The sequence below is a fragment of the Haliotis rufescens genome, unplaced genomic scaffold (assembly GCF_023055435.1).
Source record: "Haliotis rufescens isolate VD_foot unplaced genomic scaffold, xgHalRufe1.0.p SCAF_23, whole genome shotgun sequence".
In the NCBI taxonomy this organism is placed as follows: Eukaryota; Metazoa; Mollusca; class Gastropoda; order Lepetellida; family Haliotidae; genus Haliotis; species Haliotis rufescens.
In genome coordinates this window covers 9,882,895-10,126,670 of record NW_025963924.1, presented here as the reverse complement: position 1 = coordinate 10,126,670, position 243,776 = coordinate 9,882,895, and the positions used below count along the sequence as shown (strand labels likewise).

General features: G+C 41.1%; 9 protein-coding genes across 15 annotated transcripts; 4 read left to right on the top strand and 5 right to left on the bottom strand.

Moving 5' to 3' along the window:
- Window positions 1-2,733: 2,733 nt before the first annotated feature.
- LOC124133049 lies at window positions 2,734-26,192 on the bottom strand. Of its 2 annotated transcripts, XM_046497257.2 has the most exons (15): window positions 25,975-26,192; window positions 25,372-25,498; window positions 23,744-24,364; window positions 22,391-22,521; window positions 20,849-21,623; window positions 19,557-19,712; window positions 17,011-17,140; window positions 15,838-16,062; window positions 14,737-14,920; window positions 13,327-13,464; window positions 12,021-12,232; window positions 10,764-10,901; window positions 9,173-9,271; window positions 7,334-7,453; window positions 2,734-5,720 (listed from the first exon to the last, which is right to left on the bottom strand). In XM_046497257.2, the coding sequence occupies exons 3-15, from the start codon at window positions 24,346-24,348 to the stop codon at window positions 5,526-5,528; spliced, it is 3,108 nt and encodes a 1,035-aa protein (XP_046353213.2). In that variant the 5' UTR covers window positions 24,349-24,364; window positions 25,372-25,498; window positions 25,975-26,192; the 3' UTR covers window positions 2,734-5,525. The 2 variants fall into 2 exon arrangements, with proteins under 2 accessions (XP_046353213.2, XP_048257728.1); XM_048401771.1 differs by lacking the exon at window positions 25,975-26,192 and having other exon boundaries at window positions 25,372-25,631.
- Window positions 26,193-56,539: 30,347 nt separating this feature from the next.
- Window positions 56,540-111,148, bottom strand: LOC124133048 (universal stress protein in QAH/OAS sulfhydrylase 3'region-like). Of its 2 annotated transcripts, none has more exons than XM_046497256.2 (4): window positions 110,764-111,148; window positions 63,484-63,564; window positions 61,738-61,817; window positions 56,540-57,517 (listed from the first exon to the last, which is right to left on the bottom strand). In XM_046497256.2, the coding sequence occupies exons 1-4, from the start codon at window positions 110,834-110,836 to the stop codon at window positions 57,308-57,310; spliced, it is 444 nt and encodes a 147-aa protein (XP_046353212.1). In that variant the 5' UTR covers window positions 110,837-111,148; the 3' UTR covers window positions 56,540-57,307. The 2 variants fall into 2 exon arrangements, with proteins under 2 accessions (XP_046353212.1, XP_046353211.1); XM_046497255.2 differs by having other exon boundaries at window positions 61,738-61,829; window positions 110,764-111,132.
- A 3,678-nt stretch (window positions 111,149-114,826) lies between these two features.
- Window positions 114,827-115,901, bottom strand: LOC124133136. The gene is made up of 2 exons (XM_046497394.2): window positions 115,463-115,901; window positions 114,827-115,348 (listed from the first exon to the last, which is right to left on the bottom strand). Exons 1-2 carry the CDS (start codon window positions 115,798-115,800, stop codon window positions 115,159-115,161), a joined length of 528 nt encoding a protein of 175 aa, XP_046353350.2. The 5' UTR covers window positions 115,801-115,901; the 3' UTR covers window positions 114,827-115,158.
- A 5,206-nt stretch (window positions 115,902-121,107) lies between these two features.
- On the bottom strand, window positions 121,108-141,535 carry LOC124133047 (optineurin-like). The gene is made up of 12 exons (XM_046497254.2): window positions 141,417-141,535; window positions 140,087-140,376; window positions 138,391-138,590; window positions 134,608-134,742; window positions 132,830-133,300; window positions 131,217-131,369; window positions 129,701-129,831; window positions 128,841-128,993; window positions 127,759-127,852; window positions 126,140-126,331; window positions 124,259-124,591; window positions 121,108-122,907 (listed from the first exon to the last, which is right to left on the bottom strand). Exons 2-12 carry the CDS (start codon window positions 140,337-140,339, stop codon window positions 122,752-122,754), a joined length of 2,271 nt encoding a protein of 756 aa, XP_046353210.2. The 5' UTR covers window positions 140,340-140,376; window positions 141,417-141,535; the 3' UTR covers window positions 121,108-122,751.
- A 310-nt stretch (window positions 141,536-141,845) lies between these two features.
- On the top strand, window positions 141,846-150,708 carry LOC124133046 (ankyrin repeat and protein kinase domain-containing protein 1-like). 5 transcript variants are annotated; one of them, XM_046497252.2, is made up of 6 exons: window positions 141,846-141,966; window positions 142,848-142,954; window positions 143,602-143,705; window positions 145,606-145,714; window positions 146,877-146,999; window positions 150,084-150,708. In XM_046497252.2, exons 2-6 carry the CDS (start codon window positions 142,882-142,884, stop codon window positions 150,557-150,559), a joined length of 885 nt encoding a protein of 294 aa, XP_046353208.1. In that variant the 5' UTR covers window positions 141,846-141,966; window positions 142,848-142,881; the 3' UTR covers window positions 150,560-150,708. The 5 variants fall into 5 exon arrangements, with proteins under 5 accessions (XP_046353208.1, XP_046353204.1, XP_046353207.1 ...); XM_046497248.2 differs by having other exon boundaries at window positions 141,854-142,182; XM_046497251.2 differs by having other exon boundaries at window positions 141,854-142,199.
- A 10,663-nt stretch (window positions 150,709-161,371) lies between these two features.
- On the top strand, window positions 161,372-162,436 carry LOC124133134. Its single transcript, XM_046497392.2, has 2 exons — window positions 161,372-161,761; window positions 161,876-162,436. Exons 1-2 carry the CDS (start codon window positions 161,424-161,426, stop codon window positions 162,063-162,065), a joined length of 528 nt encoding a protein of 175 aa, XP_046353348.1. The 5' UTR covers window positions 161,372-161,423; the 3' UTR covers window positions 162,066-162,436.
- A 1,214-nt stretch (window positions 162,437-163,650) lies between these two features.
- LOC124133133 lies at window positions 163,651-165,273 on the top strand. Its single transcript, XM_046497391.2, has 2 exons — window positions 163,651-164,650; window positions 164,764-165,273. The coding sequence occupies exons 1-2, from the start codon at window positions 164,313-164,315 to the stop codon at window positions 164,951-164,953; spliced, it is 528 nt and encodes a 175-aa protein (XP_046353347.2). The 5' UTR covers window positions 163,651-164,312; the 3' UTR covers window positions 164,954-165,273.
- A 3,154-nt stretch (window positions 165,274-168,427) lies between these two features.
- LOC124133045 (vacuolar fusion protein MON1 homolog A-like) lies at window positions 168,428-183,880 on the top strand. The gene is made up of 7 exons (XM_046497247.2): window positions 168,428-168,700; window positions 169,838-170,007; window positions 171,654-172,092; window positions 176,892-177,067; window positions 177,936-178,056; window positions 179,484-179,765; window positions 181,304-183,880. The coding sequence occupies exons 1-7, from the start codon at window positions 168,431-168,433 to the stop codon at window positions 181,442-181,444; spliced, it is 1,599 nt and encodes a 532-aa protein (XP_046353203.1). The 5' UTR covers window positions 168,428-168,430; the 3' UTR covers window positions 181,445-183,880.
- An 11,369-nt stretch (window positions 183,881-195,249) lies between these two features.
- Window positions 195,250-242,149, bottom strand: LOC124133043 (sodium- and chloride-dependent GABA transporter 1-like). Its single transcript, XM_046497246.2, has 13 exons — window positions 241,194-242,149; window positions 211,131-211,262; window positions 208,039-208,366; window positions 207,198-207,330; window positions 206,021-206,155; window positions 205,081-205,184; window positions 204,462-204,586; window positions 203,737-203,849; window positions 202,489-202,620; window positions 200,214-200,316; window positions 199,823-199,923; window positions 199,138-199,305; window positions 195,250-198,611 (listed from the first exon to the last, which is right to left on the bottom strand). Exons 1-13 carry the CDS (start codon window positions 241,447-241,449, stop codon window positions 198,504-198,506), a joined length of 1,938 nt encoding a protein of 645 aa, XP_046353202.1. The 5' UTR covers window positions 241,450-242,149; the 3' UTR covers window positions 195,250-198,503.
- Window positions 242,150-243,776: the final 1,627 nt, after the last annotated feature.

Sequence of the window (243,776 nt, the reverse complement as noted above, 5' to 3'; positions counted from 1 at the left end):
GTTATTGATAACAAAATTATTTTAAGTGAAATTAAAATATCACCTTAACACGTTTGTATATAAGTTTTATCGCAAAACTGTAAGAAGTGAAGTATTTTATAAGGTTCAGTTGTATGTATTTAGAGAACGTACTGAAATCGGCAAACTGCATTAAAGATCACGGAAGATCATAGTACCCATGCAGAGTATCCGGCCGATATACAGAAAACATATATACTTATACATATGAACATACGTTCACAAATATGTGTCAAGTTGTGGTTAACTGTGTTTTTCCCCTCAAAAGTAGACAGTGAAAAATGTACATGGAAAGATTAAATCGAATGTGTGCATTATCTGACGACCATATTCACTTTCAGCAGTAGGCCTACTAACCCGCGGCAAGACCTCTTGCTAGACCAACATCTAGTCTCTGAAATGAACATATCGCAGAAGAAAACAGTTGTAAAATTATCTTAATAAAAATTTAATAAAAGGGAGCACAGAGACTCTCTTCATTTTCAGATACTGAGTAATCTAGACTTGCTAAACATCATAGACTTGCAAGGGGTGTATTGGATATATTTGTTTCAGGGTCGGTAAGACAGACTAACCTCCTGCCAACTGCGTTAGTTTGAGATGACCATGCCTTCCATGTCCTTTATGTGCCGTGACACTGCTTCACGTGATAACGGGAGTTTATAAGGCCACACAAACAAACATCTCTTGTTTCCCATCACTGCCCAATCCTGAAAGTCGTACCAGGCCTAAAGTTTAAATTTGTTAAAATAATCGCATGCTAAATCGGTACCGATTATAACCATTTTTCATTCCAAAGTTGCATTTCTATTTAAGTAACCCTTGCTGACGACCAGCAATGTCTTCCGTGATTTTGTAAATCAGGAAAGCCTTTTAGATTTTTAAGCTTCGTAGGAGGGTCATTTGGTTTTAATTGTGCAATAATATTAGTGAGGTTGGGAAATCGAAATAATAAAACCCCCAACTAAAATCAACCTACCTATCCATTAAAAAAATGTGATGAGAAACAGGTAATATTTTTGTGAGGGCTAAAATTCTTTCAACTTTCCTGACCTTTGGAATGGTGTAACAACATCGGGACTAAAGGATTACAGTTAATATAACCTGAAATAAATTTAGGGACTGCCGGTAGGCAACATATTACATATATATCCCAACTGTGGACACGGGTGGCCCATTCGTCTAAGGCGACGCAATTCAAAAGATGTTAAGGAACACCCGATTCCTTTATAACTACTATAGTTATATGGCAAATTAACTATAGTAATATGAAAGAATCGGGTGTTCTTTAACCTTGTTTGATAGAATATACAAGTATTCTAATGCGTTACAGCCTTTAAGTAGTGTGAATTAGGCTTTTGTGAAGCACACAAGAACATATATAGTTTACTTTCCGTTATTAATAATAGAAAGTTGCCAAGATAATCTACATTTGTATGTTCTATTGATGCCATGAAAGCTTTTGACAAAATAAATCTTAACAAATGGCTAAAACTTGGTATAGACAAACATCCTCCATGCTTCTCAGACCATGAATGCTAGTACTTGGTCACATGTCCCAGTGACTGATCGCCACAGACTGATTTCCTGCACAACATCACTGTTTGTTTGTTTTTTTGTTTGTATTTTAACGCCACACTCAGCAATATTCCAGCTGTATGACGGTGGTCTGTAAATAATCGAGTCTGGACCAGACAATCCAGTGATTGACATCATGAGCATCGATCCACGCAATTGGGATACAATGACATGCACCAACCAAATCAGCGAGTCTGACCACCCGATCCCTTTAGTCGCCACTAACGACATGCATAGTCGTCATTTACGGCAAGCATGGGTTGCGTATCTTCATGGTCGCCTGAATGAGCAATGGAGTTGAATATCGCTGTGTTGATCAGCACAATATGCAGGCCATGGCGCAGACTTTTCATCACCATGTAGTCGGCATTTATTCTATCAGTGTTCTGAGTTGTTGCAGTTTGCTTTGCAGAGTTGCATCCCTTAGCCTTGCCAGTATCTGGTGATATTGATTCTAATTCTTGGTTTGCCTGTAATTATCCCACTGACATGATTGTCTTGTAGTTTGTTGTCTGACATTCAAGACTGAAACCACTGAGAGCTGTCTTGAAGTTGTTTGTTATCTGACACTCATGGGTGGCCAAGTCATCACTGCAATTGTCTGTGCAGAGTTGCATCCCTTTGGCATGTCAGAATCCTGTTAACATGGGTTTGATTCCCAGATAGGGTTTAACGTCGTCACCATCAAGATTATTTCACTCATCATCATTGTTATTATCACAGTGTTGCAGTCATCTACCAGGCAAGTAGTTCAGATCAGGCCACAACAAATAATAAGATTTTCATCCAATTTTATTCAAAATTGTGAGTCAGGAGGCATACTGTTTTCTTTGTTTTATTTTGGTTAAACAACGTATCACGGCATCTGTGGACGGATGTGATTCACATAAAGCGTGATTGTTTGGTAAGACCTGGTATATAGTGTATATATGGGAGAGTGAGTGAGTGAGTTGGATTTAACGCCACTTTTAACAGTATTCCAGTTATATTGTGGCATGTCAGCTTAATGTGGGAAGAAAGCCCGAAGTAATACCGGTCTCAGACATTTACCACTTCGGTAGAGGCCATGAGCATGGGTATGGTGCTGACAAACCTAGAAACATAATTGGGGCGAACCGGGATTCGAACCCACAATCATAGGTTTCTGGCATGCCCTTAGTCAACTGGGCCACCTGTGCCCCCGTGTATATATGGTGTATATATGGTGTATGTATGGTATACCATATATATGGTGTATATATATGGTGCCTATCATCAAGTAAAGAAAGAAAGGAAGACACATCGTGACATCCTTCATGCGCAGGTACTTCACACTGTTACACTCCTTGAAGAGTTCATCCAAATCATATTAAAGACACTGGGTGCACACAAAATCCAAATTTAAGAGCACTATAAAAACTTTAAAACAGTATTTGGAGATTGACACAAAGTCATTTTATAAGGCCTATATTATTTTTACTTGATTAGACTGCATACAAAAAAACCACCTAAAATTAGAAAAATGATAAAATTACTTTTGAAGGCATTGACACCTGGATAAGGGTAGTTCCTTGATACAGCTGCGTTCTCATAGCAGGTTAAACTGTTACATGTAACAAACGTAACAGGGAAATATACAACACTCTCAATAAAAATACAGTATCACTTAGAATATCAGATCTGGAGGATTCAGTAATAAATAACAATGCGTCATATCTCACACACCAACAAACACATAAATAACATTGTGTCAAAGCTCACACACCAACAAACTTATAAATAACAATGTTTCATATCTCACACCAACAAACATATACATAACAATGTATAGCCCTTGATCCTCCTGTATCCTACAGACAACACTGATATTGAATGTCTCAATGTGTCGAACTGCAGGACAGTATGAAACAGTGTTCAACATGACAGATCACTTGCATATTTCCCATGTTGACCCCTCAGTGCATCATCAATTGCTGAGACTCGACACAATCTCTCCAGGGAAAATGTTTGAAACATCACAAAATATGAAACATAAATAAATGCACTGTAAACAATCAAAGATGATGTTCCAACAATATATTGACTATCAACTTATATCTCTAAATTTTCGAACAAAAAAAAAACCCAATGGGTAATACATGTATAGGATATAAACCGCCTCCGCGGGCTATCCGTGAAAATAATGCAGTCCGGCAAAGGAAAAGCCCACGGGCCGTAGGCCCAAGGGATTTTCCTGCGCTGGAGTGCATTATTTTCCCGGATAGCCTTAGGAGAAGGTTTATATCTGACTTATAAACCGACAGATATGAAGATGCTTTCTTGTTTACATGACATAACTTTAATTCTGAAATTTCAATTGTAGTAGCACTCGAAAGTTCTCAGTCAAAAGCGCACAGCTCGAGAATCCCGTGGGCAGAGGGATTTTCAGAGAAAAGAACAACCTGTTGTAACAATGGTAAAGCATCACTGGAGGTTTATAAACAGGAATAACAGATTATCTGTCCCTTGTAAACTAATGCTGAAGGTTGCAAGCCTTGGTGCCATTAAATCTACTCGGGTTAGATATTCTGTAATTCTTCGTAGCTCATATTCTCCGACTGCTCTATTGTTTGGTTGGAAGCTAAAACTTTGAGATTTCCTCCGTGGTACAGAACTGGTACAACTGCAGTGTGTTGTAATGATTCTCTCTCTTTAAGATGTCAGGCTGATTGTCTTGAACAATTAGATCTTCACATAACACATATCATGCATTTACACATCGTATCACACATGCCCTGTATCATACTCACATGTCATGTATATACACTTTGTATACACATACACACACACAGACTGTACCATACTCACATGTCATGTATATACACTTTGTATACACATACACACACACTGTACCATACTCACATATACATATTGTATACACATATACACATCGTATCACAGATGCCCTGTATCATACTCACATGTCATGTATATACACATTGTATACACATACACACACTGTACCATACTCACATGTCATGTATATACACTTTGTATACACATACACACACACAGACTGTACCATACTCACATGTCATGTATATACACTTTGTATACACATACACACACACTGTACCATACTCACATATACATATTGTATACACATATACACATCGTATCACAGATGCCCTGTATCATACTCACATGTCATGTATATACACATTGTATACACATACACACACTGTACCATACTCACATGTCATGTATATACACTTTGTATACACATACACACACACTGTACCATACTCACATATACATATTGTATACACATCGTATCACAGATTCCCTGTATCATACTCAAATGTCATGTATATACACATCTTATACACATACACACACACACACTGTACCATATTCACGTACACACACACACACACACACACACTGTACCATACTCACATATACATATCGTGTACACATATACACATTGTATAGAACACAGTGTTTCATACTCAAATGTCATGTATATACATATCGTATCGTATACACATATACACACACACTGTACCATACTCACATATGCATATACACATCGTATACAAAATGTATCAAACACACACTGCGTCATACATATGCATATTGTATACACATATATTATACATGTTGTACCACATATACATACTCCAAAATGATATCACTCGTTGTCAAGATTCAGACCCAGCAATAGGAGAAGGTCAGAGCTAAGATTTAAGTCAGGTACATTATCACAGTAAAGTACCCACTTTTCTGTCTAAAGTGGGCGAGTATTGTTTTACGTCAATAGTCCAGCAATATCACAGTGAGGGCACCATAAATGGGCATCACAAGACAAGTGAACGCTTTAACCCCTCGGGTACCCCAACAATTAACCCTTATCATCTGTCTCTTCACATATCTTCAGTACAGAAAGTAATCATGGTGACATGCAAATATTAAGAAGTCAGTTTTGTGTCCCCGTTTCTTGATCCCTGTCTTGCTGATTGTCGTGAGTGCGAGTCCACCATTGCCTGGACAAATGGCGCCAGCATTGCCAGTCGGTCAACAGCTGACCAGGCCAGGTAGTACAGGGATTTCAGTCGAGTCAGCAGTTCGCCCCTCATATGTTTCAGTGCTGGTGAGTTCAACGTCTGAAATAATGAATAATAAGACAATCTAAATAAGTTCATTTGTTAGGCTCTGTTTTCCATCCACTATGTGTTTGTTTAAAGAGCACTTATTACCTGGAGGATATAACCCAAGCTGCCTGTGGGGAAGGTTAACACTGCCATGTCATCCTACCGGGTACCCATTCACTGCTGGGTGAACAGAGACACATTTTGAACAAAGTCACCCAAGGAGACATCACATGTGTTGCATGTGTTTCAGTGTGGGGCAGGACCGAAGCCCTAAAAAACTCAGGAGCCAAGCAGCCGAACATGGTCACCCATCCAAGGACTCTCCGCGACCAACTTGGCTTAACTTCACCTGACTTTTGACCTGAGTGCTGTGCACAGGAGCGAGTGAGTGAGTGAGTGAGTGAGTGAGTGAATCAGATCTAACGGCTCATGACAGTATTGCTGTTGTGTCACAACGCGATGCTGGTCTTAGACATTTACCACTTTAAGGGAAAACCCACCAACACAGATATGCTGACAAACCATAGCTCATAATGAGGGTGAACTGAGATCCAGACCCACAATCCTTCCTGAACACATACAAATTTGTAGGATGTATGCAGTATTCTATGCATGACATTCGCCATAATAAGTGCCCCAGGCAATTAGAAAATTGACCATTGATTACTGACACACTGGACTAGAAGTTGATTAAAGGGTGTTTATATCAGTAGGGTTCTTAATGCGCTACAGGTGTCATCTACACAATGTTTTTAAGTTCATAACAATGAGAAATGAAGTTAACTTTTCATCTGATTCATCTGATATACAAATGTGCTGTTTATCATCATTTTACACTCTGACAGAAAAGGCAGAAACACGAAGGGATAGAAATTGGAGAAACTTGTCGGGATAGAAACTGGAGAAACTTGTCGGGATAGAAACTGGAGAAACTTGTCAGGATAGAAACTGGAGAAATTTGCTGCAATAAAAATTGGAGAAACTTGTCAGGATAGAAACTGGAGAAACTTGTCAGGATAGAAACTGGAGAAACTTGTCGGGATAGAAACTGGAGAAACTTGTCGGGATAGAAACTGGAGAAACTTGTCAGGATAGAAACTGGAGAAATTTGCTGCAATAAAAATTGGAGAAACTTGTCAGGATAGAAACTGGAGAAACTTGTCAGGATAGAAACTGGAGAAACTTGTCGGGATAGAAACTGGAGAAACTTGTCAGGTTAGAAACTGGAGAAACTTGTCGGGATAGAAACTGGAGAAACTTGTCGGGATAGAAACTGGAGAAACTTGTCGGGATAGAAACTGGAGAAACTTGTCTGTATAGAAACTGGAGAAACTTGTCGGGATAGAAACTGGAGAAACTTGTCGGGATAGAAACTTGAGAAACTTGTCGAGATAGAAACTGGAGAAACTTGTCGAGATAGAAACTTGAGAAACTTGAAGGGATAGAAACTGGAGAAACTTGAAGGGATAGCAATTGGAGACATATATTTTCACTGAGACAGTGGCAACTAGTTAAAAACAATTGTATACAATATCATTTATAAAAAACAGAACAACTAAGGTTGTCTGAGTTTCCATTTCCCCTTCAGAGACATGAGAGGTAATGTCCACACGAGTTGTACTGACCGCCTCAAGTCGAGATGTGGTGAAGGCAAGCTGAGATGTGCAGGTGATCAGGTTCTGGGGCTGACAGGATCGGGGGGTGTTGGACAGCAGCACACTGCAGTTCTCCAGCACCTGATGGAGCTGAAACACAACATGGCAGCATTGTAACACCACCTCCACCTCACACAGAACATCAGCTCGCACTGCCAGTGTATGTGGCATCACTATAACCAGTGCTTAAAATACCCGCCTGCCTGACAACCCAAGACGGTCTAAGCTGCCGAAGGATGGTCAGTTTTGACAAGTTGCACGCAATGGTCGGGAGTTAAAGTTACTATTTTTGACAATCCACAAGTTTATCGTTATTTTCTGAAAACTAACATTAAACAATACTGATAGGCAACAGAACTCCCTGCTTCAGGCAAACATTGTTATTCGTTAGAATTTCATTATACAACTGACAAACAATCATCTCCACACACATACACAATCATTCCAAAAACACTATGACGACACACAACACAATCAAGGTAACATTCTATACTTGCAACTGTCAACTTTACCGATACAATTCACACGCTATCATAACAACACCAGAACTTCCGGAATGAGAGTTATCTCCCTTACATCAATACTATTCCAAGACAGTCTATTTTTCTGATGGACGGTCAGTTTTGAAAAGTTGCACGCTTGATGATCGAGAGTAAAAGTTAAAAAGTTGACAATTCACCATTTTTTGCCATTTTCTGAAAACTAACATTATACAGTACAGTGTTCCCTCGTTATTGCACTCTTCAATATTGCCCTAACTCAGTTATAGCACGTGGTAAAGCATTTACTAACATTTTTAATAAACTCAAGTTATCAGAAAATATTATCAGCTGATCACCGCGATCACGTAACTGTGATCATGTACTACCCTTTTGTTTCTTTTGTTTGTTAGCCTAGAAAATTCTGGACTGGCAATATTTTATCTGGTCTGGTAGCTTTGCAATGTTGCCAGTTCGGGATGCCTGACTAAAATTTGAGGGGAATTTTATACACTGCTATATCATCACCTCCATCTTAAACAGAACAACAGCACTCACTTCAAGTGAGTGAGTTAGTTGGGTATAACCCCGCTTTTTACAGTATTCCAGTTACGGCGTGTCACGGCGTGTCAGCTTGATGCGGGAGGAAAGCCCGAAGTGATGCAGGTCTCAGACGTTTACCACTTTGGTGAAACCCACGAGCACGGGTATGGTGCTGACAAACCTAGAAACATAATCGGGGCGAACCGGGATTCGAACCCACAATCATAGGTTTCTGGCGTGCCCAAGGGACGCAACTCAGCACAGCGAATCGCGGCGCCTTAGACATCTGGGCCACAGTGCCCCCCACTCACTTCAAGTGTTTCATGGGTCACCATTATCTGATGTGATTGTAGGAGTGAATGAGGGAGTGATTTGGACTTCACGCCACTTGGGACAATACATCAGTTACATCATGGTGCGTCGGCTTGATGGAGGAGAAGCGCCCAAAGTGATGTAGGTTTACACGTTTACCCATGAGCATGATTATGCAGCAGACTAACCAAGAATCACAAAGATGAATAATGGACACAATCGCCGAATCCTGGCATGTCTGAGGGGGGCAACTCTGTGTAGTGAACTGCAGGACCAAACATGACTAGGCCATCCAAGTCCCTGTGATTACAAAGCTGACAAACCAAGGCTGGATCCAGCATTACTACAAGGAGGGGTCTAAAATATCAAAATAATTTTACTACCTACATCATACTACATTTGGTTTTCAAAAGGGAGTGGTGGTCCAGACTCCCCGCCTTAGCATACACTGGTCACAGGATATTGGTATACTCACATCTCGCACAAACACCAGCATGTCTGTGAAGAATGCTTGAGTTGCATCAAGTTGGGATGTATTCATGGCATTGGGGGACCTCCTCCACATGTTCTTCCTCTGAAACATCAGACTTCATCATTACATGTTCTGTTTACTTCTATACAGTGAGTGAGTGAGTGAGTGAGTGAGTTTTAGCAATATTCCAGGAATATCATGGCTGGGGACACCAGTAATAGGCTTCACACAGTGTACCCATGTCGGGAATCGAACCAGGGACTTCGGCATTACGAGCAAACGCTTTCACCACTAGGCTACCCGACCGCCCCCTTATTCTATGCAGAATATTCTGAACATTTTATCTGGAACATTGTCAGACATGTATGAAATAAAACTTTCTGTTATGTCAGAATTCTGAATAAACATTATTACGTGTTGGGGTAAACTTAACAATTAATTTGTGTATTCAAAAACACTGATTGTATGGCTGTATTGATAAAATACTGTATTGTTATCATAATAATAACCTCGGTGGCAGCTATATTTTTTTCACTTGTGAAACCTCCTACTGATCAAGTGCCTCTTGCAAATAAAAGTCTTAGTGATAAAACCTCTATATCTCATGTTACTGTCATAGTCACACAAATATAATTATGAATGATTTCATCAATAATGAAAAAAAATGTTTTATTTCTCAAGAATCACATTTTGTTTTATAACATTCCATTATTTAGTAGAAACCATACTCTCAAGTGAGTGAGTGAGTATGGTTTTACGCCGCTTTCAGCAATATTCCGGCAATATCATGGTGGGCCATACTCTTAAGAAAAAGAAGGTATCATGAAATACATATGTTAATACCAAGTATTAGAACAAAGATGAGTGATAACGACAAACATCCCATGCAAGAACGTTTATGTCTGTAAAACAGAACACCAGAACACATCCGATACTTTGCACATGCTGCACGCTGCAGCGCCATGCATGTGCGTAGGCTGACACTCCTGACACTTTCAAGGAGGGTTGATTAATCTCTCTAGGCCGTTTTCTTCTGTCAGTCTTATTGATTGACTTACTGATTGTGAGTTACTTGATGTCATTCATTGTTTGTGTATGAACTAGTGAGGCAGTGTCTGCAACGTGCGGAGTGTCTGTGGGCAGTTGACAGATGAGTGAGTGAGTATGGTTTTACGCCGCTTTTAGCAATATTCCAGCAAAAACATGGGGGACACCAGAAATGGGCTTCACACATTATACCCATGTCGGGAATCGAACCCGGGTCTTTGGCGTGACGAGCGAACGCTTTAACCACAAGGCTACCCGACCGCCCCCAATTGGCAGATGTCAGCTTGCAGTGGCCAACATGTTCAATGTTTTGTTGTCTGTGATCAGCAGACTATGGAACAGGTGACAACAAACCCAAAATATCGAGTCTAACCTCAACATTACCATTAATTGTTATAAGTACAAAACAAGTGTTGAAAGGATAGAAGCCTGAATGTATTGCTATTTACTTAAACTTTGCATATACTGTGAGCCAAACAGAGCCCCTATCTCACCCTGACTTTTCGGACATCAGGAAGAACAAGTTGCTTCAGATGTTATATATTACCTGGGTGCTGACCAGCAGGTTGACCCTCGACCTCATAAATGTAGTGGTCATTTTCTTCCAGGCATGTCGGTGACTTTCAGAGTTCTGGTACTGGGATGCATGGAACGTCATCACTGCCGCCGAGTCCAATTCCACCGTCTACACAAACAACTTCAGCCATTAAAACACACACTGCTGTGGGATAAGCCACTGTAACGCACACTGCTGTGGGATAAGCCACTGTAACGCACACTGCTGTGGGATAACCCACTGTAACACACACTGCTGTGGGATAATCCACTGTAACACACACTGCATTGGGATAACCCACTGTAACATACACTGCTGTGGGATAAGCCACTGTAACACACTGCTGTGGGATAACCCACTGTTACACACACTGCTGTGGGATAACCCACTGTAACACACACTGCTGTGGGATAACCCGCTGTAACACACACTGCCGTGGTGAATCCTTCTGCAAGGACATAACCTGCTGTACTGCCAGCATGTATTTATGACTGACCGACATTCAAAATGGACATATCAGCGCACTGATACAATGTTTCTTGACACAAAATGATAATATCCATATCGATATGTTAGATGATTGCTATCTGAAATAGTATATTTTGCTAGAAACAAACAAGTCCTTTTAAATTGAAAAGGAGCCCCAGCGAGATGGGTGTTTCAGAACCTGAACCTGTGGAAAATCTAGACTTGCTTCATTTAGGGTTGTACTGTTACAGTAAGGGCTGGGAAAACAATATGGTTCAGGGACTGAGACAGACAACAGACACAACAGGAACTTGGGATACTACCATACAATATTCACAAACAATCAACATCTAGCTTAAATACTTTTTATGGTATCTCTTATAAATATATCAAAATTTCAAGATATTCCTCCGATACTGATGTTGACACAGAGAATGTATAAGCAGTCCTCAATACATCTGCCAGCGGCGGATCCGGAGAAGTACTGGCCACCCCCACCCCCATTTTACATCTGATGACACTTTGTATGTGCATTTCTTACCATCAGAACATGCTGATTTGGTTTGATTTGTGTTAGGTAGGCTTTTGGGTGACCACCCTCCCCCCGCCCCCACCCCAAACCCCACTTAATTTACAAATGGTCCATCTCCGTCTTTTTTTACAATCCCGGGTCCACCCCTTCACACATGTACATACAAGTTTATCTAAAATTTCTCTTCTTTAGGGCCCTGTGTGGCCAAATGGCTGCAAGAGAGTTGATTCTGTGTCAGTGCCACTCACGCTCACGTCCTTCTTCCCCACGGGACAGACCAGACCTGTGGAGACATGGCTGTCCCAATCTCCCAGACACTCCCAGCAGAAGTGGTGTGAGCATCGACAGGTCATGTGACTGCAGCCACCATTTTTCTCCATTGGATATTTACAACGCGGACACTTTTTCAGCTTAACGAAAAATGTCATATTCGATGCAACTGGTCGACCCATTTCACTACCTGAAATAAAATACAAAAGTGGTTGAACATAGGACCCAAATAAAGTAGACCGTATTTGACGTATTAAGTGCCTGGGGCGCTCCCGAAATAGGGGGCTCTTATTAGAATATAATTTTGGTGAGAGAAAAAAAAGAATTGAAAGATCGTAAATTTCTTGGTTGATGCTGACAGCCTGAAATGATACTAAAGAAAGGTATGAGCATATACACGACAGATATATTTTCCAGAATTTAATGATCCATAATTAAGGGTGCATATAACACACGGGTGCGTATTATACACGAATAAATAAGTCTTGTGTACATTGATCAAACGAAAGGGGTGCTAATTGGGATTGTTCACAAGCCAATATGTTAGCAAATATCGCCGTGGGCGCTTATTAGAGTGGGGCGCTTATTATATCGAATACAGTATTCCCTATATTACGTGTAGATGTTGTCTCATCAGGTCGATCAAGTACACTACTGGAAATAGATCTTTTTAGTGAAGAATTCTTTAAGTCTACTCAAGTAAAGATGTAAATGAAACACCCAGTTGGCACATGAGAAAAGATAGGTTAGTTAGAAAATATTCCTTAATAAAACTAATTACATTAAAGTTCTTCTGCTAAAGACACAAAAACAAGCAGTTCTGGAGAAAATGTTGAAAATGTGATAAACTTACATATGGACCAAAACATCAACTTGTGTATTGACTTATTGGCTAGATGATTTAATAAACATAGGCCTCATTCGTGGATTGTGACAGCCAAGTTATGCCATTGCTAAACTACTTGTTACAAAAATATATTGATTTTCATTTAACTTCATTTTGTTTGCTTTTTTAGGCATGTAATGTTTATCATAGATAAAAATAATAAGATTCACTTTCAGAAATAAAGTATTACTTCTTGATAAATTCAGGTTTGGTCTGGATCAAGATGAGACACATAAACTGTTACAATGAGTTCTTGTTTTTTTCCTGTAATGAAGTCATACCAGATAGTCAGCCCATGTGCTAAAACTCTCAACAAGAACAGCCATCATAATATGATAATCTGCATACATTGAAGACTAACAGACATCTTACAAGTATTTGAATAATTCCAACCATACCATTCTCCAGCAACATCTTGTAGTACATGTCACCATGGCTACAGAGAGCTGGCCAATGAGATGACTTCTGACAAAGGAGACACCAAAGCTCCCCACAATGACACTGAACAGGAACTCCATACCGGCACAGCCGTTGAGCTGAAACACAGTCATGTCTTCATCACAAACCTGTTACATATTTGACTGGGCTCCTGTCCATCTAACAAGTGCAAAGGTTCCTGCATGGACTAACAGTAGAACCAGTTTGGTATATTATATACAGACAAGACACAAATACAAGATGTTACTAATTGCAGGAAGGTCTGAAGAAATGGAAACATTATTTTATCTGATTTGAAGATTTCAATTCTTTAAGATATTTTTGGACTATTTGTCCATGTAGAAATGGCAGCCCCTCAAGAGGAAATGATGTGACAAGTTTACATCCTTTCTACAATTTCATACATTTAGCTGTTTCTATGCCATCTGTCAAGTAAAAGGTGTGTGGGACGGTGGGGTAGCTAAATGGTTAAAGCGTTCCCTCGTCACGCCGAAGACCCTGGTTTGATTCCCCACATGGGTACAATGTGTGAATCCCATTTCTGGTGTTCCCCGCCGTGATATTGATGGAATATTGCTAAAAAGAGGCATAAGACCTAACTCACTCTCACTAAGAACAGTTGTCCCAGTTTGTGATGGTGATAGTTCATATCGATGGTTGATTGATAAGTCCTAAGCCTTACATAGAAGGACTTGTGTAATGGAGAAATATTTTGTTGTTGACATTAAATGATGTTATAGAGGTATATCCACAAAAACTTGAGTCAATTGAGCAAATTGTTTCACTGTGACAAATCAGTAAAATAAGCAGGGGTCTGTGACCTTTGGAAAATGGACAGTTTTTTTAACCAGTTGTGGCGTCCTTCTCTTCATCGCTGTCTTCAGTAAAACATTTCATATTTGTCATGAGAACTAGGGCCGGGACGAGTCCACATTTACTACCCGGGTACCCTTCCCCCTATTACCCAGTGTAGGTCTCCAGAGATAGGTACAAAATGTCCGATTGGGAATTTGTTTACCATAGCGCTGGCAAAACGTATTTAGACACATGTATCAAACAATATGGTCATGCATACGTTGAAGTTGGCTTAAGTTATATCTTTATTCAACCGCAGCCAGAAAGAATGGGTGCATAGTCAGAAAGAAATGCGAACATTAGTGACTTGTAGTGTAACCATAGAGTTCTAGATATTTTTTATCATTTAACAATATATCACGTGACTAACCATGGGTCCAGGTAGTCCTGTGGGTACCCGGGTCCTACTCAGTACCCACCCGACCCGGGAACCCGAGTTACCCGTCCCAGCCCTAATGTGAACCCTTCATGATATTAAACTGTAAACTGAATTACACGGGACCTGGTATTCTTACACTTTTTATCCTGTGGCTTGACGATCTTGGCGAGATACTGACACCCCGCCTTAGGACACCAGTGCCAGTCCCCTGCTTTTGTCACATGACTCTCAGCACACTGGTGCTGCCATCTTGTGAGAAATTTAGGAGGAACAAGGGAGGTAACTGTAGCAGGATCTACCTCAGTCTGGCAACCATATTCCTGTAACAACATGACATTTTCTAATCATTTCATGCATGGAGAACAATATACATGTTCAAAAAACACAAACAATAATTACTTTCATTATCTACAAATACGCTCCCTAATAGCCATATTTGGGATTTTGAAATATGAATTTTGGTTCAGATTCATGAGTTATTAAAGAATTGAGGATTTACCATGGCATAATGTTTTTTCCCTCAATGTTTTGTTTCTCCTGTTTTGGCTGCAAAAAAACCTCTGGGTCATAAAACCAGAGTGACAGCAAAAGCATCTCTCTATGGATACGAGGACACAAAATCAGCTTGAACATACAATGAGTGAGTGAGGGAGTACGGTTTTACGCCGCTTTTAGCAATATTCCAGCAATATCACGGCGGGGGACACAAGAAATTGGCTTCACACATTTTCGGCGTGACGAGCAAATGCTTTAACCACTAGGCTACCCGACCGCGACCTGACCGCGACCCGACCCGACCCCGATCATACAATGAAACTACACGAAATACAGGTACATCACCTACAGTCAGTCCAAAAAGAATGACAACAATCTGCTACATATCACATATATAACACATTGACACCACACATAATCTTTCAGCAGCCAGTGCTAAGTTTGTTTGGTTGTTGTTTAACGCCGCACTCAGAAGTATTCCAGCTATATGACAGCAGTCTGTAAATAATCAAATCGGGACCAGACAACCCAGTGACTGACATCATGAGCATCGATCCACGCAATTGGCATAAGATGACATTCATCAACCAAGTCAGCGAGCCTGACCACCCGATCCCATGAGTCGCCTCTTACGACAATCATAGTTGCCTTTTACGGCAAGAATGGGTTGCTGAAGATCTTTTCTAACCCGGATCTTCATGGGTCACAAGTGCAAAGACTACCGACATTAACTACAACTTACCATACAATATAGAGTTGTCTTCCCTTCCTTGATGTTCTGACATAGGTAGAGTTGCCAACACTGTCGACAAAAGCTGTGTCGGCATGGCAACAATGACACGTTATGTGAAACCCAAGACCATTTCTCCCCTTCCCAAGATGCAAAACAGATTGCACACTCCTCTACCAGGTCAAAGTCAAGGTCAATCAGATTTAGAAGGTCAATTCGGGCAACACTTGGGAGTATCTGAAACAAGATAGAATACAATATAACTTAAAAACACAAGGAATAAATGTCAGTAATCAGAGGAACTGTTAATCTGAGACTTTGTGATCGACACCTCTTTGGGGACTTATTTCTCCATATCCAAAACAAGGATTTTTACAGGAAAAAAATTGCACTTTCATATCAAATCTGATTTCAACGGGTATTATTATATGAACTATTATTAGCTGAGATTTTGGGACCAAATGACATGTTACAAGACTTGGGCTTCAGACCAGTGCGAGAGTCACAGATTCGTGTCCTTTTGACCTGTAAATAGTCAAGTCTGGACTTGACAAAAACATTGATATTTTGTGCAATATGTCCCACACACTCAGAATACTAGCGATTCACCAAGTCACCGAGTCAGACCAACAATCATTCGGTTGCCTTCCCACAAGTATAGGCTGCTGGGGATATACTCTAACCCCGGACTCCCCATTTTATTGCGCGATTTTGATTGGACTAGACTCGTTAGTTCAGCCAAAATGTAACTCCATAATACCAGCCTTCGGCAAGGGTGAAAATTGGACTTTGGAAATTGGAGATGGTGTTGTTGTAGTTGACAAGGGTTGGAGTAAGCGTGTTTATAACAGATTAGACTTGCTGGCTTATGTCTGGTTTACTCGGTGTTGTGTCAACAACTTGCCGAGTGTGGCACATCAGTGAACTGAGACTAATTAGACTTTTGACACTAAGGGAATCACAGGATGTGAGGGAGTATTTGTTAAATCATGTACTGGCTGGCTTGACAACTTGTTGAAGTGAATTCAAGGAATATGCTTCCTAACTTCTTTTGTTGGTTGTTGGTCTTCAAAAATAACTGTGTCATGCAACTATTGCAAGTGTCAGTCACTTGCACTTGCAGTTTTCGCAGTACTTTCCTGCTCGCCAAACTTTCTACATTTACAGTATTTTAATTTGGAATACCTGTTCATCGTGTTTGTCCTCGAGGTAAACCTCCTCAGCTGTCTTCACTTCAGTCAACGTGGAGAAAAGGTGCTTGTGGATTGTTCTGTTGCCACAAAGAACTGCCTGAGACTTGGTGGATTTCACTGACCTGAAATATTTTTATTATTTCAGACATTGGGAAGGGTCACAGGTTTTTGTTAGTTCTGTGTGATGTCCCACAACACGTTCTTGGTCATTTCTGCTTTGCCCTTCCCATGATGCAAAGTAGTCTCCTCTCCAAAAACATCTCACAAATATCATCAATATTTGAATTGTTAATGACAAGCTATAAACTCTTTCCATATTCACAAGAAATCTCTGCCAAAAACAAGAGTAGATTGAACGATTCAAACAATATCATGAGCATGTGTTTATGACCATTCTGGAAAAGTTATTTTGTGTTTATGAATCACTATCATATAGTAATGATACCAGGTGTTCGTGAAAAGTGGCATATCCTGCCCCACCGAATGACCCTATCACAAACAAATGCAAAGGAAAGTCAATTGTAAACTTGAAAAAAACACAGGACATATGATACAAGTCAAAATAGGGTATTGCATCGGACATTGTTTTTGTCACTGATGCATCAAATTTGTAAAAAAAACTCCACATGTCTACCATAAAACATTTTGAAAGCTTTACTGAGGCCTTGGATGTTGTAACCTTCAATCTAACAACTTCTGAACAAGAATTGTAGGATGCTCTTTGAAATCTTGGTAGTAAGAGTATGCTCGATTGTACCTCAAAAGTTGTGAAATGTAAATACCAAAAACTGGAGCAGCAGACTATTGACTATTGGACAATCCAAATATTGTACTGAGAACAGTCCCTAAACCTGTCAGTGACTGTGTGGTGTTGAAGGTACCCACATAAACGCAACATGTCAACCAAACGTCCGACAGTAAAGCCCCTATCTCACATTAACGAATCTGAACACGAATGAACACGATTTAACGTTTTTCCTTAAATCGTGTTAGAACGTATGAAGGTCGCGCACTCATTTGTGTTCATTCGTGTTAAGTCGTGGTTGGTCGTGTACGGTCATATGGACGTCGCAGCTCGGCTTAAATCGTGTTATAAGTTTTTGCAATATTATAACACGATTTAAGCCGAGCTGAAAAATCGTGTTCAGTAGTATGAAGGTCGTATGACAGTCGTGTTCAATCGTATGAAGATCACGTTCAGTCGTATGAAGATAGTGTTCAGTCGTGTTGGGGAGCGTGGGAAGAAACTCATACGACCTTCATACGTTTTAACACGATTCAACATGCCTTTCATACGCCTTTCATACGACGCCCATACGCCTGAACACGAAATCCATACGTTGGTTATACGACCGGAAGGGCCCATCATGTTGTGTGAGGTGTCCTTTTTTTCCATACGAGGAGCAACGCGTTCTACTAGTTCCATGAACATGTCCGGAGTGACACGCAAGAAGCTGGTAAATGTATTCACAATCTTCACGATACAGTTCTTGCATTAGGTGTTCATACTGCTCATACAGAGGTCTCCTCAACAACCATGGTTGAACCAGAATCTCTTCCTGTTCCTCACTCTGCGACGCCTGTGCTGCCTCCTACCCCTCACCATCAAAGCCATAGCTACCAGAAGTACTTCCTCCTCCTGCAAAGGGGGCTTGTTCGTTGTTGAACATGGTGAAGACTGACACAGAAATGCTGTTGCAATGCAGCTTATATACTACATGACCCACGTGACCAAAATAAACAGAAATATGTCATATGAAGGTCTTGCTCAGTCATATGGAGATCGTGTTTATTTTTGTAGTCGTACGGACATCGTAATGATTCGGGTTTAATCGTATGGTTGTCGTGTTGATTCGTGTTAAGTCGTATGGGCGTCGTATGACTGTCGTGTTTGGTCGTATGACAGTCGTATTGGGGTCGTGTTAAATGAGGTTAAATCGTGTTGTATCGTAGGAATATTGTATGAGGGGCGTATGAGTGTCGTGTTCAGTCGTATGAAGGTCGTATGAGGGTCGTATGAGTGTCGTTTTTGGTCGTATGAGGGTCGTGTTTGGTTAAGAAATTTGCATTAACAACTAGGTCGAGCACGAATCAACATGATTTTTCAACTTTTCTTAAATCGTGTTCGCAATTTCATAAATCGTGTATGTGAGATACGAGCTTAACAGACAGGGTAATTGTCCATGCAGACAGCAGGAACCCGCCACAGGTCTGTCTCAGCAAACACAGTGCATCTGCAGACACTCTCTCGCAGACAGCAGGAACCCGCCACAGGCCTGTCTCTGCAAACACAGTGCATCTGCAGACACTTTCTCGCAGACAGCAGGAACCCGCCACAGGCCTGTCTCTGCAAACACAGTGCATCTGCAGACACTCTCTCGCAGACAGCGGGAACCCGCCACAGGTCTGTCTCAGCAAACACAGTGCATCTGCAGACACTCTCTTGTGCTGACTTTGGGGTGTGCGTTTCTTTTGGAACTGAGTATATATAATTTCATTACTTTAGTTCCTTTTCTCCTGTTCATGAAATTTACTTACAAGGCTTGTCCTAACATTTCTTCAATGACTTCATTGGCAAGGGCAAGTAACTCCGCCAGAGTGTGTCCTGACCGGGAGCCTCCCTTCAGAATGTTCCGTAGACTTGAGTTCACAGCATGGACATCAGGTTCAGGAACCCTCCCTTGCAATGTAACCCTGCATGACAAGGAATAATCGAGAAACAGGTTCAGGAGCCCTCCTTGACACAAAGTAAACTGATATATAAACTGTTAACTGATATATAAACTGTGAACTGATACAAGGTAAACTAAGACATTAGTGGCAGCAAGTTGTAAAATCTGCTTCCTGAAGAGTAGTCACTTGACTAAACTGATTGCGCTAACTCCGTGACAACACTTGGAACCTTTACAATCTTGGATGGTGACCCAACTTATGTCATTTAAATCTGAGATATTGGAATCGCCTTCTTTTGACAAAATTCATGTCACTCAGTTTAAGTTTAGTTTGTGAAGTTAACAAATGATAGTATTCATTTGAACTGCAATAATCCCAAACCATATCATTGAATTCTTCGATGTTTTTGTAGTTCGAAGGCATGGCCTCTCGCATTACTGACCCCCTCCCTCACTATATTAGGCTCAAATAAATATAACAACTGGTTCTCAGGCAATGACTTTTGAACATATAGTGCGGGCAGGCGGTGATTTTTTGTTGTTGCTTACTAAAGCTAGTATGTAACCAAATAAAGAGCTGTGCACAATCAACCTGGAAAAGGACCTCCCTACATAATGAAGCATACAAACTCTTATTGGCGCCATGATCATAACACAAGAGGTGCAGTAAAGCAGTGCGCATGTAAAGGGAAGTAACTGCGTGCTATATTGGATTGCATTGTTTTCATGTATTAGGATTTTTGTTTTTAAATTTTGAAAATGGAAATAAAAACGAAACTTGCGGCAAACTTTATGATGATGTAGCAAGTGCGTGAGAACCAAGACTGTTATTATTTCTAGCCTTAATGATAAATTTTGCCAAACCTCCCTCTTTCACTGTGTCATTTTTTCATGTCCCCCCCTCTCCCATAATTAATGACCAGTCCTTTAATGTGATAGTCCTAAGCGTGATGTGTGTAAAACTGGAGAGCCTGCTGGATGGTATCTCTTCTCAACTTTTGATATAAAGGAAATATGCTTTATAATGATACTTTCCTATTTTCTAACAGTTCTAATCATATAAAAGATAATATTTTAAAAACATGTCTTTCATGGTGTTAATGTTAACCATATATCACTTTAAGGTACAGACAGGTTTTAAGTAAGTGTCATATTTACCTAAGAGCAACATTGGTTTGAGATTCAGGGTCGGGCCAAAAGCCCAATCCAGGGGACATTTGACACACCATGCACCAGTGACCTTGACTTCTCCCAAGGTTAATGACAAATGCATAAGGATGGATGAGACTGACTTCAACCCCGGGTCCATATACTTCTGCCAGCTTTCTCGGCACAATGTCTACTATGGGCACCTTGCACACACAAAAGTCATCATTGAACACCTGCAGGTGGTTCTTCAGGAGCTCCAGCATCTCCCCTGCCAGACCTGAGAGATTCTCACAGTCTGTGTTTTCATCAACCATCTCAAAATCATCATCATCATCAGCAGCTGGATATGGATCTGTCTCTAACACAACTGCACAACCTTTCCCGTACTTCTTTGTCCATGAGGAAGATGCTCTACTTATCTGCTTGACTTCGACCTTGACCTTCTTCCTTTTGTCATCAGTCACAAACACGTATGTCTCCTGGTCTGTCACACTCTCCTTCTTACATGCTTTCCTTGACCATTTCGTCTTCCAGGAGCAATGTTTCATTAGTATTTGCAAATCCAATTCTATTGCCCTCTCTCGTTCCTGCACTTCCTCCCCTCCCTCCAACTGCCACATCCATTCTTCACCAAGGCCTCCAGGGTGTTCCTGTTCTTGCTCTACCTGTTCCTGCAAGCCTTGTGTCGAGAACCCGAACCAGGACTCAGCCCTGTCTCTTTTGCTGCGAAGTCCCTTACTTTTCTTCAGTGCCTTATTTGGTCTCATTCCATAAGTTGATGCTTCTGAAAATACATTTTACAAGACACCAATGTAAAAAGGTAACCTATTTCAAATAAATATTCAAATATAAATATGCTTGTCGTAAGAGGCGACTAGTAGACTCGGGTGGCCAGGCTCGCTGACTTGGTTGATGCATATCATCGTATCCCACTTACGTAGATCAATGCTCATCATATCAATCACTGGATTGTCTGTTCCAGACAAGATTATTTACAGACTGCCGTCATATAGCTTGAATTTTGCTGAGTGTGGCATAAAAAATAAAAAATAAAAATAAAGCTAAGGAATGATGGAGATTGGCTGCAGCAGCGAGCCAATGCTATGTCAGAGGATGACGTAGTGACTACATAATGAATGAACCAGATACGATGCAGATGGAGCTAATGGATGATGGTGACATGCCGTTCTCACTTGTCTTTGTTTCGGGACGACCCGTTTGGGTGAGGTTTGGCCATTGTAATTTGTACCATGTGTGGAGCATACACTGTCACTATGTAATTAGTGGTATCATTAACTGTTGAACTGTTATACATCATAAAATTCAAACAAGCAGGCCAAAAAACTCATATTTGATGGACAAGAATTGTTTTCGCTAGAGCAGCCAATTACCCTAGGACAGCCCCTCAGAATACAGAGTGTCTTGATCCAAATTGACAGGGGCAGAATGTTGGATAGAGTCTTGATCCATGAAAACCATTTTACCCAGGTAACAACTATGATTACATAGAATCATATCTCATGCCTAATAAAATAATTAGTTAAAACTTACTATCCCAAATTCTGCTGTAAGAATCTAATTTGTAGAATGCCTTTCTAGATGTGTATTCTGCTGGTGACCACAACTCGTAGCGAATCTCCGGGCATCCATGGAGCTCTGCAAGGTTGCCATGGTTCCTGGGACTGAAAGTGAAAAGTGGATATTAACATCCAGTTTGTACCAAATATATTCCCATACATGGTGTTAAACAGTATTTCACCTACATCAAGGCTTTTCGGCATAGTGAGGAGGAATGCCTTCACTTCATTATTGGAATGCTGCTTACCACTTGGTGAAACCCATAAAACCCATGAGTATGGTGCCGAGAAACATGGAATGGTTGTCCGCCAGCACATTATGACACAACTCTTCCTTCACTTGTACAAGGGTGGGCTAGGAGTGGAGAAATGTTTATTCTGTCAAATTCAGTATTGATATGGAAACTCTATTGATTTGGACAAAACATGATGCAGTGTTTTACCTTGACCTACAAAACTAGGCGCACAGAGGACCCCTAAGTACTAATTTCAACAGTCCTTACAGGAAATATGAGGGTCCTGTGAAGTAAAGAAATGGTGTAGGGTACTGTACTGTTAGATTAAATAATTATTTTAACTACAGGAACTCTATGTTTCTTGTGAAGAATTTGGTACAATGTATATTTTTGTGCGTCCTCAGTACGCAATATATTTTATATTCTGCATCCATTCTATACACTTATGCGTTCTGGACGCACATTTCCGCGCCGGGTAAAACCCTGATGATGTCATCATAAGCTGAAGTTATCGAAGACCAGCTTCCTTACTCGGGCAATTTCAGGTTAGGATTTAACAGCATCAAAATGAATTTTGAGAGGATTTTAGAGCAAATCAAGGTCATTTTGAACAAGAATTGCTGAACAATGGCCACACATAGGCGGCCATATTGAAAATTGGATTAGAACATCTAAAACAAATTTGGTCAACATTTGTGGGAACAAGCATGTAAAGTTTCAGTCTCATTGGGTTGCGTGGTTTCTGATTCATAATGGATGACGGACAAACAGGTTAAGACAAAAGTTCACTTGACATTCAGTCAGATGGTTAATGAAACACAGTAACCAAATGTATTACAGGAGTGTGACTAATGTCATAGTTTTCTTCTGTAAGATACACATTATCTTTGTGTATTCTTTTTTCTCTCCATTTTTTTATTTTGGGGAGGGGGAGTGTTCAATCCCTTTTCCTTTCAAAGGCAAATCTGTGAAACAATTATAAAAATTGGTCTGGCTTTAATAGTAAATTGAGAATACTTTAGGTGTCAAATAAGGAATATTGTTTCCAGTAATTCATGGCATGTCCGTGATAGGCGGCCATGTTGTCTTACATAAATGGTTGCTGATGCTGCTCCCTCTCCGCGAGCAACTTCTCCTTCCTCTGTATTCCACGCTTATGTTGGTTGTGATACTTTCTTCTCCTTGTCACCTTCCCTTCTTCTTCCTCACTCTTCCCCAGTTTTCGTAGATCCGTAATATAGGAGGCATCCTTTCGGGCAGTCACATGTGGCTGGACGTTGTGACTGTCCCAGTACTCACAACACATAGCGATCGAACGAGACAAGAAAATGGGGTTCCCATAGTGAACGTATTCAACCAGTGTAATCTTGAAGTCTTCCTCACAAGTTTCTTCAGCCATATCGCGAATGGTGTTGGTGACAGTCTCTCGTAGCAGCCAACGCTTCCTTTTATTCAATGAATAGACAAGAGGATAATGGAAGTTCTGCTGAATTGCCAGGCCCCCGTCTTGAACATACTCATCAGATGTCAATAATATGTTTGCATTCTGTTCTTCAAAATCAGCTGGCTGGATGATTCCATTCATGTAAAATTTGCTGAGGAGGTGATCCCGGGATCCTGCATAGCGCTGGCGGTGGTACCTGACTCTCAGCGTGTTCCCAGAGTTGACACTGCAGTTGGACCTCTTCAGCACCATGGTGGAATTGCAGTCACTGACAAAACAAACCACAACAAAAAAGTATTTAGCTGTTAAACTTATTTCTTTTTAGTTTTTGAAGGCCTTGATGTGTGTGGATCCACTTGGGACAGAGTGGGGTTGGAGTAGGGGTTGGGGTTGGGGTGTGTTAGGTGTCAGATTTGGCATTGAGAGTGAGATTGGGGTTTGGGTTGGGTTTGGGTTTGGGGTTTGTTAGATTTGGCATTGAGAGTGAGATTGGGGTTGGTGTTGGGGTTGGGGTTTGTTAGATTTGGCATTGAGAGTGAGATTGGGGTTGGTGTTGGGGTTGGGGTTTGTTAGATTTGGCATTGAGAGTGAGATTGGGGTTGGTGTTGGGGTTGGGGTTTGTTAGATTTGGCATTGAGAGTGAGATTGGGGTTGGTGTTGGGGTTGGGGTTTGTTAGATTTGGCATTGAGAGTGAGATTGGGGTTGGTGTTGGTGTTGGGGTTTGATAGATTTGGCATTGAGAGTGAGATTGGGGTTGGGGTGTGTTGGGTGTCAGATTTGACATTGAGAGTGAGATTGGGGTTGGGGTGTGTTAGGTGTCAGATTTGACATTGAGAGTGAGATTGGGGTTGGGGTGTGTTAGGTGTCAGGCATGCAGGGGATGTGGGTGTGCATGTGTGTTTTGACATTAAACACGGGGTGCATGAAAAAATGACAGCAAAAGAGAGGGGTCGGCAAACTTCATTATAACAATATGGGTGGTGGCGTGAAAAAATGACAGTTCCTTAATTTCAAGTAATGCTTTTAGATAATAGTCATATATTACAGTGAGGTGGGGGAGTCATGAAACAAATGTTACATGAAATGGGGCGTCGTCAAAATTTCTAAAAAGTCCAACATCAATCTTCCCCCTTCCCCATGATAAATGTCCAGTACCTAATCAAATGAAATACACTATAGTTGAATGTTTACATAAAAATTAATAGAAGCAAACAATAATTAAGTTCCGAGGGCGTGGATTACAAGGTTTATTTAAATTTTTTAAGTGTATTTACCTTTGATAGAACCTCGATTGGCAGACCACTGGACCAAACACTTCTTTGCCAACTCTGATTGACTTGGTATGAATAGTGTATTATGACAGAGCTGGCAACAGAATTAACCAGACTTCATTCTGTTTGCCTGTGAAGGGAACATATACATACAACAGCTGAGAAACATACAGCCATACACTCTGAAAAGTCATCTGAAACCTTACTGATTTATTGATATTCACAAAAATCAGCCAGGAATATGTTTATGTTAACATATTCATCAAATTTATAGCATTAGATAGTTTTTCAGTTTAAATCCAATTTTTGTTACAAGAATTAACACTGTAGATTTATCAGACAAGATTCAGTATTGCAGAAATATGAGGTTAACCTCAGATAAGCATGGCAAATTAAAATATTTGCCAACATTTTCAATCACTCTACATGTATAATATCATTGTATAACACTGTTGACAAATTATTGGTACTGTTTCGAACTACGTGTTCCTTTGAATTAGAATACACAAAATGCATTTTAACATCATTAACAGTCGAGATTGTTATGCCTCAGTTACCTCCCTTGAAAACAGACAGCTTTTCGTCCACTGTTCTAATTATACTCACTTGTCAATAACAACTTGGCAACGCTGACAGTAACACAACAACGCCTGTAGCAATGATTTTGCTGGATTTCAGAGCAAACTGCAAACTGTACCTTTCGTGTTTTACCTAATATGTATACTGACAGAATTCAAGCTGATTTTTAAGAGTCACATCCTGGTCTAAATATAACGGGACAGTTTACATGCGATGGTGAAATGTTTACGTCTCATTGAGAGGCGGAGTTGGTAGAATCTATTCCTGCGCGTGGGGGTATGGATTGGGAGAGTTTATTCAAAAGTACAGATCAATGGTGTTCAACGTCGTGTCATTATTACAATCATTGGAGGGTATCTGGGTTAAGAAATAGATTCATATAGATAGTATGGTATACGCCGCAGTTTTATTGTCTCAGAACTGCCTGATACAGGTGTCACATGATAGTGAAGATTTTTCGGGCATACAATATACTTTGTTTCGTTTATTTGTATAGCCCGCATGGTGGCGGTGTTTCAGTTTCGAACAATGACTGACAATGTAAACACATCCGAGTGTCGGGAGAGGTTTTTTGAAAACCATACGGGAACCAGATCAATATTGACCGTCAAACTTGTATAAGCTCCGCCCACTAGAGTGCGGTAGTTACTACCGCAGATGGGGCTTTAACGCTGTTTTCCGTTTTGAATGGAGATTGTTTTATTTTGATGATATATGCCATTTATATGAGCAAAATCATTTATGTTGAATTTCAGTGTGTTTTGCCCACTTTAAACAGTAGCTTGAGTTTTAAATTACACAGAACTGATAGATATATACAATAAAGTATACAATAAAGATATTAATCACTGGATTGTCTGGTCCAGACTCGATTATTTACAGACCGCCGTCATATAGCTGGAATATTGCTGAGTGCGGCGTTAAACAACAAACCATCCAACCATCAAAAATGTCATGGAGGAAAACAGTAAAGCAAAATGCACGTTCAAGTTATGGCATTCGTAACTCATGTTAGTGGCTATAAAAAGGCAAGCATGAGCAACATTTTTCGAAAATGCCGAGACTCAGCGCTGCCGATCGGTACATCGCCATAGGACGTATCCAAAGAGGGGAATCGCAGTCTTCTGCTACACGCCACTTCATTGTCCACCACAGCACCATTTGCCGCCTTTGTACAACGACAACATTTGACTATCGAGCTCCAAAATTTCATATTTGTATCTATGATATTAAACTAAATATATCGACTTTATTAGGTACAATAAAATCTACCTGTGCGTTTCTATTTTTTTAAGAGTGTATATGTGCCCCGTGAAGATCCGATGATGGATTGTCTGGTCCAGACTCGATTATTTACAAACTGCCGTCATATAGATAGGGGTTGTCTCCAAAAACGTGTCTCCTAAAAATCAAAAGTCAATTCATATCAATACGTAAATTTTAGATTTACCATCGAGCTGTGGTTTGATGATTACAAAAAATATAAGAATTTAAACTCGGTAAAATTCAAATCTTCTGATTAATGAAAAATAAACACATTGGGGGAAAGTTCTATTTCAATCTTTCAGTGTTTTTATTTTTGTATGTTGTAAGACTAGTCCACTTCGGGATAAAGGGAACAGGCAGTGAGTTATATACCCAGTCGACCGTAACCTACGTTGTTGTTGACTGTATTGATTTTGGAACAAGCAATGGGAAACAAATTACATATTTTATATTTTAAGCGATTGAACGAATTATACATTGAATGAGGATTGCATGACATTTACACGAATTTAAGAGTAATATGGAAACATTTAAGCTATATTTCAAATGCTAATACTGTCATCTTAGCATCGATATTTTTCCAGAGGTAATGAACCACTGTATAGAGGCCCACAGTAGTGAACTACTCAAGTTTAGTAGACTTTCTCTAGATCCTGATACTGAGTTTCATCTCTATTCCATATGCAAAACGCAGCACCAGACAAATTATTTGTAGTCGGAGAAAAATCGGTTTCGCAAAATTAATAAGTAGGAAGCATTTGCGATGTTTCCAAGAGGATCAGTCCAGATGTCAAAATCAAAGTATACACAACTCTGTTGCATCAAATTGAAATAAGATTTTATAAATGGCCATGTCTATTTCCTTGTCTTCTATAGTCTGACGTCCAACGAAATATATAACTTTGAAATTATAAATAAACGTTTCATAAAAGTATTATTGTTGCAAAAGACTAAGAAAATAACCCCTTGTCCAATATAAACAGGATGAACCAAACTTCGGTTTCCAATCTCATGTCTAAGAAAATGTTGCCAGTGAAGCCATCCATTTCCTTCTCCACGAGAAAAGATGTGAACAAATTATCATACATCTGAGTAAGGGACAGAAGATAAATGTTATGTACCCTCCCAAACAATTGGGGAATTGGCGTAGCATGGTCTGAGTCAATCTCCAAAGGACAATCTGAGGGAGTCTTGTATGTCCAAGTTCGGCTGATGTAGTCGGTGGCCTTTGACGTAGACGATCACGTCTTCGGATCATGTCCCAGCCGTGCTGTTTGAGGGAAAGGTCAGGACTCATGGCTGGCCATTGCATTGTGGTGATGTTTTGCTGGAGGTAGTGAGTTACGACACGTGCACGATGGGCAAGAGCGTTAGTGTCTTGGAAAACAACGTTGACCAGAATGTGCAAACGGCACCATGATTGGCTCAAGAATGTTATCTCGACAGTACTGTCCAGTAACCATTCCATGGACAATATGCAGTGGGGTTGTGGCAATCATCGTGATCCCGCCCCATATCTTCACAGACCCACCCTCAAATTTGTCACGTTGCCTTACGTTGACGTTCGCATGACGTTCCTTACGACGCCTTTAGACATGTCCACGCCTATCCAGAAAGTCGAAAGTGAATCTGGACCCCTAAAAATATCATACGAGACCATCGGCAAAATTATCCAGTATCTACGCCCTTAACACCATTGGTATCTCGCAAGAATGTCTTCATTTGTTGACTGATGTACAATACCTGGTCACTGAAAATGAGATTACCTGCATGTGGACGATTTTTAACTGGAAACCTGTTTCCTGGCGTGTAACGCGCGATGTGTGTTTAAGGCTGGCGGGACTTCCGCACTTATTACTATAGTAAGAGAAATAGTCTGACATTGGTTGGTTGGTTGGTTTGTTGTTTTACGCTGCACTCAGCAATATTCCAACTATATGAGGGCGGTCTGTAAATAATCAAATCTGGACCAGACAAGCCAGTGAGTAATATCATGGGCATCAATCCACGCAATTGGGATCGATGACATGTTTTAACCAAGTTAGCGTGGTTGTCTGTATATAGATTTGTTCCATGATCTACCGTCTGGTCAAGGCATATTAAACTGATGAGGACCATGTTCGAAACAACAGAGCCGATTAAACGCCTCATTTCTATTTTCAGCTTTCTTACTTTTCCAATCAGCGATTGGTTATGGGTTGGCCGTATTCTAATAATATACACCTATATCATGTTGTTCATTCCGTTCAACACAAAAAGCTGTTGATCTCCAGGCTCGATATGGAAATAACGTGCTCCTTCTGTGCCCGCTGAATATTTAGATTATATACTTGAATGCCAATGTGTATCTTGTCAGTGTGGGTGGAGAGCTGAACACTGCGATGATGTACTTGTGCATCTGTGTGAAGGTGGACGTTCATGTAGTAGTAATGATTATTTATACAAGTATTAGGCCACTCAGTAATATTCCAGCTATATGACGGCGGTCTGTAAATAATCGATTCTGGACCAGACAATCCAGTGATTAATTTCATGAGCATCGATCCACGCAATTGGGATCGATGACGTGCATCAAACAAGTCAGGGAGCCTGACACCCCGATCCCGTCAGTCGCCTCTTACGACACGCATTGTCGCCTGTTGATACATGTTAGATCCAAGGAAGGAAAACAGACTCATGTGTTTACCATTATTCCATATTTATTTAGATATATTCAAGAAATGGAATGGCATGTGCCAAACGAAAGTATTTAAAGCAGGGCCAAAAGTGAGCACAAAAACTGTTCTCCCATATCTGAGAGCTGAATAAACTTAAAAATGTCAGCCAAAGGGTGAGCCAAAACAAATTAAAAGAAGACCCAAAGAGTGTGTCCAAACATAAGCCGAAAAAGTGTAGCCAAAACAGTCCAAAAGGGAGAAATGCTAATTACAGGGGCACCAAACCACAACCTCTCACACAAACACACATCCTCTTATACAAACACTCAACCACACATGTGAAACACATCCTCTCACACATACACATTTACGCTCTATCACACATGAAAAAACACATCCTCTCACACACACTTTCACTCTCTGTCACGCATGCAAAAACACATCCTCTACCACATACACACTTACAGTCTCCGTCACACATACACACTTGCACTCTGTCACACATACACACTTACACTCTCTGTCACACATGCAAAAACACATCCTCCCAAACATACACCCTTACACTCTCTGTCACACATGCAAGAACACATCCTCTCACACTTACACACTTACACTCTCTGTCTCACATACAAAAACACATCCTCTCAAACATACACCCTTACACTCTCTGTCACACATACAAAAACACATCCTCTCAAACATACACCCTTACACTCTCTGTCTCACATACAAAGACACATCCTCTCAAACATACACCCTTACACTCTCTGTCACACATACAAAAACACATCCTCTCAAACATACACCCTTACACTCTCTGTCACACATGCAAGAACACATCCTCTCACACTTACAAATTTACACTCTCTGTCTCACATACAAAAACACATCCTCTCAAACATACACCCTTACACTCTCTGTCACACATACAAAAGCACATCCTCTCAAACATACACCCTTACACTCTCTGTCACACATGCAAAAACACATCCTCTCAAACATACACCCTTACACTCTCTGTCACACATACAAAAACACATCCTCTCAAACATACACACTTACACTCTGTCACACATGTAAAAACACATCCTCTCACACATACACACTGACACTCTCTAGCATACATACACACACTGTCACACATACACACTTGCATTCTCTGTCACACATGCAAAAACACATCCTCTCACACATACACACATACACTCTCTGTCACAAATACACACACACTCTGTCACACATGCAAAAACACATACTCTCACACATACACTCTCGGTCACACAACCTCACTTACACTGTCAAACACACACACTCTGTCAAACATACAAAAACACGTCCTCTCACACATACACACTTACACTCTGCAACACATGCAAAATCACATGCTCTCACACATACACACTTAGTCTTGCACTCATACACACACTGGATGAGAAATCTACGAGAAGATTCTCCTCCAGAAGGCAGCCACTCTCCTCAGCGCCTTCCTCAGAGGATGAACCTCTCGGTCCTCCACGAAGCTGTCGTCATCCTCGTCCTCGTAGACCCAGTAGTCACTGTCGTCATCACTAGGGGCAGGATAGTGGTCGACGTAGGTGATCGTGACTGGGGCGGGGAGCGTCTCACCGTGGTCAGAGCGGGCCCAGAAGGGGGTGAAAACACTCAGAGGGTTGGGAGAGAGGATTGGGGACGCAGCCTTGGGACGCTACACCAGTTAGGAGGGTGGGAGGGAGAAAGAAGGGTCAGTGGGCGAGGTATATAGGCGGTTTTCAAATAACAAAGTGCAAGAGAAAGTCAGTGTGATGCACAGGTTACACATGCTATAAAGTGGTATAACAAGACAAAAATTCTGATCGACTGTTTGAAGCATATACAATTGGAGAAGGGGTATCATGCAGCTATGTTTCAGGAAACAATAACACATAGAGAAAATGGGCAATGTCAATAGTGCGCGTGAGGGAATATCGACAAATGAACAAAGGTGAGCTATACCCCTGCTGAATCTGAAAAGAGATGTAGATAAACTACATACACAGTCGGATTCCTCATCCAGCGACGGCCATAAACTCGCAGCAGGAGTGACATGATACCGGATCATGTCTTCCCGTGCTGAAAATTAAAAAAATAAACACATTTAAAAGTACATTAAAATACATGTTCAATGAATGCCTATATCAAGTTAAGGAGTTCGGGTTAACGAGGTTTCACTGTACTACGTTGAGGCAAAGACATCGCCCAGCCTCTAGTCAACAAATATAGATCTGGGTATTTTACTCGCCAGCACGTCTCTACAGAAACTTGTACAGCTCTTATTTCCTCCTAGGCACCTGAATGGATGGGCGGACGGACAGGCAGACAGACAGAGGCGGGATTAAGAGTACAGAGTACAACAGTTTATGAGCAGGAGTGAGTAGGGGTGAAATGGGCAATGGGTGTTCATGTGTTTTAGTCATGGCATTTCAAGCCCGTTCGTTTGAATGAGTAGTTTACTTATAAATAGATATAAAAGTTATACAATGTCACACATTTGATCTTTAATGTTTGAACAACATCGTCCGTCATATTTATATACGGGTCGCACTCATTTCAGAGCAGACAAGAGATTTAAAAGACACACATTCCTGAATCAAAACAATTGCAAATGGCCGCCAATGTCATCACCACCGATACTGCTGTCAAACTAGGGCCAATTACAGTGCTAATCTACGTACTAAACACTTTAAAATACAATAAATGCATTCTTAAATACCTTGAATATGCAACCTTGTAAACATCTTGTCAGTAGAAGATCTTGAAACGATGCTGTAGTCAACGAAATGCAGAGCGATAGGGAGCAAGAGCGATAGTGAATCTGTTAGAAACAGAGGGGACGTTGGCCGAGACAACGGTAACTACGTTACAGAGACGAAGTCAGAACGAGGCGCCATCGTCCATTTCCGGCAAGGCTAAACATCTAGGGCTGCATGTCATATGGGGGCCAAAGACTTAAAAAGGGGAAACAGATAATGTTGTGGTGGCCGTTGCTTTGGTTACCGTCGTTGATAAAAAGAAGGGCAGGTTCGGTTTCTTTTGTCCCCGAGAATTTTCTGGTTTAATTATGAAGGTGTTAGCTGGTAACGACCGTTCGTCTTACGTGGGGAACTGTCTGCTGGTGTGTAAGACGCGATGTGTGTTTAAAGTTGGCGGGACGTCCACACTTTTTAGCTGCGGAAGGACAGGCTGCGCAAGTCGTCTGGGAAATTCCTAACTAGCATCTCCACTGATACACTCGGAGAAATAGTCTGACGTGAGTGGTCTCCCTTTGTTCATTGGTAGAAAAGAAGCCCATTCCCGTCACATACACGGAAGATTAAAGCCGTCTTGGCTGCTTGTTCAATCAGTGTGTTTGCTTGTTTACTGTGTACATGATATGAGTTAGAAATTAACACCGGTCCCAAAACATAGCGCCAGCTATATCCCTGCTCACCCACGTGTCAAGGCAGCAAGGACCCCAGCAGTTTAAGTGTAGGGTAATGTACTTGATAACCTGCTCGTATTGATGTGTTGTGACATTCAGCGTTGGTTGTCTGTATATGTATTTTGGGGACAGATTTGTTCCCTGATCTACCGTCTGGCCAAGGCATATTAAACTGACGAAGGCCATGTTAGAAACAACATAGACGATTAAACGCAATCATTTCAATGTTCAGCTTACTTACTTTTCCAATCAGCGATTGGTTATGGGTTGGCTGTATTTAATTTTATCATCATTCTAAATATTTAATAACTTTTATCGGGATTGTGCGTATATAAACTGCTATATATACTTATCAACCAGATACCCGTAAAGGAATAGGAATATCTAGATATATCTGAAGAATCGATAATAGGAGAAACAGTGGCAAAGGCGAAGGGAGATAACTCTCGATCTTCCATCCATAAATGTACCCAACAGTAAGTAAAGTGATCGTAAAATACCCAGTGTATCACAGCTATCCGTGGGTATGGAGTTCGGACTTTCCATCGGAGATTCCTCTAGTAAATTGAGCTAGAAGACAGCAACACAACGGTTCAGGGCAAATGTTCCCTTAATATCTAAAAATTGATAATAAATACTCTCGACATTAGAACTTCAAAATATATTAACACCAGACTCAGGTCACCTGCCTTTACTGCTGTGTTGCGGTCACCTAGTCGTTGTTAGATCCAAGGAAGGAAAACAGACTCATGTGTTTACCATTATTCCATATTTATTTAGATATATTCAACAAATGGAATGGCATGTGCCAAACGAAAGTATTTAAAGCAGGGCCAAAAGTGAGCACAAAAACTGTTCTCCCATATCTGAGAGCTGAATAAACTTAAAAATGTCAGCCAAAGGGTAAGCCAAAACAAATTAAAAGAAGACCCAAAGAGTGTGTCCAAACATAAGCCGAAAAAGTGTAGCCAAAACAGTCCAAAAGGGAGAAATGCTAATTACAGGGGCACCAAACCACAACCTCTCACACAAACACACATCCTCTTATACAAACACTCAACCACACATGTGAAACACATCCTCTCACACATACACATTTACGATCTATCACACATGAAAAAACACATCCTCTCACACACACTTTCACTCTCTGTCACGCATGCAAAAACACATCCTCTACCACATACACACTTACAGTCTCCGTCACACATACACACTTGCACTCTGTCACACATACACACTTACACTCTCTGTCACACATGCAAAAACACATCCTCCCAAACATACACCCTTACACTCTCTGAACACATCCTCTCACACTTACACATTTACACTCTCTGTCTCACATACAAAAACACATCCTCTCAAACATACACCCTTACACTCTCTGTCACACATGCAAAAACACATCCTCTCAAACATACACACTTACACTCTGTCACACATGTAAAAGCACATCCCCTCACACATACACACTGACACTCTCTAGCATACATACACACACTGTCACACATACACACTTGCATTCTCTGTCACACATGCAAAAACACATCCTCTCACACATACACACATACGCTCTCTGTCACAAATACACACACACTCTGTCACACATGCAAAAACACATACTCTCACACATACACTCTCGGTCACACAACCTCACTTACACTGTCAAACATACACACTCTGTCAAACATACAAAAACACGTCCTCTCACACATACACACTTACACTCTGCAACACATGCAAAATCACATGCTCTCACACATACACACTTAGTCTTGCACTCATACACACACACTGGATGAGAAATCTACGAGAAGATTCTCCTCCAGAAGGCAGCCACTCTCCTCAGCGCCTTCCTCAGAGGATGAACCTCTCGGTCCTCCACGAAGCTGTCGTCATCCTCGTCCTCGTAGACCCAGTAGTCACTGTCGTCATCACTAGGGGCAGGATAGTGGTCGACGTAGGTGATCGTGACTGGGGCGGGGAGCGTCTCACCGTGGTCAGGGCGGGCCCAGAAGGGGGTGAAAACACTCAGAGGGTTGGGAGAGAGGATTGGGGACGCAGCCTTGGGACGCTACACCAGTTAGGAGGGTGGGAGGGAGAAAGAAGGGTCAGTGGGCGAGGTATATAGGCGGTTTTCAAATAACAAAGTGCAAGAGAAAGTCAGTGTGATGCACAGGTTACACATGCTATAAAGTGGTATAACAAGACAAAAATTCTGATCGACTGTTTGAAGCATATACAATTGGAGAAGGGGTATCATGCAGCTATGTTTCAGGAAACAATAACACATAGAGAAAATGGGCAATGTCAATAGTGCGCGTGAGGGAATATCGACAAATGAACAAAGGTGAGCTATACCCCTGCTGAATCTGAAAAGAGATGTAGATAAACTACATACACAGTCGGATTCCTCATCCAGCGACGGCCATAAACTCGCAGCAGGAGTGACATGATACCGGATCATGTCTTCCCGTGCTGAAAATTAAAAAAATAAACACATTTAAAAGTACATTAAAATACATGTTCAATGAATGCCTATATCAAGTTAAGGAGTTCGGGTTAACGAGGTTTCACTGTACTACGTTGAGGCAAAGACATCGCCCAGCCTCTAGTCAACAAATATAGATCTGGGTATTTTACTCGCCAGCACGTCTCTACAGAAACTTGTACAGCTCTTATTTCCTCCTAGGCACCTGAATGGATGGGCGGACGGACAGGCAGACAGACAGAGGCGGGATTAGGAGTACAGAGTACAACAGTTTATGAGCAGGAGTGAGTAGGGGTGAAATGGGCAATGGGTGTTCATGTGTTTTAGTCATGGCATTTCAAGCCCGTTCGTTTGAATGAGTAGTTTACTTATAAATAGATATAAAAGTTATACAATGTCACACATTTGATCTTTAATGTTTGAACAACATCGTCCGTCATATTTATATACGGGTCGCACTCATTTCAGAGCAGACAAGAGATTTAAAAGACACACATTCCTGAATCAAAACAATTGCAAATGGCCGCCAATGTCATCACCACCGATACTGCTGTCAAACTAGGGCCAATTACAGTGCTAATCTACGTACTAAACACTTTAAAATACAATAAATGCATTCTTAAATACCTTGAATATGCAACCTTGTAAACATCTTGTCAGTAGAAGATCTTGAAACGATGCTGTAGTCAACGAAATGCAGAGCGATAGGGAGCAAGAGCGATAGTGAATCTGTTAGAAACAGAGGGGACGTTGGCCGAGACAACGTTAACTACGTTACAGAGACGAAGTCAGAACGAGGCGCCATCGTCCATTTCCGGCAAGGCTAAACATCTAGGGCTGCATGTCATATGGGGGCCAAAGACTTAAAAAGGGGAAACAGATAATGTTGTGGTGGCCGTTGCCGTGGTTACCGTCGTTGATAAAAAGAAGGTCAGGTTCGGTTTCTTTTGTCCCCGAGAATTTTCTGGTTTAATTATGAAGGTGTTAGCTGGTAACGACCGTTCGTCTTAAGTGGGGAACTGTCTGCTGGTGTGTAAGACGCGATGTGTGTTTAAAGTTGGCGGGACGTCCACACTTTTTAGCTGCGGAAGGACAGGCTGCGCAAGTCGTCTGGGAAATCCCTAACTAGCATCTCCACTGATACACTCGGAGAAATAGTCTGACGTGAGTGGTCTCCCTTTGTTCATTGGTAGAAAAGAAGCCCATTCCCGTCACATACACGGAAGATTAAAGCCGTCTTGGCTGCTTGTTCAATCAGTGTGTTTGCTTGTTTACTGTGTACATGATATGAATTAGAAATTAACGCCGGTCCCAAAACATAGCGCCAGCTATATCCCTGCTCACCCACGTGTCAAGGCAGCTAGGACCCCAGCAGTTTAAGTGTAGGGTAATGTACTTGATAACCTGCTCGTATTGATGTGTTGTGACATTCACCGTTGTTTGTCTGTATATGTATTTTGGGGACAGATTTGTTCCCTGGTCTACCGTCTGGCCAAGGCATATTAAACTGACGAAGGCCATGTTAGAAACAACATAGACGATTAAACGCAATCATTTCAATGTTCAGCTTACTTACTTTTCCAATCAGTGATTGGTTATGGGTTGGCTGTATTTAATTTTATCATCATTCTAAATATTTAATAACTTTTATCGGGATTGTGCGTATATAAACTGCTATATATACTTATCAACCAGATACCCGTAAAGGAATAGGAATATCTAGATATATCTGAAGAATCGATAATAGGAGAAACAGTGGCAAAGGCGAAGGGAGATAACTCTCGATCTTCCATCCATAAATGTACCCAACAGTAAGTAAAGTGATCGTAAAATACCCAGTGTATCACAGCTATCCGTGGGTATGGAGTTCGGACTTTCCATCGGAGATTCCTCTAGTAAATTGAGCTAGAAGACAGCAACACAACGGTTCAGGGCAAATGTTCCCTTAATATCTAAAAATTGATAATAAATACTCTCGACATTAGAACTTCAAAATATATTAACACCAGACTCAGGTCACCTGCCTTTACTGCTGTGTTGCGGTCACCTAGTCGTTGTTAGATCCAAGGAAGGAAAACAGACTCATGTGTTTACCATTATTCCATATTTATTTAGATATATTCAAGAAATGGAATGGCATGTGCCAAACGAAAGTATTTAAAGCAGGGCCAAAAGTGAGCACAAAAACTGTTCTCCCATATCTGAGAGCTGAATAAACTTAAAAATGTCAGCCAAAGGGTGAGCCAAAACAAATTAAAAGAAGACCCAAAGAGTGTGTCCAAACATAAGCCGAAAAAGTGTAGCCAAAACAGTCCAAAAGGGAGAAATGCTAATTACAGGGGCACCAAACCACAACCTCTCACACAAACACACATCCTCTTATACAAACACTCAACCACACATGTGAAACACATCCTCTCACACATACACATTTACGCTCTATCACACATGAAAAAACACATCCTCTCACACACACTTTCACTCTCTGTCACGCATGCAAAAACACATCCTCTACCACATACACACTTACAGTCTCCGTCACACATACACACTTGCACTCTGTCACACATACACACTTACACTCTCTGTCACACATGCAAAAACACATCCTCCCAAACATACACCCTTACACTCTCTGTCACACATGCAAGAACACATCCTCTCACACTTACACATTTACACTCTCTGTCTCACATACAAAAACACATCCTCTCAAACATACACCCTTACACTCTCTGTCACACATACAAAAACACATCCTCTCAAACATACACCCTTACACTCTCTGTCACACATGCAAAAACACATCCTCTCAAACATACACACTTACACTCTGTCACACATGTAAAAACACATCCTCTCAAACATACACACTGACACTCTCTAGCATACATACACACACTGTCACACATACACACTTGCATTCTCTGTCAAACATGCAAAAACAAATCCTCTCACACATACACACATACGCTCTCTGTCACAAATACACACACACTCTGTCACACATGCAAAAACACATACTCTCACACATACACTCTCGGTCACACAACCTCACTTACACTGTCAAACATACACACTCTGTCAAACATACAAAAACACGTCCTCTCATACCATACACACTTACACTCTGCAACACATGCAAAATCACATGCTCTCACACATACACACTTAGTCTTGCACTCATACACACACACTGGATGAGAAATCTACGAGAAGATTCTCCTCCAGAAGGCAGCCACTCTCCTCAGCGCCTTCCTCAGAGGATGAACCTCTCGGTCCTCCACGAAGCTGTCGTCATCCTCGTCCTCGTAGACCCAGTAGTCACTGTCGTCATCACAAGGGGCAGGATAGTGGTCGACGTAGGTGATCGTGACTGGGGCGGGGAGCGTCTCACCGTGGTCAGAGCGGGCCCAGAAGGGGGTGAAAACACTCAGAGGGTTGGGAGAGAGGATTGGGGACGCAGCCTGGGGACGCTACACCAGTTAGGAGGGTGGGAGGGAGAAAGAAGGGTCAGTGGGCGAGGTATATAGGCGGTTTTCAAATAACAAAGTGCAAGAGAAAGTCAGTGTGATGCACAGGTTAAACATGCTATAAAGTGGTATAACAAGACAAAAATTCTGATCGACTGTTTGAAGCATATACAATTGGAGAAGGGGTATCATGCAGCTATGTTTCAGGAAACAATAACACATAGAGAAAATGGGCAATGTCAATAGTGCGCGTGAGGGAATATCGACAAATGAACAAAGGTGAGCTATACCCCTGCTGAATCTGAAAAGAGATGTAGATAAACTACATACACAGTCGGATTCCTCATCCAGCGACGGCCATAAACTCGCAGCAGGAGTGACATGATACCGGATCATGTCTTCCCGTGCTGAAAATTAAAAAAATAAACACATTTAAAAGTACATTAAAATACATGTTCAATGAATGCCTATATCAAGTTAAGGAGTTCGGGTTAACGAGGTTTCACTGTACTACGTTGAGGCAAAGACATCGCCCAGCCTCTAGTCAACAAATATAGATCTGGGTATTTTACTCGCCAGCACGTCTCTACAGAAACTTGTACAGCTCTTATTTCCTCCTAGGCACCTGAATGGATGGGCGGACGGACAGGCAGACAGACAGAGGCGGGATTAAGAGTACAGAGTACAACAGTTTATGAGCAGGAGTGAGTAGGGGTGAAATGGGCAATGGGTGTTCATGTGTTTTAGTCATGGCATTTCAAGCCCGTTCGTTTGAATGAGTAGTTTACTTATAAATAGATATAAAAGTTATACAATGTCACACATTTGATCTTTAATGTTTGAACAACATCGTCCGTCATATTTATATACGGGTCGCACTCATTTCAGAGCAGACAAGAGATTTAAAAGACACACATTCCTGAATCAAAACAATTGCAAAGGGCCGCCAATGTCATCACCACCGATACTGCTGTCAAACTAGGGCCAATTACAGTGCTAATCTACGTACTAAACACTTTAAAATACAATAAATGCATTCTTAAATACCTTGAATATGCAACCTTGTAAACATCTTGTCAGTAGAAGATCTTGAAACGATGCTGTAGTCAACGAAATGCAGAGCGATAGGGAGCAAGAGCGATAGTGAATCTGTTAGAAACAGAGGGGACGTTGGCCGAGACAACGGTAACTACGTTACAGAGACGAAGTCAGAACGAGGCGCCATCGTCCATTTCCGGCAAGGCTAAACATCTAGGGCTGCATGTCATATGGGGGCCAAAGACTTAAAAAGGGGAAACAGATAATGTTGTGGTGGCCGTTGCCGTGGTTACCGTCGTTGATAAAAAGAAGGGCAGGTTCGGTTTCTTTTGTCCCCGAGAATTTTCTGGTTTAATTATGAAGGTGTTAGCTGGTAACGACCGTTCGTCTTAAGTGGGGAACTGTCTGCTGGTGTGTAAGACGCGATGTGTGTTTAAAGTTGGCGGGACGTCCACACTTTTTAGCTGCGGAAGGACAGGCTGCGCAAGTCGTCTGGGAAATTCCTAACTAGCATCTCCACTGATACACTCGGAGAAATAGTCTGACGTGAGTGGTCTCCCTTTGTTCATTGGTAGAAAAGAAGCCCATTCCCGTCACATACACGGAAGATTAAAGCCGTCTTGGCTGCTTGTTCAATCAGTGTGTTTGCTTGTTTACTGTGTACATGATATGAGTTAGATATTAACGCCGGTCCCAAAACATAGCGCCAGCTATATCCCTGCTCACCCACGTGTCAAGGCAGCTAGGACCCCAGCAGTTTAAGTGTAGGGTAATGTACTTGATAACCTGCTCGTATTGATGTGTTTAGACATTCACCGTTGTTTGTCTGTATATGTATTTTGGGGACAGATTTGTTCCCTGGTCTACCGTCTGGCCAAGGCATATTAAACTGACGAAGGCCATGTTAGAAACAACATAGACGATTAAACGCAATCATTTCAATGTTCAGCTTACTTACTTTTCCAATCAGCGATTGGTTATGGGTTGGCTGTATTTAATTTTATCATCATTCTAAATATTTAATAACTTTTATCGGGATTGTGCGTATATAAACTGCTATATATACTTATCAACCAGATACCCGTAAAGGAATAGGAATATCTAGATATATCTGAAGAATCGATAATAGGAGAAACAGTGGCAAAGGCGAAGGGAGATAACTCGATCTTCCATCCATAAATGTACCCAACAGTAAGTAAAGTGATCGTAAAATACCCAGTGTATCAAGCTATCCGTGGGTATGGAGTTCGGACTTTCCATCGGAGATTCCTCTAGTAAATTGAGCTAGAAGACAGCAACACAACGGTTCAGGGCAAATGTTCCCTTAATATCTAAAAATTGATAATAAATACTCTCGACATTAGAACTTCAAAATATATTAACACCAGACTCAGGTCACCTGCCTTTACTGCTGTGTTGCGGTCACCTAGTCGTTGTTAGATCCAAGGAAGGAAAACAGACTCATGTGTTTACCATTATTCCATATTTATTTAGATATATTCAAGAAATGGAATGGCATGTGCCAAACGAAAGTATTTAAAGCAGGGCCAAAAGTGAGCACAAAAACTGTTCTCCCATATCTGAGAGCTGAATAAACTTAAAAATGTCAGCCAAAGGGTGAGCCAAAACAAATTAAAAGAAGACCCAAAGAGTTTGTCCAAACATAAGCCGAAAAAGTGTAGCCAAAACAGTCCAAAAGGGAGAAATGCTAATTACAGGGGCACCAAACCACAACCTCTCACACACACTTTCACTCTCTGTCACGCATGTAAAAACACATCCTCTACCACATACACACTTACAGTCTCCGTCACACATACACACTTGCACTCTGTCACACATACACACTTACACTCTCTGTCACACATGCAAAAACACATCCTCCCAAACATACACCCTTACACTCTCTGTCACACATGCAAGAACACATCCTCTCACACTTACACATTTACACTCTCTGTCTCACATACAAAAACACATCCTCTCAAACATACACCCTTACACTCTCTGTCACACATACAAAAACACATCCTCTCAAACATACACCCTTACACTCTCTGTCACACATACAAAAACACATCCTCTCAAACATACACCCTTACACTCTCTGTCACACATACAAAAACACATCCTCTCAAACATACACCCTTACACTCTCTGTCACACATGTAAAAACACATCCTCTCAAACATACACACTTACACACTGTCACACATGCAAAAACACATCCTCTCAAACATACACACTTACACTCTGTCACACATGTAAAAACACATCCTCTCACACATACACACTGACACTCTCTAGCATACATACACACACTGTCACACATACACACTTGCATTCTCTGTCACACATGCAAAAACACATCCTCTCACACATACACACTTACGCTCTCTGTCACAAAGACACACACACTCTGTCACACATGCAAAAACACATACTCTCACACATACACTCTCGGTCACACAACCTCACTTACACTGTCAAACATACACACTCTGTCAAACATACAAAAACACGTCCTCTCACACATACACACTTACACTCTGCAACACATGCAAAATCACATGCTCTCACACATACACACTTAGTCTTGCACTCATACACACACACTGGATGAGAAATCTACGAGAAGATTCTCCTCCAGAAGGCAGCCACTCTCCTCAGCGCCTTCCTCAGAGGATGAACCTCTCGGTCCTCCACGAAGCTGTCGTCATCCTCGTCCTCGTAGACCCAGTAGTCACTGTCGTCATCACTAGGGGCAGGATAGTGGTCGACGTAGGTGATCGTGACTGGGGCGGGGAGCGTCTCACCGTTGTCTGAGCGGGCCCAGAAGGGGGTGAAAACACTCAGAGGGTTGGGAGAGAGGATTGGGGACGCAGCCTGGGGACGCTACACCAGTTAGGAGGGTGGGAGGGAGAAAGAAGGGTCAGTGGGCGAGGTATATAGGCGGTTTTCAAATAACAAAGTGCAAGAGAAAGTCAGTGTGATGCACAGGTTACACATGCTATAAAGTGGTATAACAAGACAAAAATTCTGATCGACTGTTTGAAGCATATACAATTGGAGAAGGGGTATCATGCAGCTATGTTTCAGGAAACAATAACACATAGAGAAAATGGGCAATGTCAATAGTGCGCGTGAGGGAATATCGACAAATGAACAAAGGTGAGCTATACCCCTGCTGAATCTGAAAAGAGATGTAGATAAACTACATACACAGTCGGATTCCTCATCCAGCGACGGCCATAAACTCGCAGCAGGAGTGACATGATACCGGATCATGTCTTCCCGTGCTGAAAATTTAAAAAATAAACACATTTAAAAGTACATTAAAATACATGTTCAATGAATGCCTATATCAAGTTAAGGAGTTCGGGTTAACGAGGTTTCACTGTACTACGTTGAGGCAAAGACATCGCCCAGCCTCTAGTCAACAAATATAGATCTGGGTATTTTACTCGCCAGCACGTCTCTACAGAAACTTGTACAGCTCTTATTTCCTCCTAGGCACCTGAATGGATGGGCGGACGGACAGGCAGACAGACAGAGGCGGGATTAGGAGTACAGAGTACAACAGTTTATGAGCAGGAGTGAGTAGGGGTGAAATGGGCAATGGGTGTTCATGTGTTTTAGTCATGGCATTTCAAGCCCGTTCGTTTGAATGAGTAGTTTACTTATAAATAGATATAAAAGTTATACAATGTCACACATTTGATCTTTAATGTTTGAACAACATCGTCCGTCATATTTATATACGGGTCGCACTCATTTCAGAGCAGACAAGAGATTTAAAAGACACACATTCCTGAATCAAAACAATTGCAAATGGCGGCCAATGTCATCGCCGCCGACACTGCTGTCAAACAACGACCAATTTCAGTACTAATCTATGTTCTAAACACTTTAAAATACAATAAATGCATTCTTAAATACCTTGAATATGCAGCCTTGTAAACATCTTGTCAGTAGAAGATCTTGAAACGATGCTGTAGTCAACGAAATGCAGAGCGATAGGGAGCAAGAGCGATAGTGAATCTGTTAGAAACAGAGGGGACGTTGGCCGAGACAACGGTAACTACGTTACAGAGACGAAGTCAGAACGAGGCGTCATCGTCCATTTCCGGCAAAGCTAAACCTCTAGGGCTGCATGTCATGGGGGCCAAACACTTAAAAAAGGGGAGCAGATAATGTGGTGGCCGTTGCCGTGGTTGCCGTCGTTGATAAAAAGAAAGGCAGGTTCGGATTGTTTAGTCCCTGAGAATTTTCTTATGGCTTAATTATGAAAGATGTTAGCTGGTAAAGACCGTTCCTCTTAACTAGGGGCCGTTTGCTTGTGTGTAACGCGCGATGTGTGTTTAAGGTTGGCGGGACGTCCGCACTTATTGCCACGGAAGGACAGGCTGCGCAAGTCGTTTCGGAAATCCCTCACTAGCATCTCCACTGATACACTCGGAGAAATAGTCTGACATGAGTGGTCTCCCTTTGTTCATTGGTAGAAAAGAAGCCCATTCCCGTCACATACACGGAAGATAAAAGCCGTCTTGGCTGCTTGTTCAATCAGTGTGTTAGCTTGTTAAATGTGTACATGATATGAGTAAGAAATTAACGCCAGTCCCAAAACATAGCGCCAGCTATATCCCTGCTCATCCACGTGTCAAGGCAGCTTTCGACCCCAGCAGTTTAAGTGTAGGGTAATGTACTTGATAACCTGCTCGTATTGATGTGTTGTGACATTCAGCGTTGGTTGTCTGTATATGTATTTTTGGGACAGATTTGTTCCCTGATCTACCGTCTTGCCAAGGCATATTGACGAAGGCCATGGTCGAAACAACATAGACGATTAAACGCTTCATTTCTTTGTTCAGCTTTCTTACTTTTCCAATCAGCGATTGGTTATGGGTTGGCTGTATGCCTATAATATACACCTATATCAGGTTGTTCATTCCGCTCAACACAAATAGCTACAGACTGTTGATCTCCCGGGGCGACATGGACGGAATACCGTGCTCCTTCTGTACCTGCTAAATATTTAGATTATATGCTTGAATGCCAATGTGTATCTTGTCAGTGTGGGTGGAGAAATGAACACTAAGATGAATGTTCTTGTGCATCTGTATGCAGATGGACGTTCATGTAGCAGTAATGATTATTTATACAAGTTTCGTATTTCACATAGATGACATTAGGGGAGGGGGTGGAGCTGAGTGGTTAAGGTCCAGGTTCCATTCCAGGTATAAACGCTTATCGTAAAGTCCATTCTTGGTGTCCTTTGCCGTCATATGGGGCCGCTGCGATTTTCGAGTTTAAACATTTAAAGGGCGACTATCCTCGGGCAAATTGGCAGTTTTAGTTAGTTTGGCTCAAGTCGTTCCAACACAACTTTCTTTGACTGTTGACTCAATTTTCATGATTTATATCAATCTAAGAGTTCACGAGTACTCTGATTGGCCCAGGTGTCCATAACGCATTAATTACAACGTGTAGACCTGGACTTAAACTGGGCACCAGACAGAGAAGCGCAGTCGCCCATTAAGTGTTAGTTTGCTAAGACACTTACGTTTCTAATTTCATCATCCTTCTTAAATGATTAATAACTTTTATCGGGATAATGCGTATTTAAACGTATATATTTACTTATCAACCAGCTACCCGTAAACGAATAGTAATACCTAGATATATCGAAAGAATCGATGATAGGAGAAACAGTGGCAAAGGGGAAGGGAGATAACTCTCGATCTTTCATCCATTCATGTACCCAACAGTAAGTAAAGTGATCGTAAAATACCCCGTGTTACAACATCGGCTTCCAAGCTATATAACAGCTATCCATGGGTATGGAGGTCGGAATTTCCATCGGAGATTCCTCTAGTAAATTGAGCTAGAAGACAGCAACACAACGGTTCTGGGCAAATATTCCCTTAATATCTTAAATTGATAGTAAATATTCTCAGTATTACAATTTTAAATTATATTAACACCAGACTCGGGCCACCTGCATTTACTGCTGTGTTGCTGTCACCTAGTCGTTGTTAGATCCAAGGAAGGAAAACAGACTCATGTGTATACCATTATTCCATATTTATTTAGATATATTCAAGAAATGGAATGGCATGTGCCAAACGAAAGTATTTAAAGCAGGGCCAAAAGTGAGCACAAAAACTGTTCTCCCATATCAGAGAACTGAATAAACTTAGAAATGTCAGCCAAAGGGTAAACCAAAACGAATAAAAAGAAGATCGAAAGAGTGTGTCCAAACAAAACCCGAAAGGGTGTAGCCAAAACAGTCCAAAAGGGAGAAATGCTTATTACACGGGCACCAAGCCACATCCTCTCACACAAACACACATCCAAAAAATATCCTCTCACACATACACACTTACACTCTCTGTCACACATACACACGCTCTCTGACACACAAGCAAAAACACATCCTCTCACACACACATTTACACGCTCTACCACACACTTACACACTGTCACACATGCAAAACACATCCTCTCAAACATACACCCTTAAACACTTTCACACATACACCCTTACACACTGTCACACATACACACTTGCACTCTCCGTCACACATACACACACTGTCACACATGCAAAAAAGCATCCTCTCAAACATACACACTTACACACTGTCACACATACACAGTTACACTCTCTGTCACACATACACAGTTACACTCTCCGTCACACATACACACTAGCACTCTCCGTCACACATACACACACTCTGCCACACATGAAAAAACACATCCTCTCAAACACACATTTACACGCACTGCCACACAAACACACACTTACACTGTCACACATGCAAAACACATCCTCTCAAACAAACACCCTTACACACTGTCACACATACACACTTGCACTCTCCGTCACACATACACACACTATGTCACACATGCAAAAAAACATCCTCTCAAACATACACCCTTACACACTGTCACACATACACACTTGCACTCTCCGTCACACATACACACGTACACTCTGTCACACATACACACACTCTGTCACACATGCAAAAACACATCCTATCAAACATACACCCTTACACTCTCTGTCACACATACAAAAACATATCCTACCACACATACACACTAACAGTCTCTGTCACACATGCAAAACCACATCCTCTCACACTTACACACTTAGTCTTGCACTCATACACACACACTGGATGAGAAATCTACGAGAAGATTCTCCTCCAGAAGGCAGCCACTCTCCTCAGCGCCTTCCTCAGAGGATGAACCTCTCGGTCCTCCACGAAGCTGTCGTCATCCTCGTCCTCGTAGACCCAGTAGTCACTGTCGTCATCACTAGGGGCAGGATAGTGGTCGACGTAGGTGATCGTGACTGGGGCGGGGAGCGTCTCACCGTGGTCAGAGCGGGCCCAGAAGGGGGTGAAAACACTCAGAGGGTTGGGAGAGAGGATTGGGGACGCAGCCTTGGGACGCTACACCAGTTAGGAGGGTGGGAGGGAGAAAGAAGGGTCAGTGGGCGAGGTATATAGGCGGTTTTCAAATAACAAAGTGCAAGAGAAAGTCAGTGTGATGCACAGGTTACACATGCTATAAAGTGGTATAACAAGACAAAAATTCTGATCGACTGTTTGAAGCATATACAATTGGAGAAGGGGTATCATGCAGCTATGTTTCAGGAAACAATAACACATAGAGAAAATGGGCAATGTCAATAGTGCGCGTGAGGGAATATCGACAAATGAACAAAGGTGAGCTATACCCCTGCTGAATCTGAAAAGAGATGTAGATAAACTACATACACAGTCGGATTCCTCATCCAGCGACGGCCATAAACTCGCAGCAGGAGTGACATGATACCGGATCATGTCTTCCCGTGCTGAAAATTTAAAAAATAAACACATTTAAAAGTACATTAAAATACATGTTCAATGAATGCCTATATCAAGTAAAGGAGTTCGGGTTAACGAGGTTTCACTGTACTACGTTGAGGCAAAGACATCGCCCAGCCTCTAGTCAACAAATATAGATCTGGGTATTTTACTCGCCAGCACGTCTCTACAGAAACTTGTACAGCTCTTATTTCCTCCTAGGCACCTGAATGGATGGGCGGACGGACAGGCAGACAGACAGAGGCGGGATTAGGAGTACAGAGTACAACAGTTTATGAGCAGGAGTGAGTAGGGGTGAAATGGGCAATGGGTGTTCATGTGTTTTAGTCATGGCATTTCAAGCCCGTTCGTTTGAATGAGTAGTTTACTTATAAATAGATATAAAAGTTATACAATGTCACACATTTGATCTTTAATGTTTGAACAACATCGTCCGTCATATTTATATACGGGTCGCACTCATTTCAGAGCAGACAAGAGATTTAAAAGACACACATTCCTGAATCAAAACAATTGCAAATGGCCGCCAATGTCATCACCACCGATACTGCTGTCAAACTAGGGCCAGTTACAGTGCTAATCTACGTACTAAACACTTTAAAATACAATAAATGCATTCTTAAATACCTTGAATATGCAACCTTGTAAACATCTTGTCAGTAGAAGATCTTGAAACGATGCTGTAGTCAACGAAGTGCAGAGCGATAGGGAGCAAGAGCGATAGTGAATCTGTTAGTAACAGAGGGGACGTTGGCCGAGACAACGGTAACTACGTTACAGAGACGAAGTCAGAACGAGGCGCCATCGTCCATTTCCGGCAAGGCTAAACATCTAGGGCTGCATGTCATATGGGGGCCAAAGACTTAAAAAGGGGAAACAGATAATGTTGTGGTGGCCGTTGCCGTGGTTACCGTCGTTGATAAAAAGAAGGGCAGGTTCGGCTTCTTTTGTCCCCGAGAATTTTCTGGTTTAATTATGAAGGTGTTAGCTGGTAACGACCGTTCGTCTTACGTGGGGAACTGTCTGCTGGTGTGTAAGACGCGATGTGTGTTTAAAGTTGGCGGGACGTCCACACTTTTTAGCTGCGGAAGGACAGGCTGCGCAAGTCGTCTGGGAAATCCCTAACTAGCATCTCCACTGATACACTCGGAGAAATAGTCTGACGTGAGTGGTCTCCCTTTGTTCATTGGTAGAAAAGAAGCCCATTCCCGTCACATACACGGAAGATTAAAGCCGTCTTGGCTGCTTGTTCAATCAGTGTGTTTGCTTGTTTACTGTGTACATGATATGAGTTAGAAATTAACACCGGTCCCAAAACATAGCGCCAGCTATATCCCTGCTCACACACGTGTCAAGGCAGCTAGGACCCCAGCAGTTTAAGTGTAGGGTAATGTACTTGATAACCTGCTCGTATTGATGTGTTGTGACATTCAGCTTTGTTTGTCTGTATATGTATTTTGGGGACAGATTTGTTCTCTGATCTACCATCTGGCCAAGGCATATTAAACTGACGAAGGCCATGTTAGAAACAACATAGACGATTAAACGCAATCATTTCAATGTTCAGCTTACTTACTTTTCCAATTAGCGATTGGTTATGGGTTGGCTGTATTACTTTTATCATCATTCTAAATAATTAATAACTTTTATCGGGATTGTGCGTATATAAACTGCTATATATACTTATCAACCAGATACCCGTAAAGGAATAGGAATATCTAGATATATCTGAAGAATCGATAATAGGAGAAACAGTGGCAAAGGCGAAGGGAGATAACTCTCGATCTTCCATCCATAAATGTACCCAACAGTAAGTAAAGTGATCGTAAAATACCCAGTGTACGACACCCGCTTCAAAGCCATATCACAGCTATTCGTGGGTATGGAGTTAGGACTTTCCATCGGTGATTCCTCTAGTAAATTGAGCTAGAAGACAGCAACACAACGGTTCAGGGCAAATGTTCCCTTAATATCTAAAAATTGATAATAAATACTCTCGGCATTAGAAACTATATTAACACCTTACTCGGGTCACCTGCCTTTACTGCTGTGTTGCGGTCACCTAGTCGTTGTTAGATCCAAGGAAGGAAAACAGACTCATGTGTATACCATTATTCCATATTTATTTAGATATATTCAAGAAATGGAATGGCATGTGCCAAACGAAAGTATTTAAAGCAGGGCCAAAAGTGAGCACAAAAATGTCAGCCAAAGGGTGAGCCAAAACAAATTACAAGAAGCCCCAAAGAGTGTGTCCAAACATAAGCCGAAAGAATATAGCCAAAACAGTCCAAAAGGCAGAATGCTTATTAGATAGAAGTTGTTTTTTGTTTGTTGTTTTTTGTATTGTTTTTTTTTAGTGTTGATTTTTATTGTTTGTTGCTTTTTTGTTTTTTTTGAATATGTTTTCATTTATTAAATCCTAGATCCATTGCTTGCTCTCACTTTATCCATAATGGGTTTACATACAGGTTCATAGCTGGCACATAGTCGTCTCAAGGCGATCCATACTGCTGGGATAATGAAAGTTTGAGGTGGCGAAACATGAAACGAACAAGAAATAATTATTCGATGGTGATGTATTTGATACGGATATGTTTGGAACCTTAAATTTGTCGTGTTTAGGCAACTGTTTTCAGCCTAGTATCGATTTGAATTTTGGTCAAATCTAATTCAAGCCTATACTTTCTTTTTGCGGTTTTAGCTATGTCTCCCCTTGTCTCCATTTCCTTTGTTTGTTTCTCAATACACGGTTTGTCCATGTTCTTTATAATCGTCAGGGTTATAGGTCGGTGGTGTAGCCTAGTGGTTAAAGCGTTCGCTCGTCACGCCGAAGACCCGGGTTCGATTCCCCACTTGGGAAAAATGTGTAAAGCCCATTTCGGGCATTCCCAGCCGTGATATTGAGGGAATATTGCGAAATTAAGCTGCGTAAAACCATACTCACTCACTTCAATGGTATGGGTGGCTCATCTGTCTAAGGCTCCGCAACTCGCTGTGCAGAGTTGCGTCCCTTTGACACGCCAGAAACATATGGTTGCTTCGAATTTATTCATTGTGAGAGGCCACAGGCCCATTGTATATCACATAAACTTACATATTTATAAATACATGAATAGTTATTGTCACAAATGAGAAGGATCTAAATCACGCAGAAAAAATAAAGTATATGTAAGCTATTCAAATGCGAGCAATTATTTTCTTAATTTAGGAGCAGACATATTTTAAAGACATTTCTGGATTTTCTCAGAAGATTTCAGTTAAATATTCATGTCTTTAAAAAGCTTATGTTGGAGATTCTAAAAGGAGGTCGTATTCATTTTAAATAACATCTATGTTTTCGTTTGCAAAATATTGCGAAAAGACGTACATTTTTGTTAATATGATCCTACCTACCCTTTTCTATCAGTAGGTTGTGAACAAACAATCGGAAACGACAAAGAGAGATACAATATTTGTCACGTATTGAAGGAAACAGAAATATTTTTCAGGTTGAAGTAGAGGTTTAAAGTTTTGAAGAATTTTCATATTTGAAAACCATTCTTGGCGCCAACAATTTTCAAATGTAAACTTTCTTTTGATCTTCAATTTATACATCTCATTTTCATTGTAACACATTATAATGCAAAAAAAAGCCCGCAAATCCAAAAGATCACTTCAAAATATTGCCATTTCGTTGACCTTTACTTTACTCTACATCAAAGAACACCCAACACGGTGTTACAAAAGATATGTTCCAAAAGTACGTCAACATCGAAAGAATGACGTTTTTATTCATTTAAATGTAACCGATAACTGTTTTTTCATATTCCGTTTTCAAATAATGACTTTAAAATTGAAAAGCTAAACACTGGCCATGACAACTATCTTGTTACTGTGTGGAGTCCGTGCATGATGGGTGTCCTATTACAGCGTGTCTGCTATCGCGGCTATCACTTCTATTGAACAGAAAGTAAGGTACACGAAGATAATCAAAATAGAAAATGTTTTTGCTGTAATGACAGCACAGAAAACGAGGTTCGTGTTTTGTTTCACTGCGTATTGCATGACGATAGCAGGGCAACGCTTTGTAATGAATGTATTTTTAAGTCTCAGAATCTTTTAGATAAACCTGATATAGACAAACTTCGCTTACATTCAGTGATGCCAGTGTTTGTTTTTTTCTGGCCAAAGTTTCCTTTTTAATTCTTAATCGTTGAAAGCATCTTTTATATAGATAACGTGTTACTATGTCAACCTTATAGCTTATCTGTACGAATTTGATGATAATTTGTCTCCCGTGATTCTATTGAATGGTTCTGTACATTGTATCAATGTTTATTTGTACAAAGTTATTTTATGTTTTTACTGACGTGAGACATTAATAAACTATTGTCTCTCTGTCTGTCTATACTGCATCTCCTTTAATAATACTTTGGTCGCTGGTGTAGCCCCGTGGTTACAGCCTTCGCTCGTCACGCAGAAGTCCCGGGTTCGATTCCCGACATCAGTGCAATGTTTGAAGCTCATTTCTGGTGTCCCCGTCGTGATATTGCATGAATATTGCTAAACGCGGCGTAAAATCAAACTCTCATTCACTCACTAATAAGTCTGGCTCGAATATTCGTCAGGCCTTAATGTAAACTGAAGTTGATAAGGAACGAGGCTCTTTCCAAACACTCGTTTTGCAAAACAAACAAAACACAGTTTCATGATTTGTCGAAAGATACTGTCTATATAAAGTTGAACCACGCTGACGTCTGTAGTAACTGATGCTTTCTGACGATGTGTTGATACGTGACAAGCAAGGTTGTAGTGTTGAAGTCACTGCATGTAACCCATGAACATCCGGGTTAGAATAGGTCTTCAGCAACCCATGCTTGTCGTTAGAGGCGACTATGATTGTCGAAAGAAGCGACTAACGGGATCGGTTGGTCAGACTCGCTGACTCGGTTGATGCATGTCATCTCATCCCAATTGCTGGAATATTGCAGAGTGTGGCGTTAAGCATCAAGCAAACAAACAAAAATCACTGTACGTGATCGATTCATTGTGATCACCCCTGGAAGATCCAGTTGCAAGATTAATTTACGCGGAAGTAGTGGCTCATTGGGCAGGTTGAATTTGCGCCACTAGGTGCGTACGATTTTGGTTAATGGAGCGACCTGAGTTAACCAAGGTTACCACATTTCTGGCAACCAGGGTTGACTAGAGTCCACTTGAGTTAACTACTGTTAATCAAGGATAACTGAGGGCAGTATCCGAAACAGAACGCATTAAATGCAACCTTAGATTTATAATGGCTGCCAGGAGACGGGGAAACGCAACAACCATGTACTACAACACACAGCTATGAGGTGAGGTGAAATTGGGTTTAACGTCGCGTCCAAGATTATTGCACGTACTAGCGACGTGCATGTGTGTGTGTGTGTGTGTGTGTGTGTGTTGCTGCTTGTACTAGTCCGGACTAATGCCGATTTATAGTGCTAGCTCACTGAAATACCATGCCGCAGTTTTAACATGAATACCCCACTCAGACACAGTATACTGACTCCGAGCCGACAAGTCCTTGTTTTAGCCCCTTTAAGCCGAGCGCCAGACAAGGTAACAACAAGTACCATCTTTTAACGTCTTTTGGTATGACGCGGCCGGGGATCGAACCCCGGACCTTCCGCTCTCCGGGCGGACGCTCTACCACTAGACAACGGAGGCGGTCTCACAGCTATGAGAAGTTAACAAATGTGTCATTTCTTGACAAAGCTGTGATTGTATATTTTCTACTGAATGCACGCAAAACGTCAAGAAAGTTCAAAATAACGCATAGAACATCAAACGACATGCAAAATCAGTATCAAAGTTGAATTATTAATTCTAAAGTTATTAAATCAAGAATCGATAGTTAACACACTCAACACAGGTTCACCTGAGTCGTCCCGGGACTTCAAACTGAACGCAAGCGCAGCCTGCCCAGAGAACCAAACTGCCTTCAAAATTCATTCCACTGTTGGTACGAGTTGGTATTCATTCAGAAAAAGTAGACAGGAACTTTGTCCAACCACCTCCAACAATTGAACAAAGGTGCATAACTCTTCACAGCTGAGAATAATTCTGGATGTCTTTTAGAAATGAACGATGTGAGGCTTCTCGTTGGAGGTGAGGTGAGGTGAGGTGAGGTGAGGTGAGGTGAAGTGAGGTGAAATGGGGTTTCCAAGATTATTCTACTTATACAGCTACGTGCATGTATGTGGCTACTTGTACTACTACGGACTAATGCCGATTTTATAGTGCTAGCTCACTGAGATACCATGCCGCAGTTTAACATGAATACCCGACTCAGACACAGTATACTGATTCTGAGCTGACCAGTCTTTCTTTTAGCCCCGTAATGCCGAGCGCCAGGAAGGGTAACAACAAGTACCGTCTTTTAACGTATAACGCAGCCGGGGATCAAACCCCGGATCTTCCGCTTTCCGGGCAGACTCCCAACCGCTTGGCTGTGGCTTCCCATGGAAGGTTCTCGCAGAATAAAAAAAAATGTCAACATGTCTCATTCAAGCCAGTTAACTGTTAACTGTTTATTGCACGTGTTACTGAATTACAAACATATATCATGCTAACAGTTAACAATTAAGGTAATAAAACATGACGCACCTTGATGTACAACACGATATCAATATATATCTCCACAGTATCAAAACCCTCAACATGGTATCAGACTGTGTCTATCTAAAACACAGCCACGATCTGTAAACATAAAATATATTCATGAACACATCTAAATCACCCCCCCCCCCCCCCCCCCCCATGCTATCTAAAACCCATCGGCACATGTAACTGTACCTTATCTTGGGTATAAGTTTAGATGCGAGACATGTGTAATATTAGAAATGATTTCTGTGTGATTCTTTGACCGAAGTACTTGGGAGTCATACGCGCATTCGGATTGGGTTGTATTTTCGCACATAACATTCATCGCTAGTGGGGGCGAGTCTTCTTGCAGGTTACGGAAAGGGGAGAGTGGTAACGAATGGTCTGTTTCCTAAAATAGGTGATTTTACCGATAATTTACGAGAGCTCCCAGACATTACCGACTATTAGGTCGCTCCCTTCGGAAGAATTCCTAGGGGTATATATGTTTTACACGTTGTACAAAGGTTTGGTTTGAAACACATGGTCAAAGATAAGCTTTGCATAAACTTATACACTTAATGCCGTTCATGAACGAAATATAATGATGGGACGAAATAAGGGCAAAACTTACAGATTCGTTAAAAAAAAAGAATATTAATCTTCAAGTTGATTATAATAATATTCTTTGATAATGAGTGTTATCATTCATCCCATATCGTCCCTTTCCCCCGATGATCTACGAGAGCTCCCGGAAATTACCGACTTCTATACATATTCTCTTACTGTAACCTAATAAGTGTGTGTATGTTTGGTTTAACGCCGCTTTGAACAGTATTTCAGTTATATCTCGGCATGTCGTCAGATTGGTGTGGGAGAGACTGCTCGGACTGATGTAGGTTCTTTAATCGCTTTGGTGAAACCCACGAGCACGAGCACGGGCATGGTGCTGATACTCCTAGAAAGTTGTAGAAACATAATCAGGGCAAATCATAGGTTTCTGGCTTGCCAAAGGGACGCAACTCTGCCCTGTAAGTAGCGGCGCCGTAGACGACTGGGCTACACCAGTGTAACCTATAATATCACGTTTGTACAGCATACATTTTGACAAACTGGTCTAGAAATTAAATCAAAACACAAAACTATTTACATTGAAATAGCACACTAGAAAATAGAAAGAATTCAGACGATCGTTTGTCAGGGGACGTAACTCCTGTGTGTCAGGTTGGAATTGACACGCTCAACATATTGTATCGATACAGAGCCCCACTGTATCAGACATCCTCATGCCATCGTATAACATCCTCATGACATCACAACACGTTAAACATGACGTCACTGTGATATATATGTTGAACACCGACTATTCCACAGTCAATACTACACAGGTTAGTATGCATGACGTCCCTCCATCACCCGAGCACACACACCGCCGTAATACGGTATAACTGTGCCGCGTGTCTATGTTATATACACAAGCCTTTTAGGGCCATTTGTTTGTTTTTTAAATTTCAAAATACTAAGTTGAAATTTCAAGATAAGTTGAAAGATTGAGATTATAACTTGTAATTTCAACTTATTATCTTCAAATTTCAAGATACTATGTTGAAATTTCAAGATGCTAAGTTGAGATTTATATTCATTTGAAATTTCAAGATGCTTTGTTGAAATATTAAGATAATGATCTTGAAATTTCACGTTGCTAAGTTGAAATTTCAAGATAATAAGTTGAAATTTTATGAGTTTAACTTGAAATTTCAACGTATGTATCTTAAAATTTCAACTTAGTATCTTGAAGAAAAAACAGAAAAAACAAGTGGCCCTAAAAGGCTTCAGTAATGTTATGTTAAGTAAGGAAATGTGGCCCTGTAAAGTCAATGTGCCCTTCTCCATACATGCTGTTTGTTCAAACCCTACCGTTGAAGCAATGTGTAGAGTAGAGGCAAATGTGTGGTCAATGGTGCACGAGGAATATTGCAGATGTAATCTGAGAGACAAATGGTCTGAGCTCACACTGGTTTTGGGCTTGTTGGAACAAGGCCGTGGATTCATTCAAATTGCGACGGCGTGTATTCGTTTGTTTGTTTGTTTGTTTGTTGTTGTTATTAAACGCCGCACTCAGCAAATTCAAGCTATATGACGGCGTTCTGTAAATAGTTGTCTGGACCAGTCCAGGACAATCCAGGGATTGACATCATGAGCATTGATCTCCGCTACTGCAATACGATGACATGCATCAACCAAGTGAGCGAGCCTAGTCACCCGATCCTGTTAGTCAGTCGCCTCTTACAACAAACATAGCCTTTAACGGCAAGCATGGCTTGCGGAAGATTATTCTAACCCGGATGTTCAGGGAGGGCCGTGTGTATTCGCGGGTGATGGAGGAACCTAGTCGATACAAACCCGTGATGTAGTGACACTGACCATCATGCACGCTACTGTATACACAAACACAAGCATGTCGTCTTCACACACGCCCCCTACTGTGGGGTCTCCCCCTTCTGTCGACACACCAGCACGGGGACGTTGGAATGATGAACGATGTAGTCACTGACGCTGCCGAGGATCGTCCTCCGGAATTTCCCAAGTCCTCGAGTACCTGTGATGATCATTGCTGCCTTTTCTTCTTTAGCGATGTTTACGATCACTTCTCCGGGCTTTCCCGCTCCCGTGCGGAACTTTCCGGAAATCTGAAAATATGTTAATTAGCATTTTTGACTTCTCCTTTGCTTTTTATTGGGTTCCTTCTATTGATTTGGTCCTTCTTAGCGTAAGTGCACTTGGCGGAAAAAACTTGAAAACCTACTTGCGACATGATTGCGTAATTTTGCGTGGATATTTTTCTAAAAGCCCAGTTGCTACCGGCAACCATTTGGGACTTTTGGTAATAATAGTAAGAACTATCAGTTGGGTTTATTTCTAGATGAAACGTATGCATAAAAAAAACAATAAAAAACCCAGGAGGGAATCGCACATGACTTCGATTAGTCAGGGGACGAGTCTGCATGCTGGTTACGGAAAGAGACGAGTGACGGCGAATGATACATGACTCGGTAGTTTCCGTGAATTGGATTCCGCAATTTCTTTTGTTATTGAATATTAGTGGTTAAGGCACTAGGAATTCAAAATATGAAGTATATTGACCATATATTAGTTTATTTATTTTGATATTGCATCCAGCAACAAATAAAACGAATCTCATTTCTCTCAAATTATGAATAAAATCTTATCAATAATGAGCAGCAGGAATATTATATCTCGTACAAATGAAACGAATCTCATTTATCTCAAATATGAATAAAAATGTTATCAATAATGATCAGGAAGAATATTATATCTCGTCACTCGTTAATGCTACTAAAATTAGAACAAAAGCTACTGAATAAATCCATTGGAAAATAGCATAAGAGCACTTGCATCACGACACACACTGTCACAGCCCGGTATAGTTTGACGATATCTACCCTTGCCAATGCATATAAACATGAACCAAGTCGATTTGGGGAATCGGACGTCGGCGGGTATTACAATCAGATCACACACGTCAGCTCTCTCTTAACTCGGAATGAATACACAGACATATTTGCGAGCTTCTGAATAATGCATATTATGGCGGGATGTTCACAAGGTCAGCTTTGCAATGACAGCCGAGGACATTACAGTGGGCCTCTGGGACAACACGTGCCTTTCGTGATTTAATTCAGCAAAAACACGTGTTGCTAATTCTTGGGGGAAGTAGACTAATCGTTACGAATGCCAGTGAATTGTGTTGACGAATGTGTTGACTGTTTGATATGTGATTAATTTTTGTTGTTTTATTGTTTAACATTTGGACCTTCCTGACCCATGGTCTCAGTTGCCGCAATCGCTGTGAAGAGTTGCGTCCCTTACATGTGCGAGGATCCACTGGGGGTGGGTTCGAATCCCAGAACACCCCCCCCCCCCCCCCCCCCCCCCAGTTGTCTTCACCAACTGGTAATCACTGATTACACTTTGTGCTTTCTATTCACGTGGAGCTGACAAGCCATATAATACTTTAGCGTCGTTAGACCAAATTCAGACGCGAACAAGTGATTCTGACATGCCTTAGGGACGCAACTCTGCACAGCGATGTGCGACGCCTTTGACTTCGGTCCACCCTTGCCCCGAAACCTGATTATTTCCTGTTATGTGATTTGAAATAGCCCTTTTTAGATAGATGTAACACGCTATAATTTTTGTTGAAGTTTTTGCTACCAGATGAAATTTATTGCAATAGTGTGTGTATTTACCGACAAGATTGCCAAGATTCATTTCCTGTGCACCTGTGTCCGATCTTATAGCCGGAGCCCCAGGAATAGAGGAATACGCATATTTATGAACATGTTATAATTAAATATGTTTTTGACATATAAATTTGAAAACGTCTGCACTTTTTTTTAGGAATAAATCATTTTTGGACATCTGACAATGGACAACACCTGTTTAATTACCCAGTAAATAGAGAATCGCAACTTATTAAGAGAATCTAGCATCCGCAACCCCTAGTCTACTGCCTTAAGCCAACGATAAGATTAATAAAGCTCGAAAAACGAATAAAAGTCAAATTAGAAGTCAAATCCTGTAAAACGTGTTACAAGTTCCAATAACGCGTCCGCAGCCAAATAAGCGCCAACCGAGCCACGGTCATGTCCGTCGAGCAATCGTGTTTCAGTGGACTCATTCCATTTTTTCAAGATCCCCAAACCACGTCAAACCGCCGATCAATTGCGTTTCAGAGAAATGTCATTATTCTTGGAGGAGATTAGCTACATTATTTGGAAACAATCTGTGTAGGCGTTCGTTGGATTGTGGATATCTATAGGTGCGAAGTCTCGTTGGAGGTTTCGTTGCTAGGCAATGGATTCTAATGCCATGTCCGAGACACTCCTCACCTCCACAAAATAACAGAAGAGCACTAAAATCTGTTGTCATAACTCATATTCCGTATACTGTTTCCAGAGACAAAATATTGTTTAGGTTAATAAATCGCATGTCGTACGATGTGTATTCTGTCGCACCATTCTTCATCCGCTCGGAGATAATCACATGTTCAGCAATCGGAACATACAGGCATAGGCGATAATGGTAAATCATTTAATGCACTAGATAATATCGTCCTCTATTTTAACTTTTTACAATTTATGCAATGAGGTTGATAAAAAAGTGTCTCCCACCATCCTGCGAGTCACTTTAAATATGCCGCTGGAACGATGTTTTGTAAAAAATCTTTGAGTATTGTCCGGCAAACATCCGGTTTTTTATCCTTAGGCTGTCAAGACTTATTTTTCCTTCCTTGCATATGCCATGTCGCCATGTTGGAACGATTTTGAATTTCTGCGTAAGAAAATAAACGGTAATCAATTTTTATTATATTTTGAAACTGTTGCTCTTTTCACGACATTCATGCTTGTGTTGCATACGGAACATAATAATAACTTTAAACAGCTCATCGCCCACTTCTTAACCTTTTGCAAACATGTCGATTTGGAAATGTGAAATATTTAAGGTCTCCTTACACAGTTTCTCATTCTGGTGGCATTACATCCTATAGTAAAATGTCAAGACATCTCACGAGTGCACGATAATTAATCAACATAATGCAACTGTGGATTGAATTCAACCGGCAATCAGCATCTCAAGCATCCGGTTTCCCTACCTCAGGAAACAAACCCTCATTAAAATCACCTTTGGAAGAGTACCGGATGTGGAAGGGGGTTAGGGATGGGGGTTGTGGGGAGGAGGCGGGGATGGTTACAAGAAATTATCTTTTCTCGCCAATGCTCGAAAAATAACATTTGATTCCAAAAGCAAAAGCAGTTTTGAAAAGCAGTAACGTTTTGAAAATCCATCCACATTATTTGAAAGTCCTAACCTTAGGAAGAGACCTGTTAAGTTCTTTTAAATAATAACGACTATGATGATGGGACACGGTTTTACTCCTTATTTAGCAATAACGCGATCTCATTAAAATCAGATGGTTTAGTCGTGAATTAATCGTGAAGTTCCGAATGCAACATAATAAAGCCTGTTAACGTTGTTGTGGATATTTTATCATCTCTGTCATATCTTAGCGCCATGGTGTCTACACCTATATAAGGGTGCGCTAGGATTGAAATTTGGTGAAGAACTGAAGCCTTGTCGTTTTCGAAAACTGGCATCTGATTGGCTCAAGAACCCATGGCTCCTTCCTTTTGATTGGCTGGTGAAAGTGCACTTAGGGTTCATCGGAGTAAAAGATCTGATTTAATGAGATTGGGAACAACATGTCGGGGTCGCCAGAAATTCGCTTCACATGTTGTGAAATATAATTTTACAAGATATGTGTAGTTGTGAGAACACTGCTATGCAGTATATCGTATGTCATTCCGGGACAATCCGGAAGGGGCGAGTGGTGTCGAATTCTGCTGCCGGAAGCATTCGTCACCACTCCCCCCTTTCCGTAACCAGCAAGAAGACTCGTCCACCTATCAATGAATGTTATGTGCGAAAATACGACTAACCAATCAGAATGCGCGTATGACTTCAAATACTTGGGGCAAAGAATCCGCCAGGAATAATATTTGATTTTACACATGTCTTGCATCTCTTACCCTAGATACAGTTAAATGTGTTCAATCATGCTGTATAAATACCGTAAGTCCCGATGTGTTTTAAATAACATCTGGAATATATATGATATATGGGAGTAATATACATGAATCATTACGCAACGAGTTGACAATTATTTAAACTATGCCCGTTTGCGCTTAGACGGAACCCGGTCGCAACAATGGCCACGAGAGGGGCATGAGTCGTTATTCGGCTTGTCCCGGAATAACACGAGCTGGTCACGAATGTTGACGGGGGTAGTATGTCGTCAGCCGAATGGGCCCGACTGTATGCAACTCACCCGACGTGACATGAGTCGTTCCTTGTACTTCTTCTCCAGGTTATCCACCCTCTCCTCCAGCTCGCGCAGCAGCGTCTCCACTACAGCGGGACCTGAAGTCGTGAAAGACATCAGACTTCTCAATGGCAAGCTCCCATGCAACAGATGACCAGCAACCCGTGCATAGACTGCAAGCCGTCAATACCACCAGCACATGCTGAAGTCCCTTGTAGCAGGCCTCATGCAGCAGCATAGATACTGACACGTCGCCAGCAATGGTATTAGAGTACGTGTCAAGGTCACTGATGGGGTCAGAGTAGGTGTCAAGGTCACTGTTGGTGTCAGAGTACGTGTCAAGTCACTGATGGTGTCAGTGTACGCGTCAAGGTCACTGATGGTGTCAGAGTACGTGTCAAGGTCACTGATGGTGTCAGAGTACATGTAAAGTCACTGATGGTGTCAGCGTACGTGTCAAGGTCACCGTTGGTGTCAGAGTACATGTCAAGTCACTGATGGTGTCAGAGTACGTGTCAAGGTCACTGATGGTGTCAGAGTACATGTCATGGTCACTGTTTGTGTCAGAGTAGGTGTCAAGGTCACCGATTGTGTAAGAGTACGCGTCAAGGTCACTGATGGTGTCAGAGTACATGTCAAGGTCACTGTTGGTGTCAGAGTACGTAGCAAGGCCACCGAGGTCATCAATTGTATGTTTCAAGGTCCGTAATAGTATCAGAGTACATGTCAAGATCATACCGTAGTTTCAGAGTACATTGTCCAGGAGAGCAATAGTCTTAAAGTACATGTCAAGGTCATAGTTATATAGGAGTTCACGTCAAGGTCACCAGAAAGTAGCAGAGTTCATGTCAAGGTCACAGTAGTATCAGAATACCTGTCAAGGTCAGTAACAGTATCAGAGTACATAGCAAGGTCACCAATAGTATCAGAGTCCATGTCAAGATCACAATAGTATCAGAATACATGTCAAGGTCACTAGCAGTATCAGAGTACATGTACGTAGAGGTCATAACAGTATTAGAGTATATAGCAAGGTCACTCAAAGTATCAGAGTTCATAGCAAGGTCACCAAAAGTATCAGAGTACGTCAATGTCACCAATAGTACAAGAGTACATGTCAAGGTCACAATAGTATCAGATACATGTCAAGGTCACTATAGTATCAGAGTACATGTCAAGGTCACAATAGTATCAGAGTACATAGCAAGGTCATAAGTATTAGAGTGCATAGCAAGGTCACCAGAAGTATCAGAGTACATAGCAAGGTCACCAGAAGTATCAGAGTACATAGCAAGGTCACCAGAAGTATCAGAGTACATAGCAAGGTCACCAGAAGTATCAGAGTACATAGCAAGGTCACCAGAAGTAACAGGGAACATGTCACGGTCACCAAGCGAAAAGGAAGCCACCACCACGCTATATATGGCTGAAGTGTAAGCAAACGTTCACGAGTGCACGAGAGATAATCAAGATATAACAAGCTTTCAACAAAGATGTATGTATCAGCAAAATCAATTATTCACATAAAATTTACAAAGCAGTGACCTCGTTATTTTTGGCCTCATTGCACCTGAAAGTGATTATACGAGGTGGTCGTGAGTTGCGTTAAACAACAAACTCTCTCTCTCTCTCTCTCTCTCTCTCTCTCTCTCTCTCTCATGCACGTCTCCTCTTATACGTTTAGCATCCATCTTGTCCCTACATCACCCATTCCCTCCCGGGCATCCCCTCCCGGGCGTCCCCTCCACTTACTCGCCATAGTGAAGTCGTAGGACTCGGGGACGTGAATCAGCAGCAGGAAGTCGTCATCCCTCTGGACATGGTCGCAGTACCCTGGAACAGAAACATACATTGATTGATTGATTGATTGGTCCTTTGGTTGGTTGGTTGGTTGTTTGATTTATTAACTTTTGGCCCCGTGGCGATCCCGGGATAGAAATGGTCCCCAGCAACTTATGCTGGTCGTAATTTAAGAGACGACTTAAGGGATCGTATCGCCAGACTCGCTGACATGGTTGTTAAAGCGTCAACGTACCCGAGGCGTACGGCGTTGATCGTTGCTCATAATATCAATCACTGGATTGTCTGATTATTTACATGCCGCAGCTATATTGCTGGTATACTGAGTGCGGCGTGAAATAACAAACAAACAATAAAATTATTGTTTTCGTTCAACACTTTTAATATTTACTCATATATTGTATTATAACATATTATCAAATGGTAATTCATTTTGTGATAGAACTGCCCTTGCTTAATTTCAGGTTACTGTAAGGGATGGTTTCGGAGAAATCGTAAAAGAGAGTTATCATTACTGGTTAAAGCTGCCAGCTATGTGAGTGTCCACTCGGCCTCTTGTGAACAATTCTGACGTCACAATTGACCCTGTTACCATATTACGATGGCGGTCATAAAATATTTCTGATTGCCACACACAATGATGGCACCCAAAATGTGTCCTGGTAACTTACAAACTTCTCATGATAAGTTCGTTACATGTGTCACCTGCGAGGTGTACGGGAACAAGCGGTGTACAATAACGTTCAACCAGCACTGTCTCGAATATATTGGGACTCGCGCAACTCATGGTATTCGTCTTCAAGATAACAATAGTTTACTTCTAACGCGCATACTCCCATTTGTTATATAATTCAGTGTGGAATTCTGAGTTTTCTGAAGATGGGAAAAGTGATATTTTTATTGTAGTGAACATAACACTTGATATTTCACTGCAGTGAACATAACACTGACGGAACTATGTGACTCGAGCTATATACCTCCCAACAAATTGTCTCCTTTTATCGTAAGCGTCTGGGCTGTGAACAAACTGTTGACATCCTTTTTACGTTAATTCAACAAGGACAAGGTAAAATAATGACAGATGGCCATTTAATGAGTTAATATCGCTTCTTACCTTTTGTTATTCTCTTGAAAATGTTTCCTTATAAACTGTAACAATTTTGTTACTTGACCAGCGTATATTCTTTCTTTCGCCTCCTACAACGTAGGTTTCAAGAAAAACAAACTGGGAAGCTGATTTTGAATATAATCATAATTTTTTATTTAAAAAAAGAATTCCTTCCAGCGTATGATTGCGTTTTTAAACCTCCCTATGAAGAACTGTTTCAAATCAAACCAGTGCTGATTACACCTTTGTGGGTCAAAATAAAACCTCATTTGCCGATGCTGCAGACAGAGAACATATATTAGAACTATCAAAAGCTGCTTTTGGTAAAACAGTCTGCCATCTTTCAATTCCCTATAGTGATTTTAAACAATGCATTAAGGAATATGTTCGAAGTTTGGTGCAGAAACATTGTAACATCTAAGTACGTACAAATAAACTTCATAAAGTTTTACCCAAATTAGGTTATACCTACTTGGGTTGTCATTCTAGACAAGATGAAGTCATTCTCAGACGATGTCGCATTCATCAAGCACGTTTCACACACGAATGTGTATTGAAGGGTGAAGGTTCTCTATTCTGTGTCCCTTGTGGCGAAAAGTTCAGTGGCAAGCATATACTGCTGGACTGTGCGGACGTTTCTATCACGATTGATAGTTATTATTAACTATCAGAGGCACGTGAGTCCATCTATTAAGGAGTTTAAAATCAACTAATGTTTTATGGACATGCTTGCTTGTTCTTTGATCTTTTGAATATTGGTTGGCATTCTCTTCTAGCACTGGCAACCAAACTGATGGCATGAATCCAGCTGGGGAATCAGTCATGCAGGAAGAAGAATGCTTCTTTGCTGCAGTATCAGCCATTGTGTTACCAATGATTCCAAAGAGGCAGTGCAGACAATTTCATTAAAATCAGACCTAAGTTCTCGCTGCCGCTAAACAAAGATCTTTGTTTAACGATAGCGAGAACTAAGATCTGATTTTAATGAGACTGCATGCAGTGCAGCCAACAAAAGACGATGTCATAGAGGCCAATAGCACTTCAAGTAAAGTGGATTTCTAATAGCCCCAAGACATGAGTAGGAAAATAGACCTTTTACGTGTATATGATTATTAGTGTATTTTATAACTGTTAAAACAGCGGAAATGGCAGGTTTGAGTCTTATCCGAAGAGGTTGAATAAGTGATATTCCATGATAGAGATCCTCACAAAGTGGATAAAACACAGTCATACGCTTGATTAGATTGATTTGAAAATAAGGATGTGATTAGTTGTAAAGTTTTAGTCGGCGTATTTGATCGACTATCTACAGGAGATGTTTGGAAGGCACCAAGGCAAAGTGTGACGCCTTGGTAGTGGATATTATCAAGGATCAAGTTACTTTTAGGAGCTCCACCATAAACGATGGAGCCAGTTTGGAGCATGGCTTTGCATTTGAAACGAGTTTCAACAAGTCATTGACATATATGTAATATGTGGTGCAACAGTTAAATGATGGTTAATATTAATGTCCAAGTGCTTGGTGTCCTTTAAAGCTGTAATAGGAATGTCATCTAAAACTTGTTCTTTGTCTTTGTGAGGCTTGATTTTCTACGTAAATGTTATCTAATGACCATTTATGGATTATATTTAGACAGGAAGATGTTGAAATCATCCCTAATTTGTTTCCCCTTATAGTATGAATGTATGTACCCATGTAGGGTGATGCCATGTTCTGAAAACCCAGAAAGATACAAGTGGTGAACAACACTATATAGCAGGAGACACATTCAGGTCGCTCAACAGAGAAGGTGAAAGACGGTACTGATGGTGTTTATTAAAGGCTAACCAGACCACTGAGGGTGATAAAATCACACCGTGTGAGTTACAGACCGCAACCTATAAAACATAAACATCATATCACCAGAAGTTGGTGAGAAAACTAAAAGAAAAGGAAACAAACAAAACAACCCAAGATAATAGAACAGGAAAAAATAAATAAATTAAAAGTAACATATATTTGATCCATATTTACATGAAGTCTAAGCATGTTACCATATTTACCAAACTCTTATAAAAAAACCCCTTTAAGTCCCACAACAACAAAACAAGTAAAAACCCAGTGCAGGGTTGGTAAGGGTGGGGGTGGGGTGGGGGGTGTTCGTATTTAGACCTCATCACCTCATTTTATGTAAGATTTTGACATTAACTTCATGACATTAACCCCACCCACCCCTCTATAATAAACAACCAGAACTTAAATAATGTTAATATTTAGATTTTGTTTATTTAAAAAGAAAACATCAGCCACCATCAAACATGAATGTATACTTTCTTTTGCCCGTCAGGATAGTTAGTCTATAGTCACGGTCTTCTCGGCAGCCACGGTTCGTGTAGTTTCATTGATCGATAGGCCCCCTTTACACATGCAGTCATCCATGCACATGCGCGTGCCATAATTACACGTTAATAGGACACCGTGTTAAAAACAATATTTATTACATTTTGTGGGAACAATTAAAATGAACGTGACCATTGATACAATATAGACAGAAACCATTTGACGTGTCAGGTGTTCACGCAGGTAATGAACTATCACTGTTTCGATATCACTATACAATGTAGATATAGATTATACATGTACAACCGAAGGAAAAATGAAAGTCCACCTGTTTGCAATCTATACATCTATTGAATAGGTTTGTCTGTATTTATATTTTCAATTGTACTGTGAAATGTAAACTGTCAACATAACATTACACTGGATCTAATAAATACTTACTTTTTCGGAGAGTGATAACTCATGGCAGAATATATTGCTCATATCAAATTGGAAAACGCAAACGTTCAAACAAACAATTATAGTGAACTGTAATATGAACCATTGGACTATTTGTCAAAGACTCGCGTAATGCAATATTTATTCCTAACATATACTTGCGATACAGAAACACACTCGAATAACAATCTCTACTTTTATGTTGCTGAATTTCGTAAATATTTAATTTCTGATTGAAATAATATACGTCCCCGTGTTTTAGGTAGGAAGACATCACGTGTCAAGATTGTATATTAGTAAGGAATTCATTTAATTTACCAGTAGACAACGACACAAAAAGTATATAATAAATAGGATATTTCATGTTTCGAAAGAAATATCATGTTTGTCTTATCTCTCCTCCCCCCCCCCCCCCCCCCCCCCCCCCCACCACCACACACACACCCACACACCCACACCACACCCCGTCACTCGATGAGAGAAACTTGATATTTCACTCGACACATGAAATAGCCTCTATAGATGCCCAGAGCGCACAAGAGAGAATGAAAGAAACCAAGAGGTCAGGTCTATCGCATCTGTATCAACACACTGACTTCTGTCCCTTCCACAGACTTTTAGTCCTTCAAAGACCGAATTCAATGCTTACGCATCCGTTAATGCTTCATACAATTCCTATCCTGGCCAGACACGGGTAATCGTGTAACACGTAGGTATATGGATCCTTGATAACAGGCGCTGAACTGGTGCATATGAAGGCCATTCGTTCTCTTATGAACGGATATATTTGGTGGCAGTGTTACGTCACGTTACATTCGTTAGACGGCTTCCAACCTCAACACGACTTCTCCGACGGTAACACCGATCAGCTGTCAGATGGAGACGTTTCCCCATCAGTCATCTAAGCCAGTAAAGAATTTGTGGAAAAACGTCCCTGATTTCAAACATCGGAGTAGCTGGTGGGTTTATGTTTTGTTGGCGATGAAGTTTTGACAATGCCGTGAAAACTCCCTAAACTCGAATATTGTACATAACTCCTAATATAAATCCCGAGATTCTAGTGGTTCATTTTAATGAAGAAAATTATTATTATTATTATTTACAGATTAAAATAAAAAATGCAGCAAAGAGGGTTTTGGGGACTGGGACCAGTCAGGCTGGTTAGGCTCATCATCAGCTCAGGGCCCTTGCCCCCTCTACACGCAGCCCAGAAAGCGAATGGGACTTCTCACAGGAAGCGCAGCCTAGTCAAACCCACCCAGAACTTTTCGGAGAATGTGAAACTCCCCAAAACTGCAGTCTTCTGCATTACCCAGATTGTCAGAAGGGCTGTATTCCTGGTAGCAAACCCGGGTACTCTCCCAATGTCAGTCAACACCGAGAAGAATGGGGAGTCGGACAACTTGGTACTTTGGATACAAGCGTGACATTTCGAAAGCGAGGTCCGCATATTTGCCATGTTTTTCCTCAATCTTGTCAATCACATTAGTGTCAAAGGGGACAGAAAATTCAATGATATAAATGATTTCATTGGATTTATCAAAAAGGACAAGATCAGGTTTGTTGGCCTGGATACGTCTGAGGCTGTAAATGGGCCTATTCCAAAGAATTTTGTATTTATCATTTTCCATGACGCCCTTTACATATTGTGGGTCGTACCATGGATGGGCCTCTGCGTCAAAACCACAAGCATTGCGAAGACGGTAATAAAATGATCGAGCCACTCTATCATGTCGCTTAAGATACTGTGTTTGTGCCAAAGCTGGGCATCCACTGACAATGTGTTGGACGGTCTCATTAAATTCATTACATAATCTACATTTCATATTCTTCTTCTTATTATTATTATTATCATTATTATTATGATTATCGATCCTCGACCTTCCGCTCACCGAGCAGACGCTTTGTCCTCTAGAGGATGCCCGTGACCTTCAGATACTAGGACTTGTCCGATACGATATGCGCATGCGCATTCACATCTAACGTTGGAATGCTTAGTTTCAATGCGTGGGAACATTTGTTTAGATAGAAAAAAAATCTCTTTTATATTTAAGAAGGAAATGTTAAAACATTATTGCGAGTCCCCGAGCGATAGACGTTAGAACAACTCTACTGATACGCACGAGCTTTGGGTATAATATTAATACCTTTCTATGGAAGAAAACGGGAAACATGTCGCATGTTGTAATAACAGGTTTGCAGCAAAATCTGATAATATACATTCAGTCTAGACCGAGAGAGAAACTTAGCTGTCTCTCAGCTAAACATGATGACAAACCATTACAGCAGGGACGAGATGTACACGCATCTACAGGAGCCGGGTTCTCAGTTCTAAAGGGAAGGATGTGACGGTTACTTGTACTCATTATCTCCAAAACCAGATATTGTTTACGGACTGGTCCCTTTACGGACATTTTGGTCTAATACCCGTGGACATTTACAAACCCCTACTTATGGAACGTAGCCGTCCAGAATAAGTAGAAACACCGCTCCCGGTGTAACGTTGCAAGTAATGGCGGCCACAACCATGATCACGTGTCGCCATTGGCTGAATGTACATTGCAACTGCCTGTTGGGAGATTAGCAGTTGGACGGAATGGTGCCAGAATGCCATGCCCAACCACCGACGAGAGAAGGCCACGGTGATAATATACAAGTGCAAATATGGCCTTGACAGGGCTGTTATACTTCGTGTTTAATATAGCGTCCCCTATTAGTTCATCAGTGATGCAATTTCTGTGTATAATCACAGTCTTTACAGCATGGTGTAATGCTATAGAGGTAATTGTTTTTGTGACTTGATAGCTTAGTTGTTTCATTTCACGGTTGACATTAACTAGTCTGGGATTGATTCTGGGGCTAAAGATATGCTAAAGATATGCAATCTATATGCTTGTGAGCGGCGATTAAAAGGATCGGGTGGTCAGGCTCGGTGACGATGTGGGTGTTCATGACATCAATCATTGGATTGTCTTGTCCAGACTCGATTATTTAAAGACCGACGTCATATAGCCGGAATATTTATGAATGTAGCGTTAAAGAACAAAAACGCACACAAGCACGCACTCAATCACGCATGCACCCGGTTTTTTTCTGATTCGGATGGACGGATCGTTTAAGGCACCGCAATTCCCTGTGCAGAGTTGCGTCACGTGGACATGTCAGAAACTTATGATCCTGGGTTCGAATACCGGTTCGCCCCGGTTATGTTTCTAGGTTTGTCAGCACCATACGGTGCTCGTGGGTTTCACCGAAGTGGTAAACATCCGAGATATTCATCACCACATCAAGCTGTTCAACTGTTCATGACTAGAATACTGTTCAAAGCGGCGCTAAGCTCCCCTCACTCACTCTGACTATCCCAGTGTCTTGTTAAAAGAAAACAGCAGTTTGTTTTTGGGTTGATTACATCCTCATTACGCCTTCAACTCAGCTGTGAAATCAGTTAACCAGGGAGAACTGAGAGAGTTATGCCCAGACGAGCGAGAGCAGCAACTGGACCCAGACAAGGCGCGTAGAAAGCCGTGCAAAATGGTTTCATAATATCTCCGTGATGTACGTGTTCTCACCTTGACGTTAAAATCAATTTTTGTCGACAGATAGACAAGAAATCAATATTGAAGTTTGTGATGTCACCACGTGCTACATTGCAAGTGTCTTGTTCACCCTGAGTCGTGAGCATATGTAAAAAATGACAAATTAATTCTTCGAGGCAGTGACGTAAATGGTATTAAAGAGTATATGATAGTAAATGTCACAGCAGATGTCAGGGCTCCGGAGTATCATACGTACCATTCTTTTGAGTGACCACCCTAAATATATTGATATGTGTGTAAATTTGAAGAAAAAAAACACCAACCAAGTCAACGAGCCTGACTACCTGATCCCCTTAGTCGCCTCTTATGACAAGCATAGTCGCCTTTTATGCAACGGTTGCTGAAGACCTATTCTACCCCGGATCGTCACAGGTCGCTTGTGTGTTAGCCTTGAGTGACATTGGTGTTCCAGCAGATCTACAGAAGGATGAGGTACACGATCTTCCCGTGATGGCTTGATCTACTGATAGGAAGCAGGAGCTCGGTTAATTTAAATTAAGTTGAATTAATTACTGATGGAAGACACGATTGTTCTCGTTCGCTTTCTATTAAATACACGCGACACGGGCGTGTGGTGAATAATCAATGGTCATCAGTAGAGTTATTAAGTTGGTAGACTTGGACCTTACACTGAATTGATGGTGGTGGTGCTGCTGCTGCTGATGAGGTGGTGGTGGTGGTGGTGGTAGTGGATGTTATGATTACGGTGGATGTGATGTTGATGGCGGATGTTGTAGTCATGGTGGCGGATGCTGTAGCTCGTCATGTCGTATAGGTAGATCCCCAGTGTGAAATATCAATGACTATTGTTTAAAGCGGCTGTTGTTTGTTTAACGCCGCATTCAGCAATATTCCAACTACATGATAGTGGTCTGTAAATATTCGAGTCTGGACCAGACAATACAGTGATTGACGTAATGAACATCAATCCATGCAATTGGGATCGATGATATGCATCGAACAAATCAGTGAGCCTGACCGCCCGATCCCGTTAGTCGCCTCTTACGACAAGCAGAGTCGCCTTTTACGGCAAGCATGGCTGAAGACTCGGATCTTCACGGGTAAAAGCGGCTGTGGCTGTGGTGATGTCGAGCGTGATGGAGATCGGGGTGGCGGTGTCAGCGTTAGTTGTGTTAGTGTTGTTGTGAATCACCATGAATATCTTCATCACCCTGGTATTGGAGATCCCCGACCGCTTTATACCAAAAGACGGTAAAAGATGGTAATTGATGTTACCCTGCCTGGCGCTCGTCATTAAGCGGCTAAAACAAGAACTGGTCGGTTCGGAGTAAGTTAACTGTGTCTGAGTGGGGTATTCATGTTAAACTGTGGCATGGTATCTCAGTGGACTAGCACGCGCGTGCATGCACGTCGCTATATAAGTGCAATAATCTTCAAGTGAACGCGAGACACTAGGCGACACTCGGGCTTCATAGAGCCGTATCCTTTGGCTTGTGTGATAAATGTACGAATGTTGTGAGCGTACCATGGACAGCAATCCTCTGTCTGCTGCCGTATCTTCTTACATCACTCGGGAGTCACATGTCATCAGTTCCTTGATGAAGCCTTAAGCCACATTCCAGCAATATCTCGGCGAGGAACATCAGAAATGGGCTTCACACATTGTACCCATGTCGGGAATAGAACCCGGGTCTTCGGCGTGACGAGCGAACACTTTAACCACTAGGCCTTCCCATCACCCCAGCGTCATATGAGTGACTGAAAGAGTGAGTATGGTTTTACGCCGCTTTTAGCAATATTCGAGCAATATCAAGGCGGGGGTCACCGGAAATGGGCTTCACACATTGAACCCTTGTGGGAATCGAAACCGGGCCTTTTGGAGTGACGAGCGAACACTTTAACCACAAGGTACCCCCAGCCCCTCATTGGTTTGAAAGACCGCATATGTCCACCATGAAACGACACTGTCAGTGACATATTGTTGAATAACACAAGCAACCAAGATGTAAATAACCATGGGTTGCACTCTCCATCATGCCACCAGGCCAGTCCTACCTCCAGTACCCACCATGCCAACAGGCCACCCCAACTTCCAGTACCCACCATGCCAACAGGCCACCCCAACCTCCAGTACTCATCATGCCAACAGGCCACCCCAACCTCCAGTACCCACCATGCCAACAGGCCGCCCCAACCTCCAGTACCCACCATGCCAAAAGGCCACCCCAACCTCCAGTACCCACCATGCCAACAGGCCACACCAACTTCCAGTACCCACCATGCCAATAGGCCGCCCCAACCTCCAGTACCCACCATGCCAACAGGCCACCCCAACCTCCAGTACCCACCATGCCAACAGGCCACCCCAAACTCCACTACCTTAAAAGGAGCCGACATAATCCACTTGGGCAAATCTTGTCGCTGAAGATGTTTCAATCATGTCGTTAAAGTCAAATCAGGAAAATTATGGGCATAATTTACCTTTGGCCATTTCGTATCGGTAATCAAAGGCGACTGCTGCATAAATCGATGCCGGTGCTGTAACAGTTGCGGAGGTTACACAAACGTATTGGAAAACATGTCTCAACCGTAAAATCAATGTCCCTTTACGTCGACCTGGCTGAATGAGAAGTGACTATTAGCGGGACATGGCTTTCACTGGGAGTGGATTTCCACCTTGTTGACTACGCAGGCAGCATGATAGATATATATACCGTCATAAACTGTGCAGGAGAGGATCGCTTTTCCGAAGCAATAGCGTCAGTCACGTATGGACCCGTTGCATGTGCGTTCTAGACTTTAGTCCCAGAAATAACGGTATCTTAAAAATATGTATCAACATTAAATCCAAATAGAGACTAGAACAATGCTTAATTTCAGGACCTGGGGCAATCTAGACTTGCCAAATCATTCTAGACTAGGTTGTTCTTGTTCAGCTGGTGATTCAGCTCGGGTCGTAAAATGTTTCTTATTGCAACCCGAACAAACTACACCTAAATGCATGTACTTTGTATTCGTGTATTTCGTATAAAAACCCTTGCCTTTCACCCGACGGTTTGACACTATAGACTTGATAAGGAAGAGACTAAATGGATAATGACCCATTTTGGTGCGCGAGATTTGCATAATTTAAGATTCGAGGAAAACGTTTACTTAAGAATTGATTTAAATTTTTCAATATTGTTTTGCGTGTATGGAGGTATAAACATAAATGCGGATGAACACACTGTATACATCCGCGTTGCGGATCTACCCAATGTTTTCACACAGGGTTTATAAATTATATAAAAACATATTGGAGTCAATGTTATAAATACATTTTTTTTTAAAAACAACCCCAAAAAACCCTTCACAGACTGCTGTTTTAATCATTAACACAAAACCAACTGTAAACTACAATACGAATTAGTCACATCGTTCAGCGCACTAGTGCAAAACAAGCCCCGCCCATTCTATTATCAGCTAATCAGTAAACAGCAGTACGTCAGTGGGCGTGGTCTAATTTTTCTCTCGGTTTATTGAAACCTAAACGCAATAAATGTGCTCGCGTATCCAATCAAATGCCACGGAGTCATTGCAATTTATTTGTGAGTCATTACGAAAGTTACCAGGAGTGTTCATATTAAAGAGAACTACACTGTTTTCAGTTCAACACTTGAAAGATTGAGACTAAAAATAACCGTAAATGAATAGGTAAAGCTAGAATGTGTGGAAAGATTGGTTTCAGAGGTTTTCAGGAACCATTTTTTGAACGTGAGTTTTTTACCCTTCGCTGAATTTCTTCGTGGCTGTAGATACACTTTACAAACACCTAATTAATGATTCACCTTGGGTCTCAATCTCATTAATATCAGAGACCGCCTCTGTGGTCTTGTGGTAGAACGTCCGCCCGGAGAGCGGAAGGTCCGGGGTTCGATCGCCGGCCGCGTCATACAAAAAGACGTTAAAAGATTGTACTTGTTGTTACCCTGTCTGGCGCTCGGCATTAAGGGGCTAAAACAAGGACTGGTTGGCTCGGAGTCAGTATACTGTGTCTGAGTGGGGTATTCATGTTAAACTGCGGCATGGTATCTCAGTGAGCTAGCACTATAAATCGGCATCAGTCCGGACTAGTACAAGCAGCCACACACACACATACACGTGCATGCACGTCGCTATATAAGTGCAATAATCTTGGACGCGACGTTAAACCCAATTTCACCTCACCTCACCTCTTAGTTCTCGCTACCAATACACGTATAACTGAGGATATATCATGACAGGTGTCGCCTTTGGCGAACTTTGACCGACCCATGAAGTGACTAACAGGAAGCGAACATTACCCAATCAGAAAACAGTTTTCTCTAGCTTTATGGCACTTGTTTAAACTGGAGACGTCCAACAATTAAATCCTGACTACGATTTGAAAACTATTCAAAATTTGAAACTGAAAAAAAATCAATTCTAGAATGTCTAATAGATGACCGAAATTGAATGCCAGTACTTTCCACGGACTATGGAAAGTTTCTTCAGTTTCATAATGTTTATCCTATGAAGCGAGAGATAGAGGATGATTTTGACGGAATCAGTCGAGCCCGTAACTGTCGTTCCGAATACCTCGTGTAAACGTTTTCGAGGTTGACTGGTAAGAAAACACATTCCGACTGTCACTTTCCTGATCTGATAATCGACGTGTTGATTGGTACATAGACGTCAAATCATCATCCGATAAGAGAAATAATTATGTTTCAATCAGTGTTCTTACAATTAAATCATTACAGACCAAATAACTCCAACATGCAGAATGTTTCTGGGCGCTGTCTAGGAAACGGAACTAGATGTGTATTGCAGGGACAGCAAGATTGACACAGATCTAATCAGACGTACCGGAACAGAATAAAAGGTCGCTCCGACGGAGAGGCCATTCCTGGAAATGGGGCCTGGAGTCTCCACGTGGTATTGACAGGCACTAATGAATGAGCACTCGGCATAAAAGCGACGCCATAAGTCATTGTGTGTTTGGTAAATATTAGCTCGACTAATACAAAAGAATTCATAAGTAATTACCCTCACCGACAAGCAGTGTTTTAGGTTTGCATGACTGATACTGATGGAGGGTTGTCATGGAAACATTGCAAACAAAATGTGTTACATGTGATGCTGAGTATGGTACAGTTTTTACAATTGTTTATTCAAGATCAAGAACATTGAAGCCAATAATATATTAGCACGTTTCGATTATCGAGATCTCTGCCGGGTATGATACTATGCTGGGGAACTTGTGCCAATATATAGTTTTACTTAAGAATTCTATTTATGGAAGAAATATACTTAAAAACCGGTGTGCATACTGTGAAATATGGAAATCGGATTTAGGAAAATGCGCATATCGGTTTTTACGTGTATACCCCCATAAAGGCAAAAAAAATATTGAAGTCGATTCTTACTAAAAAAATACGTCAACAATAATATCGTCACAGACTCCTTATTTAATCACTAACATACAAAACAACTTAGACAACACGGAATCAGTGACATCGTTCCGCGCAATAACGCAACACAAGCCCCGCCCATTTAATTATCAGACAATCGGGAAATAGTAGTCCGTTATATAAGTAGGCGTGGCTTAAATGTTTTTCTAAAATTGCTTGGCTAGCCAATCAAATGCCACGTATACATCTTACATATTCTCTAACACATGGTGTTTGGGTGTCACTGCTGTGGTGGTATTGGTGATAGCGATACTGATGATGAGTGAGTAAGTATGGTTTTACGCCGCTTTTAGCCATTTTCCAGCAATATCACGGCGGGGGACACCAGAAATAGGCTTCACACATTGTACCCATGTCGTGAGTCGAACCCGGGTCTTCGGCGTGACGAACGAACGCTTTAATCACTAGGCTACCTGACCGCCCCTAGGGATGATGATGGTGACTATGATGATGATGATGATGATGATAGATGAATTTGCTGTTGAAATGATATTTATTCCGATCCCGACACCTCTCTTGATGAATGGACACAGTGTTGGCGATGTTGTATGGCGTTGACAAGACGGTGATAGCGCTTGAGAGAATAATTGAATTATGATCTACGTTGATTGATTGGATAGGCCATGACTGCAGCAACACACCGCCACTGCTCTGACAGGAGAACATTCTGATTTGATTACGTCCATATAAGGTGCACGGTTCTCGCGAGATCACGTCTGAGCCGGTACTTTGTCTGGCCGGATACGAGGCAAGCATAAACAAGCACATGACGAGCAGCCCGGTATTGTGTAAGACCACTAATAGACTAAAAGCAGGCTTAAATAATCCATAGGAGCTGCACTTCATCACCGTCTTTACTGTGGTGGCAGGAGGGCATGAAGGGGACGGCCGTATCAAAGGGGAGATAATTCGATATCGAGGTCATTGTGAACTGTAAATGTCAGACAAGAAGACAACATGACTCTCTTTTATAACACTATTTGACAGACACCTACACAATAGACCATTCAAAGATAGGGAAAATGAAATACTGTATGAAGAAGGTCTTGACACATTGAATTTCCAATTTGGGGAAATATAATCTATCTCGAATTATAGCGAGAATTATTTTGAAAATTGAGACTGATACAGTCCAGATTACACCTTGTAAATACTATTTCAGTGATTCATTCAAACATGCAAGTTATCTAAATGTCAGAAAAGATGTTTATATTTCATTACAGAATAAGTTGCTTTCTATTGAAATGTTAAACCACCCATCATATATAATCGGTCAACAACACCCCCTCCAAATTAGGGGCGGTCGGGTAGCTCAGTGGTTAAAGCGTTCGCTCGTCACGCCGAAGACCCGGGTTCGATTCCCGACATGTGTGAAGCCCATTTCTGGTGTCCCCCGCCGTGATTTTGCTGGAATATTGCTAAACACGGCGTAAACCCATACTCACTCACTCACTCACTCCCCCTCCAAATTAAATCAATCCATTCCTGCTGGAAGTCACCATCGCCACTCCGATCCTTACACCCCCGACTCCAACAACCCTCCAACGCCTATTCAACGACGGTAATAAAATATGTCTTGTGAACCTGCAAGAGATACTTGTGAAAGTTACACAGAACATGACGGCGAGCTGTCTATCCTGCGCTATCTACCACACAACAACCACCAATACCCTGTGTGGTCGTGTTGATTCTAAAGGATGTGAAGAGTGTATCACAATGTCATCCCAACCATCTTCCGAGGCAAGGGAGTTAACTGACTATAAAAGTCCAGTTTCCAGTTGCCTCGGGAAGATGTATCCTAAGGAAACCATTAAAAGTGGGACAGAACGCATGGCCAGACAATGCTAAATTAAAGTCATAAATGAGTCCACAAGTCGATTGTATGTTATGCTGATCGAATCATGTACTAAATGCATCAATATAACGAAGATTGATTCGAGAAAAGGGCATATCCTCAGCAACCAGATTGATCAATTACCAAAATTCAAAGAACGGACAGTAACAAGGAATAACAGTCCCCTTCTTTCCGACACAAACTCCCTCGGGATCATTCTCTGCCCGACCGCCTCCATGGTGCTGTGAATAGAGCGTCTGCGAGAGAATGGCAGGTCGATTTTTCGATCCCTGTCCTTGCCAAACCAAATACTTTAAAATATGGTACGTGTTGTTACCCTGCCTGACGCTCGGCATTAAGGGCATAAAACATGGACTGGCCAACTCGGAGTCAGTATACTGTGTACTGTGTCTGAGTTGGGTATCCATGTTAAACTGCGGCATGGTATCTCAGTGGTAGCACAGTAACACCAGCGAAGTCTGTACTAGTACAAGCAGCCACACAGACACACGTATGAACCTAGCCTCACCTCGCCCCGGCCCGCCCCGCCCCGCCCCGGCCCGCCCCGCCCGGTACAGCAACAAGAGCCTGATAATAAAGATGGCGTTGAGACGACGAGCGACGTCTGTATCAGACCATGTTGACATTATGTTCGCATCGCTCACACATGCCACAGTTTGAAGTATGACATCTTCCCGAGGCAAGAGAGTTAACTGACTTTAAAAGTCCAGTTTCCACCCTTGCCGAACTAGGCTGGAGTTACTGGGCTCGATCGTAGCGCCACCAGTGGCTATTACCAGTTATGTCCCTTCTATGCCTCTCCTATGGACCAATCAGATTCCACCTCTCGTATCACTTGCGTTTGCTTCACACAAAATGGTGGCGCCCAGTTAGGACGACCTGATCGATAATCAAGATCTATATTGTGATAAAAGGGGTCTTACATCGCGAAATGCATCAAATCACGTGAGCACCTTGATTAAAAACATGAAAAGATTTTGAAAATATCTGCTGACAACGAGTTGGCGGTGCACATGCTTTGCAAATCCTGCAATCGACAGAAATCTGCACGACAGTTTACGAACCGGATTTCTATTTCGGTGCGCGATTTTGATTGGACTATGCATAGACTCGTTAGTCCAGCCAAAAGTAACTCCATAATACCAGCCTAGTTCGGCAAGGGTGGAAACTGGACTTTTAGAGTCAGTTAACTCTCTTGCCTCGGGAAGATGGAAGTATGAAGGATTTCCATTTCTTCACCCGAACTCAATAAATGACATTATCTATTTTCAAAAACCAATAAATCCATTATGAATCCTAACAGGGGCAAACATCACATGTTTGTCTTCATCGCAGAATCATTACAATCAGGTAGCAGCTGAAAAATAGTATTTCTCTTTTGAGACGTAGAATTACGATAAAACGAATCGCAGAGAGACCCCACTGAAATTAAAAAAACACCACAGAGACAACGTTTGATTGGGAAATAATGATTAGGTGTGAAATAATTATCACTCACCAGTAAGTTCCTAGCAACAAGTAAACACTATTTTTACAAACAGACACGAAAGTGATGGAAATAGAAAATCCATTTTTGCAAGACCGAATTATTATGGACAAGCATATTACCCATTAGCTCGCTCAATACACATCCAACACACGTATCACTTCAGGACAATATGATTGTGGGGTGCTGTGATGAGGTAGACGGTTTACTTCCAGTGGATGAAGGGAGACAATACTGGTTTGAATAGAAAGACTAGGACTCACTGAGACCATTATGTGGAAACAACGACGAACCGACAAGGTCAGAGGTCATAATACAGACGTGAAACTCCCCTGACAAATTTTTCCACGAATATTATAATCGTGTATCAATATGATATGTTATGTTTGCATAGCGTCCAACAATATTATTTGAACTCTGCTACGTTTTATAATTTTGCGTGTCAATTTTATAATATTGCAATTGAACATCACGTCTTATACAACTTCACAACAGGCATTTGAATCTGTAAAGCGGTCTTCATGCTGAATTCCTATTCTATATCACGTGTACAGACGCTTTCCTGTACAGTGTGGAGGTGATATAAACGTCGGGATTCAAAATAAGATAAAGAGGCTATTGATATATTAAAAACAGTCATCGAGTCATGCTCAAAGGCTGGACGACCCTAGCTTCCCGAGGCAAGGGAGTAAACGGAGTTTACACCCTTGCCGAACTAGGCTGGAATTCCTGGGCTCGAACGCAGCCGTAGCCAGAAGTGGCAATCACGAGTTATATGTCCCTTCTATGCCCCCCTCCCCCATACTCACCCCACCCCCCACACCCCATCCCCACCCCTCTACTGACCACCTAGTTGACGATACCCATGCTCTGCAAATCCTGCAATCGAACGAATTCGGCACGGCGGTTGCCATGTTTTCTATGAACCGGATGTGGATTTCGTCACGGGATGTTGATTGGACTATGCATAGACTCGTTAGTTCAGCCAAGATATAAATCCATCATTCCAGCCTTGTTCGGCAAGGGTGGAAACTGAATTTGTAAAGTAAGTTAACTCCCTTGCCTCGTTAAGATGGGATGACCCAGAGTGAGACGTGGCCTATAATAGAATTCCCTTTCTGCAGACATCAGAGAATTCCCTTTCTGCAGGCATCAGAGGTAAAACATATTGACTGACTGTACCAAAGACACCAGTAAGTGTAAACATTGGGCCCTTTGTTAGTAACTCCAGCCTAAACCCGTTTATGAAATGGTCGCTCGACATTAAGCAAGATACTTTCAAGTGGATAATCATCTTCACCTACAGGGGCGGTGGGGTAGGCAAGTTGTTAAAGCGTTCGCTCGTCAGGCCGAAAGCCCGTGTTCGATTTCCAACAAGGGTACAATGTGTGAACCCATTTCTGATGTCCCCCGCCATGATATTGCTGGAATATTGTTAAAAGCGGCATAAAACCATACTCCCTCACTGTATTAATCCATTCATGAAAAAAGATTATCATGTTTTTGCCGAATCAGGTTTTATATGCAATTTGATATATTTGTTATGCTCACTGATAACTCAGTCGACACGACCGTTTTAGCTTTAAGAAATACACCTAAATTTAACAACACAAACTCATCTTTTCTCACAGAGCGCCATATCGAATTTAGCCATGCCACGCATTTAGGTATATAAATTGAATGTTTAAATCATCCCATTGTCACTACATGCAGTTTAAATGCGTGCAGAACTGACGCAACGAAAGCTATTTCGGTGCTACTGAATTAACATTGTTAAAAACGACGTGGAGAGACAGACTCTAAAAGTATTTGCCGCGAGCTGCGAGACAGATGACGCAGGGCCAGCGGTTCCTCTTCTTCTTAGAATGTTCAAGATGCGGCCAAGGACGCGAAAAGCGACGATATGATTGTGAAGGCAGAGCAACGCTTGACACTCAGATTTACCACAATTGTGTCAAATTTGGGGAAATACTATCCCCTTGAGTTAATCAAAGAGTGGATAGAGTATAATATGCTTTTAGATTTATTCCAGGAATATCATATTCCAGGAATATCACCGCTTCAGTCAGTGAAATCAGCTTCTTATAGTACCCGTCGAAGCGAACCCGGGTCTTCGGCGTGACGAACGAACGCTTAACCACTCGCCTACCCCATCTCGACTTAGTGAAAGATACTTTGATAAGTGTGGTTTTACGCCGATTTAAGCATTATTCTTGTTCCAATATTGGGTATCACCAAAATGGTCAAACTGTTATACCGATATCGTTATTAGATCTCGGGTTTCAACATGACGAGCGAACGCTTAAACCATTAAGCCAGCCCACCGAGAATTGAAAATATATGATTATTCGATTTTGTTTGCAGTAGAAAGGTTGCAGTGTTTTTTTTTCCATTGGCAAATATGCTACTATGAGGTGGAGTGAAATGGGGTTAAGAGTACTGCACATGCAAGCACGTGTGCGAGGCAGTGTAACAACCATCTGTTAAAGTCGTTTGCACGGTATGACGCGGCTGGGTTTCGAACAACCGACCTTTCGCTCTTAGGACAGACGCTCAATCCACAAGAAAACGGAGGCTGTCACCTATAGTATACTTTGAAATTAAATGCTTTTAATATGCTTTTATACAGTGTGTGCCAGCCCCGAACTGATTAAGATAAGCAATACACAGAAACCTAGGTTGATTCTCTCACATGGATACCAAGGGACATTACCCCGCGAAGCAGTGAAGATCCGGGTAAGAATAAATTTTCAGCAACCCATGCGTGCCTTAAAAAGAGTGAGTGAGTGAGTGAGTGAGTTGGGTTTAACGTCACCTTTAACAGTGTTGCAGTTATATCGCGGCGTGTCAGCATAATGTGGGAGGAAAGCCCGAAGTGATGCAGGTCTCAGACGTTTACCACTTCGGTGAATACCACGAGCACGGGTATGGTGCTGACAAACCTAGAAACATAATCGGAGAGAACCGGGATTCGAACCCAAAATCATAGGTTTCTGGCGTGCCCAAGGGACGCAACTCTGCACGGGGAATCGCGGCGCCTTAGACGACTGGGTCACCCGTACCCCCTTGTCGTAAGAGGCGACTAACGGGATCAGGTGGTCAGGCTCGCTGACTTGGTTGATGCATGTCATCGTATCCCAATTCCATGGATCGATGCTCATATCAATCACCGGATTGTCTGGTTCAGACTCGAATATGTACAGACTGCCGTCATATAGCTGGAATATTGCTGAGTGCGGCGTTAAACAACAAACAAACAAACAAACCACTTAGAGTAGAACACAAGCAGGGTGTCTAACAGACAGCTAAATAATGACCTTGGACATTTACAAAGCAAGTCGGTCGAGTGTGGCGTTAAACAACAAACAAACAAACAAACATTACTCCGGAAAATTGTGAACCGAGGCCCTTCCACCAATAATGCTATTGTCTGAAAAATGTTTCAGTGAAAATATTAATTACGCTTGTTCCGTTCATTTAATTTTTTGGAGAGTGAGTGAGTTTATACTAGTGAGTGAGTGAGTGAGTGAGAGATTCACACGATCCCTAGACCACGTTATTACGTCTACGTCTGAACACACAACATTCACCCATCTGATTACGCCAAACTTGTAATCATCGGCCGGATTTAATCATCAATATTTAATGCAGAATAACACCAGATGAGCGAGTGGTGTTATCACAGGACATCGCCCGAAATTACACGTCATCCGTAGGTATCTATTAATAAGCTGCTCTTGAAGAGACTCGTTCAAGCCGCTCGTATTGGGCAGCGGACACCAGGATCAATGGCAATGCACCAACTAACCTGTCCCATCACAACATAGAGAGTCACTACTCAAGACTGGACACAGAGAGCACTAAAGCTGGATACTATGAACTCATTGGCAGGTCATCATAAGGTTCCCAAACGTTTGAATGATACATCCGAAATACAGTCTGAACCTTGAATTACCTCGTAGGTTTTACAGAGTCAGTCCTAGGTGCTGGACTCTGGTTACTACATAACGGACCATCCCCCGGGACCCTGGAGGGGTTGGGTGGGTTTGGCGATGAGGTAGGGTGATGGGTGGTGGCTGGGGGGCGGTGGAGCTGCGACGATGGAAGGTTACATCATGGAGCTTGGACAATACCATTGACTGAGAAACAAATGACAGTGCAGCTTTCATGTTAATCTGATTTATCTCAAGTGTTGACATTGCTCTGTCAGCGCTTCACACAAAGGGATGTTCTAGTGAGCAGAACATGTTCTGTTTGTGTGAAGATGTTTATGTGTAACTACGCCACGACTGAACACCATTGACCATTTCACTGATTTAGAACGAAAACAGTTTTTAAATACATCAAACACCATCAATTTGACACCTATGGAAGGGATACCCTGAGCACGCACTTGTTTTGTTTCTATGACAGAACAGTCCTACTGTGAACATGCAACCATGCTACACATGGAATAATATATTGATTTCGAAATCAGTGGATCACTTTTGATAATATTCACATTAAATAATTAAGGTATGTCGTATTATTAAGTTTATGTTATATGTTGCGAAATGATCAACTGTATTAGTACAGTGAGTTGGCCATGCAATGTTGTTTTATGCCGCAATCTTAAATATTCCGGCTATAAAGCACTGCGGCCTGCCAATAAGTCTCGACCAGTGAGTGAGTGAGTGAATATGGTTTACGCCGCTTTTAGCAATATTCCAGCAATATCACGGCGGGGGACAAAATATATGGGCTTCAAAAATTCTCGACCAGACACAGCAGTTACTGAAACCATCTGAAACGAACAATCCACGCCAGGGGGCACGGGTGGCCCAGTCGTCTAAGGCGCCGCGATTCGCTGTGCAGAGTTGCGTCCTTTGGGCACGCCAGAAATCTATGATTGTGGGATCGAATCCCGGTTCGTCCCGATTATGTTTCTAGGTTTGTCAGCACCATACCCGTGCTCGTGGGTTTCACCGAAGTGGTAAACGTCTGAGACTTGCATCACTTCGGGCTTTCCTCCCACATTAAGCTGACACGCCGCGATATAACTGGAATACTGTTAGAAGCGGCGTTAACCCCATCTCACTCACTCACTCAATCCACGCCATCGATGGGACAATTTACAGTCAATTCCTGGTGTCCTGGTGCCGGGTACAGGGCATTGGGTATGTGGAATCTAGATCTAGTCTGATAAGAGACAGTTTCGGTTTCCATTGTAAACTGACGGCCAAAAAGAAACTTTACCATACTTTTAAATCACCCTAGTTTAAAAGACACAAGATAGATGTATTAAATCACCCGAGTTTAAAAAACACAAGATAGATGTATGAAGTAAAATGTATTAAAAAGATCAAAATCTCAACGTAATAAAGATTTAAAATGACGGCCATACAGCATCTGATATTGGCATGACAGCTGCTCGAATTGAGGTGGGGTAGCAAGAACAAGCTTTCAACATAATTGACAATGGACACAAACATCTAAAATCGCTCAAGTTCACTGACACGTCACATTAATGGCGTGTATGGCCATACCTGCTACAAGACACGCAAAAACTCTCCGGCACACAGAAAACGTCAGTCGTCTGATGACGTCACGTGGGATACGTCGCCATTCTTCTTGGAGGGCCTGGATCAGTTCCTGTCGCTTGGCAGGAGGATGTGGTCGCTGTCGAACACGACGATCCATGACATCCCAGAGGTGTTCTATGGGGGACATGTCTGGGGAGCGTGCAGGCCACGGCAACACGTTGACGTTGTTGGCTGCAAGGGAGTTATGTACGATTCGGGCTGTATGGGGTCTGGCGTTGTCATGGTGATAAAGGACACCACGTGGCACCTGTTGTTAGAACTGGTGGGACAATCGGACCAAGAATGTCATCCATGTAACGCCGAGCTGTCAGATTTCCATTAACGATGACCAGTGATGTCCTCTCCTGCCCACAAATTCCTCCCAACACCATAACACCCCCTCTACCATACGGCACGACTTCCTGAACGCAACATGCCGCCGTTCGTTCTGTTAACACACTCTCTGAACAGACAGAACCGGCTTTCATCAGTGAAGACGACCCTCTGCCAGTCAGGTCGCTGCCGACGACGTACAGTCGGGGCACATCTCAATCTCTGACGAAGATGTTGCGCTCCCTCCTGTATCATACCCAAGGCCCGCTCGCTTTGGTTGGGTGTCAGTCGTGGCATTTCCATGGCGTTTTTTTTTTATCAGTGATATGCCTTCCGTATCATTGATATACCCTAATTGCATGTGTAGTTTCGGCTTCCCAAGCGGCACGTATCATTGATATACCCTTATTGCATGTGTAGTTTCGGCTTCCCAAGCGGCACGTGTTTTTAACGGTTTCGCATTTTCTACAAAACAAAACGTGTAACACTTTCTCTAACAACACTGTTGTGTTGGTTGATGATTTAGATAATTTTTTGCAATTTCGTGTTTAAGAGTGGTAAAAAAATTTAGCAGTCAGTTTTTTTAAAATATACATAAAAATGCAAAAAACAATAATTTGAAAACTAGTTCCAACAATAGAGAATTTACAGCGCTTATCGAATTGCCAATTTCGGACTATTTTGTTTTATGCAATCGGATCACACCAGGGACGAGGAAAAAATATATCTCGTTTTTCAATGTTATGCGTTTTACATTTATATTGGAAACACCTAAGACTGCTTCCAGTCAAGCCTAGTCACGTCCCATACATAAAACATATAAAGATATCTACATAACAATGAAATAATACTGCAAAACCTCAGATATAATCATTATGATTTATCATATCTATGACATATCTATAAAACATAAATCGAAAAAAATTTGAAGCGACAAATTCATTGAAAATTACAGTTATAATTGTAAACATTATGTTTACAATATGTGTTCGCGAAAGAGGGTGGTCATGTCCTGCCCTACCGGGAGATCTATTTCAGTTGCCTGTATGTCGAATCACGAGAAAGACGAGATATGCAAACTGTATAAACTAGATAGTCCTCCTGGTAACGAGGCATCAGTGATCTCTGATGTAATGCAGTAAGGCGGAGACTTAGACAGAGTATGGTATAAGTTAAAAGGGCGATGCAAGCAAGCGTAAACTGGTAGCTTGTCCTTCGCCTCCTATAGCGGCTGCACCAAGTTCGGCGAGGAGCGCAAGCGCCCTAAGGCAGGCAAACCAGTCTGCAAGTTAGCCTTTGGTATCGGCACTGGGTACCAGGGTTCAATGTTTGCAGCATTAAGCTGTATTTAAGTTCAGTGTAATCTGTCAAATCCGGACTCTGACTTCTACTAATCTCTGTAAATACAGGACCAAATTTACGGTGCCGAATTTAGCACGTGCCATTATCATCAAATAAATCTGCCTAATCCAGAATTCCACCAGCGGATGGATCCCGGACATTGTATGCAAAAGACCAATTTATCATGTTATTGACGCTCCATACGCCGAATGAACTTTTCAAACAATTCAATCTCACATCCTGAAAGCTGTTTTCATCTTAAAGCTGTGTAATTATTGGTATTTCTAAAAATGAATTTACCTAAGTCGTGTAGCAGTACTTAGAACCTTTACACTCTTTGGGGGTTAATCTGACCTGACTTATTTCAATATGTCTTATTTCCCGACTTCATGGAAGTGTGATCACGAGTCAAGGGGTGAGGCTGCGGTTTCGAGACATGTAAACACTAATGTTCAATCGAAATGGATCAAAACGCCCTTATTTACTTTAACCTCCATCAATGATGAATATCAGGACGTGTCAGCTTAATACGGGAGGAGGGTTCAAGTGACGCAGGTCTTAGACGTTTACTCATTATCCAGCCAGATTTAAATGACAGGAAGCTAAAAATCGCTGTCCAGTCAAAATATTCTCACGGGCGAGAGGAATTTTGTGTCAAATGATAAGAGAATATACTGACGGGGACGGGTATATTTCATAAACGAATGGAGGTATATTACGCTATCAAATCGAGGATGGGTCCTGACAAACTAAGGGTCATTATCAGTACCAATATGGGATTCGAACCTGCGTTCAGTGGATCCTGGCACGACTAAAAGACGTCATTCTGCACCATCAACTGATCGTACAGATATATGGTATAGCAAAATATAAATAACAACCGGATCCAAAGCATATTATTAAAATCAATTTCAATAACGCATATCTGGAGATTCCGATTCAACAGTCCGTGTCTGTTGTCATAGCGACTGGAATGGGTATCGGTTGGTCTTATTACATGAACCAGGGTAGTGAAATGGTAAATACCGTTAAACAGCCCGCATCAGTTGTGAGTGAATGAGTATGTTTTTACGCCGCTTTTAGCAATATTCCAGCAATATCACGGCGGGAGACACCAGAAATGGGCTTCACACATTGTACCCATGTCGGGATTCGAACCCGGATCTTCGGCATGACGAGCGAACGCTTTAACCACTAGGCTACCCGACCGCCCCTCATCAGTTGTGAAGGCCATGTGAATGGGGGAAATATTCAAACTGTACCCACATCATCAGAATACTAGATACACTCCCATGTCGGACCTGGTTGACTGCTAACTGGAGAGGTAGGTGCCGCATTCACTCAACATGACATTAACTGGCAGCGAGTCGTCAACAGCATGCGTCTGTCTTTCGTCAGCCCGTGCAAGTATTATTACTGGAACTGTTGCAAGTATTAATCTGACTGAAAGTTTACCAGTTAAAAGTTTAAAGTTGATTTTCTGTATGAGTAGACAGTCCAACTTCAATTTTACTTTTCTACTTTCAAAAATTAATTATGGAGCCGAAGCATGTCAGCTTGTTACTTAATAAGAGAAACTGTTAAACGTACATGTTTGGATAACCAATATTTGCGGAGAAACATTGGTTAACACGTTCTAATCCAATTTCAAATGATTGATTCGCTTTTCGTTATGCTGAGTTTTATCCCCTGGGAATAATTAGTGTTGAAGACTTTGTGTTAATCATACACGGAATGCGATTGGCTAGCTGGGGAGAGGAGGAGGGTAGGGGAGTAGCGTCTCTCTTGGGAAAGCCTCCCACACAGAGTGAGTGAGTAAGTGAGTAATGTTTTACGCCGCTTTAGGCAATACACTAGCAATATGACGGCGAGGGAAACCAGAAATGGGCTTCACACATTGTACCCATGTGGGGAATCGAAGAACGAGCGAACACTTTAACCACTAGGCTACCCCACCGCCCCTCTTCAACACAGAAATCAGCATGGTATATGTAAGACTATTTTGTCTATCTCACTTCCTAATCCAAACGCAAACGATTGGTACTTAATGAGTTATCTCCCCTGGTAGATAACATCGTGAGTTATCTCCCCTGATTTTTGGGAATCGGTGAAACGGTACATTGAACATTTTGTAATGGGTTAGTGGATGACTTGGAGGGGGCATCGTCTCCGTGGGGACACAGCTACAGAGACGTCAACGAGGAATTAATGAAATCAGTCTATCTGGTTTTATCCTACACGTGGGAGTGGTGTCGGTTCACAGGTGGTGAGTTGAAATGAGGCTTAACGTCGCGTTCAAGATTATTGCACTTACATAGCGACGAGCATGAACCTGTGTGTGTGGGGCTGCTTGTACTAGTCCGGAGTGATGCCAGTTTCATTGTGCTAGCCCATTGAGATACAATGCCTTAGTTTAAAATCGATACCGCACTCAGACACAGTATACTGAATCCATGTCCTTGTTTTAGCCCCTTAATGTGGAGCGCGAGGCATGGTAACAACAATTACCGTTGAAACCCGGACCTTCCGCCCTCCAAGCATGGCAGCTGACAGAGTATTCAGCTATTTCATTGTATTGATTAACATTGTTACAATTGTCAGTAGGGAAATTACAGATGTTTGAAGTGTGAATAATTTGGAAACTCATCGAATATTTATCTTGTGGAGCATCGATGTTACAGCTGGTTCACTGAAGAAAGAAAGATAAAACACGGAGTCCCACTATCTCAAGTATAGCCTTCACTACGGCAAAGCAGGCTCCGGTATACCCATAGTGCAGTGGGGTAGCCCAGTGGTTAAAGCGTTAGCTCGTCACGCCGAAGACCCGGGTTCGATTGGCCACATGGGTACAATGTGTGAAGCCCATTTCTGGTGTCCCCTGCCGTGCTATTGCTGGAATATTGCTAAAAGTGGCGTAAAAGCATACTCACTCACTCCCGTTAAGTCTTGTTTGGTATGCAGGGGATATATATTATGTATATATTAACTTCAATAAACAAGGTTTATTCCAAATGTTCTGTCACGATCGATAGTATGACTTCCGATGGTGCAAATGGTGGTAGTTAAATACATTCTTTTGAGCCCGGGCGCACGCACTACAACACTTAATTTCAATCGTTGATCTTGTCCTCGTTCATACTTTTTTCAAAAGCTTCCAGAAAGGTCTCCAGAGACTGTATGTTCTACATCCGACTGCCTGCTTGTCATGGCAGAGATAAATGGACCTAATTGTGTAATATCGTACCATTAGTGGGAATATAAATCTGTCTCGAGGACCCCATGCTGTTGAAAACCAAAAGAGCCATGTAGCTAACCTAAAACGTGTTTCTAAAAGATGTATCCAAACTGGATAATTTGATAGGCGATATCCAATTTCGAATTCGGTCAATCAAATGACAGCTTGCCTATTTGATATGCAAAAATATGTAAATGACCCCTGTATATACGCCAATATAGACATTGGCAAACTTAACGTTAAATACGACTTAGTCAAGTTCGATAAATTTTAATAGAAAAAACCCGAATAAATTCAGTAAACTACCTGCCTTGATTAATATACAAAAAAGTAAAGGAATGAATGTTGTTTAACGCCGCAGTTCAAAGTATTATAGTCTTGATCGATGAAACCAGTTCCTGAGCAATGATTCCGACATCCGGGTTAGATAAGACGAAATAAGCCAAGTCACAGAATTGCCATGGTAACATAAGGATGCGGGTTTGGGAACTTTTCTGACCCTGACTTCCAACAAGGCCAATGAATGTAAATGCTTTAGCTTTACTAAACTTTTACGTTTTATGTTTTAGCATAAATGGAGCTATTTACTTCCCTTCCACTCTTATACAGTTTCAATTTCTGTGAAATAAGATGAAAAATGTCTCAAACAGCCCTTAAACCTCCTGGTGAATCCTACAGACTTTCAGCTTTGAACAAGTCTTTTTCTTCTTGACCATGGCATTCCATAATCCCCGAACAAATCTGATCCCACTTGTCACCAATGACATTCATACAACTGTGTCTTTAAAGCTGTGATCTCAATAACTATTTCCGTGAGGAAAACCGACCGAACCCCTTTGAAGGGCAACTACAAACTCGAATGTGTTAAACGGTTATCGAGAAAACGTTAGCCATGGGCAATTTTACTGACGTCAATGGACGTCAAGCCAAGACGTGATTACAAGCTCACGATGACCCTCTGACCAGGCACAGGTCCCAGTCAGCATGTTTGTTTGTTTGTTTGTTTGTTGTTTAACGCCGCACTCAACAATATTCCAGCTATAAGACGGCGGTTTGAAGTAATCGAATCTGGACAAGACAATACAGTGATTGACATCATGAGTATCGATCTACGTATTTGGGATACGATGACATGCATCAACCAAGACAACGAGCCTGACCACCCGATCCCGTTACTCGCCTCTTAAGACAACTTGTGAAGCATGGTCGTCGCCTTTTACGGCAAATATGGTTGCTGAAGTCCAATTTTAACCCGGAATTTTCGCGGCACCAATCAGCATGTGTTCAGTGGTGTTTAAGGTCATCACGGGGACACATATATGGAAGAATACTTTTGTTATTTATCTATACTTAGTGAATGCTAAAACCATGCAGCCCGTGCATGGGAAGAGGTTAATAGGTCAGTATGCTGCTGACAGTCTGACAGTTTCAACCTGCAGCACCCAACTTATTGTTAGAGTGCCAGAGAAATACTACTCAAAAGAAGTTAGGGACGACCGGATTCTTTCATATAACTATACTTAATGATGCCATGGCAGATTAACTATAGCAATATAAAAGAATCGGGTGTTCTTAACTTCTTTTGAGAAGTCTAAATGTGTGTACTGAGGTCATAGACCACGGTAGGCGACATCGCGTCGTGTTTAATCTAACTTCAAATCTTTAAAGGGGGAACGAGTGATCAAGTGACGTAAGGGTTACATCCCTTAGGCTACCCAGGATCCGATGATCGTTGGATTGAATCCATGATTCGTCCGATTATGATCCTGGGTATGGCATATACGTTGAGGATGATACACGTCTATTGCCTGTGTAGTTTTCAGCGGTAACCTAACCCTCTCACTCACACAAACTAATATTTAATAGGAGATAAAGTATTTAACCTGTATTCTTAATGGTTCTAACTGGAATTTTCTGACTCGAGTTAAATGTCGCGCCAGGAGATTTTTTAACGTTTCTCAAACTTATCGATTCAGTTATATTTGGACTGTTGCCTTCGTCAAAGATACTAATACGCATATGATTTTCATGATTTCTGGTCTGGATAGTTTTTTGTGGAAGAAGCAAATTTCGGTCCCTAAAGCATGAGTTTTGTTCATAACAGAAAAGAAAATGTACACTATTCAGCCTCGTAACATTAAGATAACGTTTGTAATTGTTTGGTCATCCCATTTTCAACTGTACTTTCTTTGGCTCAGTAGTTTATTTTATCTTGTAAACCTTAAAACAGATAACGCTGATAATGTTGACAGTGCACGTCTAGCAAGTGAAACATCAGTGATATAGGCCAGATTGCATCACAGCCCAGGCTATCAGACAGCATCGTGTCAACTTCATTGATTGAACTCCGAGCTGCACAGTCGGCTAATGAGGCAGGATAGCTCAACACGGCTTGACGAGACAGGGTAAGATTAATAGGTCCACCTCAATCAAAATGCATTTCAATTAACCCTATGACATTATTTGGGAATGCAGGGGAATATGAAGGATAGATGGAAGAGTGAGATATTCCTGTTGGATATGCGAGCTTAGGGGCTTAGGTCTCCGTTATTGGTCGACCGACTTGCTTTGTAAACGTCCAAGGTCAGTATTCAGCTGTCTGTTAGGCACCCTGCTTGTGTTCTACTCTAAGTGGTTTGTTTGTTTGTTTGTTTGTTGTTTAATGCCGCCCTCAGCAATGTTCCAGCTTTATGACGGCGGTCTGTAAATAAACGAGTCTGGACCAGACAATCCAGTGATTAACATCATGAGCATCGATCCACGCAATTAGGATACGATGACATGTATCAACCAAACCACCGAGCCTGACCACCCGATCCTGTTAGTCGCCTCTTACGACAAGCATAGTCGCCTTTTACGGCAAGCATGGGTTGCTGAAGACCTATTCCACCCAGGATCTTCACGGGTCCTACTGTAAGTGAGTGAATGTTACCTCGGCCTGTAATTGTAAACTGTTTTGCTCTGTAACATTACATGCATCTAAAGACAAAGAGTGACAAAGCAATAGTGAGTGAGTGAGTGTGTGAGTTTGGTTTAGCGCCGCTTTTAACAGTTCTAGTTATATCACGGCGTGTCAGCTTAATGTTGGAGGAAAGCCCGAAGTGATGCAGGTCTCAAACGTTTACCACTTCGATGAAATCACGAGCACGGGTGTGGTGCTGACAAACCTAGAAACATAATCGGGGCGAACCAGGATTCGAATCCACAATCAAAGGTTTCTAGCGTGGAAAAGGGGCGCAATCGCGGCGAGTTAGACGACTGGGCTCCCCGTCCCCCCGAGAAGGCAAAAATTCATAGGTTAAATGATTCAACATTTATAATTATACCTTCTTCAAAAAAAAGTTCACAAAGATAAGGTATGAAGTGATGCAGGTCGAAGAATGTTTACCACTTCTGTGAAACCCACGAACATGGTTATGGTGCTGACAAACCTAGAAACATCATCAGGGCGAAACTGGGACTCGAACCGCGACCATAGGTTTCTGGCACGACAAAGTAAGCGTAACACACGAATTGCGCCTCTTTGAACGACCGGCCAACAGTGGCCACTATAAACATTTGGAGAAAAAATGCACAGCTGACAGCCGTAACATTGGAATTTGTGCTACCTAACAAGATTTGAAAAAATGTGAGATTTTATTTCGTCGCTATCAGATATCTTCCAATATTCAAAGGTGAAAAAACGTACGACCAATCTTTAAAAAAAGTATGATTTGGTAAGTCAATACCTGATAGCTTCGACGCTTTGTGGTTAGAATCTGTGTTGCACCATAATTTAAAAAAATGGTCTGATTTTGTAAATCTACACTTGCCAGATTTCACGATTCAATGGTGGATGGTTATAAATCGTGGATCCCAGATTTACAAACACAATCCAGATACTTCAACAATCCAGATACGTCTTTATCCTTATCATCTGAAATAACAGGTCACCTGATAACACGGCATAAGACCTACACACACATTGCTATCTGTTAATAAGCTGCTTGTGGAGGTACCCGCCCGGACAGCGCGTATGGGGCAGCAGACACGATCAATGGCACTCCCAGGTAGTCCGCCGCGAGAACCCGTCATTCACAGGCAGTCACTACACAAGACGGGGGGACGGAGAGGCCACTAGCTCTGATTACTTTGACCTTCCTAATCAGTGGAAGGACATTATAAGGTTTACTGAACGATCAATGTTACATAGATGCATCCGAATAACAGTGTGGACATTACATTACGCCTAGTGGTATTTGCAGGATCACTGCTGGACTCTGGTCACCCCCCCCCCCCCCCCCCGGACGCTGAGGAAGGTCAGCGAAGGGAATGGTCGAGGAAGCTGGAGACACAAATGGGAGTCAAGCTGCCAGGTTAATCATATCTCTCTACAGCGAAGAGTTCCTGGCGCGACCTTGCTCTGTCAACTCTGAAGATACGGAGGAATGTTATAGTACATATAATAGTATAGACCATGTTATAGTATGGTATAATGAAGAAGATTTCTGAATGACACCAGGATAACTTGTAGACGGTACACATAAAATAGGTTTGGATTGAATATTAAAAAGTAATGTTCGTTTACACTTGAGGCAACCTAAAAACTAATCGGGATCACCGCCGACTGTGTTGAGATGTGATAAAATCGGACAAAACTTGGTGTATGTAATGAAGGCCCGCTATCACGAACCGCCCCCAAGGACTTACGAGAAGAGCGAGTCTGGTTGTATCGATTCCGTTAAGGAGAACGCTGAGTTACTTTCGGTTCGTGAATAAAAATTGCCAAGACCCACATGATCCGACGGTGACGAATATGTTCTCTAACTTCAAACACATCCCTACTTTCTCAAACTTCAAACACATCCCCATGCACTGTCAGACTTTGACAAGACATTCTTTGTGGGAAGTATTTAAAAGATAATCCAGAACTCTATGGGGTCGGATTTTGCACAGCTTTCAACAGTATTTCACTGTTACAGTTTGTTGCGGCTGTGGAGATGAAAAACTCAAATGTCAAAGTTCTTTACAATTTTGGTGAAACCCACGCCACAGATAGGGTGCTGACACATCATGAATCACCATTTCTCGAATATGGGGTTCAAACTCAAACGTTCAGCGGATCCTGGTACGGAAAAAGAAAGAAATGTACATGGTGACGTTATTAGGTTGTAATGGCTATGGTCGGTTACCATGGTTATTAGAGTTTGTAATTCCAAAGATAGGGTACTGAGATAGGTATATTGAATTCGTTATTCATGTGCCACCCATCAGATCACCACCGGGTAAAACTCGTCTCGTTACATCATGTGTTGCACCGTGTCGATTCCAGGGAAGAAATGGTCCTTGGTGCATCATTCCTCCCTTGAGGGGCTTCTTAGAGGATTGGGTGGTCAAGATGGTGACTTGTCTGATCGCGTGTCATCATACTCCGATAACTTGTGTTATTACTCATGCTTTCAGTCACTGGTTTGCCTGACCCAGATTCAATTCTTCACAGACAGCCGTTATACAACTGTAATATTGGAATCCTCCCAAAGCAAGGGAGTTAAATGACTGTAAAAGTACTCCAATTTCCACCTTTGCCGAATTAGTGAGTTTTATTTTGGCTGGACTAACGAGTCTATGCATAGTCCAATCAAAAACATTCGGTTTATAAACAACATGGATGGTGACTGTCGTGCAGATTTCGGTCGATGGCAGGATTTGCAGAGCATGTGTGCTGTCAACTGGGTCTCGACAGATATTTCTAAAATCTTTTCATGTTTTTAACGAAGGGGCTCAAGTGATTTGATGCACTTCGCGAGGTAGAACCGTTTTATTACAATAAAGGCCATAATTATCGATCAGATCGTCTTGACTGGACGCCGACATTTTGTTTGAAGCATATGAGAGATGTAATCTGATTGGTCAATAGGAGGGACATAGAAGGGACATAACTCGTAATCGCCACTGATGGCGCTACGATCAAGCCTGGAAATTCCCGCCTAGTTCGGTGAGGGTGAAAATTGGACTTATAAAGTCAGTAAACTCCCTTGCCTCGAGGAGATGTAATCTTGGTGAAATGTGTATTACTGGTATATGCTAAACTACATTCACTCACTTTATCCTGTTTATCCTCATAATGACAATATTGAGGATCAGATGGTTAAAATGACTTAGAAGCAAAATGGCTCTGGTGATCAACGAGCAAACGATGTTAAGCCATGACTGGCCGGTATCGATCTGTCATAACACGCAAATGTGAAGTATACTACAACGACCATATTACATCATTGAGACATCCACGATAAATCGCATAGACGCTGGGATTTCGTGGCGCTCTTCAGCTGTCAGTGAGTCATCTGCAGCTCCTGTCTTGAGTCAGCCCATGTATGTATTACACTCCGCGCTAGCTCAAGGAACCACTCCAACCTACACATGGCTTAAATATTTAAATTAAGGAACATGAATAGACCAGTTTATTTTTTTAGAGAAACTGCTGTTTAAACACCGCTTTTAAAAACTTTAAAGTTGAGTTTTAGCCTGTGTGTACATGGAATATCTTACGCTCTGAATCAACTATGGGAGTCGGTGTTAGTCAGTGAGTTGGGTTTAACGCCGTTGACAAACCTAAAAACATAATCGGGGCGAACCGGGATTCCAACCAACAATCATAGGCCCCTGTCGTGCCTAAAGGACGCAACTCTGGATATTGCAGCGCCTTAGACGACTGGTGCCACCCGTGTCTCAGAGTCAGATATTTTCCTTGTTATCATTTAGATAGGTTTAAATTCAACTTTTCCCAAATCTCAGACCAATAGAACCTCCACTAGTAATGACAGAAGATTTCTTTCTAACCACTATTTAAATGTTGCTTTCTCTTATGGATAAAATCGAAATCGGCGAAATGCTGACACGAAAGGACACTAGTGCAGCCAGCCAGAGGGGACCGTAGTCTCTGAAATCTCCTAAAAGATATCAGCCAACCATTCTCGCATGCCCAAACTGACGCCCCCAGTACACCATGGGTACAGGTGTGGAGCAGTTCCAGGTAGCGCTCTTAGCGTTAAGAATATCGTAGCTCCCAAACATTAACATTGACTTACAGTGGTAGTTATAAGACCGCCTTGTGGAACGAGCCGGGTTCACAAATAAGTATTAATCTCAAGTACCTGTGTAGAATTTAAACAAAGAGGACAGTTCCTCCTATATTGAGTTTAAGTCAGTGTGTGTTTACATGGACTGACTGACAAATAACATCGGCGTTCCATCGCTAATGTTTTCCACGAAGCTTAGAAACGCAGCTTCATTTGTCACACGTGGTAATCTGCTCGTGTCATCCTTCACTATGTTTTGAAAGCACAGAGTAACTCTCCAAGTCTCCCAGGCCATGTCAGTCCTCCACTGATGGGTTGTCTTGGCACTGATCAACGAGAGCTTGCAAGTTACAAATACTTTTCAGTTTTTACTCCCATCAAAGAGACGAACTGTCAAACGACTCGAGACATTAACGTAAGAAATAGCATTCCAAGTCTTCAAATACGTTCTAGGGCGATTTAGGTTGGAATGTATAACGTGATGTATACGCTCATCCGTCTATAAATAGCTGTACTGGACGTTAGCAGGACTCGTGGGAGCATGCATACCTCAAGAATGATCAAATGTTATTTGTCACGTTATGACATGATTTGAAACCGCTAATCATATCAGTTGACAGTATGTGTCATAGAAAACTAACATTGTAATGCTATTAATAGACAAATGCCTTGTCTCTGAAAATATATAATTAAGATACAAACAACTGTCTATAAATTGAAAAGGAGCCTCAGCGAAGGGGGAGATTCAGATTCTAAACCTCAGGAAAATCTAGACTTGCTTTATGTTGGTCTGTATCATAACAGTAAGGGTTCGGCTGAAGGGAAAATAATATGTTTCAGGGACTGTGGGACAGACTATGCTATAAAACATAATATCGTTCATCAAATAACTTGGCCCTACAAGATAATTGTGTCGGTTCACCAACCATTGTATTCTTGACGTCATACTATAGAAAAATATACTATTGTTCATGTAATTACATATGACATACTGCTGTTGACGTCATGGCATACAGGAAATAAACTGCGGGGGAAAAAGACGCCATACGCTAGAAAATTGGATTTGACCAATCGTTCTCAAACCGGTACCAGGCTGAAACAGTCGCCGAAACACTGCAAACTAACGGTCCAAATCACAATATGATCAAATACATCACCATCGCCTGACCATTTCTTGCTGTTGCTTGTTTCATATTTAGCCACCATCAAACATTGGTGCAAACTTTCTTTTTAACGGCAGTTTATGTTCATATATTACATACCAGTTCTAGTATTCGTATCACAATTGCGTGGATCGATGCTCATGATGTCAATCACTAGATTGTCTGGTCCACACCCGATTATTTACAGGCCGCCGTCATATCGCTGGAATATTGCTGAGTGCGGCGTTAAACAACAAACAAACAAAGAAACAAACTAGTATTCAATACTCTCTCTTACCCATGCATGTTATGTTCGTGTAGAACCCTCTAATACTCTCTTGTACTCATCATACCACCACTGTATTCCCCAAACTAGGTCAATGTGAAACTCAATTATACTTCTGGCGATAAGAAACCGCGTTATTCTTCCAAAAGATGAAGAATGGCACATCTCGAGAAGGGTAACGCTGGTAACGCCCTGACGTAACAAGTCCAGCAAGTGCTGAGATACGCCACAGTGACGGCGCCCCGATCCCCGCATCACTCAAAACAGCATCATGTAAAATTCATTGATGGATCTCTGAGCTGCACACAGACAGGCTAATTAGGCGGGGTAACTGCACGCTTGACGAGACGAGGAAGGTCTCTAATGTCCACCTCTGTAACACATTTCCATTAACCCTGTGACATTATTCAGCAATACAAGGGATCTTCAGGATAGATGGAAGAGTGAGATATTCATATCTGATATGCGAGCTTAGGGGCTTATGTCTGTTATTGGTCGGCCGACTTGGTTTGTAAACCTTTTGGGTCAGTATTCGGTTTTCTATGTTGTAGCTGCTTGTGTTCTAGCCTCTTGGTCTCAAACGTGTGCGAGTGAATATGACCTCGGCATGTAATTGTAACATGTTTTGCATGCATTTGACCAGGCATGACAAGGCAATTGGGGATAGGATAAATGGTTCAACACTGTTTGTTTGTTTGTTTAACGCCCGGCGCGCTCAGCAATATTCTAGCTGTATGACGTCTGTCTATAAATAATCGAGTCTGGACCAGACAATCCACGCAATTTGGAGACGATGCATCAACAAAGTGAGCGAGCCTGACCACCCGATCTCTTGTATATAGTACTAGCAGCATCTTTGCGACGTATATTGCAACGGATATCATCAAATTTGTGAGTGAGTGAGATGGGTTTCAACGGCGTTTTTAACAGTATTCCAGTTATATCCCGGCGTGTCAACTTAATGTGGGAGGAAAGCCCGGAGCGGTGTAGGTCTCAGACGTTTACCACTTTGATGTGCAAGGGTGTGGTGCTGACAAACTTAGAAAAATAACTTGGGTGAACCGGGATTCGAACCTACAATCATAGGTTTCTGGCGCGCCTAAGGGACGCAGATTTGCACATGGTAAGACAATGATGATAGGTTGGCCATAACTGAACAATATTGATCGCAAGTGAGTGAGTGTGGTTTTGCGCCGCTTTAAGCAAAATTCCAACAATATTAAGGCGGGGAAAACAAAAAATGGCCTTCAGACATTTTACCCATTTTGGGAATCGAACCTGGGCTTTCGGAGTGACGAGTGAATGCTTTAACCACTAATCTATCCTGCCACAATTTTGGCTTTCCTTCCACATGAAGCTGACATGCCGTGATATAACTGAAATACAGTCAGTGGCACTACACCGAACTCCCTGAACTAAACATAGCACTGAGAATGTGATAACCCACAGCTGGTTGAATTTGCTTATTCTAGCGTAGACCGGAGTGACAGCTATCGCGAGGTGCAGACTTCAGTGCTATCTACTTCCCTACTTCTCAAAAATACAAGTCAACGCCAGGGAATAATTAGTCTTGATCATCTGACGAAACAGATTCCACTGGGCGTAAAGCAAAATAGCGGTGAAAATGATATGAACGGATCAATGAAAATCAGTGATGACACCAGGTGTTCACGAAAAGGGTAGGCATGAAAGTATTGACGAGGACGATGAACAATACTCGTGTCTCAATCTGATTAGTGGATCTGGAGAAAGATTAACCACATCCCCTTCTATATTTTCACATACCCCAAATTTCTATGTATCTTTTGTCAATATCAGACATTGAAATAATTTTGATGCATATCCAAGATACCATGGACGCGTCCTGGTCAGTTGGTACCAGAAGCTATACGTCCATCCAGTGCTGGGTCAACTCACATGATACAAAGAGGTGAGGTGAAACTGGATTTAACATCGCGTCCAAGATTATTGCACTTATATAGCGACGTGCATGTGCGTGCGTGCGTACGTGCGTACGTGCGTGTTACTGCTTGTACTAGTCCCGACTAATGCCAATTTATAGTGCTAGCTCACTGAGATACCATGCTGCAGTTTAACATGAATACCCAACTCAGTATACTGACTCCGAGCCGACCAGTCCTTGTTTTAGCTCCTTTATGCCGAGCGACAGACAGGGTAACAACAACAAGTACCATCTTTTGACGTCTTTCGGTATGACGCGGACCCCGGACCTTCCGCTCTCCAGGCGGACGCCCTACCACTAAACCACGGTCTATGATGCAAAGAAACAGAGACAGCATTGGAAAGGCTGGTCACATAACTACTGCCATGGAGCAGTTAGATGTATTTTAATATGAGTATATCATTTGCAAACATAAATACACGTTTGTACCAAAATTTAAAAAAGGATGCCTTTTAATAAAGTGACTATTTTCTTTGAAAAAATATAGTTAGCGGTGTTGATGTTTTTGTCAGGTGTATATAATAATATATAAGGGCAAACAACAAGTAAGGTGGTGAACGATCTCTTCGTGCAGTGTTTGGTCGTGGAAGAGATGATAATGTTTGGCAACGAATACGTTTCCGTAATTGATTCCAATTGGAATGATAAGGCGATGACCTGTAGCTTCATCCAGGTTAAATACGAGAGCTGTCGTAGCTTACTCGTGCATTGTACATCAGCCAGGGCCAACAGGTTAAGTTGTCGGGGTGACCTTCAATCGAGTGCTGTGTCACGCTTTAGGGTTAAACCTAACGTCGACATTTCTAACCTTGCCAAGGTCACATACGTTGAGTGGGAATCTGGTTTGTAAAATTAGGCAGACACTCGTTTCTTTTGCGATACGATCATTACGTAAACGTGTCTGTGCATGTCTGTGTGCGCCCTGTTATCTTGAGGGTGGCGAGAAAAAGGTAGAGAAGGTAAGTAGGATTATGATATGGCAATAATTAAGTAAGGAAGTAGGAGATGTGGGTTTATGTTCAGTCTAAAAGAAAAGCCACCACGTCTGGACCTTCTGCTCTAGAGGTGCAGTCAGTCGGTGTATTTGTGTGAAGTGAATGCGGTCAGTCAGTGTATTTGTGTGAAGTGGATTATATAAATAAAAATTACACAGTTACTTCATTGCAATACGACCGCCTAGTGGAAGAACGTCCGCCCGGAGAGCGGAAGGTCCGGGGCTCAAAACCCCGGCCGCGTCATACTAACAGACGTTAAAAGATAGTACTTGTTGTTATACTGACTGGCGCTCGGCATGAAGGGGCTAAAACAAGGACCAGTCGGCTTGGGGCCAGTATACCTTGTCTGAGTTGGGTATTCATGTTAAACTGCGGCATGGTATCTCAGTGGGCTAGCACTTTAAACTAGCTCTTAGTCCGGCCTAGTACAAGCAGCCACACACGTGCATGCACGTCACTACATAAATGTAATAATATTGGACGCGACGCCGAACTCGCTTACGGTCGCAATAAATACATGTTTTTAGTTCTTTGGTTAATAGGTTACGCAACTTTATAAAGTAAAATCTCAATATAATACGACTGTAATAACCCGTGGTCTTATAAACAGGAGGAATAGCATGGATCACATCGTATCGAGAATGAATAACAAAGTGTCGCAGTGTACAGAGAACGAACGACATTGTAACGATAATTAATGTCACACGGTGACAATACAAAGAGTATATGGCGCCGGATTGTAAGCAATTAAGTCTGGACCAGTCAAACCAGTGATTAATATAATGAACAACGTCCCACGCCGTTGGGTTACGATGATCCCCAATCAATCGAGTCACCGAATTCAATCACCTAAAAGTTCAATCACCTCCAACGGCCAGCACAGGATGCTGGGGACCTATTCCAGTCCTGTACCCTCACGAGGTTGTATTGGGGAATTGGCAATAAGTGGTAAAATTTAAAAATAATGAATGACAAAGGGTGACATTTAATTTTTTTCCAAACCTTCTTCTGAATAAAGTGCCTCATTACTGTTTGTTTTTTGTTTAACGCCGCACTTAGCAATATTCCAGCTATATGACGGCAGTCTGTAAATAATCGAGTCTGGACCAGACAATCCAGTGATTGACATCATGAGCATCGATCCACGCAATAGGGATCGATGACATGCTTCAACCAAGTAAGCGAGCCTGACCACCCGATCCCGTTGGTCGCCTCTTACGACAAGCACAGTCGCCTTTTACGGCCAGCATGGGTTGCTGAAGACCTATTCTACCTCGGATCTTCACGGGTCTCATCATTACCGGAAGTGGGATGACGTACGACAGAACAAAGAAGATTCTTCATTTTGAGGAACGGAATCCTTGATCTTGAATGTAGGTTGCGGGTCTCATTACACACAGGCTTTATCAGGCACTCTGTGGATGATGTTAAATGTTACCCTTTCTACATCTATGAAAAAACGGTGCTTACTAATCAATATTATAATCCACACGGTTCAAAATAAACATCCATACAAAGCACCGGTGTATATTTCTACTGCTTTCTACGGAATTGTTTGCGTAAATATTTATGACGTCACAGCGTCAATTTGTTGACGTCATGTTGACCCTGTTAGCTTCGGGACATGGTTTTCAGAGGACAGTATTTCTTCACAACAGCTGCATTAGTTGTATGGATACAAAGAATATATTACATTCGTGTGTTTCAGATTTTACGAAAATGTATTCATGTTTTTCCCCCGCTCTACAAGCAACAAACATTTCCTTTTAATACAAGCAGTCACACACATACACACGCACGCACGCACGCACGCACGCACGCACGCACGCACGCAAACACACACATACACGCGATGACCTTTCTATAAATAATATAACAAATATGTTTTGTTTGCTTGTTGTTTTAAGCCGCAATCAGCAATGTTCCAGCCATAAGACAGTGGCATATAACTATGCACATCAGCGAGCCTGACCACCCGATCCCGTATGTCGCCTCATACGACAAGCATAGTCGCCTCTTACGACAAGCATAGTCGCCTCTTACGACAAGCATGGTCGCCTCTTACGACAAGCATGGGTTGCTGAAGACCTATTGAAACCCGGATCGTCATCACGGATAACATATATATGTACACATATGACGTCCGCGAAATTAACTTATTCTGACGTAGACATTCAACATCCAAATGACTGATAAACATATATGACACTTAGAATGTTTGTCGTCAGTACAGTACAAATGAAGCACAACGTCCACGCTTGTGTCATTCCTCTTTGAATGAACCTGGCGCTTTAGAAATGAAATTGGCAGAACACTTCGAAACTGTTTTATCTATGTTTTATAGAGCTTATCTGACGACGGATGTTTTGAATCAGTCTCCACTTCTGGATCATGTGCCACGCACACAACGGAGGTGTAAGTTTAGGACAATCTACCCTCTATGTTCTCGTGGTGGGTAGCATGTTCGCCGTCTATCTCCAGAGTGGTGAACCCAACGATCTCTGTTTTCCATTGCAACCAGAAACCGTTTTATCTCTTGACCTATACCGAATCCATCGTTAAGCAGATCGCAGCTACATGACTGGGCTGAGTGAGCTACGCGAGCGCCGCATGGGGCGGTGGCGGGAACAAATCCACATCAATACAGATAGGAGCTAAATGCATTTTATTGAGGCCTAGCCTTGAACTGGGACAAGGTTTATATTTTATAAAATCAATTTGAAGAGAACTGAATCCACTGTGTTAAGGCCCTCTAACATTGCACAAATGGACCGTAACTGAATTATATTTTTAACCGTGAAACATGGTAAAGTTAAACGTGTAAGACAAATGTCATGGTAAATCAGGTATAACTGTAATTTAACAGGGATTCTCCATTAAATATTTGCTGCTTATGCCGGGGAAGCAACTGGGTGCGGTGGGCGAGGATGAGGGTAGACGATGTAGGGATGAAGAAAAGACGATAGACGATGTAAGGATGAAGAGAAGACGATGTAGGGATGAAGAGAAGACAATGTAAGGATGAAGAGAAGACGATGTAGGCATTAAGAGAAGACGATGTAGGCATTAAGAGAAGACGATGTAGGGATGAAGAGAAGACGATGTAAGGATGAAGAGAAGACGATGTAGGGATGAAGAGAAGACGATGTAAGGATGAAGAGAAGACAATGTAAGGATGAAGAGAAGACGATGTAGGGATGAAGAGAAGAAGATGTAGGGATGAAGAGAAGACGATGTAAGGATGAAGAGAAGACGATGTAGAGATGAAGAGAAGACGATGTAAGGATGAAGAGAAGACGATGTAAGGATGAAGAGAAGACGATGTAAGGATGAAGAGAAGACGATGTAAGGATGAAGAGAAGACGATGTAAGGATGAAGAGAAGACGATGTAAGGATGAAGAGAAGACGATGTAGGGATGAAGAGAAGACGATGTAGGGATGAAGAGAAGACAATGTAGAGATGAAGAGAAGACGATGTAGGCATTAAGAGAAGACGATGTAGGGATGAAGAGAAGACGATGTAAGGATGAAGAGAAGACGATGTAGGGATGAAGAGAAGACGATGTAGGGATGAAGAGAAGACGATGTAGAGATGAAGAGAAGACGATGTAAGGATGAAGAGAAGACGATGTAGGGATGAAGAGAAGACGATGTAAGGATGAAGAGAAGACGATGTAAGGATGAAGAGAAGACAATGTAAGGATGAAGAGAAGACGATGTAGGGATGAAGAGAAGGCGATGTAAGGATGAAGAGAAGACAATGTAAGGATGAAGAGAAGACGATGTAAGGATGAAGAGAAGACGATGTAAGGATGAAGAGAAGACGATGTAGGGATGAAGAGAAGACGATGTAGGGGTGAAGAGAAGACGATGTAGGGGTGAAGAGAAGACGATGTAAGAATGAAGAGAAGACGATGTAAGGATGAAGAGAAGACGATGTAGGGATGAAGAGAAGACGATGTAGGGATGAAGAGAAGACGATGTAAGGATGAAGAGAAGACGATGTAAGGATGAAGAGAAGAAGATGTAGGGATGAAGAGAAGACGATGTAGGGATGAAGAGAAGACGATGGAAGGATGAAGAGAAGACGATGTAAGGATGAAGAGAAGAAGATGTAGGGATGAAGAGAAGACGATGTAAGGATGAAGAGAAGAGGTTGTAGGCATTAAGAGAAGACGATGTAGGGACGAAGAGAAGACGATGTAAGGATGAAGAGAAGTCGATGTAGGGATGAAGAGAAGACGATGTAGGGATGAAGAGAAGACGATGTAGGGATGAAGAGAAGACGATGTCAGGGTGAAGAGAAGACGATGTAGGGATGAAGAGAAGACGATGTAAGGATGAAGAGAAGACGATGTAAGGATGAAGAGAAGAAGATGTAAGGATGAAGAGAAGACGATGTAAGGATGAAGAGAAGACGATGTAGGCATAAAGAGAAGACGATGTAGGGGTGAAGAGAAGACGATGTAAGAATGAAGAGAAGACGATGTAAGGATGAAGAGAAGACGATGTAGGGATGAAGAGAAGACGATGTAGGGATGAAGAGAAGACGATGTAAGGATGAAGAGAAGACGATGTAAGGATTAAGAGAAGAAGATGTAGGGATGAAGAGAAGACGATGTAAGGATGAAGAGAAGACGATGGAAGGATGAAGAGAAGACGATGTAAGGATGAAGAGAAGAAGATGTAGGGATGAAGAGAAGACGATGTAAGGATGAAGAGAAGAGGTTGTAGGCATTAAGAGAAGACGATGTAGGGACGAAGAGAAGACGATGTAAGGATGAAGAGAAGTCGATGTAGGGATGAAGAGAAGACGATGTAGGGATGAAGAGAAGACGATGTAGGGATGAAGAGAAGACGATGTCAGGGTGAAGAGAAGACGATGTAGGGATGAAGAGAAGACGATGTAAGGATGAAGAGAAGACGATCTAAGGATGAAGAGAAGACGATGTAGGGGTGAAGAGAAGACGATGTAAGGATAAAGAGAAGAAGATGTAGGGATGAAGAGAAGACGATGTAAGGATGAAGAGAAGACGATGTAGGCATTAAGAGAAGACGATGTAGGGATGAAGAGAAGACGATGTAAGGATGAAGAGAAGACGATGTAGGGATGAAGAGAAGACGATGTAGGGATGCAGAGAAGACGATGTAGGGATGAAGAGAAGACGATGTAGAGATGAAGAGAAGACGATGTAGGGATGCAGAGAAGACGATGTAGGGATGAAGAGAAGACGATGTAGAGATGAAGAGAAGACGATGTAGGGATGAAGAGAAGACGATGTAGGGATGAAGAGAAGACGATGTAGGGATGAAGAGAAGACGATGTAAGGATGAAGAGAAGACGATGTAGGGTGAAGAGAAGACGATGTAAGGATGAAGAGAAGACGATGTAAGGATGAAGAGAAGACGATGTAAGGACGAAGAGAAGAATATGTAAGGATGAAGAAAAGACAATGTAAGGATGAAGTGAAGACGATGTAGGGATGAAGAGAAGACAATGTAAGGATGAAGAGAAGACGATGTAAGGATGAAGAGAAGACGATGTAAGGATGAAGAGAAGACGATGTAAGGATGAAGAGAAGACGATGGAAGGATGAAGAGAAGACGATGTAAGGATGAAGAGAAGACGATGTAGGGGTGAAGAGAAGACGATGTAAAGATGAAGAGAAGAAGATGTAGGGATGAAGAGAAGACGATGTAAGGATGAAGAGAAGACGATGTAGGGATGAAGAGAAGACGATGTAGGGATGAAGAGAAGACGATGTCAGGGTGAAGAGAAGACGATGTAGGGATGAAGAGAAGACGATGTAAGGATGAAGAGAAGACGATGGAAGGATGAAGAGAAGACGATGTAAGGATGAAGAGAAGACGATGTAGGGGTGAAGAGAAGACGATGTAAGGATGAAGAGAAGAAGATGTAGGGATGAAGAGAAGACGATGTAAGGATGAAGAGAAGACGATGTAGGGATGAAGAGAAGACGATGTAGGAATGAAGAGAAGACGATGTCAGGGTGAAGAGAAGACGATGTAAGGATGAAGAGAAGACGATGTAAGGATGAAGAGAAGACGATGTAAGGATGAAGAGAAGACGATGTAGGGATGAAGAGAAGACGATGTAAGGATGAAGAGAAGACGATGTAGGGATGAAGAGAAGACGATGTAAGGATGAAGAGAAGACGATGTAGGGATGAAGAGAAGACAATGTAAGGATGAAGAGAAGACAATGTAAGGATGAAGAGAAGACGATGTAGGGATGAAGAGAAGACGATGTAAGGATGAAGAGAAGACGATGTAGGGATGAAGAGAAGACGATGTAAGGATGAAGAGAAGACGATGTAGGGATGAAGAGAAGACAATGTAGAGATGAAGAGAAGACGATGTAGGGATGAAGAGAAGACGATGTAAGGATGAAGAGAAGACGATGTAAGGATGAAGAGAAGACGATGTAGAGATGAAGAGAAGACGATGTAGAGATGAAGAGAAGACGATGTAAGGATGAAGAGAAGACGATGTAAGGATGAAGAGAAGACGATGTAAGGATGAAGAAAAGACAATGTAAGGATGAAGAGAAGACGATGTAGGGATGAAGAGAAGACGATGTAAGGATGAAGAGAAGACGATGTAAGGATGAAGAGAAGACGATGTAGGGATGAAGAGAAGACGATGTAGGGATGAAGAGAAGACGATGTAAGGATGAAGAGAAGACGATGTAAGGATGAAGAGAAGACGATGTAGGCATTAAGGGAAGACGCTGTAAGGATAAGGAGAAGACGATGTCAGGATGAAGAGAAGACGATGTAGGGATGAAGAGAAGACGATGTAGGCATTAAGAGAAGACGCGGGTAAGGATGAGAAGAAGACGCTGTAAGGATGAAGAGAAGACGATGTCAGGATGAGAAGAAGACGATGTCAGGATGAGAAGAAGACGATGTAGGGATGAAGAGAAGACGATGTAAGGATGAGAAGAAGACATAGAGAGGGAGGATGAAAACCGTGGTGGGGGAGAATACATCAGGCACTTCAGTGCGTTGTGTATCGCGAAGATCAGTTTTACAACAAAGAGTAAGTAGACGCCTCCACTCCTAATGCTGGGAATCTGCGTTACCTCTCGTGCATGTGTGGGTATACTTATCTCGATACAGCATGGAAAGACATCTCGGCCTCAAATTTGTACCAACTTTCCCGAAGAATTAGAGGTTTCTATGCACGACTTCAACAGCAATAAACTCCAGTAGACCCAACCAGGCACTCGCCCATAATGTTCCACGCCAGCACGTGTCATGTCATCACGACATTAAGCTCCTGCTTAACACGGCCTGAATTCGCGGATCTACATAATCTGTGCAGTTGATAACAACAGCTGTTTCATAATTTAGGATTTTACATTTCTTCTACATCCGAAGACGAATTTTGTGGGACAACAAATATATGACTTATATTATTATATTAATATCTAAGCAGTTGTAGGACATTCGCCATCTTCAGTAAATAAATAGCACAGTGTTGCCTCAATGTAACACCTGGCAGAGGAAGGCGGTATGTTGGTGGGGAGACACGTACAGCGAACACTCACTGCAGAGCAGAGGATCCGAACATAGGTTTGTATCTACAATTCGACATGCAGAGTTGCGTCCCTTAGGCGTGCCAGGATTCTGTGATCGTGGTTTCGAATCCCATTCACTCTCAATATCACCCTCTGTCAGTACAACATCCGTGCTCGTGGGATTCACATGTGGTACATGTCTCAGAGCTTCGTCTTACATTAAGCTGTTACAGCGGAAATACAGTTCAGAATACTCCAACCCACTTTCGGAGTTTTATCTCCTATCTCCTTAGTTAAGACTCCTACGCTGCTATTGGATACTGAGGACCTATTCTGCCCTAGAATCATAAACACTGAATCAAAAACCGCGGGAGACTGAAGAGTGAAGCTTGACAGTATTAACACATATTCCAGTATCATCAGAACACCGAGTATAAACAGGAAGTACTTCGTTCCCCGCCTGGTACTCACTGCTCGTTGTACAACTCGCCTCCTTGGTCTAGTGGTAGAGCGTCCGCCCAGAGAGCGTCATGCCAAAACACGTTACAAGATGGTACTTGTTGTTACTGTGCCTGACGCTCGGCATAAGGGGCTAAACAAGGACTAGCTAAACAAGCTCGTATAATGTGTCTGCGTGGGGTATTCATGTTAAAACTTCGGAGTGGTATCTCAGTGGACCAGCATTATAAATCGGCATCAGTCCGGACTAGCACAAGCACAGAGACACACAGCGAAACACACACCACATACACACACACACACACACACATACACACACACGTGCATGCACGTCGCTATATAAGTGCAGTAATCTTTGACGCGAAGTTAACCCCATTTCACCACCCCCACCCCCACCCCCACCCCACCCCCACCACCTCCACAAGAGGCGGCATGTAATTAGAGAAAAGTTTATACAGTATCGATCATTACGTTCCCGAGTTCTCATAATCAACTGCACCTGCGTTGAATGGTACTTACTGTCAGACCGACATAACTGTGGACTTCAATAGACAAAATCGTGTTTGTGACAAAACCTATGACGTATATTAGCAGATGTGCTTTTATCATTCTCGCTATCAAATTTTGTAGTATCGATAACGTGGCATCTTCGTCACCATTTTCAATGCAATACTCCTCAGCTTGCCTGATTTTTGAAAAACAGACAGTCTGTCAGTTAGCAATAACTATGTAATTCTCAAACAATATTCACAAACAACCTTAACAATATGAATTGTTCTTACATTCATTGACATATCGCAGGGTGTGAAAGCAGAGAGGTGCTTACGTTTAGTATCATATCATTTGACAGTGTACTTCCTCGTACAAATCTAAGTAAGTCCAATGGTGCATTGAGTTTACATGGAGTTCGCATGTATTCGCCTGGGGGCTAGAAATATTTCCAAGGGGCGATGTTAAAAGTTAATAACCGCAGAGCCAAAGCTGTATGTACCTTAACGTTTTGGATTTGTAATTCATCAGAACAACAGTCTTAAATGAATCATCTTGTGTTTGTGTATCCGATATTACGAAGATACTCACATTGGAAGGCGTTATCCGCGTGTGCACTCTCATCCACTGCTAGGGCCACGATCCTTTTGCCTGCTTCCGCCATAGCTCTGTTCACTCCCTCTGTGCCTCTCGCTTCCTCGACAGCGTTCTGAAAATAGCCTCGATACCGCGCGAATATAGATTTCTTCTCATGAATAAATAGCAGCTGATCACAACAACGGTCAACCACGGTGCTTGCATTCTGACCATTGGCTCCTCAACCAAAATGCTTATTGTTGATTGATTCGATTTGGGTGCTCTCTATGAGGTCCGCGCTGATGGTGTTTCCTCTGCAGTCTGCGTGGTAGGGTTGAGATCGTAAACATGTTGACGGCACAATACACAATGAACATGTCCTTCTGATAATAAGATGGATTGGAGGCTGTTTGGATTGATCTTCACAACTTTCCACAACAATTACCATGAATGAGTTTAATCCTGTTGGCAGACGAGAGTGTTTGGTTGTCGGGGTGAAGTTGATGACATGGGAACGACTAATTAGATTTGGTGCAACGATATAAAATATTTAGAACACAGGTTGTAAACGATTTGCAAAGAGACACCAGCCTTGACACGAAACGTTCTTTATTTTATATACTTGGTTGTTGTTTTTTTAAGTTATAATGGGAAACAGTTGTCAGATAATAAGTGTGGATCAATTTATGGTTACAGCTTAAGAAGTAGCGTCCCCACTTCAAGAAAACGATAAAGCTATTTCTAATGGTGCCATGGCAATAGAATTATCAAGTTTCTGAATGCGAATCTCTGCGCTGTATTGCTGGTGTCATCGATTGACGGGAGAGACTGTTGTTTTTGTAGGTTTGCGATCGAATTTTAATCATGGTTTTCTAGAAGCAGCATATTTCTAAATGCTCCTTTTCGCGTCATTTTTTAATAGAAATTTTTGTGATGAGATAGTTTAGGCCAGAGGCAGTATAACTGGATGCCTTTACTTTACAGTATGCCATCGGCAAGAAAGCGCTTGGTGAGGACATTAACAGTTTACTGGATTTCTGTTTTTATCTTGAATAAGTGAATGAATTGGGTTTTACGCCGCTTTTAGGAAATTGAATATTCCAGCAATATCCGAAGACGGCGGGTTCACACATTGGGGAATCGAACCCAGACCTTTGGCGTGACGAATGAGTGTTATAAATACAAGGCTATTCCACAATCCCATATAATAATGAATAGCGTGTGCCTGAGGGAATTTGGTCTAGCGCCGTTTTGAACAGCATGACAGTTAAATCAAGGTGTCACAGGACGCCATATTGTATAGACGTTACTACTTCTGTAAAAAAAAACAGGGCATGGGGCAATGAATAAGGGTCATTGTCAGAGAAATATGGGATCCTGAATTAAAACGTGAAGATTGGTGTTTATTGAATTAAAATGATGTATGAAATCATTTTCATTATTTGAAATGAACTTGAATCTGAGGCAATGGCTTTATGTATATCCAGTACTAGATATTGTTATGAGTGACCGCCTCCGTGGTCAAATGGTAGAGCGTCCGCCCGGAGAGCGGAAGGTCCGGGGTTCGATACCCGGCCGTTTTAAGTTGGTACTTCTTGTTACCCTACTTGGTGCTCGGCATTAATCAAGGGGCTAAAACAAGGACTGGTCGGCTCGGAGTCAGTATGCTGTGTCTGAGTGGGGTATTCGTGTTAAACTGTGGCATGGTACCTCAGCACTATAAATCGGCATTAGTCCGGACGAGTACAAGCAGCCACACGTGCACACGTGCATGCACGTCGCTATTTAAGTGCAATAATTGTGAACGCGACGTTAAACCCCTTTTCACCTCACCTATCGTGAGAGGATGTTGTTATGCTCCAGCATTACTAAAGACATAATCACTACCATCTGTTGCGTACATCAAACCTGAACCAGGGCGACAAACTGGTGATCGAAAAAGTGAGCAAAGATCCATACTATCGAGAATAAACAATCACATGACCCACTATTGAAAATAGTGAGTGTGTAACCTGCGTTGTGAACATTTTAAACAGTATCTCAGTGATATCAGAGCCGCATTAAAGATCTCTCAGATCACTTGATTGTCTTGTTTGATTAAGGTCGACGTCGAGTACTACTGCTGTGCCGCGTCAGGCAACAAACAAACATTTACTTTTTTAAGCAAATTGTGTGCGTGGAGGATGCTACCGGTAGGACAGGGCGTGCTTTTCGCGAACACCTGGTGTCATCACTGATTTTCAATGTTCCATTTACATAATTTACACCGTTTTTTGGTCTTTTACGCCCAGTGGCATCTGTTTCGGCGTATAACCGAGACTGGGTATTTTCTGGCGTTGACGTTTTATTCTTCGGGGAAACCTACGAGTAAAGATATGGAACTAATATACCAAGGATCATAACCGAGTAAATCTCAGATTCGAACCCACGATATAATGTGAAGAATTTGCCGCAGCAAGTATTATTCTTCACCAGTGCGACAGCAGCGTTTCTGTAAGTTTCAGAATAGTATCGATAACAGGTTTTATTGATGAAGACGTTTTTAACGTCAATACATCTGGAACTAAACAGAAAGCACGAGACACATTACTATTCCTAACCCACCTTAAATACCATCAGCCAAGGTGACAGGCAGACATCTGTTCCGAAAGCCTGTGGCTTCCCGGGGCAAGGGAGGTGACTGACTATAAAAGTGGAAACTGGACTTTTTACAGTCAGTTAACTCCCTTTCCTCGAGAAGATGGAACGTCTGTCCCAGTACACAAGCGCTTAAACTACCTCAAGTCCAATGGAAATGTGTTAAATGTGTTAGCACAGCTTTTGCTTTGTACAGATGTGCCCTGGTAAAGGCTTCTAAACGACCCCAATTTGGAGGGTTGCACGATAGCTTAAATAACAATTACGATATTGTCTGTATCGTACGCGTTGTGCTTATCGCTATTTTTAAAAAAACAAAAAACAACAACACAAAAAACAACCTCCCCGCCCTATTTTGGGAAAGGCTAAATTAAAAAAACACTTTTTGGGCCTACACACTAACCTAAGTCCCGTTAAAACATCAACAACACCTTATTTAGGTCATCACTCATCGTGAGGTGAGGTGAAATGGGATTTAACGTCGCGTCCAAGATTATTGCACTTATACAGCGATGTGCGTGCGTGTGTGTGTGGCTGCTTGTACTAGTCCGGACTGATGCCGGGTTTATAGTGCTAGCCATCTGAGATACCATGCCGTAGTTTAACATGAATACCCCACTCAGACACAGTATACTGACTCCGAGCCGACCAGTCCTTCTTTTAGACCCTTAATGCCGAGCGACAGACAGGGTAACAACAAGTACCATCTTTTAACGTTTTTTGGTATGACGCGGCCGGGGATCAAACCCCGGACCTTCCGCTCTCCGGGCGGACGCTCTACCACGAGACCACGGAGGCGGTCCTTACTCATCATGAGGTTAGATGTGTGGCAAATGTGTTTTACTTGCCACGCCAAATATTGCCCATCCCTGCTGTGACGTCCTTGTCAAGCCTTAAATCACTGTCGCCTTGAAATGATGACGGACAACGGTGTACCACAAGACCTCACTCATCCCTCACTGTCAAGTGGACCATCTCCGTGGTCTGGTGGATGAAGCGTCTGCCCAGAGAGCAGAAGGTTGAGGATGGGAGATATCGGCTGTATCATACGTAAAGATGCTAGAGATGGTACTTGTTGTTTCCCTGCATGGTTATTAAAAACCTTATGTATTGAAAGGTGTATAGGTTTTGCTTGGTACATAAACTCCTTTCCTTGGGTAAATTTATGACTAATGATCCGGAAATGAACCCAGCCTTCATTTCCACATATCTTGTCTGAAACGATGTCCAGCCTTCAGGCACAGCCACAGTACATTTTATAACAATAAATGTCAAACTAATGAAACAAGATTATTAAATCATAAACAAGGTATGAATTACGTAAACCATTTTATTACAAACTTAAAGAATACAAACATTACTTATATATATATATATATATATATATATATATATATATATATATATATATATGAAGGATACATAACTGGCATATATAAACTATACATAACTGGTATATATATATATAAACTATACATAACTGGCATATAGAAAGTAGTACACATAATTCCTAATGTTCATGTATGATTGCCCTACGCTCATTGCAGACTAACAATTAGACAAAAACTAAAGGATTTTCAAATTATCAACACTGCAAGCGTATGAACTGTATTCATTATGTTGCATCTTCTGGCTTCCTGTTTCGCTTGGCCTGTTGCTTTTATTTTGTTCCTTTTTCCTTTTGTTCTTTTTTTCAGTTAATGTTCTTGATATTCTTTTATCATTCGCTGTTGTTTACATCCTACCAACCATCATCAACTCGCTCCACTCAGTCTACTTCTTTGCTGGCTTCTTCCTCCTCCCCGCCCGCTCTTCCTCCAGCCTCTCCAGTTTCTCCTCCCTCATCTGGAGCTGATGTTCCGCCTTCATTTTCTTGATGAATTGGCGACGTTTCTTCTCGTCCTTGACAGCTTTATGCTTTATCTCTCTGTCCAGTTGTTTCCTCTGGACTTTCTCCACGAACCTGTATAAAAAAAGACACGCAATATAAAATTAGTTCAGTATGAAATCAATACAAAGGCATGTTTAGTAATTCAAACGGTTTAAGTGTTTGGACTCTTCTTCCTAGAGATTTTACCTGTCAAGTCGGAACAGATCAGCCTTCTGTCTCCTCCTCTCAGCTGTGTAGAAGCATCGCACTGGGATTTGCTCCAGACGTCGGGGAGCTTTGCCACGGGGAACAACCTCCTCCACGACAGGGACAGAGAAGGCCACTCCTCCGCTGGACTGACGGTCGGGGACCAAACCCTCATCTCGTAGCTGTTGAAGAATCTGCGCCTCTGACAGGCGGGGTGTTGGCGGTGTCACCTGACACTTGGCGTAGTACAGCTCGTGAGGACAGTTGATCTTGCCCGTCAGAGCCTCCTCGGGAGATGTCTGCTTGAAAGGCTTAACCTTGGTCTGTTTGCATCCCATTTTAGACAGAGATATTTGGCATCTATGATGAAAAACACGGCCAGTCTCCACGATTATGGCGAGACAATTACGTGACGACACAATTACATGACGTCATAATGTAGTGACGTCACTGAGTAGCCCATTCCCACTCAAGCTCCTCGCAGCGATATCCCGTTCGTGGAGCTCTCTATACTAAAGATTTACGACTGACCTGATTTCCCAGATGATTTACCTATTTGTGTGTTTGATCAGATTGGTTGGAGGTTGCAGACGAACGGAAAATCAACCAACGTCTCCCTTACATTCTTACCATATCAAATACATGATAGTTGTAATGAAACAATAACTCAAATTGACAATGAAAGAAAGTAATTTGGCAGGGGTAGGAGTATTTGGCGTCATGGCAGTCATCACTTGTTTGTAAACATAACGGTCAGTCCGTTGCGAGTTCATCTCCAAGCTTGGTTGTTGTCACCTATTCATGTTTAGCCATTAGCTCTCGACCCGTGAAGATCCGAGGTAGAATAGGTCTTCAGCAACCCATGCTGGCCGTAAAAGGCGACTAACGGGATCGGGTGGTCAGGCTCGCTGACTTGGTTGATGCATGCCATCGATCTTAATTGCGTGGATCGATGCTCATGATGTCAATCACTGGATTGTCTGGTCCAGACTCGATTATTTACAGACCGCCGTCATATAGCTTGAATATTGCTGAGTGCGGCGTTAAACAACAAACCAACCAAGCAACCATTAGCTCTTGGCTCCATTCCACAAAAGGGACCTAAGTGCTGCGATTGTTGTGTCTATGGCAGCTACGATCGTCTTATCGCTAAGATTGCTTTGTGGAAAAAGACCAACTTCCCAATCTATTTTGTGAGTGAGTGAGTTGGGTTTACGCCGCTTTTAACAGTATTCCAGTTATATCACGGCGTGTCAGCTTAATGTGGGAGGAAAGCCCGAAGTGATGCAGGTATCAGACGTTTACCACTTCGGTGAAACCCACGAGCACGGGTATGGTGCTGACAAACCTAGAAACATAATCGGGGCGAACCAGGATTCGAACCCACGACCATAGGTTTCTGGCGTGTCTAAGGGACACATCTCTGCACAGCGAATCGCGGCACCTTAGACGACTGGGCCACCCGTGCCCCCCTATTTTGTGAATGAAGCATACTAATGTTAAGTAATATCAACATTATAATTTCAATCCATGAGTCATAAACTTTACACAACTTTAGAATATTTGCATATTCTCTAAAACAACTGTTTTACATATTATGGCAGTTTATCACTGTTGGGGATTATCAACGGTGACTTGTGCATAATTTCATCTCCTGTATTCTAGCCATGCAACATTTTAGTACAGATGTACCTTTATCACTAACTGGCAAACTTGTTTTTAATTTAATCTAGTCTTGTATAAACACAAAATTACTGCAGATCATGTGAAGAAACAAGAACTGGTCAGCTCGGAGTCAGTATACTGTGTGGGGTAGACATGTTAAACTGCGGCATGATGTCTCATTATCTATGAAACCGGCATTAGTCCGCGGGCCGGAAGGTCGGTGGTTCAGTATCCATCCGCGTCATACAGAAAGACGGTAAAGATGCACTTCTTGTTACCCTGCCTGGTGCTCGGCATCAAGGGATAAAACAAGGACTGGTCGACACGGTGTCAGTATAATGTACCTAATACCCTGTTCACATGCACAACATTTAATAACGTAAGTTATATTACACAAAACAAAACAGGTTGTTTTCCAGTCAAATGCACCGAAAACTTTCGCGTGAAGCAACATGCGTTTGATTTAATTTGTACACAAAGTTTTGACTCCTTGAAACCAAAAGAAAACACCGTCCGCTCAACTCTCTATATACGCATAAATTTTGGCAACTGTTGACAATTTGTTTGGTGTTGGCAAAAGAACAGATATTAATTATATCATCCTCTTACGTTGACATAAACGTTCACTTTGCAACATATACACACAGTGGAAATGTACATTTACATTTGCAACTGCTCCAGATACGATGCAAATTTGCTCTTGCTGTTAATATACACACGTAAGTAAACGCGGGTTTCTCTTGACAAGTATACTCACGTATGTATTTCTACACACGTATGCACATATACACACATACGTATAGAGGCGAATGTGAACGGGGTATAAGTTGATTTATCCATGTTAAACTGTTAAACTTATTTCAGAGGGTTAACACTATAAAACCGGAATAAGTCGGACACACACACATGAATGCACGTCACTAGAGATGGGAAGCAATATTGAACACAGCGTTTACCATTTCATCCCATCCTCACTGAGGTGAGCTATAACACAATAACCAACACTGTTACAAGCAATTAATTACTTTATTGAATGTTTCAAAATCAGTTTGAAGTCATCCTGGAAATGGTAATCACAGGCTGAAGCAAATACATAACCAGACATACAAGGAAACCATATAGAGTCTCTTCGTCCATAATGTAACACTGCTATTGTTCATTGTATATTTATAAAATACACTTAAAATATCACATGTAACCTATACTAATTTATTCACAGTGTCAGGAATCACAATAGCCTTAGGAACTGGTCAATTGAGATCCTTGGATTTAAAAAGAGACAATTTTTCCAGAATAAACACGAAATTGTTTGCTGTACATCTTGCATGTCCTGAAACAAATGTGGTAAAAATACATGTTATTAAAATGAAACAAATATCCTGTCTCTAACAAAATATCTCAGCCTATCCCCGACAGGAATAGCAAACGGTAGGTCCCTTACTTTTGTCAACCACACAGACAGGTCTTGGTTACACAGTGGATTGAACACTTTACTGACGAACCCATCTGGCATTCAAAAAAGAATTCAGATTCTTGGATTTTTATCCCGACTTTAAAATTCTAAATCCTACAATGAATAAATGGGAAAACAGATCGTGGGATGAGTAAGTTCTGAAATACATTTTTTCTCATTTGAGCATCTCTGTATTCTGTCTGTATGAGAAACAGGTGGAGATTGGCGATAATCAATCCGTGTGACTGTGAGATTTACTATATATAGAATCAAGGGGAGTTCACTCTAATAGAAGCAGGAAGACGGCAGTTGTCTCCCTGCACACCAGTATAATGCAGCTGAGGCCTCTTATTTTTTATTAGCTGGTTTACAACACAGACCAACGTGTTTGATGCGCTAATGTACTGAAATGCTTGTCATATGTTTGAAAAACCTTCCCTGTGTCCTTGAACATATTTTTCATGACCGACTTGAAAAGACAAAATGCAAAAGCACATTATATACCATTCTACCATGAATTTGGAATTTACTCGATTCTGATTGGTCAATCAGAGGCTATTAAATCACAATAAACCCCCTTTGATTGAAACAGCTGGTTTGACGGCCGCATCACCGCGGGCCAGCCATGACCACTGGGTTAAACAAACTCAAGAAAAATCAGGTCCTGACATTTGAACTTTTTATCTGTACAATCAATACAGCCAATGACAACAGCAGGGTGGGAGGGTGGCTTGTGGACCTGTCAATTGAGTGTTCGTTGCTGCTTGTTCACTTCTGATTTTCTAACTTAAAGTTTGCCCTTTCTATTACTTCCGAAGACGATTTCAGAGCAGCAAACAAATCTGTGATTGATATCTAAAAATGGGAGACAGCTGATCCTTTACACACAATTCACTGATGTCAACAGCTATGGCGCATGTGTCGAGTCAACGAGCATGAACTCCATGTGCACACGTCACACTCACTGCCCACCGTCACATTGGAAATGGTGTCTTCCAACCATGCTGTCCCAACACTCAGTTTTTTAACAGATTTTTATTAAGTTTGTTTGGCAGTCAGAGATCAACAACATACAAGCAATGAATTTATTTGTAAAGAAATAGGGAATATGTACAATGACAATGATCTCATCAATTGTCAACACAATTACAAAGAATAAATCAAACTGAATACATTTCCTGTGCCTCGTGAAGAGACAAAACACCAAATATACATCAGCAAATTCTTTCTACACAATTTACACTTGACATCGAAACAGAAACAATATATCTTACAGCCGACTCTTACACAATGGAAAGAGGATCACATTGACCATTTGGGGACCTTAGGCCCTCTTCAGTAAACAACCAGTGACTAATCGTTTTCTGTTGTGTGAGAGTGTTTTCACTTAACAGAATCTGTGAGTTGGGTTTAACACCACTTTCAACAGTATTTGAGTTACTTGGCGTGTCAGCTTAATGTGGGAGGAAAGCCCTAAGTGATGTGATCTCAGACATTTACCACTTTGGTGAAACCCACTAACACGAGTTCGGTGCTGATAAACCTAGAAACATCTGTAGGGCGAACCAAGATTTGAACGTACAATCATAGGTTTCTGGGGGGCCAAAGGGATGCAGCTCTATACAGCGATATGCACCTTAGACGACTGGGCCACTCTAAAGAGAATGAGCCATCATCATAATCATACTTTTGAAATAGTTCAGGCAAGTTTCCATTTTTATCTACAATAATAAAAAGTTTAATGATGAAGTGTGTTAGTTGTTTGCGAGCTTGTTATGAGTCAACATCGAACACAGCTATATTCCAGCTATATATTAACAACTCTCTGTACATAATCGCAACTGGACCAGACAATTCAGCAATTGATATTATGAGCAATGATCCATTCTGTCGAGGTAAGGCATGTCACCGGTCCTGACCACCGATACATCTGTAACTTCTTGTGACAAGCACTAAGGACCCACTCTAACTCGGACGCCCCGTGCCTCAATACTAATTCACCCTGGTTACAATAATATCACAGCCGGTTACAACAATATGCACATCCAAACATTGTGAAACTGTGGGGACTTGAACCCGGTGTTAGCCCGGGAGAGGGAACACAGTGACCATTAGGCCATACACCACATCTCAAGTGTTTAAAAAAGCTACTGGCAGACAGCCTGAGTGGAGAGTGTAAGATTGACAATGACTGAACAGTCAACGCCATCTGGCTTCTGTAACTCTGTGTCACCTATCAATTTCTACAAAATGTGGTAACTATTTTTACACAGAACTAAACATACAATCCTTTCTACAAAATGAGGTACCGTATTCGACGTAATAAGCGCCCAGGGCGCTCTCAAAATTAGAAATAGGGGGCTCTTATTAGAATGTTATTTTGTCGGGGAAAAACAGAGTTTCCGTGGTTTATGCTGACAGCCTGAAATGTTTATGTACGACAGATATATTTTTCCAGAATTTAATTGCCCTTAATTTAATTAAGGGTGCATATAACACACGAGTGCGTATTTTACGCGAATAAATGAGTCTTGTGTACATTGGTCAATCGGAAGGGGTGCTAATTGGGATTGTTCACGAGCCAATATATTAGCAAATATCGCCGTGGGCGCTTATTAGAGCGGGGCGCTTATAACGTCGAATACGGTAACTATTTTCACACAGATCTAAACATACAATCCTTTTTAGAACTATTTTTGATCAAGTTTTGTGTCAGAAATATCTATTGTTGTGCGATGTCATATTTGTCAAAGCAATCACGTTTTTGCAATAAATCAAAAAGTGGTACATGATATGATAATTATAGTAAAAAACCTGCAGCTTAAGTTTCAGAAACAGTTTAATGAATTAATTGTTGGTGATTATTTTACCTTTATAAATTGAGAGGTATTTGTGATATATTCATCCCTCAGCCAATATGATGATCATTTTTATATATAACAATAGAGATGAAGGGGAGTACAGAAACTTTCAGCTTGGAAAATCTGGATACCCTGATACTAACACAAAATGAGAAAAATAATGTTCACAAGTTTCAGAAGCTAATTAAATTTCATTAAATTCAGATCCTAGCAGAGGTCTTGTCCTATGCGAGGACTATGATCTGATTTTGATGCAATTGAGACATAATTTGTGTGTGACAAGGTTAGACATGCAGTGTGCCTGTCTTAGTATAGGAACTAAACATCAGATTGTGACTTGATATAACACTATGACATCCTCAGGGCTCCAGATAAACTGTGTACTTGTGTAAAACAGGCACAATAAATCACCATTTCCTGATTAATTTTGAGTTGCTTGTGTACAAATACTCAGTAAATATTAAAACACTCAATAGTACAAGAACACATAAGAACACATAAGACATAAACGACAAATAAACACCATGAGGGGCGATAAACAACAACCACAAGTTGTTTATTTCTTATGTGAGATTTTCCACATTATGTACAGATTCTTAATGATAAAATGTGCTAGCTTTAAAAATATTTCCCCAAATATTGATTATGATGACTACCTAAATATAATCCAAGCCATAAATGTTGGACAAGTCCATTTTACAAACAGGCGGGTTCAGTTTGGTATTTCCCGCATATTCTCACAATCCTCACGTAGATTATCTGTACCCTTTCTCCCAATACCGATTGTCATATCTCTCCCACTTCTGGATGCGATCAGTCCACCATTGCATTTATCTGCATAGTCTACCAACATCTATGGGGAGCAATTTACCAGACACTCCCTCTAAAAAATAACGTTCAATACATGACGTCATCAAGTTGCGAGCGCATCAATTGCAGGCAGCAACCACAAATGAACTCTACTACAGAGAATAATGTACAAAACAGGTCCATATCTTGCTTATTGTTAATTACATATGTATACTGTGGCGAGTTTATGGAATATGTTACAAACTTCGGTCAACCCCTAATAGGTACAAATTAGAAGTCACACGAAACAGCATTTTAAGCATAATCATTAAAAAGTTTGTGTAAAAATGGTTTGTATACGTGTGTGCAGTATCTGTTGCAGGTAAACTCTATCCGCAGCATGATACACCAAGTTCCTCATCAGTCATCAATAGACCTGTACCATCATCAAATTCCACTCATCCATTCAAACCAAGAACATATACAGCTAAAATCACAGGTTGCTAGGAGCTGGAGTGCAGCTACTGGTGGTTAGCCCTCCGCTGGTCGTCTTGGTCCAGACACTCTATCACGTGGATCTGCAGTGTGTCCATGTCGGGGCACGTTAGATTGCACTGGGGGCACACGAGGGGCACTTCTTCCTCCTCGTGCTGACCTGGATCCAAGTGAGGTGGACCCTGCAGAACAACAGAGGCATGTATTACCATGGTTACATCTTGACCTGTCCTGCTTCTGTTATGGTCCACGTTTGGATATTTTTGAAAAACAATTTTTTTGTTTAACGCTGCAATATTGCGGCCATATGATTGTGGCAGGTAAATTAATCAAGTTAGTATATATTAGAGCTGTAACGTGTGTTCGGTGAATCGAACTGGATCCATTTATGAACTGAATTCGTTTTATCGTGGCCAGTAGAATTGAATATTTATGAATATGCAAGTATGTGCATTTACATACCCTGTACCTAAAAATGTCCATAAGAACATATTATATGCATAGATTTCTTCAAAGACAACACTCTTATAATATTTAATTTCACAGCAATTTGGTCACTGGTCTTTGTCGCATTTGAGCAGATACTATTACCAGTAAATAAATTAATAATATATTAATAATTAACAAAACATGTCAAATATTTTATGTTGTTATTCACTGAATATAACAAATAATACACCAACTGTTGACCTGTTATTGTAATCGTGAACTTATATTCGTATTCAGTACCCTATATTCGCGATACGAATCGTATTCGCCTCATAGTGTATTCAGTGCAGCCCTGGTATATATATATCATATAATACTGTCACCCAGTGCTTGATATGAGTGGTCAGGTCATGATTCATGGGGGAGTGAGGGATGTGACAGGTACAAGGATAGGTCAGGTCCAGATGGACAGAAGTCCCACGTCATGGACTCAAAACTCGTACTGACCAGGGGATTCGAACCCGTGATAATTTTTCTGACAGGCGTAAAACTAAAAGACAAATCTCGTATTCAAAGCATAAAACAGAGGATCCTGTCACAACTAGGAGACACAACCCTGTAGATTGGGTTGCAGTGCCTTAGACCATAGGGCCAGTCTCATTGAGGTTACAAAGTAAAACGTACATCGTACAAACGGCAATAATCGGCTTGACATGTGTGCCACAGCCTAGCGACTATCTGCTCCACATATAGCATCAGTGTCAGGCACTGAACAATTGCACTCACTTCCTACTGTGGTCTCCAGTTTTTCGTATGTTATTGATAAAATAAGCAGTCTGTTCAGTTTTCATATTTGACATATATATTTATAAGAATTGACATCAAAATGTATTTGAATTGACTTCAATAATTTTTCAGTTTATGGAGACATAAATGTAAAAAAATGTGTTTTGCACTTCGTTTTTTAGGCTTATACCTCAAAAACACAAACTATAACTCTATCAGCCCAGTGTCTCCAGGATAATGGCGTACAGCAGTGTATAGAACCGCGGTCCTGACAACATGGGAACCTATCCTCCCCAGGAACCACCCAGGAACACCTACTTGGTTGGGATGCTGGTTCAGATTGAGGGTTTCATGGTAGTTGATGTCCGGTGACTGCTGGTTGTCCTGCATCCCCCCCTGGTAGTTGAATGTGGGCTGGGGCGGGCCGTAGGGACCCCCCGGGCTGACACACTGTAGGTAGGCGTGGGAGGACGGTGCTACCCGACGCTGCATTTCGCTCATCTGGCGGCGGGAGTAGGACTCGATGTCATCCAGCAGCTGTTGGTTCTGCACCTGGAGGTCGCCCATCTCGGTCAGGATCCGCTCCTTCTCGGACACCTGCTGTTCCCGTGCCGAACGTTCGGCATCAAAGTCAGCTTTGTAAACATCCGCCTGGCAAGGAATACAGACCAGGATGAAGAACAAAGTAGGAAAAAATCTGATTTACATCAGACATTTTAGTCTGATACCATACCTCACAGCAAGACGATCTGACAACCACCAGGAAACCTACACAGAACACAACCAGCTCTTGTTGCTACTCGAGTTTAGTTGTAGAGGCCCTGGTGTTCAGAAACATCATGGTGTACAAAATATCCACAATGTAACACACATTCTTTCATTAATTACATTCGGAACTGATTGTTTAACTTTGTTTTTGAGATAAGACATCATATATGTTGGTCTGAGTGATTCGCTCACCTGACCAAGAATTTAGAAGCTTCAATGCTGATTTGGTGATTAGAAAGTTGATCTGACATGACCACCATGACTTCATGCATGTTGAAGAAAAGGATCTGACCTCAACAAGATGAAGGTATGAAAAGGCTTTTGAGCCTACTAGACCTGCATGCAGGTATTTACCCGGGGCTACCAAATTCCGAGTTCATGGGACTCTCAGTAAAAAACTTAAAGGATGAATAGGGAGTCTGAGGCTTGCAACTGACATTTTACTAACTGTCCATTACTCAGAAGACTGAAGCCTGTCATAGAAGGGAATTTCAATGTTAGATTGAAGAGAATTAACAATTGAGTGGGTTTTTTACCAGCAAAGAGAGTGAGGAATTATTGCCTAATTCTACATCAACAATTTTACAGCTATTTGTGGCGACGTTCCAGCAAAGAATTGTCAGTTGTTTGTAACCATGGTAATATGCAATCTACCATTTTGATAACTTGAATGATTCAAACAGCCATACTTATTTGCATCACAGAGGACACTCACTGTATTAAGTGGCATCCAATATCAATTTGTATGTATATAAGACATCATACCTTGCTTCTGGTAAACCATGTGGATGATTCTAGCATCATTTAGAAAATTGTTATGAACCTGATCAAAATAATGAGATATGTTCACAAGAATGAGAAATAACCTTTTTCCAGGACTGTTTTGTTATGTTTGGACATCAAGGGAACAAGTAAAGATAAAATGGCTGATTACAGACCTTATGAGAATCATACTTATATTTGTTCATGTTAGTCATTTCATTGGTCGGTCATAGTTCGCGAAAGGTTGTTCGTAATGGGATGTCCTCGGCGATAGCGAAAACTTGTATCTGATTTTAATAAGATTGAGGTAATCTAAGCATGTGATTAATCCCGTTTCTTTATTTAAAGCATTAATTGTTTTTTGTTAGGCAATCCGATTGTCGGATTAACGAGTGTCAGATTAACAAGACTTGACTTGTGCTTTGTTCATGATAATGTCTTTGACTGTAGCTCGTTTCCTGCCTGCTAACTAGGTTTGTCAGCACCATACCCGTGCTTGTGGGTTTCACCGAAGTGGTAAACGTCTGAGACCTGCATCACTTCAGGCTTTCCTCCCACATTAAGCTGACACGCCGCGATATTACTCGAATACTGTTAAAAGCAGCGTTAAACCCAACTCACTCACTCCCTCCTGCCTGCTAAACATGACCATGTACAAGACCCTCCTACCTGAGCCTTGAACACTGCAGCCATGTCCTCGTACTCCCGCTTCTTGCTGGCGAGGTCGACCTTCAGTGACTGGATCTGCTCGTCCCGGATCGTGATGGCCTCCTCTGCTGCCATCACCTGTGCCGTGAGGTGGTTGATCTGCTCCAACATGGCACGCTGGTTCTGGGGAGCCGAGCCCGGGGTCTGCCGCTCCTGCAACGGGATGAACGAAGATAGGATATAGAAAGAGTGGCCGAAAGTGGACAGTGTGAAGAGAAAGGGAAGAGGGAAGACACCATAGCCTACACAAACCTCATCACCAATCAAGGGAGAGCATTAGGGAAGTATAAAAGTTCAAACACAATAGTACTCTAAACATGATGTACAATTACACATATGGGTACTATTCATGAAGCCCATGTCATGTTGCCACATGGCGGGAATTTATGTAAAACTCATTATCAGCTGACCATAATTTAAAAAAATCACTTTCAATGTATGTCTAATGCAATATTGTTTTTCACCATGACACCTGAATACTGTAAATCTTGAAAATAACAAGAGCGTGAATTAAATGCAAAAAATGTGAGTGGTCTTTGTTCGCATAAATGAAACTTCGCACATTTATGTCTCCAAAATGACTATCAACAATAAGACGGCCTCACTGCACACTTTGGATAGCGGAAATACCAACTTGAATATAAAGACAAACACGGTTTATTGAGCAGCAGATGTAACAAGTACATAACAAAGTCATTTAAAAAACAGGCATCTGGTGAGATATAACTGCTGGGGTCAAGAGTTCTACCCATTCGTGTCAAACAAGGCATCATTGACCACTCCAGCAGTCCGGACAAACGCCACCCACGCAACACTTCGTCAGAGGCTGACATGACAATACGCACTGATAGGCTTCATCACACTCCTACAGCCTTTGTCTTGTCGTCTGCCTACAAGTTTGTTGACACCTTCTCCGTATACCAATCAGTGAACTGTTGTTGGTTCAATTATTTTATTGACGTTGAAATTCCTTAATGCTAGTAAACAGAATAAACATACAAATTGTGTGTTGTTTTTAGGAAAACACTGTTTATTGTTTTTACGGAAGTGCTCTACATAGCGCCAATAAGCGGTGCCATTTTCTGTTAGATTGGATTAAGGTAAGGATATGCATCAGGTGAATGATGAAGGAGTAAGGACGTACTCCAAAACGTTGTGTTTCTCATAATAAAGAAGTTATATTCTCTTCCTTATGTGTATTACTTCTAAATGCCTTTCAAAGACAGGATATGTATCAGTCCGCTGGTGCTGGGGTGTGGGGGTTGGAGTCCCATAGATTTTAAGTCGCATTTTTGCCTTGGGGTCAGCAGTCGTATTAATTTGGAGATGCATTAATTTCACGATTTACAGCATATAATATAATGATAAATAGCAAGAAATTAAAAACAGAATTTATCTTAGGATTGTCATATTGGAGGAAACATTAAAGCATGTTATCACTTGTGCCATCTTTAATCAGTCAAGGTGGAAACTTTGAATGATCCCGCTCACAACACCAAAACCAAAACAACATCTGCCCCTGCAGAGTTGTCTCCCATGGATGTGGAAGTGGACGGTGTGAGTAGTCTATCTCCACTCACCTGCTGCAGTTTGTACTGGTCAAACGTGTCCAGAAGCTCCTTGTAGTCAGTGACCAACTGCTCAAAAGATGTCCGCAGTTGACCCATATTGCGTCTGTATTGAAAGATAAAGAGGGTTTATGAAATACATTCAGAATATCAATCATCCTCAATCTATACGACTCTCCAGGGCGAGCATTTCGGAAAACCTACACTAACCCCTGGCCCCATTGCCATGGTTCTCGCAATCTCAAATTACCTGCCCTTGATTTCTTTTAGCCAGTTTGATTGGCTAGGCTACTCAGTCTAACGTACCAATGAGAATATGAGTTACAAACCAGCCTCGATGTTGGGTTGGCGACATCAACAATATAGCAGCCAGTCCTGATTGCGATAGCGTTTGCGAGAATTCAACGCTTAAAAATAGACTGGTCCTTGTTTCATCCCCACAATGCTGAGCACCAGGCAGGGGAACAAGAAGTCCCATCTTTTGGTATGATGCGGCCATGGAATCGAACCACCAACTTTCTAACACTCTCTATCCACAAGACCACACAGGTGGTCTTCATGTCGCGACAGCCAGGCAATGACTGAAGGCACTTGTTACCAATCATTGTTAATCTCCATCCACATGTCTGACCATCCAATACCAAATGCTAGTCATGCCTTATATTATAATTTCTTCTTTACAATTCTATCGCTCTATTCTGTAAGTACACAATATCAGCACTTAATCATACCCGATGTCTTCCACAGGGGATATCGTTTCATTGAGATCAATGAAATTGCATCACAATGCTCTTAAGACCATTGGGATGTCATCTGTTACCATGACATCACAGTCAAATGACATCACTAATCCCTCTGCCACTGAAGCCGGCTAGCTGTACTTTTTACACTGGTTATTACTATTCACAAAATAAAAAAGATTGAAGAATTATTTTAGATGACATATATTATCTCACTGTTGTGTCTTTTGACATCAAATAAGGCTCAGTTGCAAACTTTTATCGACTTGATATATTTGCTATCAAAAGACACAGGGATGAGATTCTGTATTTATCCTGTGTTAAAAGTCTGATGTGGTATGGCACTGGACGTACTTGGTGACCTCGTGACTCTGGTGCTCCTGTGCGTAGGCGTGTTCCGACAGACCACAGCGCTGCTGGAGGGACTGGATCAGGGCCTGCAGCTCGTGGCGGGTCTGGTTGAGATCCAGCTGTAACCGCTTGTTCCGGTCCTCCATGTCCTTCAGTCTGCAGCAGGACGATCACACACTTAACAGGAGGACCAATACGGCTTAGGTCTGCTGGGGTGGGTTTGGGACTCAAAGGTTGGCCAGGGTCTGTTTGGGGCTCAAAGGTCAGCTAGGAGCTGGGACTGAAAGGTCTGCTGGGGTGGGTTTGGACTCAAAGGTCTGCTGAAGTCTGTTTGGGACTCAAAGGTCAGCTAGGAACCGGGCCTGAAAAGGAGTACTCAGGTCTGTTTGGGACTGAAAATGTCAGATATGTTTTGGACTGAAAAGGGCTGCCAGAGTCTATTTTGGACTGAAAGGTTTAAAAGCGTCACTTACCAGATCATGAAAGTGACAGTCGAAATGTGATTTCTAATCATGCAACCTAGAAAACGTTAACACAGGGTATTCCGAACAATAGTTATGGGCTTAACAACTGAATCCATACAATCTAGACCATCTATTAACCATTCCAGAATGTTCTTTTGTTAGGGTTTCAAATTTTTAATCGAGATTTTGTCAAAATATGTTTCGCAGCGTAGTCGCCAATTTGTCATAAAGCCTTGTGATTGGCCAATACCGACTTCTTGTCAGTCATTCCTTTGGTTGGTCAAAGTTCGCGCAAGGTCGGTCTGACGTGCCCGTAATAGGGTGTTCTCAGATCTTTGTTTAGCGGAAGCAAAACTAAGATCTGATTTTAATGAGCTTGGCCATATTCTCTATATTCACCTTCTGTCCTTCTTGTCGTGTGCATCAGTGGCGGCGGCCAGCTTGGTCTGTGTCTCATGGACCTCGCTGATGAGTGTGAGCACCTGCGACCGCAGAGACTGGACGTCCGTGTCGTACGTAGCAGACTGGAGCTGAAGTGAAAAACACAGCACAGCTAGATGGCAGACCCATGTTGTTGTTTCACAATATTTTGTCCATACTCTACATAATTTCAACAAAAAATAATATGACCTCAAATGATATCTATTCTAATTCACTGATGGAATACTGATTGTGCCGTCACTGTTTTGAATTTTGTTTTCTCATATCAAATAATGTATCTCTTGTGTATGATGCACACTTTGTCCACCACCCCCCCCCCCCCAAAAAAAAAACAACCAAAAAAACTGAGGGGGCTTTACATAATACATGCAGACAAAATTGATTTCTCTTTCCCTAGAGGCAAGCCATTAGCATCAAATCTGAAAAGTGCATGTCAACAAATTCATACTGTAGAATGCAAGCTAGTCCTCTTGTCATGGCTATTACACTATAAGGTTCTAAAAAGTGTTCATTGTATTGCTCTCTTTATGTTTTTAATGCATTTCATCAATTTTATTCAAAATCTCATTCAATATTGTTTACATTAATTTCAGTAAAATCAAGTTTAAAAGTTTGAAGTGTAAAATGTATTTTGATGGCAATAATACTATTTTACATACTGAATGGCTCATCAAGCAAGGTATAGTTTTGATAAAAAAAAAAGAATGAAAAAGTTAATTATTAATAATGATTATTACATGATGATGATGATTATTACATCTGTTGATAGCATCAATTGTGTAGCGTGACACTGATAACTTTTGTTATCATTCATCCATGTCAGAATGATGAGATCTGATTGGTTCACGTGATCTTGATAAAATACTGTGTGTCCCGCCTTGGAGGGAAACAAATATCTCAGTGGGTGAACAAATCGCTTATACCCCGCCTTGAGCAAGACAGGTTGCATGTGGACCTCTGAGAGGCAGAATAAATCTCTCATACCCCGCTTCATAGTAAAAAGCTGTACACGTTTTCCGAGTCAATGAAAGTCATGTGACATAGCACAAGCTAACCTCCGCTCAATTGAACAGCTGTTTTCTATCAATTTTGAATTATTTTAATTCTTTTACAATGTCATATAAAAACATTTTGGTAAGATAAATTTGTTGTAGCAGGATCACTTTGGTTACATGGTCCTGCATCCCTTGTTAGGATTTATACCTCTAACCTTCGGCGATACACATACAACTGCATGGACCCCGAGTGATCCTACTACAACTTTAATATCTGGACTTGTCAGCGATGTATTGCCATCGATGACTGGATTATGAGTTACGTGTGTCACTAGTGAGTGTACGGTATTTTACAAGCTGAACGGTCATGTACACACCTTGACCTTTGGTCTCATGGTGTACAGTCTCAATCAGTACAACTTTCCACATTACAAAACTTACTAGTACAAAACTACAGACCATACGGACAGACAACATACCTGCTGTTCCTTCTCTGTGTCCTGTTGCCGTGCCAACTCCATCAGCTTCTGCTCGTGCTCCTTCCTCAACATAGCCACTTCCTGTTCGTGCTGCTGTACAATGGCTGACATTTTCTGGGTGTTTTCAGTCAGTTTGGCTTGCAGCTGCTGACTCTGTACAGAGAGGATACAGTTCATGTTACCATGGTAACTGGTCCTTCCAAAACATTTAGAACCATGAAGTCTTTGTGGTTAGCTATAATTGTCACATAAAGATAGTGTGAAAGACAGTCTTAAGTGATCATCATAGTGCTCAAAATAACTGCCTGCCGGCTAGCCAAATGCCAGTGACTTTTAAAATGAGCTGGTAATATTTCTGTAAAGCTTGTCCAACTGTCTAGTTGAAAATTTTAGTCAAAACAAATTTATTTCTACAAATCATCAAGTCAGTTTCGGCGTCATTTCATTTCAAAGTCTGTTGTCATTTTGTAAATTATGTCATAGTTTATTGGAAACCCATGCGCATAAGTAAACTGAGTTTGCTGTGAACTGATTATGACTAGTATACATGTTCAGGCATTATTAGCGATGCTAGGGGAAGTCTAAGAAACACCACAAAAGGCAGACAAGCAGTCAAGCAGCTTCGCCTTTGTTTAGCCTAATGGTTTCAAAATGCACAAAATACATTTAGGTTAACACAAAATATGTAGGATGTAGCCATAAAAATTTAGTGATCTCCCTTACCAGTGTCCTTCACCCTGTGTTGTATCATGGTTCTATCATGTCTATATTTGCCCCAATATTACACCTTAAGGGCTTTTAGCATGGTTAGAGGGTTCCACATGTACAAGACACATTGGATCCCTAATGTAGATGATATTCTGGATACTCAGTGTGACAGACATACATGACTGCGATATTGGTTTGCTGTCACTTTTGTGACGGCTGTCATTTCAATTTTGAACATGGTCTTAAGTTTCAATTGGAAAAAAGATAATCACTACTCACTGTAAAATGTTGCTCTCACTTTCCATTTTTTTAGTAGTATTGTTTCATTGGACTTGGGATATTCATTCTTCATGTCCTGTTTTTTGTTCATTTTCGTTTTTAAGCACTGGGCTTAAATTTGGATGAAATGTTACTCTGTAATTAAGCCCCAGGCTTCAAAACCTGCAGTCCCAGTATTTTTTCCGCATACTTTAGAAACTCTGTATCGAAAGAGCTTGGCTCATGTATTGTATAGCATCCAAACAAAAACCTGACTCAACTAAAACTTTACTAAACAGAGGTTAACAAGAGCCATCAGGAGATGACATATACCCCCATTCTGGTGCAACTCGGAAATGGAGTTAGTCTACTTTTACCCCACCTTTGTTCACTGCCATTGGATACGTTCAGTTCAGTGAAGAAAAAACTAATGCTGTTCAGTACTTCTCAACATCCCAAATCATCAACAGGCACCAGATCACCACTTGACTGATCTGCATAGCAAGTTTCATCTAAAAATATTCAACGGTTTGGGAGTTCTGCTCCAGAAACGGAAAACGGACGACGGATGGGCAGAAGGACATGCTGATCACTATATCCCCTTGTTTTTCAAAATGGGAGGATAAATATGAAGTAAAATATTTTACCTTATTTTTCTCCCCTTGTAGGTGTGACCTTATTGTTGCCATTTCAGTTTTAAACCTTTCCTCGTTCCTGTGAAGATGTTCCATCAAGCGTGCTACCTCCTGCGTGTCCGTCTCTGGCCTGCTACTTTGACCTAGATCTGACAAACCACTTTGTGACTTGGAAGAAAACGCTGCCTTTTCAACCAGTTGCAACGAAATCCGTGTGTCTGACAAGAGACTTTGAACCTGGAGGTTCAGGTCAAGGTTCTTCTCGAGGAGTTCCTGGTTCTCCCTCTGGAGTTCCTCCTTCATCTTCTGCTGGCACTCCAGGTCCTTCAGAAGCTGGTCAGCGCTCTCCCGGAACTGACCCACCTGAGAACTTAGTTTATCTCTTTCTTCTGTCAATCTCTTAATTTCTCCATTCTTGTCCTCCAGCTCTCTCTCCAGCTGACTGATTCTTTCCTCCGTCTCAGCACTGACACTGACTATCACCTGCAGCCAAAGTCACAACAGTTCACTCACTGGGATTTATCCAGGGTTCTACATATAAACTAAGTGCTCCTGGCAACATTTGTTATTTTTTACAAAATTTGAAATGTTTAAAAGTTCTCAATTTCTTGACTTAATAGGTATTTTAACACTGCATTTTGGAATTGCATTCAATGCAATACTGTACTCACCGCCAAAAGAATTGCTAACAATAGAAACATTTAGTGAGTGAGTGAGTGAGTTGGGTTTAACACCACTTTTAACAGTATTCCAGTTATATCACGGCGTGTCAGCTTAACGTGGGAGGAAATCCTGAAGTGATGCAGGTCTCAGATGTTGACCACTTCGGTGAAACCAACGAGCATGGGTATGGTGCTGACAAACCTAGAAACATAATTGGGGGAAACCAGGATTCAAACCCACAATCATTGGTTTCTGGCGTGCCCAAGGGATGCAACTCTGCACAGCGACTGGGACACCCGTGCCCCCAGAAACATTTAGAGAAGAATGTACTTTAAGAATAATGTATTTATTCTTATCACGGTATGCTGCACGTGATTTCCAAGTTTTACACGCTATATCCTGCTCGATAAAAATAGTGCATCTCAAGTCATTGATCTATGACGTCACATGAGCGTTCATGAGTGTCAGTTCACACAACAGACCAGTTTGTTCGTTTGTGCATTAAACTAATCTGATATAATCTTAAGTATGAGTACTTTTTCACAAGTTAACCAACAAGTATGGCATACACATTTCTTTTGTCACTGAGAATATAACACTAATTATCAAAACCTCTTCCTCTTGATTGGTCCTGTTCGCAGTGTAATACAGTGTAAATTTTACCTCTATACATTAGTTATTAGTTCTTACATGAATTGGGAAAATGTTTTGTTCCAATTTGGGGATTCTGAATGACATTTGCTGCAGATTTGGGGCTGAATATTGGACTTTGAGTAGGGCCCGATATCCTTGATTTATTTAACTTATTGATTTTTGTTATGCTAACACCACAATCAGCAATATTTAGGCTAAAAGATGGTGGCCTGTAAACAATCGAATCTAGACCAGACAAACAAGAGATTGATATTATGAGCAACAACCCAGGACATCAAAGAACGATGACACGCTATGAAATAAAGTTCAAAACTTAAAATATAGCAAACATATATAATTATATATGCTACACATGTGCCAAATTTCATAACATTTTGAACAACAATGACTGAGTAACGGACGTAAATAACTCTTTCAATATGGCTGCCGTGACAGCAGGCAGGTGAGCTAACAATGACATGACCTTGACCTACCATTTCTTGAAGATTAAGCTCTAAGTCGTCCATGGACATGCCTTGTTCTTCTGCCTTGCTACAGACTTGGGTGGCCAGCTGTTCACTCTTCAGCCTGGCGGACTCCAGGGCGTGGATCTTCCCCAGCAACTCATTCTGGTACAAAGGTAATGAATACATAAATAGTGATAACACAATGCTCAGATTTTTCATTCATTTATGGATTCCACAAAGGAATTATAAGTGTACAAATTTTAATTCCGTGGTATGTAAACTTCTGTGTTCAATATGCTCATCACAAAACAAATGACCATATGATAGCTTAATTGATTAATCTGTAAGACAACTAGTTACACTAGACAAACAAGCATAACCAAGCTTAACTGCACACATGCCAATATACCAGGGATTTCTTTTGGATTCCGAACTAAATCCCTTGGCATCCAAATTAAGTAAGAAACAATCTCATTAAAATTAGACCTCAGTTCTCGCTACCACTAAACAAAGATCTGAGGACATCCCATTAGGGGTCACGTCAGAACGACCTTTCATCCGACCAATCAGAGCATCGCTTACCAGATTATGAAAGTGAAAGTCAGAATGTGATTTCTAATCATGCAACCTCGAAAACTTTAACTCCGAACGATAGTTACAGATTTAACAACTGAATCCATACAATCTAAACCATCTATTAGCCATTACAGAATGTTCTTTTGTTTAGGTTTCAAAATATGTTTCAAAGTTAGTGCCGTAAAGCATGAGAAAGCTGCCTTCTGATTGGTCATTCCATTGGTGGGTCAAAGTTCGCGCAAGGTCGGTCTGACATGACCCGTAATGGGACGTCTTTAGATCTTTGTTTAGCTGTAGCGAGAACTAAGATCTTAATTTAATGAGATTGGGGAAAAAATGGTATTTTGTTAAACATGTTAAAAATTTTGGATTTCTTAAAAGTTCTTTTCTTAAATTCATCATATTCATATGTATCTTAAGTTAAGATACATATGAATATGATGAATTTAAGAAAAGATTCTTAACACTGAATTCAATGCAAATAACGTAAAACGAGGCAGTAAGGCCACCTCCTCCTTCTCAGTCTTAGTTCCAGTGAAACGCAAATCACCTCTACAAGTCCACAGAATTAGTTAAAACTATAATAACAGGAATTGGAAAATTTTTAATTCAAATTTGGGAATTTTTACTAATCCCTGCATCCACTGGAAACTTTTTGTCTTCATATTTTTCCCCATCTACCAACCAGGATAATAAAAAGAATCTGTTAAAAATAAAATAGACAGTCTGGCTTGCACAAACTGGACTATGTGTACAACAGACACAGACAGACCCAGGCATCACGAGGGACAACCAACACTCAACATCCTTGTTAATGACATAATCTTGTTCAACAGAATTGCTTGTTTGTTGTTTGTTGTTTAATGCCACACTCAGCAATATTCCAGTTATACCACAGCAGTCTATGAAATAATCAAGTCTGGACCAGACAATCCAGTGACTGATACCATGAGCATCAACCCACACAATTGGGATACGATCACATGACTCAACCAAGTGGGTGAGCTAGATCCCGTCAGTCGCCTCTAACAATAAGCATGGGTTGTTAAAAACATATTCTTCAAAGACCCAGATCTTCACATGCCTCCAAAGAATTGATTTTTTTGTTTTACTTTGCAACAGTCAATATACATATATCTCAACTTTCAATTCATTGTATCAGGGTTTCATGAAAATGACTTTATTCACAATTTTAAATCAATGAGCAAAAAGCACAATCTCCCCACTAATATCATACTTCAAGTATCTAGATGTTCTAAGTGGAAACAAATGGAATATAAAATCTGTTTCATAAACAAACTGCACAATTAATTGAAACGACATTCATCATTGAAATTTGAAAATCCATTTATCGCAAAATGCACCACTGGAATGAGTTGTAAATGTTTTATGAGTGAGTGAGTTGGGTTTAGCGCCGCTTTTAACATTATTCCAGTTATATCTCGGCGTGTCAGCTTAATGTGGGGGGAAAGCCCGAAGTGATGCAGGTCTCAGACGTTTACCACTTCGGTGAAACCCACGAGCACGGGTATGGTGCTGACAAACCTAGAAACATAATCGGGGTGAACCGGGATTCGAACCCACAATCATAGGTTTCTGGCATGTCCAGGGGACGCAACTCAGCACACGCCACGCCTTAGACGACTGGGCCACCTGTGCCCCCCTAAATGTTTTATGAAAAAATACAGAACAGATTCTGCTATGGCCATAAAATACCAGGATAACTAAAGGCTCAATCTCACCAAAATCAAATCTCTACGTGTGATACCCAGCTGCAGGACAAACCCAAGAGGTCCTGCCAGGTGAACCTTGAGTTAACCTACTAATCTTAATGAAGCATCGGGGGTTCTTGAGCCAACCAGATGTCAGCTTTCTGATTGATTCTGCTTCACTTATTTACCATCTTGAGTGGAAATTTAGACATAACAAATGTAAACAAACACAGATTTCAAATATTCCTTCGATTATACAGGGTATTCACAACAATGTAATAGCACAGCTTTTATTATTTCCATTTGGAACTGGCTATGTATTTTCATATCAAGATACAGAAATCGAGAAGCTGCCTCTGAATGTTTCGCTTTCGTACTAAGAATTTAGAAACCTTGACACTGATTTGCTATGACCTCCTGTAAAGCGCTTGTAACATCTTCATGCAGAGAGGTATCAAATCTGAGTAAAAGATATACCGTATTCGACGTAATAAAATTAGAAATAGGGGGCTCTTATTAGAATATTATTTTGGTGAAAAAAACAGAGTTGAAAGATACATTTCGTGGTTTATGCTGACAGCCTGAAAAGTTTTTGTACGACAGATGTATTGTTCCAGAACTTAATTGCCTACGATTAAGGGTGCATATAACACACGAGTGCGTATTATACGCAAAAAAAAGAGTCTTGTGTACATTGATCAATCGGAAGGGGTGCCAATTCGGATTGTTCACTAGCTAATATATTAGCAAATATCGCCGTGGGCGCTTATTACGTCGAATACGGTAATTTGATAAGATTTGATAACCGTATCTCACCTCATAACTGGCACAGGGATAAAAATGCTATGATTACTATGATACAGCTATCAAATTTAGTGAGTAGTTATCCTTCTTAACATGCTTAACATGCGTAATGCTATACATCCGGGGAAGAATAGGTCTTCAGCAACCCATGCTTGTCCTAAGTGGCAACTAACCATGCCAACAGAATCGGGTGGTCAGGTTCACTGACTTGGTTGATACGTGTCATCATATCCCAATCATGTATATTGATGCTCATGATATCAATCACTGGACTGTCTGCTCCTGAGTTGATTATTTACAGACTGTCATATGGCTGGAATATTGCTGAGTGCAGCATTAAACAACAAACAAATAAATGCTATATCAAAATACAGTCATGCAACCTGGACTAGCCATAACTTCAAACACTCTCTCCCCCATTAGAAAATGGTCGGTGAAGATTCAGGGTAGATTAGGTCTTCAGCAACCCATGCTTGCCGTAAAAGGCAACTATGCTTGTAATAAGTGGGACTAACGGGATCAGGTGGTCAGACTCCCCGACTTGGTTGATGCATGTCATCAATCCCATTTGCGTGGATCGATGCTCATGATATCAAACACTGGATTGTCTGGTCCAGACTCGATTATTTACAGACCCTCATCATAAAGTTGGAATATTGCTGAGTGCGGCGTAAAACATCAAACCAACCAACCAACCCTTCAGGAAATATTACTCTACCATCTTTTCTTCCTTGCTGGTCTCCAGCTCTTGGACTTTCTCCAACATCTCTTCATTGTCTTTCCGCAGTCCAAGGATCAGCGCCTTCGTCTGGTCGAACTTGTCGCGGTTGGCTATGTTGGCGTCGTGGACTTTCTTCTTCCACTCCGCCAGCGCCTCGTACTGCTTCTTCATCATCTCATTGTTGTCCTTCAGGTAATCTGATGGCAAATACACATTTGCCATGTAACCATAACAACCTTTGGACTTTTTGATAACACATCAAACAACTCGAGCTTAACCCAACAAACAAAAAAATAAAATTAATTTCTTTTCCATTTGCCTGCCATTCTTTTAAACGGATTAGAAAGAACCTAAATGTATTTCCACTCTACCGAAATGACTTCCAGTTTAGGAAACACATGTTGTAAACCCAAGTCCTATTCCTCTTGCTTCCATTACAACATGTACCATGATGTACAATGACATCACTTCCACTGAGGGACACTGTGTCTCAAGCAGTGAAACTGTAGAACAGACAGTCAATACATCAACCTTAAACTCTGAAGAAAGTTATATCCAACGTTTTATATTCAGCAATGAGAGTTTTGAAATCAGGATTGGTAAAAGTTGCCAAGATGTGAAATGGGTTATTGCAAAATATTTTTTGTACTTAAAATGATGTGCATGCATGTGTGTGTGGCTGCTGGTTCTAGTCCGAAGGGGCGGTCGGGTAGCCTAGTGGTCAAAGCATTTGCTTGTCACGCCAAAGACCTGGTTTTGATTCCCAACTGGGTACAATGTGTGAAGCCCATTTCTTGTGCACCCGACCCCCCCCCCCCCCCCCCGTGAGATTGCTGGAATATTGCTAAAAGCTGCGTAAAACCGTACTCACTCTAGTCCAGACTAATGCCGATTTTATAGTGCTAGGCCACTTAGACATCATACCACAATTAAGTTGTATACCCAACTAAGACACAGTATATTGACTCCGAGCCAACTAGTCCTTGTTCTATTCCCAAGTTTATTTTGTGAATCATATTCTGCACAAAGCACATCACATCATATCCCATTGTTTGTCATGGTTATTTGTTTGAAAGAACATTTATTTCTGGTTTCACATGATAAACATTGTCACATGACATTGTTTAAGATATATGATTTTTTAGTGTACCCTTCAAACATTTGCAGGCAACATTTGCACATACAACTTTGAAACTATATGACTGACACAAAAACTACCTGCCATGGGCCTACGGGCCAGCGCTGGAACTGTACCATTACGAGTATACATGTGCCATTGACACAATTGGGTGAGTGAGTTTGGTTTAATCCCGAACCAGGATTCGGACCCACAATCATAGGTTTCTGGCGTGCCCAAGGGACGCAACTCTGCACAGCGAATCGCAGCGCCTTAGACGACTGGGTCACCCGTGCCCCTGCCATTGGCACTAAAATAGGAGGAATTTCAATCCCTGGTATGTAATCGTTCCTGATTTCTTGCAAATTTCCATAAATTGTTTAATTTGCTTAAAACTGTTAGTCAGGTACACAGATTATTCAGATATACACGCAGTCATGATGTCGTCTTTTGATATTTGCATTCACATGTTATGTGGAAACTAAACTCAGAACAACAAGAAGAACAACAACAAAAATATCTGATCTTAAACATCAAAATGCTGAAAAGATCCCCAAGCAAACTGAAATACTGTACCTCTTAAGTCGCTATTCTCCCGTGACAGATCATGCACTCTAGCCAGTGCCTGCTCCAGGGTGACGTCAGTCAGGGAGTTGGGGGTCTGCGACATCCCCAGGGGGTTGATCTGACTGAGGCTGGCTGGAGGTTGGGACCCCGTAGAGGAATTGGGATGGGAGAGAACTTCAAAGTCAGGGGACAGGCCGTTACTGAGAACCGTACTGCTCCTGAACGTTCCCCCCGTCTCCTGCACACCGTTGCTAGACATCATCCTGATCTGTGTGTCCTACAGCATCTTCTACATAGGCCTGGTTTCACACGAATAACTCTCTTTTTAAAAACATAGATGAATGGCTTTGGTTCTGCATATCTACATGTCACTGTTAACTGTATTTCAGCTGTTTCTGAACATCATTAAAATCAGATCTTTTCATAAATTTACTCAGATACGATTTCTCTCTGCATGAGGCTCTGACAAACTCTTCAGAGGTGGTCGCAGAAGGGAAATTTTCAAACAGCATTCGTTTTTTTGCGTCTCCAAGAACTTACAATATTAACTTTTTGTATTCATTTTCAATTTGTAGGCATATAGGATGCAATATTACTGTAAGATCCTGTAGGTAGAGAATCCCAGAGTGTAACTATGGTTACAGTGCCTATTTGTCATCATTGTTCCTTGCATCAAACTTGGTTTCTCTTTGTACAGATATACTGGCATATGTTTGGTGGGCACAACAATATACAATGTGAAGCTTAGGTTTCTGATATGAAGCTACTATGTGAATTAGACGCTTCAGGTGCATGAAAGAAGGACCTCATCAGTATGTGCTTACTGACTGTCCAGCTGTATACATAGTAATTCTCAGCATATGTTGACAAAAACCTTACACCACATTAATGATCAACACGTGAAAACTGACAAATAAAATTCATTTGTTTACATCCCTGACAAATATGACTTTCAATTCTATTTTTATCATGCTGTCCCTGAGGCAGGAGGAGGAGTTGGCACCATCTTTGAGCTAGTGTCGACAAATGATTTCTGGATGGTATTCAACACCAATCCTTTAACAAAATCAATTTATTTGTCTATAATTGTTTTAGACGTTGGTAGCCATTCTTCATAACGTCCTGTGACTAGTTAACATGGTTAATCTAAGTGTAAGAAACAGAATGATATAATGTTACTTTCGATATCAAACAGGAAACGAGAGATGTATGATTTTGTATGTCCTTTCAGGCCAAGTTGACAAACTTATTCAACATTTTCTCACTACCTTTACATCTCCTGTTCACAACATATCATCTAAGCGACGCTGTGACAGTTATGACAATGTATTCTACATACTTAGGTTACTGTAATGTCCAGGGTTACACGTTCTCTTCCTTCTCTTGATCAATTTCTTATTTTGGATACCCGTGACGTCGTAAATATCCGTAAATTGGGGAATTCCCGCAGATGGTCCTTGACCCTGCACTGAAATAAGAGATGTGATTGGTTGTTTTGTCAACTCCGTACAGCGACTATCTATGGGCTTTTTCGGTTGGATAACTTTAGTCCTAATTTCTAACTATTCGAAGCACATCTTAAAGATAATTAATTTTTTTTCATTTTCGATATTATAGTCGTTCTAAGCATCATAAGTCAGTTGAATAAGGTTTATTCAACTAATATTGTACTTATTTTATATTTAACATACTTTTATCTTCACGGGGAACGCCTCTAATATAGCTTGTCTTGTCGAACATGCCGGGTGTCTCAAGCGACACCTATCAGTTATTGGCGGTGCTAAGAGTTTGTAGGTAAACCATGCAATACGGATGTTGGGACAATGAATTATGCGTAGACAGCTAACTCTTATCAATTGACTGATGATAAGAGTAATCAGTTAATACTGGTTAGACAAATATACCATTTGGGCCTAACTATTGATATGGGTCGAGGACTCGAGATTTAATAGAAAGCATTTATCATAGATCTAAATCGGACATTCTGCCAGTTTCTGCCATATTTATTACATGTTTGAGTTTGACAGTTACAGTTTGACTGATGTAAACCTATGTGAGATGCCTATTTAGTGTACAACTCCTATGCCTTTGCCTGATTCTTGGAGGTAAAGTATATATAAGCGTAGGTGAATTCTCAACTGGACAGGTGTTTCAGCTAAGCCTAATACAAAAAAGATCTTAACAACGTGTCTACGGCACTTGTGAAATGAGTAACTACACTTCAAATGTTTCAACTAGATAGAATAAGATCATCCTTCATTAGACATAACGATGTGTAAAATTGATTATCATTCTTTTTTTTATTTATGTAGCAATTTCTAGATAAATAAAAAAGAATGATAATGAATAATTAAACTAGATGTTAAGTTTCCACCTTTCATTATCTTATTTCTTTTGTTGTTCTTACATGTACATGTATATATATATGCTCTCTACCTCATAGGATCCATTCACCTCATGATACTCCGAAACGTTGTGTTCCTCATAATAAAGAAGTTGACGTCCATAAAATCTCTTGCTTATGTGTATCACTTCTAAATGCCTTTTAAAGACTAGATGTAGCAATTTCTAGATCTAGTTGAATTATATTAACATGATTAAGGGCATAAAAAAGAGAGGAAAATAACAAATAGATCTGTGTCTATTACTTCCTCCATTGTGACCATTGCAACATCCAACAAAGTATGAAGCTGTAAAGAATGCCAGTGCATGTACAGTTTCATAACCAATTACAGATCTATTTATTGCAACTTTTGTTTATCCTCTAAAGAAAAGTGAGAGGAGCGAGATCTAGAAATTAAACCATGTCAGAAGAAAAGAACTGCGAGGAGGACTGCTGCATTGACAAAGCAACATTTTATGCTTATGTTGCGGGAGGTGAGTGGCCTACATTTCTACATCTGTTCTGTGGTATTTATGGTATAGGAACAACAGGCAATACATCATGCTTGGCTGGTTTTGGTTTGTTTGTTGTTTAACGGCGCACTCAGCAATATTCCAGCTATATGACGGCGGTCTGTAAATAATCGAGTCTAGGCCAGACAATCCAGTGATTGATATCATGAGCATCGATCCTCGCAATGTGGGATCTATGACATGCATCAACAAAGTCAGCAAGCCTGACCCCCTGATCCCGTTAGTTGCCTCTTACGACAAGCATAGTCGCGTTTTACAGCAAGCATGGGTTGCTGAAGATCTATTCTACCCCGGAATCTTCACTTTTAGTTATTTATGCTGCTAACTGGTGTTATTATCATGATTATCTTGCATTAGTTGTCGTGGTGATCATGTGTGCATGATTACGTGATTATTTTCATAACCTGATGCTACATGGTTACATTACTTTGTTCTATCACAAGTATTTTGGGCAAGTTGGCATTGTATAGATGTATGGTACTTTCTGTGCTAGAAGATCTCATTTGCATGTTTATTGAATCATGATACCAAGTTTATTATATATTTTATTTGTTTCGTAAATTGTACCAAATTGTACACTCAGCGAATAATCTCTGTTTACCACCCAGGTCAGGTAGAGCAAGTGAAGGCTTGTATAGAGGCAGGTCTCCCTCCTGTGATAACCAACCTCACTGAGGACACAGACAGTCCTCTACACATAGCTGTCCTGGGGGTGAGTGTCAGGGTTCCTTGGGGTGATTATCGGGGTTTCTTGGGGTGAGTATCAGGGTTCCTTGGGGTGAGTATCAGGGTTTCTTGGGGTGAGTATCGGGGTTTCTTGGGGTGAGTATCGGGGTTTCTTGGGGTGAGTATCAGGGTTCCTTGGGGTGAGTATCGGGGTTTCTTGGGGTGAGTATCGGGGTTTCTTGGGGTGAGTATCAGGGTTCCTTGGGGTGAGTATCGGGGTTCCTTGGGGTGAGTATCGGGGTTTCTTGGGGTGAGTATCGGGGTTTCTTGGGGTGAGTATCAGGGTTCCTTGGGGTGAGTATCAGGGTTCCTTGGGATGAGTATCGGGGTTTCTTGGGGTGAGTATCGGGGTTCCTTGGGGTGAGTATCGGGGTTTCTTGGGGTGAGTATCAGGGTTCCTTGGGGTGAATATCAGGGTTTCTGGGGGTGAGTATCAGGGTTTCTGGGGGTGAGAATCAATGTTCCTGGGGGAGAGTATTAGTAACCAGTAAATATAAGTTCCAAAGACTGGTGGAAATCTCCTGATTTTGAAACCCTTTAACATGTTAAACAGAATTGAGGGACAGAAACTGGCATAATATTAATTTTATAGAATGCATAGTTTTTTCAGAAAATTAACGAAATGTACATATACCCCAATAATTCATAAATATTTTAAGAGGTAACACATTCAGGAAACAAACGACAGGAGAAAACTGCTTCTTTTAACATGTAGCTAAAACATAGATGACAATGTACCTTTTTTCAACTATGTAATCCTTTATTTTTGTGTTAAATATATTGTTGCTTCACAGCTGATACTAGATGAGAACTTTCAAAACCAAATTTTTAAATACATCAATCTCACTAAAATCAGATCTAAGTTCTTGCTGCCACTAAACAAAGATCTGAGGACATCCCATTACAGGTCACGTCAGAACGACCTTTCACGAACCTTGATCTCCCACTGAAACGACTAACAAGAAGTCAACACCAGCCTATTAGAAAGCAGCTTTCTTGAGCTTTACGGCACTTGTTTCAACCTGGCGACATCCATTTCAGACTACGCATGAAAAATATACTGACACAGTTCCCGATTTCAATTTTGAAAACTGAACGAACGAACATTCCGGAATGTCTTATATATCATTGCGATTGTATGGCAATGCTTCCCACGTACTGTGCAACGCCTCCTCCATTCAAATGTTTACCCCACGCAAATGAGAGACAGACGATAATTTTGATGGAATCAGTCATATGGGCCGTAACTGTCATTCAGAATACCCCATGTTAAAGTTTTCGAGGTTGCATGAAACACATTCCGACTGTCGCTTTCATGATCTGGTAAGCGACACTTTGATTGGTTGGATGAAAGGTTGTTCTGACATGAACCGTAACGGGATGTCCTCAGATCTTTGTTTAGCGATAGTGGATTTTGATGAGATTGGAAATACATTCAACTCTATAAAGTCAGTAGAATCTATGTGGGTAAAGAGAAAAGGACCGCCGCCATGTTCTAGTGGTAGAGCGTCCAACCGGAGAGTGGAAGGTCCGGGATTCGATTTCCGACTGAGTCATACCAAATGATGTTAAAAGATGGTACTTGTTACTCTGCCTGGCGCTCAGCATTAAGACTGGTCAACTCGGAGTCAGTATGCTGTGTCAGAGTGGGGTATTCATGTTAAACAGTGGCATGGTACCTCAGTGGGCTAACACTCTGAAATCGGCATTAGTCCAGACAAGTACAAGCAGCCACACACACATGTGCATGCACATCTCTATATAAGTGCAATAATTATATTTCACCTCACCTAAAGAGAAAAATGTATCTGTTCTGGCAGGTAGAAGATCTGTCAAGTTTGCATATTGTCCCCAATATTCAGTAACATAGACTTGACATTCAACAGGACAGCACTGAAATGGTGGATCTGCTGCTGTCACATACCAACTTCATCATGGCCACCAACATGTATGGGAAAACTCCCCTCCACTTAGCTTGCCGCAGTGGCAGACTAGGTATGTATTGTAGCAGATAAAACCTCCCTCTTGTTCTGTGTTGTCCTACATTCCTGTCAATCGTTGCTTGTGTGTTGTCAATTATGGCGTGTGTGTTGTCCTATGTTCCTGTCAATCGTTGCTTGTGTGTTGTCAATTATGGCGTGTGTGTTGTCCTATGTTCCTGTCAATCGTTGCTTGTGTGTTGTCAATTATGGCGTGTGTGTTGTCCTATGTTCCTGTCAATCGAGGCCTTTTTGTTGTCCTATGTTCCTGTCAATCGTTGCTTGTGTTTTGACAATTATGGCTTGTGTGTTGTCCTATGTTCCAGTCAATCGAGGCCTTTGTGTTGTCCTATGTTCCTGTCAATCGTTGCTTGTGTGTTGTCAATTATGGCGTGTGTGTTGTCCTATGTTCCTGTCAATCGTGGCCTGAAAGTTGTCCTATGTTCCTGTCAATCGTGGCCTGAAAGTTGTCCTATGTTCCTGTCAATCGTGGCCTGAAAGTTGTCCTTTGTTCCTGTCAATCTTGGCCTGAAAGTTGTCCTATGTTCCTGTCAATCGTGGCCTGAAAGTTGTCCTATGTTCCTGTCAATCGAGGCCTTTGTGTTGTCCTATGTTCCTGTCAATCGTTGCTTGTGTTTTGACAATTATGGCTTGTGTGTTGTCCTATGTTCCAGTCAATCGAGGCCTTTGTGTTGTCCTATGTTCCTGTCAATCGTTGCTTGTGTGTTGTCAATTATGGCGTGTGTGTTGTCCTTTGTTCCTGTCAATCGTGGCCTGAAAGTTGTCCTATGTTCCTGTCAATCGTGGCCTGAAAGTTGTCCTATGTTCCTGTCAATCGTGGCCTTTGTGTTGTCCTATGTTCCTGTCAATCGAGACCTTTGTGTTGTCCTATGTTCCTGTCAATCGTTGCTTGTGTGTTGTCAATTATGGCGTGTGTGTTGTCCTATGTTCCTGTCAATCGTTGCTTGTGTTTTGACAATTATGGCTTATGTGTTGTCCTATGTTCCTGTCAATTGTGGCCGGTGTGTTGTCCTACATTCCTGTCAATCATGGCCCGTGTGATGTTCTACGTTCTTGTCAATCGAGGCCCGTTTGTTGTCCTTTCTTCCTGTCAATCTTGGTGTGTGTTGTCCTACGTTCTTGTCGATCATGGCCCCTGTCAATCATGTGTGTTGCAGACGTTGCCCGGAAGCTGCTGCAGCGCGGCGCGGAGATCGACTACAAGGACTGTGGGGAGTGTACGCCGCTCTTCCACTCCGTGGACAACAACCAGGTGGACATGGTCAGACTGCTCATTGAAGGTCAGCACTTCGCCCCACACACTGAGGGGCAGAGTTGTGTCCCTTAGCAGGGTCGCTCAAACTGGCACTCGTCTCTCGCCCAAGCCAGTCTGTCTTATGTAATCAAGGGCTGGTAGAATTTAAGACAGTTAAGGGGTGTCACTATTGGGCTAGTAAATATTGCAGGTTGATTCAACTTGCTAACCCAGGATCTGCTTGGCACTGGTTCGGATCTCTGACACACTCTGATTATAATCCTTGGTTTGTCAGCACCATGCCCATGCTGGTGGGTTTCACCAGAATGGTAAATGTGTGAGACCTATTTCATATACAGCTGACACAAAGTGCACTGAGACACTTTAATTGACCCCCTTCAACTTCAAAGAAGCGGCGTCAAAACCCTTCTGCCAAAACAGATATCATTCACTAACCTCATGAACATGATTATTGGAATTTCTGAAGTAAACATGTTAATACTAATTATAATAATGATTAATGATTGGATTTGGGGATAACCTTGTTTGTAGTTCAGTGTTAGTTATTCAATATATCCACTAAAAATATAACATCATCGGGAATTACAGACAGCTGCTCTGTGGGGAGGGCGGGGGTTGGCCTCGGATTTTATAACAAAAAATATAATGTCCCGAAAAATTCTTGAACAAAATAGTTATGCTTCAGACCATTGAAAAAAAAAGAAATTGCCTATCACAAAAATTACTTTGTTGCAAGGTGTTTTTCTTTTTAAATCATTCAGGTTCATAATTTAAAAATTAAAAAAAACGTATTTTGTAGCTGTAGCTGAAAAAATATAGTCTTGAAACAGAATCCCAGCCTCCTGCCGCCCCCAGAATATCAAATGGTAGGTCCTTAAGGCTTATGAACGACTTGTTCAACACCTTCAATGTAATATGTTTTCCGCCATGTTTATCCTATCAAAAAAAATGTCACGACAAACAATTATTTTATACCATTTATTATAAAATACAAGCCAGTAGGCCTGTTGGTTTTTTTGTCTATCATCCTCTCAATTCCCCTTTCAGATCGTCGTGCTAGTCATTTGGCACAACCTTTTGAGTCTTTAAAGATTGAAATTTGAAAGTCCTCTCGTTCTATAACTTATAGTATAAGGAGTGGGAACCTATTGCAGGGCTAGCAGAAAATAAACCCTCTGTGGAATTGTCAGGTTTTCCTTAGTTAATTTCCACCGAAGTGGCTCGGGGGAATACAGCAATGGAGTTTGTCTATCTGTCCATCCGTCTGTCGTTAAGTTAGAGAAACGTTAAGTTACCATTTAAGTGTTAGAAATGATATTTTACACACTGATATTACTGGTCATGATCTTAAAAGAGTTTGAAAATTCATTTTTGGCCTTACTCCATGATTTTCAAGTTAGTGCACACTGGGTGAAAAAGTTTTCTCAGGAACTACTGAAATTACATGAATGAAAGTTTGCATGTTATATAAGAGATAGTTGTCAAGACTACGTTCGAAAATTGATCCTGAAAATTATTTGTTTCCAGAGTTACTTCCCTTGCTACATACTTCCCTCAAGCTCCTTCCCAGCGCGTGACACCTTCGTTACACTCTCGGTAACATCGCTGCCACCAGTGTGGGCGCGGCCATTTCAAGAATCTTGAAATTTGCCCTCCAACCCCATATGTAGTAACGTTTATACTTTTGTTTATGTCTTTGGGAATGCAATCATATTTCAATTTGAAAAGGTTTACGACTGACCATGTTTTCCAGATGAATTTACTTTGTTGTTTTGATAATCAGATTGGTTCGAGATTGCAGACTAACGGAAAATCAACCAACTTCTCCCTTACATTCTTACTATATCAATAACACGATAGTTTTAATGAAACAGAAATTCAAATTGACAAACGAAGAAAGTAATTTAGCTGCGATAAGTGTATTCGGCGTCACGACAGTCGTCACCTGTTTGTAAACATAACGGTCATTCGGTTGCGAGTTCAACTCCAAGCATGGTTGTGGCCACCTATTCACAGTGGAGAGTTTTGACTGGTGGCAGCGATAGTAAAGAGAGCTCCGGGAACGTACTATCGCTGTGAGGAGCTTGATACTTCCCTGTGCAGAGTTGCATCCCTTAGGCACGCCAGAAACCTATGATTGTGGGTTCGAATCCCGGTTCACCCCGATTATGTTTCTAGGTTTGTCAGCACCATACCCGTGCTCGTGGGTTTCACCGAAGTGGTCAACGTCTGAGACCTGCATCACTTCGGGCTTTCCTCCCACATTAAGCTGACACGCCGCAATATAACTGGAATACTGTTAAAAGGGGCGTTAAAACCCAACTCACTCACTCACTCACTCAGATGACATAAAGCGACCCTAGTGGCTATCTATTCTGAAGGCTTTATAGGACTCTATATGTCTAATGTGCCCCATGGCAGTGATAGTGATAACGCTGTTTTCTTGGTATTTTTTGTTTGTTGTTTGGCACTGGAGTCAATTCGGAATGATTCTTGGCGGCCTGTAAGTAATCAAATCTGGACCAGACAAACCAGTGATTGATATTTTGAGTAACGTCCAACGCCGTCAAAATATGATGACATGCTGTCAACAAAGTCACCAAATCTGCTCCTAAATGTTGAATCTGTAGGGATTTGGGATAAGATGTGCCCCCAGTAACCAAAACTCGTCCTCGAGGCCAATTATGATACACTCTGTGACTTGACTGATTGTCATTATGCCCTGTTTTGTGATTGTTTCTTCATACTTTTTGTCATTGGTTTGCCTGATCAGACTTGATTTATACAGGCCGCTGTGATGTAGCTGGAATATTACTGTTTGTTTGTTTTGTTGTTGTTTAACACCGCACTGAACAATATTCCAGTATATGACAGCGGTTTGTAAATAATCGAATCTGGACCAGACAATCCAGTGACTGACATTATGAGCATAGATCTACACAATTGGGATATGATGACATGCATCAACCCAGTCAGCGAGCCTGACCACCCGATCCCGTTAGTCACCTCTTATGACAAGCATATGTGCTGAAGACCTATTCTAACACGGGACATGAATATTGATGACTGCATTGGGATATTTCTGACTGCATTTATTTTACTTTCACAGCTGGTTGTGACCTTGACACTTTAAATGAAGAGCTGATAACTCCTCTAGATCACGCTTTACTCTTCAACAGAAAGGAGATTATCTCCCTTCTTATCAAGGCAGGATGTGCTATTGACAAATCAGATGGACTCATCTACTACCCAGATCACTATGCAAACCACATTGTGTTTTCTCTGTTAGTTAACAACGACCTTGGCAACATCAAACTGCTTAATGACTGTGGATACACCATGAAATATTCTTTTATACAAGAGATGTTTCGAAAGCGGCATATTCTAGCAATGGAAGAAGAGGCCTTTAAGATGTTGATGAGAATGGCCCAGAACCCTCATAGTTTGGCCAACTTGTGCAGGATGTGTATACGCAGGACGTTCCAAGTAAAGAGATCTGTGATTGGTCAGTCTGTGGACTCCATGATTGACAAACTCGATGTTCCAGAGAAACTAAGAAGGTTTCTCTCTTTCTGTGATATATAGTGTTTCATGTGTATGTTTATAGAATCATGTAACTATTTTCAAGTGCTGAAGTATTTAGTGTCAATTAAGTGGGCTGCCTCCATGAAGAGAGGAAGATCGGGGGTTGGATAATTAAATAAACACTTGTGGAATAAAATGTACAGAAGATGCTTAGTGTTTCAGTCATTGAATATTAGATTCCCTGTGGAAATTGGTGGGGAGTCAAGGAGCTTCCTTTGGAGTGTTTGTTTGTTTGTTGTTTAAGGCCGCACTCAGCAATATTCCAGCTATATGACAGGGGTCTGTAAATAATCGAGTCTGGACCAGACAATCCAGTGATTAATATCATGAGCATCGATCCACGCAATTGGGATCGATGACATGCATCAACCAAGTCAGCAAGTCTGACCACCTGATCCTGTTAGTCGCCTTTTACAACAAGCATAGTCACCTTTTACGGCAAGTATGGGTTGCTGAAGATCTATTCTACCCCGGATCTTCACGGGTCTGACAGCTATGTGACTAACACACAGAGGAAACCCTCAAAAATCATTTTGATGGAAAGGATGCCTTCATGTCCATTACAAATTGGTGGTGGCAAGACCGTTACCTATTTCCTCTCTCCTCACCTTAAAGTTTGATTGGTCGTTTAAAATGTTAATGAAAATCAAGGGCGAATCTGGGATCTGAGCCACGGATCACAGGATTTTGGCAAACCCAAGGGATGCAACTGTGGCATCAACTAGTATCATTACATACATTCAAGAGGGAGCTCTTTGGCATCAACTTGTATCATTACATACATTCAAGAGAGAGCTCTTTGGCATCAACTAGTATCATTACATACATTCAAGAGAGAGCTCTTTGACATCAACTAGTATCATTACATACATTCAAGAGAGAGCTCTTTGACATCAACTAGTATCATTACATACATTCAAGAGAGAGCTCTTTGACATCAACTAGTATCATTACATACACTCAAGAGAGAGCTCTTTGACATCAACTAGTATCATTACATACATTCAAGAGAGAGCTCTTTGGCATCAACTAGTATCATTACATACATTCAAGAGAGAGCTCTTTGGCATCAACTAGTATCATTACATACACTCAAGAGAGAGCTCTTTGACATCAACTAGTATCATTACATACATTCAAGAGAGCTCTTTGGCATCAACTAGTATCATTACATACATTCAAGAGAGAGCTCTTTGACATCAACTTGTATCATTACATACATTCAAGAGAGAGCTCTTTGACATCAACTAGTATCATTACATACATTCAAGAGAGAGCTCTTTGACATCAACTAGTATCATTACATACACTCAAGAGAGAGCTCTTTGACATCAACTAGTATCATTACATACATTCAAGAGGGAGCTCTTTGACATCAACTAGTATCATTACATACATTCAAGAGAGAGCTCTTTGACATCAACTAGTATCATTACATACATTCAAGAGGGAGCTCTTTGACATCAACTAGTATCATTACATACATTCAAGAGAGAGCTCTTTGACATCAACTAGTATCATTACATACATTCAAGAGGGAGCTCTTTGGCATCAACTAGTATCATTACATACATTCAAGAGGGAGCTCTTTGACATCAACTAGTATCATTACATACATTCAAGAGGGAGCTCTTTGACATCAACTGGTTTCATCACAGATGTGAAATATATCATTCACTTTTAAAAGACAACTTTCTCTTAAAAACAAGCCATCACCTGAGTATTTGCAATGTTTGTGTGATGCTACATCCCCCGATATAGCGCGAGTAATCGCTTGACGAATCGTATTACGTCCGAAAACATAGTATCCGACGATCTAGTATCCGACACTTTAAACATATTTCATGGTATAAAATGGCGGGAGATACTAAAAACGGGTATCACACATTGTACCCATGTCCAGAATCGAACCCGGGAATTCTGCGAAATTGTCGTTAAAGGGCTCGACACCTACTTGCCCATGCACCTCCAACTCCGCTTCGTCGTTTAAGGCATCCATACACAACTCTTTCGTCCCACCGTGCCCCTCTCCGTCACTTTCCAAAGTCGTGAGGAAGGCTCAGCTGTGAGCGTAGGAAATGGGGCAACTTCTGCCCCAACAGTTAACAGGCTTCCGCCTAAACACGTTTCATCTGTGTTTAATTTCCGTTAGTCTTATGTATACTTAGCTGCTTGTTTAGAAGAATTGATACTAAATATATTCCATATATCCTCGTTCACAACAACGTTTTGAAAATATAGTTCCAAATATAGTTGATAAATAAATATATGCTCAGGGGCCGGACCCGGCCGGACATGGTATACTGATCAGCGTAAATAACTAAACAAAACTATCGCTAAAGTAAGATGAGTCACATAACTTATGCAAACGGGCCGCTTTTGCAACATAAGATGCAGTTTCCTAGCTCTGTTAACTGTAGGGCTGGGACGAGTCCAGATCTACTACCCGGGTACCCACCCCACTATTACCCGACCCTACCCGGGTACCTGCTGTAGGTCTCATGAGATAGGTACAAAATGTCCGATTTGGAAAGGTCTGGTCTTGCAAAATGTATTTAGATACACGTATAATACTATAAAACGATCTGATCATGCAAACACTGAAGTTTACGTTTACTGCATGAAGTTCTATCTTTATTCAAACATAGAAAAGTCAGAAGGAATGGGTGCATAGTCAGAATGAAATGGGAACATTAGTGACTTGTAGTGTAAGCATAGAGTTGTAGATAATATTTGTCAATAAACAATATATCACGTGACTAACCACGGGTCCGGATAGTTCTGTGGATACCCGGGTCCTACTCAGTACCCATTCGACCCGAGTACCAGAGTTACCCGTCCCAGCCCTTCTGTCAAGCTATTCATTACTGTCGTCTGCACGCCAGAGGAGGTTTACATCACGTGACGGTCTTCCGGCTTACAATAGCTACGAGTCACTTCAGAGGCTTTTTTTCACCGGGAATAGCCGATCGTGTTCAGATGGATAAACTGTCAAATCAGGTTTGATGCGTTGTTTGTTTCACGCAAATTCATCATCATTGTCACGTGGTGTCACGATTAAGAGTTTAACCAATCGGGGATCACTTCCGTTGCACGAGTTTTTGATGCGCGTTAATTCCAGAATCAATGAGAGGAAGCAGAGGTCATTTAACGACGGAACCGATTGTAGTCAAATTATTCCCAACTAGCTGGTGAAAATGCATTTAGAATGGAGATAAGACACTTATTATTGAATGGATGTTCGGTTGGAAATATTGGATGTGGATAATGAAGGCTCGGCTCTGAAGACTTCTTGCCAAGCGGTGATTTGTAGAAACCATTGAAACAAGCGATAATATAAGTGCAGGAATATTTACCTGGAATTAAACAATTTGTTTGGAGCTACATATGATGTTAAGAATGAACTTTAACATTTAATTTATGTTTATGGAGGTATAAACGTAAAACCCATAGTGCATACTACGTGGTGGATTTACACAATGCTCCGCCCATTCCATTTTGAGTCCGTTAGTAGACGTGATGTCATTTCCCCCCGAATTATAGAAACTGTAACACAAAGAAAATTGCCTGTACACCAGGCAATCAGATGCCAGGAAAACACTTGCCATATGCGTGAACGCTATTCTGAATTCTAAAAGACTTGTGTCCTGTCGAGGTCTGACGTCACCTATTGTTATGTGATGGCATTGCATTACAAAGTAACCTCATTCGTTTTGTTTGGTTCAAATTGTGATTTTTAACTGACCAATAAGTAGTTGCCATCTCCATAACATCTCCATAGTTCTTCAAATTTTTACAAGTAACTTAAGTAAAAAGTGCATCACAACCGTCTTTGGAGATTTCAAAAATCCTTTTAATGAAGGTATTATAGTATTTTCATTCTCACTCTGTTTGGTACAATGGATTTATTGCTTAAACATAAAAAAAAGAAAAGCATACATTGCTGGACTACCTAGCTATATAATGATTTCATCGCATTGCATCGAGACATTTTGTGCTGCAATAACATGTGCGATTTCAATACTTTGAAGAAATTTATCTAAAACGTTCAAATTCCACTAATCTGAACAATATTGATCCTGGCGCTACATTTTTGTATTTACATTACATAAAATAAATACATTTTCAATTTATGAATCTTTATCTGAAAAGGGTTGCATCGGGCCATGGATAAACCTATAAAATAAAACACCAAAAATATTTCCTGAGGAGGCTGTCACGATTAGGATTCACTGCAATGGAATAGGCCTTCCGGCCAACCTCGCCGTTTTCGGTAACGTTGAAATGGGCTAGTCAATGACGTCACTACATTATGACGTCACGTCATTGTCTCGCCATATTCGTGGAGACTGGTCGTGTGTTTCAATGATGCCAAAGATCTCTGTCTAAAATGGGATGCAAACAGACCAAGGTTAAGCCTTTCAAGCAGACATCTCCCGAGGAGGCTCTGACGGGCAAGATCAACTGTCCTCACGAGCTGTACTACGCCAAGTGTCAGGTGACACCGCCCACACCCCGCCTGTCAGGGGCGCAGATTCTTCAACAGCTTCGAGATGAGGGCTTGGTCCCCGACCGTCAATCCAGCGGAGGAGTGGCCTTCTCTGTCCCTGTCGTGGAGGAGGTTGTTCCCCGTGGCAAAGCTCCCCGACGTCTGGAGCAAATCCCTGTGCGATGCTTCTACACAGCTGAGAGGAGGAGACAGAAGGCTGATCTGTTCCGACTTGACAGGTAAAATCTTTAGGAAGAAGAGTCCAAACACTTAAACCGTTTTAAGGCCTGTTGTTTTTTTTATCTATCATCCTCTCAATTCCCCTTTCAGATCGTCGTGCTAGTCATTTGTCTTAGAGTGAGTGAGTTTGGTTTAACGCCGCTTTTAACAGTATTCCAGTTATATCACGGTGTGTCAGCTTAATGTGGGAGGAAAGCCCGAAAGTGATGCAGGTCTCTGACGTTTACCACTTCAGTGAAACCCACGAGCACGGGTATGGTGCTGACAAACCTAGAAACATAATCGGGTCGAACCGGGATTTGAACCCACAATCATAGGTTTCTGGCGTGCCCAAGGGACGCAAATCTGCACAGCGAATCGCGGTGCCTTTGACGACTGGGCCACCCGTGCCCCCCGTTGTCTTAGAAACTGCTGAAGTTAGATTATCTGAGAGATACTTATCAAGACTCAGTTTGAGAATTGGTGCTATAAATTATTTTTTCCAGAGCAGGGGCCTTTTGTGTGTATTCATTTTACATTTAATCATTTTTTCTGATGACATAAAGCGACCCTAGTGGCTATCTATGCTGAAGGCTTTATAGGACTCTATATGTCTAATGTGCCGCATGGCAGGGAGAGTGATAACGCTGTTTTCTTGGTATTTTTTGTTTGTTGTTTGGCACTGGAGTCAGCAAAATTCTGACTACTTCATGGCTGCCTGTAAGTAATCAAATCTGGACCAGACAAACCAGTGATTGATATTTTGAGTAACGTCCAACACCATCAAAGTATGATGACATGCTGTCAGCAAAGTCACCAAATCTGCTCCTAAATGTTGAATCTGTAGGGATTTGGGATAAAATGTGCCCCCAGTCACCTATACTCGTCCTTGAGGCCATTTATGATACACTCTGTGACTTGACTGATTGTCATTATGCCCTGTTTTGTGATTGGTTCTTCATGCTTTCAGTCATTTGTTGCCTGATCCGGACTTGATTTATACAGGCCGCTGTGATGTAGCTGGAATATTACTGTTTGATTGTTTGTTTGTTTGTTGTTTAACACCGCACTGAGCAATATTCCAGTATATATGACAGAGGTTTGTAAATAATCGAATCTGGACCAGACAATCCAGTGACTGACATTATGAGCATAGATCTACACAATTGGGATATGATGACATGCATCAACCCAGTCAGCGAGCCTGACCCGCCGATCCCATTAGTCGCCTCTTATGACAAGCATATTGGCTAAAGACCTATTCTAACACGGGACATGAATATTGATGACTGCATTGGAATATTTCTGACTGCATTTATTTTACTTTCACAGCTGGTTGTGACCTTGACACTTTAAATGAAGAGCTGATAACTCCTCTAGATCACGCTTTACTCTTCAACAGAAAGGAGATTATCTCCCTTCTTATCAAGGCAGGATGTGCTATTGACAAATCAGATGGACTCATCTACTACCCAGATCACTATGCAAACCACATTGTGTTTTCTCTGTTAGTTAACAACGACCTTGGCAACATCAAACTGCTTAATGACTGTGGATACACCATGAAATATTCTTTTATACAAGAGATGTTTCGAAAGCGGCATATTCTAGCAATGGAAGAAGAGGCCTTTAAGATGTTGATGAGAATGGCCCAGAACCCTCATAGTTTGGCCAACTTGTGCAGGATGTGTATACGCAGGACGTTCCAAGTAAAGAGATCTGTGATTGGTCAGTCTGTGGACTCCATGATTGACAAACTCGATGTTCCAGAGAAACTAAGAAGGTTTCTCTCTTTCTGTGATATATAGTGTTTCATGTGTATGTTTATACAATCATGTAACTATTTTCAAGTGCTGAAGTATTTAGTGTCAATTAAGTGGGCTGCCTCCATGAAGAGAGGAAGATCGGGGGTTGGATAATTAAATAAACACTTGTGGAATAAAATGTACAGAAGATGCTTAGTGTTTCAGTCATTGAATATTAGATTCCCTGTGGAAATTGGTGGGGAGTCAAGGAGCTTCCTTTGGAGTGTTTGTTTGTTTGTTGTTTAAGGCCGCACTCAGCAATATTCCAGCTATATGACAGGGGTCTGTAAATAATCGAGTCTGGACCAGACAATCCAGTGATTAATATCATGAGCATCGATCCACGCAATTGGGATCGATGACATGCATCAACCAAGTCAGCAAGTCTGACCACCTGATCCTGTTAGTCGCCTTTTACAACAAGCATAGTCACCTTTTACGGCAAGTATGGGTTGCTGAAGATCTATTCTACCCCGGATCTTCACGGGTCTGACAGCTATGTGACTAACACACAGAGGAAACCCTCAAAAATCATTTTGATGGAAAGGATGCCTTCATGTCCATTACAAATTGGTGGTGGCAAGACCGTTACCTATTTCCTCTCTCCTCACCTTAAAGTTTGATTGGTCGTTTAAAATGTTAATGAAAATCAAGGGCGAATCTGGGATCTGAGCCACGGATCACAGGATTTTGGCAAACCCAAGGGATGCAACTGTGGCATCAACTAGTATCATTACATACATTCAAAAGGGAGCTCTTTGGCATCAACTTGTATCATTACATACATTCAAGAGAGAGCTCTTTGGCATCAACTAGTATCATTACATACATTCAAGAGAGAGCTCTTTGACATCAACTAGTATCATTACATACATTCAAGAGAGAGCTCTTTGGCATCAACTAGTATCATTAAATACATTCAAGAGAGCTCTTTGACATCAACTAGTATCATTACATACATTCAAGAGAGAGCTCTTTGACATCAACTAGTATCATTACATACATTCAAGAGAGAGCTCTTTGACATCAACTAGTATCATTACATACACTCAAGAGAGAGCTCTTTGACATCAACTAGTATCATTACATACATTCAAGAGAGCTCTTTGGCATCAACTAGTATCATTACATACATTCAAGAGAGAGCTCTTTGGCATCAACTAGTATCATTACATACACTCAAGAGAGAGCTCTTTGACATCAACTAGTATCATTACATACATTCAAGAGAGAGCTCTTTGACATCAACTAGTATCATTACATACACTCAAGAGAGAGCTCTTTGACATCAACTAGTATCATTACATACATTCAAGAGGGAGCTCTTTGACATCAACTAGTATCATTACATACATTCAAGAGAGAGCTCTTTGACATCAACTAGTATCATTACATACATTCAAGAGGGAGCTCTTTGACATCAACTAGTATCATTACATACATTCAAGAGAGCTCTTTGACATCAACTAGTATCATTACATACATTCAAGAGGGAGCTCTTTGGCATCAACTAGTATCATTACATACATTCAAGAGGGAGCTCTTTGACATCAACTAGTATCATTACATACATTCAAGAGGGAGCTCTTTGACATCAACTGGTTTCATCACAGATGTGAAATATATCATTCACTTTTAAAAGACAACTTTCTCTTAAAAACAAGCCATCACCTGAGTATTTGCAATGTTTGTGTGATGCTACATCCCCCGATATAGCGCGAGTAATCGCTTGACGAATCGTATTACGTCCGAAAACATAGTATCCGACGATCTAGTATCCGACACTTTAAACATATTTCATGGTATAAAATGGCGGGAGATACTAAAAACGGGTATCACACATTGTACCCATGTCCAGAATCGAACCCGGGAATTCTGCGAAATTGTCGTTAAAGGGCTCGACACCTACTTGCCCATGCACCTCCAACTCCGCTTCGTCGTTTAAGGCATCCATACACAACTCTTTCGTCCCACCGTGACCCTTTCCGTCACTTTCCAAAGTCGTGAGGAAGGCTCAGCTGTGAGCGTAGGAAATGGGGCAACTTCTGCCCCAACAGTTAACAGGCTTCCGCCTAAACACGTTTCATCTGTGTTTAATTTCCGTTAGTCTTATGTATACTTAGCTGCTTGTTTAGAAGAATTGATACTAAATATATTCCATATATCCTCGTTCACAACAACGTTTTGAAAATATAGTTCCAAATATAGTTGATAAATAAATATATGCTCAGGGGCCGGACCCGACCGGACATGGTATACTGATCAGCGTAAATAACTAAACAAAACTATCGCTAAAGTAAGATGAGTCACATAACTTATGCAAACGGGCCGCTTTTGCCACATAAGATGCAGTTTCCTAGCTCTGTTAACTGTAGGGCTGGGACGAGTCCAGATCTACTACCCGGGTACCCACCCCACTATTACCCGACCCTACCCGGGTACCTGCTGTAGGTCTCATGAGATAGGTACAAAATGTCCGATTTGGAAAGGTCTGGTCTTGCAAAATGTATTTAGATACACGTATAATACTATAAAACGATCTGATCATGCAAACACTGAAGTTTACGTTTACTGCATGAAGTTCTATCTTTATTCAAACATAGAAAAGTCAGAAGGAATGGGTGCATAGTCAGAATGAAATGGGAACATTAGTGACTTGTAGTGTAAGCATAGAGTTGTAGATAATATTTGTCAATAAACAATATATCACGTGACTAACCACGGGTCCGGGTTGTTCTGTGGATACATGTACCCGGGTCCTACTCAGTACCCATTCGACCCGAGTACCCGAGGTACCCGTCCCAGCCCTTCTGTCAAGCTATTCATTACTGTCGTCTGCAAGCCAGAGGAGGTTTACATCACGTGACGGTCTTCCGGCTTACAATAGCTACGAGTCACTTCAGAGGCTTTTTTTCACCGGAAATAGCCGATCGTGTTCAGATGGATAAACTGTCAAATCAGGTTTGATGCGTTGTTTGTTTCACGCAAATTCATCATCATTGTCACGTGGTGTCACGATTAAGAGTTTAACCAATCGGGGATCACTTCCGTTGCACGAGTTTTTGATGCGCGTTAATTCCAGAATCAATGAGAGGAAGCAGAGGTCATTTAACGACGGAACCGATTGTAGTCAAATTATTCCCAACTAGCTGGTGAAAATGCATTTAGAATGGAGATAAGACACTTATTATTGAATGGATGTTCGGTTGGAAATATTGGATGTGGATAATGAAGGCTCGGCTCTGAAGACTTCTTGCCAAGCGGTGATTTGTAGAAACCATTGAAACAAGCGATAATATAAGTGCAGGAATATTTACCTGGAATTAAACAATTTGTTTGGAGCTACATATGATGTTAAGAATGAACTTTAACATTTAATTTATGTTTATGGAGGTATAAATGTAAAACCCATAGTGCATACTACGTGGTGGATTTACACAATGCTCCGCCCATTCCATTTTGAGTCCGTTAGTAGACGTGATGTCATTTCCCCCCGAATTATAGAAACTGTAACACAAAGAAAATTGCCTGTACACCAGGCAATCAGATGCCAGGAAAACACTTGCCATATGCGTGAACGCTATTCTGAATTCTAAAAGACTTGTGTCCTGTCGAGGTCTGACGTTACCTATTGTTATGTGATGGCATTGCATTACAAAGTAACCTCATTCGTTTTGTTTGGTTCAAATTGTGATTTTTAACTGACCAATAAGTAGTTGCCATCTCCATAACATCTCCATAGTTCTTCAAATTTTTACAAGTAACTTAAGTAAAAAGTGCATCACAACCGTTTTTGGAGATTTCAAAAATCCTTTTAATGAAGGTATTATAGTATTTTCATTCTCACTCTGTTTGGTACAATGGATTTATTGCTTAAACATAAAAAAAAGAAAAGCATACATTGCTGGACTACCTAGCTATATAATGATTTCATCGCATTGCATCGAGACATTTTGTGCTGCAATAACATGTGCAATTTCAATACTTTGAAGAAATTTATCTAATACGTTCAAATTCCACTAATCTGAACAATATTGATCCTGGCGCTACATTTTTGTATTTACATTACATAAAATAAATACATTTTCAATTTATGAATCTTTATCTGAAAAGGGTTGCATCGGGCCATGGATAAACCTATAAAATAAAACACCAAAAATATTTCCTGAGGAGGCTGTCACGATTAGGATTCACTGCAATGGAATAGGCCTTCCGGCCAACCTCGCCGTTTTCGGTAACGTTGAAATGGGCGAGTCAATGACGTCACTACATTATGACGTCACGTCATTGTCTCGCCATATTCGTGGAGACTGGTCGTGTGTTTCAATGATGCCAAAGATCTCTGTCTAAAATGGGATGCAAACAGACCAAGGTTAAGCCTTTCAAGCAGACATCTCCCGAGGAGGCTCTGACGGGCAAGATCAACTGTCCTCACGAGCTGTACTACGCCAAGTGTCAGGTGACACCGCCCACACCCCGCCTGTCAGGGGCGCAGATTCTTCAACAGCTTCGAGATGAGGGCTTGGTCCCCGACCGTCAATCCAGCGGAGGAGTGGCCTTCTCTGTCCCTGTCGTGGAGGAGGTTGTTCCCCGTGGCAAAGCTCCCCGACGTCTGGAGCAAATCCCTGTGCGATGCTTCTACACAGCTGAGAGGAGGAGACAGAAGGCTGATCTGTTCCGACTTGACAGGTAAAATCTTTAGGAAGAAGAGTCCAAACACTTAAACCGTTTTAATTACTAAACATGCCTTTGTATTGATTTCATACTGAACTAATTTCATATTGCGTGTCTTTTTTTATACAGGTTCGTGGAGAAAGTCCAGAGGAAACAACTGGACAGAGAGATAAAGCACAAAGCTGTCAAGGACGAGAAGAAACGTCGCCAATTCATCAAGAAAATGAAGGCGGAACATCAGCTCCAGATGAGGGAGAAGAAACTAGAGAGGTTGGAGGAAGAGCGGACGGCGAGGAGGAAGAAGCCAGCCAAGAAATAGACTGAGTGGAGCGAGTTGATGATGGTTGTTAGGATGTAGAGAACAGCGGGTGATGCAAGTGTATCAAGAACATTAACTGAAAAAAAGAACAACAGGAAAACGGAACAAAATAAAAGTATCAGGCCCAGCGAAACAGGAAGCCAGAAGATGCAGTAGAAATGAATACAGTTCACACGCTTGCAGTTTTCATATTTTCAAAAGTCATTTTTATTTCCTAATTGAAAAATGTTTTATAGGACCTCTTTTATGTAACATATTATGTGCATATCTTATGAAGTTGGGCAATCACAGATGAACGCTGTGCAGATACGTTATATATACTTGTAATGGTTGTATACTTTAAGTTTATAATAAAATCATGGTTTATGCAGTTCATATCTCATCTGTTATTTTATTGTTATATTTCATAATGTTGACATTTTGTTAGTAAGGTGTACCGTAGTATGTCCGTATGCTGGACGTGAATATGTTTTGTTGTCATGTAGATGATGTGATGTGCGAGACTTTAACATTTGTTTCACATTCTCTCTGTAAATCTCTTCAGCGTTGACATGACTGTGACTGATGCCACAAAGAGAGCGTTAGCAAACTGCAGATTTTTAAAGGTTTTTATGTGTGATTTTTGTTTTGGCCTTTGACTTTTCAAGGCAGAGTTTGGGACTCACCATATATCCTCGAAAAAGCGCCGTGCTTGTATCAATTGCGAATGGTCCTTTGAGCATCGTTTGTTCGAGACAGGCGTTGTCTTGCATCAAATTTGTTTACCCTATAAATAAGCAACAGTGGCGGATCCTAGAGATGCGTATTTTGTACTTTTTTGCGAGGCTTTAACCGATTCATTTTCTACCAAAACAGCCTCTTTAGGGTCCATTGTGGTTAACCTATACTGAATAGCACAACATAACGTTAAAATAAGGGATTGTTCGATTTTATGTGGTTCAAAAACATTTTAACGTCATAATTACACCGATGCCTTTTGCATCTACATCTTGATTCTCTGCATCGCGATTTTCCTGTTTTATAGATAGAGCTGCTATCAGAGACCAATTATACGGTCTCTGGTGCTATGACCTCAGCGTGAGTACATGTTGACCGACAGTGTCAAGGCGAAGGGAGACAACTTCTAATCCCTCTAACAAAACCTGAAGAGAAAAGTAGCAGTTATAAAAGAACACCTGATCTCTCTCAAAGTCACAAACTCACCATCAGGACCCAGTGAAAACGGATGTGATAAGGGATGAACAATGTATATTTTCCCCCACCAAGAATACCATTGCAACAAACTGGGCATACAGTGGACTCGGAATTATTATATACTGTCAGTGGTAGAGCATGTTTGGCAATAACTGTGACTAACAGGCAGGATTTAAAGTGAATCGTCGATTCACTGCTAACCTCAACTCCATGACATGACTTCCCAGTGAATTACTGGTTACCATTAAGCTGGAATATTCCTGAGTGCGGCGTTATAAAAAACAAAATCTCCTTTAACTTCACAGGTACTGTGCAACTGTGGGTCGCCACTCCTTAGTCAAGACTAATAATCAAAGTATAGCTGTTATGTAACTTATCTCCTGCAAGAGTTTCGTCTTGGGGCATCTTCCAATCCATGTGGATCTCTGTAACACCAAGGTCGACACCATCCGTTACATCTACTTCTGGGGATACGACACAGCAGGGACATTGGAAGCCCTCCTTATATTAATACCAGTATCTAACAGATCAAAGTACGCATTCCATGCATAACGGATTCTTAAACATAAAGTAATATTACAATGACAAAGTAGTAATTTGCGGAAGATATAGCTATACTTTTGCTTTAAGTCAAATTTGTAAGGTCTCTTTTATACTTTTTCGATGCATCGGGCCACAGATAAATCATTTGAATTAAAAAACAAAAAACAAAAACATTTCCTGAAGAGGCTCCACGAACAGTATTCCCTGATATTGAATTGGCCGTCCGACTTCCGGCCCATTCGCCCCTTTCCAACCATTTCCGTAGCCTATTTTCAACGGAAATGGCCGGTCGTTTTCGGAGTGGAAATGGGCCATTCGTCACCACTCGCCACTTTCCGTAACCGCTATTCGGATTGTCCCGGAATAACACGACTTGGTCACGAATGGAAATGGGCGAGTCAACACGTCACTACATTATGACGTCACGTAATTGTGTCGTCACGTCATTGTCTCGCCATATTCGTGGAGACTGGTCGTGTGTTTCAATGATGCCAAAGATCTCTGTCTAAAATGGGATGCAAACAGACCAAGGTTAAGCCTTTCAAGCAGACATCTCCCGAGGAGGCTCTGACGGGCAAGATCAACTGTCCTCACGAGCTGTACTACGCCAAGTGTCAGGTGACACCGCCCACACCCCGCCTGTCAGAGGCGCAGATTCTTCAACAGCTTCGAGATGAGGGCTTGGTCCCCGACCGTCAATCCAGCGGAGGAGTGGCCTTCTCTGTCCCTGTCGTGGAGGAGGTTGTTCCCCGTGGCAAAGCTCCCCGACGTCTGGAGCAAATCCCTGTGCGATGCTTCTACACAGCTGAGAGGAGGAGACAGAAGGCTGATCTGTTCCGACTTGACAGGTAAAATCTTTAGGAAGAAGAGTCCAAACACTTAAACCGTTTTAATTACTAAACATGCCTTTGTATTGATTTCATACTGAACTAATTTCATATTGCGTGTCTTTTTTATACAGGTTCGTGGAGAAAGTCCAGAGGAAACAACTGGACAGAGAGATAAAGCACAAAGCTGTCAAGGACGAGAAGAAACGTCGCCAATTCATCAAGAAAATGAAGGCGGAACATCAGCTCCAGATGAGAGAGCAGAAACTTGAAAGATTGGAGGAAGAGCGGGTGGCGAGGAGGAAGAAGCCAGCCAAGAAATAGACTGAGTGGAGCCAGTTGATGATGGTCGGTATGATGTAGAGAACAGCGGGTGATACAAGTACATCAAGAACATTAACTGAAAAAAAAGAACAAAAGGAAAACGGAACAAAATAAAAGCATCAGGCCCAGCGAAACAGGAAGCCAGAAGATGCAGTAGAAATGAATACAGTTCTTACGCTTGCACTGTTAATATTTTGGAAAACTCTTTTTTCCCCTGATTTTAAATGTTTAATTGGACCTCTTTTATGTGGCATATTATCTGTATATCTAATGTACGTTGTGTTTATAATGTACCTGTAATGGTTGTATACTTTATAATAAAATCATGGTTTATGTAGTTCATATCTTATCTGTGATTTTATAATCGTATTTCATACTGTTGACATGTTTGGTAGTAAAGTGAACCTTAAAGAGAGAACAGGTCGTACAGCATGGGTGACAATGTCTGTTTCTGGGAAATTTAATATATAGTTGTTTTTTTATCGACAATAATTATGACTAACGCGCAGGATTTAAAGTGAATCGTCGATGCTCGGAAAGCTGTCCTTTCTTTATTTAGCATTACCTTTTGGGGGGTAAAACAGGAGCTAGATATTTGTTTTAAAAGAAGTCTTATCGAGTGACGGTACAAAGTTCATATTTTTGTGTGTTGTACATGTCACTGAGACTGGCTAAAAAAGTTTCGGTTTAAATTATTTCTTATTTCACTGGAGTGAAAATGGAAATAAACAGTTTTATCACTAAATACGAAATAATGACTCATATCACACACTGCTAATAAACTGGACACATGGTTGAATATTATACAACAATCTGAACCCGGATGTTAGTATAGGAAATCCTGCACTTGAAATACTGCTTGGTCACGGCGGTGTTATTCATCCGTTTGATGTTAGCGGTGTTATTCATCTGTTTGATGTTTGTTGTTTAACAAATCAGCAATATTCCAGCCATATTACCACGGCCTGTAAATAATCGAGTGTTGCAGGACACTCCATTGATTGTTTGTTTGTTTGTTGTTTAACGCCACACTCAGCAATATTCCAGCTATATGACGTTGGTCTATAAATAACGATGTCTGGGCCAGACAATCCTGTGATTGATATCATGAGCATCGATCCACGCAATTGGGATACGACATGCATCAACCATGTCAGCGAGTCTGACCACCCGATCCCGTTAGTCTCCTCTTTCGACAAGCATGGGTTGCTGAAGACATATTCTAACCGGGATCTTCACGGGGCACTCCGGTGATTGGCATTATGATTAACGATCCACGCCGTAGGGGTACAGTCAGTCCGACCGAGGCTCACCACCCGCATCATTGCCCGCCTCTTATGCCCCCCTTTCACTACGACCACGAATATCCCAAATCACCCCGAATCGGAAACTTTCGAAATTCGAGATGATTCGGCCAATAATGCAAACGAAGCAGTTACGACGGAGTTACTAAAACTCGTGGCTAATCGTGTTGAAAAAAATGAAGAATGCCAGGAATGAGTTAAGAAACGTACGAATTACAAGATTTATGTACGGATCATACACGGATTGTAAGAATCACCTACAACCAAGTTACGAATATGTCGAATGCAGGACGATCTCAACGAATAAAATACGACTAATACGACATATTTACGAGTAGTTTGCGAAAATCGGTACTTTTTCTGACACTTCGGCATGTTCTTGGGTCCCGAAAGGCTGGCCAACCCATCATTTCCACCGTTACTTGGGGAATCGTGTTGTTCTTACTTAATTCTTACATGATTCGTAGTTGACTCGAGACATTCGTGGATGTTTCGGGATGTTTTCGGGTTGAGGACAAGAAATTTTGGGAGCCACGAATTGCTAAGAATAGCCAAGAATGCAAAAGAATCGATTACGAAGCTATTACGGAACATAAGAATTAATTACGAATGGATTACGATACAGCCACGAAATTGCAACCCGAATTGACAAACAAAAACTTTCTCGACGATTCTAGGAACTCCCGCGAACTCTACGAATGTATGGGAATCAAATAAGATTCATGATTTAAGAACTTCAAGAAATGATTGAGATTTATCTACGAACATGAAAAATTTCCTATTCGGGGTGATTCGGGATATTCGTGGTCGTATAGTGAAATGGGGGCATTACGACCAGGGATCAATTATCCGAGCCCGGAATACACACGGGTGGTCTTCCTCATTCCACGATATATAGAAAATAGGATTTACACCTACTAAGATAGCCTGGTTGTTGTACCATTTAGGCACCCACGCATTTAACCTATATTTCCTTTCTGAGCCATATACCCTATTTCCTCTAATAACAACAGGCTTATATTAAGGACCGGGTCTAGGGGAAATGGGAAGATATCTTGTTCGAGGCAGTACACACAATTAAAACGATGTGCAGGTACATATATCATTTATTATCTAAATATGAGTAGTAAGCGAGTTCAGACTGGACGTGTATAACAGTTAGCAACTTTTTATCTATTTCATGGTAGAATTGTTCGGAATAAGCCTGCAAGGCTGGAAAGAGTACAATTAGGTACTTCCATGAAGACTCTGAAATGGATTGAGAAACAGGGATATACCTGATATTTATACATACAAGGGCGGTTGTGTGGATACCCTTGTGGTTAAAGCGTTACCTCGCCACACGGGACTTCCGGGTTTAACACACACACACACACACACACACACACACACACCATCACAAAACCACACTCACTCATTCGCTAATACAGTCGTAATTTCATCATTAGCGTTAAGCGCTGGATCTAGAAATCAATATCTGTAGACTGTCACAAGTTGCTTCAAAATGACGGCGGCCACAATAAACAAGAGAAGAATGTGTGCAGACAAGACACCATAATCTGTGCTTACGATCAGAGCCTAGAGAGTTGAATACCGTTCCTGTAGATTCTCAGGTCGATAACTGTTTATTGATTAATATCTTGTCAGCATTGACAGTTATGTTCTTGAAGTACATGTATGCAGTTCAACTGAAGAATTAGCTAGAATCAACTTCGAAACATGCTTATTCAATCATTGTTCATTCAAAATACTGAATGGCTATTGGTTGTGAGAATTGAAAGTAAAATTATGTTTTGACGTCATTGCATGGTGGCAAACAAAAGCAAGGTGCGACATGCACTCTTTACTATAAGAGTAAAATAGCTTTTTAACTAAGGAATATTTGGATTCACAGGGCGCCATTGTCTTCTATAGACACCCTAACATAAGAAAATAAATCTACTGATCGATATATTTACTTCCTAAAGCAAAGTTTTGTGAAAGTGAAAGAGGCAAGTTTTGCGTCATGTTGATGGTTGACCCGCGGCGATAAAGCAGAAGTATTGCTGAAGCTGCATAAGAAAATACTCTTCACCATTAACAAGATTCGTACCTGAGTAAGGGGAGGCAATCCAACCGGTGGCAGCAGCAAATAACTCTCAGCTACTGAAGAGCACGTAAAGTGTTATACAAGATGGCCGACTCTAAAGAGGCGGAACAGCAAAGTACTTCTGAGTCGGATCAGGGGGAATTTCCGGAGTCCGAAGCACCTGGGACCAGTGGGAATGTTATGTTCATTGCAAGCGATTCGTACGAAAGTTTGAATTATGAAAACCTCGCAGAAACACCATTTCCCAAGTCAGCCTCCGGTCCTATTCATTCGATTGTGCGACAGAATTCAGAGTCAGACGACCAGGGGGACTCGAATGAAATCTCCACCGGTGAAGAATCGGACCAAACCGAGGTGTGAATCTTGTTGATTTTGTTTGGGGAATACTTGGAAGGTTTATTTATTTCAAAGCCATTGTGTTACTTTGAATGACAATGTCATTTGAAACTATATCATGTGTATGACAGTTGTATCTCAGGTGTGCGCTCGTCAGCTGCACATGACATATCCTTCTGCATGACAGATCTGTCACAGGTGTGCACACATGACACATCCTTCATCCGTATTTTCCCGTGTCCATAATTCATTACCTGGTATTGTTTCCTCAACTTATATCATTATATGTGATGTAAGGTTGTGTTTCCTAAGCATTACCATGGACACATCACAGTGTAATGATTTTTTTTAGATGCAAATAAATGTAATCTACCATGAATGTGTTATATACTCGATTTTTGATTGGCCAATCAGAGGTATCAAATGACAATAGACCCCCTCTGATTGAAACAGCTGATTTGATGGCCGCATAAGCAGAAGCTAATATTTTTAGAATAGTACTTCATTTACAGTCATCGTCGGTAGGCATATTTAAGTTATTATAGGTACAATTATATTCCACAAAATGGAAAGTTGAGGTAACTATGATATATTAAAAAGATGTGTGGCAATATTTTCATGCAGAAAACGCGATAGAAATCTGCAAAGAGTATGTATTTCGAGCTTTGAGGATGAAAGATAGCTTGCTATTTGGTGCTTTTTTTTACACAACTGTGACGTCATATCTTTTGCATCACAATGAGCGATATGGCATCATAATAGTGATGTGCAAGGCTTGCTTTGTTTTCTTAAGGGGTGCCCACCACATGTGAGCTTATGAAGTTGCTGTCACAAGTTTGTGTGAAGTATTGTGGTGTAAACAAACTGCTTGAACATATAGAGCACCATATTTTGTTTAAAGGCTTTTGTCGGTGATTCCATATGATCGAGAACCCACTCTAAACACGAGACTCAACCTATGTTACTTCACCCAATATATTTTCTCACAGCAAAGAATTCACGGTTAATTTAGTCATGGTAGAATGGAGATAAACATACTGTGTTTTCAATGTAGAGCTAGGCTACATGTAGATTTAACTGCGCTGTTAAACCCCATTTCATCTCACTTCACCATAACTTCTGAGCACCTAGTCAGAATAATTCTATTCTTTGCAGACCAAAGATTTATCCAATGCAGTGGACAAGCTGAGTGTGGAAGGGAAAGTGGCGGCTGAAGAAGACCAGGTGGAAGAACTGGACCAGGATGACGTCAACAGCTTGCACTGGAAACACCAGAGGAAACACATCTTTATACTCAGCGAGTCAGGAAAGCCAGTCTATTCCAGGTGCGTTATGGAGAATTTCAAATGAGATTCACATGATATTAGTCTTTTAGTAAATGCTAAATACTGTTTATGTTTACAGTCAATTTAAGTGAAAACTGTACTCGCCATGCAGTAGTTTTGGTTTGTAATCAATCAAATCATCAAATATTTTCAAATTGTATTTGCGAAAAGAATAGTATTTTACCATTTCTACTGGCCAAGTACTGTTTGAAAGATAGCTTTCTGAAAAACTGTGTATGCAGTAAGTATTTGGTCTGCTGAAAAACATAATACCTTTTGGGGTTCTTTGTTTTTTCGCCATGCTGTGGACTTTAGGAATTTGAAGGTGAAATTTAACGTACATGATCACAGCAATTATAAACATGCTAAAAGTGCTCCGATACTCGAGTTCTGATTTTAAACATGGTCGCGAAGACAGCTATTTTGAAGTTGTAATTTTGCCCATAACTCAAACCTTTTTGGGGGTTATTTTTATGAAATTCTGAAATGCAGTTAGTATTTGGTATGTCCTTTAGCACAATACGAATATCCTTATGTTTTGTTGTGTATTGTGATATTCATGATATTTGGCACAACTTAAAACTTTGACCTTCAGGTACTGATGTAGCTGCCAGTAATGTCATGAGAATCACAAAGAACATGTGACTACTGACATTGTAGGTTTCCCCATCTATGCACATGATCTAGCCAGAGCAACCACTTTTTTTTTTATCTCTTAAAACAATACTACTTACACAACATACAGAATCCCATGGAGATGCCCATTTAGAATTGGTCTTCAGCAACCCATGCTTGTGGTAAGAGGTGACTGACAGGATTGGATGGTCAGGCTTATTGACTTGGTTGATGCATGTCATCACATTGTGTTGATCAATGTGCATGATGTCAATCACTAGATTGTCTGGTCCAGACTCGATTATATAAACCGCCATCATATATCTGGAATATTGCTGAGTGCAGTGTTAAACAACAAACAAAACATTAAAGGAATTTTACCAGAAAACCCAAAGGTCTTCTTCATGGCAATACCCTGTTGTGTGACCGATTGACAAAGTATTTAACATGTTTAAGGTTTGTAGTTATTTGTGCAATTTGCAAATACTTCTCATCACAAAGTGAAACTAAATGAATGAAGGCTAAATTTACAGTAACAATTTATTCAATTAATCATGTTAACTATGTTGTTAATTGTGCAGTTATATGTGAAAAAAAGTTAAGGGTAACCTGATTCTTTTATATTACTAAAGTTAATCTGTCATAACATGACTCATTTTGTTTTGTAGTATAGTTAAAATGATTAATGGGGCTGATAGAAATAAATAGTAGTGAGATAAGTTTCTTTGATCTGTCGTTAATCTAAACTTCTAAATATTTTGGGGCGTTGGGGTAGCCTAGTGGTTAAATTGTTCGCTCATCACGTCGAATGCCCTGGTTTGATTCCCCACATTGGTACAATGTATGAAGCCTATTCCTGGTGTCCCTAGCGGTGATATTTTTGGAAGGGTCGGTAACACATACTCACATACTCACATACTCAAAATATTTTACTAGACTCAGAGAGGGGGCTTGAGAAATTACTGGTCACAGGACAACGGGGAGGCAGCCATTGTGATTGCTGATGGATGCTCTGTGTTGCTTGCCTCCAGGTATGGCAGTGAAGACAAGCTGGTGACCATCATGGGAGTGATGCAGGCATTAGTGTCCTTCGTGCAGGACAACAAGGACCAGATACGCTGCATGATCTCCGGGGACCACAAGTTTGTGTTTTTGGTCCGAGACCACCTGTTGATGGTTGGCGTGACGCGAGGAACGGACTCTACCCAGCAGATGTTGTTGCAGCTATCGTACGTTTACAACCAAGTGCTCAGCGTGCTCACCTACAGCACACTCTCCAAAATATTCAAACAGCGGAGAAATTACGATCTCCGAAGACTTTTAAGTGGTGCTGAGAAATTTTTTGACAATTTGTTGAACTTAATAGACACTGAGTATGGCTTCTTACTAGGGGCTGTGCGATGCTTACCCCTGGATAGTTCAGTTAGGGAAATAATTGCTCAAAGTATAGTGCAACATGCAAAAGTCAAGGTGAGTACACTTTCGGAGAATTGTGCTACATGATCGTTGTATGGTGTGACATGGTGCCTGTTGTTGGTTCTGGGTCGACATAGGTTGTCACTTGTGTCAACTGCCACATTGTCTTTGTGTAACAAAGATTACCTTCAACTCATCCTCTACATTTCCAGGACTTTCATTTCGGTAAACCTTCATCAACCCTTGGATCCATTCCCATCGCAAATTACCCACCTTTGATTTTTATTAGCTTTTTTATTTGCTACGCCACTTAGTCAACGGTCCAATCAGAATGCGAGTTACAAACCAGCCTCAATGTGGGGTTGATGATATCAATAACATGGCGGCCAGTCCTCTTGATTATGATAGAGTTTGCCATAAATTCAACATTGAAAACCTGACTGACACACAAAAGAAAGCCCTCCAAATCTTTTTGATGGAGAGGATGTCTTCATGTCCTTTACAGCTGACTGGCAAGTCCTTTTGCTACCATGCAATCCCTGTGATATGGGACGAGAGGGATTCTGAGAGTGAGGTCTTGGTGATTTCTCAGTTGTTTCAAGGCAATACCAGTTACCTCCCTTACCCATTTCCTTTTCTCTATTTCAAAATCTGATTGGTCGGTAAGATGTTAATAAAAATCAAAGATGTTTAATTTGTATTGCGAGAACCATGGGAACGGATCCCGGGGTTAGTGTAGGTTTATCGAAATACAAACCCTGGACATGCTGGAGATGTAGAGGAAGCCTTCCACTGTTCAATGGGCGATCTTTTTCAATTTATCTTCCCTTCACTAACCCGCTAGTTGCGCTGACCCGGACGGTCCAACCTTAAACTGACGGCGCATGTGGTATGCGCGATACGATCACTACATGTTACTATGACGCCTATAGACAGTTAACTAGTACAACCTTCACCTCTGTCGGCAACGGTCACACTTGTGTGCGGACAGTATATCTTTTCGCCTAAACAATTATTTATCTATTGCCATGTCCGGAAATAAATGTTCCTTGATATAATTATACATCAGGGATGACCACGACTGATTATATTGTATAGTTAACCACTAGAAAGGCGTTCGAAGCGATGCGGTGAAATCAGCTGATCGTTCATCCCAGGTCGCTTTGTTGACGTTTTGCACTGAAAGTGTTGCCCTTGATGTATGATTATGAAAATTAAGTAGATTTTGTATACGTTCCTATATCTATGTTGTAGCATCGCCGAGCAGGCTACATCATATGCATGCATTTCAGTATGTAAAACTGTGAGGCGATACGTTACGCGAAATGTGAAGGTCTCATGCAACGTTGCCCGTATGCTCAATGTTGTGAATATTGACAGCAACACATGTAAGTATTTGTCAGATATATAACTGAGAGCAATGAGAAATGTTCTCAAGAAATTGTAAGAGTAACAGGCACTGTAAAATTACGTCATCAACTAGATATCATGATACAATCTTCAAAATAAAAGAAATAGAAATCACTGAAATCTGTTTTGATATTTTAAGGGTTAATTGGTGGATGTTGTATACAATGATTATATGTATATGAATGGTAGCTGTTTGTTGCCAAATACTACCATGATTATATTTCAATATGATCAATGAAAGATTTATATTATTTTGGCCTTTTTTTAATTTTACAAAGCAGAAAAAACCCAATTCAGACACAGGGGACCCTATAAATTAGTTAAAATACATATTCAAGAGTATTTGTACCAACTACAATTTTTATAAAATAAAACAATATATTCGTACTAATTGCCAATCTCTATAATGTTGATTGTATTAACAATGCAGTGTCTACATCCAGTTTGCATTGACAATAAACATATGATTGTGACACAGATAAAGCTGATTCTTAACTTCATTAGGCCTTGCTTTTTATGTGTCCTTGTTCTAAACTGATGTTTCAAATTCCAACATAAACAAATTATTAATGTTTTTCTTTTTTCTCTTCACACCAAAATATATCTGCATTGCACAATGACTCTTATTATTTTATTTAATATCTTGGCACACTTGTGCATGTGTACTAGTATTGGGACTCTGGTATTCTTTCAGGTTTGGAGAATAAATCAATTCATTGTGAAAACATTTTTAATTTCTTACAAGATCAAACTAGATCCAAATTAATTTGAGAAGATTAAATAATGCAGTCTATACATTTCAGCCAGTCTGTCTAAACTCCGGTCCTATTTTTAGTCAATAATAAATGAATGAAAATTTAAGACAAAAAAATACCTTACCTGAGTGAATCAGTCAATATGCATATTGACTGAAATGTTCAGTCAAAATACATATTGGGCCTGATTATAGACACTGACTGTAACATATGTAAGTATAATCTGTTGTATGAAAAAACAAATAACATAAATAAATCCATTTATCTACATGGAATGACTGTGGGGTTCAATTTCCATTTATTTAACCATCAGAAGATTTGATGATAAACTTTCATATTCATATTTTCATATAAAATTCATATTTGCTATATGATAATAATAACTACAAAATATACTTTAAACTACAGGTGTCTTGAAGTACTGTTGAATGAAAATCAGGATACTTAGATACCTCAGGATAGTGTGTGGGTTTGTATGGGAAATTTGTCAACATTAAAAAAAATATAATGTTACTAAAACAAGAAGATAAAACTTTGATTTAGATCTATTTATGCATCATACACATTTTGTGGGGTAGTCAGTATGATTTGTTGTTTGTTGGGACACATCTCTGTAATTGACACATGTTATAAGGGGCAGAATAATATGGGTAAATCTCTTATTTCAAAGTATGATGACTAGTATGAATATTGCAACTGAGTAACTGAGTGCTTAATAGATGCATGGTAGATGTTCATTAGGCCTATTTCTACAAAAATAATATAAATTTAAATATTCATATGCAACTTTAACTTTGATATAAAAAGTAACATTTAAAATCAGTTGTTTTATTATTTTGAACGTTATTTCTTCTTAAAATATTGGTAAAGGCCTGTCAAAGATGTCTGTGTGCTGCAAATGTTGGCGTATCACTAATTTTATTAAATTGAAGTCTGTGGTAGTATTTGTTGAGATTTGAATGCATGAATTGTAGTAGGAAATAACACAAAGGCTGATAAATAAAATGAGTTTGCATTATTTCATCGATGCAATATGTTAGCCCAGACTGACAGAATGCCTCGCTGTTTTCTGACGTAGAAAATACCGTGACAATATACCCTTTTTTATGACGTTTTCCCCGCTATATTCCAAAGTGACAATTCGTCTTGTAGTTGAAGACTCAACAAATGTTGATAATATAAACTAATAATCACTACAAAATATGTGCTAGTTAAAAATATTCAGTTGTAAACAACCGTTTTTGAACGAAGGTGCAACAGGATAACTCTTTAGCTTGGCTCCGTCTCTACATGTCAGTCGTTGTCGCAGCGCGCATTGATCCGGGAACCAGACCGGAAGCGACAGGTTGGACCGTCGCTTATATCATTTCAAAAGGAGAGTTATTGCCCTTTGGAACAAAAAGATCGCCCATTGAAGTAAATCATTACGTTTGAGTTTCCAGACAACATGGAGTGAGTATTAAATGCTTAGAATCAAATTTGCACATATTTCTTGTAATGAAGGAGTACCCTGTGCGATATATAGTCTGAATAGTACCTGTTGTTAGGGGTAACAAAATGGGGATCGGGTGGTCAGGCTCTGATCGTGCTTCACTGTACCTTGACTGTTGTGGATGTTGTGCATGATATCAACCATTGGTTTGCTGACCCCATTTTGACCATTTAAGGGCCGATGTGATGCAGCCATGACAGCTTGAAGAGTGCAATCTCATTAAAATCAGATCTTAGTTCTCACTATCGCTAAACAAAGATCTGAGGACATCCCATTACAGGTCACGTCAGAACGACCTTTCATCCGACCAATCAAAGCGTCGCTTACCAGATCATGAAAAAGACAGTTGGATTGTGTTTTCTGATCATGCAACCTCGAAAATGTTAACACAGGGTATTCCGAATGACAGTTGCGGCCCGTACGACTGATTCCGTTGAAATTATCGTCTATCTCTCGCTTCCATGGGATAATCATTTGAACGGAGGAGGCGTTGCTCAGTACGTGGGAAGCACTGCCATACAATCTCAACCATATATGAGCCATCCCGGAATGTTTGCTTGTTCAGTTTTCAAACTTTTAATCGAGAACTGTGTCAGCATATCTTTCAAGCGTAGTCTGAAATGGAAGTCGCCAGGTTGAAACGAGTGCCGTAAAGCTTGAAAAAGTTGCTTTCTAAATGGCTGCTGTCGACTTCTTGTTAGTCATTTCAGTGGTCGGTCAAAGTTCGCGAAAGGTCGTTCTGATGTGAGCCGTAATGGGATGTCCTCAGATTTTGGTGTAGTGGCAGCGAGAACTTACATCTGATTTTAATGAGATTGTGAAGAGTGCTGACATTAAACAACACAGACACATGTGTTCAAGAAGAGGACATGTTGTGCAAATACCATGGTCATGGTAGAGCATCCGTCTGGAGAGCGGAAGGTTCTGAGTTCGATTCCGGCCATGTCATACTAAAAGACGTTTAAGATGGTACTTGTTACCCTGCCTGGCGCACGGCATAAAGAGGCTAAAACAAGACCTGGAGTCAGTATACTGTGTCAGAGTGGGGTATTCATGTTAAACTGCAGCATTGTATCTCAGTGGGCTAGCACTATGAAATCGACAAGAGTCTCGACTAGTACAAGGAGCCACACACATATAAGTACAATAATCTTGAACATGACATTAAACCCCATTTCACCTCACCTCTGTTTCAGGATCTAGTGTTCGCACTGATCATTGCTAACAATCAGCTGGTAACATTAGTGAGAATGAAGAAATACTACCTCCATCCCATGGACCTACATCTTATCATCAACCTCGTCAATGCCTCCGAGTCTTTCAAAGCTGCCGAGTCCTGGACTCCCATTTGTCTCCCTAAGTTTGATAACAGGTAACTCTAGTCAGCCATCACAGGGAGTCAGGGGAGTCCTTGCCATGTGTTTGTTAAAGGAAATTTTGTGTGGCAACAATGTCCATTTATAGAATTAATTTCTGGGGCAGCGCCAAGCCTTGTATGGAGTCCAGATAGTCCGTGCCATATGATTTGTAAAAGGACATTGTGGGAGCAACGTTGTGCTTTATTGTATATGGAGTCCAGATAGTCCGTGCCAGATGATTTGTAAAAGGACAATGTGGGAGCAACGTTGTGCTTTATTGTATATGGAGTCCAGATAGTCCGTGCCATATGATTTGTAAAAGGACGTTTGGAATACAAATGCCATTTAGAAAGTGGTCAAATGTAACAAATGTTATATATTTGGGATAACACTTTCTTAGTAAAGTTCAGATTCTCAGACTTTTTGGGTTGAGTCCCATCTGGGATTCGAACCCACACTGCCAGACTGAGGCACCTTATCGCCAGCACGCAAAGTCAGATATCCGACCCACTTAGCCACCTAGGCTTCCACAAAAATGAAAGTCCGACAACTGGTAGTCAAGATATTTTGGGTGGCAACTATTTCCTTGATTGAAAAAATGGGTCAAACAATCTTCACGAATATTTTAACCACATTGTCGTCAAGTTTGATTACTACAGTAGAAGATGTTCTGTTTGTACCTAGAGCTAACGTTAGACCCTATATGTGAAGAAAAGATAGATTATAGTAAAATATTTAAGTGAAATGAATGGTTGAAATGAAAGGTTTAGTGTGCATGGTGTGATTTTCAGACATGTTGTGAAGATGAAGTGATCAATTATCATGACTATGTCTATAGACAACATGGACAATGTACATTCTTGTAATAATACTGTGTTTCAGTGGATTTTTACAAGCCCATGTGTCTTACCTTGACGACAACAGTCAGACATGTATGCTGCTGCTGTCCGTGGATCGAGACAGCTTCTTCACTCTCTCAGAATGCAAGAATAAGATCAAGGAGGTAGGGCTCACTGCTGATGGCTGCAACTTTCCATAGGGCACAAATATCTTATTAGATTCTAACTACCAATACAGGCATCTGACAATACAGACGATGTGACGACTCTTTTGAAACATACAATTGATAAGATTACCATAATGATATTAACATTATAAACAATGATCAGTGTTGTAGAAGTGTACAACTCCATTGCCATGTGCCAGGTCTTGACATGTATGACATATATTTTCCTGTGACATCATGATGAAGTAATATCATCAAGTGATGAAGCATGTTTTGTTATTGTGGAGTTCATGTTTCCTCTGTGATTTCTTCAACCTTCAGGACAATGTGCCATGTTTAATACTATCCTTTAGCACACTCTTTTTTAAACTTTCTTCATGGAATTTTTACAGGAAAATACCTGTCAGTAGGTGTGGGGGAAGAATGCAATTCAATTTTTTGTTTTGTTTTGTTGTGTTTTCTGCTCCACTACAGATTAGCTGGCATAAAAAAATAAAAATAGTTTAATGTGTGAGGAGAGCTCGCACCACAGCTGTTGCTTAAGCCATGCAAACTGGATGAATGAAGCGGGAAGACTGTTGTGCATTGATGCTTGTATCTATTTTAGGAACAACAGCAAACCTTATTTTCGTTTCCATGTTTAATATATGTCAACTTCAGTTCGTCCTTCTTTAGATAAATTTTTTGGTGCAATATGCTATCAGCTTATTGGCAGGATAATTTTTTTTATCAAATTCTGAATTGTTTTTTGACTATTTCAACAAAATTTAAGCTCGGCGGATCCATAAACCATTTAAAAAACAAACAAAGTGTAGCTTTACTGATCATTGTGGTTCAGTGTTATTTATCATTGCTATGCTGATGTTTATCCAATTTCAAATTTCTTTACCATTGATTATTTTTGTGGACATGGTTCAATATCATGTTACAGGTGTGACACAATCTGGACCGCCTCCATGGTCTAGTGGTAGATTGCCCGACCAGAGAGCGGAAGGTCTGGGGTTCAATCCCTGTCCACGTCATACCAAAAGACGTTAAAAGATGGTACATGTTGTTACCCTGCCCGGTGCTTGGCATTACAGGGCTAAAACAAGAACTTTTCAGCACGGAGTCAGTATACTGTGTCTGAGTGGGGTATTCATGTTAAACTGAGGCATAGTGCTCAGTGAGCTAGCACTATAAGATTCGCATCAGTCCGGACTAGTACAAGCAGCCACACACACGTGCATGCACAACACTATATACAGTGCAATAATCTTCGTCGCAACGTTAAACCCCATTTTACCTCACCTGACAGAATCTGACATTTATCGGCGTTTTATCCTAGATCTTGCTGATATAAATTCTTTAATTGAGCAATCTCTTAATGTCACACAGTGACTCATGTGGCTCAATTGTGAAATGTTATTTAATTTTTTTTTCAGAGATTACTAAAATATAACGCTCTACGTGCAATAGGCGACTCTCTCCGCAAGACTAGCTACAGCATACAGCAGTGTGGCATCCATGACTTACGTCACTTCCTGTACAAGTCCCGCAGCACGGCACAATACACGAGTCCTGAGCTAGAGGCACCGTATCTCAACCAATCAGAGCAGGAGCGTTTGTTTGGTCTATACCAGTACCTCCATCATCGAATACACACATCAGGCCGCCCACTAAAAATACTCTTCCATGTTGGCAGATATGAAACGTTGCTAGGATGGGTAGGCATTTTTGTTCATTTCAAGGCACAGGTTCAATTAATGATAATAACATGACCATTGGTGCCTTTGGAGTTTCATTCCATCTCATCAAACTCACATCTTTTTGTCCCATATGATATCTTTCTGCTTAAAAATCTGAGACAACTACATCATGTACATAGAAGGTTGCCTCACATAAAGTGTCTAATCAGTCAATCAGAGTCAAGATCTCTCAACAAATGCTAAGTTCTCGATGCAAGTGATTGAAGCATTCAGACAAGCATATCTGATTTCTGTGTCTCCAAAAACTAACAGTTTTAAACCACTAGTCCTTATAATGATAACATATAGCAAAACCCTTAAAAAGAGCATATTTCTATATCTTAACTATTAGGCAGTTTGGCAAGGACTACAGGACTAGTGCCAATTTCTATCCCTGGTTATGTTGTGGATATTTTATATATCCTGTTGTTCTGAGTGTCATGGCATATACCGTATTTGACGTAATAAGCGCCCCGCTCTAATAAGCGTCCACGGCGATACTTGCTAATATATTGTCTAGTGAACAATCCCAATTGCGTGTATAATACATACAGACTTTTCTTTTGTATCATTTCAGTCTGTCAGCATAAGCCACAAAATTTACGATCTTTCAACTCTCACCAAAATTATATTCTAATAAGAGCCCCCTATTTGTAATTTTGAGAGCACCCTGGGCGTTTATTACGTCGAATATGGTACACCAAAAGGAGGTACTATCACAGGTATATTTGTGTTCTGAAAATGTGGGTTCAGAATGTACAAATGTAGAGAATAGATGCGGGAAAAATATACATCGCCAAGGGATGCACAATAGTATTCATTGCACCCATTTATTGAAAAGAAATGTTAGATCTGTAATTAAAGTAATTATCAAATCTTACAGTACAGTGCAGTACACTCCTGACTTAACAGGACCCTCCTATTTCCTGTCAGGACCCTTGAGGTGAATTATTGGGGGACCTGGACCCGTAATTTTGTAGGGAAAGGTAATTCTTCAGTGACGACATGTTTTGGATGTATTAGGGGTGACTATTGGTCTGGAAATCACTATTGCGATAACTATTGATATTGAAAGAAACTATTGCGATAACTATTGATATTGCAAGCAACTATTGTGATAAATATTGATAGTTTTCAGTGTATCATTTTAGATGGATTATATTTTCTTTAACATAGCCAAAAGACTTCCAAACACTCGATTTTCCACCCAAGTTTGTCACAAACTCCACTTGACTGTCACCCACCGCCATTTTACTTTAGGAAAGACCAGTTGCTAAGCATCAAGGGCAGTTAACTCTAATCCTCACTCGGCTGCATTTGCGAGCATGTTTCGGTGACTCAATCGCATGATATGGTAAATACAATTGAAACTATCGGTATCCCTAACTGAAGTCGATACTATTGATCAGAAACTGATTTAACAATCGATTTATTGACCTTAAGTGCTTGCCAATAGCAATATATCGATATTTAGATTTATTGTGACACCCCTATGATGTATCGTCTCTTTCTGACAGGTGACACAAGGGTTTGAGCTTTATGCTGTGTTTGGTCCGCTGGTGACGAAGACGGGGGCGATACACGCTGTTAACAAGCTGCTACGCTGGATCAAGAGGGAGGAGGACAGACTCTTCATCCTTAACTCTGTCTCATTCTGACCTACAAACAAACATAATTCATCAGACGTGTCAGGCTCATTCAAATGTTGTTGGCGATAGACAAGCAGACAATATCGTAACCTCCAAATCCTAACAATAACAATACCATGTTCATTATGTCAGTATGTGTGAGTTACTGTCTATATGATCAAAGTTATTTTCCTTCAAATTATAAACAGCTTCACTGGCAGTGGTAAGACTTAGAACAATATGAATTATATTCGCTGAGCTCCCATCATTAATGATTTCGTTCATGATTATCAAAGAGGCCAGGTCAATTGTTTGTCTTGTTTGATGTTGTTTTTGTTTATGCCAAGATGGTTGAGGTGACTACAAAACTACAGACATATATTAGATTTGAAATAATTTTGGTTTCAACGGTTTCAAGGACAGTATTTTGTATATTAAACACAACTTTTGAAATACTACTAAAAAAATGAAACAACACCCAATATTTTCATATAACTATAGGTAATTTGTCATGCCATGATATATCCTCGTATGAAAATATGGGTGTTCCTTAACTTCCTTTAAGCGCTATATCTGTGGTTCATCAAGGACACCATCACTAAGTGTGTGTGGCTCTTTCAGTCTGTGTTATGAAAGTGAAAAGTTATTTTTGGAGCCATCTGTCATAATTTCATTTCATTTTTGACAAAGTTGCAAAACATCTGTTATGGATTTGCTCTTCATTTTACTAAAACATGTTTCAAACATATCCCAAGAATTCCTAACTATAAGTCATAGGATTTTTGCTCTGGTTTATTCCAGTTTCACAAAGTGATCTTAGCGCTTCGACTGTCGTTAGTCTTTGTTAAATCTTTACGATACATCACAATCATGTTGTGGAACGGGGCCCCATGGTGCTTCTCCGTGGTAAATGGTGCAATAGATATGATTAATTTGATAATCAGTGTGGTAGTAGTGGATAAATTTCATGCATAATGATCATTTGAAATAGTAAGCCATTTGAGAATCAATGTGAGACAGGCTCTTCTCTCTACTGGAACTAATACAGTATATATATGCTTTATTGAAAACCTAGGCTCAAGGGAGACTACTCTTAGTGGTGTAATATTACTTCCTGGTGGCTATACTAGTGGAATGATGCAGGGTAATGTCAGTCTAGATCCATCACCTTCTTCCATTTTGTAGGCCATTTTATGACTGCACCAGTGAACCACATTAGGGAGCAACCATTTGATTTTGGGTGTGTGGGGCATCAAGCCCCTGTTGTTGATTCTCTTCTTTTTGGGGGGGAGGGGGGGATACTCATGCCTCATTTTGTAGGCAAGTCATTTCGTTATTTTTATTTATTTAAAGAAACAAAACAAAATGAGCACCTGTTTCTGTTGGGAAAAGTAATTGAGCTCCCAAACATGAAAAATAAATACTGATCTCAAACCAAAATCAAATGGTTGCACCCTCGTTATTTAAACTTTCGAATAAATCACACGAGCAGTTTCTGCACCCATGTCACTGAATGAGTGCTGTGCTGTGCTGAAGTGTAATCTGTGTTGTAGCTTGCAGTGACAGGTGCAAACACAGCACTCAGGCTCCAATAGTCAAATCCTGATGCAGAAACCAAGACCCTAGTCCAGTGCTTAGTATTTACCCTTACAAATTTGTAATAAATGTACATTTGTAACTTAAAGTTAACCGACATGTTCAGCTAGAACTGATAAGTTATGCCATTACAGGGCTCCAGATCAACTATGTATTGCGTAAGTCACCATTACCCAATTCATTTAGTTGCTTGCTTACAAGTATACATGAAAATAATCAAAATCCAATAGTTTAACCAATCTCTAGTTTCTGATTGAATGCAGGAGTCACACGTACGTCAACTCCACTGTATCCTCCAAGGACAATCATGAGAATAATGCATGCAAAAGGCAGTTGATGAGACATGTAGGTTGCTGTTGCGAGATTATGCAGCCTGTAGCACTTGAGGCAGCACACCAACAGATCAAAATTAAATGTCACCTGCATGCAAAAAATATTTTTTTCAAATGTCTTCTCGTTGGTTTTATAATACCCTGTAGACTGGCCCCTCTGTACCCAAGTACCCAAAGGAACTATCAAAACTCACTGTGAATAGTACCTGAGAGTCCGCCATGATATTGCTGGAATATTGCTAAAAGCGGCATAAAACCATACTCACTCACTCAGTACCTGAGAGTAAATACTCAAGACCTAAAATATTTATCCGGAGCCCTGTAATTATTAAGTTGATCATAATGTTTCTAAGCCCAATAACATGAAGTTGTTGGCCTCCAGAACAAGTGTAGATCAACACATAAACTGAACAAGGTTAAGATATATGGATGAATAGTTTCTTTATTACAATATGGAGCAACGTTTCGAGGTAGGTTCTAACACTGTTATCAAGTAAGTTGATAACAGTGTTAGAACTTACACCGAAATGAGGGGACATGGGTGGCCCAGTCGTCTAAGGTGCCGCAATTCGCTTTGCAGAGTTGTGTCCCTTGGGCATGCCAGTAACCTATGATTGTGGGTTCGAATCCCGGTTCTCCCCAATTATGTTTCTAGGTTTGTCAGCACCATACCCGTGCTCGTGGGTTTCACCAAAGTGGTAAACGTCTGAGACCTGCATCACTTCGGGCTTTCCTCCCACATTAAGTTGACACGCCTTGATATAACTAGAGTACTGTTAAAAGCGGCGTTAAACCCAACTCACTCACACTACACCAAAACGCTCCACATTGTAATAAAGAAGTTGTTCATCCTTATATCTTCTCCTTACTTAGTACTCCAACTTCTAAATGCCTCTCAGAGAAGACATGAACTCTTAATAGTTAGACTAAAGAGATTTTACAACCCCACAAGTGCTTTTTTCACATTCCACTCAAGATCAGGAACAGTGATAGTTTGTTTGGAGGGGAATTGACTCTGATATTGTTTGTAGAAGTATGAACACTGGTATTCCTTAAGCATCAACAATGATGAAATCATTCATATCGTTGAGTATTGACATATTGAAGCAATTGATGTCTGTGTCAGATATATGCGTGGGATGACAAGGTTTTTTACTTTCATACAATATTGTGCTTTTGTAAAAATCATGTCTTCGATAAACATGCACAATATGGTAATTGTCAATCTCAGGGGACAGGCTTGTGTAGTGGGTGTGCACACATTTCTTATTACATGTATTTGTTATAGGACTTCGTTGGTGATTCTATTGGGTAGTGGTCAATTGTGAATATATCTATTTATTATGAAAATATCACATGCATTCTTCTGGCTGGTTGAACTTGGTGTCAGTTCAAGTCATAGTTTCTGAGGAATCCAATTAAAATCAGATCTTAGTTCTCGCTGCCGCTAAACAAAGATCTGAGGACATCCCATTACGGGCCACGTCAGAACGTCCTTTCGCGAACTTTGACCGACCACTGAAATTACTGACAAGAAGTCGACATCAGCCACTTAGAAAGCAACTTTCTCGAGTTTTACAACACTCGTTTCAACCTGGCGACTTCCATTTCAGACTACGCTTGAAAAATATGTTGACACAGTTCTCAATTAAAATTTTGAAAACTGAACAAACATACATTCCTAAATGTCTAATATATGGTTGAGATTGTATGGCAGTGCTTCGCCTCTTCCGTTCAAATGTTAATCTCAAGGAAGCGAGAGATAGACGATGATTTTGACGGTATCAGTCATACAGGCCGTAACTGTTGTTTGGAATACCCCGTGTTAACGTTTTCGAGGTTGCATGATTAGAAAACACATTCAGACTGTCACTTTCATGATCTGGTAAACGACGCTTTGATTGGTCGAATGAAAGGTTGTTCTGACGTGACCCTAATGGGATGTCCTCAGATCTTTATTCAGCAAGGACTAAGATCTGATCTTAATGAGACTGAGTTTCTGATTTCACTGAGGTAGATACGTGCAACAAACAGCGTCTACTATCTGCATCCCATTTGTAACCAGGTCTAGACATTGCAGTTAGTGCCCCTTACTGAAACTTGTTGTCTGTGTAACTTTGGTGATAAGAATCTCTAAGGCTGAAAATCATCGTAACATTTGAGCTCACAGACAAACCAAATGATGCTTGAAAATTACTGGTACTGCCGTCTGTACCGCCCCCATTTCTCTGTAAGATTAGATCTTTCAGAATAATATTTGTCGCACCTCTCAATTTTCAAAAACAATTTTTACCTGAAGAGTTTGTTTCATTCAACACTGAAAAAAATCAACAAAGCTGACATAGGCCTCACGTCTCTGTCTACAGATTCTGCCAAGCTCTGCATAGTGTTGTTTCATTCCATTAGAAGACGGTAACAAATGTACTGATTCCGCGATAAAGCCAATTTCATTTAGACTGGTTCTTGAATGCAATTGTTTTGCAACATCTTTATGATGGGTAGACAAATTCTTTTTGTCTTTTTTTAGTCTATATTTTTGGAGCTACATATTTTATGAGTTAGGATTTCTTTATCTTGTCATCAGAAGTCTCTCGGACTCTTAAGTATTTTCAAAAACAGTTCTTTTTTATAGGGAGAAAAATATTCCACAGTATGAATTAATGACCCTGCTATGTGGGAAGTTTTTGGACCGCAAAATTCCAACCACAATGAATCTAAGCCAGACGAGCAAAACAAGCCACACACACACGTGCATGCATTTTGCTATATAAGGCCTTAAATTCATTTTAGTTGGTTTACAAGACCAACAGACAAAAAACCTTGAAATTAGAAAACTTTTAACGATGTTTTTGGTGTTTGGTGGGGTCGCCAATTTTACAGTTTGGTGTAATGAAAATTAACACAAGTTTTTATCACAGCTGGTCGTAAAAAATGGTAAATAGTACATGTACAATCTTTATTCTAACAAAAAAACCAATTAATTATTTTTTGGGTATCATTTTGCGTTCGTACTTCTGTCATGGTGGAACCTATGACTAGTATGAGTTTGTTTTTCATTCATTAGTAGCAGTAGTAATCAGGAAGTTACAGTTTTTTACATTTTCTTCGTGTGAAATAATCTTGAACATGACAATAAACCCCATTTGACCTCACCTGACCTGACCTCATATCACCTTTAACCTTAGGTATGACCCACTAGAAGATAGACATATGAACATAAGCTACAACAACACAACATTGACTCATTCATGTAGAGCACTTATTCAATATCCGGCAGGCTGAATACTGGTAGATGAAGCTGTATGGTACATAATGTTACTGTGATGGAATACAGAGAAGTTTAGGTGAAAGTGTTGCTGTATAACATACATAATAGGGTGTGTTTCATGTCATCCTTTGTTTAGTCCTGCTGTCACCACCTAACACTAGGACCTTGATTGATAAGCAAGTACTAACCAGACACACATATCAAAACATACCAAAGGACCCAGAGACCACATTTCATATCCACATTCTCTGATGAATCAAGGTATCCTTTTCTTTTAGTATTCCTAGCAAGTTTGTCGTTTAATGCTGCACTCAGAAATATTCCAGCTATATGACGGCAGTTTGTTAATAATCAAATAATGTAAATGTTTAAGTCTGGCCCGGACATTACATCAATTGACTTCATGAGCATCGATCTACGCGATTGGGATATGATGACATGAATCAACCTTGTCAGCTAGCCTGACCACCCGATCCCGTTGGTCGCCTCTTACAAGAAGCATGAGTTTCCAATTCTAAGCTGGATCTTCACAGGTTCCTAGCATGGTACAGAGCACAGGTGGACCTATGTACCAAAGAAGCTAGAGCCATTGTCTGATGAATCAAGGTATTCTATTCTTTCGGTTTTCCTGGCGTGGTACAGGGCACAGGTGGCCAAGTGGTATAAGACCTGCAATCTCAGCCTCAGCGGTCCCAGAATCTGTTTTTCGTGGTTCAAATCCCAGGTTAGCCCCAATTATTCTCACAGGTTTTTCAGCACCATACCCCTGATCAGGAGTTTTACCAAGGTGGTACTTGTTAACGACCATGTCACTCGAAATGTTCCTCTCACATTAAGCTTACCGGTATACTCCCCATGATGCAACTGTAGTCCTATTCAGAGGCATGGTCAACTACTGTCTAAAACAGAGGACACTGGTAGATGGTTGGTGGCTGCCATAATGAAGAATTTTGCTCCAGTAAGGACTCCTCTTGGACTAAAATTTAGTCCTAGCAATAATGTTATCTTATTTAAAAATATCTACACAAACTATAAAATCAAATCCAAATGGAGCCGACAAATAATGCTGAGATAATCTAGACTAGAGTTGGATTCCCTGGATTCTTTATTTATTCTCTTGGGTCTGGGAGACAGACTAGACTCCCCTTTATTTATTGAAATCCACATTGATCTAGAAACTTGAGAATTGATAAATTTCCGAGAAATATTGTTGTTGTCCAGTTTCTGATGTATTGTCACAAAGACTGCTTTATATCTATAACCTTACCACTTGTATCTTCGCATGAATTATAACAAATCATATTTTCCTTCACAGTCGTATTTAATTTTCTAATGCAGTTTATTTATCACGATGGAGATTCAATGAATGATAATTGTATGCTTTAGGAATTTTGTGTTTCCAGGTATCAATCTAACCTTCAACCTGCCATGGTCATGGGCAAAACTGTTTTTACAGTCCATTTCAAGAATTTGTCTTGCATTTGGATTTGGATTTACTTCCTTGTTATTGAAATCATGTATCATGTTTAGTATATGACCCCTGCCAATGTATTATGTCTTTAAGTCATGATCCTCTGTGATGATACCATGTGACCATAGGGACCATCTCAATATTTCTTTCGTCTTATTTCTGCATGTTTTACCACAGTTTGTTAATGTTTGAAACTTCACTTTGCAATCAGCCAGGCATATGTCTATTTATAACCATATGCTAAAGACTTGAAAACATTAAAAGTGTAACATTTGGAGATGGCCCCCTGTTGGTTCCATGGATACTTGTGATATTTTTGCTTTGTTACATTACAATATTGTCAATTGTGTGAAATCCTTGTATAACTCTTCTATTTGGTATGGTATGTAGTTAGATGAACATATATGCGTGTATCTATCTGTTTGGGCAGGTTTGTGTGCTAGTCTAAACAATGGTAGAATAGTCATCCTACACTTTAAGTGTCAGTGCCTTTTGAAAAATGGATTGGTTTGTGTACTGGACTCCGATGCTTGTACAGGACTCCGATGCTTGTACTGGACTCCGATGCTTGTACAGGACTCCGATGCTTGTACAGGACTCCGATGCTTGTACAGGACTCCGATGCTTGTACTGGACTCCGATGCTTGTACAGGACTCCGATGCTTGTACAGGACTCCGATGCTTGTATAGGACTCTGATGCTATGCATCAAGATACATTATGTACAGAAGCTTGCATTGATTGTAGGGTAGACAACAAAACCAATTTGAAACAGAATATGGGTGTGATATGATTATGAAATTGGTTTTCTTCAGATGTTGGTATTTTCATGTGAGGTTTCTTCCAAGTGTATTCTAATAATGTATCGTCATCAGGAAGAATCATCATAGAAGACCTGTGAATTAGAATAGTTCTTCAGCGACCCATGCTTTCCATAATAGGCGACTGTGTTTGTAGTAGGAGGTGACTAATAGGATCAGGTGGTCAGGTTCGCTGACTTGGTTGATGCATGTCAACATATCCTTATCACGTGGATCGATGCTCATGATGTCAACCACCGGATTGTCTAGTCCAGACTTGATTATTTACAGACTGCTGTCATATAGCTGGAATATTGCTGAATGCGGCGTTAAACAAACAAACAAACATCATTGAAAGCATACTGTCAGTTGAACAATTAAATATCTTTTTAAGTATATATATATATATATATATACTTTTTCAGTTTATGAGTTCATGTTCTCATCGGGGCGGTCGGGTAGCCTAGTGGTTAAAGCGTTCGCTCGTCACGCCGAAGACCCGGGTTCGATTCCCGACATGGGTACAATGTGTGAAGCTCATTTCTGGTATCCCCCGCCGTGATATTGCTGGAATATTGCTAAAAGCGGTGTAAAACTATACTCACTCACTCACTCATGTTCTCATCTAAGCCTGGAGTAATGAGGTGTCTAGGTGCCAGACAAAGTTGTTGATTCATTCACCAGAAGGGAGATGAAATATGACCATTCACAAATTCCTTGTAAGACAGTTGTACTGTGAACATTCCTGTAAGAACAACCACAGCCTGCATGGCCTTGTCTGTTGTGCAGTTTGTATGTTGCTGTTATGATTTGCCTTATTTCTGAAAGGTGAGCTTCAGTACCTTCAGAAATTATTTCAAGCTAGCCAGCACGATATGGCAACAGATCCTTCATTAAGAAAGTCAAGAATGGCAAAAATGATCTTCATGATCATGATGACGACTTTCTCTGGGAAGATCATGGGGAAGGACCCATCCTCCCTTTATCATCCAAAACAGGCCCCCACAGGATATGCATGGGTGAGATCCAGCCGTATCAACACTGTAGATATCGCTGCAATTCAATTGCATCACAATGCTTTGCAGACCATTGTGACTTCGATCACATCACAATCCAATGACATCCCTAATGGTTCTGCTACTGAAGCTGTTAGCAGTACTTTTTACACTCAAGACACTGCTTATTACTGAACAACAAACTGAAAAAGTTGGACAAATGATGTTGGATGATAAATAAAATCTCACCCTTGTTTCTTTTGATATCAAATATATCAACACTCGCTGCTAAAAGTAGAAAAACTCTGAGGCTTGATGAGGTTCTCTATTTCACAGCCAGTTGTAAATAGGATGGGTCATAATGTGTGACTTGGCTGATTGTGTGTGATCTTACCCTGTTGTTGGGGGCTGATGCTGTTTGACTGGCCTGTGGTCTCATTATTTCTGTCTGCTGTGCTAGTTTCATTATTACTGAATACAACAGAAAAAAATCATTCGCTCACTCTTACTCATTGTCTTTTCATAGACATACAGATTTTTGTTGAATTTCAAAGGATTTTGTTTTATTTATTCATTCTTGGTTTTGTTTTGTGGTTGTATGTGTCATGCAAGGCCTGTAAAATGACAGAAAAAATTCTCCCCAAAACATTTATAGCAGAGCAAGAACCATTGTAACAAACACAAGAAATTTAGATTGCAGCAGTTGGGGAAAATGTATGTTTTTGCTATTTGATGAAAAGAATCCTATTCAATTTCTAGATAAGTTTGATGTATGCTATACTCCTTCCACAATAATGCAGATGTATGCATGAATGTGTTCAGTTACATATCCCTTCTAAGGCTAAATAATAAATTATGGTCCCCGACCGTATCATTTTCTTCACCCAGCATCAGGCTCAGTTTCAACCAAGGGCAGGTAACTCCAACTCTCTAACCTACTTTGCCAAAAACGAACGTATAACCTGCACATACGTGCCTCTCTCGTGTCTGTAATACAGGATGTGGGTGGGAGGAGGAGTTAAAGGTCGGGATTATCAAGTGCAGTTGAGACAGCAAACTAAATAGCTGCGAAAAGGGCATACTTATACCGAAAACCACCACACATTTCCTTCGGAATACGAAGATTGTTTAGGTTATGCAATAGAGCTTGTCTCCTCAGGAACTCGTTATTAGTCAGTAAATAGGGGTTTTATATTTTTATTTCCAATAACGAGTTCCTGAGCTTGTCTCCCAAAATTATGAGCTAAAAAAAGTCCCGGGGGCGCTTCCAAATGACCGAAAACAGTATACTTATTTTTTCCTAAGTAACGTGAAGATGTTGTATATACAGTTACCTGTTGCTGAAACCAAATACCCAGCTGCCTCTTCGGGATTCCGGGTTATAATAGATTGCTTGCACCCTGCTTGTCATTAGAGCTTATAACAATGAGGATTGGGTGCTAAATGTGTAATTAAAACTACTTCTATTTTATTATCTGATTTTGGCGGATCCGTTAGCTTCATACTAAAATATGTAAAATGTTGCCTTAGACCATTCATTCAAAACTGCCCTCGTTGAAAAGTGAGCTGGGTATGACCTGACTTTAGGATAGTCGAACTATGTCCCAGGAGATACCACAATTGGCTTCACACATGGCACCCATTTGGAGAACTGAAGTGTGGTACACCATTAGACTTCCCTGCCCCCATTCCCCATTGACGTACTAAGACGATGCTGGCTGGTTGTGCCGAACAGTTCATGCAGGATTGTGGTTATTCTGTGAAATTTTCTGTGGTGTTACCTGTTGGAAACATGACTCGGCCCCCAAGTCCAGTTTGAAATGTCTTCCAACAAACTTGGTTATATTTAGCAATAAAGACCTGCGTATACCAATGTTAACATCAGCAGTATAGTCCTTGTGTAATAAAGATAGTATTGTACCAACATTGTCGGGTTTATATATCAGAGGATTTTAGAAAAAAAAGTAGAACACATTTTAGAGAGGTTTCAATGAAGTTACTTGCGAATACGGCGGTGCCGCAAATTTGTTATGCAAAAGATAATACACATGCTTGTCATCAGTCAGTACTGGATAGATGCCAAATGGTACTGCATGTCAATGATTCAAGGTATGGTAATTTCATAAGTGAACAATTTGACCATATTTTTGTTGTGATTTGTTGATTGTGTGAATCCAACTGCTTCGCTCATGGATTATGTCCTTACAGGAGTATTGTGTTCAGACACTTCTATGTGTGTATATATATAAGTAAACATGGGGATTATTTGTAAATTGTTTTTAAAAATATCTACATGAAATTGAAATAAAACCTAAATGTCTCAGATCGTCTCTGTGATTTTGTTAGAATTGTTTATGTTAGAAGTTTGAGGCTAGGCAAGGAGCCATAGTCTTGACCGAATTAACTCGCCGATCACCATGTGCTGTATTTGACAGTATGTGAAGGACTTGACACTGCACACACACAGTAATCTTCACAGAAAACCATTGTACTCATGGATGTGGAAGGCCACTCGAAACCATCTATCAGTAGAACTAAAACATCTGCAGGCAAACTTTCCGTGTATGATAACCCAATGCCAAGGATGTTACCAATCGCAGAATAACCAGTGGAATTGTTCCAAGGCTCACTGAACAAGGTCGGTTGCTTGTTTGGAAATGTGTGCAAGGCGTAATATGAGGTCATCTCAAGAGAAGCTGGGGCGGTAGGGTAGCCTAGTGGTTAAAGCGTTCACTCGTCACGCCGAATACCCAGGTTCGATTCCCCACATTGATCCAATGTATGAAGTCCATTTCTGGTGTCCCACGTCGTGATATTGTAAAGAGAGAAAACGACCAGGGTTTAGAGAGAAAACGGCCAAAGTTTATTGAGAAAACGACCAAAGTTTGCTGAGAAGCACGATTGATGCAATGTATGAAGTCCATTTCTGGTGTCCCACGCCGTGATATTGTATAGAGAGAAAACGACCAGGGTTTAGAGAGAAAACGACCAAAGTAAAGAGAGAAAACGGCCAAAGTTTATTGAGAAAACGACCAAAGTTTGCTGAGAAGCACGACCAAAGTTTATAGAGAAAACGGCCAAAGTTTATAGAGAAAACTGCTGCAGTATAGGGGGAAAACGCCCACAGCAATATACTAAATCGTCAATGTGAGCTTGTAATATGGGCCTTAATCTGTTTAAAATCTCTTCTTTTTTCTTCTCCAATTCTTCTGGAATTACGAATAACACCTCCACCCTACATGTCCCCCATGTCCTTAAGATATAACAAAGTAAACCGTTCAGTTTGAATTGTTCAAAATGGCCGACACAACTAATTTAAATAGAATATGCAGCCTTCGTTCCAATTCTTTAAGTTAACCGCTGGTTTTATTTCATTCGAACTTTCAGAGAATGTTTTTGTTTCTGCTTCACCATGAAGTACGTGTTTTGTGTTTTATACTTATTATTATTTTATCATTAAGAATTATGGTAAATCTGATTATATGAAAAACTGATGAGGTAGGCTGAATGATACTGGCTTCTAACATTTACAACTCCTGCGACTGTGTGGAACATTCCTTCCTTCCTAATGGCTCCATTTTGCCTATAAAAAGGGAGTCTAATGGGTCTGGCATCAGCTGTTAGGTTTCTTTAAAACTTGTCTGTTTAACGTGTACAGCAAACATTCGGTGTATCCCCTCTAATCATAAAGCCCCCATAGCCCCTCATAGCCCCCCATAGAGTATATTTGTCCAAGAGCTCAGAGGGATATTCAGGTGCTGTATCCGTATAACGCTGGTAAGTAAGAGAGATGATTTTGTACTCTATTTTGAAGTGGCAGCCAGTGCATTTGTTTCATAGTTGGTGTAATATGGGTGTGTTTGGCATTTCGGGTTACAACGCGGGCTGCTGTATTTTGCTCAGATGAAGTTTACTGAGGAAATCTTTTGAGATGTTGATGAAAAGGCTATTGCAGTAGTCAAGTTTTGATATTACTAGAGATTTCACCAGGAGATGGGTTGCCTCTGTTGTAAGATGTCTGATATTGGCGATATTGCGACGATTGTACCTGCACATTTTGCAGATTCTGTTGATGTGTGATTCCATAGTAAGTCCCGGCTCGAGGTAAACCGGCACCCCAAGTGTCTTCACTTGCTTTCCAAGATGGACACGAGCATCACAAACAAGAATTTCGCCAACATATCTCTTGAAGTAAGACAAGTTCTATGGATGAGCAACTTCTATATTACAATTAGTGCGACGTTTCGGTGTAGATCCCTTGCTTGATAAAGGTGTTAGGATCTACACCGAAACGCCGCACTAATTGTAATATAGAAGTTGCTCATCCATAGAACTTGTCTTACTTCATCACACCAACTTCTAAATGCCACTGAAAGAAGTTAACATTACTCTTGTCTCGCATGGTGGCGGCACCTACTAGCTAAGCTGCAGACTTGCTATAATAAAGTTGTAGCCGATACTCAGTCATTCTTTATGTATGTTATCCGTCTCGACGTATCTTATCATGCCTCTGTATTAAGGTATGTTATCAAAATGTCTACATTTTTGTTATGTTTCTATATATATGTTATCATGTTTCTGTATATATGTTATCATGTTTCTGTATAAAGATATGTTATCATGTAACTGTATATATGTTATTATCCGTCTCTACGTATGTTATCATGCCTCTGTATTTACGTATGTTACCATGCTTCTACATTTTTGTTATCATGTTTCTGTATATATGTTATCACGTTTCTGTATATAGATATGTTATCATGTAACTGTATATATGTTATTATCCGTCTCTACGTATGTTATCATGCCTCTGTATTTACGTATGTTACCATGCTTCTACATTTTTATCATGTTTCTATATATATCATGCTTCTGTATATAGATATGTAATCATGTTTATATGTTATCATGCTTCTGTATATAGATGTTATAATGCTTCTATATATATGTTATCAAGTTTCTGTGTATATATATGTTATCTTGCTTCATAATATACATGTATGTCATGATTCTGTTGACATGTTATCATGCTTCTGTATTTGTGATGATACATATATGTTATGGTGCTTCTGTATGTATGTTACTGACGTGGTATATTTAATGGTGAGAGTTTCCTATATTGGATAATTTGTTCAAAATATTTTTCATTGACTGAATATATTTAAGCAGACGAGTTCCTATCCAAGATGGATACCTCCTCCATCGACATAGTGTAGCCAATGGTTGAATAAACCGTTCTTCTATTGGTATATTTTCTTCCAAGAAGTTCAGTCAACTCCAAAATTAACAAATGAACACAATCGCAATGACTTCCTTTGAAGGTGAAATCATTTGGCATAACGAGATACATGTGTATTCATGACAAAAGAAAGGGTTTGAATTTTGAATACTTTATTACGAATGTTTAAATTCTACGTCCCAGATGTTGGGAATTAAAACCTAACATCCTGCTACATGTATTGTCTAAATATGTATATCACAACACTGAACGTCAAGACGCTACCGTGTAGTCTAGCAACAGTTTTAAAACATCAGTGCAAAACAGGTAGATGGTGAGACTCACTACACGTTGAGTACTTGCTCGTCAAAAGTATTGGTCGGAAGTCAGATTCTAATAGGGAATGTCTCAACCAATACACGTGTGTATTGTACACTTATTATATCTAACAATGAACTACTTGAATACCCGTCTGTGGGCTTATCAAATATTGTGTTTTAACTCCTTTCTTAAACCTTGGTAGGGAGAGTATGTTTCGTGAGAGGAAATGTCATTTAATTTTGAAAATAAAATTACCACCGACGAACAAATACTCATCTTGTTGTGGCCTAAAATATTGATAATTCATATCTTGACAGTATTATTTGGCAAAAAATCAGAGCCACCCTGAAAATGACGATTGCATCCACGGAGTGAGTGAATGAATGTTGTTTTACACCACAGCTTAAGTTCCAGCTCTATCACGACGACCTGGTAATAGCCAAGTCAGCTGTTGAAAATATGAACCACATCGCGAGCTGCGATGACACGTTCAGCCCAACCACACTCTGGAATACCAACATGGCATTAGTCTATCAAAACGGTTTTCAAAAACCTACTCGATGTTGGAATTATTTCTGTCACGTGACATGACACTGATGTCTTTCTCCAAGTTACAAGAGCTCCTCCCGACTATATAACCTACAATCATGATACACGATGTAACACAAAACTGTTGTCATGTCATAAAACCAAGGCAAGTGCTTGGTACACCTCGCGCTTATTGTTATTGCGCATGTGGTGAGGCGCTTCCGGCGAACTACATCAAATACTTGTATCGCTACTCCACTAGACGACGCGATGTGGTAGAATGGCGTTCAGTGACGGTCAACGGATAGTACCACTCTTAGAGCGGCCTGCACGGACATTTTTCCCATGTTTCAGAAAATAGAAAAGATTACTTATCACCAAGCACAAAACCATTTCAAAGGAATAAAAGGCCAGGGCAAAATCTTGAAAATATTCTCCAGGCGTATAAATGTTTTCTTACCAAATATCAATGAACTAACTTCACAACCATACAGCAACCTCGCGTCCAGGGTGAGGCGTCCCTTTAGTGTGGGGAGCAGAAGGTTTCAAAATACCAAGGAATTTGTAACAATTAAATCAAATCAAGTGTATAGTATGTTTAGCTCTGAGTGGACGTTCTCGTTCACAGGTTACAGATGCCATTATTTTCACTGTCCGTGTTGTTTAGTTAGGTTGAAATGCATTCCACTTGAATATGCATTTTTTATACCACGATATATATAAACCGTTAGTACAGCTGAGACATTATTGCATGTTTCGTAAGTAGTAAGTGGGTATAGTTTTAGGTCGGGGAATCGAACACTTTAACCCCAAGGCCTCCCTCCAGTCCCGTTTTGTAAGGACAGGTGTTACATTTGTAATAAAACTACCGGTATCTTTGTACATCTTTCTGTTTCTTTACCATTTTCGAACTCATTATTAGGCATTTACAAGCATTCATGATCACAATGTTTTATGGATGTATTTTTATTATTTTTTAATTATTATTTACAGATTAAACTTAAAATGCAGCAAAGAGGGTTGTATAATTATTATTATTATTATTATTATTATTATTATTATTATTATTATGTTTGTAGATTTTTTCCGAACATCTAAAGGATTCATGAAAGGTGATAAGATTTTCATAACAACTTTCATACAATTAAAAAAACGAGAAAACGAGAAAGAACATTCCTATATAAGGTCAGGAATATATACATCATCAATGTACATTGAGTACAAACAGTTCACACTGACTACGTGCATCATACTACCAACCGTGGTGGTGGCAGCACCGCACTACTCAGAAACTAACATCCACTCACGGCCACTAACTGGCATTTGATATCATATATAGTTCATCCATGTGCGGAAAAACCCAACCGAAAAAAAAAACATACAAGGGTTTTGAACATGTGACATCAAAATATAAATTAAATCGATGTCGATAATTTTGAAATCCATTACTATCGTACTATACAGGGCACTTTGCGTAATCACAACCACATTTCCAAAGCCTTCTATTGGCTAACTGTAACAATATGTTTATATAACTCAATATCACGCTGACAATGGTGAATGACGACTTGTCATAGAAAAATGGAATATTTCGTAGTTAACGAGAAAACCACCACGAGGCGATAAGGTATAAAAGTACTCAACGGAATTGTAAAAAAATCTTCGCAATGTGAACAAACAGCCAAGACGTGTAAAACATGAACCGTGCTACTATATACAATGATGCCTGCTTCCGGCAACATGGGTCCGTGTTGGACAGCCCGGAAGCGTCTGACGCCTTGTATTGCTATGTCAGTAGAAAGAATCCTTTCTGTGTAGGGAATATATAAATACACACTCGTCTGTCCAACCTTCACAAACACAACCATCCACAGTCACTTGAACCAAAACTAAAAATGTGAGTTTCTACATTAAATTGAAAGACGTCATTTTCAACTTTGGTGTCAAGAGCTCTGCACTACGTTCTAGTAAGAATACAGGTTTCAAAATCTGCTCAAATGGTTTCATATAGCTAATAATGTATGTACGCTAGTCGTTCACTGTCAACAAAATCACAACAGTGACACTGAGTTTCTACATGAATCTAGAGATTGACCAATCGCAGGCTTCGTTACTGGTGTTCCAAGTGACCTTGACAAAACGTAACCATGTTTCCCGGTGTGGGCAGAAATAGTATCTTCTTCCTCTACTTAAAGCATTTAAAAGAAAGAAATGACTCGGTTTCGTCCATTTCCACAACTACATGAATCCTGACGCTTGTTGACAACAGGGCGACATGGCATGACACTGCATCTCTTGACGTCTGTCTTCGTTTTTCGTGCATATCCACTGTCCAGGAACGTTTTGACACAACCGTGAGTCCCTTCGTATATACCCCAATAGCGTGCTGGAACCCATCACTTTCAGAACTTTAAAGACCAGTCGGGCAATAAAGCGACTCTCAACACTGAACATGTCTGATCGGACTCTTATCAGACGACACATGATTGGTGGATACAGACACGTGACCTATGACGTAATGTCATCGTCATCAATGCAGTGCTCACTATACTAGCCATTCATCAAAGACGAGCGACGCCGTCGGTTGTCCCCAGCGGGATTGAGGAGTACGGGGGTGGGGCATCGGGGCGCGTCGAGGTGATTCCGGGGCGAAACAGCTGCTTCAGACGCTGAAACATTTGGGGCAGAAGTCATTTTCTGGCTGTAATCGATATATGTTAAACCCATATATTCACGAATAAACATTAAAGTCTTTTCATTTCTGTTATTGAAAAGATCAACAGTTAAAATTATTCGCCGTGTTGCGTCCTCATAATCAGCCCGAGTCTTGATTTGGACCAACGATCAGCGGATCCCGACACGGCCAAGGGACGAAACTCTGCACAATGAAGTCCATCTCTTTAGGTAACTTGACCACCAGTGCTACTAAATTATATGAATGCATTATATATATATATCCTGAACAAATAAATTTCAGATCATGAACATTTTTGGGGATATTTTATTAAATTTTGGGGTTTAATCAAATAATTTTTATTAAAAATGGATTGGTCAACAGGCGCAATGCCCATATGAAGATCTCTCCGAGGATTTCATTTATGAAATTGTGCGCTCAGTCTTTACAACTAAAACATTTCCTCCAAAGTATTCATGATCCCTAATTTTGTGTTGTTCAGTATAGGTCGTTGTTCTGACCTGCCGCAAGGGCCCAGGGGTGACGATGATCTTGTATACGGCGTATATGGGGATTATTCCTATAGATGAAAGCGCCAACAGGCATCCCACAGCATGTGCCCATGTTGGGAATTCGTAATCAATGTACTTCACTGGCTTAAAGGATGACATGGTAAATATTGTCACACCCTGAAAAGGAAAGAGTGTTTATGTTATAGGGTATACTTCGTGAAGAAGATTGGCAAAACGTAAGGCTAATGTTGATAGTATAAGGTTTTCTTAATCATTCGATATTCGGCGCCATTCTCCCTTGTTTGTCGGCTTGGAAACGCCAGACAGGAGGATTAGTGCGGGGCGATCTTAATGCGACGATGATCGTAAGTCTTTGCTGAAGTATGGGTGTACGATCTACTTAGCACTAAGACCATTTTGCGGAACTGAACCTAGGAACTTGGCGGGTTCTTTTGACATGGGGAGTTGAATCAACTGGGAATAACACATCAATGTAACCCGTGAACCTGGGAGTGGGGATGCATTTTTTAGGGAGGGGGGAGGGAGATGTTAAACACACACGTGTGGTGGTGGCGGTGGGAGCGACTCACCAACGTAACGGCGGGGTAGGGGGAATACTCACCAACGTAACGGCGGGGAGGGGGGGGGGGGGGGGGACTCACCAGCGTAATGGCGGGGTAGGGGGAAGACTCACCAGCGTAATGGCGGGAGTGGTGACACACCAGGCCACCTTCCAAAACACGCTGGGGTAGAATCCCAGCATCTCCCTCAGGTTCTCGTAGAAGTTGTTTATACCTGAAAGACAACAATTGACACACGCAGTCAGCATCCAATCCTGATGAAACAAATTTAAATTGTCCTGAACAAAAATAAGATCGCCGATCGCTCCCTATAGACTCTTAAGTGAATGAGTCTGATTGTGCGCCGCTTTTAGCAATAATCTAGCAATATCACGACGGGAGACACCAGAAATGGGCTTCACACATTGCACCCATGTCGGGAATCGAACCCGAGTGAACACTTAACCGCTATGCTTTCCCACCGCCCCTGTGAAGTGTTGACATTCTGAAGACAGTATACTATACCGTAGGCCCACGACACGGCTATACACTCGAAGAATATCAGGATGAGCAGGCCCATCCCGCTGGCAGCGTAGGTATCGAAAATAGTAAACACGTACATCCCACCCTGAAACAGACACACAGTAAAAACTAGTGATGTTAATGAACACTGCCGAGCAAAAGAAACTACACCGAACTTAATTTATATATGTCAGACTTGACAAAAAAAGACGAGACGATATTCCAAATGTAGGTTTGAAATCGTGATATTAGCAAACAGATAATAATGAAATACAGTCAAACACCGTTGTGTCGAACTTTGATATGTTGAACTTACGGTTGTCTCGAAGTAAAAATCATGACCCCTGCATTTCCTTCTTTATTCATCATTTTCGGTTGTGTCGAACCTTGGATAACTCGAGGTATTTACGTAGGGCCCTTCAACTTCGACACAACCGTGATTGACTGTAGTTATAATGGCAGCCACTAGGCGAGATTTAATCAAAACGCGCCAGCACACGACGTCTTCGAGACTTCGTTCGATGGCGGATAACGTCATTCGGCACCATTCTTCCCTGAGTGCCTGGTATTAATGTCATGTGTGTCAATACGAGTGTTAAGTCGTGTTCTAATCTGGCGATAAAGGTGGTTCAACAGCTGTTCACTGGAGAAGTCAATGGAAAAATGTTGATGTTATTGACCTCTAGAAAATGACGGACGATGCATGCTGTATGTGGTCTACCGTAAGGGCAGGACATCCTTACCCTTTTCGCGAAAAACCCGGTTTCATCACTGATTTTCAGTTATCCGTTTATTTAATTTTCACCATCATTTTGCCTTTATGCCCAATGGAATCGGTTTGGGGCAGATAATCGAGACTGAGTATTCTCTGGCGTTGAGGTATATATTTGCTTTGTCATGTCGTCAACGAGTCGTGTGTTCTTCCCGAAGAGCTCTAGCATCTACTCTAGCTGGAACCTGCTCTCATCAGAAAACATGACTCTATGCCAATACTGGTACGAGTCTTTGAGTCAACGTGGTCCCGCGGAAAGGCATGTAGGCCAGTGTAGTCGTCTGGATACAGAGAAGCGACCGAAATGCCCTAGGGCAGCTAATGCTGATGACGCCAGGCAAGAAACGGTTCCCCAAATGAAGAATACCCAAATAACGATCTTCGTTGGGTGTGATGACACGTGTCCTGCCTGTCCGGATTTGCCCAATGTCCACCTGTGTGTTCGTATCGTGACGACAAGCTGGTGATTGTGTCACCCCGGCAACCCAAGTGTCCAGCGACCGTGTCATGTCTGGCTCCCAACTGAAGCCTTTAATGGCCCTTTCTGTTCTGCCGGTACACCTGGCATTTATACTGTTGGTCTCTGGACTCTTTATTCATTGACGAATTTCTGTTCAGTAGACCTATATGCATCCTGTGGTCAAACTGCACGTGCACTTCCAATATTGGCCTGAATAAAGTCATTGTTCAAAGTGAACCAAACCAAGATTTTGCAGTTGCATACGTGTCTGTTGCATTTCTACGATTGATTTTACATAATTTTGGAACTTTGCTTCGTGTTCGAATCCAAATATGATCATATTGATTTTGGTAGTTTCTTTTGCTCGTCAGTGTAGTACAGGGTTGTCTGAAGAAGTCAATCTCTATCAACTAACTAAAGTAAGGAGCACGCACAGGCTTTGTATAGCGAATGCACTGTGATCTATTCATAAATATTTTTCAGAACAGATATTACTTTATTTAAACTATGAACCTGATTTTTTGGCAACAATGTTATTTTTTTGTGGCAGACAAGAAGAATTTTTTCAACAGTGGTAGCATTTGGATAACATATTGTATGATACATTACCTGCTAGACTGGCAACGTTATAAAATTCAATTCAAAATATAGACAAAAGGATCCTGTATTGCTTAAATCAGACGTGCCAAGTTTGTCCAGTTGACCTTTAACTGGATATTAAATGTTCTTTAAAGGTTCTTCATTTGCGGACAGAATTGTCGCGTGTTTAGCTTCAGATTTATCTAATTCCGCCTGGTCCGCTTGGTGTTAGTCAGCCGACTTCGGACCAGACAAACCATGAAGTGGTCGAGTCCCACTTCGTTTTGGAACAGTGACACACGATAAGCAGGTCGAACGAGAGTTGTCTCCCCTAGCGGTCACCCATTTGGGTCAATACGATACACATTTTAACTGAACGATGCAACAAACAGGATGTAACGGATAGGAGCGGAAGTCTCTAATCGGGTCAAGAAATATTGGCATATCAACATGTAATACAAACGAACCTCCGTCACCATGGAAAGCCCAATTAAATACGACAGAAAGCACACGCCGCCTATAAACAGCTCTCGGTGTTTGCGGAGCTTGTGGGGGAATTCGTCTATCAGAGCCGTGAAGAATCCTTCCATAGTACAGAACTGAAACATGAAAAGTTCAGCTAGGGTTAATGTAAGATTGTGAGCGATGTTCGTTTGATTGATGCATGCTCAACACAATAGAGGGATCTAGATACTTTGATGCCATGCTTGTTTATTCGGTTATTTCGAAAACTGGAATCGTTCATGGTAAACGCATTCGTGACCAACTCGTGTTATTCCGGGACAAGCCGAATAGCGACTCGTGCCCCTCTCATGGCCATTTTTGCGACCGGGTTCTGTCTTAGCGCAAACGGGCATACCTAAAACAATTGAAATAAAAAAATATTTCTGAGTGATTCTTTGACAAAGAACTTAAAATCATACGCGCATTGTGATTGGTTTGTCGTATTTTCGCACATAACATTCATCGACAGGGGGACGAGTCTTCTTGCAGATTACGGAAAGGGGCGAGTGGTGACGAATGATGGCAAACGCTGGTACAAAATATGGAATAAATGGTGTACAAACGAAATATGAGTTAAGGATATTACGGATATATTAAAACTTAATAAAGTCTCTGCTCGGTCGGAAATAAACTGGTGCCCAAAAGTTTAGTACAAAAGTGTTCCACATCCGGTTATAGGTGCGGATGCGCGGCATCCTTATTTACAAATGTCTACACCCTCGTAAGTTTGTTTTAGGCAATACATATTAATATGATAAACTGTTCTGCTGATGTTAATTTTACTTCACAAAGAAACTTCACGTAGTCCGCTATTTGTTTTCATTCGATACCAAGGACCGGTGAATGCGATATGTATGTTTAGTGTCGATCTTCTCGTTTAGGTAGAAAGAAGACTAGGTGACACCTCCCGTTCTGGAGTATAATAATGATGATGATAATAATAATAATAATAATAATAATAATAACAATGAGTGAATATGGTTTTACGCCGCTTTAGCAATATTCCAGCAATATCACGGCAGGGGACACCAAACTTCACACATTGTACCCATGTAAAGAAAAATCGAACCCGGGTTTTCGGCGTGCCGAGCGAACCCACCGCCTCAAAAAATAAATAATAAATAATAAATAATAATAATATGCAATGGATCAGTGTGCACTCTCATGTCATTCTCAGCTCCCTGAGGAGTATACGTCGTTTGTCAACTCACCTGACTGTCCATACCCAGCATGATCAACATGGAGAAGAACAGGATGGACCAGAGTGGCGAGATGGGGAGCTGGGTCACTGCTGACGGGTAGGCAAGGAACGCCAGACCGGGACCTAGACAAGCACATTCAGTATTATTAGTAGTGGTAGCACCCGTGAAGATCCGGGTTAGAATAGGTCTTCAACAACCCATGTTTGTCGTAAGAGGCGACTAACGGGATCGGGTGGTCAGGCTCTCTGACTTGGTTGGTGCATGTCATCGTATCCAATTACGTGTGTCGATGCCCATGATATCAATCACTGGATTGACTGGTCTCGATTATTTACAGACTGCCGCCATAAAGCTGGAATATTGCTTAGTGCGGCGTTACACAACAAACACACTTTGTAGTTTTATTGGAGACAAGTGAAGCCGGCTCTAAATTTGGAGCACCAGTGAAAAAAATTATGTCCCATACAATTCCCTAACTTTGCCGCGTGTTTTTTTTCAGGTGAACAGTTGACTTGCCTTTGCGTGTGTATCATCACTTTTTGATAGTGATTCATAAACACATGATAATCATATAGTCGGAATTGTACTGTGGATAATTATGATTATGGAAATGTTTGTTGTCGCTTTTATTTATAATTATTATGTGCATCATCGTCAATATCATTAGATCCGGGGGAGAATCGGTATTCAGCAGCACATACTTGTCGTAGCATCATGTAAAGCACTCATTTTACCTCCGGCGGCTACTTTGCTGACGTGTTTCTTCTGCTCATGCGCCATGAACCCGACGACGGAGAAGATGACGAAACCGGCGAAGACGCTAGTGGAGCTGTTGAGGCAGGAGATGAGGACAGCGTCCCTGAGGAGGAAGGTAGAAATAGCGCGTGAGTGTGATATGACCTTCAACCCATGCTGCCTGTAACGCCTTTCAGGCAGACACGCCTTTGTACTTACTTGAACACATTGTACTGATTTGTACACGTTGTTGTACATACTTGTACACGTTGTTGCACTTTTTGCACGTTGTACCTACTTGTTCTTAGTTGTACGTGCCCTTGTACTTGAACACGTACTGAGTTCCACATGTTGTACTTACTTGTATACATTGTTGTACTTACTTGTATACATTGTTGTACTTTCTTGTACACGTGTTGTACTAACTTGTACTTATTTTTGTACTTACTTGAACACGTTGTACTTACTTGTACTTATTGTTGTACTTACGTGTACTTATTGTTGTACTTACTTGAACACGTTGTACTTACTTGTACTTATTGTTGTACTTACTTGTACTTATTGTTGTACTTACTTGTACACGTTGTTGTACTTACTTGTACTAGTTGTTGTACTTACTTGTACACGTTGTTGTGGAATCTGTTGTAGCTGCCGAGAGCTATCATGGTGCCGAGTCCCAGACCATAGGAGAACAGGATCTGGGACGCCGCATCTATCCACACCTGTAACAATAAGTCGTAGTCGTAGTGATGCTTCGGTGACAAACCAAAGATCGAAATCGCAGCAAATTCGGGATTCGAACCCACGTTCTGCGGATCCTGACGTGTTGTCCAAGTTTATAACCCTCACTGACACGTTGTGTTTATCTCGGCACTCGGCTTTTCTCTATGTACGGATAACTTCATACATTTTCCATCTTCCCGAGGCAAGAGCGTTAACTGACTTTAAAAGTCCAGTTTCCACCCTTGCCGAACTAGGCTGGAATTACTGGGCTCGATCGTAGCGCCACCAGTGTCTATTACCCGTTATGTCCCTTCTAAGCCTCTCCTATGAACCAATCAGATTCCACCTCTCGTATCACTTGCGTTTGCTTCACAAAAAATGGTGGCGCCCGGTCAGGACGATCTGATTGATAATCAAGATCTAAAGTGTGATAAAACGGGTCTTACATCGCGAAATGCATCAAATCACGTGAGCACTTTGATTAAAAACATGAAAAGAATTGGAAAATATCTGCTGACAACGAGTTGGCGGTGCACATGCTTTGCAAATCCTGCAATCAACCGAAATCTGCACGACAGTTTACGAACCGGATTTCTATATCGGTGCGCAATTTTGATTGGACTATGCATAGACTCGTTAGTCCAGCCAAAATGTAACTCCACAATACAAGCCTAGTTCGGCAAGGGGGGAAACTGGAATTTTATAGTCAGTTAACACTCTTGCCTCCGGAAGATGTACATTTTCATGGTCCATGAACTCAACAACACACTGCTGTTTCAACTGCTGCTGATCATGATGACTGTGGTGATGCTGCTGCTTCAACAAGGTGACCTACCTGCGACTCCTTAAGTCTCGCCATGTCCGGGACGATGTAGAACCGGATGCCATCCATGGCGCCTGGCAGGGTGAGTCCCCGGATGAGGAGGCTGAACAAGACGACGTATGGAAACAACGCCGTGAAGTACACCACCTGTAACAACAGACGTCGTCACTCAGTGTGGTGTGTGGGTGGTCGGGTGGGTGGGATGGTGTGTGGGCGGTAGAGTGTATGGGTGGTTGGGTGGATTGACGCGTGTGTGGCTGGTCAGGTGGGTGGTTGGGTGTGTGGATGGTAGAATGTGTGGGTGGTCAGGTGGGTGGTTGGGTGTGTTGGTGGTAGAGTGTGTGGGTGGTCGGATGGGTGGTTGGATGTGATAGTAGTAGAGTGTGTGGTCGGGTGGGTGGTTGGGTGTGCGGTTAGTCGGGGGTGTGGTTGAGCGTGTGGGTGGTCAGGTGGTAGATCGCGTGGGTGGTCGGGTGTGTGGGTGGTCGGGTGTGTGGGTAGTCGTGTTGGTGGTTGAGTGTATGGGTGGATAAGTGTGTTGGTGGCCTTTTGGGTGGTCGGGTGGGTGGTTGAGTGTGTGGGTGGTCGGTTAGATGAGTGAGTAATGCAGGAAGTAAGAATGTGAAAAGTGAACTTCGGATGTAAGGAACTGGTATTAATATTAGCCCTCAGGGACCGACCATTTAATCTGTCGGGATGGGTGGTGGGAGGTTTTATCGAAAAAAGAAATTGTCCCAGAAAATGCTTGAAAGAAATAGTCATGGTCCAGCTTGTTGAAAAAAATCCTTGCATACAAGACATCTTATTGTTGTTGCTTTGTTAGACTTTGTGTTCTGGGCCACCATTTCTGAACACTACAGCTGTGCTGGATAAAAACAATGGTTACGAGTTAAGTATCATTACTGATGGTGAATCGTAATTCTATTGCCTGATTCAAAATGAAATGTTTACACGATGTGATTTACTGTTATTACCATCAGTGTTTACTGTAGGGCCACGGCACACACACACGTATTGTAATTAACTTTAATGATCTCCCCAAAGAACAAGCCAATGAAAAAAACTGCGGAAATTAACTCCGTTTGAGCAATCAAATGTGTCCGCAGTGAAGATGTCGAACATATCTGATTGGCTGCAAGTACTACTGAAGTCCCGCAGTGAATGCTCAATGTGAATGTTATTGGCCTACCTTGCCTGTCCACTTGACCCCTTTCCATATACAGAAGTAGCAGAGGATCCACATTGTCAGCAGCGTGAGGGCCAGCTGCCATCTCAGCCGACCGGGTGTCGCTATACCATCTGTAATCTGCAGGGCGTACCGACTGGAACATGTCAATAATAATAATAATATTAAGTGAATATGGTTTTACGCCGTTTTAGCAATATTCCAGCAATATAACTTAAACACGTTCCTTGTCACATGGGGGCAAATAAAAGCTATTTTAGCTATAAATGGATTATTTTGTTTCTGTTTGTTTGTTGCTTAACGCCACACTCAGCAATATTCCCGCTGTATGACGGCGGTCTGTAAATAATCGAGTCTGGACCAGACAATCCAGTGACTGACATCATGAGCAACGATCCACGCAACCAGCAACCAAGTCAGCGAGCCTGACCACCCGATTGACATCATGAGCTTCGATCCACGCAATTGGGATCGATGACATGCATCAACCAAGTCACCCGATCCCGTAAGTCGCCTTTTTCGGCAAGCATGGGTTGCTGAAGACCCCGGATCTTGACGGGTCGGATTATTTGGAGATGGGTGGACGGTAGTAACTAACAGAAGTTAAGTGTCTTTCGTAGTGATCAGATATACCTTCATTGTCAGAGTCCTGTACGAGAGAAATACTATGAGCCATACAGCAACAACGCTTTGAGGAACACATAGATTTATAAACCTTGGCTGTATACAACCCTGCATAAATACGTGATTACTGATCTTGTAGTTCATCAGTAGCGCGATTAGATCTATATCTTCAACAGCTCGGACTGAGTACAACAAATTGGGGATTTGACAATATACTTACAACCAGAATTCTTCGACCGGCGAATTAAAACGATTCGCGTCGTACGTCTGTGTGCAGTTGTAGTCGGGGTACATGCTAAGGACGGTGGAGGAGTTGAGAGTCGACGTGATGTTGACCTCAAACCAGGTTGTCTCGTTCGTGCAGTTGAATGGGAGTTTGTGGAAGTCGTACTCGGACAGGCACTGGCCAGTGTTCCACCAGTTGTCGCAGTGAGACCAGTAGAGCTGGGACGTGAAGGAGCAGCACAGGTAGAACAACCCCCACGACAGGATGACGATGTAGTAGGCGTTCAGCCACGCCGCCATCACGGCAGCAGCGTAACCCACACCTGCAACAACGGTCGCAGTCTTGTCACTTGTCCGTGGGCGTGTTACAGTGTGGAGGAGTGGGTTCGCGAATGTTGGGTGTGCGTCGTGAATGGATGAGTGACCCTGTGTTTGGATGAGTGAGTGAAGGAGTAAGTGACCCTGTGTTTGGATGAGTGAGTGAAGGAGTAAGTGACCCTGTGTTTGGATGAGTGAGTGGATGAGTGAGTGACCCTGTGTTTGTATGAGTGAGTGGATGAGTGAGTGACCTGTGTTTGGATGTGTGAGTGAGTGAGTGGAGTGAGTGGATGAGTTAGTGACCCAGTGAGTGGATGAGTGAGTGACCAAGTGTTTGGATGTGTGAGTGAGTGAGTGGATGAGTGAGTGACCAAGTGTTTGGATGTGTGAGTGAGTGAGTGGATGAGTTAGTGACCCAGTGAGTGAATGAGTGAGTGACCCAGTGTTTTTGATGTGTGAGTGAGTGGATGAGTGAATAACCCAGTGTTTGGATGAGTGAGTGGATGAATGAGTGACCCAGTGTTTGGATGAGTGAGTGGATGAGTAATTGGATGAGTGAATGACCCAGTGTTTGGATGAGTGAGTGAGTGGATGAGTGAGTGACCCTGGGTTTGGATGTGTGAGTGACAGAGTGGATGAGTGAGTGACCCATTGAGTGGATGAGTGAGTGACCCAGTGTTTGGATGAGTGAGTGACCCAGTGTTTGGATGTGTGAGTGGATGAGTGAGTGAGTGAGTGAGTTGGTGAGTTAGTGACCCAGTGTTTGAATGAGTGAGTGGATGAGTGAGTGACCCAGTGTTTGGATGAGTGAGTGGATGAGTGAGTGACCGTAGGTTTGGATGTGTAAGTGGATAAGTGAGTGACCATAGGTTTGGATGTGTGAGTGGATGAGTGAGTGACCCTGGGTTTGGATGTGTGAGTGAGTGAGTGGATGAGTTAGTGACCTAGTGAGTGGATGAGTGAGTGACCCAGTGAGTTAATGAGTGAGTGACCCAGTGTTTGGATGAGTGAGTGGATGATTGAATAACCCAGTGTTTGGATGAATGAGTGAGTGGATAAGTGAGTGACCATAGGTTTTGATGTGTGAGTGGATGAGTGAATGACCCAGTGTTTGGATGAGTGAGTGGGTGAGTTAGTGAGCCAGTGAGTGGATGAGTGGATGACCCAGTGTTTGGATGAGTGAGTGGATGAGTGAGTGACCCAGTGTTTGGATGAGTGAGTGAGTGGATGAGTGAGTGACCCTGTGTTTGGATGAGTGAGTGGATGAGTGAGTGCCCCATTGTTTGTATGAGTGAGTGACGCAGTGTTTGGATGATAGAGTGAGTGGATGAGTGAGTGCCCCAGTGTTTGGATGAGTGAGTGACCCAGTGTTTGGATGAGTGAGTGAGTGGATGAGTGAGTGACCCAGTGTTTGTATGAGTGGGTGACCCAGTGTTTGGATGCGTGAGTGACCCAGTGTTTGTGTGAGTAAGTGACTCAGTGTTTGGATGAGTGAGTGAGAGGATGAGTGAGTCACCCAGTGTTTGGATGCGTGAGGGAGTGGATGTTCGAGTGACCCTGTGACCCATAAAATATAAAAGCACACACGACAAATTCATCAATACACACCCAAGTTCATAAATACAGTCACGACAAGATCACCTATACAGTCATGACGAGGTCATTCATTCCGTAAATATAAAAGCATGACAAGTCCATCAATGCACACACGACAAGTCCATCAATACACACCCAGGTTTATCAACACAGTCACGACAAGGTCACCTATACAGTCATGACGAGGTCATTCATTCCGTAAATATAAAAGCATGTCAAGTTTATGAATACAGTCATATCAGGTTCATCAATACACACACGACAAGTTCATCAATACAGTCACGACAAGTTCATCAATACAGTCAAGACAAGTCCATCAATACAGTCATGTCAAGTCCATCAATACAGTCACGACAAATTCATCAATACAGTCATGAAACGTTCATCAATACAGTCATGTCAAGTCCATCAATACAGTTAAGACAATTTCAACAATACAGTCATGACAAATCCATCAATACAGTCATGTCAAGTCCATCAATACAGTCATATCAAGTCCACCAATAGTCATATCAAGTTGATCAATACAGTCATGTCAAGTCCATCAATACAGCCATGTCAAGTCCATCAATACAGTCATGTCAAGTCCATCAATACAGTCATGTCAAGTCCATCAATACAGTCATGTCAAGTCCACCAATACAGTCAAGACAAGTCCATCAATACAGTCATGTTAAGTCCATCAATACAGTCACGACAAGTTCATCAATACAGTCATGAAAAGTTCATCAATACAGTCATGTCAAGTCCATCAATACTGTCATATCAAGTTCATCAATACAGTCATGTCAAGTCCATCAATACAGTCAAGACAATTTCATCAATACAGTCATGTCAAGTCAACCAATACAGTCATGAAAAGTTCATCAATACAGTCATGTCAAGTCCATCAATACAGTCATATCAAGTCCACCAATAGTCATATCAAGTCCATCAATAAAGTCATGTCAAGTCCATCAATACAGTCATGTCAAGTCAACCAATACAGTCATATCAAGTCAATCAATACAGTCATGTCAAGTCCATCAATACAGTCATGACAAGTCCATCAATACAGTCATGTCAAGTCCATCAATACAGTCACGACAACTTCATACTGATACTGTCACAAGCTCACCCATACAGCCCACTAATGCAGTCGCGACAAGATGATTGATACAGACATTTTCTCACCTTTGAATATTGGACTGATCTTCCAGATGCCCAGTCCCCCAACGCTGAAATACTGCCCCAGAGCCAGTTCCATGAAGTACATAGGGATGCCAGCCAGGAACGCCGTCAGGAAGAAAGGAATGAAGAAAGCCCCTGAAACATCGTACCAAGGCCATGTTAAGGGTCAGATCAAACAAGGTACGGTATCAAGGTCGTGTCAAAGGTCAGATCAAACAAGGTACGGTATCAAGGTCGTGTCAAAGGTCAGATCAAACAAGGTACGGTATCAAGGTCGTGTCAAAGGTCAGATCAAACAAGGTACGGTATCAAGGTCGTGTCAAAGGTCAGATCATAACCAAAAGAACACGGTTTCAAGCAGTTTGTCCAGATATTGCCTACTGAGGAGTTAGACAAACAATGAACACTAAGTACGCCCCCCGAACTAAGTGTAATAACAAGTAAGTGTAAAAGTGTCAAATTAAGCTTGTAATCTACGATACCGCTACTTTCACAATACGATATAACCCTAAAATCCAATGTATACGCCTGACAAACTTAGATTGCAAAGCTATCACGAAAACATCCCCAATATATATATTCCGAACTCAGAAACAGAAACGAACCATCTCTTGAAGGAACACGTGATTCTTACCTGTTCTTGGTGTATTAATTACCGGATGTCTAGTCATACATCAGACAAACTTTATACATGTGTGGTCATACTTTAGCCACACTTCATACATGTTTGGACATACTAAAGCCTCACTTTTAACATGTCTGGTCATACTTTAGCACACTTTATACATGTCTAGACATACTTTAGCCACACTCTATACATGTCTAGACATACTTAAGCCGAACTCTATACATGTCTAGACATACTTAAGCCACACTCTATACATGGCTAGACATACTTTAGCCATACTCTATACATGGCTAGACATACTTTAGCCATACTCTATACATGTCTAGACATACTTTAGCCATACTCTATACATGTTTAGACATACTTTAGCCGCACTTAATATATGTCTAGACATACTTTAGCCACACTCTATACATGGCTAGACATACTTTAGCCACACTCTATACATGGCTAGACATACTTTAGCCACACTCTATACATGTCTAGACATACTTTAGCCACGCTCTCTACATGGCTAGACATACTTAAGCCACTCTCTATACATGTCTAGACATACTTTAGCCACACTTTATACATGTCTAGACATACTTTAGCCACACTTTATACATGTCTAGACATACTTTAGCCATACTCTATACATGTCTAGACATACTTAAGCCACACTCTATACATGTCTAGACATACTTAAGCCACTCTCTATACATGTCTAGACATACTTTAGCCGCACTTTATGTATGTCTAGACATACTTTAGCCACACTCTATACATGGCTAGACATACTTGTTTGATGTTAATGACGAGTAAAAGACGTTGTCAAACTCTTGACTACAAACATGATCTTGAACTTGTACACACTCAGCTTCAGCGTATGGTGATGAAACATCGATTGTGTTGTATGGAAGATGGAGACAGACTGGCAACATTCGTCCTGCAGATATCTAGAGAATCTCACCCGAGTGTCTTTTGTATCAAATATATCAACACGAGTTGATAAAAGTGGCAAAATTCCTCGGCAAGCCTCGGAATTTTTCCACTTTTATCAACTCGTGTTGATATATTTGATATCAAAAGACACTCGGTTGAGATTTTATTTATCATCCAACATCATTCTTTCAACTTTTTTAATTTGCAGACAGTAATTAGCAGTGTCTTCAGTGTGAAAAATACTGCAAAACAGCTTCAGTAGCAGAGCCATTAGTGATTTCATTTGATTGTGACGTCATGGTTACCAGTGACGTCACAATGGTCTGCAAAGCATTGTGATGTAATTTCAGTGTAGATATCGCTTGATCTCACCCACGCGATATCTCCTGTGGGAGCCAGTTTAGGATGATAAAAGTTGTTAAAAATTGACTTCAATATTGTTTGCGTTCATGAAGGTATACACGTAAAAACTGGTGTTCATACTATGTGGTGCATTTACACAATGCTCCACCCATTCTATTATTAGCCAATCAAGAAACAGCAGTCCGTTAGTACCGGACTTACGCAGAGAGTGCACACCTGTTTTTACGTTTATGACTCGATAAAAACAAAAACATATTGAAATCAATTCATTTAAAAAAATACGTCAACAAAACATACTCCACAGGATGTAATTATCAACACACTCACAACTGTAAACAACAATGCTATATCAGTGACATTATTCAGCGCAATAATCCAACGCAAGCCCCTCCCATTCAAACCAGGAAGTGGTACCGTTTGTGAGCGTGACCTAATTTATTTTCGGTTTATGGAAACATTAATGCAAAAACATTTCTCAGTTAGCCAATCAAGTACCTCGGAATTACTTGAAATTTATATTTTTTTATTATAAACATTAAAAGTTTGATTGACAATTTGAACAGCGTTACTTTTTGATTACAAAAAGTAAATGCTGAAATCTACGTCACCAATATAAATAAACTCTGTCACGACCTTTCCTTTTGATGAAAGTGAAGGCTATGGTTTAAGCACAGCAGTGTTCATATTGGGTTTGAACGTTCATTGATGTATCAAACTTGAGCTTTTCCGTGCAAATACACGTGTGCATGATATACTAATGCTATATTGAATCATCTTAATTTGATAGTGAGTTTGGACCCGTGAAGATCCGGTGTAGAATAGGTCATCAGCAACCCTTGCTTGCCGTTAAAAAGTGACTATGCTTGTCATAAGAGGCGACTAACGGGATCGGACGGTCAGGCTCGCTGACTTTGTTGATGCATGTCATTGTATCCCAATTGTGTGGATCGATGCTCATGATGTCAATCACTGGATTGTCTGGTCCAGACTCGATTATTTACAGACCGCCTTCATATAGCTGAGTGCGGCGTTAAACAACAGACAAACAAAATGATAGTGTGTTTGTGTTTCACATAACTCTCAGAACTCGAGACCAGCAATAATTCTACTCTTGCATATTCTGTGCTCCAAACCAAAAACTAAAATCAAACAGAATCTAAATTATGATTTAAATTTTAATTAATTTCATAATGATAAGCAATCCGATCACCTAATAATGATCATCAAATGTACTGAATATACTACTACAGGTCTGTACGTCGGCTACCCACACGGATTGTGCACCAGACCTGTGGCCTGTCAGCCTGTCTGCTATAAAGATATCGGTATTAATGAGAGTATTCACGTAAATTACTTGTGTTACTTTGGGAAGTCCCTAGTGGGATTGTGGGTGAACACGAGCTCCCAGCAACCTGTGCTGGCCACAAGAGGCAGGCGACTTGATTCGTCGAAGTCTGCAATTTAACAGAGAGAGACGCTGCAAAACATTTTCATTGGCAAAAACCAATTCCACTGAACTGTCCACTTTTACACTGAATTTATTTAGTTTGATGGGGTAAAGTATCGTCAAAAGCATTCGTCATTAAATAAATACTTGTATGGAGTAATCGAACACGTCATTCAATGCTAATAACACATGTCTTACTGATAGTGACATTGCATTACGTCACAGCCACATTTCCGACTGTGCCTTAATTGATAAGGCTTACAGTTGATTGAAATATGTGTTCAGTTAGTTATAGTTATAGTTATAGTTATAGTTATGTTTTATGCATTGCTAGTTTCGGACCATATCTTATGAATAATAAAAATACACTGAAGTGGCAGCAAGACCTAGACGTAGGCAATCATCATCGGTAGTTGTAGTGAGTGAGTTGTGTTTAACGCCGCTTTTAACAGTATCACGGTTATATCGCGGCGTGTCAGCTTAATGTGGGAGGAAAGCCCGAAGTGATGCAGGCCTCAGACGTTAACCACTTCGGTGAAACCCACGAGCACGGGTATGGTGCTGACACACCTAGAAACATAATCGGGGCGAATCGGGACATAGGTTTCTGGCGCGCCCAAGGGACGCAACTCTGCACAGCGAATCGCGGCGCCCTAGACGACTGGACCACCCGTGCGGCCTGTACATGTTCGAGTTCGGGCCAGGCAAACCGATGATTTATAGCATGAACACCCTCCACGCCCACAGGGTACCTTGACACAGTGTCAAGCAGGTCACTCATTGTCACCTCCCATACACAGCTGGAACACGTAGTCGGACATTACCCAACACGGAACCCTGGGTACATTCTGGATTATTTACAGACCGCCGTTATATAGTGGTATATATGTAGTACTGTACGTCGCTATGAAAGTCCAATAAACTTGACCGCGACGTTAAATCCTATTTCACCTCACCTATAGCTGTAATACTGCTGATTGTGACGTAACAAACACCCCCTCACCTATGAACTGGCAGTAGAGTGTCCGCCACTCTGATTATTTTGAAGCTATAGCTCTAAAATAAATTAAGGACCACCGCATTCTTTCATATTACTACAGTTATTCTTTCGTGGCATGACAGATTAACTATAGTAAATGAAAGACTAGTACAATCCTTATAACAGATAATATACTGAGGGAAACAAATAAGGGAACATAATTTCATTGCAGTGTCCCTTTATTTATTCCCAGATTTTTACCCACAGTGACATCCATAGCTTGGGAACAACGCCTGGAAAACAATACAGGAGCACTTGTATTGTCATGTGTTCCCTTATTTGTTTCCCTCAGTATATGAGATAATTTAATACAAAATATTGCGCAAGATATTTAAGTCGTCTGATGAAAAGAACATTTTTCTTTGAATTTATACATATCTCACACTATCTATAAAACAATTCAAAGTATTAAGCTTCAGCCGACCGGCCTGTCTGTTAAGCTGCAACCTTATTTTCAGAACAGTCTCTGACTGATGACAGTATGAAGAACTACTGCCTTCCCCGCAGGGAATCCGCAGCTTAGCTGTAACCGCTTAAAATGACAGCCTCCGTTAATTCAAATATCTAATCGAATCCTCATTTTTTTCTTCAAATTTGAACTCTATTCGCACAATGGCAGCACATTTAAGTGCCCCAGATTTAAGATAGTCTCCATATTCATATCTCTCACCAAGCTTGTGTCATTCCGAATCGACTGATCTGGGGTTAATTGACTCAGTTTTTTACATCATTAAGGTGTATTATGATTGAAAAGTCAATAGATGTTAAGTGCTGTGAAAATTAGACTCTGCTGATTGGGTTACTAGTTCGATTATATCATTATAACGCCATCACACTAGAAGAGTGGGCCCTTTGATTCACTGCTGTCAAACTCCAGGACATCGATACATTATAGCTTTATTAGAAGATGAGATATTTTACACTCGAGGAAACAGTTGTTGCACAAATCAGTCAAGGGTATTTTATGGCATTCAAAATCAGTTTGGGCTAATTTTATATTCTCTTTACATGGATGGGGGCAATTTACAACAATGGGGTTATGGGGAGTTTTTAATACATAGTTAGGGCCTTGCTCTTCGATCACCCTGAAAAAAATAACTCAGAGAGTTGTGTTACTCTGGTGCGATGCGCGGCATTCGTGGTACTTGACATTGCTAAAGCAAAGATTCTTCTTGGCATTGTTGAAAAGGTACAGATTTTCTACCACCGTTGATCTAAAGAGACCCCAGACAATTGATGTGTGCCTTTCGGTTTTAATGAATGAGTGCATGTAATTGTACGTAGTCTTTGTTTGTTTGTGAGGTGAGGTGAGGTGAGGTGAGGTGAGGTGAGGTGAAATGGGGTTTAACGTCGGGTCCAAGATTATTGCACTCATATAGCGACGTGCATGCACGTGTGTGTGTGGCTGCTTGTACTAGTCCGGACTGATGCCGATTTTTAGTGCTAGCCCACTGAGATACCATGCAACATGAATACCCCACTGAGACACAGTATACTGACTACGAGCCGACCAGTCCTTGTTGCCGAGTGCCAGACAGGGTAACAACAAGTACCATCTTTTAACATATTTTGGAATGCCGGGGGATCGAACATCGCGCCTTCCGCTCTCCGGGCGGGCGCTCTACCACTAGACCACGGAGGTAGTCCTTTCGTTGTGAAAATCGTGATTATGTGATATTTACAGTATGGAAACCCATGAGGGTAATAATCTCCTTATCATATAATGTCAGTCTTAAAATAATTGAAGACCTAATTTCATTCAGTAATTTACCTTAGAGATTGCGTGTGAATACTATGACTGTGAACCGCCCCTTCAATTACATAGTGCCAAAAGGTTTTCCACCATATTTATTTACACAAGCTCTCACAAAGGAAACCTCCATCTGAACTGTTTGGAATAGTTATGCAAAGGTTTATTTGCATGTAGGCTCGGATCGATGTACAGAGCTTACCAAACTAGTTCCCGCTAGACGACCTCATTTGCATATTTATCGGATCGTAATACCAAGTTTATCGAATTGGTTTATCACATGGATAACACTATCCATGATATGTGCTGCTTCAGGAGCCAATATCCCTCTTCAGAGATTATTCCTTTGACGGTCTGAGCTGTATTATAATAATAATAATAATAATAATAATGATGATGATGATGATGATGATGATGATGATGATGATGAGAAGGGGGAGGAGGAGGAGGAGGAGGAGGAGGAGGAGGAGGAAGATGTCAACTCCAGGGAATATTCAATCTCGTTTATCTGCCGAAAGAGATTCCATTGCGGGTTGAGTTCAAAATAATGATGACGATTGTATGAATGGATCACTGAAAATCAGCTATGACGTCAGGTATTCGCGAAATGAGTAAGCATGTCCTGCTCTACCGGTAGCATTTACTCCCTATATGCTCCCTTATTTGTGAAGCCCTTCTTGCTGAACATTGCTGGAATATTGCTGGAGGTGACTCTCACTCCCCCACCCTACACACCGTGTCTGTTTACTCATAATCATCTATACAATGTTCTTGTCACTAGTGTCAATTTGAAAGAAATTTAAAAAATTTAAATGCATCAAAATCTGTAAAAGTTTGAAGCTTAAGTTCATCCGATCAACACGATTAGAAATATTTTCATTTTCTTAATTTAAAAAAAAATAAACCCTCGTCTAGACCTCCCCAAATTAAATACCCCAAGTGACAGGTATGACACGAGCGCAATCGACAAGCTGTAATAAATAACATGAAAGTGTTTCAATCAAGGAGAAGTGAAATCGACACGGCGGGCCCGCAGTCTTGTTTGTTGGTGATCTTTTACAACAGAGGCTCTGTTGCAGAATTTCAACATCCCCCCAAAGCTAATCTGTGGCCAAGTCCAGACAAACGATAAGAGAGGGTATCATCAAATATCAATATAATTGAGGATTTCAAATATTTGGCTAATTTTCCTATCAAACATCGTATCCCCTCCTCTTGACTGTAATCTTAATACCCATATCGATTAGCTTAGCGGTATAGCCTCAAGCTTCTACTCGTTAATCACTCTCATTTCGCCAATTTTTCAGCACCATATCAATTTCACCATATGCTATAGAGCCTGGCAGTCGGGAGGGGTAATTGGCAAGTGGTTCGGGTTGGGGAGACGAGCCTTCGTCAGCCAGGGTGCTGCTTGATCGACGATGTGAATAGATCTGGAGTTTGATGGTAATTACAATATAGGGAGGTAGAAGGTCAAGCTAGACCCAACACCTGGGATTATGCGACAAGACAGATGGACAGTCCCGGTGTTAAGTTTGATCACACTTAGGAACATTTTCAAGAGCTTTAATATTCCTTAATGCGGATTATTATTTTAGGCACTTTCTTACTCCTCTGAAAAGTGGTTGATCAGAAGGATGACGTGACGTTCCTTCTCTCTCTCTCTCTCACTCTCTCACTCTCTCTCTCTTTCTCTCTCTCTCTCTCTCTCTCTCTCTCTCTCTCTCTCTCTCTCTCCTGCACCCACTTAGTTTGTCTTGGCATTCAATCTAAGACTCTTTGTGCCTCTCAGTGTACACAGCTGGTACAAGTAAATTAGACTTGGATGTTCATTTAGAATGCCTGACCATGCGTGCTCATAAGCTTCGGGCTAAATAGTTTAATGATTTGTCACTCTTTGCAAGAAATATAAAAGCCGAAAAATAAATTTCTACATTGAAATATTGGCATCTGCTTACCAGCTATACATTTCATGGCATCCAGCTTCCCGCACTTCGGCATCCGAATACCACTCTATGGGCCTCGGCATCCGTCGTACCGGAAGTCTTGGTTTTGTTGCAAGAAGTGTTTCACAATGTGGGTCAACTTAGACTTGTAAAGGCAATAGTTATGGGTTGTTATATAATATCAGACTAGTATTTTTGTTACAAAGTAGTGTTAATAATTGTACGGCTGATTCCGATTACATTATAACGTCTGTCGTCGTCCACCATAGAAGAGGAAGCAGTCACTTCGTGGGCATTTCAAGGTTGAATATGCCTCCTTGTAAATCCATGGTTGTCACTCACTCACTCACTCACTCACACACCCACATGCTTGTCACTCACTCACACACCCATCAACCCACACATACACCCTCTCGACCCGTGAAGATCCGAGTAGAGAACAGGTCTTCAGCAACCTTTGCTAGTCGTAAAAGGCGACTAACGGGATCGGGTGGCCAGGCTCGCTGACTTGGTTGATGCATGTCATTGTATCCCAATTGCGTTGATCGATGCTCATGATGCCAATCACTGGATTGTCTTGTCCAGACTCAAGTATTTACAGACCGCCGTCATATTGCTGGAATATTGCTGAGTGCGGCGTCAAACAACAAACAATCCCCCACATACTCATCATGATCCAGCGCGAATAAAATAGTCTCTTTTATTTTTGATACAAACGTCCATACATAATGAGCATAACAGACCTCTTTCTCTATGAAAAAACGACAGTCCTTACTCTCAAATAACAAAACAAATCCATCAAGCAATGTTCATGTTGTAAGAAAAAAAAACCATTTCTCTGGCTGGCTGCAACACTAGATCTACAAATCTAGAATTGGTCTTCGGCAAACCATGCTTGTAAGAGGCGACTACCGGGATCGGTTGGCCATGCTCGCTGACTTGGTTGATTGCATGTCATCTTATTCGACGTGGGCTGTTGCTCACAATATCAACCATAGGATTGTCTGGTCAAGATTCGATTATTTACATGCCACCGTCATATGACTGGAATATGGCGCAGTCTGGCGTTAAACAACAATTCTAATTCAGTCAGGAACTTTTCCGACAAAATACGATGTTGTGTGGATCAGTACATCTATCACAAGGTTGGCACAAAATCGCCGCCTGTTTTCCCAAAACGATTGATTGCTTTTACTTCGTTTTTTGCGTCTGAAGCGAGTTGACAGAGGAGGGCCGCTTCATGATAGCAACTCGGTTTCTTCGATGACAGAGCTCAGTTTACATTCCCTGAACTGATTATACAGTAAACTACGGTTATAACGAACAGGCTTATAACGAACTCACAGATATAAGGAACTTACTTTTTGGACCCGACTACTTGCTGTAGTCATGCTGTATATGGACTTATAACGAACTACGGTTATAACGAACTAAAATTAGTAGTCCCTTTGAGTTCGTTATAATCGTAGTTTACTGTACATCAATAATTAGACATTATGTTTTAATATTAATTTGATTCCTTCCTATTATCCCCGTTAGGTTTTAAAAACACTTTTGCTCGAAATTATAGAAAGAAATGTTCCTAGGTCTTTTCCACAAAGCGATCTTAGCGCTAAGATGATCCTAGCTTCCGAACTTTAACATAGACTAGTAGTCGAAGTACTAAGATCGCTTTGTGGAACGGGGCCCTGGTTCTGTGGGAGGTGTTGAGACATGAGGTCCTAATATCACTACAAAAAATGGGGTCCTTTATTATATTTTGAAAGAAAAAGAGAAAAACGGCCTTAAACAAATAATGGGTTTGTTGCAGCCTTAGGTGAACATCTGTCGTTCCCTGAAACCTCAGTGTTACATATATGACCACATGGTGTGTACTGAGCACTTCCCCCACCTGATCAGGATACGGTGTAGGTTAAATTCCATGACAGCACGGGGCTTAAATGGATCACTATAATAAGAAGAAATTGGAGCGTTTTACACAGCCAAATGCGGGGACCCCTTTGATGTCAGCAGTGTTAGGACATATAATTCCTGTCAACACAGTATAACGTTACATGTTGGTGTCGCAGATGGTGGTGGTGGTCGGGGGGGATAAATAGACCACAGGGGCTTTGAACTCCCGATAATATAAAATACGGTTCAGATGGAGCTTGTTATGTCTACGTCGGTACGTGTTGGTTTCTTCGTGTTTTCCACAGGGCTGTGGGGCTGTCGGGTAGCCTTGTGGTTAAAGCGTGAGCTCGTCACGCCGAAGACCCGGGTTCGATTCCCGACATGGGTACAATGTGTGAAGCCCATTTCTGTTTTCCCCCGCGTGATATTGCTGGAATATTGATGCAAGCGGCGTAAAACCATACTCACTCACTCCACAGAACTGTTGTCATAAGGGAGTCTGGGACAGACTTGGTGTTGGGTGCCCAGTGCTATAAGCCCTCGCCCGTCACGTAAAAGACTTGGGTTCGATTCCCTATGTTGATAAAATCGACGGAAAAACAAACCCTTCTCACATGGAGAGGTTTTTTTTCCAAACAGAAACAAATATCAAGGTAATGGTGTATACCACATAGCGATACATGTAGAGTGGGGCCCTTATCGCGAATATACAGTATATTGTGACCTGGTTACATTCGAGGCAAGCACATATTTCATATCTGAAGACATCAACGTCAAAACTGGATCACCCGAACCCCAGAAACTTGCACAGAACCCATTTCTTTTCCCAAAATGTCAACATTTCTAAACTTATTCTACACTAATTAAAAATTGATAGATATATACTGATTGACAACAAACATATTTTAAGACCATATAATTATGGCAAGTTCTAAGCAATAGTAAAACTCAGCTTTTTCAGTTCTTTGAAATCCACATAAGGAAATATTATGGGAAAGGAAGTCTGTGGACATGGAAAAACACAGCTGCTTGTTTACCCATTAAGGGTACCTTGGTAGGAAAGGTCCCCAGTACCTCATGTTTGTCTGCTCGTTGGGGTACCTGGGTAGGAAAGGTCCCCAGTACCTCATGTTTGTCTGCTCGTTGGGGTACCTGGGTAGGAAAGGTCCCGAATACGTCATGTTTGTCTGCTCGTTGGGGTACCTTGGTAGGAAAGGTTCCCAATACCCCATGTTTGTCTGCTCGTCGGAGTACCTTGGTAGAAAAGGTCCCAATACCCCATTTACTACTGCTCTGGGCGCTGAATCCCGAGCCCAAATCAAAAAAAATATTTCCCAAAATGTCATAAAAAAACATTTAAAAAATGTATAATATTCAAAAGCACCGATTCACCGCAACGATTATTATCTGGAAAGCCATGCGAACCAAGTATTAAAGATTTTAAAAGTTTAGCTCCGGAAACAAAATATGCAAAACTAATGACACTCTGGTAATGACACAGCTACTTTGGAATGCTACAAGGTCACGTGGCAGCTGGAGGTGCACAGGAGAAACAACATGGCGGCCTGCAGGTGTCCGTGCTGGTTTTTATCAAGGCAGGCGTTAGGTGCATTCACAAGCACTACTGTGGATGAGTGAATTGACGCCGAAATTATGTACGATCCTGATTTCATGGCAGGCTGGAGATAAAAAAATACATCGGGTTTTTTTTTTGCACCGTCTGCCCCATAAGTCGGCCCACAATGAACTTGTTATTTATCAATTTTGTAATTTGCACTAAATAATATATTTTATTGAACCTCATGTTAACTTTCGAATTGCTTTTTTCTCCAACAAACCGCCTCCCCGGTCTTGTGGTAGAGCGTCCGCCCGGAGACCGGAAAGTCCGGGGTTCGATCCCCGGCCGCGTCATACCAGAAGACGTTAAAAGATGGTACTTGATGTTACCCTGTCTGGCGCTCTGCATTAAGGACTAGTCGGCTCGGAGTCAGTATGCTGTGTCTAAGTGGGGTATTCATGTTAAACTGCGGCATGGTATCTCAGTGAGCTAGCACTATAAATCGGCATCAGTCCGGATTAGTACAAGCAGCCACACACACACGTGCATGCACATCGCTATATAAGTGCAATAATGTTGGACGCGACTTTAAACCCCATTTCACCTCACCTTTCTCCAACAATGAATAGGAAAACGTTTTTTAAAATCTATGAAATGCTAAGGCAACAAAATATACATTTAATACATTAATTTAAACTGATTAAATAAAGGAGTAATGACGATAAATGTCTGTAAAATAAAATTTCGGGCGTGTATATCAATATCCGATGTGTCCACCATGTTGGGCGATACATGCGAGACACATGGATGGCATACTGTTGATTAACCTGCGTATGGTTACCCTTGATATTTCCCGCTATTCCACCTGAAGGGCTATCTTCCCCAAGCTGGGCCAAGGTGGTCCAAGCTGGTCCAAGGTGGCTGGTGCAAGGTCTCTGGCGTAAACTCTCCGCCCGAGAATATTCCGCGGATGCTCTTTTGGGGACATGTCAGGGGACTTCGCAGGTCAGTCGAATATCCGTATGTCTTCTCGTCGGAGATAATCGGTGACGACCTGGACACGATGTAGTCTTGCGTTGTTATCTTGCAGTTCAAAATTTCAGCCGAAAATTGGAACATAGAAAAAATGTCGTCAAGTTATCGCTGGCCACTCAAATGTCCCTTCAATATGATCAAATCAGTTCGCCTGTCATGTGTGATACCACCCCACACCATGACACTACCGCCCCCATACCGATCATGGTCACGAATTGTTGCCCTGGCATACCGCTCGCCGCTACGTCGCCAACAACGTTTTCTGCCATCTGTGAATCGGAAGCAAAACCTTGAATCGTCTGTAAACATGGTGTAACGCCCGCCACAGGCTCACAGTCCGTCCCTGGTGTTGCAAAGCCAACTCCAATCTTTTTGCACCGATGCTGATGCTGTTTGTTTGTTTGTTGTTTAACGCCGCACTCAGCAATATTCAAGCTTTATGGCGGCGATCTGTAAAGAATCAAGTCAATCCAGTGATTGACATCATGAGCATCGATCAATGCAATTGGGATACTATGACATGCATCAACCAAGTCAGCGAGCCTGACCACCCGATCCTGTTAGTTGCCTCTTACGACAAGCATAATCGCCTGTTACAATAAGCATTGGTTGCTGAAGACCTATTCTAACCCTGATCTTCACGGGTGACGTCTTCAGTATAAACACCAGTACAACTCTACATTAGGAAAATCAGTACATGTCTCCCTACTGTTTGGTTGTTGTCATATACGGTATGCAATAATAAGTCGCATCAAAACACCAAACGAAGAATACACCTCTCTGAACGCCTGAAGATCGAGTAGATATATATCACACCTTCACCTGTCAGTCTGTTTGCAGTGAAAGATGTTAATCCGGGAGTTAATCCTGATGATTTTACTGAGAGAGTGTCCGTTTCGAATAACGGGGTTCGTTGAATATGAATACCGGACGAGGGGTTGCCCTGTGGGCAAAGCGCTCGCTCGTCATATTGAATGCTGGGTTCGATTCCCCACAAGGTACAGTTTCTACAGCATCACTTTTATAGTACTGGTAAACACGTGGAATTCATTACCCAGTCATATGAATAACATTCTTGACATTTACATAAAAAAATATAACCTTAATTCTGTGAATTGAGTCGATAAAATAGCTTAACCTATCTACTCTCTATTCTAAATACCATCCACACATATAGTAGCCGCATTACATTTTAAAACCAAACCGATAAACTGTCATCGAAACAGCATTCACTCGCGACGAGATGAAATACGGTGAGAAATGGCGCTTTTACGTCCACGCAGTGTTTAAATAACGACAATATCGGGAAAAAATGTCATATTTATGCCTTTCAGAGTGGCGGCGCTTCGCTTCCACCGACCTGTCTTCGCGAACTGTGACGCGCATTCATTACTGGAGAAGATTATGTTCCGAAGGTCATCAAGGTGACATGATTTCGTTTTGATTTCTATTTAACACTCCCGCTGTCTCGGAGCACTCTGGCCGTGCTTTATTGCAAGTGAAGGAGATCCACGCACCCCAGACTTCGACATGGTAACTCGATCACTGGCGACTTCAGTCGACGGCAGAGCTGCCAGAACTGTCCCGCTGTCCACCAGGAGTGTCGGCGGCGGGTTCTGATCACAGGCCAGCTACATGTAGATTAGACGCTGTCTTCCTTATTGCAGACTATGGAGTCATTTTAGATTGAGGTGGAGTTGGTGGTGGTGTTGGACGTCGATGATACGAGTAGACTTTGGCGTTTGAAGCACAATCTGTGAACCTTGGTAATACGGACAGTTTAATGAACTTTTGTAATCGTGGCAGTCTTGTCACCGGTACCTATTTTGGACAACCTAGGTAATATACGATATCGTATCCTTGCTGCCCATGACTGGCTAAACTCTGTAACTGAAGTAACCCGGACACCCTAGTTCAAGGGGAGGTGACGTGAAATGGGTTTAACGTCGCGTCCAAGATTATTGCACTTGTATACCGACGTGCATGCACGTGTGTGTGTGTGTGTGTGTGTGTGTGTGCGTGCGTGCGTGCGTGCGTGCGTGCGTGTGTGTGTGTGTGTGTGTGGCTGCTTGTACTGCTCCGGACCAATGCCGATTATATTAAGCGAGCCTACTTAGATACTTTGCCTCAGTTTAGACGGTTACCCCACTCATTATACAGTGTTCCAGCCGAACAGCCCTTGTTTGATCGCCTTAATGTCGAGCGTCAGGCAGGGTAACAACAAGTGCCATCTTAAACGTAGTTTGGTATGCCGCGGCCTGGGATCGCAAACCGACCTTCCGCTCTCCGGGCAGACACTATCCATAAGTCCTTATCAGTAACCTTCGTTTGCACTCACATTCCATGCTCGCAACTTTATAACAGGCTCATCAAACAATGGATGACGTCATACTATTAAAACTTTATAACAGGCTCATCAAACGATGGATGACGTCATACTATTCTAGGAAAACTGAGCCGACTAGCAAGTAGAACACATATGCAAAGATATTTTAGGTTTCCTTTAAAATATAACTACATCTAAAAAGAGATGTCGCAGCAATAGTCCAGCTATCTCATGACGGCCTGTAATAAATCGAATCTAGTTGTTGAAACCAGTGGTTGACAGCATGAGCAACGGACCTTGCAATGAACCCGTCACAGTTCGAAACCACCCGATCCTCACTGACGGCAAACATTTGGTACGGGGTCTATATTCGGAACTGGAATCCCAAAGGGAGATTTGAAATGAGTACAATTACCACATCAGCGTAAGAACAGGTCTTTCACATTAGAAAAAGACAACTAAAATATTTAGAAATAAATGATTTCAAAAGTGTACATGCGACAGAGATCTTAGCTGCAAAATATTAAAGGGTAAAATATATGTTAAGATATAAATTGTTCAAAATGAACGAGTTTATAAAAATAACTACGCGGTATGCGTTAAATACAAAACCCGACATATTGCAGACAGCATTGTCGATACAATGCCAACACCGTTGATGGCGTAATGGAGACACCATTGATGACCTATTGCAGACAGTATTGATGACGTCATGGAGACTACATTGGCGACGCAATGCAGACAGTAATGATGACGTTATGGAGACATCATTGATGACGTAATGCAGACATTATTGCTGACGTAATGTAGACGTCATTGCTGACGTAATGCAGACACGACATTGCAGATGTAATGCAGACATTGTTGATATTATAAGGGTAACGCTATTTTTCAGGGCATTATCATTTGCAGAAGCCTGAGGTCTTTCATTAACTGCCCGACGAAGGAGGGCAGTTGAAAAGACCGAGGGCTTCTGCAAATGATAATGCCCTGAAAAATAACTTAACCGTTATTATAGCTAAAATGGATGGAATTTGTTATTAAATAAAAAGAAACAACAATATCGGTTTTGAAACATTTACTGCAATCAACACGAATGTCACTCTCCTACCCAGAGTTCCATGCGGCCGGCAGCCAGCTAGCATAGTAACGCCTAGTCTGATAACCGCGTCTCCGAATAACAAATCATCAATAGTTTCCTGCATTACTCAGACAAGTCGTACATGAATCCACGATGACTCGTAATCGTTCGCTCACGGGTACGGGTGGCAACAGAGAGCTTGAAATTTATAACTGCATTATCCCCAACTGTGACATCACCTCCAGTGCTTCATGACTCATTGTGACATCATGATAATGGTGTACAGTAACGAGCTCCACTTCCTTTTGTTTTTGGGTACGAAAGGCCCGATCGTCTAAGGCGCCGCAATTCGCTGGTCAGAGTTGCGTCCCTTGGGCACGCAAGAATCCTATGACTATTGGTTGGAATCCCTGTTCGCCTAAATGTTTCTAGCACACTCCGTCGCAGTGGTGACTCAGCATAACACCACTGCCACAGGCTAATTTGCATATCACGTGACCGGACTTTTCTCTTGTTTGTAAACAAACGCGCTTTTTCAGAAATCAGTATAGAACGGACTAATGCAAGTATTTGGTGGCGCTTTACATATTGTTTTGCATAACTATATAGATATGCTACTACAACTGCGACAGTGAGTTGCATGACAATATATATTTATGCATCAAAGTGACCGTGTCACTAGCTCTCCGTTGGGCTTCGATGACAGCACGTGGAGCCGTACAACCAATGAAAACATAGGATAACTACGCAAAAACAAGTGGATTTTTACGTATTTGCATACTTTCTCAATGAAAGTTAACCATTCTTTGACATTTGTTTATGAAAATGTGTAGACTTGTCAAACATGAAACGGATGAAAAGCATATGCAATAACTTGAATGGACTGTGAAAGATGTGACGAATCGTCACATGGCGCTGGCCTGTGGCAGAGGTACTATGCTAGCTGGCTGCCGGCCGCATGGAACTCTGGGTAGGAGAGTGGCATAGTACCTCTGCCACAGGCCAGCGCCATGTGACGATTCGTCACATCTTTCAGTCCATTCAAGATGCTGAGTCACCACTGCGATGGAGTGTGCACGACTGTCACTGACAAACTTTTACAAATATGGAAACGTCATAGAACAAACCAGATGACGTCACTATTGAACGTGACGTCACCTATCCCTATCTTATGACGCCACCTAACAACGGGCATGATAATGGCCCGTCGTCAAGCAATATGAGGGCATTATCAAGTTACAGTGGCCCGCTCATTTCTGATAACATGCGGGCGGTTTAATGATAATTCTATCCATTTTAACTATTAAATGCAGACAACATTGTTGACGTATTACGTAATGACGTCGCAGATTCTTCTCGACACAGTTATAAATATAGACGACGCTCAACCACGTGTACATGACGCTGCGTATTGCTGCGTATTGCTGCGTATTGCTGCGTATGAATGCATAATATAAACATTCCGAACCTCGTTTTGCAAAACCAGTATCATGCGCAAAACCACTTTGGATCTAGTTGTCTTGAATATTAAAAACTGTTTAATGTAGCGGTTGCAAGTCCTATTCACACTGATACTGTATAAGTGCTGATTCTAAGGATTTTTCAGTCAGTTTCCTGATTGGCTGATAATAGAATGGGCGGGGCTTGTAGCATTATTGCGCTGAACGATGTCACTGCTTTCGTATTGATGCCTACAGGTTTGATTGTTTTATCGTTAATGATTATAGAAGCAGTATGTGAAGTAATTGTTGTTGACGTATTTGTTTCTAAGAATTTGCCAATTCTAAAATACATATTATGAGGGGTGTTGAAGGCAGTTCATTATTGTCATCAGAATGCCGGAGACACGTGGAATTACAGTCCTGGAACGGACTATATTATATACAGTTCAGTAACAACGTTAGAACTTCCGGTTACTTTCGTTTTCGTTTGAACACGTGGAACATGCTGAAAGGCATGGTAAAGCAGTGATACTTCGGCCGACGAAGAAAATACAAAGTCCCCTACGAGTGTTGCCCGGTATAGCTGTTCTGAATAGTCAATCGGGAAACCTCGCCCCTTTCCGTAACCGCAAAGAAGACTCGGCTATGGATGTTGGAAATAGGGCAACGTGTGTCCATGCAGTAAACGGGTTTCCGCCGAAACACGCTCGGGGATGCTCAGTTTCGTTAGTCTTAAATATACGAAGTTACTTTTTTATTATTTATTTTGTTCTACATATTTTCAAAACATATATGCACACAACATTTGGAAATATAGTTCCAACATGGCGACTGTAAACAAATCCACGTGGGTACCTGCACTGGAGTCATAATTGCTGGCAATGACTACAAACGGTCAGTGAAATTGCTGCAAGTATATCAGTGATCTATCGCCGTTAATAATCACATACCGCTATCAGATTACCAGTTTCCTGTGACTCTTCCGTCTGATAAGGCGTTCATGGCTATTATATTTACATCACGTGACGGCCATGTGCTACGAGGTCGACGGGTCAAATGTAGTCCCGGCTAATCTCATAGGTAAATTTTCAGCAGAAGTGGCCGATCGGGTTCAGAGTGGCAAATGGCCGCAGTAGATGCTCGGACCAGCCCTATTCGACCGAGCCGACAAGGGCAAAAAGTTGACAATGAATTGTATAAATCTGTAAAAAATGTGTCTTTTGAAAGTTTCGACACGGGAAAAAGTCAGCTGTTCGGCACATACACGGCACCCCAATATGAACACATGTTCAACGGCAATTATTTACAGCCAGTGAAGTAATATTTAATGAGATCATTGCCACAACGACATATTGTCGCTATCAGATACGTTGACACACTAATCTTGTTATATATACCATAATAAGATTACAAATTGCTCTAATTAGTATAGTGTATTAGTATAATTAAGTAGCAATAAAGAGGCAATTGAGATGTATAATTAGTTATTCGCAATACTTATAAATATTATAAAAGGTCAGAGCCACTATTATTTCTTTTCAAATATGATCAAAAATCCGGATCAGGATATCTTTACAGTAGATTTCTGAGGAAGCCAAGTATTCACAGAACAACCGTGTTTTGGTTACTGACTTGTAAATACATACTTAAATATAAAAGTTCAATGGCAGAGAAAAAACAGTCATGATTATCCGCCGATTATTGGGCGTAAAAGGCAAAAAATTAAGAATGGATCACTGAAATTCAGTGATAACGCCGGGTGTTCGCGAAAAGGGTATAAGCATGTAAGTAGTGACGCTTAACACCTCACCCTCATTTATTGACGCACGCCACAGTCCTGACGTCACACGTTTTAGTTATCATTGATAACTTGAACCTGTGTACGTTAATGAATCTTCTTCCCACCGAAATCGCTTTGAACAATCTCAGTTGAATGTCTATTCTTCACCTTTCGTTCCTTTTCGCGATCTTTTTGTGAGTCTATTTTTAGCAGACAGCCATGTTGGGATTTCGCTTTTGTTCAACGCAGCCTACCTTTGACTTTATAGGGTTATCAATACGACATCAATGAGAAATACAAATTAAATATGAAATATCTTCTTGCAACTTAAATTCCATCTCGGCCGGGCACAGAGACATGGGCTGAATGATGCATTTCATTTACTTCACATGCTGAAAAAAAACACACCTTAAAAACACTTCACTTTTCGTCCGACATTTGGGTGATAATTTTGCTACAGGGGTGAGGAAGCAACTATTTGATTTTCATAGCGGAGTCGGGTAGGGGGTTCAGATCAGCAGTTTCTAATGTTCAGGAGCTCAATTACTTTTTAACGTAAAGATGATAAAACATGATAAAACAGCTCAAATAGTTTTAAATTAATTAAAATAACGAACTGTATTTGTGGTCACTTTAATATTGGCTTCTTACACCGTCTGAAAGAAAATGGTATATTATATTTTTGCCTCAGTGCAAGGAATATGTAACACCAATCCTCAGCAAAACGGGCTTGATTACTTTTTCGGGAAAATCCCCCCGGTCTGACAATGAAATGGTTGCTCCCTGACACAAGCACCGATCCGAACCCTATCAATGTAAAATACAGCATTATGCACTTCGCTGACATTTGATGCAAAATTAACTTAGTAAGTATGAATAAAAAATCTACGAATAAAACACACATCTCTCTCTATATGCCAGACACATCGCTATACGAGTGAACTAATTTTGATCGCGACGTTAAACCCACTTTCACCTCACCTCACCTACACGTCAGATAATAGTGGTTAACCATATGGCCCTTGTGTGGTTTTCAGGTCATATTAACGTATTGATGTCGGAATGTCAAAAACCCAGTAGAGTTCCCTCTGAGGCATATATTTCGAGTTACCTTGCTGTAACGAAACGCGACATACAGATGCGTGTTGTCGTTTAAGGTACTCTCTGCAACAATTCAGCTGTATGACGGCGGCTTGTAAACAGTCGTGTCTACAGTAGTACCAGACAATCCTGTGGGGGATACTATGAGCATCAGTACGGAGTACGATGACACGCTGTCAACCAAGTCACCGAACCTGGCCACTCGCGCCAATAAGTCGCCTCTTTCCATCAGCAAAAGTTATTGGGGATCAATTCTAACCCGGAATCCCCTTGGATCGACAAAGGGACCTACACTGCCACGCTAAAGCAAGTACAGTAAACTACGTTTATAACGAACACGCTTATAACGAACTGACGGATATAACGAACTGTTTTTTCGTCCCGGCTATTTGCTGTATATATGCTTATAACGAACTACGGATATAAAGAACTAAAATTTGTGGTCCCTTTGAGTTCGTTATAACCGTAGTTTACTGTACTTTTGTAGATGTTTGGTCAAATTCAATTTTCTAGTGTATACCTTTTTTTGCTCGGAAGTTTATTTACAGAAAAATATACTTTCCGTACAAGACTTAACGCTACCGTATATTTGTTGTTGTCCTACTCAACACATCTTCCCGAAGCAAGGGAATTAACTATAAAAGTCCGGTTTCCACCCTTACCGAACTAGGCTGGGATGCATGGGCTCGATCCTAGCGCCACCAGTGGTTATTTCGAGTTATGTCCCATCAATGTTCCTCCTATTGACCAATCAGATACCTCTCGTATCACTTGCATTTGCTTCAAACACAATGGTTGCGCCCAGACAAGACGATCAGATCGATAGTCAAGATCTATCTTATAATTAAAGGGGCACTGATCTAAAGCAATTCCCCGGGACTGGTTGTTGCCTTTGTTATTGTTTTTTTCCAGTGAGTACCCGGATGTATAGCAGAAATCTAGACTAGTTCGCGACCTCTGCTGCGCCATTCGTAAGCGCATTAGTCACTTTTATGGGTAGTAATAAGGGCGTATGGTCACATTGATCAACAAAATGAAATACAGTTTTCGAGATAATAAGGAAATGTAGGTATATTTGTGGGTAGCATCGGAAATGGTGACGAAGTTTTGATGAGTCACTTGCTTGGTAATTTTGCGATTTTCGTTTACACTATTTTTACTTGCAACACAAGTAAAATTTCACCTGAGCATTGCTTTTTTTATAGTGTGTATATTTTTTTGAAAGTCAAAATGTGTAACATTTTAAAATTTATTAAACGCCTCAATATTATGTTATTTTACAAAGTGACCGAAAAACATTTCCATCTGTATTATTATGATAACGAATTCCAAACATTTTGATGTTTAATGTCATCCCCATGAGACTGAAAATGTTACGTTGAAAAGTACATTTCTATGTCGTTTAATTTGGCTTCTAATCCTACATAATAATTTGTTGTGATGTTTTTAGGCCCTTTTGATCGTCTTAATCAATTTTAGTCAATCTGGACAGATGTTTCAGTCAAAATGACTGAAATATTTACACTTTTTATAAATTGCCTGAGAGAATCACATTTTACAAATTGACGGTAATATATACACGCTTACAAAATAAAAGACTTGTGAAAACAACGTCTATCGCGCATTGAAGAATTTCCCAACCAAGACGTAGAGGAACAAGAACGAATCGGTTCAATGCTACAGCAAATGAAGGAAAACAAAATGCAAATACCATAATTACAACCTACCAAATTTATGTGTATAAATTTTAGGCAGCTTCCTTGTTCGAGGAATGTATCCGTAAATATCCACACAAAGGAACAATATCCCACTTTTCTGCAGCTGTACAAAGAAACTTATTCGATGTCACGTGTCTCTGTAACAATCAAATATTTTAAAAGATATATATCGTTTCGGGATATTATAACCCGTGTTCGTTTCTCAACTGATCACTTAGATTGTTTCAGGTGTTTCACATAGGTGTCAAGTCTCAAGGGTCGGCTGAGAAAGCCCACGTGACAACTATTTTCATAACGTCCACGGTTCCTAAAGAATCTATTGAGTGATAGATAACAATGACCAATCAATCAACGTATTATCAGTTAACCCTTTGAACAAAGTATGTTGTTTTGACATCAGCACTTCACGCCACATGATATGAGTGTATTCCCTTTGTTTTAGTAAACCTTGACATCTAAACCCTCACTTTTGACGTATCCACTGTGATTAATCAATCAACGTATTTTCTGTTAATCCTTTGATGAGTAGGAACGATCCGTTGATTTACAAAAAAAGCAAATCAACTGATCATTCACCTCTTGCTGGGCTGCCACGTGCATATTACACAACACACATTTCACCTCACTTCAAACCTGGATTTAAATTGAATAATTACCCCAGACACAATAAATGCCAAATGGGAACCTTTGTCAGGTAATCTAAGTGGTGCTACCACTAATTGTACCTGTAATATATTCATTAACTGAGCATCAAGTGAATGACGACAAATACACAAGTGTAGGGTTTACCAGAAAACGTGGATGACAACAAGGGAGTAGTAATCGTATTATCGACGCAATCCGAAATCCGAAGATGCTTTCAATGCATGGATACTTTTTTTTATTAAACTATAACCATCTGGGGTATTTCCAAATGACGACATCTGATGAGCTCCGCCGTTCTTTTTGTCTGTTTGTTTAGGCTGAAGAAATTAATTAACATGCGCCCTTTGTCGAAATCTTTATAGATCACAGTTAACCAATCAGTGTTCAAAAATGCGTAAAACAAATATTGCCTCCAGCCTCCAAGTTTATTGAGCTGTCCTTGCAGACGGTAGACCAGCCTCTGTTCACGCTCTGTTGCGTTGCGTATCATCCGGGTACTCACGGGGGAAAAAACAATAACAAAGGCAACAACCATTCCGGGGAATGGCGTTAGATCAGTGCCCCTTTAAACTTGTCTTACCTCGCGAAGTGCTTCAAATTACTTGAGCACCTTGATTAAAAACATAAAAAAGATTTGGAAAGTATCAGTCGACGCCGGATGTTGATTTCGTTACGCGATTTTGATTGGACTATGCATAGACTCGTTAATCCAGTCAAAACATAACTCCAAAATTGCCTAGTTCGGCAAGGGTGGAAACTGGACTTTTATAGTCAGTTAATTCCCTTGCCTCGAGAAGATGGTGCACATGGCTGGTGGTTTGGGACTGGAACTTCCTCCTCAGTTAACTCAACTGCTGGTCGTGAGTTCGAATCTAAGATTCGCTCCCAACATGGATCTTGGTCTGTCAGGACTATTTACGTGCGAAAACGTCTATGAATCGTGTTGCATTATGTTTATTTTCCCCCTCAGTCTGAAGACGCCGTGGTAAAGCGGATATACTGTAAAAAGAGGCGTCAAGCACAACTCACTCACTGACTCATTTATCAATATCCTTTCTGTCCAAATAAACCTATAGAGGAAATCAATTATCATTTTTTTTAAATATTCTAATTATAATAACACGGGTTTCATGGATAAATTAAGAAAACTTTGTAAAATTAATAATATCCAAAATGAAGTAAAGGTGTATGTTTTAACTAATCATTTGATCTTGTATGTGTTCGTAACGCGTTTTTCGGGCTTTCCTCCCACATTAAGCTGACACGCCGTGATATATAACTGGAATACTGTTAAAAGCGGCGTTAAACCCAACTCACTCACTCACTCGTAACGCGTTTTGGGGCCTAATCATGTTTATAGTTCGACATGTCTAACACCAGGCGTCATCACGTGTTTTCAGTGATCCATTCATACAATTTTCATCACTGGTTTGCTGTTTCACCTCGTCGAATCTGTTTCAGCAGATATTCGTGAATGGTTATTTTCTGGCGTTGAATTTAGCACTTGTTTAATATCCCTAAACATTTTTCACAATGTGCATTTTAATTGGTCAACTTCTCTTAAGGCTTTCGCCTTGACCCCAGCAGTGACCTTAGAACAGTTGATTGTAAACGGCACACGCATTAATGATACGGGAACTACTGTTTGTCTCCCCCGCGATATAAACATCACCGTCGTCTAACTGTTTCTTCGGACTATGTAATTAAAGCAAAGCGAGGCATGTATTTGTTGGTAGCTTTTCCCAGCTAAATGGGAAGGGTAGTGAATTTAAACAGGACTAATAGTCAGCATAAGTGGTCCATCATAGAAAAGGGGTTATGCGGGATGGGTAAATGTCTCAAGTACCGTTATGACGTACTGTAATCCAGCCATTATAAAGTAGGAGCAGTAGTGTATCTGACAGGTGCGACCGTTCATCATCTTATTGTACAGTATTCGCACCACTTTAATAATTCACAAGCATGCACGTAGGTTCAAGTGATGGACCGAGAAAGGCTGCCAATTATTCAGATGCTGTAGAACATATACTCAATGGCAAAAGAAACTAGGATCAAATGAATCAATGAATAACAGAAAACTATAAAGATGATATGGACAAAGGCCTTAAGGCCTCGGCAAGGCCGCGGTTCCGTTTTTATTTGTACTGGAACTCACACAAAAGTCATGCCTCATATATTTTCAATTAAAAAAATAATATATACTACTCAAAAGAAATGAAAGAACAATTGATTCTTCCATATTACTATTGTTAATCTGTCATGGCATGATATAGTAACTATAATAATATGAAAGAATCAGGTGTTCTAAATTCTTTAACTTCTTTTGAGTTGTATTAATTAGGGACACTTTATAGGCCCACCTTCAACCCTATTTAACACCAATTACAGTAAACTACGTTTATAACGAACACGCTTATAACGAACTGACGGATATAACGAACTGTTTTTTCGTCCCGGATATTTGCTGTATATATGCTGTATATATGCTTATAACGAACTACGGTTATAACGAACTAAAATTTGTGGTCCCTTTGAGTTCGTTATAACCGTAGTTTCCTGTATATTTAAATTTGCAAACCCAAAAATATCTTAAAATACAATTTTGGTAAAGCAACATAATTATACAGCTTCTTTTGCCTTTGCCTATCTGTTGAGTATGTTATGAGTGAACTTATAAAGTTGAACTTCCTTAAACTGGACCATTCAGGACCAATAATCTAGATTAATGAGTCACAGAGAGCGAATAATGTAACATCATGCCTCAACGTATTTATGACACAGAATGAGGAGTGTCTGTAATAACGAGGTTCCAGTGTACATGTTCGTGTGGAATTTCAAAGTCTCTTCTATGGCATCATGGTTTAGAACTCTACACGGCAAAACATTAAGAACAGTCATTTATAACATATTTTTCTTCTGTAAATCTTCAGTAAATATATTAAGCGCCAACTCGGAGACATTCGCGGATGCCAAATGTAACACAATTATTGAATTACCAGACACAGCTTGGACTGTCGTTAATGTTCACTTTAATACGATAAATCGACGGCGAACTATTTCTAAACGTTGAATAATTCCTCGGAGCATGTATGCGCAAACTGCGGCTTTCTGTGTCTCAAAGATGTTTACATTAAAGCTCAAGTAAAGTGCGATTTCAGTGATTTTAGCGATTTAAGTGCGATTTCAAACTAAAATCGTTTCCCTTTTTAATTGCTTGGTCGTAGTTGTACAACTTTACCCTGAACAATTAGTGTTTTTCATTGAACATGCCAGTGTGACTAACCAACAGTGCAACGTCACTTCCGCTTACCCTGACCACGTGGGATAAAACGAGAATTGATGAGATCCGCATGCATGGTCTCTTGTTGTGGTACCTTTACCAGTAAAATGACCCGTAAGTTACAGATACAATCATTTAAATGAGTAGACCTAAGGGAAAAAATTTAACATTTAAACGCTATTTTTAGTTTTTTTACATAACCTGTATAATACTGATGGTAATAATACGAATAAACGGTGACGCCCAATGCATTCCACTTTAAGAATCTTTGAAGTGCGGAAAGTTCAAACTGTGTCAGATTTGATATGGTAGATTTATAACTCATCGCGCCGTATTTCCCTTCCTTTTATTGCCATGTTTCCTCTTCAGATGGAATCTCGCTTCACGGAGTTTTCTAATTTGTGGTCACGTGACAGTTTAGTTGGATTAGGGGAGTGTGATTTTCTCCAAGTATATTGATGGGATGCCTTAGCTGTGTGAACAGCTTGACGCTGTGATCACATGAAGACACTAAATAAGATCCTCGTTACTCAGGACCAATATTTAGTGATGAGATGAAACTTGCCATATAGAAATATATTCAGCCATGCGACGAAAATACTCGGCTGTCCTCGACAATTGTCGGATTTCTACCACTGACGGCACTGGCGACAGTGCCTCGCAGAGAATTAGTACCATTCACGGCAGAGAAGGTTACCGGCGATTGTGATCGATGACTTCACACAAAGTTTAGCCCTAATTAGCTGTGTCTTTTTGTCATTACGATCAGATTTGGAACCTTTATTCAAGCGAATATTTTCCTTCAACTGATCCCACAATGCCAGTATTGACTTAAGTGAGGCCCCTTTCCTCACTGTTTATTTCTTCCCGCATCCTGTCACTTTTTAACGAATTCCTGGGATAATTGAAATATTTTTATTTCAAACTTCCGGACGCTTTCGACTTGTTTGTACGTTTGACCTTATTCTCTGAACTAGAGGAAGAAAAAACATTGAATCAAATTAAAATACTTTTTTCTACACTCATTCAAACTGACACTTCGCTTTGTTTTCCGCCCATCAATTTCGGTAGTCAAAATATTGATTAAAAATTTCAATGCATTTGGATTGGCAAATTTTGGACACACTGTTTTCCCTCTAGGGATTTATACTCTTGAAAAGGAAAGGAGCTTATCACAATTCTCAGCGTCTGAGAAAAAATTATCGTATTCATCAGACAGACAGGGAATGGCACAGGTCACCGACCGAATTATTCTTGAAGCATGCGGAAATATACTGGAAAAAGGTCCTGTTGAAACGTACATCAGCCCAGATGGAGCAAATAGATCAAAAGCAATCTTTTGAGGTATCAGATTTAAAATTGTATTGAATAATCCAGTAGTATTCTCACCTCACTCAAATGTTCATGTTTGTGTTGCTGGTTGTCGTTCAACATGTAGTCGCCTCTTTTAACCTTACTGCAAACAGGGGCGGCAGGGTAGCCTAGTGGTTAAAGCGTTGGCTCGTCAGGCCGAACACCCGGGTTCGATTCCCGATATGGGTACAATGTGTGAAGCCGATTTCTGGTGTCCCCCGCCGTGATATTGTTGGAATATTGCTGAAAGCGGCGTAAAACCACAGTCACTCACTATCGCAGACTAATGTAACTCAATTGAAGGGCTCAAATTCCGATTTGCTGTTGCAGGAATTGGGATCTTCCCAAATTCTTTTTGTGCCAGAATAATAGTTTCTGGAGCTCATATATCAAGCTTTGATAAAGAAAGTTAAACAGAATTCTTTTTCAACAGACAACTACAGGTGTGAAAAAGAGTGTTGCCATGCAACAAAGTTAACTCAAGATTGATATATCATCTGTTTGAAAGGCATTCTAGAAGCTATAACAAATGATATATTTGGGATTACACTTTCTTAATAAAGTACAAATTCTTGTACTTTTATCAAGCTGGAATGAATATTGCTTGGGATATGTACTCATAACGGTACTTCTGATCTAAGTCCTCACACGCCTGCAAATCCTAACACCTAGACATATCTTGAACACTTACATTTTACTGTTGAATGGTAAATAAGCAGCACGCATTAGAATATAGACTACAAGAATATATAGGACTGGTGAATAAGAAATAGGCTATGGATATATAAATGTGAATATAAAAGTGCATGTTGTTAGTTGAAGGCACAATAGTTAACTATAGTATATGGTCATACAAATGGAATCTTGAAACACTAAACACAAATTAACACGAAACTTATCTAGGGATTAATACCTAAATTTACATCAGCGATTATAATGTAACACCAGATTGTTTAACCGTTTAAGGTTCGTATTCTAAACCATAATGCAAAGCAAACATACCAGTAAACTATTCTTGTAACTGACAAAGAACACCTGTCGTTTTGCTCCCAAGTTACAATCGCACCTACGATGCTTATCGTCGAACGAACATAATTCAATCACTGGATTATCTGGTCACCGTCACAGCGTATCTGGTCGGGACGCGATTGTTTACAGGCCCCCGTCGCATGACGGGAGAACTGCTGTGCTGCGTCAGGCAACAAACAAACAAACAAACAAACAAACAAACACTATTTTATGCAAATTGCGTGAGTGGCGGGTACTACCGGTGGAGCAGGACATGCTTACCCTGTTTGCGCAACACCTGGTGTCATGGCTGATTTTCCGTGATCCATTTATATAATTTTCACCATTATTTTTACCTTTTACACCCAATGGAATCTGTTTCGGCAGATAACCGAGGTTATTCTCTGACGTGGACGTTTTATAGTTCCTGCTAGATGTGCTATTAAGGAACATTCAGACTGATATAAGAGAGGCGTGTGGTATTAGTGATGTTAATTATAACAGTTGTCTATAACTGCCGGGTAAAATCAGGTTTGATGGTGGCCAGAAATGAAAAAACAAGAAATGGTAAGTCGATGTTGATTTTTTGTCATACGGGGGTCATAGTTATGTTTAGGACCTGAATTTTTCAGTCTTTCCGTGACTGTTTTCAGCCTAGTAACTGTTTGATATCCAATCCAATTTTCTAGTGTATACTTTCTTTTGCCCGACTGTTTACATAGAGTGGCCATTCTACCAAGAACGGCAAAACATTTCGTATAAAACAATACTCACAAGCGAAATTTTAAAAAAATCAAAACCTTTGTACCAAAACTATCAATATTAGTTTTAAACCACACTTGAGACCAAATTCATCATAATCAAAGTGTCAACTGATTTCTTGTTTCAGTGAGCTCTAATATCGCCTACAGTAGTAAAATATATGATAAGGGAACAAAAAAAAGTTTTTAAATGAGAGTAAGCATGATGACGGATATTTTAGTAATGGTGACGTAATATATAACACGTAAATATATCATAAATAAATGCAAGCCATATTGATTCCATCGCTTATTGTTAAAAGTTAAAAGTTAAAAGTCTGGCAATATGAAATCCTCGTCAGACATAATCGCTTCAGAACTGGTACCCAGGACTGTGTGTGATCAGCGTGTAAATGACCGTAACACTCGGGGAGGTGAGGAGGGGGATGTTAATAATAACAGTATACTCTAATAACAGCCATCTTTCCCACGCCGGCCAAGGTAGTAGATGAGGAAAGCACAACTGGATGACATTGTTGTGCATACTGTGTAGAAGATGATTTCACGAGATGAGCTCGTTATCTTATCTTGGTGCACAACGGGTTACAACGCCAGTAAGCATTTGCTTTCTACTACACAATAGCTGAAACGATCACAATTTTTTTTATGAATGTTTTTCAGTGCCATTGCACGACTATTTGTCGTTTTAAAGAATATTTTTAGTCATTGCATAAATTCAAATAACATGAAATGTAGAATGTAGGGACATAGCTAACTTACTAAATTCTTTATGAAATTAATGTAATACTCATTATGTAAAATCTTTGGTATTTCATAACGTAAATTTTATCCAAACCAAATTAATATTTTTAAATGTTCTTTTACAAAACGTCGCTGTGGATAAAATATTTAGCCGGACATGTTTGGGTAAAAATGTTTCTTTAAAATGGACACAATGGGGATATTTTAAAACAAAAAACAACAAATGTGTTTATTTTTGATAACTTACCCCCGCCATTCCTATAGCAAAGGTAGGGGAACCTCCACACGTTTCCCAGGCCCACGCACTGACCCACACACGACAACACAAACTCTATCTTTCCACTCCAGTATTCCCGCTCAGGGACAGCGTCCAGCTTCGCCTCCACAGCCCGGGGGGTGGGGACTGGCTCACCCCCACAGTTCGGGCGTGCCGGGCCTCGAAAGTCATTGAGCTCCATAGATTCTTTAAGCGGTTTTTCCATGGTCGTAGACCAGATCCACATAAACCAAAGCCAATTCACTTAAAAATCTCCTGCCACCAAAATATGTTGTTTAATGTTCCTTTGGTCTGAAGCTTACGAATGTGAAAAGTGCATCTTGTGACGTTCCTGTGTTGCAAACAGGCAAAGGTCCGAAACTGAATTCCAATGGCCGTTGTGACCAGTACAACGTCAGACGTCCGGCCGAGTTGCCATCCTTCGGAGAGACACTGGAATTAAAATCCGACCATTTCCTGAATGATCCCGAATGACCATTTAGAAATTACCGGCAATCTTCCCTATGATGAACTGTCATGAGATTTAAAAAAGAGTCCCTGCTGGTATAGCTAACATAGCGTGTGTACCCATTGTCCCACGTGACCTTTCATTTCAGTAATGGGCCGCATTGAATACTCCAAACAGGGGCAGCTCGGTAACTCTTAACACAGCGGGTTCCGATTTGACGACAGTTCCTACGTTGACTGCCGACTGAGAGAGCCCACTTCAACTGCAAGCACGTCACCAACAGGAGCAACACATGTGCCTCCGCGGTGGTATATCAGCTCAAGTGGACACAGTTATTCTGTCAAAATGAAATAGAATGATCCACCTAACCCCATGATGACGCTGAAATGAGCCTTTAGGAAAATTCAGATTTGACAGAAAGTTCATCGGAGTCTTTGGGTCGATCGAGCTCACGCGCGGACGGTGGGGATGCTTTTTCGCAATATAAGGGGCCATCGGCCTTAGATTATTGAAAAATTGACCCAAGCGTTGTAACGGCTGGGGGATTGCAATCGGAAGTCGATGAGTTGCAAACCTATCATTTATCCCCCTTATTAATGTCGGTGTGAGACACGGTCGCGCATGATCCCTGCATATGAGCTCAGCCGGGTTGGCCTGAGCCCGAGTTAGTTAAAGTCGACCGCTTCAGTCATCAAACCACTAAAAAATAAACTGCTTGTCGATAAAGTAAGCTGGCGAATTGTTCTGGGAATTGTGAAACGATGAAGCGGGAGACTGGTGTTTCTACACTGTCACTGCCATGATATATTTCTCATCAGCAGGTCGGGGCTTCCAGCTTAATCAGCCTGCAGAGCGTCGGTGATATGGTATACTTAGTCTCACAATAGTCTTTTAGTCTTGCCCGTTAGTCTTCCTTGGTACCAGCTGTCATTAACCCCCCTTCCACCTGTAGACTGGGTTTCAAGTACGCGGGGACAATAAATTTTCAAGATACGCTGACAGTTTGACTTCGAAGAAAGCTCTCCGAGCCTTGAAGATAACACTGAGTCTATACATTAGGCTACAGACTCCAAAGATACATACTATATATTTTTGCCGAACGCGTTTATTACAGCCATTGGAATGTCACCACGATTAGTGAGTGAGTGAGTGAGTATGGTTTTACGCAGCTTTTAGCAATATTTCAGCAATATCACGGCGGGAAATATAAGAAATATGCTTCACACATTGTACCCATGTGGCAAATCGAACTCGGGTCTTCGGCGTGACGAGCGAACGCTTCAACCAATGGGCTACCCCACCGTCCCTAACGCTACGATTACGTAATTATTAGTGAGTGAGTGAGTATGGTTTTACGCCACCTTTAGCTATATTCCAGCAATATCACAGCGGGGCACACCAGAAATGGGCTTCACACATTGTACCCATGTTGGGAATCGAGCCCGGGTCTCCGGCGTGACGAGCGAACGCTTTAAGCACTTGGCTACCCCACCGTCCCTATCGCTGCGATTACTTAATTATTAGTGAGTGAATGAGCATGGTTTTACGCCACCTTTAGCTATATTCCAGCAATATCACAGCGGGGCACACCAGAAATGCGGCTTCACACATTGTACCCATGTTGGGAATCGAGCCCGGGTCTCCGGCGTGACGAGCGAATGCTTTAACCACTAGGCTACCCGACCGCCCCCGTGATTATTAGTCCTGACCATGTACAGCAAACTCCAACAAAGTTACTGTTACAATTACAGGTTTAAATATTTACATTGCCTTTAATAATCATGATCGAAACATTCATCAGTTTAAAAAAAAGCGCAACAAACTTTACCTTGAGAAAAAATGGGTCACTTTGGTGTCACATAAGTTTCATATCATTGTAGTTCATATGTGAAGGAATTTAACAAACGCCTCCGTGGTCTAGTGGATACAGAGTTTGTCCTGAGAACAGAAGGTCGGTGGTTCAATGCCGTGCGTCACAGAAAAAGACGTTAAAACATATTTGTTGTCACCCTGCCAGTCGCTCGGAATTACGGAGATAAAACAAGGACCGGTCGGCTCAGAGTCTGTATAATATGCCTGAGTGGGGTATCCATATTAAACTGCGG

Coding starts and splice junctions, on each gene's coding strand:
- LOC124133048 (XM_046497255.2), bottom strand. CDS start 110,836: ATGGCGGAAGCAGGCAAAAGGATCGTGGCCCTAGCAGTGGATGAGAGT. Junction 63,565..110,763: donor CGCGGATAACGCCTTCCAAT/GTGAGTATCTTC, acceptor TTTCTGTTCCAG/GGTACTGCGACCATGTCCAG. Junction 57,518..61,737: donor AACGACTCATGTCACGTCGG/GTGAGTTGCATA, acceptor ACATATTTTCAG/ATTTCCGGAAAGTTCCGCAC.
- LOC124133047 (XM_046497254.2), bottom strand. CDS start 140,339: ATGATGTCTAGCAACGGTGTGCAGGAGACGGGGGGAACGTTCAGGAGC. Junction 138,591..140,086: donor GGAGAATAGCGACTTAAGAG/GTACAGTATTTC, acceptor ATTTGCCATCAG/ATTACCTGAAGGACAACAAT. Junction 131,370..132,829: donor TACAAGGGGAGAAAAATAAG/GTAAAATATTTT, acceptor CTCTCTGTACAG/AGTCAGCAGCTGCAAGCCAA.
- LOC124133043 (XM_046497246.2), bottom strand. CDS start 241,449: ATGTGGATCTGGTCTACGACCATGGAAAAACCGCTTAAAGAATCTATG. Junction 208,367..211,130: donor GATCAGTCCAATATTCAAAG/GTGAGAAAATGT, acceptor CCGTTGTTGCAG/GTGTGGGTTACGCTGCTGCC. Junction 204,587..205,080: donor TTCCACAACAACGTGTACAA/GTAAGTACAACA, acceptor CTTCCTCCTCAG/GGACGCTGTCCTCATCTCCT.
- LOC124133136 (XM_046497394.2), bottom strand. CDS start 115,800: ATGGGATGCAAACAGACCAAGGTTAAGCCTTTCAAGCAGACATCTCCC. Junction 115,349..115,462: donor GATCTGTTCCGACTTGACAG/GTAAAATCTCTA, acceptor TTTTTTATACAG/GTTCGTGGAGAAAGTCCAGA.
- LOC124133046 (XM_046497252.2), top strand. CDS start 142,882: ATGTCAGAAGAAAAGAACTGCGAGGAGGACTGCTGCATTGACAAAGCA. Junction 145,715..146,876: donor TTGCCGCAGTGGCAGACTAG/GTATGTATTGTA, acceptor TGTGTGTTGCAG/ACGTTGCCCGGAAGCTGCTG. Junction 147,000..150,083: donor GGTCAGACTGCTCATTGAAG/GTCAGCACTTCG, acceptor TTACTTTCACAG/CTGGTTGTGACCTTGACACT.
- LOC124133134 (XM_046497392.2), top strand. CDS start 161,424: ATGGGATGCAAACAGACCAAGGTTAAGCCTTTCAAGCAGACATCTCCC. Junction 161,762..161,875: donor GATCTGTTCCGACTTGACAG/GTAAAATCTTTA, acceptor TTTTTTATACAG/GTTCGTGGAGAAAGTCCAGA.
- LOC124133045 (XM_046497247.2), top strand. CDS start 168,431: ATGGCCGACTCTAAAGAGGCGGAACAGCAAAGTACTTCTGAGTCGGAT. Junction 168,701..169,837: donor AAGAATCGGACCAAACCGAG/GTGTGAATCTTG, acceptor TATTCTTTGCAG/ACCAAAGATTTATCCAATGC. Junction 177,068..177,935: donor CTCCCTAAGTTTGATAACAG/GTAACTCTAGTC, acceptor ACTGTGTTTCAG/TGGATTTTTACAAGCCCATG.
- LOC124133049 (XM_046497257.2), bottom strand. CDS start 24,348: ATGGTGCTGAAGAGGTCCAACTGCAGTGTCAACTCTGGGAACACGCTG. Junction 19,713..20,848: donor CAAACCAATGTTGCTCTTAG/GTAAATATGACA, acceptor CTTGTCATGCAG/GGTTACATTGCAAGGGAGGG. Junction 14,921..15,837: donor AGACAACTCTATATTGTATG/GTAAGTTGTAGT, acceptor ATGTTGTTACAG/GAATATGGTTGCCAGACTGA.
- LOC124133133 (XM_046497391.2), top strand. CDS start 164,313: ATGGGATGCAAACAGACCAAGGTTAAGCCTTTCAAGCAGACATCTCCC. Junction 164,651..164,763: donor GATCTGTTCCGACTTGACAG/GTAAAATCTTTA, acceptor TTTTTTATACAG/GTTCGTGGAGAAAGTCCAGA.